The sequence below is a fragment of the Leucoraja erinacea genome, chromosome 15 (genome assembly GCF_028641065.1).
Source record: "Leucoraja erinacea ecotype New England chromosome 15, Leri_hhj_1, whole genome shotgun sequence".
NCBI classification, from domain to species: Eukaryota; Metazoa; Chordata; class Chondrichthyes; order Rajiformes; family Rajidae; genus Leucoraja; species Leucoraja erinaceus.
Genome location: NC_073391.1, coordinates 27980449 through 28249073, shown reverse-complemented (window position 1 = coordinate 28249073; position 268625 = coordinate 27980449). Strand labels below are relative to the sequence as shown.

The window sequence follows — 268625 nt, the reverse complement described above, 5'->3', positions numbered from 1 at the left end:
ACGGTGCGGCAGTCGATGATGGCACTGACCGACGGACGAGGATGGACATGTAGAAGTGAGGATGCCGCTGCCGGGGGAAGGAACGAGGGAGAACCCGGTGTGGGGGGACTGCTGTGAGGGTGGGGGAACAACAATGGACCCTGCATGGGGGGACTGCCATGAGGGAGGGGGAAGAATAATGGACAACCGTGAGGAGGGGGTGGGGGGAGAACAAAGGGGGACCAGGCGCAGGGGAACTTTGTAACTTTGTAAGCGCTCTTTACGGGTGACATATTTAAGCAAAGAATTTCACTGTTGCTTGTCACATGTGACAATAAAGTATTCAATCATTCATTCATTCATCATTCATTCATTCATTCATTCAATCAGTCAATCATTCATTTTACTCGTAAAATAAACCAGCATGAAACTCCAATTTATCATACATTTCACAGCATACTTCGGAACTTGCGGCTCCCTAACATAAAGGTGCCAATTAGTTTTAGGTTTATTATTGTCACATGTACCGAGGTACTGTGAAAAGCTTTGTTTGCTATCCAATCAGATCAGATAATGCTCTAGGTAAAGACAATCAAGTTAAACTCAAGTACAAGAGGTAGAGCAAAAGGAAATGATAGAGTGCAGAATATTGCTTTCTGCATTGTTGCATATTGTAGCACACCTGTTCCAGAGACAAAATCCAATGTCCCCAATGGGGGTAGAGGTGAACAACAGTACCATTCATTGCTTAAGGAAGGACCATTCAGAAGCCTGATAACAGAGGGGAAGAAGCTGTTCCTTAAGTTTGGTGATGTGTGCTTTTAAACTTCTGTAACATTGATTTGTCAGGAGCAGGGAGAAGATAGACCAGGATGGGACAAGTATTTCATTATGCTGGTAGTATGAAATGTGGAGTGAATCAATGGTGGGGAGCCTGGTCTGTGTGATGAACTGAGATACATCTATATCACGACAACTTCTTGAGGTTTTGGGCAAAGCTGTTCCCAAACCAAGCTGTCTGCAATCAGACAGTCTGCTTACTCTGGTGCATCTGTAAATATTTATAAGAGTCATTGGAGACATGTCAAATTTCCTCAATCCCCTTAATATCTAAGTTTCTAATCTATGGAAAACTAAATATGCCTTGCCCAAACATGGAGAAGAAACGATCCAGATAGGTCTGAATGGATTTTAAGGATCTAGATGTCACATAAGGTATACAATGAATTACGAAATATAGTAGATAAAAAGTACTTTTCTGTCAACATTCTGTGCTGTAGTAACATAGAAAAGGTTGATAAATCAGATCACTTTGATACATTTTCTGGACATTGCCACATTGTAAACAGAAATACCTGTAATATGCGCTATGCCCAATATAAGTGCTAGTTGTTTTCTAGGCACTACTGATGAGTATTTAACAGAACACTGTGATGCATCATGTGACATGGAGCACTTAAATTAATTAATCTCTGAAATATTTTATATTTAAATGAGAGCCATGAATTAGTTAGTTTGTTATCTGTTTCTAACTGAGCTACGTTAATATATTATTTGCAAAGGATAGAAATAACACGGGGACTTGTTAAAATGATGAGCATAATGAAAATAAATGAAGTGTTTCAAAATGAAACATGATTGCCACCAAGTTGGTGAGGGCAAAGAAAATCCTTTTCCTGTACAGTCATTCAACTTGCATCTGTTAGCTAGTGATGCAGCGTGCTGGTTTCAAAAATCCCAACAATAGAGCAGTTGGGTGTGATTTTTATGCCTGGATTTTGACACAAATTAGTTCATGATCTGTGGTTAACTTTGAGCAGGAGCTCAATCAAATGTAATCAAAATTATACAGCAATATTTCACAGGATCTCCGAGATGCATTGAGAGTTGATAGCAAAAATAATGTAAGGATTCCACCATGTCCCATACTATTCATCTGCCCCCTCATCAACTACTTCCTGCTCCAATTGTGACAGAATCTGCACAACCCACGTTGGACTTTTTAGCCACAGAACTGGAGTGGAAATCATCCTCAATCTTAAAGGACAGCCAAAGAAAAAAGGCAGATATGACTCAATGGATCAACATAGTACAAATGCCATAATGGGCAACGGAAGACCTATACTAAAAAGTTATTAGTCATATCCGAATGTGCAGAATACAATGGGCATGAAAAATTCTACCTAATAAAAAGTGTTGGCCAATAGTGGAGTTGGGGGACAGAGTAATAAAAGAGTAATACTCCATTGGATTCTATGCCATTAACAATATAGGGTAGGATGTAATCTGTGTTGTCGCTTCCTTCTAATAACTAAAAAGCTAGAGATAAAGAAAAGAAATCACACTTGCTGCTTAGAGCATGCCAAAATAATGTCACTACTATTGCCAGAACCATTCATGTTTGGACAAATTGTTGTGGTTTGTAAAGAATGCCTGAATGATTTTGAATGTTTCTATAAAGTTCGGTACACATAGAGATTACCCAAAGGGTTCAAAATTCTAAACTTGCTTTCAAATATTATCTTTTATATAGTAAACGTAGCAATGCATAGAATAGAAGGAAAACATGCAACAAATAACATTATACAAGTCAGAAGGCAAGCCAAAGGTATGGTTAGAAAATTATTTTTAGAATAGCCTTTTATGATGGGGAGAAAAGTATAAAGACAGTTTACAATAAGAGTTTCTGTATATAGCCAAGTTTACTGAAACCTCTCACCATTTGAGGTAAAGTAGAATGAAAATATGGCCAGAAACGGAATTGTAGAATTTTTTTTTATTTTTTATTTTATTAGAAGTAAGTTCAATCATATGGCACTAAAGTGCCTAATATATATTTTCATAAAACACATTATGTACAACTTCTTTTTTTTTTTGTTAACTGAAAAAAGATTAGAATAAGATAAATAAGTTAGATAGTAAAGGATAGAAAGATGTGAAATATATAGTGTGTGAAGAAAGAAAACGAGTAAATGAAAGTTGAGAAAGAAAAAATAAAATAAAATAAAAAAAAAAAAGAGATAATTTATAATCTTGACCAACCCTCGTCCAGTCCTGGAACAGTTATTTTTTACAATTGTGTTGCACCATATGATTCCAAAAAAACGACGAATGGAGACCAACTCGTTATGAATTGGTCTGATTTATCCATTAGGAGGAATTGAATTTCCTCAAGATGAGCGGTGTCCAACATACTTGCAATCCACATTTTAAGCGTTGGTATTGATGTACCCTTCCAAAATTTAAGTATTATTTTTTTTGCTATTATTAAACCATAGTTAAAGAATAGATTTTGAGATGTGTTCAATTTATTCCCATCTTCCATTACGCCAAATATAATCATTTCAGTATTAGGTTCCATTCTTGACTTGAATAATTTTGTAAATATTTCAAAAATATCATTCCAAAATCTATAAAGTTTTATGCAGGAAACTAAGGAGTGTGTAATAGTTGCATTTTGGGCTATACATTTATCCCAAGTGGCGGATATATTTGGATAAAATTTGTTCAATCTTGTTTTTGAATAATACAATCTATGTACAATTTTAAATTGAATTAAATTATGTCTTACATTAATTGAACATTTGTGAATATATATCAAGTATTTTTCCCATGTAACCTTCATGATTTTTATCATTGGTTCCCGTTCCCACTCTTCTCTAAGTACCTCTGTCGATGGTAGGTCTATATTTAGAATACTATTATATAAATATGATATTAATTTTTGTGTCAGCTTCAATATTCATTGCTTCTTCCAATACTTCAGAGGTTATTTTTTGATATCCTTGTATATATTTTTTCATGAAATCGCAAATCTGAAGATATTTAAAATATTGGTTGTTTTTCAATTTAAATTTTAATTGTAATTGTTGGAATGATAGTAGGTTTCCCATTTCGTACATATCCCCGATCCTTCTAATTCCGAGACTTTCCCATTGGTTATATGTCTTATCAATAAGAGATGGTTTAAATAAAGGGTTATTCGCAATTGGCATTAACAATGATAGATTTCTTAATTTTAAAGATAATTTTATTTGTTTCCAAATTCTTATTGTACGATATATAATTGGGTTCTTCTTATATATTGTGTTATTCAGTTTTTTTGGGGAGAAGAGGATCGTTCCTATATTACAAGGATGGCAATCCTCCTTCTCCATTTTTATCCATTCTGTCTGTTGGGTAGAACTATCCAACCAATAAATCATATTCTTAATATGCACTGCCCAGTAATAATACATAAAATTCGGAAGTGAAAGTCCCCCGACCTCTTTTGGTTTACATTAGTGTTTTTTTGTGATTCTATGTGATCTATAGTTCCAAATATAAGTAGTAATATTAGAGTCTAATTTAAAATATATATATTTTGGTATATATACCGGTATAGACTGAAATAGGTATAGTAATTGTGGTAGGAAGATCATTTTTATTGCATTTATTCTACCTAATAATGATAAGGGAAGTGTTTTCCAAAATTTAATCGGCATATTAAGTTTATTTAATAAAGGTATGAAATTAGCGTTGAATAATGCTTTATATTTTCTAGTAATCTGAATACCCAAATATTTAAATTTTTCTGTTGCGATTTTAAAGGGGAACTTCAATAAGTGTGTAGGTTCTTGAGGTTTTAATGTCATGATTTCACTTTTATTCCAGTTTATTCTATATCCAGAAAAAGACCCAAATTCCTCTATTAAATTTAATAAATTTGGTATGCTCGTTTGTGACTTTGTAATATATAAAAGTATATCGTCTGCATATAATGAGATTTTATTCTTTGAGTCCCTGGTATTATAGCCCTGAATATTCGGATGAATTCTTATACTTTCTGCCAGGGGTTCTATCATAAGGGCAAATAGCAGGGGTGATAATGCACATCCCTGCCTATTACCCCTTGATAGTTGACATTTTTGAGATAACATGTTATTAGTTAAAATTCTTGCCATCGGTTTATCATATAATAATTTTACCCATGTTATAAAATTCTCTCCCATATTAAATTTTTGTAGTACTTTATACAAGTATTGCCACTCTACCTGATCAAATGCTTTCTCTGCATCCAAAGAAATAATTGATATATCTTCTTCCTCTACTTTATGCGAGTACATTATATTAAACAGACGTCTCAGATTATTAAATGAGTGTCTTTTAGGTATAAACCCTGTTTGATCAGGGTTTATCAATTTACTAATATATTTGCTTAATCTTCTTGCTAAAATCTTTGCTGAAATTTTCTGATCTGTATTTAAAAGTGATATAGCTTTGAATGAGCCCGGATCTTCTAAATCTTTATCTTTTTTTGGAATAAGCGTAATAGTTGATTCTGTTAGTGTTTCCGGTAGTTTGTTTTCTTTAAAAGCATGGGAGTATAAATTAAATAAATAAGGGGTCGTTATCATGAAATTTTTTACAAAATTCATTATTAAAACCATCTGGTCCCGGTGTCTTACCATTTTTCAGCGATTTTATTGTTTCACCTATTTCTTTGATTGTAATTTGAGCTCCTAGTTCCTCTTGTTCCAAAAGGTCCAGTATTGGAAGATTACAGTTATCTAGAAAAAAAATTATTTTATTATCTTCTATTTTAATTTTAGATGTATATAAATTTTGGTAAAATTGAGCAAATCTATTATTAATATCTTTAGGTAGTATTAGTAATTCACCTTTCTCTGAATTAATTTTGGTTATAGTATTTTCCTTTTCTTGTTTTTTCAATTGGTGAGCTAAAAGCTTATGTGGTTTGTCACCAAACTCAAAATGTTCCTGGTTTGTAATTTGGAATAGTCTTATTACTCTTGCCGATAAAATTCGATTAAGTTTAAATTTCAGTAATATTATCTTATTGTGTTTATCTGTCGTGGAATCTTTAGCATTATCTAACTCTAACTCCCTGATTTCTTGTTCTAACAACATTTGTTCTGTCTTATTCTTTTTATTTTGAAAACTTTGATATGAAATTATAATTCCTCTCATAAATGCCTTAAAAGTTTCCCATAATAAAGAAGGCAAAGTACCTGGTATATCATTTGTATCGAAAAAAAGTTTCATTTGTTGTTTTAAATATTGATAGCCTTGCACGTCATTTAAAATATGTGTATTAAAACTCCCAAAAAAATATTTACCCGGCATTCCCTCAAATTTTACTGAAAATGTAAACAGAGAGTGATCTGAGATACTACTAATGTGGTATGTTGGGTTGTTTGTATATGGCATTAATTTTATATCCACTAAAAAATAATCAATTCTTGAATAAGTTTTATGTACCGAAGAGTAAAACGAGTATTCCCTTCCAACTGGATTAGCAGATCTCCATACATCTATTATATTAGGTTTTTTTTATATATGTTTTTAGAAGTTCGCTAGTCTTAGATTTTAAATTACTCTTCCTTTGTTTTGCTGATTTATCTAGATATGAATCTAAAACACAGTTAAAGTCCCCCCCCTATTATCACATTTTGGTAATTAAACTCTGATATTATGTCTATAATTTTATTTAAAAATTGGGGGTTGTCAAAATTCGGAGCATAAATATTTATCAAAGTTAGTGGGGTTGCATAAATTTCTCCCGAAACTATAATATACCTTCCCTCTTTATCTGATATAGTATTCTTTAATTTAAAAGGAATACCTTTTCTAATAAGAATAGCCGTACCCCTAGATTTAGAAGTAAATGAGGAGTAGTATGTCTGGCCTATCCAATTCGCCTTTAATCTCATTTGTGTTTGCTGTTTCATGTGTGTTTCCTGCAAAAACATTATGTCGCTTTTCAACGATTTTAGTTGGGCAAACATTTTACCCCTCTTAATTGGTTCGTTGGCACGGAAGCTTAGAAATTTGAGAAGCAGGAAAGTCAATTTATAAACAAGGATTTAGAATTTAATATAAAACCAGACAATTCTAGAAAACACCCAAGAAAAAACTTTCTTTTTCCACATATGCCTCCTGACTGCTGAATTTCTTTCTGTTTTTATTTTATTTTTCATGCATCTGCCATTGTTTTTTATTTTCATGCTGAAATTATTGTACTGGGAGAAAGGGATGCAATGGACATTTACTAAGACAAGGTTGATAGACTGACAGGAGAGAAAACAAGCTAAGTAGAATCTTATCCAATGCTACCACTGCCTCACCGTCCTCTCGAATACTTCAAACCAGTTGCACAAGTAGGGAGAATGGTTGGGGGGTGGAATGTGTATAACTTGTTATTGATGAATTGTATTATAGTCTGCTGAAATTACAGATGTTTCCCAAATATTTCCTATAAAAATGATTCAGTTCCAACACATTAATTCAACTAAAATTCCAACATACCTGATAAAGAGGGAAGATATGTTATAGTCACGGGAGAAATTTACAATACACCATTAACTATGATAAATATTTACGCGCCTAATTTTGATAACCCACAATTTTTTAGGAAAATAATAGATTTAATCGCAGAGCATAATTTTCAAAATATAATAATGGGGGGAGATTTCAACTGTGTTATAGACCCATACTTAGATAAATCAATAAAGCTAGGGAAGCGTCTTGTTAAAACTAAGACCTGTGAATTTTTAAATACTTATATAAAAAATAATAACATAGCTGATGTTTGGAGAATAGCAAATCCAAGTGGTAGGGAATACTCATTTTATCCATCAGTTCACAAAACGTATTCGCGAATTGACTATTTCTTATTGGACACAAAATTGATCCCGTATACGAATAAACCATCATATCATAATAGTATTATTTCTGATCACTCACCATTGACTTTTATACTTAAAATTGAGGGAATGCCGAGTATAAAACCTTTTTGGAGGTTCAATGCACACATATTAAATAACCCGCAGGGTTATGAGTATATAAAAGAACAAACAAAACTTTTTTTCGAAATAAATGACACGCCGGGTATTTCTCTATTATGGGAAACCTTCAAGGCATATATTCGTGGTGTCATAATCTCTTACCAAAGTTTTCAAAATAAGGAAAATAAAAGAGAACAGAAGCGGATAGAACAGAAAATAAAATTACTAGAACTGGACAATGCAACTGACCCAACCATAAATAAACACAATAAGATAACTTTATTGAAATATAAAGTCAATAGAATACTATCGGCTAGAGTAATAAGATTATTCCAAATTACAAAACAAACACACTTCGAATTTGGGGATAAGCCACATAAACTACTTGCGAGGCAACTGAAGCAACGAGAAAAGGAAAAAACTATTACTAAAATTAAATCGGATAAGGGTGAGTTTCTAACATTGCCTAAGGATATTAATAAGAGGTTTGCCCAATTTTATCATAATTTATATACATCTAAAATAAAGACAGATGTAAGTAAAATTACAAATTTTTTAGATAATTGCAAGCTCCCAAAATTGGATAGTTTAGAACAAGAGCAATTAGGAGCATGGATTACTAGTGAAGAAATAAAACAAATAATAAACTCACTGAAAAATGGGAAGACCCCAGGACCAGACGGTTTTAGTAATGAATTTTATAAAAGATTTCAGGAGTCAATCGTACCAAGATTATTCTATTTGTACATGCAGGCTTATACTGAAAATAAACTACCAGAAACCCTAGCAGAAGCAACAATAACGCTTATACCAAAAAAAGATAAAGATTTAGATGAACCGGGTTCTTATAGAGCTATTTCACTTCTAAATACGGATCAGAAAATTTTAGCAAAGATTCTAGCTAGAAGGATAAATAATTATATTAACAATTTAATAAATACGGATCAAATGGGATTTATACCCAAAAGCCAATCATTTAATAATTTGAGAAGGCTTTTTAATATAATGTACTCTCATAATGAGGACAATGAAGATATTTCAGTTGTCACGCTGGATGCAGAGAAGGCATTTGATCAAGTAGAATGGCAGTATTTATACAAGGTACTCCAAAAATTTAATACGGGAGGGAATTTTATTAGATGGATTAAACTACTTTACGATAGACCTACGGCAAGAATATTAACTAACAATACGCTATCTCCAAAATTTTACTTATCAAGGGGTAATAGGCAAGGGTGTGCCTTATCTCCATTGCTATTTGCCCTTATGATAGAACCACTGGCCGAAAGGATTAGAAATCACCCGAATATTCACGGATATAACAGCAAGGACTCAAAGAATAAAATTTCATTATATGCTGATGATATCCTTTTATATATTACTAATACACAAACGAGTATACCCACCTTATTAACACTAATTGAGGAATTCGGCTCTTTTTCAGGATATAGAATAAATTGGAATAAAAGCGAAATTATGTCTTTAAAACCACAGGATTCGAGACACTTACTAAAATTCCCCTTCAAAATTGCAACAAAAAATTCAAGTATCTGGGTATTCAAATTACGAGAAGACACAAATCATTATTTAATGCCAATTTTATACCACTATTAAATAAACTGAATGATACGATTAAATTTTGGAAAACGCTTCCGCTCTCATTGATAGGTAGAATTAACGCTATAAAAATGACTTTCTTACCACAATTAATATATTTGTTTCAAGCGATCCCAATATATATTCCAAAATATTTTTTCAAAAAACTAGATTCCACTATCACTAATTTTATATGGGACTACAGAACACATAGAATTCAACGAAAGCATTTGTGCAAATCTAAAGAAGTTGGGGGTTTATCATTACCAAACTATATGTATTACTACTGGGCAGTGCATATTAAGAACATAATGTACTGGCTGGATAGTTCCACTCAGCAGTTGGAGTGGATAAGAATGGAGAAAGAGGAGTGCTATCCGCACGATATAGGAACGATCCTGCTATCACCGATAAAATTGAATAGTATAATATATAAGAAGAACCCAATTATTCACAATATAATAAGAATTTGGAAACAAATAAAAGTATCCTTGAAATTAAATAATTTATCACTAACCCCACTATTGAACAACCCCGCATTCAAACCTTCTCTCATCGACAACACATATCAACAATGGGATAGACTGGGGATTAGGAAAGTAGGGGATATGTATGAAGTGGGCAAACTGTTATAATTTCAACAATTAAAATTAAAATTTAAATTGAAGGATAATCAATATTTTAAATATATACAGGTATGTGACTTTATGAAGAAATATACACATAGATTTCAAACTATATTTTTAGATCCTTTAGAAGAAGCAATGAATATTAAGGCTGATTCACAAAAAATAATATCATACTTTTATAATAATATATTAAATAGAGAATCACCCTCAACAGAAGCATTAAGGGAAGATTGGGAACATGAGCTAATGATACAGATCTCGAAGGATAGATGGGAAAAGTATTTGATGAATACACATAACTGTTCTATTAATGCAAGACATAATTTAATTCAATTCAAATTATTACATAGACTATATTATTCAAAAACGAGGTTGAATAAATTTTATCCAAACGTCTCTCCCAGATGCGATAAATGTTTGTTTCAAAACGCTAATATAACACATTCATTTGTAGGATGTACAAAGTTGAATACATTTTGGAGTGATATATTTGATATATTTACAAAGCTTTTCAAGTCAAGAATAGAACCCAAAACGGAATGGATTATATTTGGAATAATAGGAGAAGATACCAATTTAAATAAAGATCAAAATGTTTTTTTTAATTATGGTTTAATAATTGGAAAGAAATTGATACAAAAATTTTGGAAAAATACAACCATACCAACTGTTAAAATGTGGATTAGGCATATGATGGACATAGCACGCCTTGAAGAAATGAGACTCCGACTAATAGATAAATATGACCAATTCTTAAGGCGTTGGTCTCCTTTCATCGACTTTTTGGAATCATGTGATGCAGCGGTACCGTAAAGATTGCTGATTTCAGTTCATGGCGCGGATAGATCTACATCTCCGAATACAGATTTGAAAAATTCTCTTTTAAGGGGCCTTCTCTTCTATTTCTACTTTCCACTTTCTCTCTTCCTTTTTTATTTTTTATATACACACTTCACGTTTTTCTACTCTCTACCATCTATTTTTCCATTTTTTCCTCTTTCTATTGTTTTATAAAAAAATTAAAAAATTAAAAAAAAAGATTCAGTTCCTCATTAGGACATTGGTCAGTACACTGACTATTACATCTTTATTACTATTGTAGGAAGGAACTGCAGATGCTGGTTTAAACCGAAGATCGACACAAAAAGCTGGGGTAAATCAGCATCTCTGGAGAGAAGGAATTGGTGACATTTCGGGTCGAGACCCTTTGTCAGACTAGTTAGGGAAAAGGGAAATGAGAGATATAGACGATGATGTAGAGAGATAAAGAACAATGATTGAAAGATATGCAAAAAAGTAACAATGATAAAGGAAACTGGCCATTGTTAGTTGCTTGTTGGGTGGAAACAAGAAGCTGGTGCGACTTGGGTGGGGGAGGGATAGAGAGAGAGTGAATCCTGGGGTTACTTGAAGTTAGAAAAATCAATATTCATACCACTGGGCTGTAAGTTGCCCAAGCGAAATATGAGATTTTGATCCTCTAATTTGCGTTTAGCCTCACTCTGACAATGGAGGAGACCTAGGACAAAAAGGTCAATGTGTGAATGGGAAGGAGAACCGGGAGATCAGGTGGACTGAGCTAAGGCGTTCTTTTGGCCCAGTCTATGTTTGGTCTCGCCATATAAACCATATAATCATATAACAATTACAGCACGGAAACAGTCCATCTAGGCCCTTCTAGTCCGTGCCGAACACTTACTCTCACCTGGTCCCATCTACCTGCACTTAGACCATAACCCTCCATTCCTTTCCCATCCATATACCTATCTAATTTATTTTTAAATGATAAAAACAAACCTGCCTCCACCACTTCCACTGGAAGCTCATTCCACACAGCTATCACTCTCTGAGTAAAGAAGTTCCCCCTCAAGTTGCCCCTAAACCTTTGTCCCTTAATTCTCAAATCATGTCCTCTTATTTGAATCTTCCCTACTCTCAATGGAAAAAGCTTATCCACGTCAACTCTGTCTGTCCCTCTCATAATTTTAAAGACCTCTATCTGCGCTCCAAAGAATAAAGACCTATCTTGTTCAACCTTTCTCTGTAACTTAGGTGCTGAAACCCAGGCACCTAGTAAATCTAGTAAATCTCCTCTGTACTCTCTCTATTTTGTTGACATCCTTCCTATAATTTGGCGACCAAAATTGTACACCATATTCCAGAATTGGCCTCACCAATGCCTTGTACAATTTTAACATTACATCCCAACTTCTATACTCAATGTTCTGATTTATAAAGGCCAGCACACCAAAAGCTTTCTTTACCACCCTATCTACATGAGATTCCACCTTCAGGGAACTATGCACAGTTATTCCTAGATCCCTCTGTTCAACTGCATTTCTCAATTCGCTACCATTTACCATGTACGTCGTATTTTGATTTGTCCTGCCAAGCTGTAGCACCTCACACGTATCAGCATTAAACTGCCATCTTTCAGCCCACTCTTCCAAATGGCCTAAATCTCTCTGTAGACTTTGAAAATGTACTTCATTATCCACAGCACCACCTATCTTAGTATCATCTGCATACTTACTAATCCAATTTACCACATCATTGATGTATATGACAAACAACAGTGGACCCAACATAGATCCCTGAGGCACCCTACTAGTCACCGGCCTCCAACCTGACAAACAATTATCCACCATTACTCTCTGGTATCTCCCATTCAGCCATTGTTGAATCCATCTTGCTACTCCACTGTTAATACCCAACAATTGAACCTTCTTAATCAACCTTCCATGTGGAACCTTGTCAAAGGCCCTACTGAAGTCCAGATAGACAACATCCACCGCTTTACCCTCAACTTTTTCCCTAGTAACCCCTTCAAAAAATTCAAGAAAATTAGTCAAACATGACCTTCCAGGCACAAAGTCGATGTATAAGAGTCCAGATTTTGAACAACGGATACAGTGGATGAGGTTGGAGGAGATGCAAGTGAACTTCTGCCTCACCTGAAAGGACTGTCAGGGTCCCTGGACAGAGTCGAGGGAGGAGGTATAGGGACATGTGATACATCTCCAGCGGTTGCAGGGGACGGTCCATCATCCATCGTAGATGAGGCCCCCACTCGTGTCTCTTCGGTATCCTCTCTCCGACGAGAGTTCTGTCACATCCTATCTCTTGTTTCCCTTTTCCATATCTAGTCTGAAGAAAGGTCTCGACCCAAAACGTTGCTCATTCCCACTCTCCAGAGATGCTGCTTGGCCCATCCAGCTTTTTGTGTCTATCCTCATTTTTATTACTTACTAAGTGTTTCATTCCAAAGGGTTGTGAGCACCAAGGGAACATTAGGAAAATACAATATCACAATATTTTCTATCAAGTATAAACTAGTAAGATCAACTAAAGAAATTGTTTAATTTGGAAGACTGGGAAAAGAACAAGGAACCTCTAGCAAAAATAGACCAGGATTATTTGTTCGAATTAAAACTTGAAGGGCAAGCTTCCACTTAAATCCGTAAAATTTAATCTTGTGGTTAAAATTGCCTAAATGCGCTGCTCAAATCTCATTTTAAATACATTTCTAAATTTCACAAACTATTCCTATTTGCAGGGATGAGTGTATTATGTTTACTCAATCCTCGACATATGCAGATTTGTAGAATATTTAGGAAAACATTTGAAAAAAAATCAATTTGTATTTCCAATAACATATTTTTTGCTGTGTGCTTGATTTTGGGAGATAGGGAGGAGATGGAGGGCGGTAGTCACAAGAAACACAGAAAGACAAGACTGGATAAGAACAGACTGGTGAAGATGGTAAGCACAGATATCATACCATGTACAGTACAGTGACAGCTCATCTTGGACCTGCACATTTACTCAGTTAAATGTGACAGCCCTTTACAGACTGAAAATAAGAGCATTTGAGCAAATGCTCTGCTGCTGCACTTGCCTCACATAGAAACATAGAAAAGAGGTGCAGGAGTAGGCCATTCGGCCCTTCAATATGATCATGGCTGATAATCCAACTCAGTATCCTGTACCTGCCTTCTCTCCATACCCCCTGATCCATTTAGGCACAAGGGCCACATCTAACTCCCTCTTAAATATAGCCAATGAACTGGCCTCAACAACCTTCTGTGGTAGAGAGTTCCACAGATTCACCACTCTCTGTGTGGAAAATGTTTTTCTCATCTCGGTCCTAAAGGATTTCCCCTTTATCCTTAAACTGTGACCCCTTGTCCTGGACTTCCCCAACATCAGGAACAATCTTCCTGCATCTAGCCTGTCCAACCCCTTAAGAATTTTGTAAGTATCTATAAGATCCCCCCTCAATCTTCTAAATTCTAGCGAGTACAAGCTGAGTCTATCCAGTCTTTCTTCATATGAAAGTCCTGACATCCCAGGAATCAGTCTGGTGAACCTTCTCTGTACTCCCTCTATTGGCAAGAATGTCTTTCCTCAGATTTGGCGACCAAAACTGTACACAATACTCCAGGTGTGGTCTCACCAAGACCCTGTGCAACTGCAGTAGAACCTCCCTGCTCCTATACTCAAATCCTTTTGCTATGAATGCCAACATGTTGAGGTGATGGGCCTGGTTTACTGACATTTGGCTCCTCAATTTTAAGCAAGGGCAACATTCTGATTGAACATTTAAATGGGATTACCAGCTGTTTAAAAAATAAGATAATTGCATGTATTTAAGTTATTTCGCTTTAATTTAACATTTTCCATGTGTTGGTATTGTACTTTTAAACCAATTTTAATTTAATATTGAAAAAAATTATCAATTCTATCAATTTTTATTTAACCTCTCAGTATAAGACAGAAGCAAGCTGTTAGAGGCTACAAGTGCATGCATTCTTACTAGTTGAAGATTGATTTGCCTCATGACATGTCTCTCAATTATAAAGTACAGAATAAGTTCAACATTTACATGCAGAAAATTCAAATTTAAGCGGCTGGGCAGGAAGGGCATAAGCCAAGGAAGTGGGCCAGTTCAGCATAATCCAGCCCAATAAGACATCTGTAGCATTGTAATACAGTGCCAATTGAAATAAAATGATAATATTAAGAATTGACACACTGCAATAGACGCAGAAAGGGCTATAGGTCTTGAAGGAATTCCAGCTGTATGGCCTAGTCCTAATGTGTGCTGTAGAACTAATCTCGAGTCAAACAATTTCAGCATGTCAACAGCCCTGAATGCAAAATGATGAGGAAATTTGTCCAGGTGATTTATCACACATTTAAAAAGCTGCTAACATCCAAACTTGCTGATTAGGTCCTATCAACCTACCCTCAGTCAATAATGGTATCAAGGGAACAATCATTCAATAATACATTGCAATGCTCAATTTGGCTTCTGCCAGAACTTCTCAGCTCCAGACTTCATGGTGGTCTTGGTCAAAATCTGGTGAAAATGTTAGCTCTTCATATACGGTCAACTGTGTGTGATGGCACCAGGGATTCCAGAAAAAAACTTTCAAACTGCAGTAACTTTTGTGATATAAAATATTGTAATACTTTATTACTGAAACATTGTCATTATTTAATTTATAATTTACATTTAATGCCTGACAATAAACTGGCAACATCCACTATTGTAGAATCAACCACATGGGCATAATAAATACACAGCAATGTATCTGAAAAAATAGGAGGTAGTCACGGTTGATGAAGGGGAATTAGGCACATCAAACAGACTCTCAGTAAATATTTGAGAAAGAACATTGCAATATATCGCATACGAGGAGGATTTCTCTGGTACAATAGAAATTTGAAACACTGCATTAAGTACTGGCTACAGCGATATAACCAAAAAGTTTGAAAAATAAGAGTAAAATTTGATAATCTGATATCAAATTGTTCAGAAATCTTGATGGTTCAGCATCTGTCTTATTTATTAGTCTGGACGGTGAACTGGGATTGGAGTTCAAGGTGCACATTCCAAATAGTGAATGAAAAGGGTTTCGGCCCAAAATGTTGCTTATGCATCAGTCTGAAGAAGAGTTTCTCCAGCATTTTTGTGTACCTTCGATTTTCCAGCATCTGCAGTTCCTTCTTGAACACTTTGTCTACTCCACTGCGAAATCTCCTCAAGGTATGCCTACTTTGAAGAAGTTCTCCTCCTCTCTCTGGAGACAGTTTCACAACCTCCTCTCTAACGCCAGTCTGAAGAGGGTTTCGGCCCGAAACGTTGCTTATTTCCTTCGCTCCATAGATGCTGCTGCACCCGCTGAGTTTCTCCAGCATTTTTGTGCACATTCCAAATAGTGAGCTGGGTGTGCAAGAGCCAGATTCAGGAACACAGTTCAGAAACTTATAAGCTGACACTCAATGGTTCTATTTCCGTTTCCGTTAAACTCATCTAGTTCACTGGAAAATATATATTACTGTGTTACATGTGAAAAAGTAAAATAAAACTAAATTGTGGCATTAATCCAATATGCTAGAAAACCTGCTAATCCAGTCCTACCAAAATTCTGAGTGCTGGATTATCAGACTCTTAAGGTATAGGTCATCTCGAAAACTTGCTACTTATTACCTGTGTTTTGCTGTGATCTATCCTAGGTCTTCCTATCTTCTGGTTTTTATTAATACCCTGGATGGCAGTTGGGAATATGGTAAAATGACACCAAAATCTGTGTGAAGAACTGCCATGGAAACCAAAATGGTTTTGATGTGCTTGATGATTAGATCATATGACATGTAATGTATATGATGTAATATTATGTCTGTTGCTTGAACAATTATTTTTGGTGAAACAAAAATTGGTATTATGAACAGATAACAGAAGATTCATGATCAATGCAAAGAAACCATGTGTGAAACAAGCAACATGAAGGATTTTATTAACAGAACTATTTAATATAAATCAAAGGGCAGCATTTTTAAAATTGTGCAATTCATAGCTCAGACCTATTTCGAGTGCCTCCATTTAGTTCCTCCATAGCTCAGGAACACCGCAGCCTTGCAGAAGTCATCCCGATACAAGAATTATTCCTAGTTTAAAGAATACCCAGTGAATAGGCTCAAGGGCATTGATCTATTTACTTCAGTAAAAGCCTAGATAGAGTGCATGTGGAGAGAATGTTTCCAGTAATGGGAGAGTCTAGGACCAGAGCGCACAAGCCTCAGAATAAAAGGACGGATGTACCTTTAGAATTTAGTCAGAGGAATAGAATTCATTGCCACAGACAGCAGAAAAAAGGGGGACCCGGCAGGAGGAGCAGCCGAGAACATAGGGGGAGCTGGCGTGGGCGGGCTGCCGAGAACATAGGGGGACCTGGTGGGTGGGGGGGGGGGGGGGGGGGGATGAAGGGATGAGTACTTTTTATATAACTTTTGTTGTGACTCTTTTGTGCACTTGATATGCAAAAACAAAGAATTTCACTGCACCTAGCTAGGTGCAAGTGACAATAAAGTATCATCATCATCAGTGGCCCCATCGCAGAAGCATCCACGTTGTGGGGCTGGAAACTGGAAGTATCCTGAGCTAATTCTGCTACCACCATCATCTACTGTAACAAGTGGTGGCTCCCACAGATTGTCGTCGGAAGCTTGCGTCCTTTTCAGGACGGGCGATTGCAGCGATGTCAACATTTGTAACAAGATGGACTCGAAAGAAGATCATCATCAGTAGAGGCCAAGTCATAGGGTATTTTTAGATTGATAGGTTCTTGATTAGGAAGGTCGTCACTGAGAGAAGGCAGGAGAATGGGGTTGAGTGGAAAAAATAGATCAGCCATGATCAAAGGTGGAGCAGACTTGATGGGCGAATGGCCTAATTCTGCTCCTGTGTCACGTTATGGCCTTCTGGAATGGGGTAAAGTTTCCAGCTGCAATACGTCGGAACATGAAACATCACTGTTAATATCTGACGATGCTGGTGGGAAATGATTAAAACTATTGCATTTTTATAATGGTGATTTTCCAGGAAGCTTTAAAACTCTGAGAATTATTATCTGGAGCTTATTTCAGGATGTACTGATGAGAACACAGAGTATTGAGAGACAGTAATATACATACGCCCTCATCTCCGATCATCCTATATTAGAGTGTGGCTTCAATTGTGAAACAGTTCTCTATACTGTCAAGTTTATCTGGTTGTATGCATTACAGTATGTTTTCCACGCTATAAGTGACAATGAATAAATAGTTCACGGTGTTAAGCAAAACAAAATGATAAGCAATTAAATGAATTTCATTTTGCCAGTGTCTATTGTTAGGTCGTTCTGATGAAACACTGCCTAAAACCATCTCTTCCTCACTGGCACAAACAGAATCTGAACAACATCATTATTTCAGGCAGATATGGCTGCAGCTAAAGGTTAGCTAGACCAGAATTGCTACAGTTGACAACAGTAAAGGGCCTGTACCACTGTACGAGGTAATTCAAGAGCTCTCCTGAGTTAAAACAAAAATCTAACTCGTGGTAAGCACGTAGAATGTACGTAGCGGGTACGTCGGAGCTCAGGACGTCTCTTAGCGGTTCGTAACGCTAACGGCAGGTACTCGGGAAACGCGGTAAGCTCGTGAAGACACGTGAAGATTTTTCAACATGTTGAAAAATGTCCACGAGAGCCCCGAGTACCTTCGAGCGGCTAGTATCGTAATTCTCCGAGTTCGAATCAGGGGAAACTTGGGAGAACTCTTGAATTAGCTCGTACAGTGGGACAGCCCCATAAGACTCTTGATTAGCAAATTTATATTTAGTGAAATACTCAGTTGTCAAATCAGGAAAACTAAACACACTAGCAGAGGAACTAATACTACCTAGTTAGACACCCAAAACTGGAGTAACTCAGCGGGGCAGGCAGCTTCTCTGAAGAGAAGGAATGGGTGGCATTTTGGGTCGAGAATTTATTTTCCTATGGTAGGCATTATAGTTGGAGAGATGCCCCAAAACAAATTCAATTAGTGCCAATATGAAACAATTCGCTGTCATATCAAATTAATAGAACGGCCAATAATGATTTATTTAGTGATCTGCATCATTAGCGGCCAGTATTTTGCTGTTGAGCTGTGCTCATGTTCTAGTGCATTTGGGGAACAGATTAAAAATTAAAATACATGGCACAATTTTGTCTTGGCAGATACTGCCTATCACAGCAACAACTAATCAGGTTTTCAATTTGCTTGGTAGCTGCATAAATCAACACAGAAATTGGTCAGAATGTATTGGCATCTGTACAAATGGAACAATGTAAATGATTGGTAGAGATTGTTGAATAGGGGCTTGCATAATCAATGCATGTAATTAAGCATAGGAATGCAGTTTGTTTTCAAAAGTGTCTTTACAAACCTGGAGGCGGTGCTGATGGTAGAATTTGGTAAAATTTATAAAAGTCTATCTCAGACTTCATACAGAATGATGTGCCAACACCTTGCTAGCTATGTACTGAGGTCTCTGTATGTCATTTTGAAGTTCACTCTGAGGTCAAGCTGTTCTTTGCAGAACAGCTATTCCCTATTTTATGACCTGGCTCCCAAGGCCAGGCCACTTGTTGGATATATGCTCTTGGCTCAATTTTCTAGATCTGGATTCATCCCAAATACAATATTCATCAATAGCCAGCAAAAAGCAGAACTAATGATTGAAAATAAAAGCTGAAATTGTGGAGGATTGCTTAGCTTTAAGGTGATAGGGTCAACGTTTAAAGGAGGAATACGGGGCAAGTTTTTTTTTACACAGAGGATGCTGCTGCCTGGAATGGTCCGTTGTGGTGTTACTGGAGGCTGATCTTCTTCTTCTTGCGTATGGCGTGCACAGCCTAAAGTTGTAGGACAACTTGTTCTATTTGATCTTATTTGACTGCACACCAGGTTGATTGCATTCGTTGAAACATGGTGGACCACGTGAAGGTTGCAATCTCTCACCCCACTGGAGGCTGATGATTGTGGTGTTTAAGAGAATTTTAGACAGACACATGGAAATGCAGGGAATGGAGTGGTATGGATCATGTACAGGCAGATGAGATTTGTTTACCTTGGCATCATGTTCGGCACAGACATTGTGGACTGAATGGCCTATTCCTGTGCTGTACATTTCTGTTCCAAGAGGAAAGCAATACAGAAATCTACTCAAATGTCTGAATTCTTGACATGGAATGAACTACAATTTCAGGAAAGTGTTAAAGGTGATGTCAAGCCACTAGTGAGCACGGAACAAAGGTTTTTTTTATTGTACCACGGTACACATGACAATAAACTAAACTCAGAACATCTCATGGAACTGGCAAGTCAATTAAGTGTGTGTACTTTCTCTCAATGGAAAACATGACCAACTGGGTCAAATGCACATTAACAATTTCTCAGCAGTACTTAGCCAAAGCAAGAAAATATTCTGTAAACCTCAAACAGTGGCAAAGTCAAGATTGAGCTCTCACTTCCTCTGCAGTTCATTTAATAGACATACCACACTATGAAAAATGTTGCCTCTATTAAATCTTTCCCCTCTTACCTTAAACCTTTACGATAAGGTTAAACAGATTCCGCATGTCACTGGACTTTCTAACAAACTTCAACAGATGAACTGTGGAAAGTATCCTGACTGGTTGCATGATAAACTAATACGACAATTTTAATGCACAGAAAGACAAGAGGGTACAGTGAGCGGTGCAATAACTCAGTCCATCCAGGACACAGCCGTCACCACCAATTAATGCATCTATATGAGGTGCTCCCTTAGCAAGGTGCCATCTTTCATCAAGGATCTCCACCATCTGGACCATGTCCACTAGTCAATGTCACCATTGGGCAGGAGTTGCAGAAGTCTGAAGTCGCACACCAACCAGGTTCAGGAACAGTTACTTTCATACAATTGTTCTCTTTACAGATGTTGCCTGACCCATTGAGTTCCTCAAAAACTTTGTTTTGCTCATGCTCATAATATCTGCAGTGTCTTGTGTCTCCAGTTTCCTACAACTCTCAGGTTCTTGAAACAGCCCAGCCCGCATAATCATACCTTGATTACAGAATACCACCGACTGTCTGTGTCTCGTGGACTTGTTTTTTGCTAATTGTGTTTTGCACTAATGTCTTTTTTTGTTAGTCTTTTTTCTTTTATACTGTCTTGCAGAATTGATGTATAATTTATGTATAATTTATGTTTCCATTTGGTTGTCCAGATCCACATGCTTGTGATGCTTCTGCAAGCAAATATTTTCTTTGTACCTATACCTCACCATAATTGTGCAATGACAAAAAATTCAATTTGTCGACCTATGCCCTCTGGTTCTTGATATCCCAACACCTTAAAAAAAGGCTAAGTTTATTCACTCTATCTAAGGCCTTCATGATTTAATACACCTCTATAAGATCATCCTTCGGTCTCCAAGGAATAAAGTCCGAGCCTGCCTAACCTCTCCCTATTACTCAATCCTGTGATTCCTGGCAGCATCCTTGTAAATCTTCTCTGCATTCTTTCCATCATAATAGCATATTTTTTGGCAGTGACATAACAGCAGTGTGACCAAATCTGAACACAGTACTCCATGTATGGCCTCACTAATTTTTGTATAAGTACTACCGGTACATATAATCCCAACTTCTACACACAATTGAAAAAAACCCAAAGTGCTGGAGGAAGTCAGCAGGCCAGTCAGTATCTATGGGGGGAAATGGACAGACAGCATTTCAGAGAATCTGGAGAAGTGTTCCAACCCAAAATATTATCTGTAAATATCACTCCACAGATGCTGCCTGGCCTGTTAAGTTCCTCCAGAACTTTGTTTTTTCCCTCAAGATTCCAATATCTGCAATCTCTCCTGTCTACATGTTTTGATACGCAATGCCCAAACTGACAAACAGGGAACTAGATACTTTCACTCCCAGGTCCCTCTGTTCCATAATACTTCCCAAGGCCCTATGGTCAATGTGAAAGTCGTTCCCTGGTCTGACTTCCAAAAAATGCAACACATTGCACATACCTGAATTAAACTTATTTTGCCATTTTTCAGACTACTAATCCAGTTGATCAGATCCTGTTGTGATATTCTTGATAACCCTTTTCACTGTCTACGATACTACCTATTTTAGTGTCATCTTCATATTTACTCATCTTGCCTTGAGCATTCTTATCCAAATTATTTATGTAAATGACAAACACCAATAACCCCTGTCATGTGCCATGTGTCAAGGGCCTCCACTCCAAGAACCAACCTTCCACTGTCACCTGCTGTTTCTTACCATCAGGCCAATTAAATATCCATTTAGCTAGCTCTCCCTAGATCCCACGTCATCTAACCTTTTAAAGCAGCTTACCATGCCAAAACTTATCAAAGGCCTTGCTGAAGTCCATATAGACTACACCTACTGCTCTGCCCTCATCAACTTTCTTGGTTACTTGTTCAAATAATTAAAATTCATGAATCAAGATTCCTCATGCACAAAGCCATGCTGATGGTCCCTAATCAACCAATCTTTGTACATTATCCCTCAGAATCCCATCCAGTAAAAAGCCCTGTCTCACGGTGCGAGTTGACCCATGAGGTACCCCGAGTGAAAGACTCGTGGTTGTGTACGAGATTCCAAGTGTATGATCAAGAGTTTAACCGCGTTTCCACGGGTTTGACTAAGTTTGCCGTTTACTTGTAATTTCTGCGATGTTCCAAGTTCGTCTCCCGAGTTACTCTTGAGCCAACCTGAATGAAGGTCTGTTTTAATACGCGACAATGTTAAAGAAGACATCTCCATCCTGCGGCTTTGATTTAAAGATAGAATTTAGCGCGGCCGCATCTACTGATGTGACCTACAAAGGGAAAATGCGGACCGTCCAGTGCCAGAGCAGTCATACTTATGATTTGTGTGAAACACACATCACATTGTTAGAAGACCAGCGGGCGGAGGTTTGCTATATTTTAATTGAATTTACTGCCAGGTCTACACACTGCGGGGAGACGGGAGATGAAATCTTTGAATGTGGACGGATGTGCACATCAGATTGTTGGGAGATAGAGTTCAGGGTTCGCCTCCTGAGCTGCTTTGGTGCCCAGGCCATGAGTTGAGGGAGGTTGGGGGGGGGGGGTCAGGTTAAACTCACCCATTTGACAGGCAGAGGATTACGAGGATCCAGCGAAACTTGGACTGCATGGCCACCATCCCGCCGCTGCCTTGCTCCGACATGCCTTTATTACATCTAGGCTGGATTACTGTAACGCGCTCTATTTTGGTGTTGCTCGTTCTTCACTGGCTCGTCTCCAGTTGGTTCAGAATGCTGCTGCTCGCCTTTTAACAGGGACTCGAAAGAGGGAGCACATATCGCCAATTCTGCCTCCCTACACTGCTCCGACAACTTTCGGGTGGATACTGTGGAGAAATCCTGAATGACTGCCCGCCTTACTGGTGACCAACTGCTCCACCCATACGCTCCCCCGGTCCCTCAGCCCTCCAGCTGCTCCTGGAGCCGCTCCCAGCTGGGGGATAGAGCCTTCTCTGTTGTGCTCTCGGCACTCTGGAACACCCTGCGTTGCATGGAGCCCCCTCACGACCGGAGTGTCACTGTCTGACCATGCCTGGGGCTTTGCAGCCTGAGGGAGGTGTTTCTTTATTTTACATGTCTGCCCTATTTCTTTTGATTGTTATTTTTGGTGTGTATTAACTTTTTTGTCAATGATTAGAGAGCACTTTGTTGCAGGGGGTTTGTTTACCTCTCTATAAATGACTGTGATAGGGAGAGGAGAGCCGAGACTGCCCCGCTGGTGACCAACTTCGCCCTGCCCTCACACCGCTCCCAGCCACAGTGCAGTGTGGGAGTCCTCTGACTGCCTGACTGACTGTAGATGCACCCTGCCCGGGTGTGCGGGTGTGGGGGAGTACCTCAGAGAGAGAGAGACACAGGCACACACACACACACACAGTGTGGAGTACCTTGACTGACTGACTGTCTGTGTGCGGGTGTGGGAGAGAGAGAGAGAGAGGCAGACACACACAACACACCGCGGGTACCTCAGTGTGTATCTGTGTGTGTGTGTGTGTGTAGGGGAGAGAGAGACACAGAGACAGTGTGGACCTCTGACTGTGTAGGAAGGAGAGAGGGGGAGAGAGAGAGAGAGAGAGAGAGAGGCACAGAGGCAGTGTGGTGTACTTCGGCGTGACTGGGGGAGAGAGAAAGAGCGCACAGGACCTCGGTCTATCTGTGTGTGTGGGAGGGAAAGAGACTAAGCAGAATACACCGGTCTTATTGGGTGTGGGGGGAGAAAGAGAGAGGTGGGGGGAGAGAAAGAGAGAGGGGGGGGGGGAGAAAGAGATAAATGAGGGGAGACGTATATATACACACACAAAGCAGAGTTTTACTGTGTATGTGGGAGACACAGGTGGACTGAGCACAGTACCTCGGTCTTACTGTGTGTGGGAGAGGGGGAGAAAGAGACGTACACTCACAGAGGCAGAGTCTCTCAGCCTGTGTGAGAGGGAGGGAGGGAGGGAGAGAGACACACACACACAAGGTGGATGTGAAATCTCACCTGCCTGTTTCAGTGACGGACACCCGCCGCCAGTGAATGAAGACACCCCCATCTGTCTCCCCCTCCTCTCCCTCCACTCTCCACCCTCTTTCCTCCCTCCTCGCCCCCCCACCTTTCCCTCCCAACTCCAGTCCCGTCCCGACCCCCTGGGAAACTGAAGGGAGCGACAATCAACTGCCACGGATACAAATAATGTCATACACAAGAAAGGGCAGATGCTGGTTGACAAAAAGTGAACACACAGTGCTGGAGTTACACAAAGACGCAGCAGAAATTTGGAAATGTCATCCCTTCACCCATTCCTTCTCTCCAGAGATGCTGCCTGCCCGCTGAGTTAAAGAGTGCCCACGGTATACTAACGAGTCACTAAAGTAAACGCACGGGCCACTACGTTTTTACAACGTGTTTAAATGTTTCAATTTTTAATTTCAGCAGTACATTTTACTCGTGGAAAACTTTAAACATGTTTGAATTTTTTCAAGAGTTAACAAGTTTCACGGGTGCCACGAGTCGCTAAGTTGCGCCACGAGTTCCGACGTTCCCGCTACGTTAATTGTACGTGATTACCACGAGTTAAATTTGTTTTAAACTCGGGGTACCTCGTGGGTCAGCTCGCACCGTGAGACAGGGGTTTAACTTACCAACCACAAATGTTTAGCTTACTGGTCTATAATTTTCAGTTTTCTCGTTGCAGCCCTTCTGAAAGAAAGGCACAATATCTGTAAACCTCCAGTCCTCTGGCACCTCACTTGCAGCTAATGATGATGCATTAATCTCAGCCAGATATATTCTCTGCCATAGGGTTCTTTCATTTGTTTTAAGACATCTAGCACCTCCTCTACTATCCCAAATCATCCCCATTACCTTTCCCATGTTCCCTTGTTGTCACCCCTTTCTCCCCAGTAAAAACAGAGATACAACACCCATCTCCGGCAGGCTCCACACATTGATGAGTACTTTGATTTCTGAGGGGCCAAATTCTCTGTGGTTACTTTTTCTCCCTTAGTATACTTCTAAAATCTCTTTGGTCAGTCTTCTCTGCCAAAAACTATTTCATACAGTTCTCTGAATTGTCAGACAAAAATTTTCCATCTGTTTAAATTATTTGCAATGAAATATACCCATATGAATGTGGATTTTCATCATTTTCTGGAATTATATCAAAATATCACCAACACCTTTTGGAGAAAACATAATTTACAATTCAAATATTACCCATCTGTCCAACCATTTACTCACTGCTAGTTTAACAAACTATTTCATCCATGACAAATAGTCCCCTTGAGCCAGTTTTTTAATTGCAAATGTATATTTGTACAATGTTGAATATTAGAGATAAAAACATTAAACCTGGTAAACCTGAGCAGGGCTGCTAGATCTGGAAAAGATTGGGAATCTTTGGTCTACTTTAAATCAGAGAAACAACCATCTCCTCTCCCTTATTTCAAAAACAATTTTAATAAACTTTAATCAATTGTCAAAATACATTTTTTTGGGTAATGCCAGTTTCATTCCATTCACATAAGTTACCTGTCTGTGTTTCATTGGGACATATACAAATGTTAGAACTGCTTCCTTATATTGGTGACAGTTGTTTTTCACAGGGAGTTGCAGTCTGGATAACTGGGTATGCTTTGAAGTAAGCAAAAAGCATAGTGTAAAAAGTCGAGTTTATAGACAGTCCAGAGACTGGAACTGTTAAGCATACTTTGTTGTGCAATACATTGAACAGGAAATAACTGATTTCCTGGAGAAGAAAAGACACTCCATATGTTACAGAGAAATGAATATTCTTTTGCAGAGCCATTGTTCGGAATTATGTAAAATAAAAATGCTACCAGTTTAAACCAATAATTAATATATTTGCATAAACACACTCTACACCAAAATAGTTACATTCCCAAATTAAAATTGACAACGCACATTTAGTTTTTTTTACAAAGTAGGCAAAATATTTAACGTCATTGTGTTTTATATTATTATCTCCAAAAAAACTTTTTATTTAATTGGATATGACTTTCTTTTCCTGGAATTCAATGCATGGCTTGAAGTTTTTGATTCGTTTCTGTGTTTTGCAGCTGCAGTGGTACAAATCCCCCCCACCCCCACCAATTCATTGCAGAGTTCATCAAATTTCCCCATTGTGCAGTCCCCACCCAGTCCACATCAGGGTCAACGTTTTTTTGGCATTTGCGTTGCTGACAACACCGAGAAAGTTGTAGCAGTTTTGAAAAGGCTTTGCTGTAACTACTTAAAATATTATTTCAATTACATTCTCAATTTTGATGAGATTTCGAGACAAGAACTAAAAAAAATCGTAGTCTATTGTGTATCCCTCATCTAAAAACAAATAGCGTGGCACACCATTTTATTTAAAAAAAAAACAATTATTTGTTTTACACCGTGAATGCTTATGCATATTTTTTTAGTTCATTTCACGTCTTGTAATACTGCAGTCTTCCAGCTGTTGACCACATGATGAGTGTCGTTACAGAGTAGTAAAATCTCTGCACCAATTGAAGCTGGTCAGTGCTGGAAGGCTTTATCATCTCTCGCACGTATAGTTAAGGCAAAACAGATCACACCGTTTAAAAAAAACCAGACAGGATCCAGACCTGCTCTCTGTTACAGACTCTCAGAAGGGAATAAGGTAGGGGCTAAGCGTTAACTTTGGATGAGCTTTGATCTGGTTCCTTTTCCCGGCATTACTGTAGTTAATGGAAACATTTGGCCAGGGTTTAAAGATTTACGGATGGTGTTGTTGTTAACTAAACTCTGCCTCTCTCGCTCTGGCGATGAACGACACGACCTGCAGGACTTCACTTGCAACGCCAAGACGTAATTCTGCTCGGAGACTTTTGAATTAAGCAAAATTTTAGTTTAAGCTTAAAATCAAGCGATTTTAAGTTTATTTGTTTTTACCCATAGACAGTTACCCCGCCCCTTTTTTAAACCACCGCAAGGATTTCAGAATGAACCATCCTCGGTGGCTGGTTTTAAACAACCTCGTGCAATGTCTCGAGTACTTTCCCATCACTTATTGCAGGGCAGACACGATAATGCGGGATGAAAGTAAATTGCAAAGATGTACGTGCGTGTGGAGGGAGCAGTGCAAAAGACTACTTATACTTTATGTTTTAAAATTGCAATGCTTTTGTGCATTGCGGCACAATGGTGCAGCTGCTGCCTCTCAGCGCCAGAGACCCGGGTTCGATCTTGACCCCGGGTGCTGTCGGTAAGGAGTTGTCACCTTTTCCCTGTGACCGCGTGGGTTTCCTCCCACATCCCAAAGACATGCGGGTTTGTAGGTTAATTATACTGTTTATTTTTTTTTTAAAGCCCTTTATGTGTAGGGAGTGGATAAGAATATCCCATGTAGAACAAGCGTGTTCCCGATGTTGGTTGGGGGAGTCCAGAACCAGGGGCCACAGTTTAAGAATAAGGGGTAGGCCATTTAGAACGGAGATGAGGAAAACTTTGTCACCCAGAGAATTGTGAATCTGTGGAATTCTGCCTCAGAAAGCGGTGGAAGCCAATTCTCTGGATGCTTTCGAGAGTCAGATAGAGCCCTTAAAGATAGCGGAGTCAAGGGATATGGGGAGAAGGCAGGAACAGGGTACTGATTTAGAGGATGATCAGCCATGATTAGTGAATGGCGGTGCAGGCTCGAAGGGCCGAATGGCCTCCTGCACCTATTATCTATTGTGATCAATGGCGTGAACTCGGTGGTCTGAAGGGCACGCTTCCATTGCTGTATCTTTAAACTAAATGGTGCAGTGTGTAGGAAGGAAGTGCAGATGCTGGTTTACACCGAAGATACGACACAAAATGCTGGAATAACTGTTGTGGGTCAGGCAGCATCTCTGGAGAAAAGGGGACGAGACCCTTCTTCAGTAGTCCAGCATGTAGCGCACGACGAAAGACATCGCCGGCTCTTTAAATAGACTAACAAGGACAGCCGCTTACCTAGACTTCACTGACAATATCCCTTTTGATTTATGATGAGGCGGTATTCCGACTGTTTGTGGCCGGTGAGGGAGAAGGGGAGCGGGACGGCCGGGGTCTACTCGCTCCAACCGTCTACGCTGTTCAAACCAAAGATCCTATTGCTTTGCTATAGGATCTTTGGTTCAAACTGAGCTCGAGCGCTAAACCGCCTTGGTGACCGCGGGAGGGCGGAGCGCCGGCCGCCGCACTGAGCAGGCGCGGGCTTGGCGGCGGCTGCTGCGCCTGCGCTTTGTGGCGGTTCCTCCCGCCTCTGCCTCCTCCTCCGCCTACAACAGAAATCCGCCGGAGCCCGATTCGGAGGGAGGGAGAGAAGCAGCCGTTTTATCTGCAGCAAGAAGGGTGTGTAACGCCGGACGAACTATGCGGGGTGAAGGGCCGTGAAGGAGGAATTGCTATCCGAACCCCCCTTCTCCTCCAAACTTTGGATGTTTCGAGAGAGGTCACAGTGTTTATGGTCAGTGCACGCTTTTAAACACGCGCCCTGAAGTGCCATTAAAAAAAATATGTTTCCTCACTCCATCCTATGCTCTGTGTTGAAGTAGCAATTGGATGCATCCCTCTTTCTTTCCTCCCCTCCACAGACCCATCCATGTGATTCGTTAGTGTGCAAAAGGTGGTTGTATTAATAGCCTTTCATTTGTGCAACTTGATGAGGGGATTGAGTGAGCGATGTGACCCCGGCGTGGCTGTTTCGCCCACAGCTGCAGAAATTTGTTTGCATACAAACAGTTTTGTTACAGCAACGAGTTCAAACCAGTTTTAAACCAAGAGGCTGTGATTGTGATAGCGCCGGTGTGTCCCAGTTTTGGATTTCGTGGAGTTTTTGCGTAGGATTGTAGATGCTTTGTTACTGTGGTTTAAAGTGGGCGGATTTTAATACTGTGTATCGAATACGTTAACTCGCTCACACAACCGTCAGGGACTTGAAATAACAATATTTTTTGAAGTGAAAAGGCTCTGAGAAGGAAAAGGCTCTGAGAAGGATCAGCTCAACAAATTAAATGTAATAGGTAGTAACGCTCTCCAATTTGTTTCAAATATACTCGCTCGTTTACTTTCAGATGAGGGTACTGGACTAAATGAGGAGTATAGTTCATGATTTGGGGTAGGATTTTTTTGCCCCTAGAATTAATTGACAAATGGGATAATTTATTCATCTGGAAGAGGTTCGCTAGGTGTCTGAAGAACGGTCTCACCCGAAATGTCGCCTGTCCATTCCCTCCACAGATTTTGCCTGACCCGCTGAGTTCCTCCAACACTTTGTTTTCTTTCTCTCCAGGGATCTTCGGACATGTTTTAATTATCGCAGTCCATTGGCGGATGCCAATTTGTGTGGGGTTTTTTTAAACACTGGCTTTGCAGTATCTGGGCCAGATTACAATGGTCGTGTCCAATCGACAATGATAGTGAAACTGTTTAACCATATGGTTTGTAAATAATTTTAATCACGTTGTAGAATTGGCCAAGAATCAATCTTCCAATGCTGCGATGGATTGAATAAGCTGCATAGCGTCAAATTGGTGCAGTATGTTTGGTAATTTACTGTTTGAATAGTTGGAGCAAATTTAACTATCAGATCTTAATGCAAATTCTACATCCTATTAAATTGTGTGAACAAGTGCATGGCAAACTCTAACTTTAAGTTCTTGGTACTAGTGATTTAAAAAAAAATATATATCTTATGCAATTCAAATTTGCAGTTTGATTAATCCCGGCCTTTCTGAGTGCATATACATCATCTGCCTCTTCTTTCTAATGTTGTACCATTGTTATATCTGCAGACCTATAATTAATGGACTTATTTCAGCTGCCTATAGTCTTACTGCATGGAAATAGGGCCATCGACCCAACTCACCCACGACAAGCAACATGCTTTGTCTACACCAGCCCCCACCTGCACGTGCTTGGGCCATAAACCGATCCTATGCATGTACCTGTCCAAATGTGTTAAATGTTATGACTGCATCTCCCTTAACTATCACTTCTGGCAGCTCATTCCATACCCACCACCCTTTGTGTAAAATAAAAGTGATACCCCTGGGGTTGCTACTAAATCCACACGCGCACACACACCTCCACCTTAAGCCACCATCCTCTAGTTCTTGATTCCCCTACTCTGGTCAAAAGACTGCATTTATCCAATCCATTCATACACCTCTAAGATCACCCCTCATCCTTCTGTGCTCCAAGGAATAAAGTCATAGCTCAGCCCATCTGCCCAACCGATCAAGATCCTGCTGCAAATTTTGACAGCCATCTTCATTATTTGCAGTACCCCACCAGCTTTAGTGTTCTCTGCAAATTAGCTAATCATGTCTTGCATGTTCTCCTCTAAATCACTGATATAGATGACAAACAGCAATAGGCCCAGCACAGAATCATGAGGCACATCACTAGTCACAGACTTCCAGTCTCAAAAATAACCTTCCACCATCACCCCCTGCTTCCCTCCATGAAGCCAATTTTCCATCCATTCAGCTATGTCTCCTTGGATCCATTGCGATCTAACCTTCCAGATCAGCCTCCCACGTAGAACCTTGTCAAATGCCTTCTTGAATGAACATACCACATTTACTCATTTCCAGTCATGTAACTTGAATGTGGCCAGCGAAGATTTAAAAATTGTCTGAACCACGCAATCTCTTCTCTTGGCAGCCTTGATATAATTCCTCAGGCCCTTAAGATGTATCCACTTTGAGCCTGCTAAGATATCTAGTACTGAGAAACAAGGAGCTGCAGATGCTGGTTTACAAAAAAAAAAAAAGCTGGAGTAACTCGGCAGGAGAGGCAGCATCTCTGGAGAATATAGATAACATCAAATACTATTTTCACTCTCCAACTGCAGTCCCTTTTGGAGAGTACAAATGAGAAGCTCGACTTCCGCATGTCCTTTTGTTCCATATATGGATTGGCCCTACTCTTTCCTGGATTATTTTCTTGTACTTAAATATATTATGCTTTCAGGTTTTTCTTGACCTTATCATCCACTAATATTTTGTCACCTTTTTTTAAAACTATTGTTCCTGTCTGCATTTTGCACGGTTTTCAATTCTCTTCCATATGCTTTTTCTATTCCACATTGTGCATCTATTGTCCTTATCCTTGTTTATATTCATTGCAGGCTTGGGAAGTGCTGCTGGAATAGTTTGGGTGTAGTGTATTTCATAGATGGTTTTGGTGGTACAGGTGCACAACCTTTTATCCGAAATTCCAAATAACGGAAAACTCCGAATAGCGGACATTTTTTCGGTCCTTGAAGAAAGGGCCTTGAAGACGTTCACCGTGGGAGGCCCGCAGAGGTGACGGCGGAACCTCCGGTCGGTCGTCAAGGAAAGGGGAACTAAATCCCCATTCATAAAAGAGAAGGTGAGGGTATATTGCGCGGGAGGGTTAATAATTGACAATCTGCTGCTGCCTGCCCACTGAGTTAAAAAGTTCCCACGGTAGACTCACGATACACAGTGTATCGTGAGTCTTGCGTGGGAACTTTTTAATTCAGCGGGCAGGCAGCAGCAGATTGTCGATCCCTTCAGTTTCACCCCACCTACACCCCTCTGCTTCCCGGCCATGTGTGTGACCCCTTCCCGCCCCTCTCCAGCTCCCCGCCCATTGCACGGGCGCGGGGGCTTTGCACTGTCTTCACGTCGGCGATGCCAGCAGGTCAGTGCCAGTCACCGGAGACGTCAGAACCAACGGGACACCGACCCCCAGGCCCTCTGCAAGCACGGAGATCCCAGAGACCCACAGCCAGCAGCAGTCCAGCCCCGTTCCAACTCCGGAGGAAAACTGCAAACTGGCCGGAGACGTCCGGACCACCAGAAGCCGCTCCCCGATGGGCCGCTACGGCGACGTGGCAGTTCGCCCACAGCCCGAGCTGCGCCCCCTCATCGGGACACCGACCCCCAGGCCCACTGCAAGCACGGAGATCCCAGATCAGCAACTCCAGCCCATCCCCGCTCCAACTCCAGAGGAACACGGGGCAGAAGCAGATGGTGTGCAAGGTAAGTCTTGTTCTTGGGGTGGCGCAGCTCGGGCTGTGGGCTAACTGCCACTTGTCACCGTAGCAGCCCATCGGGGAGGGGATTCCTCTGGAGTTGGAGGGGGGTGTTGTGCTGTTTAATCGCCCCCTGCTATCCCAGGGACAGGGAGACATAGCGGCTTTTGAGAATGGTGGGCAATCACTTCCAAAGTTCTGCCCACACAGTCAGTACACCTCTCCTACACTTGTCCCCTGCACTAAGATCATCTCGCAGAGAATGATCCCAGCCTAACCCTCCCTATTCTCTCCTATTCTGCAAGAAAAAACTACATTGAAGACTCAAACTCGCGATCGAGTAACTCCCGGGATCGAGGCGCAAACTCGCGACCTTGCGGATATGAGCCGAGCACTTAGCCGTTAAAATCTACGCTAAAAATCTTCCATTCCTAAAGCCGAAAAATTCCGAATTACGGAAAATGTCTGGTCTCAAGGCTTTCGGATAAAAGGTTGTGCACCTGTACCAAGATTGAATGTTTCAGATGGTGAATGAAGTGCTACTTTTTTCAGTATTTTTCCCTGATTTCAGATAACTTTAATTTGTGATTGGACTGCAACAGTTTTAACCTTGGTATTAATATTAAATTTAAGAGTTTTGTGGATTAGTTTTACTGGCTACAACATGCCTCTTTTTTCCAAAAAGTGATGTAATAGCTTGTATTTTACTAAAAAATAATGTTCTGCCCCTATTCATCTCCAGGATAAGGATTTTGACATGAACTGAGATTGACAAGGATGTGAAAGATGTTATTTGAAAGTTTGGTGCTTTCTTTCCAGCTGAAATAATACTGCGTTTCAGCAGTTTATTCTGTTCTTGTTTGCTAACACACCTGGCAATTTGATATTTTCCCATAAGAATGGCTTTGTAAAAGTGCAGACATTGTGAAAATATGTAGTGGCACTGAGAGAGGATGGGATTATTCTGAAATAAAGGTTAACGGATGTTTGTTTTCAACAGTGGTATATTTAATTTATATTTAGCTTGGTCTTATCTGCATATAGTGTAAGGACTATGTACTGAGTGCCTCAAGCTGCAATTTCTTTTTGCCTTGTGACATGGCAAATTATGTTCTCTAGTGTTTAATCTTTCTTGTCACAACTAGATTTTGCTCCAACAAACTTTATTCGCATGTTGAGCCAATTTCAGAGATAATGGGGAAATTAACCAATCTCTACCACGTTCAAACCCAGATCCACCCCAATCTTGGTAATCGTGTTGCAATATACAGATGACACTTGCAGTTGCGTACAATTGAAGATGGGTCTTCCACTCCATGTTTGAGTTAAAGGTCCTTTACCAACTTGCCCCTGTTGTACAACACCAACCTTTAACAATAAGTGTGCAAGGAAACGCAGATCACTTCCCTTATCTGGTTACGAGGTGGCTCCCAAAAGTAATGTTGATGATAAAAATGACCATTGCCTTCAATATCAGCAGAGCCTTTGATTAAAGCAATGGGTATTTTGAAAAACACAATCTCCAATCTTATCAAAAACCTCTCCTTTACACTTTAGAGATACAGCGTGGAAACGGGACCTTTGGCCCACCAAGTCCATGCCAACCAGCGATCACCCCTTACACCAACACCATCCTACACACTAGTCCCAATTTACAGTTTTTACCAAAGTCAATTAACCTACAAACCTGTATGTCTTTTGAGTGTGGGAGGAAACCAGAGCATTCGGAGAAAACCCTTGCAGTCACAGGGAGAACATACAAATTCCATACAGATAGCACCCATTGTTAGAATCTGGGTCTTTGGTGCTGTAAGGCAACAATTCTACTGCATTGCCCAAAGAGACCTAGATTATCAACAGCAGCTAACTTAAGGCACTGGAAAGATGCCACCAATGTCATCTCTGCACAATCCTTCACATTTAGTGGAACGATACCTGAACCTTTGGTGTGTAGGGAGTAACTGTAGATGCTAGTTTAAAGCAAAGACAGACACAGAAAGCTGGAGTAACATCAGTCAGGCAGCATCTCTGGCGAAAAGGAATGGGTGACATTTCTGGTCAAGACAGTATGAAGAAGGATCTCGACCTGAAACGTCACCTATTCCTTTTCGCCAGAGATGCTGCCTGGCCTGCTGAGTTACTCCAGCTCTCTGGTCTGTCTTCGGCCTGAACTGTTGCTATCTTTTCTAGATCAGTGTTCCCAGTACTGGGGCCCTAAAGACCCAATCTGTTCCATTGGGCAGATTGCGTCATTTGCATTTCCAACATCAAACTTTCAAGTTGGGCACTCTATTGCTGACTGTTGTAGAAGCTATTGGAAGATGAGAGTTAAAGATTTCTCAACCTAGAAGAAATTCAGCATTACCACCCCTGCATTCTTGGGAATTCCTGGGCACGACTGCTCAAGTGGAAATGAAGCATTGTGGATGGGATTGAGATCCTTGATTAAAATCTTGAACACACAGAATATATGGTAGCAACGCACTACCTGTCTAACTACCGCACCTGCCTTCATTGTTAGGAACCTCCTGCCCCATATTTGGAATTGTCTGCAGTTCCAAAATTGGAGTGATCTGTCTGCAGTGATCAGACACCTCAACAAAAATAAAAATTGAAGCAAGTTATCGTGAGGAACTTCTGAAGAAGATGATTAAACGTCATTTAATCTTGCATCTATACCCCAATTCTTGGTTGCATTACATGTAAGTTGGTTACACTAAATTACACTAATGTACCCAACTCCTATACCCAACCACCAAAAAATCTGGAGATGCGACGTTATGTAGGTAGTTTCGATTTGAAAATGTATACAATAAACTTAGTAATCTAGTGTATTTGGGACTTCGGTGGTGGACTGTCAGATTTTCTGGACTATTGGATGGTATTCCAAACAACATTTAACTCTTGCTAAATCAGTTTTTAAAATCATACAGTATTTTAATTTTCCAGTGAACCTTGCAAGTTTCAAGGAACATGAGACGTAGGACCCTGGTGTGCTATAGCGAGTATGGGAGTCAACAGACATGTCTCACTGCTGCGTTATTCAAACGATCATACAGTAGATTATCATAGTTTTGTGTAATTCCATTTTAAATATGAACAAAGGATTTTAAAATGAAAATATAAGGACAGGACTGACTTTAAAGCAAGGAAGTAAATGCCATCTCTAACCTTGTTAGTCGAAGTCCTTGAGTCCATTGGGCTGGAAGGTGAATGTAAGTAATGTTCCTCTTTAGTTATATCAATCTTTAGTTTCCCTTTTCCTATGGAACATATTGTGATTTTTAGATAAGATATTTAAGTACATCCTTTTCCTGTGATGCAACACTATGAAAGAATATTGCTTGCAGAAAAGAGCAAAATATGTTTATTTGGATGAATGACTTGTAGCAAATTTAAATTAGATTTGAACAAAATATGTTTTTGACATCTTGTGGGTGTTTGTGAGATTACAAGATAATGGCGTAGGGAGACTGATGTAAGAATCTATTATCAGTGCTTCCACTAACCACCTGGAGCTTCAATTCCTGAACTGATTACTATGCACAAAGTAGCTAGCTTAAATTTGCTATTTGTTGATTTTTAACATTGCTTCCTGTCATACTGAACGCTTATCAGAAGGAACATGTTTGAATTGTTTTTATTTAATTGCCAAGAATCTGTTCAGTTGATTGAGGACATTTAACTTGCCAAAGCAAATCACATTGTCTCCTTTGAAATGTATTGAACTGAACCGAGTTGGATTTTGAAGTAATTTGATTTAGTTATTCTTAGTCAGCAGGTTGTGCAGCAGAAAAACAGGTATTTTGATCCAACCATGATACCTACATGTAGCCTAATATCGTTTACCAGAAATCCACGTATACACCTTTTCTATCCAAGTACCTGTCCAAATGCCCTTTTAAACATTGCAATTGTATCTACCTCTACCACTTTCTCTGATAAGATGTTCTGTTTTAACCACCTTTCTCTGTCTGCCTCTCCTCAAATCAACTGTAAATTTATCCATTCTTGCCTTTTAAATCTATGTGCTATGGACTCCCCACTCCCACCCACAACAAAGCCCTATCTACCTATCAATGCCCCTCGTAATTTTCCAAATCTCTATTGTCAGCCTCCTATATTCTACTGCGAATAAACAAAGTGAACTCCATTCCAGGCATCCTGGTGAATCTCTTAACTCTTTCTAACACTACCACATCCATCCTGTAATGTAGTGACCAGAACTGTATGCAATACTCCCAAGTCCATCCTGACCAATCTTTTGGATATTTGCAACATTCTTGCATGCATACAGTGTACATCAGCTCTATGGAAGACTAGTTTATAAAGTGAAAAGCAGACATTTTCGAATCTGTGATTCGTGAGTAACTTAAGGATAATTAAAAGCCCTGTCCCACTATATGAGTTCATTCAAGAGCTCTCCCGAGTTTAAAAAAAAAAAATCAAACTCGTGGTAAGCACGTAGAATGAACGTAGTGGCTACGTCGGAGCTCGGGGACGTCTCTTAGCAGCTCGTAACGCTAACGGCAGGTACTCGGGAAACGCGGTAAACTCGGGAAGACTCGTGAAGATTTTTCAACGTTGAAAAATGTCCACGAGATCCCTGAGTACTTATGAGCGGCCATTACCGTAAATCTCTGAGTTCGAATCGGGGCCAAACTCAGGAGAACTCTTGAATGAACTCGTACAGTGGGACAGGGCTTTAAGAAAGATGATCTACATACTCTCCGTAATTTAAAAATCTTCAGGTCCTTTTTATTTCTGCTGTTATCCGTGCAAGTAATAATTAACATCCTCTACACTAATGGAAATGTGGGCTCTCTTTCCACTTTTCTCTCTAAAATGTGTAACCCAGGAGATCGGGCTTTGAATCAACAATCTATTGAAATAACATGGATAAGTGAACAGCAAACCGTATAAAGCAAGGTTATAAACATTGATTTATAAAGGACCCTTTTTATCTGTCAAATTATTTAAATTAAAGTTTAGACTATTCAAGATGATTTTAGCTTTACTTAAAATGTGTTGCCCTTTGTCTAACAACAAATGATCAGCCGAGCAGTAGTGTACTATTAGTGTACTATTGGACTAGAGGTCCCTTGGAGCCTTGCTGTACTCTTTAAACCCATGACTATGTGGCTAAGCACAGCCATCTACCAATTCACCTTTTGTCAAATCACCGGTGATGATGAATCTGCATACATGAGAGGATAGAACACCAGGTTGAGTGGAGTTGCAACAATATTGTCAACAAAACCAGTTACAAATCATTAACATCAGAAAGGGTAAGTTGGGAGACCATGCGACAGTTTTCATTGGCGACACAAGATGGCGGATGTGCAGGAGTGGGCGCCGTCTGTGTATGGCAGCCTGCCCGCAGTCCGTCTCTTCACCTTTTTTTAATTTTAAGCCCTGTTGAAAAATGTTAGTGGAGGTCTTTTATGTGGTGGGTGGGGAAGGGGGAAACTTAATTTCTTAGTCCCCTACCTGGTCGGAGAGGCAGCATCCCTCCGAGCTGCTTCTTCGCCCCGTCCTCGCGGCCTACCATCAAGAATGGAGCAGCATTTCCTGTCGGGGCCGACCGGGACTACAGCTTCGGCGGCGTTGGCGCAGTGCTGCGATACCAACATGGAGCGGGCGATGCCTTACCGGGTCGCTGTGCGGTAAGCTCCGGAGCGCTGTGGCCGTCGACTCCCAACATCGCGGAGCTGTGGCTGCGGGCGTCTGGCCGGCGCTGGATTTGGAGCACCGCGGAGCCTGGGATCGAGTTCGCCGGGGTCGGAGCTCCAACCGGTGCGACCTGAGGACTACGAGTGCCCCGGTCTCCGGGGAGGAGGCAGCCGCTCCAGACTTTCCAAGCCGCTGCGGAATGTTCCGACGCTGGAGTTCCATCTTCACGGTAAGAGGGTCCTGAAAATTATCGGACTGGCTGAAAGGCCACAAATGGGCCCCAACCTCGGGTGTTTCACAGAGGAAGATGACTTAACTTTCTGGTGCCTTTCCCCACAGTGGAAATTTTTGATTCTGCTGTGGGGGGACGTTTGTGTTAAACTCTATAATGTGTTGTGTCCATTTTCTTTCTTTTTTTTAACCTTCTATGGTTTGAATGGAAACTTATTATCTATTTTATGTAAAGCACTTTGGTGTCAATGTGAGTTGACTTAAAACATGCTATATAAATAAAACTTACTAGTAGTAAATGTAGTCATCAGTTTTCAATTTCTAGGCATGAATATCCCAGCATAGAGATATAATCATGGAGGTCTGCTAATGCCTCTACTTTCTTAATTTAAAGAGACTTAGCATGTACCTGAATACTATAACAAATTTCTACAGATATGCTGTAGAAAGTATTCTGATTAGTTGCATCATGTCCATGTATGGTAATTCTAATGCCCTGGGATGCAAGAGGCTACAGAGAGTGGTGGACTCAGCCTGGTTCATCATGGATACAACTATTGACAGCAGCTGCACAAGGGTTGCCTAAAAAAGATGGCATATATCATCAAGGATCCCCACCATACGGGCCATACTACTTGCTAAAACTGTTGGGCAGGAGATCACGGCCTGAAGTCCCAGGCCACCAGGTTCACAAACAGCTACTTGCCTGCACCCATCAGGTTTTTGAATTGACTTACACAACCGTTGGGTTGTGGTAAGTGGTATGTAAGACTGAGTTTGGTAAAGAACTTTACTAGGGTTAGTAACTTTTTTTTACTAAGAATTGACCACTTATTTTCTGTTGACATTGCCTTATGAGATATCTAATTTTTTTGGCTCATTTAAAAAATCCTATTGTTCCCAGAAGTCTGCAAACTCTAGCAAAAAGCTAGCAGGAACTTCAGAGCAAGGCTTAAACAATTGGAGCAGATGCTGGAAATTTGAAATAAGAACACTATTGTGGAAACACTTGGTCAGATAGTATCTGTGGAAAGGAAACAATTTCAGATTGAGGACTCTGCATCAGAACTGTGAGAGGAAGCATCTGATGATGTCACTTTGACCTGGAGTGACAACTCTCAATGCAGATGTTGTCTGGCAAAAATATTTTCTTTTTGAAAGCACATGCTTGATAATGCTGAATGTTTTTGTGCCTGAACATTACCACTGAACGGTCTTCTAATCTAAGAGTGTGGCCTCTTGAACTTTTTTGTTCTCTGCACTTTCTCTGCAGCTGTATAGACAAAATGCTGTAACACGATATTGTGTCGGATAGTATTTTTCTCCTCGCATTACCCCTTGTTCTAGTGTATGAGTTGATTGTACCTGTGTACAGTATGATTGGATAGCAGTTTTTCACTATCTAGGTACATGGGACAATAACATACCATGCTACATGACGTTATAATTTGTGTAAGAGTTTATGATAACAAGAGCATATATCTAAACAAATACATTACAAATATCTTCAGACATTTGAGGTTGCCAAGTGTCTTGTTTGATGTCGGCATAGGAACTAGCACAATAGATTGAGTAGGACTTGTTTCTTAATGTATTGTTGTATGATTAGTTTGCCTTGGATGACTACCAATACATTCGGATATCTTGTTGGGTATCAACAACGACACCGCCTGGATAGGGTCTGCCTTTGAATAAAAATAAAACCTTCTGCAGTCTCTCTTTGATTGCAATCGTGTAAATGTATCGTTATACTGAAGTGGATCGGAGGTCTCTGTGTTGGCTACATCAGGAGATCTGGGGAAAAAGAAAAAGTCTCTTTTTAATGAAAATCAAAATGTTCTAGATAAAGCTATAACTTTGTTTATTTTGCTCTTTTGGTTGCTAGGAATGCTGTTTGACATACAATTGTAGTGACTCTTGGAAAGATGGTGCATTTCCAGAAACCAAACATCTGCAGAGTTTTGAAAAGAGTGTGCGAGCAGCATGGAATATTACTTTGAGAGAGTATGAATACTTATTGATCAAATCATAATTTTGGGAGGTGGGGTCGACCAGTGCTATCTTGTTATCTATATTTGTAAATAGGAATGACAATTTGTTTGGCAAGATATCTCTTAAAATGCCACCTGAGGAGTTTGACTAAACCGAGTTCATAATCATCCAGAAAAATTCTGCTGTGTGCTGGATTGACAGGAAATTGGTTTTGGATGCTGGAGCTAGTTCTTAAAATTCATGTGACATAGCTGAACATGAGCTTACAGTTGACAGTTTATGCTACATCCGACAGGAAAAGTCATAACCACTTTCCTCTAATTGTTCTTCTCTACGTGGGACGTCCACATAAGCTGGAGGACTATAGGCACATGGTTTTGCGCTTTAGCAGTAGCTGACCACACTGGTCCATGTTTAGTTTTAGTTTAGAGATACAGTGTGGGAATGAGGATATGTGTGAGATATTTTGTTTAAGTGGTCATCCACAGATTGAGAGTGCAGACGGGGCAATACATAATACAAAAGAACATGTAGACAGTATAGAATAATCCTAAAGGGATTTAGACCAACCAGTATTCAATTCTGAATACTGATGGGGAAGAGATTTCCCCAGAATGCAGATGGACTCCAGATCTTAACATGGGTGGCTTAATTGTACGGGAAGGATGAAGGGTCAAATGAGCAATGGTTAGTTAGGGTGCATTTTATGTATGAAACTACATACAGTCTTTCAGTGCTTGTCAACTAGGCTAATAAGACTAAATGACATTTCAGAGACTGGTGATGGCTGAGTGAGGAAGGGGGAAAAAAATAATCAGGAATGCTGTTTAGTCTTAGTTTGTAGTTGTATGGGAATAAGATCTGAACTTGTTTTCCTGGTTTTACTGTTGTCTTGGCTTGGAGAATAAGCAATTGCTAAAACTTTAGGGGAGCACCTCCAACCTGTGGTTTTTATCTACTACAGGAATGGAAAAGTGAGGATAAATTTGGAGTGGTACTGACTTTTTTTTTTTTTTTGCATGCATGCATCTGTTGAATGCAGTGGCAAAATTTTGTTCTGCCTATTATCTGGGCAAATCGTTCCATGCATGAATACATTGGGTAGTGCCAAAACTACATAAAAATAAAACCTTTTTAAAATTAAATTCCTTTTAATAACAATTGGCAATCTTCATCTTATTGGGTTGTTCAAAATGATGAACAATGTTGAATGGTTAATTAAGTAAATGGATTTCAATAGGTAGAGATTACCACATAACAATTATTGTTGTGAAATGTGAATGAAAATGATTGTTCATTATTAAAATACACATCAGCCAATTAATTTTTGCTGCAAATTATCTTTAATTTAAAAGGGTGCGTCAGTCTTAATAACAAACCGTCTTTATTTAACAATGTCTTCTGTACGCGATTGTGCAACTATGCTGTGACTATTGTGGGCAGAGGTTATTTCAATATTTTCTCAAAAACAATGAAAATCATTTGAAATGTTATTACTAACCTTTAATTACATTTGAGGATGGGGATTTTCTTCCCTGTGGGCCTTAATTTTGTGATCGTATGCGTCATGGTCATTTGAAAAGACCGAATATTTAAATGCAAATTAAACCATGGGCGGGGGGGGAGGAGAAGAAGAGATAGCTAATTTAATATCAGATGACTTGCGCAGAGAAATGACGGAGAAAAAAATCTAATACAGGTGCACAACCTTTTATCCGAAAGCCTTGGGACCAGACACTTGTCGGATTTCGGACATTTTCGGATTTCCGAATGGAAGATTTTTAGCATAGATTAGGTAGGTAGCGCGGGCGGCTTGAAAAGTCTGGAGCAGCTGCTCCTCCCCGGAGACCGGGAGAATCATTGCATAAATGTTAGTCAGTTAGTTTGGAGGGATTTTATGTGGTGGTGGTGGAGTAGGGGTGAAGGGGGAAACTTTAATTTTTAGTCCCCTACCTGGTCGGCGACTCCCAACCTCGCGGAGCTGGGGGCTCCGTCTGGCCGCGGGCGGCGCCGGTTGGAGCTCCGACCCCGGCAACTCTACCCCTGGCTGCGCGGCTCCAAATCCAGCGACGTTCCACGAATGTTGGGAGTCGGCGGCCACAGCGCTCCGGAGCTTGCCGCACGGCGACCCGGTAAGGCATTGCCCGCTCCCAGCGCTGCAACACTGCCGACTCCCAACATTCGCGGGCCGCGCTGGATTTGGAGAGCCTCGCAGCCAGGGGTAGAGTTGCCGGGGTCAGAGCTACAACCGGCGCCGCCCGCAGCCCCACCGGCCACAGCGCTGCGGAGCTTACTGCACGGCGACCTGGTAAGGCATTGACCGCTCCCCGCATCTCCGACCAGGTAGGGGACTAAGAATTAAAGTTTACCCCTTCACCCCCCCCTTCACATAAAAGCCCTCCAAACTAACTGACTAACATTTAAGCAATGATTTACAGATGTTTAAGCGTCTCCCGGTCTCCGGGGAGGAGGCAGCCGCTACAGTAGTACAGATCTGGGTTGACCGTGGGCCGTTTCGGGTCAAGTTTGGCGCCAAACGCGAGCTTTGGTGCGCAGACGACATCTAGAAAAAATGGCCGGTTTTCGTAGTTTTTCGGTTTCCGGAACTCCGGATAAAAGGTTGTGCACCTGTAATCTAACCTGGTCCCTTCACATTGATACAATACTTGGTCCCTTCACATTGATACAATAGTCAAGATAGCACATCAGTATATTTAGTTTCAGGTTGAGACTGAAGAAGGGTCTCAAGCAGAAATGTCACCCACTCCTTTCCAGAGATGGTGCCTGTCCTGCTCAGTTACTTGAACATTTTGTGGGTAACTTGTACCAGTCACCCTCCTTGGAAGTGCTGCCATATTTTTACTGTTGACCTCATTGGCTATTTTAATATTGTACTTTAATATTTGTTTGCACTACTTATTTGCACCACAAGCTTACACTATTCTGCTATTATACACTATTCTGCTATTTTCCACTTGTCATTGTATTTATTGTATCATTTCCGTATACGCACTGCTACTTTGAGCTTTATGTGAACAAGGAATTTCATTACATCCAATGACAATAAATTAATCTATAATATGACCTGAATTTGTTGAATTCAGCATTGCATCCAGAAGTCTGCAATGTGCCCAAAAGAAAGATTTCATTTGATGAAGTCAGAAGGAAGTAATTTGGCCCGATTTGCCAAATTAGGATCTAAAATCATCTTTAATATTTAAGACCAGATACATGATGGGGGGGGGATGTAAAGATTACATAGAGCTGGATCATACTACAGTCTTACCTGTCATGGATAAAGATATAGCAATATCTTTATCATCCTTCTACCAAATAAAACTTGAGTTTTGTAGCATGTATGTCACAAAATTGCCATTTCAAAGTTAATTGTCAATGACAAGTGTTACTGTGAACAATACTCTGAGGATGTATTTCCTTCAAAACAACAGATGCCAACTGTTTTCATCCTGTTCTTTGCATTCCTTGAAATTGTCTGGCTAGTCACTTGCAACAAGGCAATGAGAACAAGCCAAGAGATGAATCTGTACATCCTGTGTTGTAGCAACAAATCTAAATTGCCAACTAAAGAGCTTGTTGGAATGAATAAATTACTAATCTCTATAAATGAAAATCTTACAAAATTCAGCTGCTCCATATGTACGTATCTAAGGTATTATATATTTGTGAAAATTAAACAGACTAGATTGAAATTAGCTTGATGTGTTCATTGTAATTATCAAATCGATTGGCAACATCTGGCCACTTTTTTTTTAGAGAGAATGATTTTGGGTGAATAATCTGAGCAAATAGGAGGTGAGGAGAGTTGTCCATCCACCATCCATAAATATTCATTTCCTACACCGCTGGTGCACTACAGTTACACATCATCTTGATTTGGAGGAGAACCTACAGGTAGTCAAAATCCTAGAACGTAGATGCATCTTTATTGAAGGAATGCAATGGTTACAGATGGCTCACCACCTTTTTGGGGCAATTGACTTTTGTAATTACTTGCAGCACCTGCATGCTAGCTTTAAGTGATCACTCAGTGTACAAGGACACCTAGATCCCTTTTGAACATCAACATATCCCAATCTGTCAGCATGTTTTTTTTTAAAAAGCACTTGCACTTGGGGCCAAGTAACAATCTACAATCTCAATCTGCCAATCTGAAAACATCCCACTCTTTGCTTTTTGTTCTCAGTTCCTGCCAGGATATTACCTCCAATTGCACCTTCTTCAAGCTTGACTACCCATTGTGACACCTTATTGAGAGCCTTTTTAAAATCCCAATTATACTGCATTCCATGATTTCCTTCATCCATTCAACAAAAGACTCAACTGCAAATGCTGGGAATCTGAAATAAACAAAAAACTAACCCATCAACGAGCCCAAGGTGATGAATCAAACGTATATTTCATAAAACTGTTTTGTTGCGGCTTAGTCCAATTATTTTGGTCATCTGTGAAGATAAATGGACAGATGACATTTTGGATAGGAACCCTTCAGATAAATAAACCTGGCCTCATTTGACCGATGACATTCCTTTAATTTAAACTTGCGTGGTCTCCAAGAAATGGAGCCGCTAGGCAGCTATCCTTCTCCCTCTGCTAATTTCTATCCTAACCGAACTCCCAATTGTAGCACGCTGTTCACCTTTACTAGAGTGTTATAGTGTGGAAACTACTTTATTCTTGGATGAATATTTGCATGTTCCTCAGCTTTATCTCTTGTCTTTTATTAACTTTGGTTATTGTTTATTGTAAGCAGGACGTTTTGTCTCCTATGGACAGATATTCAATTTTTTTGTTGAAAATTAATGGTCATCTGCAATTTGACATGTACTTGACCATTTTGATCAGGTCAGAAGATCTGCAAAGTGAATATGAAACTAAACCTGAAGGGAATATTAAGATTAATGTGGTTCTCGATTTTGGGCTACTGTAAAGTAGGGTTTAGTCTATGAATAATACAAGTGTGAGTTGTATTGTAAGATAAATGGAAATAGCTGACTCGCTGTTTAATTATGAATTTTAGCAGAATAAAGGACGATCTGATATTCCAGTTAAATTCTGAGTAATGAACTAGAACGTCCAATTTAAAAATTTATTAATCTTAAAAAATATATCGCGACCGAAGGCTGACTATTTTCCAGGACCGGGTGATATCCATGCTGAGTTTTTAAGAAAGTAAATGAGAAAATTGCAGATTTAATATTAATGTTTTGAGACTTTATACAACAAAATTTAGTAGTTGCTGTGGAGACTAGATTGGGAACAGCTACCATTGGGTAAGTCCACATCTGATGTGGGAGTAGTTCAATGACTGACCAGTCAGAATTCAGAATCAACTTATTCCTGTGAGGAAGAAAGACCACTATGGTAAGGTTTGAGAACCTTGGCTGATGAGAGGTGTTTTAAATGTAGTCCGTAAGACAAAGGGAGCACATAATGTTTAGAATGCTGAAATTAGACAAGGTCCAGAGGAGTATATTTAAAAAAAGAGATAATTAAAGGCAGGGAATCGAGAGGGCTGTAAGTAGTCATGAAGAGTCCTTGGCGAGTAGGATTGAGATCATCATCAAGGCATTTTATACATTAAAACAAGAGGATATCTTGAGAGGGTAGGACAGCTTGGACAATGGAGGGAAATTAAGCCAGAGGAAATAGGTGAAATGCTATGAATAATTTGCATTGGTAAATATTAGAGGCTAAAGGGTGACATGAAATTTACAAAATGAGAGGCATAGCTAGGGTAGATTCTGTTTTTCAGGTGGAAATGTCGTTTATTAGAGGACATAGCTTTAAAGTGAGAGGGAGATAGTTTTGAAGGAGAATCTAGAACCAATTCATATTAGAACTCTTTCGAACATTATAGTGGAACTCTGGCTACCTTTTTCTCCGGGGGCGCGTGGGGGAAGGGAGGAATTAAAGATCCTTCATCAGTTGAGAAGAATTAGTTTAGCTGTACCTGCTCTAATGGCCCATAGCTAAATATACTTGACATCGCTACTGTTTGACTGCCCTCCACATTACTCATTCTGCTATTTCACCTTGATTGAACCAGTATTTAATTATTTGTATCCTTCCCTCTGGAATTCAATTCCATAATTGCTTGCCTGAAAAGAAACCCAGATATTTAATTTCGATTATACACTTTTTTATTTCCCTGTTGAGTTTCTCTTCATCTTTGTTGTTGTCAAAGTTTTCCTTTGTATTTTCTTGTATAAATGCTTAATTGTTTTGATCTTTGTTACATGGTGATATATTTAGTTTTGTATAAAGTGGGCTGCTGTGTATTCAATATTTAGTTGCATCAGTGATTGTACATTCAGCAATGTGATTTTAAAAAAAAAATCATTTAAAATTATGTATCTGATCAGTGAACCTTGCTCGAAAGAATTACTTAAAATTCGAAACAAGTGCAGAAAACTTCTAATTTCGTTACTGATTTGAAGTATTTTAATTATTGGATCATTCCTGTGCATTTGCCAAAGGGGAAAAACTAATGTTGAATAATGTTGCCAGGAGCTGAAAACAAATCACCTGGCTATCTCAAATCGAGCAGAGCCAGTGGAGAAAATAAGTAGTCATACGCAGTCATTTTGTTGACAACTTTTATAGGCAAGAGGTCACGTCTTGCATTCTGTACACAAACAATAACTTAATGCCTCATCTCACAATGGTGTAAATGTACATTTAATGGCATGTTCTAAAGGAAAATATGACATTCTTATTTTCCATGAAATTGCTCTTTGCTGCCATTCTACTCGTATAGCAAGGAAATGGGCCCTTTGACCGACCAAGTCTGTGCCAACCATCAAGCATCCAATTATGTAATTTGTATTTTAATCCTATGGTTTTTCTCTCCACATTCCCATTCTCTACCACATTCTAGGAAGAAATAGGAATACTTTATTGTCATATGTGACTAGGCACAGTGAAATTCTTTGCTTACATACACAATGTATACAAATACAATGTGCTTCTACCAAGCACCTACATGAGGAACAATTTATAGTGTCCAATTAATCCATCAACCCACATGTCTTTAGAATGCGGAAGGAAACTGGAGCACCCAGAACAAATTATGCAGTCACTGTGAGAACACACACATTGCCCACCGACAATTGCCCTGGAGGTCAAGATTGAACATGGGTCTCTGGAATAACGAGGTAGCAGCTGCAGTAGATGTGTCACTGCGCTGCCCCAAAACCTTTTAGTTTAATGAATCCGCTTGCCAAGCTGAATATGGGCTTGAATAATATCTTTTTTTTCTGGATACCAGTTGATTCTTAATTTCAAATGGCAAATTAAACTAATCATTCCTTCCAGTACCTGATCCATAGCGCTGCATATTCATGCGCCTGTCTGAAAGCCACTTCGATGCCACTTTCATCTACCTCCACTCACATGATCTTGAAGCAGATTAAAGCGGCAGATATGGTAATGGGCCACTAGATGATGGATTCCTTTTATGGGTTTTATCCATAAGAATGAGAAGTTTACTCAAAAGTAAATTCTAGGATTTTTTTTCCTCCCCGTCTCAAATATTTCATGGCAATGAATTACATTTATAGTGTGATGTTACATAGGCAAATAAGTAGCGTGATTAAATTTCTTAAACTTGTCGCTAACCAGCATCTTGAAGCTACTCATTTTCCAGATGATGTGAGCCCACTGTCCTATACTCACAACCTTAAGTGCCCCACAACAACCCCCACCTGCCTAATTTCCTTCCTATTTCTTATCTCTGGCAGTGTCCACTTTGAATGCTCGTGTTCTTACTTTCAGCTATTACCTAATAGCTTTTGGGAGAAGTAGCCTTGACTGCCTTTCCCTACAGTTTACTCTCTATGGAGCTGTTATCAGTGGCTATGACTTTTATTCAGTGTTATTCGTTGAACTTTGCACAACATTTTCCTTCAAATTATTGACAATTGGCATGTTTGTTCTGTCCTTCAGCATCATATTTTTGAAGAATAACAACAATGGTGTGTTTATTTTACAATTGGACTGGCAAATAATACCATTGATTTCTTCACTTGCTTTATGTAATTTGCTTATCCTAACAGTGCAATCTTTCATCTGCATGTTCTTGGATCTTTATTCTGATCGTTAACTGTATCGTGAACTTGTTTACCATGTAATGTAGAAAACATGCTGGGGAGACCCATTTATTGACTATTGGCTGCAATTTTATTGAATGATCTCATTGTAGATGCAGACATAAAATCAAGATGGCTGGCAAGGGTGAGAAATAAAAAGTATTTAATGAAAAGGAAAAATTATGATGATAACTGATAACTCGTGGAATTTGGCTGCTGTTCTGCATTTATTACAAGCAAATTTACATGCTCGCTGTCAAATTATTCACTTGATTTTTAGGTCTAGTTTGAATTTGAAAGTCGCAAATATTGATTTGTAATCACAATTATTTATTAACATGATTGTCAAAATCATTTATTTTAATATAGCTGCCAAATCACTAAAATATAAATATGTATAATACGCTGGAATAGCTTATATGTAGCAATGTTACAAAATTTTTAGATTTTAAAAAATCAAGTCTGCAATTTATCCCATCAGATAAAGCATAAAAATAAGTTTAATTTGACACCTAATTCACTTTCATATCTCAAGTATTTAAAAGGTTATGACCATTTTCATACTCGGAAATTAGCATCTTGTTCCCTATTGACTTTCTATGGACATAACAAAAAAGCTGTGATCGTGGACAGTCAAAACCCCATAACTTTCTTAAAAAATTAAGAGAATTGAATGAAATTTTCAGTTATCATAGATTGAAGCATTCTGAAACAAATATAAAATAATCTTACTTGGATGACCTGAAATTAAAGCGTATAATTAGTTAGTTACCTAATTGTAGCTAATTCCAAACTTCAATTACTAGATCTAAACATCTATCCATTTCTTAATAAATGATTAACATTTTTAAATAGCCTAAGTGTCCAAACAATATTCACAAACAATTCACAATAAAACATGATTTTTAAATCTCATTTACATTAATTTATAGGACGAATGGAAGGAATTTAGTGTTTAATTGCTGTAAATTAAAGTCCATTTAAATCGGCTTTCTAGTGGGATCCTGTGAACGCGCTGGTTTAGAACGTTCATATTGCAGTAGATTTGTGCCCTCAAATGCCCAGAAAAATACTGCAGGATATAATGGGCCCAAAATGAGCTACTCGCAACATTAAACTTTGTCTAAAGGGATCTTAAGAAGCCCTTTTTAACGTAAAAATAAACAGCCCACCTCCCGTTTTCCCCTGTATGAGATCTGGCCCGTTGTTGGCGGTCGGGGGTTTAGAGGTTAATTTTCAACCTACTATAACAATTAAATAAAGCCCTAAAAACTAATAATAGCTCAAGCGAGGGAATCTTCCGGCGATTTTTCGTTAATAATTAACTAGACTGAAAAACCTCGATTTGAACAGCCTAGGGAAAATCGCGTTTTAAACCTGCCCCCCTCTAAACGGCGCCAAAATCGCGCACAAGGGCTGGGACAGATGTTCAGCGACGCTTCAGGTACGTTTTGCAACATACCTATTATATGCTGAGATGCTCACGGTGATGGAGTATTATTCAAAGCAACTGCTATTTGTGGGGCATTTGCTGAAGAGAAACTGTTACCTCAAACTTCTGGCAATGCTGACAACTACCCAACTTTTATTCTACTTATGATGAGATTTCTAGTATGGTTTTGACAAAGGGTTGCAGATAATAAATGTTCTTGGTTTCTTTTTGCTACCTGTTGACTGACGAGGGTTTCCAGTTTGCTTCTAAGTTGTTTCTGCAAATGTTTATGTATGATTTTTAAATACTTCAAGACAGCACAGTCGACAGTTTGTTGTATGTTCTGAATATTAGCATCTTGCTGTAAATTGTATACCAACATAAATCATTAACTTAGTGTTTTGAATGATTTTATAATTTGTTTAATAAGTATAATTGTTATACTAAAACAAATCTCGCCTTATCTAAGAACCATTTTAAAGTTTTTAGTAGATAATAAATAATTTCTACACGACTACTAGAGAGCCTTGTTACAACTTGTCAGTCATTAATTTTATGCAATTTACACTGTTCTGTGTCATACACAAAGATTTTAGAGTTTTCAGCAAGTACAAATACTGCACTTGGAGAAGGGATGATAATTGTTCTTGTAATGGCAGGGATGGTTTAAGTGAGCTGCAATAACGGAGAAGGATTTCAGATAATATCAGTGAGTGAAAGAATTGGGTTGATTGAAAGTAGAAAAATAAATTTATTTTTACAGACTGTTTATTATCTGAAGAAATGCATCGTGGTATTTGCAGTTTTCCTCTTAATGGGGTGGTATTTTTGGCACTTGGTGTATGCATGTTTAACATTTCATGTTGGGTTGTAGGTTTAGTTTTCTATAGTGAATTCAAAGGGGAATTAGTACACAAATGCAGCAACTTCACAAAGCTCCAAGTGCAATTTTCTTCTATTACCAGCTCGGTGACCCTGTTCATATTTGGCTTCACTTTTAAGCTATTTGTAGCAGAGCATTTCTAATAAAGAAAATCCTGTACTTGAGCAATATTATATTGATTGTTCAGGCTCCTCCTCCTCATTGACATCTGGCCCTTTGGCCAAGTTTTTTTTGTAAACAAGCGTCTGCAGTTCCCTGTTTCTGCAGTATTCAAAGCAAAGCTAATGCGTGGGAGCAACAAAAAGGGAGTTGGGATTAGCTACCTTTACCATTCTGTTGTTTTGTGTCCTCAATGCCATGAATTATATTTGAGATGGACATTTTCTGTCGAGCTATTGTATCAGTCTTTGAAATTCCAATTGACCCAACTTCTCTACCTTTTTGAAGGAAGGGGGGTAGTTGGGTGGAAATGCCTCCCTAATTTTTGCTCTTAACTTAGCTGGTTTGATTTTTAAGATCATGACCTCTGTTTTATCTAGTGAAAATAATTGTTTCTCGTATATAAACCATTGAAACCCGCATAATTTAAAAACCTTTGGATCAACCCAGCCCTATTTCACTCCCTCCCTCGTTTGACTTTCAGTTGTAGATCCATCAGTTTCCTCAATGGGAAGAGTAAAGCTGTCGCTTTTAGAGGTCTTGAAACAAACTAATGGATTTAAACAAAGCTGCATGCAAATGGCAGTTAGTGGCTGATCCAGCCACTCTTGTCCTATCACTCTGATAAAGGCAATTGAACAAATTTGCTTTGTAACTGAATCAAAATAGTTCCATATGCTTTGAATCATAAACTCTGCAGATACATGGGAACTATGATTTGTAGAGCATGGATAATGCGCCTTCAATCTATTTACCGATCTTATTGGTTCCCATTCCTGTGTTATTGGTACCCTTATTTAACAATTTATTTCTGCCCTCATCTTTGTGATTTAGTATGGTGTGTTTTTGTTTTCCTCTTTTGTGCAAGCTCTCTTCCTTCGGGCATATCATGAAAGAATGTGATTTCAAAATGAAGAATGTAATTCAAAATTATTACCCACTGTGGCAATCATTCATGAATCACATTCCACAAATCGGCACATACCGTATATTCTAACTCCTAATCTTCTACCATTCAACCAGTTTCTATTGATTACAGGTCATTTGATTTAATCAATCTAGGTTTGTCGTGAACCTTCTTGCAAAAAAGGCTTTTCACTGTACCTCGGTACACGTGACAATAAACTGAACTGGACTAAACTGAAATTCTAAAGTTACACTCTAATGCAAGTTGAGTAAGTAACCAGGCTATATTTGTTACTGAATAGTGACAATAGATTATTAAAAACTTTTTCTGGCTGATATGAAGAACAAATATGTAATTTTAAATTTAACAACCTCATTTCATTCAAGTTTGTTGTGTTGGGGCAAAAAAAAAAACCTTTGTGACGTGATCTAATTCTGGGAGAAACTTTCTACTCTATGTTAATCTTTCTTGTTAAATTTAGCACTAACGTTTTGCCTTAAAGTCCACCTTCAGAGATGAGGTAATAATTATGTACGAAAATACATTTTGCTGTGTTTTCTTTATCCGACGCAAGGAAGGATAGCTATTTCTCAATCACTGTGTAAACAGGATCAGGGTAAAGAAAAAGGCCTGAGGTCTGCATTCATGTTGGATTCCTTTGGATGACAGCAAATGCAATCCAGATGGTTCAGGGAGCCGATAAGATCTCTGTAAAGTCCTGAGAAAGCATTATTGAAAGTGAAAAAATACAATTCCATTCTCACAGTTGTCTTTAAGGATAAGCGTGCAGCATATCTATAATATTTCCAAACTTTAAAAATAAGATTTAATTAAAAATTATTTTTAAACAGTGGTCTACTTGCACATTATCTGTGACAAGCTTCAACAGCAAAACTGCATTTATCGAAGAAGGTATAATTTGACAATTTAAGCTAATTTATGAGCGGAATTATTAGAGGAACGAGGATGCCATTGTGACCTGGATGAGGTGGTAGGTAGGAAGTTGGATAAATTTTGGTAGAGTCCAGATGGCAAAATGTGCACTTAGTGATGGTAATTCAATAGTAAATTACGTGGAGGTGTTTGGTTGAGGGAATGATGGATTGCAGTGCTGGAGGAGATATTATAATTTAAATATATCTAAATAAATGGGGTCCTGATTTACTGCCTCAAGTAAATCAATTGAGCATTGAGTGAATCTTCCTGCAGCCAGCGATAAAGGGATTGGAGTTTGGATGGGAATAGTCTATGAACAATGAAAGCTAAGAATGGAAAACGCAAGCATGATTTGAGTCTGGAGCTGTACAAGGATATGCATGCCAACTATATAACCATATAACCATATAACAATACAGCACGGAAACAGGCCATCTCGGCCCTACAAGTCCATGCCGAACAAATTTTTTTTTTCCCCTTAGTCCACCTGCCTGCACTCATACCATAACCCTCCATTCCCTTCTCATCCATATGCCTATCCAATTTATTTTTAAATGATAACAATGAACCTGCCTCCACCACTTCCACTGGGAGCTCATTCCACACCGCCACCACTCTCTGCGTAAAGAAGTTCCCCCTCATATTACCCCTAAACTTCTGTCCCTTAATTCTGAAGTCATGTCCTCTTGTTTGAATCTTCCCTATTCTCAAAGGGAAAAGCTTGTCCACATCAACTCTGTCCATCCCTCTCATCATTTTAAAGACCTCTATCAGGTCCCCCCTTAACCTTCTGCGCTCCAGAGAATAAAGACCTAACTTATTCAACCTATCTCTGTAACTAGTATAAAGAAGTGTTGGAGGTGGGTGATATAATGTGATTGAAATGGACTGTTATCTGTGATTGATAGAGAAAGAGCTTGTTCATCCTCCATTTTAGCATTATTTCCATAACCAGCTTTGTAATAAGAAAATTGAATGTATTACATTGTTCTCTCATTAATTCTTTGATTGTAAATAGCAGAGGCCTCGAACATGTTAAATGCTTTTTCCAAAACACGGCAACTACTCTATTTGATTTTTTTTTTTTTCTTAAGTTCCGTGTTACTACAACATTAAAAACATTTAGCTCTTTTCCAACTAATGTCTGTTACATTATCTTGTTTTTCTGAGATTTGGGTTACAAATGCAACCTTCCAATCCACAGGGAATGTTATACACGTACAATCCATTCACTTGCAGCTTTTTTTAAACCCCACATTTTGACCGTTAGGCGTATGGATTTCTCATCTTTTCATCCAGTTAGTTCCTTTATTTTGTCATCTGTTAGACATTCCTTTCCCCACTCACAATAGGCCCTTGATTCAATAATTTGATTCAATAAGTTCTTTTGGATCTTCTGCTGTGAGGGCAGACCCAAATTACTTTTGCCTCAATTCCTTTTGCCCAGGATAATTTTTTTCCCCCTCTTGAATCTTCCTCTGAGCACAATTAACTTTTACTAATCTTTTTGTTTTACTTAACTTTCACAATCTTAATCAGTTTTTTGGCTGTCCTTTAAGATTTTTAAACGTATACAAATTGCCCTTTTAATTACGTTGTAAGCGTTTGCTTTTACCTCAAATTGCTTTTAACCCCTCTACCCATGACCCAGTTTTGCAACAGTTTTTATCTCTCGTTTCAATGTGTATTTGTTGCAAGTTATTAAATACCTTTTTCAATTTATTTTCCCAATCTGTTACTGCAAATTTATCCTTTGCATCTCTAATTTGCTTTCAATATTAAATCAATTGTTTTGTACTTGATCATATTACTCAACTGAATACATGATTGATCGGTTTCCAATGGCTCCTTTTTCAGGTTGTTAATTATAATTATCCATCCCTGGTTGGATAATTTGGCTTGACTTCTCCTGACATAGGTGCTGTCGTAGGTTTTCGGCAACCTGTTATGACTATGACAGTTGCCTAAAAAATTGCCAAGCGAGACAGGCCCATTAGGATGATAGAGTTATCATTAACCCATCATCAGGATGAACTTGATCAATTAAATTATTTTATTTTATAATTTCAAATGGGAGTTATAAGTGTTTCCCAATTGGGAACTTGATGAATAGTTGGTAGATTAAATGCTTCTTTAAGAAGAAATATTTACTCTTAAGTCTCATATATCCTTAATACATCTCTTTTTTCTGGCATACTGTGTTTTCCTGCAAATACTGACAGTCCATTGTGAATCCAGCCAGGGTGGGGGCTATAGGGCAGTGATGGAGGGGAGAAGTTTGGCAGGTGATTAATGGAGATCAAATCTGTCAATAGCATTGTGCTCTTCCTTTGGAGAACTGATTCAAGCAAAACAAATGTTTTTGTTTTTAGCTGTTTTTTGTCCCAGAACAGTTCAGGTTTAGCATCTGCCAATTATTGTACGACAACTTTCTTGCTGTGATTTAGTAGTTTCAGCTTGGAAGTAACTTGCTGCTTTAGTAGTTTGAGCACGTTTTTTTATTGTTGGGCAAAGCCCAGAATTGTTGATATGTGTAGGATGGAACTGCAGATGCGGGTTTACATTGTTGGTTATTTATTTCATTCAAATTGATTATCGGAGAAGAGAAAAAGTAACTCTGGGCCACTTAAGCCTGTTTTACTTGATTGTGACCTATTTCCATAACTACACGTGAAAAGTTTTGTCCTTATTGCAGACTCTGAACCTTTGTCCTATATTCCCCAATAATTAAAATTATTCTTGATCCACTGCCAGTTATCCTTCATATTTTGCAAAATATGCCTAATTTGAGCAGCATGCGTTAACCTAATCAGAAAATGTTTTCTATTTAATTTGAAATTCAAAGTAACACATTTTAAATCACTAATTTCACCTGGAATTTGAGGGAATGTTAAAGATTGGCAGACTACTCGTACCATTTAATGTGAACAGTGTGTTCTGGTATAAAATAACAACACCAAAGCCTGGAAGAAACCCTTTCCAAGCTCTAGTTCCATTTTCTTTCATAAAAAATGAATGGTCTTAGAACTAGCACTGCACTTCATGATATTGAGATTGTTTTATTCAAATTGGTTGCAGCTCAAATGTAAAAATATTTTAATGGCTGAACAGATTTTGTATATATTGATTCACACATTATCTCAGAATTTTATTTTGTGAATACACACGAGTAAAATTTAAACGGCAGGGTTGAATTGCATCATATTACTCAATGAGATGATAGACATTATTGTGTACATTTATTTCATTGAAAGCTAAATCCTGCTCCCCTTTTTTGTCTGTAAAATGCTCTATATCCCCTTCTACTTTCCGGCCACCCCATTCCTCATTTCTCTCAATTTTCTTTTTTCTCCTTCCTATTTTCTTTTTCTCAACCTCTTCTCCCTCCCTTTTTCCCACCTTTACCCTCTACCCTTTTAAAACTAAATAAGTTATGCCTTGTGTTAAAGTCAATTTTTAGAGTGTAGATGTGTGATCAAAAGTTGTTCTGGTGTGCTATTTCTGTGAATTATAGCTAAAATGCAAAATAAGAAAATGTAAAACTTAAAGAATGCAGGATGGATTAAATTCCAGCCTGGGTTTTACCCAAATCAAAGATGTTCGTTTTGTATCTAAATTGAGTGTTTGCTACACGTTAAAATAGCAGATGCACTGTAAAAAGCATTGCATTTTGTGGCAAATTAAAAAAAATTATGAAGGGCATTCGTTCTGATAACCCTGGTTCTATTGTGATTAAGTGAAAACAATAATTTGAACAGAGCAAAGTTTAATGTTTTTTCAACCTGCCTCGATTTCAATGCCTGAATCAGTAACTGCCTAAACGAGGCAAATACAAAAATTAAAAAATCCAGTACTTGCTGGAAAGGAAAAATATGTCATATGACAAATAAGTTATAATGTAATAAGAACATCACTGGAGAGAAGGAAAAGGTGAGGTTTCAGGTCGAGATCCTTCTTCAGATTTAGAGTTGGGAGAGGGAAAGTAGAGATATGAAAGGGTACAACGCTAATATTAGGTGTGAAAACGACAGATCAAAGCAGATGATGATCAAGGAAATGTAGAGTGGTTTATTGTTGGCTAAGGGAAAGGCGACAACAAGGTATGCAAACAGTAAAATTAAACAAGAGGACAGTGAAATTGGTCAGAGTTCCTTATGCAGCGATAATGGAATGTTTTAGTCAATTTCACTTAGTCTATTGAATTGGAATACAATAGGAGCACAGTCTAACCCTTTATATTTATTGCCCTGCTCTATATACCTTCTGGCCTGAACAACATTGTGCATTTAATCGTAATGGATAAATGTTCGCAATTTTTCTATTAAACTGTTGGAGTTTATAACGCACATGTTCCCATTTGTTACTGAGTAAAAAGAATAGTTAAAATCATAGTTAAACCTGTCCTCTGGTTGCCAATTCTGAGCATGTTTTTTGACAGTTTAACTTTATGAAAGCATGAACCATTCAATTCCCATAAATGTTGAACTTGCCTTGTAGGTTGGTTCCTCAGTGTTTATGTGCCTATATTTTTCATTCTAATCTGGTTTTTGGATTGGAACTTCCAACAGCAGGGAAGCTGCCAACTTCCACAAGAATTTCTAACATGGATTGGTAGTTAGAAATTAAATGTAGATAACACACAAGCTGAAATTATCAGAAATATGTAACTCAAAAACTAAGTACTGTATCTTGACACAATGATTGCATTTGCGAATGTTGCATTTGCCTGAACTGTCTTAAATTCCATCTTAATGTGGTCAAGTAGTTGTGAAATTAAACTGCTTCACTCCAGGATTGCCAGTAACCACGTTATGGAAATTGAATCTTCCATTGTCAAACACTTCCAGGTTATTCGACAATGATGAGGAAATGTCTCTGAGAATTTGAAAAGGGGTAAAGTTAGTATTTAATATTTGACCTCTTTAAATGCAACTGTCCATAAATGTGTATTTTTCTTTCCATATTTCTTAGTATTTTAATTGTCTGTACGATAAGACATCCTAGCTGTTTTGCGTCCATGAATTGCCAACCTTTGTCCCCCGTTGACAGCCACAGATCCTGTGATTTATTCCAGAAGGCTCCCAGGCTGCTAACCTTCATTTAGACCTTTCCCAGTATATTTTTCAACTAAATTGAAAATGGAGGGCAGTTCTTTTTATCCAGAGCAGTACTTGTTGCTGACAGCATGTAAAATTGTTACTTTTAAAACATCTTGTTTAAAACCAAACTCCTTTTAATACTGAAGAGTTGTCTCTGCCAGAGCATGTACAAATACATATACAATATATTTTGTGTGTTTTGAGCCTCCTTGGGTTCCACACACTTAAGAATTTCTATTGTCGATATGATTCTGCTGTATTGTTGCTTTTTACTTGGCATGGGTTTAAAACTTGAACAAGAAGCTTCATTGCATATGTATTTTGGTTATCTATACAGTATTTGGTTTCTATTGCATGACTAGGCTAACCATTCTGTCATCAATCTTGTCTTTTATCACAACTTCAGTCATATCCTGTGGAACATGTGATCAGTCTGCTGTTTAGCATCAATGCCTTGAAAGATTTCTATAATTGCACTACACTGCACGCAACTTTTTTTTTCATCTAAGACACAGAAATGCAGCTTGCAGAAACTGGACCTTGGCCTAAACTGCATCATGATTTCAGTAAAATCAGTAAAATGGACTTTGCCCCTTTGCCCCCTGCCAAAGTATCGTGCCGCTGCCGATTGGAACGCCTGTTGATGTTTAGTAGAGTGTTTAATTTGTTCATGATGTATGTATTTTTATTTCTATTTATTTTTTACTGCACACTGAATGGACACCGGTTGAGCAATGTTTTTTTGTTTCCTCTGGGTATGTGAGTACTCGGGGAAAATGACAATAAAGATATACTATACTATAAACATCAATTCTGGCTATTTGAAGAAAATCTCAGATAATGGATAGTTGTGCCATGTTAATTTAGTTTGCGTGCTAGAGATTAGGCAAGTGTATCATTGCATTGCCTACCGAAGTTGAGTCTGCTATGTGTCTCAGAAATGCTAAGTTGACATCTGGTCATATCATGTAACCGCATTGTCATGTTTTAACTCTTTAGCATTGAGACTTCATCAATCAATTATGTCAATTAAGGCCAATTTTAACCTCTATTGAACCCTGGCATACCTCACTTTGCACTTGACTGCCACACACCCTCCTCCACTTCTACACAACTTTGAACTAATGCTGGGTGCTCTGATCAATTAATCTAAGAATTGAGGGCAGATTTTTAAACATTTAGTGACGAGTGCAACTGTAGATGTAAATTGTTCTTGGAGTCCAAAATGTAATTAGTTTCTATGTGGAAGGTTGTAAAATGTTTTTAGAAATAACATTGCAGAATATCATACTACGTCCCACAACCTTTTGCATCGTCTTATCTGCTGGTGGTCAGGAAGGGTCTTTCTGCACCAAACATCATCCTGTATCTGCAAATGTTAATTCTGGTTTTGTGTCTTCAAGTTTATTTTCCACAACCCTTGGTCCTGTGCTGAGCATTTAATACTTGAATTCATAAAATTCTACCTTGCATCTTTTAAAATAATCCCTACTGTCCTTCTCTTTGACCAAGTGTTTGGACGCCTCTCTCAGTGTCTCTCATAACTTGGGTCAAATTTTGCATGATAACATGCCAGTGTGATAGTTTGGCATATTACAGTCAATCAAAAGCATCCATAAATGAGTCGTTATTTCTAGATTATTATTGAAAGATAACCCATTTATAATCCTAATTTGGTTCTGTTATTTTACTACAAATGCAAATCAGACAAACGCTGCCGTCTGAAAGACAAGCAAACTGCTGGAGGAACTCATTGGCAACATCTGTGGAGGGAAATGGACAGATGATGTTTGGATCGGGACTCTTCTTCAGATGCTGCCTAATCTTATGTTCCTCAAACACTTGCATTTTTGCTCGAGATTCCAGCATTTGTCTGCCAGAACCTCACTGATGTATTTAAAAGTGTACACCTTCATTTCGTAGTCATAACTATAAACACTAATTGAAATGGGCAATTCAATATGAATGGTTATAGTGTGTATAAAGTCATGGAGCTATAGAGCACTCGACTATGTCAACCATCTGTTAAAGAAAGATACAAAGTGCTGGAGTAACTCAGTGGGTCAGGCAGCATCCCTGGAGAACATGGATAAGTGATGTTTTGGGTTGGGACCCTTCAGACCAATCCTCTGTTGCCTGACATAGCTCAGTTGCTTGCGACTGGTCTCCATCTCTCCATACCTGTTCAGGCATCTGTTGAAGTGTCTTTCAATATCACAGTTATGCCCCCTCTACTAATTTGTCTGACTGATCGTTCCATCTATGCACCATCCTATGAGGAAAAAGTTGAATGTTTATTTGTCGTATGCACTGGATATACCAGAACAATGTAATTCCTACTTGCTGGAGTAACCCAGCAGGCCAGGCAGCATCTCTGGAGAACATGTGTAGGTGTTGTTTCAGGTCCGTATCCTTCAGACCTGATCCAATCTGAAACGTCAACTATGGCAAAGAGTTTCTGCTTAAGTAAATATGGTGGTTGAAAATTTTGTTAATACTGAATCTTCCTGTCTAGCTCTCGGTAAAAAATTCTTCTCTATTGATGTCTACCAATTTCATTACTTAATAACTTCTGTATAATTTACAGCTACCAGCAGATAAGAACAGAAATCAAATTGATTCATATTTTTATAATTGTGCTAAGTGGCGACGTTGGAGTTAAACTTTTGAAGGTGGGATTTAATAAGTTCAAGCAAAAACTAATTCCCTTTTCATGTTTGTACATTGTGGCTCGGTCATTGTGAGATTTGGTAGACTTGCTAACATTCTGCATTACATGAATTAAGATGCATGTCAAATTTTAAGTGCATGAAATTGCCATCACTGAATTCATGCAAGCTTATAAATTTAAAAAGTTCCATTTTCCATTTTGCAGTTTCATTCCTTGAAACCACATTTTTGTTTTGCCTTTTCTTTCAGAGCCTCTGGGGTTTTCTTGGGAGCATTTCCATGATGTGTGGACGGTGCTACAAAACCTCTGAGCTAATAGCTGACTGGTTACAGTCAAACTTAATTCTCTCCCCTCAGTCAAACCTATCCCTGTTATTGGATAGCTATCTCCAGTGAAAGCACTCTATAGCCAACGGCCAATAACAAAAGGTCTGTTACTGTCAACTAAATTGATGTAAATGAGGAATCAAATATCTTCTCCTTTGGAAATGAGCCATCGAGAGAACAGCTGTAACTCTTAATCTATGCTTAAAAATGTAGCACATTTAATGAGTTCCTTTCTGTACATTCTCGACTGATGAAGCACCCATTCCCACTAAATTAGTGTGCTGAACAGAATGGGAATTAATATAGCCTTCCTCAAAGCATTGGACCAGCAAATACATTGGTGACAAGTACTTTGCTTTGTTTGGAGGGGGGGAAAAAACTACATTTTCATGCTGTTGTTTAATTGTGAATAAGGAACCATTGCTAATACTTTGGTTGTAGATGAATTGATCTTCCCATAATTTGGGGATTACTGAACAAAATGAAGTGGTCAGGGCAAAAACTGTAGGTTGGGTATTTCACACTAATGATGTATTTTGACCATTTTCTTCTCACGGTGCATTCTTCACTGATTAACAGTCTGCACTCTGGTAACATAGGAGGAGTCACTTTTATCTCGAGCAGCAATAAATTATGGACTGTTTAAAATGCCGTTTGGAAAAATTCAAGTGAGAGTTGCATACAACCCCCCCCCCCCCCCCCCCTCCTCTCGAGCATCCCTTTATTCCACCTTTCCCCTCCCCAGCAGAATCTGTTATTAATGCCAGTGCATTTCTGCGTTGCATTGTCTTGAATATTCCAGTGATTTCAAATTAGTACCTTTATGATGAGAGAAAAGAGGGGTGGTAAATTAAGGATATATCTTTATAATCTCAGCCTGAAGCCTGGGAATTGTCATTTGCAATCTGGTTGTGAAGACACGGAAGTTGTCAGGTGCAGTTGTGGATGTTGAAAGGTTGCCATCTTGCCAATGTTTGCTGCACTTCACAATAGTTCAAGAGAAACCAACATGATTGCTGGGATTTATTTAACCTTTTTTCAATGGTTCATATTGTTAAAATATCAACTTGTGATCACTTTTAAATAGAAAATCATGCCATGAATTCAGCTGTTGCATATTGTGTTACAAAGTAATAATGGATCCTTTTGGGTCTGTGCAATCTCGTAATACAGAAGTGCTGCCCTGGCTTGATCAAAAGAAGTGAATTGTCAGTTTGTAATTAATCTGATTCCATGTCCGCAACAGTTCTGTTTCTGTTACACTTAAGTTCTTGAGTGAGCCAATCACAATAAGTGAGTTCGGTATTCTGACTGCTTATGCCCAGGTCATAAGTCACTCGAGATAAACATTCTTGGCAGCTGTGCTGCTGAGTGTAGACAGACCTTCGTTTCATCCGTAGTCGGGATCGAACCCGAGTCTCCGGCACGGCAAGCGCTGTTGAATTGCTATTGGACTATCCCCTCCCGAGTGTCCCATCACTGTCTGGTGGGGCGGTCGGAGATGTCCGGGGTGACCTTGGACTGACGGGACACCAGCATGGAGCAGTGGCGGCCTTTATTCTAAGATTGTGGCCCCTGGTTCTGGAGTCACCCAACATTGGTGATATTATATAAATATTATTAATTTGCTCCTTTTACCCCATAACCACCCTATCTATTGACGCATAGCCCCCCAACTTGCAGTCACATCTAGGGGGGGGGGGGGGGCAGGGTAGAGAGTGAGGGCAGATAGAGAAGGGACAGAGAGAGACAGAAACACAGAAAGAGGGAGAAGGAAGGAAGGGTGGGTGGGTGAGGGGGAGAGAGGGGGTGTGATGAGAGGGGGGGGGTGAGGTGGGGAGCAGGAAGGGGGGGTAGGGTAGGGGGTGTGGAGGAGAGAGGGAGGGTGGGGGAGAGGGGGGGAGAGGGTGTGCTGAGAGGGGGGGGTGAGGTGATGGACGGGACGGGGTGTGGGGTGAGGAGGTGACGGAGGGGGGGAGGGTGGAGGGTAGGGGTAGTGGTGGAGGGGGGAGGGGGGTTTAGGAGAGGGACGGTGGAGGAGGGGAGGAAAGGGGGAGGAGAAAAAGAGGGGGAGGGGGAGAGGAGGTGGGGAGCAGGGAGGATGGAGGGAAGGGGGTATGGGGTGAGTGTAGGGTTGGTTAGGGGTGGGACGGTGGGGGAGGGGGAGAGAAAGAGGGGGGGGGAGTGAGGGAGTGTGCTGAGAGGGGGGGATGAGGTGAGGGGGAGGGGGGAGAGAGCCTTTTTATTTCAACCCAAACAACTATTTGCAGGCAGTGCTTTTTTACTTTAACCATATTTTCATTTTCAAACCACATTAAGGGTACTTACTCATAGTTGTGTGGACATTTGTTCAGTTTTATTCACAGCTCGGAGAAACGTGACCCTCTGCCTTCCACCAGCTTGCAGACACTGATTGAGGCACACCACTTCCTGGTTTAATAGTCTCTCCCCCCTGCTACCAGCAGGGGCAGCAGAGAGAATGGGGAATTTTGTAAAATCATTAATATCTCTGTCATATTTCATCTACGGGAAAAATCCTCGGCACACATGCGGAGGGGGGCTCTGAGCGAGGTGGCCAAAAATGACGGCCGTAGGTGGCGGCGTTCTCTCGGAAATTGCAGCACAGATCGCCAAAACCGGTCAAGAACAGAGTTTTAGTAATATACTAGACCAAGTGCAGACCCATTGGGTCTGCTCCCCCAATGGTGTGATCCCCAACCCAATATTCCACCATGCACCCGTCTCCTCCAATGGAACTGAAGCCTTTCTCAAAAGTAAGATTCCAGCACTGCCCTGCCTCCCTCAGCAGTGGATTAAAAAAAAAATCCAATGGCACCTCCCCTGCCTGCTGCAGCAGTGAAAAGTTCAGAGTGTTCCTGTCTTGCAACTTTGTTTCGAAGTGTGTTGGAAGCTGACATATAAATGGAGAAGCCAGTTTATTTTTGAAATACTTGGGGGGGGCGGGGAGAAGGATTTGATTAAAAAACGTGTACTTCAACACGACGAAATGTAATGAGGAGCGGATACTTAGAAAGAAAAGCGAAATCTCTACCGAAATGGAAAAGATCTCGGAGATTGAGCGTCTGGATTGGGCGTGGCAATGAATCAAAGGAAGAAATGCAGCCGGCAGCCGTACATGCAAATGGATCCATTCCGATTGGACATCTGCGAGCATCGGCCATTCCGATTGGACATCTGCGAGTATCGGGCACGAATCAAAAGGCAGAAAGGGATCCGGACGGCAGCCGGACGGATAGCCCCAGAGTTTTATAGATATAATATAGATAGATAGAGAGGATAGAGAGATAGATAGATATAGATAGATAGATAGATAGATAGAAATAGTTTTAAATAAACTGGTTGGAAAGAGCATCATGTGAATGTTTTTTCTTATATACAGACATTGATCTGTTCACCAATCTGCAAAAAGATGTTTTAATATAAAAAGCTTTTTTTGTTGGAACCTCTGATCGTATTTCAAATAGTTGTTCGCTCAAAATTTGTGGTCAACCTTGCAACTGCAATGCTGCCCTCCCCTGAATGCTTCTGAAACCAAGATATCTTGTAGAAAACACTTGGGGGGTATTTCAGATACCATCCAAGTGCTCTCCACAAAATTTCTTGCATTCATTGGAAGGATCTCCAGCAGTGATTTTCAACAATTTATGAAGGGGAAATAGTGCTTGACTAATCTTCTGGAATTTTTTGAGGGTGTAACAAGTAGAATGGATAAGGGAGAGCCAGTGAATATGATGTATCTGGACTTTCAAAAAGCCTTTGGCAAGGTCCCACACAGGAGATGTGTGTGCAAAATTAGATCACATTGTATTTGGGGTAGGGTATTGGCACGGATAGAGAACGGCAGACAGGAAGCAAAGAGTAGGAATTAACAGGTCCTTTTCAGAATAGCAGGTAGTGACTAGTGGGGTGCAGCAAGGCTTGGACCCCAGTTATTTCAATTCAATATATAATTGTCATTGTCTGTGTAATACAGATTTTAGCATCTCCCTTGACACATAGCAAACGAAATTAAAAAAAAAAAAAAAAGTAATTGGCATCTCCAGGTACGTTTTTTAGTGGATGACACAAAAGCTGGGTGCAACGGAGAGACCTGTAGCGCCTCCCGGATGGTAGTGTGAGCTGCAAGGAGCCCCTCCGATGCTGTGAGGACTCAATGCAGGGAGCGTGGACTTGGATAGGTTGGATGAGCGGGCAGAGCAGCATGTGATAATGTGGATAAATGTGAGGTTGTCCACTTTGGTGGCAAGAACAAGAATACTGTGGCGGCTCCTAAGGGTCGTCCCATTATACTGCCGAACCCCTCGGCACAGGAGTGGTGCAGTCCCGTCCGGAGGCGGTCCTTAGCCGGAGGGTATAAAAGGCAGGGTTTGGGTGCCATCTTTCCCTGGTTTCGTCTTCCCCTGAACCGGGAGGAAATAAAGTAAAGTGCTTCTCAAACTTCGGACTACTTGCCTCATTTTGAGACCCACGCACTACAATACATTAGTATCTGAATGCCGTCAGATTAGGAAAAGTGGAGGTGCAATGAATCCTGGTTGTCCTTGTACATCAGTCACAGAAAGTAATCATGCAGGCACAGCAGGCATTGAATAACGCAAATGGCATGTTGGCCTTCAAAGGAAGAGGGTTTGTGTATAGGAGCAAGGAGGTCCTACTGCAGTTGTACAGGGCCCTGGTGAGACGACACCTGGAGTATTGTGTGCAGTTTTGGTCTCCTAATTTGAGGAAGGACATTCTTGCTATTGAGGGGGTACAGTGTAGGTTCATCAAGTTAGTTCCTGGAATGGCAGAACTGACATATGATGAAAGAATGGGTCAACTGGGCATGTATTCACAGGAATTTAGAAGGATGAGAGGGGTTCTAATAGAAACATATAAAATTCTTAAGGGATTGGATAGGCTAGATGCAGGAAAAAAATGTTCCCCATGTTGGTGGAGTCCAGAACCAGGGGTCACAGTTTAAGAATAAGGGCTAGGCCATTTAGGACTGAGATGAGGAAAAACTTTTTCACCCAGTGATTTGTTAATCTGTGGAATTCTCTGCCACAGAAGGCAGTGGAGACCAATTCATTGAATGCTTTCAAGAGAGAGTTAGATTTAGCTCTTAAAGGGCCTGTCCCACTATGGCGACCTTATTTGCGAGTTTAGAGTTTGCGCTCGCCACAAGCTCGCAGCATGGTCGACATGTGGTCGCAGGTGGTCAGAAAATGACTATGAATATGGGAAAGAGGGTTAAGAATACCAGCATTGTTTTTTCATCGCACATAATTTGAACTTTGTATCTATTAGAAATCATATTCTAAAATTTCAACTATTCACAATGAAGCTTGCAGTGACTGAAGGTTAAATTCTGCTTTTATTTTATTACAGTTGATTAGTCTCGTATTTGTTTAAAATCATTTGTAAATCCCAACCATATCTGATTATTAATAAGAATATTTGCAACCTAATCGTTACTTGACTATCCATGGGGGCGATAGACTGTCCCACAACTTTAATATTGAATTTAACAATCTAGATGTTAACACTTTTTTTTTTCTTGAATAGCAGATGTTATTAGTGGCCAATAATGAGAATCACAAGGACTACATTAAGTGTCTTTGGCGCTATTATTTTCAGTTGCTTCCTGATTAACATCCTGATTACTTTTTCATCAGGTGAAAATTTAGAATATTTCCTGAAGGTTCAGTTTCTTCCTATGGTGTGAGCTCCATTTACAACTTGCCCAATGCTGAAGCCTCTCGCATCAGCCCCCAACATAATCTGTTTAAATTGAATAACCTTTTTAACACGTTTAAATTGCACTACACATGTATGACTCTAAATGCCAGGTAATTACCATTTCAAATAGTGTGCAACAATTTCTCCTGGCCTCTGACTCCAATACCCACCCGATATATTTGGGAGGTATTCATGATTGGAAACTTAACTCCATCAGTTATATGAATGGAAAGGCCGAGGCAGAGATTGGTACTCCTGTACTTGGCACCTCTGTCATTAAGCTCGATGCCCAGCTCTCCATCAGTTGAATACCAGGGGTGCAGCATGTGCTATTTACCAATGCAACTTGCCTAATTTACTTAGGGATGTGCTCCCTCTCTTGTGACTTAGAAACATAGAAAATAAGTGCAGGAATAGGCCATTCGGCCCTTCGAGCCTGCACCGCCATTCAATATGATCATAGCTGATCATCCCACTCAGTATCCTGTACCTGCCTTCTCTCCATACCCCCTGATCCCTTTAGCCACAAGGACCACATCTAACTCCCTCTTAAATATAGCCAATGGACTTAAATAATTTAAAAAAACAAACAAAAGCAGCAAACTGGGATACCAACCACTGCCTAATGCTGACGACCCCTGGTGGTGAGCCACGTGCAGTGTGAACCCTCGGCTCTGGTGGGGGGGGGAGTCGCGTGTCTTGGTGACGGGAGGTGCAGGTCACAGGGCTCCCCTGGGGGTTATTTAAGATCAGGAGTGCCCGTGCCTAGAGGAGTAGTGGGGAGCTGTATCGTTAGTTAACATTAAAGATTTACTGGTTGGACGAACTTCGTGTCCCGACTCATTCTTGGCTCGACAACTTCGAGTCGTGCCTCATTGGTGACCCCGTCTCACCGCTGACAGTGGTGGACCATTTTACGCAGTGGCCGGAGGCCATCCCGCTCATGGATACTTCTGCCCCGTCGTGCGCTTGCGCCCTTGTGGCTCATTGGATTGCCCGTTTTGGGGTGCTGCTGGACATCTCATCCGACAAGAGTTCCCAGTTCACGTCGACCTGTGATCCGCAATGGCTGGCCTGTTGGGGGACATGGCTCCACCATTCGACGGCATATCATCCCCAGTTTAATGGGTCGGTGGAGCGGTTCCACCGCTATCCTAAGGACACCTTGAAGGCTCGTCTCACGGGTCCCCAATGGATGGACGAGTTGCCGTTTGTCTTGCTGGGGATTCGGACCGCCACCGAAGGAAGATTTAGCATCGTCATCGGCTGAATTGGTCTACAGCATTCCGCCCATCGTTCCTGGGGAATATATTCCGGCCGCCTTTAGGTACGTCATCTGTGTTGGTCCGTTTGCGAGAGAGGGTCTCCTGTCCCGACGTCTTGTCATGGTGTGGCTCCGTTCCATCTGCCACCGGCTCTCGCGGACAGTCCTTGTCTTTCTACGCCGCGATGCCCACCGGTCGCCCTTGTAGAGCCCATATGTGGGTCCCTTTCAGCTGCGGCACGGGCCCACGATTTTTGTGTTGGACATGGGGGGGCTGGCAAGAGACTGTGTCTGTGGCTCGGTTGAAGACTGCCTGTTTGGACCTTAGTGGGCCAGTACAGGTGGCCCAGCCCTGCAGTCGGCCGCCCCGGGTTCCTCCAAATTCGTCCATACTGGACGGGTCCTCGGTATGTGGGGACGTATGTACGAGGTCTGGCTGCCTCGTTTGGCTTCCCATCCGTTTCGGTGCCTCTGATCTGGGGGGGGGGGGGGGGGGGGGGGGGGGGGGGTCATGTGATGGCCCCTGGTGGTGAACCACGTGCAGTGCAGACCCTCTGCTCTGGAGGGGGGAGTCGCGTGTCTTGGAGACGGGAGGTGCAGGTCATGGGGCTCCCCTGGGGGTTATTTAAGGTCGGGAACGCCCATGCCGAGAGGAGTAGTTGGGAGCTGTATCGTTAGTTAACATTAAAGATTTGCTGGCCGGACAAACTTCATGTCCCGCCTCATGCTGTTCGTTTACTGCTGGATGCAAATAATGAAATCATAATCATACTTTTCCCTTTATTGCAACGACTCTTAACGATTCGAAGAAGAGAGACTGAAACTACAGCCTTATTTATAACTGAGCCATAAATAGAGCCTTCAATGAAAAACATTTTAATGTCACAGCACTTTTTTTTTTAAAGTGATCATTTCTGAGCCGTTTTTGACTAAGTGCATGCCCAACTTTTAGATGGCTCAGTGGATTTACTAAAAGCTGTATTTTCCTGTCAGATATAAATTTCTGTTTCAATTCGTAAAGTCCAGCAAACAATGAAAGAATTGCTATTGATAGCATATGATCATTTTTCACATAAGATTCCAGCAGTAGCAGTGGTAGCATTTTATAATGTTAAACTTCAGTCTTAATCATGTTTACCTTGAACATTGGTTTGAATTATATAATGAGCTCAGTTCAGAAATGTGCTTTCTTATATCAGGAAGAGATCAAAGATAAAGGACCATTGTTCCAAATATTCCCAAGTTAAGAAACTTGTTTGACAATGAATTCTTGGCAAATCTATTTTCAATACAGAGTTTAATTGAAAGTAATTATAATTTCCGGTCATTTTTTTACAAGGGCAGAGGGAATGCTAATGTAATAGCTGCTTGGTGCTTGTTCGGCCTTTTAATTACAAAAAACCTATCTGGCACAATCTCTGTGGGAAAGTAGTTAATTTTTACTTGGCCAGCGCAGCTCATTAACACTGATAGTTTTGTCTTAAGTGCTCCCAAATTTTAGAAACTGTGAACTTGTCCAAACTTATTATGTTAAGATTCTGACATCCTTCGTCAAATTTTCTATACGTGACTGAGATTTCAGTGCTTCAGGTTGGGGAACACTTGGATTGTTGTCTTTGGCACACACTCCTCTATGCACTTGCTGATTGTCAGTCACAGCAGTCCACTGACTGAAGCTGTCACATAGGATGTCATCCGTGTCTGCCGACCAGCATTGAACAACTTTCTGTACCATACCTTCCTGCTTTAGTTTTTGCTTGTAGATCGGGAGTAAAAACATAGCTAGATGGCCAGATTTCCCGAAATGTGACTGAGGAATGTGGCTGTTTTTATGGATCTGAGTGGTCGGTGGGGGCGCTGCGAGACGGCTGCCCTGCCAGCAGCGTTCCGTTATTTCTATTTTGTTGAGTTTTTTTAGTATGTCCAAATGTTTGTTTTAGTGTCTCTTGGTGTGTCTTGTGTGGCGGGTGGTGAGGGGGGGTAAAGGGGGAACCGCTTTCGGTCACTTCCACGGAGGGGCGACTTTTTCCATGTCACCTCCCTCGCGGCCCCACAACCGTGGATTGGAGCAGCCTTTCCCAGAGTCGGGCCCGGAGATTCAGCAGTGGGCGCAGCATGGACTTTTCGTCGCGGAGCGGGCGAGCCCTTGCTGGGGTCGCCAGAAGGGAGTGCTCCAATCGCTGGCCCGCGGATTGTTACATCATGAAGCCGCGGTCTGCGGAGCTTCTAGCCGCGGGCTCGGCGTCCGGAGCCTGGGATGCCTTATTGGGGATCCCCGGAGAAGAGCTCCGATCGCCGTCCCGCAGCCTTTAACATCCTGAAGCCGCGGTTTGCGAAGTTTCTAGCTGCGGGCGCGGCGTGGACTTAACATCTGGAGCCTGGGTTCCCTCGCTGGGGACAGCCAGAGAAGAGCTCCGACTGCCGGCCTGCGGCCTACAACATCTTGAAGCTGCGGTCTCTGGTAGGAAAGCTCCGATTCGGGACTCCGATTCGGAAGCCGCGGAGTGTGTTCGACCGTCCCGATAAGAGGGCCTGTACATCGGGCCATCCGTAGCGGCGACTGTGGAGGTTTGTGTCCCCGACCACGGGTGAACAATGGAGAAGGACTGACTGTACCTTGTGCCTTCCACCAGAGTGAAGAATGCTGTGGTGGATGTTTGTGTTAAATATTATTAGGTATTGTGTGTTTTTTTAAATTATTTTTTTATTGTACCGCTGCTGGCAAATTCATTTCACTGCACTTATGTGTATTTGATGAATAAAACTTGATTGATTGGTTGTTTTGGTCTCTGCCCAAAGTATGCATTGCTTTAATATTTATTCCATTGGTGCACAATTTGCCTTCCACATTGTGCACCTTTGCAATTTGTCATGCATTTTTTGGCTGCATGTCCCAAACCTCCATTTACTGCATGAAATGAAGTTGGAAAGGGTACTGACACAGTTTCCCTCCAATCTGCTTTGGCAGAAAATTAGCACTTCCTTCATCGCCACGAGAACTAAACACTGGAGCTCTGTACTCATTGCAGTGGAGAGTATCCCAATCACATGTCTCGGTGCAATCTAGAAAATCACTTTTATTCGGGATGATTGTAGATGGATAATGAATATTGGGCTTGGAAATTATGCCTACTCTCTGTATTTTTAAATTTCCTTTAAAAGGTTTAAACTTGAGGTGAATGGTCATGAAACTCTTTGGAATGTTTGAGTTTAAAATCATGGTTTTGGATTTTAGCAACAGATGAATGGAGGCAAGTATTTTAGATATGGAAGCATCTAGAATACATGTTCTTGTAATGCATTGGAAGCTCAACGTAGGGGTCATATTATGCTATGATTCTGAACTGGCTGGTTCATCCTTTGATACTAGATAATGATGTAATATTGTTCAAGGCTGTGGAGCAAAATAGTAGTTCCTCTCTTTCCCTTCCCCTATCTCCTTGGAATTGGTAGAAATGTTAGATTGTCCCATAATAGACTAGTTTTAGATTTAGCTTGTCCAATACCAGGGTGCAAAAGGCAAAGTGAAATAAGCAAAAAGAGCTGGCAATGTTGAACTGGTCAGGCCACATCTTGGGTGAAATAAATGGTTAACGATTCAGTTCTATAACATTTTGTCAGAAATGGTGAGGAAACAGAAGAACCTTGTTAAAGTACAGAGAGGCTGGGGTGGGAGCTATCTCTGAGTTTGCCAACTACCCTCCCCTCAATGCAACAGAACAAGCTTCCCAATTCTGACAAATCATCTTTGACCTGAAATGTTAAGGTTTTTCTTCCCACAGATGCATCATGCTGAGTATTTCCAGCATTTTCTGATTTTATTTTAGATGTCAAACCAGTTCTATCCTACACACCAAGCACAATTTACAGAAGCCAATTGACCTACAAGCTTGCATGTCTTTGGAATATGGGAGGAAACCGGAGCACCCTGAGAAAACCCACGCAGTCATGGAGAATGTAAAACTCCGTACAGACAGCACTTGTAGTCAGGATGGAACCCAGATCTCTGGTGCTGTAAAGTACCAACTCCATCGCAGTGCCAGCCTGCCACAGCATCACTATACTGTCCTAAACAATACTGTACTATTTTATTTTGCTTAATGCCTGAGGACTCTGGTGTGCTTTAACAAAAAAAAAACAATTTTGAATTATTCAATTATTGCAAACATCTAATTAAGATTTGCCGCTTTTGTTTAAATTTAGGTTTGCAAATTAGATTTAAATTAACTTTAGTGGAAAAAATATGCTCGCTTCCCCCACAACTCCCTGAACCCCAGAGTATCAAAGATTTAAGTTACTTGATTGTAAATAGAATCATCTTATTACATAATTCTCAGTGTGCTTAATTTGTTTGCTTAATGATTTTCATTGTGGTCAGTTTTGCCATTTTAAAATTTTATTTCTGGGATATAATTTAATGATGGTATGATAGCCGAAATCTAACAATTCATAAGCAGACAAAATCTCTTGCAATGTCGTGACTGCAGTTATCTTGTTATTGACTGTAAGCCCATTCAACATGAATAATAGCAACGCTTTAAACTTGGTCATTAAAACAGTATCGTATTTCTAAACCAAAGTTATAGTGTTCAGGATATCAAAATGTCTGAATATATTTCCAATGCCTATTTAAAGCAGTATTAAAATTGATGTCCTTCAATTTGTTGTATAAGATCTGCATGTAAAGAGATTCTGGATAATTGTGTCACATGACAACCATTGCCATGGTGATAAAAAGGAGTTGCTGTTGACAGAGCAATTCATTGTGCTGCTTCATGTCAAAATTTAGAAGTTGAATATTTCAGGCCAATAAGTATTCTGATGTGTAGATTAATTTAAATATGCTAGAACATAAAACAGTACAGGAATATGAAAGAGTGTAGCATAGGAGCAAAGCATGCTCAAAAAATGAAAGTCAAATTAAGCTAATTGCTTCTGCCTGAACATCGATCCATATCCTACCATTCTCTGCATATTCCAGTGCTTATCGAAAAGCCTCTTAAATGCCACTATCCTATCTGTTTCCACCACCAACCCTGACAGCATGTTCCAAACACCTGACACTCTGTATATTTAAACTCTTTCCTTTGCCCCACCCCCAGCATCCTTCAACATTCCTCATCTTACCCTGAAGCTATGCCATCTAGTATTTGACCTCTAACGCTCCAGAGAAAACAATTTAAGTATATCTCCCTTAAAGCTAATGCCCTCTAATCCAGGCACCATCATGGTTAGCCTCTTCTGCACCCTCTCAAATCTCAATCTGTCCTCTAAAATGACATGGAATCGCACAAAGTACACAAAATAGGTCTAACCAACCTTTTATACAGCCGCAAAATTACCTTTAATATTTATCAATGAAGGTAAGCATACCTTATCAGTCTGAAGAAGGGTACCTAAAACATTTGTCCATTCCCTCCACCAATGTTACCAGGCCCACTGAGTTCTTCCAGCCTTTTGGTTTTTGCTCAAGATTCCAGCTTCTGCAGTTTCTTGCGTCTCCAAGCATACCATTTCTCTTTACCACCATCTACTTGTTACCTTCGATGATCTATGGACTTGGACCCCATGATTACTCTCTGTTACTATTCGTGGTCCTGCTATTAACTATATAATTTAATCTTGCATTTGACCTCTAAAAGTGCAATGCCTTGCACTTCCCTGGATTAAATTCCATCTGCCATTTCTCCATCATTGTCCAAATCTCCACCAGTTTTTGTCATCTGCTAGCTTGCTAACCAATCCATCTACATTTTTATCCAATATCACATACAAGAGGTCCCAGCCCTGATTCCTGCAGACTTGCAGCTAGAATAATACCCTCTTACCCTCTAACTAATATGAGCAAGCCACTTCTGCAGTTTAAACTACCAAGTCATCATTAGTCACATGCACCTTAATCTTCTGGATAAGCTTACTGTGTAGGAGCAAATACACTCTAGTCCCAACTGATTAACTTGGGTTGTTAGTTCTGCACTCTTAATATGGTTTGCAACCTGGTGCAGCAAAGAACGATCTGAGTTGCAGGTGAGTGTTCAACCGTAAGATCCTGCTCAAAACTGCTACTCTCTTAGCGTACTCTCAGATACTGTTTTTTGGACAAGACCTTGATTTGAGATGTTGTTCATCCTTCTAGCACCGTTCAAAGTAATGTACAGAAATTTGCTTGATAATTTTGTCGGTCAGCCAGGACTCGAAGAAAGAGTGATTTAGATTTTGGGATATTGAAGCAATTGAAGCTTATGGTTCATTCAGAAAAGAGGGATGGAAACTTAATGATCCAATTGAGAAAGGGCTGCTCTTTATGTATGTTTGTAAGCGCTTGGTTGTCCAGTCTTCTACTTTCCAAAAAATTACGCCTTTGAAATATTTAATTGGTAATCAATGTGAGAGGCCTTCTTGAGATTGTAAATGGCAAAATTCAAATGGAAGTCTTGTTAAGCGAATTGTAGAAAGTTTCCCCTTTGTAAAATGTTCTTGAATGATCACTACATCTTGGTGATCCTTTTTCACAACATAGTTGAAGGCGGTGATGAGAATTGTGAAGGCTATTCTATTGAAAAAGGAAAGTAGGAAATCACTGGTTTAGAAATGTTGGAATCATTTGCTGAGAAAAGTGTTTATATGTCCAGTTTTTAAATGTTAGCCAAAAAGAGGAACCAAAGAATTAAATGTACCTAAAATTGGGATGAGAGCATATTGCATTTTTAATAAACAACATTTTGTTTTGTATCTTGTTTTTTATTTGCTGCCATGGTCTGGGGTCAGTGAATGTGCTTCCTTGCCCGAATAATACTCCCATTATCATCCTGTCACATGATGTCCCTTCCTGTACTATGTATAGCATTGCAAGCTACTTTTGTCCCAATTGCATTCATGATACTGGGATTCAAGAGAAATAATATTTAGTTTGCATGTATGCTTTCTTCCTGCTGGTGCAGATTTATTTTGATTACAAAAGCTTTTCTTGTCAATCATTCCATTGGAGGCAGCAAGCATATTTTTTAATAAGCTTGTGTTCTGCATAGTTGGAGATAATACTGGGAAAAAACCCAAAATGATAGAAATATTTCAAATGTGAGCTAAATCATGGAGTGTTTCAGAATATTCCACTATTGTCACACTGACAAGATTATTTTCGCACATAGTACTTTTGTTCAGGAGGCTGAGAATTGGCCTAAGAGGATGATAAGATGTTTTTTTTCTTCAATATTATTAAATAGTGAGGGAATTGAGGTTTTTAGTGGTTATACAAGTTTGCAGCCTATTGCTATACCTATAAGGAATATATTACATTACTCCAATATGTGGAAATGATGCAAAATATAAATGAAATAAATACAAAAGGCTAGAAACTTTCAGCAGATCAGGCAGCATCTATGGAATGAGAAACAAAAGTTAAGAATTCAGGTTGAAGATTCTTTGTCAGAACTCAGAAATTATACTTCAATTGCACAGGGTTTCAACTTGATTATTGTGGACATGAACAGCCTCCTAAAATAAGGAACTCATGAAATGCTTCATTGAATTCTGGGCCATAACTTTATGGACAAGTTGTCTTACGAGGAAGCATATCCACTAAAGTTTAGAAAAGTGCAAAAGGATCTTGAAACATACAACAGCATCTTCATAAGGTGGATGTAAAAATAATGTTTCTTGTTAGAGAAATTAAACTGTTCACTATTTAAATTGGTTGCCTATTTAAGATGGTAAGGCAGATCTTTTCTCTGTGGGTTATTGGCCTTTGGAATCTTCTTCATCAAATGTTGGAGGAAGCAGTGCTTTTGAATATATTTAACACCAGCGTGTGATAAATAGCAGCAGCATAGAATCGTACGGCACAGAAACTGACCTTTTGACCCAACCTGCACATTCCAAACTAGATAGTCCCATCTGAGTTTGGCGCATATCCCCCTCTCCTGTCCATGTACATGTGTCCAAATATATTTTAAAATGTTATAAAACAATTAGAATTCAGAAAACTGTCAGAATTCTTCTTTGAAATTGTAAAAAAAATAGTTCAGATTCCCACAGTCTTTTATCTATATTTAAAAATGCTGCAGGGCCATATCTGAACTGTTGAACCATCTGATTCAATTAGATGTTGCGTGCCCAGTCAGAAGATGGGATGCTATTTGTTGAGCTTCATTTTGGCTTTATTGGAACAGTATAAATGCCCAGAACAAGGGAGTCACCGTAACATTGAGGGGGAGCAATTAAAATAACAGGCATAAAGGTCTAGCAGGAGTAGGCCATTCAATGTGATCATGGCTGATCATCCCCAATCAGTACCCCGTTCCTGCCTTCTCCCCATATCCCCTCTCCACTATTTTTAAGAGCCATATCTAGCTCTCTTGAAAGCATCCAGAGAACCTGCCTCCACTGCCCTCTGAGGCAGAGAATTCCACAGACTCGCCACTCTCTGTGAGAAAAGGTCTTTCCTTGTCTCTGTTCTAAATAGCTTACTCCTTACTCTTAAACTGTGGCTCCTGGTTCTGGACTCCCCCAACATCGGGAACGTGTTTCCTGCCTCTAGCATGTCTAAACCCTTAACAATCTTATATGTTTCAATGAGATACCCTCTCATCCTTCTAAACTCCAGCGTGTACAAGCCCAGCTGCTCCATTCTCTCAGCATATGACAGTCCTGCCATCCCGGGAATTAACCTTGTAAACCTACGCTGCACTCCCTCAATAGCAAGAATGTCCTTCCTCGTATTAGGGGACCAAAACTGCACACAACACTCCAGGTGCGGTCTCACTAGGGCTCTGTACAACTGCAGAAGGACCTCTTTGCTCCTATATTTGATTCCTCTTGTTATAAAGGCCAACATGCCATTTGCTTTCTTCACTGCCTGCTGTACCTGCATTATAACTTTCATAGACTGATGTACAAGGACGCCCAGATCCCGTTGTACTTCCCCTTTTCCCAACTTGACGCCATTTAGATAGTAATCTGCCTTCCTGTTTTTGTTACCAAAGTGGATAACCTCACATGTATCCGCATTAAACTTCATCTGCCATGCATCTGCCCACTCCCCCAACCTGTCCAAGTCACCCTTCATTCTCACAGCATCCTCCTCACAGTTCACACTGCCACCCAGCTTGGTGTCATCTGCAAATTTGCTAATGTTACTTTGAATCCCTTCATCCAAATCATTGATGTATAGCTCATTGCTTGTGGAGCTGTGGATGAAGAAATCCATTCTTCATTTTTCTCATTGTGTCATTTCCTTTGCAGCTGTGTTGGATCTGATCCTAATCCATCAATAAAGGGTGGATTCTTTAGTGTTAAGTAACTGTTTACTGGAATACTAAATGTGTTGTTAAATTTAAGTAAATATTCTGCCAATCCAATAACTCGTTCCTGAAACAAAAAACCTTTGCAGATTGTCTTGCTTTGTTTTTGTCATCCATGTTGTCATCCCATAATCTAACTTCTACAAAACATGGACAATTTAATCATATTGAGACGTTAATGGTATTTCAGTGCATTCACTCATTTGAAATACTGAGTATAAAAAAGGCAGTTTTTAGGGACTTCATCGATCAATCAGGGCTCTCGCTTAACTTTTTTTTTCCCCCTGTTGCCAGGGTGACCTAGGCAGCTTTTTAGGTTGCCAAATTAGTTTAGGTGGTCATTTAAGATGGCTTGCATGACGCGTGCGATAATGTGCTCGGACGAAGTGCGCAGTTACCAGTCGGAATTATGCTCGATGAAGCATTCACATATTATTTCTGTTTCAAATAAAGTCACAAACTAAACATATTCACCAATCAAGACATTATATATATACCGCAATGGCATGCAGCAAAATTATAATACAGTATCTCAACTCTTTTTACACATTGCAATTAATGAAATTTCTATTATTTCTTTCCACTTCCAAACAAAAATGTGGTTTGATTATTCAGTGTATGATCAACTGGTGTCAATAAATCCTGGACCATGATAAAATATATGTGTAACCTGGACCATGATAAAATATATGTGCACACTACAGATTGATGCAAGCATGTTTTCTGTGAAGGACAGAAAATTACCATGACATGGCCATAGCATGGGTCGTTATTGCTATTGGTACAAAAACACTATTGCTTCCCACATCATTTATCCACAACAAAATATACATGTTGCAAGGAATTTTCTAAAGGCATTTTATGATTATCTATCTATCCATCTATCCCCTTCCTGCCTTTCGATTCGTTCCCGCCGTGCGATGTCACAATGCCCGATGCTCGCGGACGTCCAATCGGAATGGATCCATTTGCATGTACGGCTTCCGGCCGCGTTTCTTCCTTTGATTCTCCGCAACTCCGAAACCGGACGCAGAATCGCCAACGTCTTTTCCATTTCGGTAGAGATTTCACTTTTCTTTCTAAGTATCCGCTCCTCATTACATTTCGTCGTGTTTAGGTACACTTTTTTAATCAAATCCTTCAACCCCCCCCCCCCCCCCCCCCCCCCTCACCACAATATTTCAAAAATAAACTGGTTTCTCACCCACACAAGCAGCACCAGCCGCAGCCCCCTGTGAACGTTCCATCGTGTGATGTCACAATGCCCGATGCTCACAGATGTCCAATCGGAATGGATTCATTTACATATGCCTTTGCAGGAGCCACAGCCCCGGTGAACGTTCCATCATGTGATGTCACAATGCCAAATGCTCAAATACATTGTTGCCATGGAGAACGCTCAGCGATTATTCAAATTCTTCACTAACTGTCATTCTGACGTGAGAAGAACATTTTTCACACAGAGTGGTGAATCTCTGGAACTCTCTGCCACAGAAGGTAGTTGAGGCCAGTTCATTGGCTATATTTAAGAGGGAGTTAGATGCGGCCCTTGTGGCTAAAGGGATCAGGGGGTATGGAGAGAAGGCAGGTACGGGATACTGAGTTGGATGATCAGCCGTGATCATATTGAATGGCGGTGCAGACTCGAAGGGCCGAATGGCCTACTCCTGCACTTAATTTCTATGTTTCTATGTGTCCCTCTCCTCACCCCTCTCCCTCTGCCACCCATCTCTCTCTCCACCACCCCCTTCCCTCTCTACCCCACCCCCTTCCCCTACCACTCTGTCCCTCTTCCACCAGTCTCGCTACCCCTTCCTCCCCACTCTCCCACTTCTCTCCTCTTACATGGTAAATGGTAGGGGTTACATGGTAAATGGTAGGGAATTGAAGAATATAGGTGAACAGAGGGATCTGGGAATAACTGTGCACAGTTCCCTGAAAGTGGAATCTCATGTAGATAGGGTGGTAAAGAAAGCTTTTGGTGTGCAGGCCTTTATAAATCAGAGCATTGAGTATGGAAGTTCGGATGTAATGTTAAAATTGTACAAGGCATTGGTGAGGCCAATTCTGGAGTATGGTGTACAATTTTGGTCGCCTAATTATAGGAAGGATGTCAACAAAATAGAGAGAGTACAGAGGAGATTTACTACAATGTTGCCTGGGTTTCAGCAACTAAGTTACAGAGAAAGGTTGAACAAGTTAGGGCTTTATTCTTTGGAGCACAGAAGGTTAAGGGGGGACTTGATAGAGGTCTTTAAAATGATGAGAGGGATAGACAGAGTTGACGTGGATAAGCTTTTCCCACTGAGAGTAGGGAAGATTCAAACAAGGGGACATGACATGAGAATTAAGGGACAGAAGTTTAGGTGTAACATGAGGGGGAACTTCTTTATTCAGAGAGTGGTGGCTGTGTGGAATGAGCTTCCAGTGAAGGTGGTGGAGGCAGGTTCGTTTTTATAATTTAAAAATAAATTGGATAGTTATATGGACGGGAAAGGAATGGAAGGTTATGGTCTGAGTGCAGGTATATGGGACTAGGGGAGAATACGTGTTTGGCACGGACTAGAAGGGTCGAGATGGCCTGTTTCCGTGCTGTAATTGTTATATGGTTATATGGTTAAGGTTCACCAGACTGATTCCTGGGATGTCAGGACTTTCATAGAAACATAGAAACATAGAAATTAGGTGCAGGAGTAGGCCATTCGGCCCTTCGAGCCTGCACCGCCATTTAATATGATCATGGCTGATCATCCAACTCAGTATCCCGTACCTGCCTTTTCTCCATACCCTCTGATCCCCTTGGCCATAAGGGCCACATCTAACTCCCTCTTAAATATAGCCAATGAACTGTGTGGCCTCAACTACCCGCTGTGGCAGAGAGTTCCAGAGATTCCCCACTCTCTGTGTGAAAAAAGTTCTCCTCATCTCGGTTTTAAAGGATTTCCCCCTTATCCTTAAGCTGTGACCCCTTGTCCTGGACTTCCCCAACATCGGAAACAATCTTCCTGCATCTAGCCTGTCCAACCCCTTAAGAATTTTGTAAGTTTCTAAAAGAAGACTGGATAGACTCGGCTTGTACTCGCTAGATTTTAGAAGATTGAGGGAGGATCTTATAGAAACTCCTGATTACATTTTGTCGTATTTATGTATACATTTTTAATCAAATCCTTCTCCCCCCCCCCCCCCCCCAATATTTCAAAAAAAAAACTGGCATCTCACCCATAGAATCAGCCCCTGGTGAACGTTCCATCGTGTGATGTCACAATGCCCAATGTTCACATATGTCCAATCGGAATGGAATCATTTACATATGCCTTTGCAGGAGCATCAGCACCCGCTGAACGTTCCATCGTGTGATGTCACAATGTCCAATGGTCAAAGACATTCTTGCCATAGAGGGAGTACAGAGAAAGTTCACCAGACTTATTCCTGGGATGTCAGGACTTTCATATGAAGAAAGACAAGATAGACTCGGCTTGTACTCGCTAGAATTTAGAAGATTGAGGGCAGATCTTATAGAAACGTACAAAATTCTTAAGGGGTTGGACAAGCTAGATGCAGGAAGATTGTTCCAGATGTTGGGGAAGTCCAGAACAAGGGGTCACAGTTTAAAGATAAGGTGGAAATCCTTTAGGACAGAGATGAGAAAAACATGTTTCACACAGAGAGTGGTGAATCTCTGGAATTCTCCGCCACAGAAGGTAGTTGAGGCCAGTTCATTGGCTAGATTTAAGAGGGAGTTAGATGTGGCCCTTGTGGCTAAAAGGATCAGGGGGTATGGAGAGAAGGCAGGTACAGGTTACTGAGTTGGATAATCAGCCATGATCATATTGAATGGTGGTGCAGGCTCAAAGGGCCGAATGGCCTACTACTGCACTTAATTTCTATGTTTCCCTCTCCTCACCCCTCTCCCTCTCCCACCCATCCCACTCTCCCCCACCCCCCTCCCACTCTCCCCTACCCCCTTCCCTCTCTCCACCCACCCCCTTCCTCCTACCCCTCTGTCCCTCTTCCATCACTCCCCCTATCCCTCTCCTCCTCCCTAACCACTCTTCCATGTCTCCCCCTTCCCCCTCCACTCTTCCATGTCTCCCCCTCCCTCCCCCCTCCACTCTTTCCCCTCTCCCCCCCCCCCCCCCTCTCCCACTCCCCCTCCTCACACCCCTCCCTCATCCTCACCTCCCTCCACATCCCCCCCCCCCCCCACATCTCTCTCCCCCCATCCCCCTCTCTCACCCCCTACCCCCGCTCTCCTTTCCCTCCGAAATCTGTCCCGTTTCCTCCTCCTCCTCTCCCCTCCCTCCCCTCTTCTCACCCCCCCCTCCCCCCACCTGTGAGTTTGGGCGGTGGTTAATATGAGTGCTCTCCTCCCCCCCCCCCCCCTCCCCCCGCAAACGCTGTTGGGGAAACAGACCCAACGGGTCTGCACTTGGTCTAGTATATCTATAAAACTCTGGGGCCATCCGACCGACTGCCGTCCGGATCCCTTCCTGCCTTTCGATTCGTGCCCGATACTCGCAGATGTCCAATCGGAATGGCCGATGCTCGCAGATGTCCAATCGGAATGGATCTATTTGCATGTACGGCTGCCGGCTACATTTCTTCCTTTGATTCATTGCCACGCCCAATCCAGACGCTCAATCTCCGAGATCTTTTCCATTTCGGTAGAGATTTCGCTTTTCTTTCTAAGTATCCGCTCCTCATTACATTTCGTCGTGTTGAAGTGTACGTTTTTAATCAAATCCTTCTCCCCCCCCACCCCCAAGTATTTCAAAAATAAACTGGCTTCTCCATTTACATGTCAGCTTCCAACACACTTCGAAACAAAGTTGCAAGACAGGAACATTCTGAACCTTTCACTGCTGCAGCAGGCAGGGGAGGTGCCATTGGATTTTTTTTTAAATCCACTGCTGAGGGAGGCAGGGCAATGCTGGAATCTTACTTTTGGGAACGGCTTCAGTTCCATTGGAGGAGCATGGTGGAATATTGGGTTGGGGGATCACACCATTGGGGGAGCAGACCCAACGGGTCTGCACTTGGTCTAGTCTATATTTAAAACTCTGTGGCTGCCGTCCGGCGTCCGTCCGGCTGCCTTTCTGCCTTTTGATTCGTTCCATCGTGTGATGTCACAATGCCCAATGCTCACAGATGTCCAATCGGAATGGATCATTTTCATATGCCTTTGCACCAGTTTTTAATCAAATCCCCCCTCCCCCCAGCCCCCCCCCCCCCCCCCCCCCCCCCCCCCCCCACGTTCCATCGTTCTGATGTCACAATGCCTTCGAATGCCCATAGACATTCTGAACCATAGAGGGAGTACCAGAGAAGGTTGAACCAGACTAATTCCTTTTGGATGTCAGGACTTGGTCATATGAAGAAAGACTGGATAGACTCGACTTGTACTCGCTAGAATTTACATGATTGAGGGGGGATCTTATGGATTCTTATGTTTCTATGTTTCCCTCTCCTCACCCCTCTCCCGCCCCTCCCTCTCTCCTCCCACCCCCCAGAGAAGGTTCCACTCTCTACCCCCCCCTCCTCTCCCCCGCCCCCTTCTCTCTACCCCTCTGTCCCTCTTCCACCACTCCCCCTACCCCTCCCTCCCCACTCTTCCACTTCTCTCCCCCCCCCCCCTTACCCATCCACTCTCCCCACCTACACTCTTTCCCCTCTCTCCCTCCCTCCCCATCCCCCCCCCTCCCCCACATCTCTCTTCCCATCCCCCTCTCTCACCCCCTACCCCCCTAATTGTAAGATTGCAGTAAAGTGTATTTTCATTGAAATATTGTGAATGTGAAAACGTTTTATTTCCCCGTGATTAATGCATGCTTGATTCTCGCATGGAAGTCCACTAAAGCAGACTGGTAACTAGACAATTGTGATGGTCAAACAACATGGAAATGGCCTCTATGGCTCAAACTGCCCAATTCAACCAGATTTTACATCTGAACGAGTCCCATATGGCCCATATTCCTCTTAACCTTTCCTATCAATGCAGCTGTCTAAATGTCTTATGAACATTGCCATTGTATGTATCTGCCTCAACAGCTTGCTGTGGCATTTCATACCATATGTGCAACTCTCTTTGTGTGATAACCCTGCCCCTCGCGTCTTGCTTTATTCTTCCCCCTCACCTTGAACCTATGCCTTCTCTAGTTCTAGATTTCTGTACTCTTGGCCAAAAACACTGACCATTCACCTTGTTTGGGCCTCTCCTGGTTTTAGTGTGTGGCCTAAAGATTATCCCTTATTCTCCAGTACCCCAAGTAAAATGACTCCAGACCATCCAGCTATCCCTATAACTAAATATTTTCTCTTCTGAATTTGTGTATTTGTTTCATGATCTTGAAATCAAGTGCAATGTTCAGTGTAATTAATGTAAATTGCTTCCACATTATTAGCAATGAAAAAGTATCCTTCAGATATCTATGTGACATGGCTAAGGCTAGGTTAAATTGCCTATTGAATTTTGGCAATCAAGTGAACCTACAGGATTGCACAGATGATTAAAAAAAAAAGCAATTACGATCTAACAAGAAATGTTCTAAACCTCCAAAAATCTTTGCACACTATCTTCTTGACCTGAACTGGTCAAATTGATAAATTTGGGTCCACTATTTGAATATATCCTTTTTCAAGCCAGACAGTTGAAGGGCCAAATTCATTTTGCATATGTCAGAATTAGATTTTCTTGACATTAAAATAGTGCCTTACATTACATAACATTGTAATTGTGCATTTGTTTTTTTGGTAAAATTCAAATGATTAGCTTGTATTGCTTGAACATTAGAGCAAAGGAAAATAGGAGCAGAAAAAAATGAAGACAAACTAGATGCTGGAATCTTGAGTCGAACAGTGTTGGGAAAAGTCAGATAGTCTAAGAAGGAATGAACAGGCGTCATTTTGAGTTGGGGCCCTTCTTCAGACTCTCATCAATTCGTGCTAATGCACTTCCCCCCCAACAGTTCCCCAGTTCTTGTGCTCCAGTCTTTCGTGACACTTTGCCAATATCTTCTGAAAATCCAAATATATTTAAATTACAAGTTACATTTTTGAAGAACTCTAGCAAATTCAACTAATGTGAATTGTGTAACCATGTTGACTTTGTTTGATTACATTAAGCTTTTCTAAATGACCAGCTAATTCTTTCTTGATTTAAAAAATTCCAGCATGCTTGCCAACAACAGATGTTAACCACGTTTTGTCTTCCTCCCTTCTCAGAACAATGGTGTAACTTTTGCAATTTTCTGATCCAGTAGTAACTTCCCAGAACTGACAGCTTTGAATTTTTAACAAATAGCTTCACTATCATTGCAACTACTTCCTTTAAAACCCTAGGTAGACAAATGCTGGAGAAACTGCGGGTGAGGCAGCATCTATGGAGCGAAGGAAATAGCCGATGTTTTGAGTCTAGACCCTTCTTCAGACTGATGTGGGGGTGGGCGTGAGGAAAAGAAGAGGCGGAGACAGTGGGCTGTTGGAGAGCTGGGAAGGGGAGGGGAAAGAAGGAGAAAGCAGGGACTACCTGAAATTGGGAAAAGTCAGTGTTCATACCGCTGGGGTGTAAACTACCCAAGCGAAATATGAGGTGCTGCTCTTCCAATTTACGGTGAGCCTCACTCTGGCCATGGAGGAGGCCCAGGACAGAAAGGTTGGATTCGGCATGGGAGGGGGAGTTGAAGCAAAGATCCTATAGCGAGCAAGACAGTCCACTCAACAAAAAAGACATAGTACTGTCATGGGCAGATTCATGGGTAATTTTCGGCCCCATTTCCATAACGGGCTTCCGTCTCCGCACCAAAGATCCCATAGGATAATAGTGCGGAGACAGAAGCCGGTTACGGAAACATCCTCGTAAAAATAAAAGTTATTTGGTAAAAATCTGGTCGGGTCCGGTTACGGAAATGGATGAAAAAAAGGCCACGTTCTGTTGCGTGCTACACGTCAGCCCATTGCATTTAGCAGGAGTGGTTCATCTTGCTCCGCTATAGGATCTTTGAGTTGAAGTGCTGAGCCACTGGGAGATCAAGTTGGTTATTGCGAACTGAGCGGAGGTGTTGGGCGAAGCGATCGCCAAGCCTACTCTTGGTCTCACCGATGTAGAGCAGCTGACAACCAGAGCAGCGGATGCAATAGATGAGGTTGGAGGAGGTGCAGGTGAACCTCTGCTGAACCTGGAAAGACTGCTTGGGTCCTTGGATGGAGTCAAGGGTGGAGGTAAAGCGACAAGTGTAGCATTTCCTGCAAGGGAAAGTGCCAGGAGAGGGGGTTGGAAAGGACGAATTGACCAGGGAGTTACGGAGGGAGCGGTCTCTGTGGAATGCCGAAAGGGGAGGAGATGGGAAGATGTGGCCAGTGGTGGGATCCCGTTGGAGGTGGCGAAAATGTTGGAGGATTATTTGTTGAATGTGACAGCTGGTAGGGTGGAAGGTGAAGGCAAGGGGGACTCTGCCCTTGTGGTAGGGTGGAAGGTGAGGACAAGAGGGACTCTGCCTTGTTAAAACCCTTATGTGCAGGCCACAGAGACCAGATGACTTTTCTGCTTTTACTACATTTTCCACTGCCTCATAATAATTGATACAAGCTTTACCATGCTATTTAAAACTAACGCATTGGAGATCTGTTGCACACTTGCAATGTCTTCTACTGTGAAGGCTCATGCAAAGTTTTTATTTAACTTGTTTATTTCCTTATTTTGTTATTAATTCCCCATTCTCTCTATGGGGCCCCGCACTTAATTTCACACCCTCTTCACTTTTGCATATCCATAAAAGCACTTGCTATTTGTTTTGATTTCACTTATCAGCTTTCTCCTTTTTTTACCCCTGAGTGGATCTGAAACTTGTTTTAAAATTCCCAGTCCTCTGGTCTACCACTAGTCCTGGCCACTTTGTGTCCTCTAATCTTTAACATTTTAATGTATCTCCTTTGTTTAGCACAGATGGTTCACCTTTCTCCTAGAATTCCTCTTTTATAATTGGATACATTTCTGCTGCGTGTTATGAACTAGTTGTTTATCTCCCACTGCTTACCCACTTGCCCATCCTGAAGCCTTTTTACCAAGTTTACTCCAAACAACACCACTTTCATACCATTTTGTAATTGTCGTTAACTTCAGGACATTAGTTATGAAATTCTGATGCGCATCCTTAAATTTTCTCCTGCATTCTACCATGTTATGATTATATTTTTCTCTAGAAAGGTGCACTATTTTTAGGAGCAGCTGGCTTACCTGATCCACTGGTGTGGCATTTGCATAAGACCATAACAAACTGAAGTCTGAGTAAACCATTTGGCAAGAATGTGGCTGACATTTTAAATCAATGCTACTCTCTTGCACTAAACCCGTTTTCTTAATATCTATTCATCGTTGTCCTATCTTAGCAACTAAGCCTCCACAGCCTTCCTGAGCAGAGTGTTTCAGAGATTCACCACACTCCGAGTTGAATTTCATCTCTAGACGATTTCATATTTCCATCCACTTTCAAGCAATGTGCCCAGAAAACAATTGTTTTTTGCCAATTGCCCTTTCAGACTGCCAAATTGGGGGGTGTGGGAGGGGGGGGGGGGGGGGGGGGGGGGGGGGGGGGGGGGGGGGGGCGGATACTCAATCAGATCACATTACATTTTTTAGCATGCTGTTGTTAATTTGCTGATGATATGTGGGAATAAAAAGTCAATTGTTTAAAGATTTTTGTAGGTTTTTGGATATTCGACTCGAAAATCTCACCACATAAAAAGCCTTCAATAATTTTGAAGGATGGAATTTGATTCGTTTCTTGGATTGAATTTTAAATTGGATCTTAAATTGGATTTCCTGTACACATTTCCAGGCTCAGTCATTGGATCAGTCATTATACTGGATAGAACCTAAGTACTGTCATTTTTTCCCTCTCCAATAGATATTTGGGATTTTTCATCTCCTTGCATTGGCATTCCTTGAAATGGCAATCATGCTTTATTCTCGCACATTTATCATCGAACAAACGTTACACAGCAAGGAAATTTTGTATTTCAGATGAGATGGTAAGTCTTGGTGCCTTTTGCTGTTTCCAGTGAACAGCACTACACTTGAAGGCATTCAAGAAAGTTAATCCAGTTATCTGCCCAATAATGATCCCCTCGTGAACAATTCAAAAGCATTTACTTTGTCATCAGCATGCTGTTGTTTTTCACGAGGTAGCTGAGCATAAATTAGGTATCCCAATTTCCGCAGTATCCAAGTTTAGCTTCAAAGTGCACTGGAACATTTTGGGGTTCTGTAAAATACTATCTAGATATAAGCCATTCTTTCAAGGGAGAAAAATATTTGGATAAGCATACTTTTTTTTACTTCTGTAATAAAACAGAAGATGAACCATACAAAATAATTGCATGCTGTAAGCTCCCAGTATTTTAAAATGTACTTTCAGACTTGTGTGAGCCAAGAAAGTGGTATTTCTTTCAGTTAGTTTGTCTGCACAGAGAGATTAAACATCATGTGTAGTTCCCATCAAGATTTCAAGTGTGCGTAGGCGGACTGAATGGAACCGTGTTTATGCAACTGGATTGTTTTTCGGATCTTTGTTTTTGGATGAGTTTTAGGCAATTGTTCCATTTAAGGATTTGCTGTTAGCAATTAAAGCTAAACTGCTTTAACCATTTTTCTGTATCAAGGAAAATCATAGAAAAGTATGTGATGCTATCTGTTAGAAAACAAAATCACTGATGCTGGTCTGTAAAAAGATTACTAACCCAAAAACAAAACTTCTCTTTCATCAGATGCTGTTTGACTGGCTGAGTTCAAGTCAAGCTGAGTTCATTGTCCTATGCACAAGTATGGTGAAGTATAGATACAATTAAAGTAGCTGTTCCTGAACTGGTGGTGTGGGTCTTGCTTTCTCTATATCCTGCCCAAAGTGGCCTCAAAAAAAGAGGGTATGGTAGGGCAGTGGGGATTCTTGATGATAAATGCTGCTGGCTTGAGGCCATGCCTCCGAGATACTTTCATTCATGAGGAGGACTGCGCCCATGATGGCATGGGCTGAATCCACCACTCCCTGCAACCACTTGCATTGCTGTGTGTTGGAATTGCTATACCAGGCTATGATGCAACCAGTCTGAAGAAGGGTCTCAACCCGAAACGTCGCCCATTCCTTCTCTCCAGAGCTGCTGCTTCACCCGCTGAGTTACTCCAGCATTTTGTGTCCGCCTTGGATTTAAACCAGCATCTGTAGTTCTTTCTTACACAGTCAGGATGCTTTCTTCAGTGTATCTGTAAAAGTTTAAGTATTCGGTGACATGCCAAATCTTTTTAAATTTCCAAGCAAAGTAGAGGCACTGGTGCCGCCTTCATGATGTGCTGGGAACTGCTCACCCAAGATGAAAATGGTCAGGAATAAGAAGCTGCGAACTTTCTCCACCACTGAACCACCAATGATAACTAGCACATGTCATCCGGCTTCCCCCTTTCTGAAGGCAACGATTAGTTCCCTGCTTTTGTTGATGTTGAGCGAGAGGTTGTGACGACACAACTCAACAAAGATGTGCCAGAACACCTGTGATCCGGCCAACAACAGAAGTACATTGAAGTTGTCATGGGTGTGAACAGGGCCGAACAGGTGGCTGTGCATAAAGCCTTCAGGTGCACCTATGTTGATGGTCAGTGAGGAGATGTTGTTCCCGATCTGCACTGATCCACCGATGAGAAAGTCGAGCATCCATTTGCAAAGATATTCGTAGCATTTTCCCAGCATTTGTTTTTCTTGCTATCAGTTGATCTATTGAAATAATGTGATTAAATGGCAATGACCTGTGAAGTAGTAATTGTACAAACAAATCTACATGAACCTCTCTCTTCATGCAATTGATTAGGTTTTGTAATCAAAGAATGAAGAGCACTCATGAGTGTAATATTTCATTACCCTTGATTTAATGAAGTCCATGAACTTGTAGCTTTAATACATTTTGTGACCCATCTCTACAATAAATGCTGATACAATGTCAAGTTACATTTTAATCTAAAGATGCACGTATAACAATTGGTCTAATCTACCATATGATGAGCAATGAACTTGAAGCATTGAACAATAAACCTGGGAAAGTTTCAATTTTGCATCGTTCTGGCACTGCTAAGCTTGGCATTATTGTTTTGTAGTCTTTTTTCTATCTGTGGGTGAATTAATAGGAAAGGTGCATTAAGATATCCTATGCTGGAAAAAAAAATTGCTTCTGGCATGTTAGCATTTGATTTGATTGTTTCCTTAGTCAAATAGCCTGCAGATGCAATTCCGCAGGACAAAAACATTTTATTAAAATGTAATGTGAACTGATGAATTCACGAGCTGATCAAACAGTTAGATGAATGTTCAAAATGCTTTTAGTTTTTTTCATTATAGTGGCTTGAAATGCTCTTAAAATTGACTCTTTGGAAGCAATTTATATTTGGTTAATTTATTTATTTGTTATTTATCTGCACAAGAAAATCAAAACCAACGAAAAACAATAAAACAAAGAAACAATCAAACAAAGAAAAACTCCTTGACCTCAACTTTAGTTTCTCAGTGGCATAGAAGTGATGATTGAAGAAATAATTTAGCCATGCTCTCGCCATCTGTGGCCAAATCAAACAATGGATCAGGGTCTGAGTCGGGGAAGCATCCAAGGAATGTATGCCAACTTGAATTCTATTGTATTATAACCAATGATCAGCATGACTGTATTCATTAACTTCTACTAAGATAGAGATGGATGATATAACTACTCTGTTTACACTTGTTTGAATCTAGACAACAATGATATCTATGTTTTAATTAGTTGTGCTTTACACAAGTGTCGATCTAGAATCCTGAACCGTATATCATTTAAGTGATAAAGATGCCACTTCCTCTCTACCTAAATTAGAATTATCCAGAATAGTTTCTACTGATAGATTTGGAAACGGGCTTTCTGTTCTCCTTCAGCTGGTGTATTTGGTGTCCTGTGTTGAATTTGTGGGTAATTGGCCAGCTCTACTCGTAGGGTGTGGAGCCCAAATTGCTGCAACCTACTTGCAGGTTAGGTCAGGTGAAATATTGGTGCTGCACTACCTTCAGATTGGGTGTGAGTGAGAACAATGTAATTTTACTTGAATGAAAATGGCTTTATAAGTATTTTTATAAGTAGTTGCTTTATTTATAAACAAAATATAACTGTCAAATCTGACACTGAGACAGTCATGTAATTTAATTTCTGATAAATGTCATAGATGAAGTAATGCTTGTTGTAACATTCATTTGAAGGGTAAATAGTGATTCTTGATTATTTTTGTGCCTGAGAATCTGTTGATTTGCGTCTTGAGTTTACAAATTGACTGAATATCGATTGTACTCTTGAGGTAAATAATTTTGAAGTTTAATAGTCCCTCAACTGAAGAAATAGCCCCTCATCTTTGTCTTAGTCCAAAGTCTCTGAAAAGCCTAGAATGTGTTGATCTCCATCATCAATCCTGACACGACATCCAAGAATTTAAAGATTTTCATATTTTTGGCATGATGGAAAACCATTTGGTTCATTGACCTTTATTTTCCCCCCAATATTTCCCTGTAACTTATTCTCTTAACATTCCCATTAACCCACCTCCTAATTTGCCTTGCATTCATCGATATGCAGAGTAATTTGAGCTAATTAACCTTGCAACTAGCATGTTTGATGCAGGCAGAATTCTCAACCTATGTAGTCACAAGAACCGGCAAACTTCACACAGCACCAGAAGTCAAGGTTGAACACAGGAACTTTGAATTAGTGCCACTGAGATTACCTCTATATTGAATAATCGGTCCATCCCATTCAATGTTGTAGCTCAATATTGTAATGGGCAGCATGGGCATAGTCATACTTCTGTTTTGTCCGTGGTGATATAATATGCTTGCCACTAAAACCCAGCTTGTATGATGCAGGTAGAGTTTATACAATTCTTTGTTTAAAATGTTAGATTAGAAATTGTAGTAAATTCTCTCCACCTTTTTAATGTATAATTTCTAGCTTTCTAACCATTGCAATTTTAATACTTTTTATACAATCAATCAGAAAGTTTAAAAACGGAGTGAGTAAAGTCGGGTAAAATCGGGATGGTGTGAGAGGGATGGTCAACACTGAATTGAAGGTATTATTTGAATGCATGTAGCATAAGGAACGAAGTGGATGAGATTGTAGCACAGTTGGAAATTGGCAGATACGATGTTGAAGGCATTACGAAGACATGGCTGCAAGAGGATCGGAGCTGGGAGCTGAATATTCAGGGTTATACGTCCTATCGAAAAGAGACAAAGGTGGGCAGAGGGGGTGGGGTAGCTCTGTTGGTTAGGAATGAAATTCAGTCCTTGGCGAGGGGTGACATAGGGTCAGAAGATGCGGAGTCATGTGGATAGAGCTGAGAAATTATAAGGGCAAAAAGACTTAATGGGAATTATTTACAGGCCCCAAAACAGTAGCCAGGATATAGGGTACAAGTTACATCAAGAGATAAAATTGGCATGTAAAAAAGGAAATGCTACGGTGGTCATTGGAGATTTCAATATGCTGGGAAATGGATATGACTGGGAAAATCAGGTTGGTACTGGACCCCAAGAAGGGGAATTTGTAGAGTGCCTCAGAGTTGGATTCTTAGAGCAGCTTGTAGTGGAGCCGACCAGGGAAAAGGCAATTCTGGATTTGGCGTTATGTGATAAACCGGATTTGATAAGGGGTCTCAAAGTAAAGGAACCATTAGGTGGTAGCGACCACAACATGATGAGTTTTAATCTGCAGTTTGAGAGGGAGAAGGTGAAATCGAATGTGTCGGTATTGCAACTGAGCAAAGGGGTCTACGGAGCCATGAGGGAGGAGCTGGCCAAAGTTGACTGGAAAGGCACCTAGTAAGGGTGATGGTGGAACAGCAATGGCAGGAATTTCTGGGAAAAATCAAGAAGATGCAGGATCTTTTCATTCCAAAGAGGAAGAAAGATTCTAGGGGAGAAAGAGGCGACTGTGGCAGACGAGGTAAGTCAAGGACAGTAGAAAACTAAAAGAGAAGGCGTATAATATAACAAAGATTAATGGGAAGCCAGAGGATTGGGAAGCTTTTAAAGGACAATAGAATGTAATGAAAAAGGCAATATAGGGGAAAAAAGAAGAAATACAAAGGTAAGCTAGCTAATAAAATAAGAGGATAACAAGTGTTTCTTCAGTTATATAAAGAGTAAGAAATAGGCAAGAGTGGAAGTTGGGCCACTGGTAAATGATGCAGGATAAGTGATAATGGGAATAAAGAAATGGCAGAGTAGTTGAATAACTTTTTTGCATCAGTCTTCACAGTGGAAGATACCAGCAACGTGCCTGAAATTCAAGAGAGTCGAGGGATGGAAGTTAGTGGAGTGGCTATGACGATGGAGAAGGTGCTTGGGAAGCTGAAAGGACTGAAGGTGGATAAGTCACCTGGAACCTGGACCGGATGAGCTGCACCCTCGGATGCAGAGGTGCCTTTGGAGATTGTGAAGGCATTGACAGTGATATTTCAAGAATGGTATCAAAGGGCAGATACTAGCATTGGTAGCAGGTTGGCTGGATGGCAGAAGACAAAGAGTGGCAATAAAGGGGGCTTTTTCTGGTTGGCTGCCAGTGACTAGTGGAATTCTGCAGGGTTCAGTGCTGGGGCCGCTACTCTTCATGTTGTATATTAATGATTTGGACGAGGGGATTGTAGGCTTTGTGGCCAAGATTGTGGATGATACGAAAATAGGTGGAAGAGCAGGTAGGATAGAGAAAGCAGAGACTCTGCAGAACGACTTGGACAGGTCGGGAGAGTGAGCAGAGAAGTAGCAGATGGGATATAGTGTAGCAAAGTGTGGAGTCATGCATTTTAGTAGTAGGAATAAAGGCGTTGACTGTTTTCTAAATGGGGAGAGAATCCCGAAATCGGAGGTGCAAAGGGACTTGTGCAGGATTCCCAAAAAGTTAATCTGCAAGTCGAATCTGTCATGAAGAAATCAATGCTAGCATTTATTTCAAGTAGGCATGTATACAAAATGCATGCATGCATGCATGCTGAGGCTCTATAAGCCGCTTGTAAAGCCGCATTTGGAATATTGTGGGCACCATATCTGAGGAAGGGTGTGCTGGCTCTGGAGAGGTCCACAGGAGGTTTACAAGAATGATCCCAGTAATGAGTAGGTTAATGTATGGTGAGCATTTGTCGGCACTCAGCCTGTACTCGCTGGAGTTTAGAAGAATGAGGGGGGATCTCATTGAAGCATACAGAATAGTGAAAGACTTTGATAGAGAGGATGTTTTCACTAGTGGGAGAGTCTAGGACTAGAGGTCATAGCCTCAGAATTAAAGGACGTCCTTTTAGGAAGGAGATGAGGAGAAATTTATTTAGTCGGAGAGTGGTGAATCTGGAATTATTTTTAAGGCAGAGAGGTTTTTGATTAGTACAGGTATCAGAGGTTATGGGGAGAAGGCAGGAGAATGGGGTTAGGAGGGAGAGATAGATCAGCCATGATTGAATGGCGGAGTAGACGACAGGCCGAATGGCTTAATTCTACTCCTATCACCTATGACCTAATTGGTGCCAAAATGTCATTGGTTGGATGCAGATTCAATTATTTCTGTGTTTCCATGCCCTAAGTATCTGCAATTTTAACATAATTTTTGTGAGGGTAAGAATTTGATATTTTAGGAATAATTTGATAGTTTTAACTATGGTGTCACTTGATGCGTCCTTGAAAACGTAATTCTAAAACTAGTGCCTTACCTACACCAAAATACCATCCTGGAAAGTTTCCAATCAGGTTTCGGGGCCCACCACTGCACAGAGTCTGCCTTGTTGAAGATACACAACGACCTGCTTCTCGCCATCGACTCCGGCAACGGTGCAATCCTGTTCCTTCTCGACCTCAGCCGAGCGTTTGATACAGTGGACCACACCATCCTAATTGACCGTCTCCGGTATGGGGTTGGTGTTGATGGCACTGCCCCGAGCTGGTTCGTTTCCTACCTCAAAAATATGAGTTTCTCTCCCAACATAGGCAATTCTTTCTCTTCCCCAGCTAGCCTTTTCTGCAGGGTGCCACAAGGCTCCATCCTAGGTCCCGTTCTCTTCTCTCTGTTTATTTTCCCCCCCCTCGGCCAAGTCATTCAAAGGCACGACCATTCTTTTCACTGTTATGCAGATGACACACAGCTTTATCTCCCCCTGAAACCCAAATTTGAAACTCAAATTTAATCAGCCTCATGCAGTGCCTCGAGGACATAAAATGTTGGATGGCACAGAACTTCCTCCAACTAAACGAGAGCAAGTCTGAGGTCATTTTACACGGTCCCTCCGACTCCATCAAAACGATAACAGGCAGCCTTGGAAGCCTAACCTCCTTAGTCAAACCACACGTCAAAAACCTTGGCGTGATATTTGACTCCGCATTAAAGTTTGACAAGCAAGTCAACTCTGTGGAAAAAGCTAGTTTCTTCCTGCTTTGTACCATAGCTAAAATCAAACCATTCCTCCAATTCGACGACCTTGAAAAAAATCATCCATGCATTCATCTCCTCCCGCCTTGACTACTGCAACTCCCTATACACTGGCATCAGCCAATCATCCCTGTCTCGCCTGTAATTGTTTCAAAACGCCGCAGCGAGACTTCTGACAGGTACCCGTAAAAGGGACCACATTACCCTGATTCTGGCCTCTCTCCACTGGCTCCCAGTACGGTACAGAATCAACTTCAAGCTCCTCTTATTCATATACAAAGCCCTTAACGGGCTTGCCCCCACCCCCCCACCACATATCAAAAGTCTTCTCACCCACCATCCTAACTCCAGTTCCCTCCAGTTGGCCTACTTGGGGTACTGACTATCCTGCGGTCTAGGTTTAAGCTCGGGGGTGACCGCGCTTTTGCGGTTGCAATACCTAGATTGTGGAACTGCATCCCTCTCCTCGTCAGAACTGCCCCCTCCATCGACTCCTTTAAGTCGAGGCTCAAAACCTATTTCTACTCCCTAGCGTTTTTGAGTCCCTCTGAGGGGGCACCGTAAACATTTTATGTATGTATTGTTAGGTCTGTGTACCTTTGTATGTAGCACATTAGTATATGAACTGATGTTCAGTACTTTGGTTACGCGAGTTGTTTTTAAATGTGCTATACAAATAAAATCGATTGATTGATTTATTGACCATTCGAATTCATATAAACAATTACGAAAACTGTTCATATAAACAATTACGAAAATTGCTGTTTGTGTGATTTTATATGTGAAATTGTTCTGTACATCGGAAGATCTATTGTTCTTTCGATGTGGGTCCTGCGTTACTGGGATAAATATGGATGGGGATTTAACTTCCTGTCAGGATATTGGTTTTTTTTAGGATTGCTGAGTCATGAGCCTATCCTGATTAATGTTTGGAGTTTCCATCATTATCATTGTACCAATATTTACTTTGTCTTCAGACATGAGCGGGATACTCACGGGTGGGAAATGCATCACAATAACAGTATGACCTTGGTTGTCTGCTGAAAGGACAGGTCACAAAACGTGCTGCTCATATACACTGTTGCTCTTGTAAAGTCTCCTCTGCACTACTACTTTTGTTCCTGGTAATCCTTGATGCTTGGAGAAACCCCTGTTCAGACAGCGCCATGTAATTCGGTTCTGTAAGCAAGGCCTCAATTTTATGTCTTGCCAGGAGAACAACACTTAACATTTTGCATTCCTTTAGTTCTCTTGTTGATAGTTAGTCTGTGTTGTGTATTGTAAATGGGGTTTTAACCTATAATATCACTGTGAGAATGTCCTTTTAACCCACTGCCTTGAACCATTGTGGTCCTTTCAGTGAAACTATTATCATATTGATATTGATATTGGGCAGCAATTTGGGATGGCACAGCGGTAGAGTTGGTGCTTTACAACGCCAGCCATTCGGGTTCGATCCTGACTACAGGTGCTGTCTGTACAGTTTGTACATTCTCCCTGTGAGCTTGTGGGTTTCTGGATTTCTCCCACACTCCAAAGACGCACGGGTTTGTCAGCTTATTGACTTGGTTAAATTGTGCCCTGCTATATTCACTCCATACTCATGAGTAACTGGACATAGTGCGAACTCCATCATCAAGTTCGCCGACGACACCACTGTTGTGGGACAAATCGCAGATGGTGATGAGTCAGAGTATAGAAGTGAGATTGACCAAAGCACACCAACCTGGCTCTCAACACCAGCAAAACCAAGAACTGATTGTGAACTTTGGAAGGGGTAGGCTAGGGACCCACAATCCTGTTTATAACAAAAGGACGATGGTGGAAAGGGTCAAAAACTTCAAATTCCTGGGCGTGCTTATTTCCGAAGATCTTTCCTGGTCCCAGCACACTGATGCAATTATAAAGAAGGCACATGAGCGCCTCCACTTCCTGAGAAGATTACGGAGAGTCGGTATGCCAAAGAGGACTCTCCAACATCTACAGGTGCACGGTAGAGAGCATACTGACTGGCTGCATCGTGGCCTAGTTCTGCAACTTGAACGTCCAGGAGCGGAAAAAACTGCAGACCACTGCTCAGTCCCACCACTGGCTCTGACCTCCCCACCGTCAAAGGGATCTATCGCAGTCGCTGCCTCAAAGGCTGCCAACATCATCAAAGACCTACATCATCCTGGTCACACACTCATTTCACCGTTGCCATTCGGAAGAAAGTACAGGAGCTTTAAATCTGTAACATCCAGGTGCAAGAACAGCTTCTTCCCCACAGCCATCAGCCTATTAAACACGACATCAAATAAGCTCTGAACAATAACAGCCTATTATTATTATTGCACTATATCTGCTTAAATGAGTTTCAGTGGCGTAAAAATGGTTGAGAACTATATTCTGCACTCTGCATCTTTCCCGTTTGATCTATCTATTGTACTTGAGTCTGCTTGATTGAATTTATGTGTATATCTAAATGTTTAGATAGCATGCGAAACAAAGCTTTTCACTGTACACGTGACAATAATGAACATAAACACATTCTACAGTTGTAGCATCTTACTTGCTCTATTATACATACCTTAATTGTAATTCACCCGATTTACTCATTTAATTTTTATTAAATCTACAGCATTGCCTTTATTGTACTGAAGTTCTCGCTGTATAGACATTCCACATGCTGCCAAAACAATATTGTGCAGAGCCAAAGAGTTGTTATTCCCAAGTGTTACAATCCCCTCGCCAATGGTGTCAGCTGACCTTGGCTAACCAGTTCTACCTGATTTTATCTAACTACCTGGCAAGTAGCCTGTCTACTTATTTCCTATTGCAAATGAAAACAATGCGATTAAACTAAATTAAATAAATTGTTAAGAATGATCTTCTCTTGTTCACCATATTCCGCACAATGTAGTGCACTACGTTGATGGGCACTGCGCACCATTCCTTTACTGTTACTCTGTAAACCTAGACATAGTTTGATATTGTAAGAAAGCAAGTTCCCCGGCTCTTTGATTCTGGTAGTTTCAAAATACAAAGATGTTAGCAGAATATCGGGCTAGTTTCAGAAGGTAAATGATTAAATGAACTCTTATGTTTGAGCTTTTTTACAATTGGATGGAGCTTCTCAACAAAATTTTAAAAATACAGCCTTGCGTACAAATTACGTTGCAATGGCCACACAATGGATGATCAGTAAATCTGCTGTATTGGCGATACTTATTAAGTGAGAAATAAGTGTCAAAGCATTGAAAAATAAATGTCGAAATAAGGATCAATAAGAATGGTCTTGACCTGAAACGTCCCCTATCCGTGTTCTCCTGCACTTTGTCTTTCTTTGAGAATATAAATAATTTTCTCCTTTATGAAATTGTGCTATCCGAGTTTTTTAATATGTTAAACAAACAGGTTCTCAGTTTAACATCTCACTTGTAAAGTATGAGGTACAGCAGTGCAACATTCCTATGTATGCCAGCATTAGCTTGGACCTAATGCTCCCTTCCAAAAGTAATGTTTGAATCCATGTTCCAAGTTGGACAGAAATTTGCTGCTGGGTCCAACATACTAGAATGACTTGTTTTCATATGTTGTATTTAACATACTCAATCTAACGATTATAGTATTTAACAATGAGATATGAAATTAACTATGATAAATCTGGTAATTTGGGTCGAGCAGCAGAACAATGACTGAAAACCTGTAGGTTATTATTATTCCTGAATTAATTTGTTAAATCTCAATAACTACTTGTTATTATACATTGTACAGTGTGAATAATCTCCTAGTGTTGTTAATTCTGTGCCCCGAGGCAAACCGGCCATCTAAGACAGTAACAGATTGCTAATTCAGTTATCAGATCACACCCAAGTCGTAGCAAATCAGTCACAACCTATTGATCTTGTACATCACCACAAAAACGTGGGGTGGCTTCTGCACACACTCATTAAAAAAAAACACTTAACAAACTTGAATTATCCTTTCACGTTTTAGTTTGCTGAAATGAGATTTTCACCCAGGAATTATATCTGCTAATAGATTGCAATATATAAATATAATGTTTCAAATACTGAACAGGAGTGGGAATGGGGGGGGGGGGGCAGGAACAATGGGGGTTATTGTTTGTGTGTGGGGGGGAGGGGGCAATGCGTGGGGGGGAGGACTCCACTCAGCAGCCACCGGTCGCGGAACCACACAGCACCTCCCAGTTCCGCCCATCGGCTTCCCTGGCTCCGCCCAGCGGCTTCCCTGGCTCCGCCCAGCGGCTTCCCTGGCTCCGCCCAGCGGCTTCCCTGGCTCCGCCCAGCGGCTTCCCTGGCTCCGCCCAGCGGCTTCCCTGGCTCCGCCCAGCGGCTTCCCTGGCTCCACACAGCGGCTTCCCCGGCTCATTCAGCACGGCTTGCGGACTCAGCCCCGCCTCCGGGGATTTACTCTCCGCGCCCCGGTAATTGGCAGCGGGTGCCGGAAAGGGCGTTACCTTCATGGTGACTGACGAGAAGACAAACCTTCTGATCTCACAATTTTTTTTAAACCTTCATAACTTTTGTAATATTCAACCGATCGGAACAAAACTTGTGCGCTTGGAGCAGAGAATGGTGCGTATGATGGCGGGAAAATCCTAGCGCAAATTTTTTGCGCAAATTTAAAAAATAAACGCAAACCGGAATGGAACAATATGAGTCTTAGTAATAGTATGGAAGAAGAAGATAGAAGATAGATATAGATAAAAGATAGAAGATGCTATTAACTGATTGGATTGCATGAAAAACAATGCTTCTCACTGTACCTTGGTACATGTGACAATAATAAACCTAAACCGAAACAGAAATGCTTTTGAACAAAATTCTAATTGTGTTGACATATAAGAATATTCCTTTATCCAACATGCTATACCAATGTACAAATTAAGAGCTCCTTTGTCCAGCGCACGATGGAGATAGTGCTGTGTGATGTGCACTATGTAATGTTATGCAATTGGAACATTACTTTGCCATAATATAATGTGGTTAATGTATCCTGATGTACACGTGATTTTACAGCAAGAACCGGACAACACTCAACTGTGCTCAACTGTGTTGGTGGACTGGTCCATACTTGAGGACTTGGGGGGGGGGGGGGTATAGGAAGGATATTGGCAGCTAAGTAGCATGCCATGAAGCCAACACCCTCTCCCTCAATATTGAAGGAGCTAACATTAGATATTGGTTAGCAGGGCGAAGAGCACGCTTGATTTGGTGTCGATGGTACTAAGGTGGAGATGGTTCAGAGCTTCAAATTTCTAAGTATCAATCTCACCAACAATTTGACGTGGTCCAACCACGTTGACTCTATTTCTTCAAAAGACTAGGGACATTTGGCATGTCCTCAAGGGCTCTTAATTTCTAGATGTACTGTAGAAATCATTGGAATGCATCAAGTTTGTTTTGCAAATGCTAGGGATTAATTCTGGGTCTTCAAATCTTTATTGCCAACCCTCACACTTTACACCCTATTGCTATATTCCGCACTCGTTTATTTATTTTCTTTTGCACTACCTGATGTACTCGTACTTATGCCAAGTTTGTACACAAAACAAAATGTTTCACTTTCCCAGTACAGGTGCACAACCTTTTATCCGACGATCCAAATAACGAAAACCTCCGAATAGTGACATTTTTTCGGTCCTTGAAGAAAGGTCCTTGAAAACGTTCACCGAGGGCGACCCACAGAGGTGACAGCGGAACCTCCGGTCGGTCCTCGAAGATAGGGGAACTAAATCCCCATTCATAAAAGAGGTGAGGGTATATTGCGCGGGAGGGTTAATAATTGACAATATGCTGCTACCTGCCCGCTGAGTTAAAAAGTTCCCACGGTAGACACGATACACAGTGTATCGTGAGTCTTGCGTGGGAACTTTTTAACTCGGCGTGCAGGCAGCAGCAAATTGTCGCTCCCTTCAGTTTCACCCCACCTACACCCCTCTGCTTCCCGGCCATGTGTGTGACCCCTTCCCTCCCCTCTCCAGCTCCCCACTCATTGCACCGGCGCGGGGGCTTTGCACTGTCTTCACGTCGGCGATTCTAGCAGCGCAGTGCAGTCACCGGAGACGTCAGGACCAACGGGACACCGACCCCCAGGCCCACCGCAAGCACGGAGATCCCAGAGACCCACAGCCAGCAGCAGCCCAGCCCCGTTCCAACTCCAGAGGAAAACTGCAAACTGGCCGGAGACGTCAGGACCACCAGAAGCCGCTCCCCGATGGGCCACTACGGCGACAAGTGGCAGTTCGCCCACAGCCCGAGCTGCGCCCCCTCATCGGGACACCGACCCCCAGGCCCACTGCAAGCACGGAGATCCCAGACCAGCAACTCCAGCCCAGCCCCGTTCCAACTTCAGAGGAACACGCAGTGTATGGGCAGAAGCTGATAGTGTGGAAGGTACTTCTTGTTCTTGGGGTCGCGCAGCACGGGCTGTGGGCGAACTGCCACTTGTCGCCGTAGCGGCCCATCGGGGAGCGGATTCCTCTGGAGTTGGAGGGGGAGGGGGGTATTGTGCTGTTTGATCGCCCCCTACTATCCCAGGGACAGGGAGACAGGACATTCACCGAGGGCGGCCCGCAGAGGTGACAGCAGAACCTCCGGTCGGTCCTCGAAGAAAGGGGAACTAAATCCCCATTCATAAAAGAGAAGGTGAGAGTATATTGCGCGGGAGGGTTAATAATTGACAATCTGCTGCTACCTGCCCGCTGAGTTAAAAAGTTCCCACGGTAGACACGATACACAGTGTATCGTGAGTCTTGCGTGGGAACTTTTAAACTCAGCGTGCAGGCAGCAGCAGATTGTCGCTCCCTTCAATTTCACCCCACCTACACCCCTCTGCTTCCCGGCCATGTGTGTGACCCCTTCCCTCCCCTCTCCAGCTCCCCGCTCATTGCACCGGCGTGGGGGCTTTGTACTGTCTTCACGACGGCGATGGCTGCAGGTCAGTGCAGTCACCGGAGACGTCAGGACCAATTGGACGTCGACCACCAGGCCCACCGCAAGCACAGAGATCCCAGAGACCCACAGCCAGCAGCAGCCCAGCCCAGCCCCGCTCCAACTTCTTCTGCCGGGATCAAGGCGCAAACTCGCGACCTTGCGGATATGAGCCGAGCACTCTACCACTGAGCCAGCCATTAAAATCTACGCAAAAAAAATTCCATTCCGAAGACCGACAAATTCTGAATTACGAAAGGTGTCTGGTCCCAAGGCTTTCGGATAAAAGGTTGTGCACCTGTACCTGTATCACCAATAAACCAATATCAATGACTTGTATTTTATTCTAGTCTGGTTGTTTTTATCAAAAGACTGCATCTTGCATTTGTGTACCAACGTTTGAATACTTCATGCAGGAAATAGTGTGAGACATGTACGTGATCATTTTTAGATGTAGACTTTTGCTGGCAGAGTAGGAAAATGTAAAGTGAGATTCTTAAATATTTCAAATCTTTAGGGAAATCTCAATCGTTTCTAATCAGATTCTTGTTGCTGGGAGGAAGATGCTGATTTTTGTGTTTATATTTAAAAAAAACTAAGCTAATAGATTAAAAATCAAGGATCTCATTGCCTATGACAAAGTTGAAGAAATACTGCCTGTGTTTGTGCAACTTGAGTGATAGTGACACAGTATGGCTCGATCCCCAGATGATGGATCATTTTTTTTAAAAGGTCCAATACCAAAACTATTATACTCCTTAACTTTTTGATGGTTGATTTCTTTTTTGCCTCCCTTACAAGTTTAAAAATAAATGCTGAAGACATTTTTGAATGGAAAAACATTAAACATTGTTTGTTTTTTCCACACGCTGCCTCAAGAAGCCAGCCAATATAGAGACCCATAGTACCTTAGCCACTCTCTCATCTCGCTGCTCCCATTAGGAAGATGCTTCAGGAGCTCTCAGAACAGTTACCTCCAGGTTCAGTAACAGCTTCCATCAACCTGATCAACCATCAGGTCCTTGAACCTCTCGTCACAGATAGGGTAGGATAGATGGGGTAGACTGTCAGAACCTGGCATAGAACCTTTTTCCAGAGTGGAAATGTCCAACATTACAGTGATGGCAGCCTCTGCCTACAGTCTGTTTTTCTATCTTTCACATTTTTTTAGTTTGTTTAAAAAGTACGTTTTGGAGGATTTTTAAAGTATTTCTATGTGGGGGAGGGGGGGTTGGGTAAGGGGGAAATCGTTTCTCAGTCGCATCTACACCCCCCCCCGCAGCCTACCAACTAGATTGGCGCGGCCTTTCCTGCCGGGGACCGGACCAAAGCTTCAGCAGCGGTACAGCACTAGATTCACTACCTTACCTGGATCGCCGTTTGAAGCTCCGGAGTGTTGGGCCTGCTGTTTCAACATCGCGGAGCTGTGGTTTGCAGAGCTTCTAGCGCGGGCGGCGTTGACTTCAACATTGCGAAGTCCTGGAATTCCTTTGCGGAGAGCCGCCAGCGTGAATCTCCGCCTAGCTCGGCCTGTGGACTTCGGGAGCCGCGGTCTCCGGTAGGAAGTGGCCGATTCGGAAGTCCAAGCCGCTGAGAATGTTCTCCCGTTCCGATGTCGGAGTTCCATCAACCGGCGAGCGGGCCTGAACATCGGGCTGCCATGACTGAACTTGTGGGGATGTCTATGTTAAAGACTATCGTGTTCTGTGCTCTTTTTTTATTCATATGGCTGTATGGTGACCGCACATTTCACTGTACCAATTGGTACATGTGACAAATAAATGTCTCTTGTCTCTTGGAGGGCATAGCTATAAGGCGAGAAGAGGAAAGTTTAATGGAGATTTACACTGAGAGGTGGGGGGGCTGGAATGCACTGCTAAGGATAGTGGTGAAGGCATATTTGATGGTTGCATTTAAGAGGATGTCGGATAAGCACATGTAAGTGCACGGAATAGAGGGATATGGATCACACACAGACAAATATCATGTTCGGCACAAATATTGTGGGCTGAAGGTACCATTCCTTTGCTGCATGTTCTATGTTCAGTATTCTATGTATTATAGCTCTACGTAAACATTGAACCACTATGAACTATGCACTACTATGATTGATCTACTTTGGGTTTTGTACTATCGTGGTCTAATTTACTTAGAATAACTGAATTTATTGTACTTTTTATTATTGTTGCATCTAATGATCCTGTAAAGCTGCAGGAGGTAAGAGTTTCATTGTTCCTGTTCATATTCAGTGCATGTTACAAACATTCTTGACATCAATAATGAAAATATTAGACGGTGTAGTAAATGAAGAAAATTGAGTTTTAACATTGAAAGAGACCATTATTTGCAATGCAGAAGATTTCTAAAGTCCCAAGGTGGAATTAAAAATTTTTAAAGCGAAATTAATCTTTAATATGCCAGAGGGCTAAAGGAAGGCAAATAACATATAGAATATTATTCGTCTTAATAAGCACAAACCAAAAGATGAATTCTGTTTATAACCTTTTTTTTTTTTTAAATGTGCTGAATTTTCTCTACAGTCGCATGATTATAATTAGTATCTGTTTTGTTTTCGCATCCTGTTGGAGAATAATTATTTGGAGCTTGCAGAACATGCTTTTATTTATAGATCGCCACAGCATCACAAAGATAAAGGCTTTAAATAGAATGATTATTTTACTGGAAGGCAACAGGAGCATTTATTTTGCACATCCAGTTATTTATCTAGTTGAAGGGGGAAGATTGGTCAGAACACTGGAGGAGGGATGCAATTACAGTGCCCTCCATAATGCTTGGGACAAAGACCCATTATTTGTTTATTTGCCTCTGTACTCCACAATTTGAGTTTTGTAATAGAAAAAAAATCACATGTGGATAAAGTGCACATTGTCAGGTTTCAATAAAGGCCATTTTTGTACATTTTGGTTTCACCATGTAGCGATTACAGCATTGTTTATACACATCCCCCCCCCCCCCCCCCCCCCCCCCCCCCCCATTTCAGGGCACCATAATGTTTGGGACACAGCAATGTCATGCAAATGAAAGTAGCCATGTTTAGTATTTTGTTGCATATTCTTTGCATGCAATGATTGCTTGAAGTCTGCGATTCATGGACATCACCAGTTGCTGGATGTCTTCTCTGGTGATGCTCTGCCAGGCCTGTATTGCAGCCATCTTTAGCTTATGCTTGTTTTGAGGGCTAGTCCCCTTCGGTTTTCTCTTCACCATATAGAAGGCATGCTCAATTGGGTTCAGAACAGGTGATTGACGGCCACTCGAGAATTCACCATTTTTTAGCTTTGGAAAAACTCCTTTATTGCTTTAGCAGTATGTTTGGGATTATTGTCTTGCAGTAGAATGAACCGCTGGCCAATGAGTTTTGAGGCATTTGTTTGAACTTGAGCAGATAGGATGTGTCTGTACACTTCAGAATTCAATATGCCACTACCATCAGCAGTTGTATCATTAATGAACATAAGTGAGCCAGTACCTTCAGCAGCAATACATGTCCAGGCCATAACACCTCCAACACTGTGTTTCACAGATGAGGTGGTATGCTTTGGATCTTGGGCAGTTCCTTCTCTCCCCTCTCATTTGCACAATGTTGGTCCTCATGTTGATAAACAGCAATAAAAGTTTCCAAGGTGATGGGAAGACTGGAGGTAAAGCTAGGTGCTGAGAGCTCTCTTATACCTGCATTAAGGAGGCAATTAAACACACCTGAGAATACATTGTATAAACATGATGTATAGAAATTGTATAAAATGTATAAACATGGTGTAACCAAAATGTATAAAAATACCCTTTAATAAAATCTGACAATGTGCACTTTAACCAGATGTGATTTTTTTTTTTCTATTACAAATCTCAAATTGTTGAGTACAGAGGCAAATAAATAAATGATGGGCCTTTGTGCCAAACATTATGGAGGACACTGTTTTTTCCTTTGGCAGCAACTTTTTTAATGTGCTTCTGTACAGGCAAACAAATTCTCATTCAAATTGTGACATTGGCAATAATGCATTGTTTCAGCATTGCACTCGGTGTCCTCTTAGTCATGGGTTAGCTTGTAAGCAACATGTTACCCCTGTAGCTGATAAAGCTGCACTGACGGAACAAAGACTGTGCCCTTCCTTTACTGGGAGCTGCCAATTTGCTGTCAGGCTGCAAGAGGCAATATTCTAGATTGTGATTAAGAACATTTCCTGCTTGATTGATAGCAATTTAATGTTGCAAGAAAAATTGGGAACATTTTACACGCATAAAACTCGTCTTTTGAGGATTGACTGAAGTTTCTTTCATGTCTTATTTTGTGTGGCAATACTAGCAGCACCTAACAATTTAGAGATCTGCCTCCAATGAACACTGTCCATTGATTACAGCATATTGGTCAGTTAATGTATCAAACTGTTAAACGTGCATTTGTTGCTGGTGTAGGCAACTGAACTGCTTGGGTTTACTCTGCCATTCATTAAAATTGTGTGACCCTCGGCATTTCATCCTCTTGCTTCATAAGAATCTCTCTACTACTTCAAAAATGTTACAAGATTCTGAAACTGTGTTCCTCGAAAGGCAGTTTTTAGACTCAGTCTAAAGTTGTGTTATCTTGAACGGGCAACACGCTTTAAACAGCTGAGCTTCCTGGGCGTTGTTGAAATTCAAGAGTTCAGGGTGATGCAACAAAGTAGCTTTTAAAATTATTTGAACGTATATCAGTAAAATGATCTATATGCTACCCCACTTAATTGGCAATATTTGTACTTTGTATATAAACACAAAACCTAGCTGCAGATTTCAATAGAATTAAACAAAACCTGGATATTGGAAACGCAGAACAAAATCCACTGACCTGAAGCATTAACATTCATTTTCTGCTTTACAGTAATTGCCTTATCAATTAAGTTATTGCCTTTTTTTTTTCCCCTTCAACATTTTGCTTTTATTTCATCTGCAGTTCTTATAATTTTTAATTATTTTGTACCAGTTTCTTTTTCTGCGCAAATACATCGTAGTCATGTTTTATGGTTGTATTTGTCTATTAATAAAAAAACACGAAACAATAACTTTGCAACATTTTGCTCCACATAAAAGATTCGGTCTTTGTCAAGGACCAATTTCTGTCCTAAAAAATGAATCCTCTTCGAACCACAAACTATTGGATCATTTTTTTTTTTTTTTTTTTTTAAGTTCAGAAGCATTATGCTGCTTCATTTCCAGCTTGCTGATTTTTAGGATCCAGAACTACCATCCAGGAGAATAAAGGTTCATCATGCATTGACAAAATCTTTTTATGTGGTGTATCATTGATAAGAATGCTTTTATCCTGACTAAAGGAACAATTATTCCTTTGGAACAATATGTAAGGAGTGTTCCAGTGATATTGAGATCCTGAGGGACTTTTGAGAGTTATTTTATGAATTCTTGTTGTCATCACACTAAGTTAAAATGCAGATGCTGCAAGCAACGAGGAAGTTAAATGCAATGTTTGCCTTGGTTATAAGGAAGTTAAAATAAAAGTGTGTGGAAATCTTGGCACAATTGTAAAATACTTTGAAACTCCACCTTAAGTATTGATCTCTTTTGTCTCTTAGCTGAGGATGTGTATTAAGTTTTGGAGAAATTAACTTGTCCTTGAGGAAAATTCTTTCAAATTGTGGAATGGGGATAATAATTTTATTAAAAAGAGAAGTGTAATAAAATTAAGGTATGACAGGACAGAAATTGAGAGACTCGCCTGTCTTGAGAGCCCAGAATGGGAAAATGCGTCTTTGTTTAGGATAAACTTTTGAATATTTACAATCAAGATGAGAAATTGCTTTACATGATCTAAATTTTTGAATTTATTTTACTCAAAGATTGTGCATGCCCAAACCTTGAACGTACCTAGATTTTCAGATGTCAATGGCTGCAGGTATACCAAACTAATGCAGAAAAACAAATTTGATTAAACATATTTTATTAAAAGTTGGATCTGGCATGTGGGCCTGCTACAGTTCCTTTTATTTTATTTTTTTTACCATTTATGCATCACCAGCAAACCAGCATTTTGGAAAACAAGGTCACATCCTATGTCTTTTGCCTCTCTGGATACCTCGCCAAAACACAATCAAGTGGTGGATCAAGTTTGTATCCTTGTACCCTATTTGATTATAATGGGCCACTATATTATCATTTTACAGTACTGTAGTTCTTAAGAAAATACATGAATTAAGCTACTTGTGGACTTTAGACTTTATAGATGAGGTGTGGAAACAGGCCTTTTGCCCAGAGCTTGTGCCAACCAATGATCATCCTGTACATTAGCACTATCCTATAGTAGAGACAATTTACAATTTTTCCAAAGCCAATTGGCCTACAAACCTACATGCCTTTGGATTGGGGAGGAAAGTAGAGCACCTGGAGAAACCCCACATGGTCACAGGGAGAATGTACAAACTTCATACAAATAGCACCCATTGTCAGTATTGAAACTGGGTTTCTGGTGCTATATGGCAGCAACTCTACCGCTGCCGTCCTGTCGTTCTACGTGAAAGCTGCTTTTGCCAACATATATTTGCATCCTTGCATTTCAGTTTAAGATGTTGACATCTGGCGTTCTTTAGCATGCCATGCGCAGATGGGCATATTTTGGATTAAATTGGGCTACTTTTTTGGCAGGATTCTTTCCTTACTCTCGTTCAGATAGCTTGATTAAAATGTAGCCCAGGTTATTAAGGTACTTAAGATAGATGTAAAATGTTGGAGTAACACAGCAGGTTAGGCAGCATCTCTGGAGAAAAGGAATAGGTGACATTTTGGGTCGACTCTTCATTAGACTGCTAATGTGCATCAGACTGCTATGGTATTGTTATAGAGCACTAATAGTGACAGTCTGGAGTGAATGTTTATTCTAAAGTCTTGGACTGCTTTTGATTGTGAATTACAGGTCAATAGCATTTAATAAGCCACTTTTTATTTATTGCAGATTCACAGACGGTAGACAGCAGTAATCATGAGTGGTGATTCCAGCCAAGAAGTGATAACATCCCCTCCTCCACCCAGTGCAATTCATAAGGGGGGCTACTTTGATCACATCAATGAAAGTGATCCTGAATATATTCAAGAAAGAAACAGATCACCAGAATTGAGACAGGATTTCAACCTGATGGAACAGAGAAAGCGGGTTTCTCAAATACTGCAGAGCCCTGTGAGTATCATTCAAAGAAATGTTATGGTCTTTTTAAAATCTATTTGTTGATTGTATAATTAATATCTCATCGAACAGCCATTTCCTAAAAATATCTCTATAAAATAGAAGCGAGCTTTCACATTGATGTATTGATTTTTCAATTGGCCTTTTGTTTTGCTTATTTTTATAGTACAGGAAATAACCATGTGGCATAAGATTGTGCCAGATTTGTTCTATAATGAATCTTATTCCTGTCGTCATCATCATGCCTTTCTCCAGCTTTCCTTTACTTGCTCTCGTTCTATTTGTATCACCACACTGCAAGAAAGCAGATTCTACATTGTATTCCATCTGAGATGTTTCTCCTGGATCTCTTATTGGTCTCCAACTTAACTCCATAGTGCAACATTTTGGATTATTTAATTGTCACGGTCTCTATGCCTTTCCCATTTGATGAGAGCCTATCTCAAATACTACAAAGTCCTGTGAGTATAATTCAAAGAAATATGTCAGCGAATTCATATACATGTAGCAAAATAAAAATTTAGAATTGAAGGAACATAACTCGGTCAATAATGTTACAGTAAATTCTTAAACTGAGTGTTTGTAAATTGATTAATTACCGTACATTTGCATTACCCGTACTCCTTTTGAATGGGCTCGCGGGGACCCAGATTCCTGCACTCCCTTTAAACAATTATAATTTTAGTGACATCTTAAGTGAATTAAATGTTTGGTGAACTAATGTAAATAATATCCAATAGAAAATCTGCCAGTCTTGCGCCAACCACGTGCAACCATGTTTTAATGTACCATGAAGACTGCCTGAGATAACCATTTTTATTGTACTCTGAAGGCTTTCTGAGATATCTGATACACCGCTCAAATTAAACGTGTCCAGTAATGTTCTAAAAAGCATCATCATACATTAATAAGCACACAAAAATAAAAGTGCTCTACTGTTGAAGAGTCGATCCATATTACATTGTCTACATAAATATGGATCAGTTTCCAGACTTGCATCGATATCTGCTGATGTGTGACATTGTAGCTGCTGTTTTAAGAGAGAGACCCGTGTTTATGTATGTAGCTGTGTTAAACTGAGTTCTTTTGTCAATCAAAAGTCAACTTGACTCAAACGCTTGTAGAAGTTGAAATCAATTCTTTATTCAGCTGAGACTCGTCTCTGAACCTTCCAACACAGAGCTGAGAGCTCTGGGGCAGGTCCAGAGAATTAGTGACTTTGACACAAACTCATGGCATTTATATAGGTAATAGACATTTCTGATATAGAGGGTATGACAAACTAGCAACCAATCATCTGAGTCCTTCTGGTGATTTACAACAGCAATCACGTGATCCTCCCCCCCCCCCCCCCCCCCCCTTCTCTGGCCTCATTTTACAACCTTTGTTTGCCTGTGGTTTAACTTTGTTTAGATTGATTTTATTTCAACAAAGCAAAACCCCAGTAGGCTCAATTATCAGATCACTCCTGCAAATATAAGATACATATATAATACAACGATCACACAAGTCATACAACAAAACACACTTTCCATACCAAGAAGAAAGATATTTCTATCAATCTAAACGGGGTCTAATGTTTACAATCTTACTTAGACACAATACATTTCATAAATGGTTTTTCTATAATTTTACACAGTTTAAAATAATATTACCTATGTATTAAAAACGTGAATTATATGGATTCGCCGAATTACACAGCTTCTAAGTTAAATTCAAAACCCACACACACCTCCCAACTCCAAGCATACATGGGTCGTAAATCTGTCAACTTAATTGATAAGTGTTTGGTGCCAGGATACAGCTTAATTCTTAACTTACAGTCTCCCCTTTTCCTGCTATCTCTGGGAGATGGATTTTCAATCTCTCTGCAAGGCCTTTTACAAATATTACAGAACACAGGGTGAATTTACAACTTCAGACCATTACCTCAAAAGTACAGCAACTTGATCCCTTATCTCAACCTCATTATAATTTAACATAGCCAAAGCTAACCACAGAGCCTATTATCTGTCAGCCTTGAATTCTGTCTCGAACTCAGCATAAACAGCCATAACTCCTCATCTCTATGCCACATTCAGAGCTCATGAATGTGCCATAAAGAAAGAGCAGACGACCTCTGGCCTCAGAAGAGGCCCTATTCAGTAATCCATTCTTCAACACAAAATCATATCAAATACAATTTAATATACAAATACATTATAATTGCCTCAAAGCAATAAACTAAGCTATGCACGTTCAGATTAGCGTTTCCACGTTTTGATTCATCTGTTCGCTCTATGTGTTTCTTTGTACTTTATTTCTTTAGGAGACATGTGTTTCTGAAAACCTTAAGCTTTTCTCTTGCAAATTACCTAGCTTATATAAAAGTCACCATCCAAGCAGTTCTATTTTATACTATTTCCTCAGCTGCATCTTGTTTCAAATCTGATCACTGCTTATTAGTATCAATACACTTAATGAAGGGTCTCGACCCGTAACGTCACCCATTCCTTCTCTCCAGAGATGCTGCCTGTCCAACTGAGTTACACCATTTTGTGTGTACCTTCGATTTAAACCAGCACCTGCAGATTCTTCCTACACATTTCTTGCTTACTTCATTGGTTTGCAAATCAACTATATATTCTCACACTATGGCTATCTACTTATGAAGAAATACCTAAAAGGGGATGGTAATGAAGTAATATTTTTTTTTAAGTTAAAAAAAAACTAAAGTAGTCTTGCGGAAAATGAGGTGAGAGCAATTGCGTAGCACCATACAGTACTGCATTGTTATAAAAGTGAAGTTGCATTGATGATGAGTGACTGATAGCAATAAAGGATAAAGTTATAGATGTTGGGTTTTGCTTGACATATTTACTGTTCCTTGTCTCCCTCCAAGAAGGTGAATGTTGCTTTATCTTTGGTTGAGGGCAGATAATGTGATGATCACGTCCTTATTGAATGGGACTGGAGTGAGTGAAGGAAATAACTGGTGCTTGTTCCAGTGGCTATTGACCCGGGAGAGGGAGCCACAATTAGGCAGGCAATTGGGAAGAGCCCCAGAATTGTGATTCTTCTTAGCTTTTGCAGTGAATGTTGTCATGGAGTTGTGATGTCATTTTCTTTAGTTCGTTATAAATTTCTGCATTAATGGGTCAAAACATTTTTGCTTCCTTTTCAATTGACACTATGCTTAAAACAGAGATCCTATTATAATAAATCTATCAAACCATTTCATGTTCCCATCTTCGAGTGTCCAGACAAGCATTTCAGCCTTTTCCTCATTTTGTCTGCTTCCTCTGGTTTATTTGTGATCTTACTGAAGGGCATCACCGTAGTGCAATTGGTAGATTTTACTGCCCCAAAAGCCCCGTTCATTCCTGTTTTATGTATCAAATTAATATTTTTATTTTGTGACCACTTGAATTTCCCCTGGGTACTCCAATTTTCTCCCAAGCAGCAAAACATCCAGGTTCGTAGTTGCTAGTTCCTTGTATAGCTGCCAGGAATTGCTCCAATTGTGTATGTAAGTACAGGTAGTAGAATCTGAGAGTAGTGTACGAGAAGGTGGGGATAATACACGGAGTTAGCGTAGGATTAGTGTAAATAGATGCTTTTTAAACGGCATGGACTAAGTGGGCTGAGGATCTAATTCGATGACGCATGACTCTGTGCCAGGCCTTAAAGATCTGAGTTGGATCCAGAATCAATCGAATCAAATTAATCTGTGAGGAGTTATTATTTACCCAATGCTAAGATCTAATTCCCAGAACTTGTCTGACACTACAATAGTAGGGATATTAACAAAACCTATTGTATCTTGTAGAAGGATAAGATATTCATGCATTTGGAAAGACTGGTTAATTAGGGATACTCAGCATGGTTTTGTGAGGGAGATTGTGTGTAATGAATTTGAGTTGATTGAAGAAGTAACAAAGAAGGTTGAGGGCAGGCGTATAGATGTAATCTGTATAGAATTCAGTAAGGCCTTTAAGGTTCTACATGGTAGGCTGCTCTGGGAGGTTAGATCACTGGTGATCCAGAGGAAGCTAGCTAACTGGATACTTGCATATGCACAAGTTACTAGAATGCACAAAGTCTTTTGCCCCAGAGTAGAGGTATCAAGAGTTAGAGGGCATAGATTGAAGATGGATGATAGCATTTAATGGGAACAAATTTCTTGCAGAGACCATGGTGGGTATATGAAACGGGCGGCCAGAGGAGGTAGTTGAGACCGATACAATAACATTTAAATGTAGTTTGGGCATGTCCATGGAAAGGAAAATTTAAGAGGGATGTGAACCAAACACATGTGATGGGACTGGCTTGGATTGGGCATCTTGGTTAGGTAGAAGGGCCTGCTTTTGTGCTGCATGGCTTTGTAAATCCACAGAAATGGGACCATCAAACCTTTCACTCCTTATAGGCCATATCATTGGAAAGGGAAAGCACAATTTGTGCTTGTAAGTGGTTTTTAAACATTTTCCCTGATTTTAAAATCCACTGATAAATGATCCTGGATTCCCATGTACTGCACCCCCCTCCCACCTGTTCTAGGTTTCTACTGGCTACAATATGATTTTTACCTGACTAGTTTGCACCCCACTTGTCGGATGATATTCAGACTGATTTTCCTTTCAAACAAAAGGTGGGGGGGAACAATACATGGGAATCCAGGATCATTTATCAGTGGATTTTAAAGTACCTTTTATTCACTTTAATTGATAAAATTAGCAGAAATAACAAAATAATTAAAACAACTCGGTGCAAAATATCTTGACTGCTAGAGATTTAACAAATTTAGAAAATGCTGTAAAGATTTAGCACTTGTAGCAACATATATTTTATGTTAATAAACTTTCAACGAACCAAACACTTCAAGCCAGCGAGTTTCATCCTTTTCTATTCCACAGGCTCTGCCCGACATGCTGAGTACTTCAAGAAAATAGTTATTGTTAGTAGGAGAATGAAAGACAGTTCATCGTTATCTAAGTTCAGGACTTTGGCATGTAGTTATAATAATGTTTAGAAAAATGAGCCCAAATGTAAACAATTTTGTAACTTTTACTTTTGTTTGGGAATAATCACATCTCTTGACATTGTCAATAAACATTGTTAATAAACATTGTTTTCAAAACTGCAATTCCAAAATAGCAGAGTTCTACTTCAATAACTTTCCACTCGACTACAGTTTTCAAAAAATAATTTGTAGTGATAGGATCTATTTTGGCTTGAACAAAATTAAATTGCTGCAGAAGATTGAATGCCATCTTATTTAATTTTAGAATAATGACCACATTTTTGCTTGAATTTCTGAGTGACTCAAATATTTCAAATTTACCCGTAGGAAGACTACATCCATAGTAACTGGTTTGGGCAAGTTTTGGAGCATTCAATGGTTTAAGTGATTTGTGGAAAGTAGATCATATTCCAGATGAATTTTAACATTCCAATGTTTATGTTATACTTGCTGTTCTCTCAACTTTGCTGTCATGAAGAATCTCATCTAAAAAATAGTTTTTATCTTGGATCTTGTATGGTAGATCTAGAGGTCTGTCGAGGAATATTTTGGAAATCTGTTTTCTCTTATGCCATTGTAATTGCTTGCTTATCTAAGGGTGAGGCACTCCCAGAGCTGTTTCGGACATTGTTTAGTAATTTATGTACAAATTGTTTCCTGTATCACCTCTATGCTGTTAACTGATGTAGTATGAGATAAAGATTTTTTTGATGGGGTTATCAAGAAAAAGGGATTAGGAAGAAAGTGGTTAACAGTTACACTGAAATGATAACAATAGACAATAGGTGCTGGAGTAGTCCATTCGGCCCATCGAGCCAGCACCGCCATTCAATGTGATCATGGCTGATCATTCCCAATCAGTACCCCGTTCCTGCCTTCTCCCCATATCCCCTGACTCCGCTATTTTTAAGAGCCGTATCTAGCTCTCTCTTGAAAGCATCCAGAGAACCTGCCTCCACCGCCCTCTGAGGCAGTGAATTCCACAGACAGATATATTGTGTTGAATCAATTTCATCCCCTTTGCAACACAAAGTTCACTACTCCAAAAATAATTTGATGAAATCACAGATAAGTAAGTGAGTTAAAGGACACACTAATTATGACAAGTCAATAAACTTATTCTTTCTATTGATCACTGATTCTTTTCTGTTATGTCCCAGACATTAAACTTGATCTCAGCCTTTCTCAATGTTATTTGAACTTGCAAAGCAATGCCTGAAATGGTAAAATGGCCCACGGAGCCCGACAAAAACATCAACAATGTCTGACATTGAGCCGCTCCTAAAGGTAGCGCGATAGTGAAACAGAGGTTTAGAGAGGAAATTCCAAAGGTTAAAATCTGAGCAGTTAAAGGATAGTTGCCAATAGTGAAACAATTAAAATCGGGAACTGCAAGCAGCCATAATTGGTCGTGAACTGTACAAGTAATCTGTTGCAAAACAATCAGGGACTTCAAAAGACAGTTCCAGAGCAACCTATAATCCATGAATAATCACATCTGTAAAAGACAATAGGTGCAGGAGTAGGCCATTTGGCCCTTCGAGCCAGCACCGCCATTCAATGTGATCATGGCTGATCATCCCCAATCAGTACCCCCGTTCCTGCCTTCATCCCATATCCCCTGACTCCGCTATTTTTAAGAGCCGTATCTAGCTCTCTCTTGAAAGCATCCAGAGAACCTGCCTCCACCGCCCTCTGAGGCAGAGAATTCCAGACTCACCACACTCTGTGAGAAAAAGTGTTTCCTCGTTTCAGTTCTAAATGGCTTACTCCTTATTCTTAAACTGTGGCCCCTGGTTCTGGACTCCCCCAACATCCTCCCTCAATAACATAAGTACTCGAGATGCATGGAAAGTTTACGATATGCTAGACTGATGAATGTTAAAAATAACTTGTTGAAGAAAATTATCCAAAGGCTTGGATGTGATTAAGTAATATTAAGTGCTTTTTGCATCGTGTCACTTTGGCAAAAACCTAATGAAAAATACACAGCCGATACTTATCCAGATGTGAGCTTTTTTGCAGTGTACAATGAGAGGAAGTTGGAATCTGATAGTTTGAGTGAGGATTATGATGTAAATTCTGCATGCATAGCACAGGGAATACAATATTTAATTGTGGGATGTCTCCTAATCGAATGATGGTGGTTTTGTAGATGAAACACAAGATCAGAGGGAGGCCATTAGCCCTGAGCCAGTTTCGAAATAACATGAGAGCTGATCCATGACGACTCCATAAACTCATATTGCCAAATGTTCCTTTTGTTTAAAACAAAAGTATCAATTTTTAGATTTCAAGTTTATTATTTGCTCAAGCATCAAATACCATTTCTGGAAGTGTTCAAAATTTCTACCACTCTCTGCATGTGAATGTGTTAATGCTACTTCTGAAACACTCCGTTCCAATTGTTAAACCGTGTCCTCAGAATCTGAAGAAAGGTCCTGACCCGGAATGTCACCTATCTATGTTATCCAGAGATGTTACCCGATCTGTTGAAATACCCCAGCACTTTGTGTCCTTTTGTGTAAAAAAGCATCTGCAGTGCCTTGTTTCTACCTAAACAGGACAATGGTTTTTCTTCAATTTCCCTTATGAATCCTCCACAGCATGTTAAAAACAATGAACTGATGCTTAAAAACTTAGATTATCAAAATATTTTTTAATCAAGATTAGCAAATTTCCTACGTTTGCCATGTTTTAAAAAAAAAATTATAATTTGCATTTTTTTCTACCAAAGTTTTCAAACTCTTCCTGTGCCATTTTGGTTTACACAAAAGGCACAACGTGCTGGAGTAGCTCAGCAGGTCAGGCAGCATCACTGAAGAATATGGAAAGGTGGCCCGACCTGAAACATCACCTTTCAATATTTTTCCAGGGATGCTGTCTGTTGCTCGAGCACTGTGTCTCCATTTACTATGTTGTTGCCTTGCCACTTAGCTTGTCTGTATCCTCTTAATTCTACTTTGTTATTTGAAGCCTCGTAACTAAGTGCATTATGTCTGTGGTAAATGGCTCAACAACTGGTTTCCTGTCCTTTTAAGAAATTAGCGTTTACCACAGAAATATCTCTGGGCTGGAGAGAGCAGTAGCCAAACAAAGTGGAGACAGCTACTGCTTTGTTAATCCAACATGGCATTAAAAATCCCAATAAGATCTGGATACTTTGTCAAACATGGAGCAGCATCTGTTGAACCCAGCAACAGTTTGTATTATTAGGGATGGACAAGGTACAGGGTTGAGCAGCTACACCACCTGCTCCATGGGTTCCAACACCAGCTGTCACAGGCAGCCTCTCCATGCTGAGAATTGGGGTGATTCATTGCCATGGGAGTGCCTATGCAGATGGCAGAGACTTGTGGCAGGTTTCTAGCACACAGAGGTCATGGGCTCAAGTCCAAGCACCAAGTGCCTTGAAATATTCATCACATGTAAAAGCATAAATATGAATTAGTGCAACTCAAAAATTGGCAGAAGATAAAATAAATGTTCATTTCCCTCTATCTTGTGTGCTTCTGCTTGCCTTGCCTCCCCTGCTCCCACACTTTCACTTCAAAGTGTGGAGGTGATTAGTTTATAGCATCCTAAGCTAACTCAATTAACTTAGAACAGAAATTTCAAATGAAACATTCTGGCCAAAGGTTTCTCAATTGCTCAAGTGTGTTCTACAGAAATATTTTGCATATTAATGTAATTGAGGTTACAACCGAACAACAAAATGTAGTTTATGCTTAATTTATGCCATGCATTTGGCTGCCATTTCTACATTTCTTCACACTAAAATACATGCAACCTAGTAGTTTTAGTTTAGAGATACTGAGCAGAAACAGACTCATTGGCCCACCGATGTCCGTGCCGACTAGCAATCTCCACACACTATCACACACACGCGCGCACTCACTCACACACTCACACAACAATTTACAATTTTACCGAAGCCTATTAATCTACAAACTTATACGTCTTTGGAGTGCGGGAGGAAAGCGGAGCACCCGGAGACAACCCACGCTGTCACAAGGAGAACGTACAATCTCCATGCAGGCAACATCCATAGTCGGGATAGAATCTGGGTCTCTGGCACTGTAAGGCAGGCGGGGGACAGGGCAAGCAGGGGGAGCGCTGTCGGAGTGAAATGCACACGGTGCAAAGCCAAGGTGATACAGACACACATCGCGATGAACAGGAAGGTTGGCGCTGTGATTAAGACGATGAAAGCACAGTGTACGGTAAGTCCTTTAAAAGAGGGGGGAAAGAAGAAGTTAAAGCCAGAGATACGCAGCTGTGAAGCTCGGCGGACGGACATTAACATTACCGGTCGGTTATCCTTGGTTCTGAAAACTACTGCTTATGCTTTTTTTCCCCAATGAGCCAATGCAATTCACCGGTCAACTCCTGGCAACCCACTACCACTGCATCTACGGCACGAGAATTCTCGCTACTCTCCATGGCGACTTCATTCTGGTCACCGCTAATTTTTCAACAGGTTGAGAAATTTGCGGCGACCATAATGAGGCCGTGCTAGTTCCCAGAATGTGGGAACTCCTCACAACCATGAAGGCAACTACCCGGCATCCACCCGCGAACATGTGGCGACCGCATAGTCTCCTGTAGTCGCCTAAAATGTCGCCTAAGTGGGACAGGCTGATGAGCATTCACTTTTTAAAGATACACTTGTTGCAGGAAAATCTATAAAGGATTTTGAATGGATAAATTGTTGTAAAACCCACGCCTGATGATTTGAACACACAGCTGTACTGTGATTATCATAAACCAAAATATAGCACAACATCGCTTTGTTTAATAGAACTGTCTTGGAACAATGTAGTTATTGAAGTGACATTTATGCCGTCAATTTTACTTTTGAAGATTAATGGTAAACTGTGTGCCTTCAAACATGTCTGGTTTGTAGATTGAGTGCCAGTGGGGAAAGTTTACCCATGAGTTGATTGAAAATAAGACTCGAGCTACATGCCTTTTGTAATCTTTAAGATCAGCTCTCGCCTTAAGCTTAGTCATGTCTGGTTGTAAATTACATATTTTTTAAAAACAACGGAAAGAAGCTGTTCTATGGGCCACACCCTAATGCAGAGCCAGAGACAGCAATTCTTTCCAAGTGCAATATCCTGTCAGAAAGGAGTAATGACTCTTTACAAACATCGACCCCCATACCAATTTTTCTGTCCTCTGCCTCCTTGCTGTATCCACCTATCATTTGTCAGGTTTTATCCCACCCCAACTTTATTTCCAGCTCCCCCACACACACTATGTTCTCCTCTCGCTGCTTCCATCGGGCAGAAAGTACAGAGCACCTGTGGCCTCTCGCCATCAGATTCGGGAACAGCTACTTTGAGAATATGAACTAATTAAATCTTTTAAATGCCTTTGGAAGGTGAAACATTAACCAACTTGTGCAAACAAAATTTATCTCTTCGTTTACTATAAATGGACAGTGATTTATTGATTTATAAAAGTGAAAGAAATAATGGATGGGAACTTTCTGTCGCCAGAGAAGAATTACAATGCAAACCAATGGATCTGATAGTCTACATTGTAGTATTTTACAGGGAGTGGCGGCAAACATAGTGAATGCATTTACTGTAATCTACTAAAGCTCCTTGCAAATGTGTTGCTATTCCTATTCGCAAAAGGAGGAAGATAAACAGGACGTTATAGGCCAGTTAGTCTAAGATCTATCATAGGGAAAATCTTGGGATCCATGACCAAAGAGGTAAAAGCAGGACTTTTAGAAAATCATAAGACAAGAATTAAAAAAGAAAATTGTATGCAGGGGAAATTTTGTTTGATTGCTGTGCTATCAAGTTCTTTTGAGGATATAATAAAAAAGGTTGATAAAGGAGAACTAGTAGAAGTGGTGTATTTTGGATTTCCAGTCGGCAGTCAGTATGCTGTTGCATGAAAGATTACAAATATCAGTTTACATGGGATTGGATGTAATGCATTAACATAGGTGAAAGAATGACTTGCAGCAAAACAGATTAGAGATAAATGGGTCATTTTCAGATTAGTGATTTTGTGGGCGGTCGCTAGGATTAGTAGCTGGGGCCTGGACTATATTGATGACTTGCATGAAGGGAACAAGTGTACATTGCTATATTTGCTGGTGGTACAACAATAGCTAGGCGAGGAGCACACAAAGACTACAAGAGATATAGATAAGTGAGTGGGCAAGACGTTGCAGATGGATTATAACATGGGAAAATATGAGGTCATTTATTTTGGAAGAAACATCAAATTATTATTTAAATAGCACGAGATTACAAACTGCTGCCTGGCAAAGGGTTCTGGAGGCCTTGGTTCATGAAACACAAAGTAAAACTACAGATCAGCAAGTAGTTAGGAAGATGAATAACCTTTATTGCAAATGCTATATAAAGAAGAGAACTTTTGATGCAGCAGTTGGTGAGGCTGCATGTGGAGTATTTAAGAAACAATGTGTTTTTGCATGCGGGGGGGGGAGAAAGATACACAGAAAGTTCACTGGTTTGGTTTCTGGGATGAGGGGGTTGAAATGTAAAAGATTGAGCATTTTGGCCAATACTCATTGGGTGTTTGCAGGAGAAGTGATCTTATTGAAATGCCTACAATTCTGAGGGGATGTTCACAAGTTATAGGAGTAGAATTAGGCCATTTGGCTCATCGAGTCTACTCGGCCATTCAAGCATGGCTGATCTCTGCCTCCTATCCCTTCTCCCCATAACCCTTGACACCCATTCTAATCAAGAATTTGTCTGTCTCTGCTTTAAAAATATCCACTGACTTGGCCTCCACAGCCCTCGGTGGCAATGAGTTCTACAGATTAACTACCCTCTGACTAAAGATGTTCCTCCTCACCTTCTTTCTAAAAGAGCACCCTTAAATTCTGAGGCTATGACCTCAGGCCCTAGACTCTCCCACCAATGAAAACATCCTTTCCACATCCACATCCACATCCTTCATTACTCTGTAAGTTTCAATGAGGTCCCCCCTCAACCTTCTAAACTCCAGCGAGCAGAGGCCCAGTGCTGTCAAACGCTCATCATATTGTATTGTATTTTAATGACCACACAGCCAGGCTGGTGGAATTTGGGTTATCAGCAGCGATACAATAATAAAGAACACACAACCACAATAAAAAAATGTAACACAAACATCCACCACAGCATTCATCACTGTGGTGGAAGGCACAAAAATTTGGCCAGTCCTCCTCCATTCCCCCCCCCCCCCCCCCCCCCCCCCCCCCCCCCCCCCCAGGACCAGAGTCAGTCCAGGATCGGCTCTTCCTCACCGGAGACCGCGGCTTTAAGTTGTTGTAGGCCGCAGGCCGGCGGTCGAGATTTAAAGTCTCCGCCGCAGCCAGAAGCACCGTAGACTGCAGGGCCGGCGGTCGAAGCTCCCCTCCAGGGGTGATGGTAAGTCCATGCCGGCCCCGCGGTAGAAGTTGGCTGCGGGCCGGCAGTGATGGCTTCTTCTTCCCCCGGGTCCCCCACGAGGGATCCCGGGCTGTAGACACCGCACCAGCTGGAGCTCTGCAGACCGCGACTTCAGGCTGCCGGCTGCCCCGGGCCAGCGAAATGGAGCGCTCCCCTCCAGCGAGCCCCAGCGAGGGCTCACCCGCTCCACGCCGAGAGTCCACGCTGCGCCCGCCGCTGAAGCCCCGGGCGCGTCTCCGGGAAAGGCCGCGCCGATCCTTGATGTTAGGCCACGGGGGAGGCAACCTGGAAAAAAGTCGCCTCTCCATGGAGGAGGCGACTGAAGTGGTTTCCCCCTTACCCCCCACACCACCCCCCACACGAAACACAAAGAAACACAAAATACATACTTTAAAACATACTAAAAAATAAGAAAAAGTTGGGGAAAAAAACTGACGCGCTGCTAACATGGCTGCTGCCAGAGCAGCGCCCCCTCTATCTATGCTAACCCGCTCATTCCTGGAATCATTTCTACAAACCTCCCCTGGACCCTCCCCAGAGCCAGCACATCCTTCCACAGATATGGGCCCAAATTTGCTCACAGTACTCCAAATGCGGCCTGACCAGCACCATATAGAACTTCAGCATCTATTTTTGTAGTTCAGTCCTCTTGATATAAATGCTGGCATTGAATTTACCTTCCCTACTACCGATTCAACTTGCAGTTTAACTTTTTGGGAGTCCTGCACCAGCACTCAAGTCCCTTTGCACCTCTGATTTCTGGATTCTCTTTCCATTTAGAAAATAATCAACGCCTTTATTCATATTACCAAAATGCATGACTCCGTACTTTGCTATTCAGAATTTAATCCTCGGATGTTTCCTCTTGTAGGATATTTAGTACATGGCATAGGATCGGATTGGAAGGATAATACATTTCGGATTGAGCTGAGGATTTTTTTTGCCGAGTCGAAAATCTTTGAAATCTGCTATCTCATTGATCTTGGAGGCAGAATTGTTTGAATATAGTCATGGTAGAGATGGATATTTAACTAACGGACAATTTGAGAGAGTGATGGAGGGTGGTGTTTCGATTAACTTTGGTTGTTGAATGGTGAAGCAGTGTAAGGGGGTTGTTCATCTTCTCCAATCCCAGTTTCTATGCGTGCATTTTTCATCAGTGGTTTGAATTTGCAACATTCATCCATGGATGTGAAAAGAGATTTGCAATGTGGTTGGATTAAAGGGATTTCACTTTTAGGTGACTATTTATCACAAGAAATACCACTATTGACCACATCGGTGCTGTCTTGTAGTGCATGTCCTCCACTCCCAGTCTAGGTGCACAGAGTCTCTTGCCCAGAGTAGGGGGAATCGAAGACCAGAGGACATAGTGAGTTCAAGGTGAGGGGGGAAAAGATAGAAATCAGAGGGGTAACTTTTTCACACAAAGGGTGGTGGGTGTATGTAACAAGCTGCCAGAGGAGGTAGTTGAGGCTGAGAAGTAACAGTCTGACTTGTGAAATGCTAATTATTCTATAGTGAGACATTGCATAACTGTCCTTCTGATTTAATGTCCACTTTAATCCAAATCCATTTGATTACAGGCCTTCAGAGATGAGCTTGAGACCCTCATTCAAGAACAGATGAGAAAGGGTAATAACCCTATTGGTCTGCTTGCCCTGCGCCAAATCGCAGATTTTGTAATGGCAAGTTCGGTTGCGGCTTTACCCACAACACAACTTAGTAAGTGACTAAAAAAAACAACTTATTTGCTTCGAGTATCCAGAAATGTTGCCGCAAATTCTGACAAGTTATACATTTCTTTAGGCCTAGGAATAGCCACACCCATCAATGATCTACATGCCATTGAATCTGCTACCTTTGCAAAAGGAGAGAAGTTGATCCGCTGTAAAATTGCAAGCCTTTATAGAATGGTGGACCTCTTTGGATGGGCTCACCTAACCAATACCTACATAACAGTAAGTATGCATTTAAAGATTCCATTTAGATTTACAGTATTTCTGGAACCTAAAATGGTAGAATCTGTTATTGAGACTGTGGGCACTGAGGTAATGATAATGGAAGTGGGGAAAGTACAAGAATTTATTAAAGGGAAATTGTGCAACGAATCTGATAGATTTCTGAAGGAATTAACTTATAGGTATCACACATACATAGGATTGCAGGCCCATATCTGGCATGGATTGACAGCTGTTTAACAGATAGAAAACAGTTGGATTAACCGAGTAATTTTTGAATTGAGGGGCCATGGCTGTTGGGGTATTGGACGGATCCGTGCTGTGTCCTCGGTTGTTCCCAATCAATGTGATTGATTTGGATGAGAGACATGGATGAGTGTACAAAATCATGAGAGGAATAGATCAGATAGGTGCAGAGTCTCTTGCCCAGAGTAGGGGGAATCGAAGACCAGAGGACATAGTGAGTTCAAGGTGAGGGGGGAAAAGATAGAAATCAGAGGGGCAACCTTTTCACACAAAGGGTGGTGGGTGTATGTAACAAGCTGCCAGAGGAGGTAGTTGAGGCTGAGACTATCCCATCGTTTAAGAAACAGTCAGACAGGTGCATGGATAGGACAGGTTTGGAGGGATATGGACCAAGCACAGGCAAGTGGGACTAGTGTAGCTGGGACATTGTTGGCCGGTGTGGGCCAGTTGGGCCGAAGGGCCTGTTTCCACACTGCATCATTCTATTACTCTATTTCTTAATTATGATATAACAGAGAATGCTGATAGAAAGCTGGGTGCCAATGTGGATTGTGAGGAGAATGCAGAGACCCTTCAGAGAGAGGTAGGCAAGCCACATGAACGGCAAGCGCACAGCAGAGGGAATATAATGTGGCTCAATGTGAGGACCCTTCACTTGTGTAGAAAAAGAAACAGTCTGCTTGAATGATGAATAATTGAAAACATTGAAGTTCAGGTGGATCTTGATGTCCTTGTATATGAATTGCCAAGTAAAAACATTTGCAGGTACAGAAGGCAATAAAAAAAGGTGAACCATATGGTCCTTTATTGCAGGAGGGTTTGAGTGCAAGAACAAAGATTAAATGGCATGGTGGTGAGCACTCATCTGGAACATTATACACCTGTCTGCTCACTCTAGAATTTACCTGCAAAAAGTACACACAACAAAAGCTCACCAGATTGATGCTTGGGATAGGGATTGTTGTATGAGGAGAGATAAAACATCACAAGGCCTATATTGTTGAGAATGAGATTAGCTCGTCGAAACTCTTGTGATCCTGTTATAGGATTTATTTGTTACTTTTAACACAGAGGGTCAAGAGTATTTTTCTTTCCAAAAAAAAAACTCATTATTGTTCAAACCTGTGGAAACAAGTGATGGCACTAAAGGGGAATACGTTACTGACGTTTTTGCACTAATTACAGTCTTGGTACAAGGTTAAATTTAACAATTAACTGGATATTTGTGTGATTGGTTTTCTACAGTCGTTGTGGATTTAAACTTAAATTGGTTTTTGCTTCTATTCTCTTCAGGTCAGAGTAAGCAAAGAACAGGAACACTTCCTTATTATTCCCAAGGGTCTTTCATATGCTGAGGCCACAGCTTCAAATCTTGTAAGTTTGTTTGCATTGTTTATTTAACTAACATGTTCAAAGTTACTGCTGCAATAATTTGGCAGGAACAGAAAGTATCTGTAGGATTATTGCTGGAATGAACCATCATGCAAAACAAAACCATCTTACTCATGATTGTTTGGCACTAACCATCATTGAAGCCCAGCATGTTTAGATATCTGCAGAGGTCCTGGCTTCACTGTGGTAATCTCAGTAGTTGAATTGTTTTATGTCAACATTATTATATTAGAGGGATTTGGGCTAAATGCAAACAACTCGAAGCAGCTTTGATAGACCTAGGTTGGCATGGAGGGATCTAGCTAGAGGGCCTTTTCCATGCTATTCAGTTCGGTTAAAATTATTGTCACATGTGCTAACCAGTCAGCAGAATAACAATACATGATTACAATCGATAAGGGAATAACGTTTAGTGCAAGGTAACGGAAACAAGTCCGATCAAGGATAGTCTGAGGGTCACCAAAGAGGTAGATAGTAGTTCAGCACTGCTCTCCGGTTTTGGTAGGATTCAGTTGCGTGATAACAGCTGGGAAGAAACTGTCCATGAATCTGGTGGTGTGCGTTTTCACACTTCTGCACCTTTTGCATGATGGGAAAGGGGAGAAAAGGGAGTGGCCAGGGTTCGACATATCCTTAATTATGCTGCTGGCATTGCCTAGGTAGTGTGATGTATACATGGAGTCAATAGCAGGGAGGTTGGTTTGTTTAACTCTTAACTCTATATTTAAGCATATTTAAATTTCACTTTGAATAGGATGAAAAATCAAACTAGTGAAACCTTGCCAATGGGCAAGTTTGACAAATGTATTATTTACCTTCCATATTAATGACATAGATTAGAGGGCATTATGGCCAAATTGGCTGATAATAAAAGTGGGAAAACTAATGGTGAGAAAGATGTAGTGGGGGCTAGTGGAGTCAAGGGATATGGGGAGAAGGCAGGCACGGGTTTATGACATGGCACGATAAGCCATGATCACAATGAATGGCGGTGCTGGCTCGAAGGGCCGAATGGCCTCCTCCTGCACCTAGTTTCTCTGTAAAGTATGTGAAAGAATATGAATGGGTTAAGTGAGTGAGCAGACATTCACTAATGAGCATACGGTGGAGAAATGTGATTTTATCCAATTTCGAGGTTAGTGTACTATACAATCTTCGACTATCTTTGTAATGAGATAAATTAGAACCCTGTCTGCCCAATGACTGTGCAAAAGATCTCCAAGGAACTATTTGAAAGATGAGAAGTATCCCAGGTAACTAGGCCAAATTTATTCCTTAATTAACAAATTTAATTTATTCCTTAATTAACAACATTAAATGGCCAGGTATTTTTTTCTTTAGCAGGCACTAAGTTTGCTGACAGAAACTGCAGATGCTGGACCAAAACAACAAAGTGCCGGAGGAACTCGGTGGATCAGGCAGCATCTGTTGACGACAGTATATTGAGTTACTCTGCTGCCCTTATTTAGTTTAGTTTTCGAAAAACAGGCCCTTCGGCCCACCGAGGGAAACATTATGTAGTATTACTTCAAGTGTTGACATTGGTGGGAACATACAAATACTTTTGAATTTCTAGTGGCTATATCTTTCATTTCACTGCAGCACAAAAATATTTATCTACCAATGAAAATTTGTCTCTTGATTCTTGTTGCGAGTTTGCACCTCACAATTTTGAATCATGGCACAATCTTTATCTAACGTCAGTCGCTGCCTGCTTGGTTTAGTAGACTGAGTGCTGGTCCAAGGACTTAACGTTAATGTTTTTGCATGTATGACAGAAATGTGGGGAAAATGTCACCATAAATCTGAGTCCAGCAACCTTGTGTTATTTTGAAACTAATCGCCATAATTTCTACAGTCATTATAGTGATTAATATAATTGGTGATGGACAGTTCTCTATTTTAAGTTTCCTCAATTGCTAACCAGTTGAAGCAGGTTTTATAATTGGCCAATTCCATCCCTTGTTTGTTCAGATAGCAGCTCTGTAAAGCAGTCAATATTTTCTGTATGCATAAACAGGAAAGGATGAAAATATAGCTATTTTGGTTAAAATCATGTCTGTAGAAAACTGATTTGTAATCACTTGGAAGATTGACATTTATTTTGTGACTATAGTTAAAAACTGTTGTACTGAATTTTGTTTGAAGCTACCTCTGTAATCTAATTTCCACATATATTTATCTGCTACTGATGACGGAGATAAGAGTTCTTGCAATGCATTTGGCGAATATCACCTGCTGCAGTTATTGTGATTATTTATGACTTTAATGAGCTACCTTTTATTGTACATCAAATGCAAGTGGTATAGCTCTTGGCATATCAGGCAGCTGACATGATTAAGATTTTGTTATCTTTATGCGTCAATGTCCTGAGCATTATCAGTTATAGTAAGCAATGAAACCTGAAATCAAATCATCAACTTGCATTTCTGTAACTCATTTCATAACCTTGCATGCCCTAAAGCACTTTTAAGACCAATGAAATACTTCAGTCACTCTTCATTATTTTGCTATTCTTAACTCCATACAGCTGAAAATACTGTTGGGCATATTCTTTAGTTTATAATGAAAACAAAAAAATGCCAGAATTAAAGGGGAAAGAAATGTAGGTTTGTTTCAGATGTGCACCTTTTGTTTTCTCGACTTGATTCCTTTGGGATTCTCAACAAAATAGTGACTACCCCCATTGCAGATAATTTGGCCTGCTGCTAGATGTTATTTCGGAGGCCCTCTTCTCGAATCACATTTTAATACTTTTTTTTAATATAAGTAAACCATTATTGAGACAGTATTATTAAATCCCTGTTAACTGGAGAAACAAAACTAGAAATGTTCTAAAGCAGGTCTGACATTTTTCTTGTTAAAGATCATTACTTGTAATATTAACTTTAAAATCTCTTCAAAGATGTTCCTTGGTTTGAATATTTACTGATTTAATCCAGTTTACTGTAATTTTGACCCAAAATGGTATTAGTTCATTATTTCACTTTTCTCTTCTGGAGTGATTACAGATTTTTGCATATCAAACTTGTCTATATATATTCTTCCTGAAGATTTATTTTGGCTAATTGTGAAATGTTAAACAAATGCACATTTGCTGAATCTGGATTGGCACTTTAATTACGAGTGAAGGGACTGTTCAAAGCCTGAAACAAAAATATTTTACTGTGAGATTTTCCTAAAGGGTGTAGATGGTTTTACACACTTGGCTTAAGCAGCCAGTTATTTTTCTGGATCTTGATCCTGTATGGCCAGGGGCTTAAATATTAACCTCCGCATGTGTTTTTTTTCCCATATATAAATAGGTGAAGGTTAACATATTGGGCAAAGTGGTGGACCAGGGGAGTACAAATCTCAGAATCAACCAAGCATCATTCAGCCCACATGCAGCTATCTATGCAACACGCCCTGATGTCAGATGTGCAATACATATACATACACCCGCAGCTGCTGCTGTAAGTGTGTAATTTTTCTTCTTAAACATTGCAAAATTTTGTTGAACGCTAGTTCATGAAAGTTAGTTTATTGGTTTTTCACCAACATCTACAGGTCTCAACCATGAAATGTGGCATCCTGCCTATATCCCAAGAAGCCTTGATTGTGGGCACTGTTGCATATTATGACTATCATGGTTCACTTGATGAAGAGAGTGATGGAATTCAGCTGCAGAAGTGTTTAGGTACAGCTTGCAAGGTAAGATTGCAGTATTTCCTACAGCGTTCAATAACTGGAAGTCACAGATCATTCTGGGTTTATGTAAATTTTTATTGCATCTTCTGTTATTCCTGTCTTTACATCTCCACCGTATGGTTGGACAACTTTAATATGGCAATAACGGAAAAGATCCAATATTCATTGCATGAACTCTAAGCTTGCTGATCTCAATTGTGGTGGGAACAGGCACCACATGTGTAGTCGTTATCTTTCAAGCCATGGTGAATTTGCAATTCTTCATGCAGAGTAGTGTGGGGCTTGGCTGAATCTTTTGAACTATAGTTCACTGTGAGATTGTGTTAAATGTTATTTTAGAGTTAAATACAGATTAAGAAATTCTTTAAAACTAAACAGCAAGAATTTAAGAATTCAAAGAATGCTGTCAATATAAAACTTTCCATGTGTTTCGTTTGAGTAAATGTTTCACATGTGCAAAATATAGTACAATTTAAATATGATCACAGGTAATTATTTTATCCACATAGTAAAATATGTGAATGTATACGCTTTATACTTTTCAATACAGAAATACTGAATTTATAAAAACACTGCTATGTTCTGAGATCATTTTGGAGTGTGATATCTGAAAATGGTGTTTTGCTAATCTGATTTATCTCAGAGCCTCCTACCTTCTTGAAATATCCCAGTCACAAATAATTGTATTGCTTTTTTCAGCTGTCGAAACTAAAATAAATTGAAGCACTGCATTTAATTTTGCAATGTTTTATTTATATTGGCTTCAGTTTTTTCCTTAGCAATTTAATATTGGCAAGAGTGATATGTAACTGGAGAACATCTCCATTAATTAATGCAGATGCTAAAACACTGGTCCTGCAGTTTGATAAAAGCTAAAATACCAGTGCTTCGTGCAGCTGAGTAATACAGATAACAAGATAATGTGTTTTTCCCCCCTCTGTCTGAGCAAGTGATATCAGCTGGTTTAGCAGAAAGAGTATTCCTTTTTATGTCCAGTCATTGGATTATAGTAAAATCGTTAAGGTGACCCACTGCTGACTGAATCAGTTAGGTCAGGACATTACTCGTAGAGCCTGAAAATTTGAATTTAATCATGTGCTAGATCTTCTTGACAAAATATATATTGTGTTTGTTTATGTTTGGTTTATTTTGACAGCAGGCATACACTGACAAAATGGACAGGTATCACTACCTAATATGGTGCCTCTAAATTAGTGAGTGCAAAATTATTCCCTGAGGGGAAAAATGGAGAGGCAGTATAATCTAAATAATAATGAAAAATATAAAGCACAAAAAGCCTGAGTATACTTGGCTTTACAAATTGAAGTTTTGAATATAAAACAGACCAAGTAGCATTTAAATCTTCACAAATCATCTATGTTACAATTGGAATATTATGCTATAAAAGTGCCAGGCAATGACCCTCCAAATGAGAAAATGTACCGAACTACCTATCATTTATGACACTGAGTCACTGGCCATCAGCATTCTGGGAGGTGAAGGTTAAAAACCAAATGTGAGTAGCCACAAACTACCATGGCAAGAGCACATCAGAAACTAATTATCTTGTGGTGGGTGATTCAACCACTCAGACCTACAACACCAAGGTCAAGAGCCTGGTGGAACACCCTGGATGAGTAGAGCTGCAGTAAGTTAGAGCTCTCCAAGACAAGATAGCCTGTTTGATTGATGGCCTATTTAACTGTTGAACCCTTCTATTGCTGGTGCACATGACTGAATTGTTTATAGTCTACAAACAGCTGTGCAGTTACTCAACTCGGCTAATCCATCATCACCAACCTTTCAAAAGGCAAACAAAATGTGTACTTGAATACCACGATTGGCTGAGGAGAATTTGAACAGCATTTTTGAAAGACCCAACATGGGCAACAGGTCAGATGGGCATGTCCTCTCCTGTAAGATTATTGGAACATGCTCAACTCTGATTTCCCCTCTCTACTTGCAAATAATCGCTATGTATGCATATTCAAGAGCAACAATACAGTGTAGGCAGCAGAGTAGAGCAGCGGTTGAGTTGCTGCCTTACAGTGCCAGATACCTGGGTTCGATCCTGACTATGGATGCTGTCTGTACGGAGTTTGTACGTTCTCCCTGTCACCGTGTGGGTTTTCTCCTTGCGCTCCGCTTTCCTCCCACACTCCGAAGACATACAGGTTTGTAGGTTAATTGGTTTCAGTAAAATTGTAAATTGTCCCTAGTGTGTGGGATAGCGTTGGTGTACGAATGTTGATCTTGGTTGGCGCGGACCAAAGGGCCTATTTCCGTACTATATCTCTAAAATCTAAAAACAATGTTTACTTTGAAATGGATGATGAAGGCTGGTGTCTTTGTAATAAGTATTCCATTGTTTCAAAACTAAGCAAGTGAAAAGGTTAAAAACCAGTGTAAACAAAATAAGACAAGGTTGTTTCTTTTAAATTTGATCACGGTTTAAATTACAGCTTAAATATTCTGTTGCCATTTTTAATTGCTATCTTAATTTCAGGTATTGGTTCTTAGAAACCATGGTGTGATAGCACTTGGTGAGACCATCGAGGAAGCTTTTCACTACATCTACAACGTTCAATTAGCCTGTGAGATTCAGGTAATGTCAAAAATAAATATAACTGTTAGCTTATGTGAATGATGAATGAATGAATAAGTTTATTGGCCAAGTATTCATATACAAGGAATTTACCTTGGTGCTCTGCCCGCAGGTGACAACATGGCATACAGTGACAGTTAGGAATGACACATAAAACATCAAGCATTAACAATAAAATATTATCGATTAAACATGTGAATTAAATAAAATACCACAGCAAAAGGTGGCTACAGATTTTTGGTTGAGTAGAGCTACTACTCATGGAGAAAAAAAGCTGTTTTTATGTCTGGCTGTGGCAGCTTTGACAGTCCAGAGTCGCCTTCCAGAGATTCAAAGAGTTTATAACCAGGGTGAGAGGGGTCAGAGATGATCTTACCCACTCGTTACCTGGCCCTTGCAGTGTACAGTTCGTCAATGGAGGGAAGGTTGCAGCCAATAACGTTCTCAGCTAATCGGACAATTTGCTGCAGCCTCTGGATGTCATGCTTGGTGCTTGGTGGCTGAGCCAAACCAGACCATGATGGAAAAGGTGAGGACAGACACTACGATGGCTGTATAGAATTGGACCATCATTGCCTGTGGCAGATTGTGTTTCCTCAATTGCCGCAGGAAGTACATTCTCTGTTGTGCCTTTTTGACTGTGGAGTGGTCCCCCATTTAAGATCCTTGGAGATGATAGTTCCAACAAACTTAAAAGACTTCACAGATGTGACTATGGTGTTGTTGATGGTGAGTGGGGTGAGGGGAGGGGGAGCCTCCACTGTCCACTGTCTTAAGAGCATTGAGCTCCAGGTTGTTGCGATGGCACCAGACGCCAGCTGTGTCACTTCCTGTCAGTAGGCAGATTTTCCCCCATCCTGGATCAGTCCAATCAGGGTTGTGTCGTCTGCAAACTTTAGAAGCTTGACAGAGGAGTCAGTGGAGGTGCAGTCATTGGTGTAGAGAGAGTAGAGGAGAGGGGAGAGTACACAGCCTTGCGATGCTCCTACGCTGAGGGTCTGCGGTTCCGAGATGTGCTTTCCCAGCCTCACATGCTGCTTCCTGTCTGTCAGGAAGTTGGTGATCCACCGACAGAGGGGTTCAGGCACAGTCATCTTGGAAAGTTTGGGGTGTAGTAGCTCTGGCACAATGAATGCAGAGCTAAATCAACAAACAAAATCCTCGCATAGGTCCCCTGGCAGTCTAGGTGCTGGAGGATGAAGTGCAGGCCCAGGTTGACTGCGTCATCCACAGATCTATTGGCCCAATATGCAAACTGCAGAGGGTCCAGCAGGGGGGTTTGTGATATTTTTCAGCTTGGCCAGCACAAGAATAGAGACAGTAATAAAATTTGGCTGTTTCAATTAAATGTGTTTTCAGTCTTTAAAAATTACTGCGTAATTAGGAAAGAATGATGCGCAAGAATCATAAACATAGGAGCAAATTAGGCCATTCGGCCCATTGAGTGCTCCACCGTTTGATCATGGCTGAAGTCTTTTTTCCTCAACCTAATTTTCCTGCCTTCTCTCCATGACCTTTGACGTTGTTACTAATTTTGACGTTGTTACTAATACTAGATAGGTACATGGAAGTACAGGGAATAGTGGGATATGGATCATGTGCAGGCAAATGAGATCACTTTAACTAATCATCATGTTCGGCATGAACATTGTGCGTCAAAGATCCCATTCCTGTGCTGTATTGTTCTATGTTCAGATATAACATATATGTTATATGTTATATATAGGGGCAATTGCTAAGGGCCACTGACCTTGAATAAGATTCCAGTAGCACCAAGGAGGGCTTCAAGGAATAGGGAAGGTTAGTGTGTGTATTGGTGGAGTGGGATTATTTTGACGGTTGTGGGTCAGAAGCAAGGTCGAAGTGTAAGGGGCGGATTGATGTAATGCTTATGTGCAAGAGGAAGGGAAAGCTCAATGTATTAATGGTGTATACAGGTTGTTCTGCTTTAACTGGTTGCCGTAAGACAAATTGGATATAACATAAATGATGAATTAGAGAACACTATTTGAATTAAGTGGAATGAATTGGATCTAGCAGGTACTTGAGAACCATTTAAAAGTTACTTTGGAAATTGACGACCAGAAAAAATAGCTGCCCTGCTTCCACATATAGGCTGTGGGCCGAGGAGCTTTATTCTGCAGTTTCGTGACCCAAGTCACCAAACTACATCAAATTTTCACATAATGTGTAAAAATATTTATATAAATCACCCCTGAAACTCGATATGAAGAAGACTTGCACATTTTTATTAAATTAGAAAAAAAACGGAAAAATATCGGGAATTTTTTGTCCAATCAAAGCATGTTTAACATTGAGTTGTCTGCCAGTTGGCCAATCACGCGCTTTGTTTCAGGCTAGCACACAAAATGGCTGAGAAGGCTTCACAGATGCCTGTTTTACTGGAGATTCCGATTTGTTGTTCTGTGGAATAAATGTTGTGGAAACTTGCAGCAGGTTAATTATATTTAGTGGGAAAAGCATTAAAGAGGCTGAAGAAAGTGCTGCGAAGTGGATTATAGTGCAAGAAAGCCTTCAGTCCCTGCTGATGTGCTGGAACACAAAGAAGGCCCCCATTAATCAACTCTAACTGAAAGATAAGACTAAAGTCTGAATTTATGAAAATCTATCTGTATGGACTTTAATTAATTTAATATAATTGAACAAATTCATTCATTCATTCCTCACTCACTCACTCACTCACTCACTCACTCACTCACTCACTCACTCACTCACTCACTCACTCACTCATCCATTCATTCATGAAATTGAGGGCCTAAACTATAACACAGTCAATTAAACATTGTCACTGATGCCAGCCTGTTGTAGAGTAATAGGTCTTTAACAGCTAATCTCGGAGCTGCCTGCGAAAACTTACCGGGAAAAAGTGCTCCGATTGCGGGACCTAGGTACTCGCGGTAAATAGCGATCGATATCCCTCTGTTTTTCTCCCGTTGTCGGGGTCTGAAAACGGCTCTATGTACAGCCTTCCTTCCCCCCCCCCCCTCCGCCCGCCCCCCGCGGAGATGATCCGCGGCTCCGCGATCGCGAAGCGGCCGCTTATTAATTGAGACCGCAGCTTCACTTTACCGCGAGTCCCGCGATCGGAGCACTTTTTCCCGGTAAGTTTTCGCAGGCAGCTCTGAGATTAGCTGTTAAAGACTTATTACTCTACTACAGGCTGGCATTAGTGACAATGTTTAATTGACTGTTTATAGTTTAGGCCCTCAATTTCATGAATGAATGACTAAGTGAGTGAATGAATGAATAAGGAATGAATGAATGAATTTATTCACATTATATTAAATTAATTAAAGTCCATACAGATAGATTTTCATAAATTCAGACTTTAGTCTTACCTTTCAGTTAGAGTTGATTAATGGGGGCCTTCTTTGTGTTCCAGCACATCAGCAGGGACTTTGAAGGCTTTCTTGCACTTAAATCCACTTCACAGCACTTTCTTCAGCCTTTTTAATGCTTTTCCCACTAAATACAATTAACCTGCTGCAAGTTTCCATGACATTTATTCCACAGAACAACAAATCGGAATCTCCAGTAAAACAGGCATCTGTGAAGCCCCCTCGGCCATTTTGTGTGCTAGCCTGAAACCAAGCGCGTGATTGGCCAACTGGCAGACAACTCCATGTTAAACATGCTTTGATTGGACTAAATAATTCCCGACATTTTTCCGGTTTTTCTCTAATTTAATAAAAATGGGCAAGTCTTCTTCATATCGAGTTTCAGGGGTGATTTATATAAATATTTTTACACAATATGTGAAAATTTCATGTAGTTTGGTGACTTGGGTCACGAAATCCTATTTCTAGACATTTTTGATGCTCGGCCCACAGCCTAATAACCTTCCTGCTGTAATCAGACACCATTGTCTCTTATGAACACTGCTGCTACTTTAATCACAAGAGGCCATTGAAAGAGACAAGTAATCGTTTCTATTGACACTTGTTCAGCGATACTCTATTAAACAATGTAACCTACATCTTGAGTATTTTTAGCTTAGAGTAACAAAAAACATATTACTATTGAAAATACCTTTTTTTTTAAATCCCGTAAGAAAATATCTGTTATTGTGAATCTGAAACTTCGTCATTGATACAGGTGTTTTTATAACACATTTTTGTGTAACACTGGGTTTCTTAGCTGTGTTGCGAAGACTTGTTTGCCCTTTGGTGTGGCAATTGTTGTTGCATTTGAAACCATTTCATTAATGTTCCCCTGAGGAATGACCTTGTGTGCAACTGATGCAGAAATTGTTTCAGTAGCACAGGATGATTCTCGCCAAGAAAAATCTGATCGAATGTATGGAATGATATGAAACAGCACAGATGTAATTGTTCCACTTCACTGAGAAATCTATTTTCAGTGGCTTTTTGCTGGGAAAACACTAAAGATGAATTTCTAGGTAATGTGGTCCAGTGTGGTGGTACAAAGTTTCAGCAGTTCCCTCACAGTTAAGGTGAGGGAAGGACCTATTCAAAGAATCTGTCTTGTTGGGTTTGTATAAAGAAACATCTCCTTTCATTTCAGTGAAGAACAATCATAAGGGACTTGGTATTGATTTTTTTTCAAATTGTAATTGTATAATTATTTCTCAGTTATTACATTTCAATATTTTTCATTATTGTTTAAAACTCAAATAGATTTTGATTACGATGCCGGTAATGCTAAGACATGGTCAAGTTGCCTGTCAGCTTTCTTTTGGAAGTTTTTAAGGTTTTTGTCAGATTTTCTGGGTGGGACCTGTTTTGGCACCCATGCATGTGATTGTATTTACGATGTAGACAGCTGTTTCAATGAAAGGGATAAAGCTGGCACTTGTCCATAAGTTGCCAATGGGGGAGCTACTTGAGATAAGTGACCACTTTTTGCAGTTCTACACAAGTGTGGGTGGCCAGTGTGTGATGATGATTTATTTATTTAACCTAACTTTAATAGATTTTTTGGGCTGCAATGGAAAAACACATTGTAATGTTATGTCGAACTAAAGCCATATTCAAAGTCTTATATGTGAAAGCTAGCCTACATTTAGTTACCTTATTTCTGCCAAAGCTGAGAGGAGTCATGTTCAGCAAGGGAAAAATGAGTAGAGATTTTAATGATTACTATTCGGTGATGAATGCCAGCTGTAGGCACACTAATTCCATTTGCTCTTTTGGTGACTTGGTGATATGTAGAATATGTAGTCTTTGAGATTTGATTATCACATTTCACTGCTCAACACCCTATCAATTGCCAAATCCGGCTGCACATGCTATAATCTTGAGCGAAATGCGGTACAGAAGGAATGCAATGCAGTGGGTCAGGCAATATCTGTGGACGGAATGACGGATGATGTTCTGGGTCGTGGACACTTCAGATTGATGTTCATATTGCAGCTTGCCAACATTTGTACCTCTATCCTGTCTTCTGAAACTATAATTTCTCTGATCTCCAAACCTAACATCCACAGTACCTTGTGCAGAAAGGAACTGCAGATGCTGGTTGATACCGGCTATAGGTCTGCACCCATCCGTTTTCTCCAGTGATGCTGCCTGACCCGCTGATTTACTCCGGCACTTTGTGTCTATCTCCAATATTTTTCCTGAGTGCCACTTCTTCACTTTTAAAATCCCACCATTGCTGACACTGCTATACCTCTTGTTAATCATTCTTAACAAACATTACAGGGTTGACTGGGTTTCGAGTAGGCCATGCATGTCCCCCTGCAATCCAAGCATAGACTGATATTGCAGGTGCATCCTTCACTTTTGTATCCTTTATGTCACAAAGATCAAAGCATTATATATTCACACTCTTAAACTTTGAACTACTCTTCCCCGCTTTCCACTTTGGAGACAAATACATTAAATCAAAGTCTTTAATCCCTGGTGTGGGAATGGTATTGATGTGAATGGTGCTGGACTGAATGGTATTGTAAACTGAAAGCCGTTGATGCGAAGTGTGAATGAAATGCAATTATACTGTCTTTCATAATCAAGGAATTCCTTAATTACTAGATTAGACTGTAATTTATGAAACTATATTAGACGAGTCCGAAGAAGGGTCTCGACCCACAATGTCACCTATTCCTTTTCTCCAGAGATGCAGCCTGACCTGTTGAGTTACCCCAGCTTTTTGTGTTGATCTTCTGTAAAGGATTTACTACGTTTAGACATTTGGAGTGGTTTGAAAGCATATTTCCTTTTCTACAAACCATTGATTACATAAATCTTATCCTTAAAGCAACTGTCTATCAAATTCAACACACTCCTTAAAATTAGTAACAATTCTCAGAAACACAACCAATCCTAATAAAGTGCCTTTGAAAATAATTAGTATTTAACCTTTAATGGTACTATTTGGTTATTGTATAATCTTAATTGAATTAATGTTAAATCAGTAGAGAAATTATTACAATAACAAATGACCTGTGGGGCAATGATATGGTGAAAACATTATTTTATAATCCAGAAGCCTTGACTAACAATGTAAAGATCTTGACATGATGAATTTAAATCTATAATTTTAAGTGAAGCATGTCTCGGTACCGTTGACTATCTAAATGAAGCCATTTGATTAACTGATGCCCTGAAGGGAAAGCAATCTGTTATCTTTACCCGTCCTGACTTGCATGCAAATTCAGATCCACAGCAATTAGGATGACTCTTGGCCCGTAATTCCTGGATACAGGGCCGGATTTATATGAAGCTATTTCACTTGTGAGCACCTCCCCCTCCTTCCCCCCCCCCCCCCTCCCCCCCCCCCCCCCCCCCCCCCCCCCCCCAATCCCCCACCCCCACGACTAGTCAAGTCAAGTTTATTTGTTACATATGCATACGAGATGTGCAGTGAAATGAAAGGTGGCAATGCTTGCGGATTGTGCAAAAAAAAAACTACAAAACATAATGGAACAGAATCACATATTCACATATTAAATATTTGTGGGAGGGAAAAAGGAGAAAAAAACAACAATTTTAAAAAGACACCACACAACAGTAAATTGGTACAGTAAAGTTAGTCCCTGGTGAGAAAGGAGTTTACAGTCCTAATGGCCTGTGGGAAGAAACTCCTTCTCATCCTCTCCGTTTTCACAGCATGGCACTGGAGGCGTTTGCCTGACCGTAGCAGCTGGAACAGTCTGTTGCTGGGGTGGAAGGGGTCTCCGATGATCTTGTTGGCTCTAGAGTTGCACCTTCTGATGTATAGTTCCTGCAGGGGGGCGAGTGTAGTTCCCATAGTGCGTTCGACCGAACGCACTACTCTCTGCAGAGCCTTCTTGTCCTGGGCAGAGCAGTTCCCAAACCAAATTGTGATGTTTCCGGACAAGATGCTTTCTACAGCCGCTGAGTAGAAGCATCGCAGAGACACTCTGAATTTCCTCAATTGCCTGAAGTGGTAAAGGTGCTGCCTTGCCTTACTCACCACTGCGGCAGCCTGTGATGCCATGTCAGATGCTCTGAGATGTGGACTCCCAAGTATTTAAAGCAACTGACCCTTTCCACAGTATCCCCATTTATTTTCACTGGTGTGTATGTCCTCGGATGTTGTGCCCTCCTAAAGTCCAGGATCAGCTCCTTCGTTTTTTTGACATTCAAAAGGCGGCTGTTGTCTTGACACCAGAATGCCGGATCAGCCACCTCCTCCCGGTAGGCCTTCTCATCGTTATCGGAGATCAGGCCCACCACCACAGTGTCATCAGCAAACTTGATTATAGAGTTGGAGCTGAACCTAGCCACACAGTCATGTGTGTACAGGGAGTACAGTAGGGGGCTGAGGATGCAACCCTGGGGGGATCCTGTGCTCGGGGTGAGGGACTTCGATGTATTTCCTCCCATCTTGACCACCTGGGGCCTAGCGGTGAGAAAGTCCAGGACCCAGGCACACAGAGGGATGTTGAGCCCCAATTCCAGCAGCTTCTCAGCAAGTCTGGTGGGGACTATCGTGTTGAAGGCTGAACTGAAGTCTATGAACAGCATCCTCACATAGCCCCTCTTCTGGCTGTCAAGGTGAGAGAGAGCGGTGTGCAGAACCTGGGAGACCGCATCTTCCGTGGATCTGTTTGGACGGTATGTGAATTGTAGCGGGTCCACGTTACGAGGGAGGAAGGCGCAGATGTGTTTCTTGACCAACCTCTCAAAGCATTTCATGACTACCGAGGTGAGGGCCACCGGACGGTAGTCATTCAGACAAGCCGGGGAGGCATTTTTTGGTACAGGTACAATGATGGATCTTTTGAAGCAGGCAGGGACCATGGACTTGGCCAGGAAGAGGTTGAATACTGTAGTGAGCACCAGAGCTAGCTGCGTAGCACAAGACTTAAGTACTCGCCCCGAGATGCCATCTGGGCCTACAGCTTTCCTCGTGTTCACCCGTGTCAGGGTCCTTCTCACATCGTGCTCGGACAACGAGAATGTGTGCACATCTCCAGCGATGGACCTCCCTTCAGCTTCGTTAGCCAGCACGCTGGTGGTGTTGTCGTTAGCCGGCAAACCTGGGGTGATGTTGCCCGACTCGAAACGACCGTAGAAGGAGTTCAGGTCATCAGCGAGGGAGGTGCCGGCACTTCCGGTTGAGGGGGGGCTGCTCCAGTAGTTGGTTACAGTCCATAGCCCCTGCCACAGACGTCTGGTGTCCTGCTGCTCCATCTGTGGAGGACCATGACTACCTGACAGTGACATTGTGACACTTTTAGATCCTACTGTATGTTGTCATTAAACAGTTGGTTTTAAAATACATATTGGATTCACCACGGAGCGGGCGATGCCTTACCTGGATCGCCGTTTGAAGCTCTGGAGTGTTGGGCCTGCTGATTCAACATTATGGAGCTGTGGTTTGCGGAGCTCCCAGCCCCGGGCTGCGCTGATTTCAATATCGCGGATCCCTGGGATCCCTTTGCCGAGGGCCGCCAGCGTGACTCTCAGCTCCCAGCTCGGCCTGTAGACTTCGGGAGCCGCGATCTCCAGTAGGAAGTGGCCGATTCGGAAGTCCAAGTCGCTGAGAATGTTCTCCCATTCCGATGTCGAATGGTGACCCCATATTTAATTGTACCAATGGCCATGAGGGGGTGTTCAAGAGGAGGGGGTCCGTTGGAGACGGGAAAAAGGGATCATCAATGGGGGCGAGGACTCCTTCCCATGGAAGAACGGTGTGAGACGGAGGCGACGGAAGAAGAGCTCCAAATCGCGGCGGGCGCGGAACTCATTAAGGTGGGGACGGAGGGGGACAAAGGTGAGGCCTCTGCTGAGGACAGACTGTTCAGTATCTGAGAGGGGGAGGTCGGGGGGGGGGGGGGGAACACACGGCAGGGATGGGGGTTGGGGCCGGAGGAAGGCAGGTAAGTGGACTGAGGCCGAGGTGATGTCTGGTGGGTGGTCAGGGGGTAGGGGGGTATGAGGATTGTAAGGTGGGTGGGGAAGAGCTGGGGTTGCATGGTTTGAGGGTAATGGAGAAGACCCAGTGGAACAGCCACTGAGGTTACCAGCATTAGGTGGACTAGCATTAGAACGCAGTGCAATCAAACTCAGGGGAGTGGGAGTCTGCAGCATGGAAACTTCAGGCCCGGTGCTGAGTCCAGGCTGCAGGTAAGGTGACGGCTTCGGGCTGCTGGAGGGCGGCGGAGTGGCCAGGGTCAGCGGGCAAAGAGTAGGAGGTACTCTCCACAACGAATATAAACCTCATCTGCATTTTAATCCGCCATTAAAATGGGCAACAGGTGCCTGCAGGTTCCCCGACAAGTTGCACACTGATTTTTCTCGGAAACAAATTGGTGATTTCATTTTTGTGGGTCAAATCGCCAGCGGACCACAGTTGTTTGCTGTTGGAGCTGTGCTCGTACAGTCAAATGGGGAAGGTTCTATTATAATTGTTTTGTACCTTACACTTTATTGAAAGATGGGTGGGGCAAGAGGCAAGTGAAACATGCAGCATGAACACCTTTGCCAAACAGATTGTTGCAGTTCAAGGTGGCACCCTTTCATAGACAATGAAACATGGGTAATAAACTCAGGTTTTAACAGCAATGCTATTGTATAAATAAAAACTAATTTTCTATTCTTGTTTTCCATTAACCTTAATTCTGTTAACTTGATCAGACGTGCAGTGATTTTTTTTTTACCGAAAGTGAAGGTGTACATAAAGATTACATTCATTTTGCCTCGGCTGTCTGGTTTTTATTTGGTGGCAACGAATAAGAATTTTTTCAAGAAATATTCCGCTGGGCACATATATTCTTATAGTAGTTGGAAATGATCTGTGCACTTCTAACCAAGTGGTTTTATTTAAAGGTAAGGGCCTTGGCAAGTGCAGGTGGAGTGGATAACTTGCTGCTGCTGGATCTGGAAAAGTTCAAGTATTGCACGCACATGGTGGCTCTTGAAGGAGTCAATATGGGAACCACACAAAAGTGGAGAGTTGGAGAACAGGAATTTGAAGCAATGATGAGAATGTTGGACAATTTGGTATGTACTTATTCAAGATCCTGGTTTTCATATCTTCCCAGGATCTGCTCCACCCCATCTCCATTATCCTCTCTAACCATATACCCCACTGTAACTTTCTATTCATCCCAATGCAAAATTATTTTATTTCATGTCACAGTTTTGAAATCACTAGACTCTAAAGGCATCGTTATCGTTTCCCACTTGCTCAATGTTCTCCATTTTTCTTTGCCTCAAGTATCTAGAGTTGTCATTCTTGGCATGTGGACTGCAGAAATAAACGTGCTGGATGAGTGATATATGCTTATTATATAATAGAAGGATTCATTGCACCAAGTTAAATCATCACCCAAGAAAAAGGTTACTTTTAAATTAAGTCTTTAATGGTTTTCACTTTGTGCAATTAAAACTTTATATTGTGAAAAGTGTTGTCTTTCACTGTGCCAGTATTGTGTTGCACTATTGCATTTAACCCCAATGCCAGGATTTGAGCTTCTTAACTCATCTGGCCCTTATATCAGTGAAAACAAGCCTTCTCGAGTTGACTTTTATAAGACAGCATTATGGAAGATATCACACCATGTTGTTGAATAGCGAATTTGCTGTGTGCTTAACCACATTTACCCCTTTGCCACAGTTAAAATAGTAATTTATTGTATTATCCCATGCGGTAGGTTTTGTGTAAAAACAGGCTGCAATTTTACCAGTAAAAGAGTTTCCTAGATATTAATTTATGCTGTGCCATGTTTTTAATATGCAATTGCAATCCAGTTTATAAAAATAAAACAGGGAAAATAAATACAATGTTTCACTCCTTGCTTTTCCGTACATTGATCCATAATGTAGAGACGATCCCAAGCACATATCTCCATCTGACAATGTGCAACACAAGAACAGAAGAAATAGAAGCAGGAGTATACCATTCAGCTCTTTGAACCTGCTCTAGCATGCAGCAAGATTGTGGCTGGTCATCTACCTCGTCACTTTGACCACCCCCTATCTCTCTCTCTCTCTCTGCCTTTGATATCCAGAAATCTATTGATCTTGGTTTTAAATGAAGTCGCCCTTTATAGTCGTCCAGAGTACAGAATTCTAAAGATTTTTGCCACAGGAGGGGAAAAAATACTATTTGATCCTTAATGGCCTATTCCTAATTTTGACCCTATGACCCCCTAGTTCTGGTTTCCTTAGCCAGAGGAAACATTTCTTCATGCATCTACCTTGTTGGCCTCTTGAGAATTTCAACGAAGACTCCTCTTACTGTAAACTTGAAAGAATAAGGCTGAGGCACCCAGTCTCTTATGGCAGACCCACCATCCGAGAAACCAAAGTTGGTGAATCTTTGCTGCACTCTCTCAAGGGCAGCTCTAACCGTTTTTGGATAAGGGAGGCAAAATGATACACAATATTGGAGGCGTGGTTTCACCAGAGCACCATTCAATGGTAATAAGACATTGTTACTCATTCTCTCGTTTTCTTGCAATAAATGGCAATGTACCAGTTATCTTCCAAACAGCCTGCTTGTTAATTATCAGTAGCTTGTGTATGAGGATTTCCAGGTACCTTTTGAATGTTAACATTTCGCAACAGCAGGTTTTTAAAAAAATGCTCAGCATTTGCTTTTTCTAATGAAGTATAAACTCAAAATGTCCTATTTTATACACCACCCACCATCTAATTGCCCACTCATTCAACTTATCCATAGTCAGCATCTTTATCACTATTTGATCCGTCAGACAAATCGGAGACTTAGAAAAAGACTTAAATCGGGTTTTTAGCCAATGTCAACCCATGCTAATGTTACCCCTCGTTCCAAATGTTGTAACCTTGTTTACCAACTCCTTGCATGGGACCTTTTGAAAAGGCACCATATGCCCTAGCTTCTCATCTCTTCATGAAATCTTCCAAAAATTCCAATAGATCTTCAGGAAAGATCTTCAGAGATGTGCACGCTCAGGAATGTGAAGCTCTTGACTCTTTCAACCATCGACCCGTTGATATAAACGGGACTGTGGGTCCCCATCCTACTCCTTCCAAAGTCCACAATCAGTTCCTTGGCTTTGCTGGTGTTGAGGGCCAGGTTATTGTGCTGGCACCATATGGACAGTTGCTCGATCTCTCTTCTATTCTCTGACTCATCCCCATCAGTGATACGTCCCACAACAGTGATGTCGTCAGCGAACTTGATGACGGAGTTCGCACTATGACCGGCTACGCAGTCATGAGTATAGAGTGAGTACAGCAGGGGGCTGAGCACTCAGCCTTGAGGTGTTCCCGTGCTGATTGTTATCGAGTCTGACACATTTCCACCAATACGAACAATTTGGCTGTTGTGGCATCCTGAAGACATGAAGGCGTTTTTCAGAACTTGGTATTTGGGATTATAAACACTAAATGAACTTTTTTGATCTGGCAGACTTTATCCATCCATTATTACATGAGGAAAATTTTGAGTGGTTTCAAAATATACTAATTGACATTTAATGTACACATGTCAATATTAATTCATGCTTTTGCATATTTTCTGCTTGTTTGGCTGATTTATAACCAATAAAAATTGTCCTTGAGGAAAGAGATTATTATACTCTCTTGCGGTAGACCTGAGACAAAAAAATGGCATAATAGTTATGGCAGCAAATGGGTGTGTTTATGTACAATTTGTATCCTGCTATCTATGCCATAAATATGATTGAGATTTCATTGTCACAAGACTGCTGTAGTTCATTCATTTGCATTTACTTGCAGATCACTACCTGAAGAAAACGGTTAGGTTTTTTATTTTCTCTCTCCGCAGGGCTACAGAACAGGCTACACTTACAGACACCCAATTCTGAGGGAAAAACTAAGGCATAAGAGAGAGGTGGAGATACCTGCGACCGTCACTGCATTTTCCTTCGACGATGATGTACTGCCCCACTCTCCTCTCAAATTCCTGGCACAAAAACAGCAGCGGGAAAAGACAAGATGGCTGAATACACCAAACACCTACATGAAGGTCAATGTTCCTGAGGAATCTCCATCAGGTGATTGCAGTCCTAGGTCAAAAACCACAGTGAGTAATAATTTATAAATATTCTGTCATTGAGACTTGGAATTGCTTGCACCAATATTGGAATGCCGCATTTTTTGTGAACTGGTGAATGTTTTGAAGCCATCAGCAGTAGGCCATGAAATAAAAATGTTATTGATACCTCGATGAACCAAGATCTGAGTCACAGAGTTGTTGTATGGCACAGAAACAGGCTCTTTGGCCCACCATATTTACCCATCTCTGCTCTGTTGAAGCTGCAACAATTGCTTTACCCAACGACCATATCTCTCGAAACCGATCCTAACCATGTACCTGTCTAAATGTATTTTAAATGTTGTGATAGTATCTGCCCCAATTAACACCTCTGGAAGTTAGTTCTATATACCTACCTACCTCCCTATGTGTATTTTTTTTTTTTAAACTTTCCCTTTAGATTCTTACTAAATCGCTCCCCCTCACCTTAAACCCATGTCCTTTGGTTCTTGTTTAAGAGGGAACTGCAGATGCTGGAAAATCGAAGGTAGACAAAAATGTTGGAGAAACTCAGCGGGTGCGGCAGCATCTACGGAGCGAAGGAAATAGACAACGTTTCGGGTCGAGACCCTTCTTCGGACTGATGTGAGGGTGGGGTGGGAGGGCGGGAAGAAGAGAGGAAGAGGCGGAGACAATGGGCTGAGGGAGAGCTGGGAAGGGGATGAGAAAGCTGGGACGATCTGAAATTAGAGAAGTCAATGTTCATACCGCTGGGGTGTAAACTGCTCAAGCGAAATATGAGGTGCTGCTCCTCCAATTTATGGTGGACCTCACTCTGGCCATGGAGGAGGCCCAGGACAGAAAGGTCAGATTCGGAATGGGAGGGGGAGTTGAAGTGCTGAGCCATCGGAAGATCAGGTTGGTTATTTCGAACCAAGCGGAGGTGTTTGGTGAAGCGATCGCCAAGCCTAAGCTTGGTCTCACCGATGAAGAGCAGCTGACACCTAGAGCAGTGGATGCAATAGATGAGGTTGGAGGAGGTGCATGTGAACCTCTGCCGCACCTGGACAGACTGCTTGGGTCCTTGAATGCAGTCAAGGGGGGAGGTAAAGCGACAAGTGTAGCTTTTCCTGCGGTTGCAAGGGGAAATGCGTGTGAGCGTGTGTGTATTTAAGTCGTGGCAGTATTGTTGGCATCTGTCGTGCTAGGCCCACATTTGCTACGAAGCTCTCCGTTAAATATACTCTCAACAATTATTTTGTTAGTCTTGTATAAGGAAATGTTACATTTTAATTACATTTTGGCTTCCCATATTGGTTTACTCATTCATCAGTTTAAGAGATATAGATTTGTTTTAAAGTTTGACAATGTTTATAAATTAGCTATGCAGTTTATCATTTATTTGCACGGAGGATCCTTAAGTGACAGGCGACATTGGACAGTTAAAATGGATTTTTCAGTTGTGGAAGCCAGTTAAAATAATGATGCAGTGAATTTATGCAGATGTGAGTTTCGTACATTGTTTAATTCCGTATAGTTTGTTGAGGGTTCCAATGTCCAGACATGGTAGATAAGGTACTTGCCCTCATGCTTATTGCTTGGCATCTGAGCCCACTAAGTCATGTAACATCATCCATTGTCACCTGCTCATCTAGAAACTCTCCACCAAACATCTTATGCAAGTGCCTTCATCACAAATTCCTTTGATCCCCAAAACTCAGCATGTTGGTTATGGACATTATCTTCTAACTTCACCAGCGATGTTTATATCCAAAAACGAATTTAAAATAGAGATGTTCTGATTATTTTAATTACCTCAATTACCTCAATTACTTTCTACTAGCCTTGAATTTGTATAGCAAAGTGGCAACAAAATAGAAGGTGGTTGCATTTGGCACATATTGTTATTGTGGCGTTATGCTTGATTACTGATACAAACACAATTCTACCAGACATTTCGTTCTTTTGGGAGGAAAAATTGAGGATTAGCTTCTTTGTAGAGTCCTCCATGTTTACACCACCAATGTTCAGAAACATAGTTTTTTTTCTTAGTAATGGCTTTAAATTCCAATTTTAAATAAAATTAAACAATCAGTATTGCAAAAATGGACTATGCATGAAATTAAATTATGAAGACAGAACTGCACTCAAATATTGTGAATAGCTCACATTTTTAATGTTAGACTTTTGACAAAAATACTGAATTTGAGATCATAGGAACAGTTAACAGGAGTATGTATTTTTCCATAACATTATCTGCCAAACTCTAGCATCTAATTCTATTGTTACGTATTTGATACTTGTGCCAATTATTCATCTATATTACTAAAAGTCTGATCTTGACCACTTCCTGTTCTGTATATTGATTTTAGAAAAAACGCTGCAACTTATGGCTGTGATTTTTGGCCATCTTACTCAGAGTCCCCCTCCACTGCGCAGGCCAAGAGGATTTTTACCATCGATGAAAAATAAAAGAGTTATTAGGTTTTAAAAAATGTTGAGATTCTCTCTCCTGAAGGCCACGCTCCTTCCGGGGGGACTATAAAACCTAGAAGTGTTGAGTGCCTCAGTCAGTCCCTGCAAGATGGGGGAGCGAGAGGGTCATGTCTCCCAGTCTGAGCTGTGAATAACACTGAACACATGTATACTAAACTGTGAGTGGTTTTACTGGCCTGCCGGTGCCCTTAATGTGGTTTGAAAATATAGTTTGGAAATGCTAAAGCTGTGTTGGCTTTGGTTTTGAAATGCTTAAAGCTGTGTTGCCTTTGGTTTGGAAATGCTAAAGTTGCCTTGCCTAATTAAAGTTGCCTTGCCTAATTAAAGTTGCCTTGCCTAATTAAAGTTGCCTTGCCTAATTAAAGTTGCCTTGCCTAATTAAAGTTGCCTTGCCTAATTAAAGTTGCCTTGCCTTCTATATAATTAAAAGTCTAATTTTGACCACTTCTTGTTTGCGCTTTATATTGATTTTAGAAAAAACGCTACCACATACAGCTGTGATTTTTGGCCATCTTACTCAGAGTCCCCCTCCCCTCATCAGGTGTCGAGGATTTTTCCCATTGATGAAAAATAAAAGAGTTATTAGTATTTAAATGTTGAGATTCTCTCTCCTGTTAATCATGCCATGAAGACCACGCCCTCTTCTGGTGGGATGGGGGGGGGGGGGCTATAAAACCCAGAAGTATGGGCGTGGCTCAGTCTCTGCAAGATGGAGGAGGGAGAGGTCTCGACTTGCTGTCTTTAGTGGCCTTGCACCCTGCTTGAAATGGTAAGAAACTGCACTTGAATTTGGTGGCCTTGAATTTCAAGGAATAGCCATCAGTCAACTGCCAGCCCACCAGCCGTGAGTGAGCTGCCAGCACAACAGGCTTGAGTGTCTGAAGAAGGGTTTCGGCCCGAAACGTCGCCTATTTTCTTCGCTCCATAGTGCTGCTGCACCTGCTGAGTTTCTCCAGCAATTTTGTGTACCTTCGATCTTCCAGCATCTGCAGTTCCTTCTTGAACACATGAGTGTCTGAGCCGACAGCCGAAGAATCAATTCGGCCCACAATGTCCATAGTAGCCCTCTGGAAACCAATCCCTTCACCCCACAACACCCATACTAGCGCTCCAGAAAGCCCCCCCCCCCCCCCCCCCCACTGGCCACCAATATTGGAATATAGATTATTAATTTACTGTGCAGTAAATTGCAGTGAATGAAATACTGCTGAATGCTTGTTAACTGATTTTTTGAAGGCGTTGTAAAATGCTTTTCATCATAGTTTTATAAGTCCTACCCAAAGCATGTTGGTTGGTGAGGGTTAATACATTCCAAGCTATTAAGTTCTAAATTGTCTTTTGAAATGTGTTGAAGAGCAATCCTGTATATTAAAACCTTTCTCCTCCGATTCCCCTCGGCTTGCCCCTCAAAGCTATTTGTTTTCATGCAGTTTTCCATCTGGAGGGTGGGTCTACACATTACGTAATTCCCCAAAGCTTCTGCAAGCAATGTTTTCCAGTATTTCAATGCCAGATTACATAATTTCAAGGAGAACACTGGACAGAATAAATCTACTAAAAAAATTCATTACTCATAATGGTTCAGCTGAATGTTGCCCAATACAAGACCCAGATGTTTTCTCTTCAAAATGGTAATTATTTCCTGCTGCAAATATCTTGTGACATCTATTGCAGTGTATCAGACCTAAAAAATTAAATCCAATTTCAATTGATTAGTTCTGAATTATAAATATAAAAGTTAACTCTTCACCCCTTTCTCCCCCCCCCCCCCCCCCCCCCCCAGACTTTAATTAAAAACAGACCTGAGTGTTTCCTGCTTATTTTGTTCTTATTTTTGATTTTGAGTATCTGCAGTTGTTTAATTTTCATATCTGTACATTTTGCAGTGTATTTGCAATTGGTTTACAGGATGCAAGAAATACCATAACTTGACAAAAAATGCTGCTGACCTTTTTCCACGTACTTTCCGCTTCTTTGGAAGACCTCATCCACTCACTTAATGCAAATATGTTTGTTTCTAGTATCTTTCTATCCCATCCCTAATCTGTCTCAATTTTCTTTCCTCCTCCTTCTCTCTTCCCCCCCCCCCCCCACCCAAGTCTTTCCCTTTAACACCATGTCCAAACTTGACTATTGATTATTCCTTTCCTCTCCAATTTGACATCCACACTCAGTTACTATCATGCTTTGAATTTATCCTTTTGCATATTTTTGCTCACTTCCACGTTCCCTCGCCATTTAAACTCCCATAGTTGCTATGTATAATTGGTAAGAATTAGTATGAGTTGGTGTTGGTTTGTGATGCTCCCTCTTGTGGTATGAAGTTCGCCATACAATGGTGCCTGAGCTAGTGTGTGAATGTTATGGAAACACTGTAGATTGGCAGCAGCACAGAATCGTGGCAGCATGAATGGCAAGCAAAGAGTGTGATTTTCTTTTTAAACTATATGCACATTTTAAAGGTTTAACCAACCCATAAAAGCTTTTATATGCAGCACAATACACTGTGCTCTGATTTGCACATTAGGTTGGTAGTTTCTCGACCTCCAGTAAGATGTCACTGTTTTTGTACTGTGGAACTTGTGGAATTTCCTGCATACTAGAAACCATAAAATGGTGATTTTCAGTGTGAAAAGATGACAGTAATTTAAGATTTGCTATTAAAAGGATACTTGCACTGGAAAGGTAGCTCAGTCTTTTTTAGCGTGTTTAGTTCTGGTAAGAATCGCATTTTACTGCATTCCCTATATCTAAATGGTAGATCTCTTTGGGTAACCATTTTCATGCAACTATTGGTGGAGCAGGACGCCTCTTGCAGTAACTATAGGATTTGTATTTGACTTTTGTATTTAGCTTTGCATCTGCAGTCAGGAAAATTTACTGTCCTTTTTCCATTTAAATAACTGCAAGCAACATTGTGCTCGTCCTTTCTAATTAGCAAAATTCACCCCAATATTTTTCTTCCAGGAACCATAAAGAGATTATATGTGTTTTTTTGCAGTGGAAGAAAGCTGACAACACTGCAAATAGTGGGACACCAATCAAGATAGAAGATCCTAATCAGTTTGTTCCACTAAATACTGATCCACGAGAGGTCCATGATAAGAGAAACAAGGTTTGTAGATAATTAATGCACGAACCCTGTTTTTGAGTAGTACTTTATTGAAATATTTAAGTTTGATATTCTCACTGGAAAATCACATGTGTTGAGTTGTGATAAATTCCGCCTTGTATTAAGTTGCTAAAACGGAAACAGGATTTTCTGGACATATTTGCAGCATCTTTGGCGAGAGAAGTTGATGTTTTGGGTCAATATCCTTTCATCAAAACATGAATCAATTGAGTCGAACTTTGATTAATTTTTGTTATAGATTGAATATCATTTTATTAAGAGTATCAGTTAAAAAATTTCCCTAATTAGTTACGAATCATTTTCCTGACGAAAGTCTTAATATGAAATATTTGTAAAGTGTGAAAGCATCACGATTTGCAAGGTCCCTTCCACGTTTTAACCCATTTTGAAATACCACTGTTGTTTTGTCATTGGGTCAAAATCCCAGAGCTCCTTATCCGCCAAACTTTCCCAAGAGTATTTAGGACTAAACGTAACAAAAAGAATAGTCTATATCCCATTCGTGGGAAATGAAACTTTCGATTCAGTACCCTTACTGATTTCACCATATCAAATTTAGCTCGCCCAATAACCCAGGTTTTGATTTGCCTCACTATTGACTTGCAGTTAAGATCGTCAAAAGCTGCTGTAACCGGAAATTTGATCTTAAGTAGCTTAGCTACATAATAGGCCAAGACTGAGAATATGGGGGTGTATTAAAGTTAATCCCTTCCCGTGCACAGAATCTTTCTTGGTTTTATTATTTTTAAATTACATATTTTATCAACTAATATTCATATAATATTAGTTGATAAAACTATTTCAACTAATATAGTTTTATTAGTTGATATAATTCCTGTATTTTGGAACTGGGTGATAATTGTGTACTATGAGAGGCTTACATTCTGTGCAGTTCCAATCATTCATGGTAAATTGTTTTTGTTAAACCCTTTGAACGTTTTATGATAACATCACTGTTCTGCTCAGATTCAGATGGTTTTACTTGAAGGTAAAAATAATCACGTGAAACTCTTTGATCAGATCAAAGCTGTTTAATGACATTTACAAAAGAGTCATGTTTCCTGCTGTACACAGCATGCCTGAACCAAGGGCTGACTCATTACTTTTGTTCCAGATTCGTGAACAGAATCGATATGACATGAAGACTGCGGGGCCACAGTCGCAATTACTGGCTGGTATTGTTATTGAGAAGAAAGGCATCCCGGTACAGTTGCATCATATACTTTAATTTGTAGTTTTGTCAGTTGTAATTTTTCATGTTCATAAAGTTACCAATTAAATTCCCTTCTAATTAAAACATCCACATTTGAAATGAGCCATAGCTAAGATCAGCCGAAAAGAGATGACCAGCATCCATTTGCATTAAAATCAGTGTCAGAGTTCCCAGTTAAAGCCAAATGCATTTGTTATTTTAATGCAGATTAGCCAAAACAAAGAGAACTCTTCAACTTTCCAGTGAATTTGTATCTCGTTAATTATCACAAATGAAACACATTAAATCCCTATTGAAAGAAACTCAGTGATATAGAATGTTGTTCGTCACTTAGAATAGAATAGAATAGTTTATTTATTGTCATTGTAACATGGGCCATGTACAACGAAATTTAAAATGTCAGCCAGTCAGTGCAGCATTCAAACATTTCTAAAGCTAACGAAACATCCACGGTAAAATAATAAAGATAAGCAAATAAATAAAAAACACAGACAAAGCACGCATACACACCCAACCCTCCATCCTTCTGTCGATTTCACAGTGTACCACAGTCCCTTAGTCTGTATCGCCCCTGCGTTCCTTGGCGGCCACATTTAGTGCTTTTATAGCAGTGGGGTAAAAACTGTTTTGTAGTCTATTTGTCCTTGTCCTTGTGGATCTGTACCGTCTGCCTGACGGCAACAGTTCAAACAGGGAGTGTCCGGGGTGGGAGATGTCCTTTATTATATTCTGGGTTTTTTTGGTGCAGTGGGAACTGTGTAGGTCCTCCAAGGTAAGGAGAGGGCAGCCGACAATCCTCTGGGCGTTGTCAATGGCCCTCTGGAGCGCTTTCCTCTGAACCACTGTGCAGCTGGTGTACCACACGCATACACAGTATGTTAGTATGCTCTCAATGGAGCACCGATAAAAGGACAGCAGCAGCCTCTGAGTGATGTTGTTCTTCCTGAGCACCCGCAGGAAGTGCAGTCTCTGCTGGACCTTTTTCAGCAGCGCAGTGGTGTTCACGCTCCACGTCAGGTCCTCCTCAATGTGGATTCCCAGGAAGCGGAAATCCGCCACCCTCTCTACACAGTCCCCTCTGATGGTCAGTGGTACCATGTCCGTTCTGTTCTCGAGCAAGCCATTGACATATAGTCTAGAGTTTTGCAGTGTTCCTTCAACACAGTTGACATGGGTGTAGAAATGCTGTAACATCAGTGCTGTTTGTTCTTAGAAATTCTCTCTCCCTCTTTCCTTCCTGCATTCTAGCTTCTTCATGTGAGCAAGCACCAATTTTTTTATGTTGGTAGGCCAAACGGGAAGATCCAATGCTGCTTGTTTCCAGTGATATGTGTCAATGTTGAAGCTCTACAGAGATGTTCTAAGAGTGTTCGAATCAAATTTTATGTCCATCACATGTTTATATACTCTCGATCAGCCCTCCATAACTTAGCTGCTTTGGTAATCATCAGGCACATTCTGCCCAGCTGACCTGTGATTCTTACACATTCAACAATGTGTAAATGCTGCAGAGGTTTGTCAGGAACACAATATGTGCATCTGGAATCTTGACTTACTACATGAAATATTCTGTGCAAACAGGTCATGTGGGAATGATTAAGCTGTCCGACATGTCTGCTGTAAACAAATAATACAAAATGGAGGATAGACACTAAAAGCTGCAGTAACTCAGCAGGACAGGCAGCATCTCATCACAGAGAAGGAATGGGTGATGTCTCGGGTCGAGACCCTTCTTCAGACTGGTTAGGGATAAGGGAAACAAGAGATATAGATGTGATGTGATGTGGAGAGATGAAGAATAATGAATGATAGATATGCAAAAAAGTAACGATGATAAAGGAAACAGGCCATTGTAAGCTGTTTGTGGGGTGGAAATGAGAAGCTAGTGCGACTTGGGTTGGGGAGGGATAGAGAGAGAGAGAGAGAGAGGGAATGCTGGGGCTACCTGAAGTGAGAGAAATCAATATTCATATCACTGGGCTGTAAGCTGCCCAGGCGAAATAAGCGAAACGATCGCCCAGTCTGCTCCCACCGATGTTTAAGAGTCCACATTTTGAACAACAGATACTGTAGATGAGGTTGGAGGAGGTGCAAGTGAACCTCTGCCTAACCTGAAAGGTCTGTCGGTGTCCCTGGACAGAGTCGAGGGAGGAGGTATAGCGACAGGTGTTGCATCTTCTGTGGTTGCTGGGGAAGGTACATGGGGAGGGGGTGGTTTGGGTGGGAAGGGATGAGTTAACTAGGGAGTTGTGGAGGGAACATCTCTGCGGGAGGTAGAAAGGGGTGGAGATGGGAAAATGTGGCTCGTGTTGGGACCCAGTTGGAGGTGGCGGAAATTTTGGAGGATTATGTGTTGTATGCAACGGCTGATTGGGTGGAAGGACTAAGGGGACTCTGTTGCGACTGGGGGAAGGGGAGCAAGGGCGGAGCTGCAGGGTGCCGTGGAGACACAAGTAAGGGCATAATTTATGATGAAAGAGGGGAACGAACCCCAGTTCCCTAAAGAACGAGGACATCTCGGATGTTCTAGTATGGAACCTCGTCTTGGGCGCAGATGCAGCATAGACGGAGGAATTGGGAGTAGGGGATAGAGTCTTTGCAGGAAGCAGGGTGGGAAGAAATGTAGTGGAGATAGTTGTGGGAGTTAGCGGGTTTGTAATAGATGTCGGTTAATAGTCCATTTCTTGTGATGGAGAGTGAGATCAAGAAAGGGGAGGGAGGTGTCTGAGATGGTCTAAGTAAATTTCAGTGCAGGATGAAAATTGGTGGTGAAGTTGATGAAGTCCATGAGTTCTGCATGGGTGCAGGAGGTAGCACCGATGCAGTCATCAATGTAACGGGGATAGAGTTCGGGCATAGGGCCAGTGTACGTTTGGAACAGGTATTGTTCAACTTATCCTACAAAGATGCAGGCATAGCTGGGGCCCATGTTTTGGACTTGGAGGAAATGGGAGGAGTCAAAGGAGAAGCTGTTGAGGGTAAGGACCAACTCCGCGAGGCAGAGTAGAGTGTTAGTAGAGAGAAATTGGATGGCTCCCGAGTCGAGGAAGAAACTGAGGGCTTTAAGGCCTTTCTGGTGGGGGATGGAGGTGTAGAGTGACTGAACGAATTGGAAGTCTTCTTTTCATTTTGGTATCTGCTGTGTTTTAGCTCTGTTTTGCTTCAGATATTCTTGTATGTTGTGGCATTAATTGTAACTGCCTCTGACAAACGTGCTTGAAGTTATTCGTTTTTTACACTACCCCAGTAAATCATATTTTTGCAGATGTATGATTGTTACTGTGGTAATAAAAACTCAAATATTGTAATGGTATTCACAAACAGGTTCTACCAGAAGTGCCACCTAGATGATCCATCTCTGTTTTCATCTCCAAGGCTAGTCTTCAGCTAATGCAAATCATTCCAAATGATGGGTTTAGAGGGATATGGGCCAAACTCGAGCAGGTGGATTAGTGTAGATGGTCATGGGAAAGTTGGATAGAAGGGCCTGTTTCCACGCAATATGACTATGACTATCTATGATAGCTAGAAATTACTAGCTTAGTTTATTGTCATGTTCACTGAAGTACTGTGAAAAACTTTTTTTCTTGCTAAGAGCACTAGATACAGCAAAAGCAATTGGAGCAAAGCACTTTACACTCCAGAGCAAATTTTGCCAACTCCTCCTCGTGAGGCTAACGCAGGGCGCAAGCAATGCCCAGATTTCATGAGGGTTTTTTTCTCCTTCTGTAAGTCAGAAACACCAGTTTGCTAGCAACACCCATAACGTATTGCTCTGCAAATACACTCTGTAATTTCCTTTCATGTTCACCCTAACATGGCACATACGTAAACTAAAGGTGTATGAACTATATTCTGTTTTATTATAAACGTTATTGTTGTTATTATCTTGAAAAATTCTTTAAGCTTTGATGGGAGAATTTGAACATTTTCTTCGTTAGGTCTGTAGGAACAGAGGGCCTGTGCTGACCTCGGCAGCACTCCCCAAATCCCAAAGAGTAAACCAAATAACGTCATTGTTTGCAATACTGATTAGTGTAAACGATTTATTTACTCGGCAATGATTCTGACTGGAATGTGCTCCAACAGGTTTGTTTTTCTTCCAACAATCTGGTATAAAGGGGAAAGCACAATTTGGAAAGTTGCTCAATTAACATCATCGAAAACAAGATTTGAAATTATTAACATATGAGAACCTAGGGGGTTAACCAAAGATAGCTTGCAGAGATTTGTAAAAGACTCCTTATGTTTATTTGAAACTTATTTTTGAACAAAGGTACAAAGCAGATTTAGGTGAACATTTAGAAAACATGTCATGTCTGTCAAGTCAGACATTTCCAAGATATGTACATCTCCAGCACTCTGTCATTCTGTGTAAACCAATTCCTTGTTTCTGCGTATGTAAGTTGTGTTTCATTTCCTTATACAAGTGTGTTGTACAATTAGAGAGAATGCATGGTTGAATTTGGAAAGGAATTGGGAGCAAATGGTGAATTCACAACAGGGATGTATGTACACCAGTAATCGTAATCCACATTATTTAAAGAAAACATAGCATTTATATTGTCAAAAAATGTCAAGTTTAAGCTGAAGTGTCCTGAGAAAATTGGTAATGCTTACACCTACCTTAGTTAAATTTGCATATTGCCTTCTCAAAGAAGGAAATTTGCAGTTAATTATTATCACAATTCACCAAGAACTAAAATTTCTATATGAAGTGCTGTGATTTATTTTGGGAATTATCTGGAGGGATAGAACTGAAAAGTTTAAAACCTTCCACTGTGAAGTTATTCATGTCAAAGTAATTCTGTTGCAGCTTACGCAACTGGAAATTGAAAGGATGAGTGAGCAGATCCCAACTGGCCCACCAAACCCATTCAGTTACCTCAACGAGAATGAATTGGAGGAATACAAAAAGATGATAGAACGAAAACAACAAGGATTGGATGGTAAGGCAATTTTGTCATTATGGAAACTAAATTAAAAGTTTGTCCAGAAAATTATGACTGCACAGTATAAATGATTTAATGTTAATTTTCATAATCTGTGTGGGCAAGAAAATGTTGCTGTGTTAGAAACGGTGACCTCCTGTGGTTGATAAGTCTAACGCCGCATGCAACTATTTTTATTCTTTACTATTTACATTGCTGGTTTATATTTGGATTTCAGCCTCAAGTTCTGCACTGAATCTCAAGATTTACCAAGGAGTGGCTTTGTCAATAATGGCTCCCACTCCCCTTCTGAGTTCTGCTTCTTACAGCATTGATTCCTCTTGTATTCCTGACGTTAGTTTTTGTGTTTAACTGCTGATTCTCTTCTCATTGAACCAAATGAGTTTCCATAAAATGATAGTATGAATTTAAAATGTTGTGATCGTGTCGTAGGATCTTACTTTTCAGGTGTACTTCCTTCATTCTGAATTCTGTCATATCTCCCAGCTGACGAGAGTTGTTTTGTAGATGATTAAGTTTAAAAAGGTAATTTGCAATGATGTTCTCTTTCTATATTTCACATGATACGTATGTCTCATGTTATTGTGACACAAGAAATTGTAGGTACTTGAATCTTGAGCAAAAGAAGTGTTGGTGGAACTCAGCAGGCAGCATCTGTGAATGGACATTTGGCATTCTCAGATGTCTAATGTTACGTTCCTACTTGCTCTCTCCCTCTCCTCACAGTCTCCTCCTCCCCCTCCTCTTTCTCCCCCTCCCTCCCCTTCCTCATTTCTCTCTGCCGCCCACCACCCCCAAGCAGAGAAATTAGCACTTTACGTAAAGAGATATGCACAATTTTCACTCGCATGATAAACGATTACAAGGATGTTGTAATTGAAGTCTGCTGGCTCCCATGGAATAATGACTAACATGAGTTAACCATCACGGGGACTAAATGCTCTTACTAATTTTGTGTGCAATTCTTAACATCGTAATGAACTGTGCTTCACAATTGAAGAAACACAGAATAGTAGGTCAGTAATTAGCTGCTGGACAATTTTTTTAGATATGTTTCATAGTTGATTCAGCTTCACTCATTTTACATGAAATTAATCCTGTTGTTTTTTAGTTATAAAGCTAACAAATAATTTGTTTGTACTAAAAAGCATGACATCTTTGTAAAGCATGTAGAATTTTAACATTAAAAAGGGAAAATATACTAACTCTTCCCCTACAGATACTGAACATGAACTAACATCAGATGATGGTTCTGCGTTATCACCAACTCAATCCCCACACGCCTTGCCAGCAGAATTGGAAGGTGGGACATTTCAACTATTTTTCTTTTGGCATTTGCTTTCCCAGATATTGGTATGCCTGCACACATTTCTAGTCCCACCTCTACAACATACATCAGTTAGAAATCTTTGAAGAAATTACATATTTTGTGACTGTTGAAAATACCTTGGAGATCATTTATTTGATATAGAGATCCATGGGATGGGTAAGGTGGTTTAACATGCACCATGTGGTTGTGCCACTGATGCAGTGACTTTTATTGATGTGGCTCTTCGCCGTAGCTATATGACCATAGCCAAAACATCTGAAGGCTTATCAGAAGACCACTGCCAAATAAAATGACTCAACTTGCCAAAGAAAATAAGTTGCTTGGTTAAATGACCAAACACTGGCCAAAAAGATGGTATTTAAGATGTCTTGGAGGAAATTGCCAATCCTAATGGGGGAAAAAGAACTCCAGAGCTTGGGTCCTTGAGAGTTGAAGGCAGGCTGCAAATGGAACAATTATTATCAGGAGACCAAAATAGAGGTTATAGGAGAGGGGGCAATTACAGCAATAGGAAATGGGTGAGGCCATAGGGAGTTAAAAACAAGATGGGAATTTTAAAGTCAAAATGTTGTTAATCCATGAGATTTAGCTCAAGCAAGAGTGCAAGGTAGACACTTAGGATGATCAAGTTGCAGATAAAATGATGGAGCAGGCCAGTGATGCATTGAAATCAAATCAGAGCTAGGAAAGCCATGGCTAAGAATTTCCGTTCCACTGATCTGAGGATTGGTAGAGTTAAGATGAATGTAGAGGACGGGAAATTAGCAGTTTTATTGATATGGAGATGTAATTTGACTTGATCTTGAGTTCAGATAAAATAACAAAGCGACAAGCAGACTGGTTCTGGTTCAGATATTTGTGGGTAAAGGAGAGTTGGCTGAGAAACCGATTTAGGAAGAAATAGAAGCTGGATTAGGCCACAGTACCCTTCAAGCCCGCACTGCCATTCACTGACTATAATGGCCAAACAGAACTTGGTATGTCTGCTTTTTTGCCTTCTCCCCATAATACGTTCCTGCATGTACGTTCCTATATATACCACGTCTTTCTCTTTTGGCCTTCAATATAATGAATGACTTGACTTCCAGACCTCTTGGAAAATGTCAAAGATTCTTGAGGATCTTTGTTCCATAGATCTAGATTCCTTCACGAAGAATAAATCATCTCAACATTTAACACCTCATGCTCTTCAGAATTTTCTGTTTCAGTAAGATTCTGTTTCTTAAGATGATCAAGAATGACGTAGAAATGTATCATTCTTCTGAAATACAATCAGTAGAGACTTCATATGTCACCCCTTTCTCCCAAAATCGGTTGGATAAACTTTATTGAATTGTTTCCAATACAAGTATATCCTTCAAACAATGAGGCCAAAACTATGAAGTATGCCCGGAACAGTTGTAATAAGGTCATCCCACAGTTGTTGAAGAGTTACTGGCAATTTTAAACGAAAATCGAGATTGTATCTGTGGAGACAGAAATGGTTAACATTTCAGGTCAGATCTGATCTGTTTTTATTTTTTACGTAAGCATAAAATATAAAATACCATTTGTGCGGGGGGGTGTGAGGCAAACATTTCAGTTGCCTTCCTAATACTTGTACCTGGACACAACTTTTGTGTTTCATGTACATTGCAACCAAAGTATCAAAGGTATTTTATTGGTCACATTCACATACACCTAGGTGTAGTGAAGTGAAATGCTTCTTGCCATTTTGCAGCACATAAAGAAGGAATACAGACATAACATTAATAAGAGTTTTAAACATAAAGAACATCCCCCCACAATGGCTCCCACCATGAGGGAAGGCACAAAGTCCAGTCCCCAACCCCAGTTCACCCATAGTCGGGCCTATTGAGGCCTCCACAGTTGCCTCTACGGAGGCCCGATGTTCCAGGCCGTTCTCGCCGGGTGATGTTGCTCCGGCATCGGGAGAGTCCTCTCAGCGGCTTGGGAACCCGGGAACGGCCGCTTCCATACTGGAGGCCGCTGCGGTTGGAGCTCCACAACTGGTGATCTCATCTAAAGACCCCAGGCTCCCGGTGTAAAGTTCAGCGCCACCGCCCGCAGCTGGTCGCTCCGCAGCTCCGCGATGTTTTCCCCAGCGATCTTCAGCTCACCGGAGCACCAGCGCGGCGACCCAGGCAAGGCATCGCCCGCTCCGCGATAGCTTTCAGGTGAGAGATAAAATCTTTAAAGGGGACCCCTGAGGGCAAGCTTTTCATACAAAGGATGATGGATATATAGAACGAGCTGCCAGAGGAAGTGGTAGAGGCAGGTAAAGTTACAACATTGAAAATACGTTTTGGACAAATTCATGCATAAGAGAGGTTTAGACAGATCTGGACCATGTATATGGCTCAGATCCATGGGACTAACTTCAGGAAGTCATCTTGGATAAGTTAGTCCAAGTGTAAAACTGCCTGTATCTGCCAAAGATTTGCCTGCCCACTTTATCTATGTCTCTTTGCCAGATAGGGAGGCTGAATGGTCACGGTTTAGAATATAAATGAGAATAAATAGTAGGTCTTACAAAAACCATGAGCTATTGGGGGACATGCAAGGAGAGGAGTATTCTGATTTATCTACGGTCATGCAGTTTAATTATAGCAAAAACATTCTGTTTGCTGCCCAGCCTGCTCCTCAGATGACAACCACATGTTAACATTTATTTTTTATGAACACAGAATTTTTATTTTAAATTAAACAGCGAACAGCATTCTAATACAACTTTAATTGTATTTATGTTTTAGTTGTAAAGTGTACTTAACAGTTTTTCATTAATGATGATTGTGCATTAGATAACACTCCACCAGCGGTGGTAGTGAATGGAGGGAAGGAAGACGGACAAGCTTTTGCAGAAGACGTGACAAACCGCATCAGCCAGTTGACAACTGGCACTGTGGAGAGCGTGGAGATCACCATCAAGTCAACTGAAAAGGTGGATCTGAATGCTAGTGATGCCCTTTCACCTGAGGGATCTCCTTCGAAATCTCCATCAAAAAAGAAAAAGAAATTCCGCACGCCATCATTCCTGAAAAAGAACAAAAAGAGAGAGAAGGTGGAAGCATAATGATGAGTTTGCAGGGATGTTCTGCAATTAAAATGCTGGTCAAATTAATGTCAGTTTTAACATGTTGACATGTTCAACAAAATGTGCTAAACATCTTTTGACTGTGCACTGACCAAGAATGAATGGAAAAAGGCACAAAGGGGGTTTAAATCTAGCATTTAAATATTATTGCAAGTTTCTTTAGCAACTAACCTTTTGCCAAAATGAAATCACATTCTAGTTAATTCTAGACCTGGAACTGTTATACAATGGAATTGATTTTAATCTTTAAATGAAACTCATCTCAGTAAGTCCGCTAAAGTGTGGAAATTTTATACATTTAGACAGATAATTTAATCCATGACAGAAAACTTTCTAAATTTTTTAATACGATTAAATAAATGTTACAAGCATGCTATATAAGGGTTTAATGAAAAATAAATGACTAAGACTGCCTGACTCGAGTATACCATGGAAAGTCTAGGCATGTTGTGGTTCTGATATTAATGGGCTAGATTATACAAAACTGGACTCGTGTCAATAGTATCTTTTGTTCTCTTTTAAAAAAACAAACTATACTGCACTTTTGGTATACTTAATTTACTAGTAACTAAAACATGCGTGAATCCATGAGGTAACCAAATGAAGGAGAAATAATGCTACCAGAAAGGGAAAGGCAGGGTGTGCAGCCGGCGTAATTATGGGAAAAGGATTGAGTTGTGATAAATGGAAAGTGGTAAATAGGCAATTGACGTTTTGTTTTTGAAAGTGTGGTTCAACTTGTAGCATAAAAGAATAAAAAAGGCATGAAGATAATGTTTTAAATGCATGATCTAGAAAAATTAAGCTAGAACACAATGACCTGGTGCTAGCCTGCTCCTTGAATCATGTCGCTTTTAATTGACCCATTTGTTCCTCTCATTCCTCCCTTAAATCACAAGATGCCAAGTAACATTGCAAACATTGTTTGCCAGGGTCCACATCTTGACCGTATCCATGTGGCTCTTGATTGGCTATCAGTTATTGGCCATGAAGTTGACTATACTGACTTGCCCATCGATGAGCCAACAGGGTTTGGTCTCGTGACGTGTTCGTGGACACTTTATCTCTCCTGGAAGAAGATTAGTTTCCCCAGTGTAAGATTGGTTTTTAATGTGAATGACAAAGTTCATTCTTGTTACAGATGTGAATTTATTCTGCAATGTTAGACCACACTGAGATTTAAGTAATATTTTCCCAAGAAACCCATCTTTTTTATATAAATGAATTCTACTGTGGTAGCATGCTATTAACTGTCAAGAGAAACATCATATAGAATTGATCTTTCACATATTATGTAAAAATTATTTTTCACGTTGTGTGTTCTCTTGTGCAGTACTTGTAATACATTTGCTACAAAGTGTTTTCTTGTGTAAAATATGCAGTGGGAAACGATAAGATCACGTTCAAATACTGAGAAATCGATCAATGATGTGCACATTTAAAAAGTGACCTGATTTGTGATTATAATTAAACTTGCTATATATTGATGACTTCCATGGATTCGTATCCTTTTGAACAAAATGCCAACATTGGAATAAGTAATTTGTATTTTTCATTTGAACTTTTGCTTCAGAATGACAATATGGTATTTTTATAAGCATAAGAGATTTAAACGCTGATCTCCATATTGTTTCTCCATTTATAACAACCTTACCTGTTCTCTGACGAAGATGGGTTTACCAGATGAATAGACTTCTGTTACTAATTCTTCTAAAACTAAATATTTTCACGGTAGTTCTGTCAGGAGAAGGATCTAATAATTGCGTGAGCTGAATTTAGAAACTCGAGAGAGAGAGAGCCACTAAATGAGTTTGAGAGAAAATAAAGAAAACCACTACATTGGGGTCTGTGATTGGAATCCCAATTAGCAATGTGAATGAGAGTCTGAATACCGAATGTTGATGAATGAAATTGGGGTTGTTAGATGGTTCGAGGCTGTAGGAATGGATCTCTGAAAGGGAACAACACCATCTCAACACTAAGTACTGGAAAGAAAAGTAAAATTAACTTTTTTTTAAATGACAACTTTTTTTAGTTAACTCTAAGATAGTTATCTGGACATGTGCTACTGGTAACTTTTTTGGAGAGGGGAGGGGGGGGGAGGGGAAATTGGGGGGATTATTTTCAAATTAAAACTATCTGTCTACATTATTCCTACAGCTTTTGTGCATTATAATGGACTTTGCTTAATGGCATTGCTTAAAATGGACTTAACTGACCTTGTTGCACCTTGTTAATGGCACTACATATAAGTGCAGCAACCCTGTGGAATATATAAAGCTTTAACAAAATTGCTTTTTAGATGTGTTGCTAATCCATGTAAAGTCCACTAATAAGCAGTATTTTACAATGTGGAGACATCTCATTTTAGTAATCTATAATTTGTACCTTATATTAGACTTATTTTCCAATAACCTTACTCTTTGATTGAAATTATTTGATATTATGTGCTTATTAAATTATATTCTGATAAAATCCCATAGCTTTCTTATTTTTGAAATTCTGTAACCCATCTAAACTATTGGAGCATTTTAAAATCTGGAATCTGCTTATGGAAGAATGTAAAAGAAATGGCACTCTGTATAGCAGCTTACTTGCTCTATGAAAAATTAAATACCAATATAAACACCAAATTTGTGTTGCCTCTGCATGAAAGAATTCCAAGCAATAGAATAGGAAAGACAACATTTTTTTTGAGGATTGTATATAGATGTCTGATTGTTAAAATGAAGATTTAAGATGTACTCGAGTTACAAGAAAACGTGAATGTATTTAATCAGGTTTTTTTTACCCACAGGATGCAAAGCTAAGCTGTCGTGTGTCTTTGCTGATACAGTACAAGCATAAAGGCCATCTACACAAGAGTAGTATCATAGTGTGCATGCTCAAATCATTTCCAAAATGCTGTTATTTTTAATCAACTTCTGGGAAATGAGACAAAAGATAGACACAAAAAGCTGGAGTAACTCAGCGGGATGGGCAGCTTCTCTGGAGTGAAGGAATGGGTGACGTTTCAGGTTGGGAGCTTTGTTAGTAAATCCATGTGTTGCCTGGCTCTAACTGCACTTGACCTGAACAGTTTGCTCGGTAATTAAAAATCAATCGACGTTGCCATGGGTCTAAGTTTGCATTTTGGCCAGATCTTGTAGAGTGAATGTGTTTCTTCCCCTTAAGCACACGAGTAAACAGGAGGGGTTTTGTAACAATCTGGTGGTTTCACGGTCACCACTCCTTATCCGTGTTGCAAAATTGACTGAGGCAGTTCCAGGCTGTAACAGGTGAAATTGAAAGTATTAAATAATACAGAAAGAAACAAAAATAATGCATGTTCTTTGTAGGAAAAGTAAATTTGAATTATATCTGTTAAGATAAATCTGCAATTGAAATTTGGCATTTGCAAATCCTTAATTCTCCACACTTGGCTGGTTGTCAAGCCTACATAAAACCTATTTCTTCCATTAAAATGTTGGTCACCCCTGTTTTACTGATCTGCCAATGTTTCCTGGTCAAATGGTATTTGACCACCCTGGAAGCTGTGGCAGAAGGGAGAGATTTTGTGTTGGTCGTCTTATCTACCAAGGTGCCTTCTTTGAGCATCCTCAGTGCAACACAAGCCAGTAAATTTGGAGTAGGAAAAGTAAATTAGAATAATCTAGATGTAGAAAGTGAAATCAAGACCCAGTGGATCCAAAGAAAATGCAGTGAGTTGTGGATGTAGTCCGGTCAATCACACACAAGCCTTTCCCCACCCCAAACAGATTATTGGGGTGGCCCAGCAGCAGAGTTGCTGCCTTACAGTGCCAGAGACCTGGGTTCAATCCTGACTGCGGGTGCTGTCTATGCAGCGTTTGCACATTCTCCATGTGACCGGGTGGGTTTTCTTCAGGTGCTCTGGTTTCCTCCTATACTCCAAAGACATACAGCTTTAAGTCGATTGACTTTGGTAAAAAATTATAAGTTATCCCTAGTGTGTAGGAATGTGTTGGTGTACAAGGTGATCACTGGCCGACATGGATTCGGTGGGCCAAAGGGCCTGTTTCCTTGCTGTATGTCTAAAGTTTAAAAGTCTAAATCGACCCTTGTCTATACTTCATGCTGCTTAAAGCAGCCAACATCAAGGGCCATATACACCCTGGTCATTCCCCTCCCATCGGCCAGAAGCATAAAGGTGCATAAAAAATAGATTTAGTAACAGCCTCTTTCCCACTGTTTTCAGACTACTGAATGGCCACTCATCAGCTACGGTGTAGTGTTGATCTCCCAACCCACCTCATTCTGGCTGTTGCACTTTTTTTTTAGCTCTACTTTTAGTGTTGTAGCTGTAAAGGGGCTGTCCCACTTGGGCGACCTAATCTGTGAGTTTAGAAGAGTGTCTTCGACCTTCAAACTCGCAGCATGGTCGACACGTGGTCCTAGAAACTCTTATGAGGTCGCTGGAACTCTCCTTCATGCTTGAGGGCAGTTCACGAATACTCTTGGCCTCAGCTGGGTCGCAGAAAATGTTTCAGCATGTTGAAAAATTTTCCGCGATTAAAATTTGGTCGGCATGGTTCTTTTTGACTCGTAGTGCTGTGGAGTGGGGTCACTATTTAGTTACAGGCAGTTGAGGGCAGCCTTAGGCAATCTCCTTCGCTGACCGCGCATTTTGATTGGCTCATTGGAGTTTTCAAGGACCAAGGAAAACTACCAGTAGGTAAAATGCCCGCTAAACTTTATTATACTTCTTAAAAATGTCACTCCCCCTTCTCTCTCCTTCTCCCCCCGCGCTCTCTCTAAAGGACTTACCGTTACTGTGCAGCCATTTTACCCTCCTCTTCATCGCGGGTGTGAATTTCAGACAGCGCTCCCCCGCTTTCCCTGACCCCTGCCTTTATGATGTGTGTGTGTGCGGTCGGTTGATCCAGCTCGTGGTTTCAACATCCAGCTCGAGGCTTTCCAGGCAAGTGCCCTTGAGCTTGAAGGTCGAAGGCACTCTTCTTAACTCGCGGATTAGGTTGCCCAAGTGGGACAGCCCTTTAACTCTGTGGCACTATATTCTGCACTCTGGGTATTTTCCTCTTTGCAATACCTGCTGTACATGGCTTAATCGTTTATGGCTTAATTGTACTCGTGTGTATAATGTCATTTGATAGCACCAAAGTTTTCCGGGATACCCCAGTATACCGGTACACCAAACCAAGATGAAAAAAATCGCTGCATTTATGAGAATGAAACCACATCTGGTATGAATTCAGTGATGTCATTGAACCATTTATTGCTGATTCTTCATTTTGGCCATATTTCTAATATTGGGGATACAGGATGCTATTCAGTCATTTGAATGCATGACAGAACTCCAAGAGCAAAGCTAGCTCGCCCCACTTCTCTTCCCTTTTCCTCTACCCTTGGATCATTTTTCTCTTCAAATGTGAATCCAATTTCTTCTTGAAAACACCAAGTAAATTTGCCTCCACCACCCTGTCAGGTAATACATTCCAGATGCTAAGCACTCATTGCAGGTAGAAGTTGTTACGTTGTGTTACCAGCAATTTTATGTGTTGCTTAACGTCTCTGTCCTTGGATACAGAGGGTGGCGGGTGCCTGGAATGCGCTGCCAGGGGTGGTGGTGGAGGCAGAGATACAGTAATGGCATTTAAGAGGGTTTTAAATGGGCACATGGATTTGCAAGTGTATGGATTCTTTGCAGGTAGGGATGATTAGTAGCCTGGCATCATGTTTAGCACAGACACTGGGTTAAAGGATGTGCAGTTTCCCACAACATTCAGCCCTCATTTAATTTTTTTTTCTAAAGACTTCACATCCTTCCTAATATTGGGTGCCCAGAATTGGGCACAATACTCCATTTACAGCCAAATCTCTTTTATAACATTTCAGAATCTTATGAACTCGTGGGCAATCAGATTAAATTCACATCATTGAAGTCCTCGCTGATAGACTTGGAAAATAAACTGCATCATGTGGAGTGTAAAGTTCCTCACAGCAGCTATTGCTAATGAATTTGCATGCTTTAGAATTTTCTGTCAGATTTCTTTATTAATGTGTTGGCAGTATTTGTTGCACGTTTTAGCCAAGGATCTATATGTGGGACATGTTAACTCATTCATTTTAAGCCTATGTGGTTATATTAAGGGATAAGCCATTTAGAACTGAGACGAGGAAACACTTTTTCTCACAGTGGTGAGTCTGTGGAATTCTCTGCCTCAGAGGGCGGTGGACGCCGGTTCTCTGGATAGAGAGAGCTAGATAGGACTCTTAAAGATAACCGAGTCGGGGGATATGGGGAGAAGGCAGGAACGGGGTACTGATTGAGGATGATCAGCCATGATCACATTGAATGGCGGTGCTGGCTCGAAGGGCCGAATGGCCTCCTGCACCTGTTGTCTATTATGTTAATGGTTCTATGGGATATACTGTGATTAAACCTTTGTCCCCATGGTGTAAAGGGAGGAAGGGGGGGGGTTTAAAGGAGATATGCAGGGCAAATGTTTTACACAGATGGTGGTGGGTGCCTGGAAAGTGCTGCCAACGGGTGGTGGCAAGTACAATGATGGAGTGTAGGCGGCTTTTTGGTAGGCACATGGATATGGAGAAATATGGATCATGTGCAGACAGATGAGATTAGTTTTTATCTTGGCATCATGTTTGACACAGACTTGGTGAGCTGAAGGGCTGTTCCTTTGCTGTACTGTTCTATGTGCTTATCTCAAGAAACACCGGCCTGGTCCAAAATAGCAAACATGTCAATGTTGAAAGAGATTAGAAGATCCATTCAGCAAACTTTCCACTGGAGGCAACAAACAAACTGGCTTTGCCCTGTTAAAAAAAAAAAAAATTGGGCTGGTAGACCACCTGCCGCCTCCTTGATCTTGAGCTTGCTGATTCTCTTGCCTCCCTAAGCCCCATAAACCTTTCCTTTATATAGTGCATGAATCTCTTTCTGCTTGAAATATATATATAAATAATAAGGGTATGGGTTTTGGTGACTGATATGTTGACTGTGTATAGTCAGAGCACAATGACCAGGTTGCTTTATGACACAATCTCAGTATATGCCCCCCCCCCCATCTCCAAATGCACGATCCATTGGGTTTTTTGTTATGTATCTTGCGATTTACAATGCTTAGGACTCTAAAAGATCCTTTTAAAAAAAAATCCGTGTGGACTTTGCTCAATGCCTTTATTTTACATGTATCTTAATACCACTTCCTTATTACAAGATTATTCCATTCCCTATTACTGATGCCAGGCTAACTAGTTCCTTCTCCCACTGTAAATGGGGGATTGGGGGAGGCATAGCAATTTAATTGAACATCCAGTGATAAAAGCAAAGGCTTTCCACTATGCTCAATGCAAGAATCGTTGTGATGTAAATAATATTTATTGTCATACAACACATTTACAGGCCCTTTGGCCAACAGTGGTCATGCAAACCATTGAGTACTATTTATAGGTTGGAGATTAAAGTGGTCCTCTACACAGGTTCTGAGAGTTTCTGCCTCCACCACTCCCTCAGATAGTGTGTGTGTGTGTGTGTGTTCCAGATTCCAACCAACCTCTGGCTGAAAATATTCTTCAAATATATGCCAAAATCTTTTACCCCTTATTCTAAATCTAATCCTTCTAGAGTTGGACACTCTGCTAAAGTTAAAGGTTCCTTATGTACTCTGACTACAGGGGCAAGTGGTAGGATCAGGGGAAGTCAATGGGAGTGTGACACAATATAGCCAATAGGTGCAGGAGTAGGCCATTCGGCCCTTTGAGCCAGTACCGCCATTTAATGTGATCATGGCTGATCATCCCCAAGCAGTACCCCTTTCCTGCCTTCTCCCCATATCCCCTGATAGCTTTAAGAGCCCTATCTAGCTCTCTTGAAAACCAGCCTGCAAAGGTACAAAGGACATTTATTATCACATACACCAATTGGTGTAGTGAAATTTGACTTGCCATTGCAGCACACAAATAAAGATAAGACACAACATCAAAGAATTTAACAGTAAACATAAAAACATCCCCCCCTTAATGGTTCCCACTGTGGGGGAAGGCATCAAAAGTCAAGTCCCGTCCCCTGTTCACCCATAGTCGGGCCTATTGAGGCCTCCGCAGTCACCGCTACGGCAGCCCGATGCTTCAGGCCCTCTCGCCAGATGATGAAGTTCTGGCGTCGGGTGAACACTCAGCGGCTTGGAGTGTCTGGAGCAGCCGCTTCCTCCCCGGAGACCACCGCTCCCTAAGTCCACGGGCTGCGCTGGTCAGAGCTCCGACACTGGCGACCTCGGCGTGAGATCCCAGGCTCCGCGGTGTTTAAAGCTCAGTGCCTCCCGTGGTTGGAAACTCCACAGACCGCAGCTCCACAATGTTGGAGTCAGCAGTCCCAGCACTGCGGAGCCCAACGCACGGCGACCCGGGTAAGGCATCGCCCACTCCACGATAGCGCCTCAGCGCTGCGCCACCGCTGAAGTCCTGTCCAGGCAGGAAACGCCGCTCCAGACTGTTGGTAAGCTGCGAGGAAGGGGCGAAAACACGGCTCGGAGAAAAGCCACATCTCTGGCCAGGTAGGGACTGAGAAAAATAATTTCCCCCTTTCCCTCCCTCCCCCACCCACCCACCACATAAAAAGACTAAAAGCCCTCCAAAACAAACACTTTTAACTCACTAAAAAAATTTTTTAAAGGGTGAAAAGACACAGCTGCTGGCAGGGCGGCCATACTCGGTGGCGCCCCCTAGCATCCTATTATACCCATTATTGGCACCACCCTCTGAAGACAGAGAATTCCATAGACTAACAACTGTGTGAAAAAGTGTTTCCTCATCTCCGTTCCAAATGGCTTACCCCTTATTCTTAAACTGTGGCCCCTGGTTCTGGACTCCCCCAACATTGGGAACATGTTTCCTGCTTCTAGCATATTCAAACCCTTAATAATCTTATGATTCAATAAGATCCCCTCTCATCCTTCTAAATTCCACAGTATACAAGCACAGCCGCTCCATTCTCTCAGCATATGACAGTCCCGCCATCCCCGGAATTAACCTTGTAAACCTACGCTGCACTCCCTCAATAGGAAGAATGTCCTTCCTCAAATTAGGGGACCAAAACTGAACACAATACTGCAGGTGTGGTCTCACTCGGGCCCTATACAACTGCAAAAGGACCTCTTTGTTCCTATACTCAACTCCTCTTGTTATAAAGGCCAACATGCCATTCGCTTTCTTCACTGCCTGTTGTAGCTGCATGCTTACTTTCATTGACTGAGGTAATGTGGAGCGTTATTTTTGTTATGTTTGGAAGTGAACCCACTCATAATATTGTGTACCTCTATCAGGTCTGATAGTATTGTATTGTATTCAAATTTATTGTCATTGTCTCAATTTGAGACAACGAAATGAATTTTCCTTACAGGCAGTATCATTAAAAAAATCACAAAGAAATTATAAAAATAAATAATAAATAAATAATAAAACATATTAAAAATAAAATTGAAATTGAATTAAAATTTTTTAAAAAAGCACAAATACAGAAGTCCACGACACAACATAACATAAATGGTACCCAGGTGAGGACGGCACCATAGTCCAGCCAGCCTCCCCTCCGTGTTCATCCGTGGACGGGGCCTTCCAAGCACCCGCAGTCGCCGCCCCGGGTGGCCCGATGTTCAGGCCCTCACGCCGGGCTGGTGGAACGCCGACGCCAAACCCCGACGGTGAGCAGCCTCCTCAGCGGCCCGGACCTCCTGATCAGCCGCCTCCCGCTGCCGGAGTCTGCAGCTCCTGAGTCCGCAGGCCGAGCCCAGAGTGTCCCGCTTGATTAGTCACGCCGCCCGCGTTGGGAGTCTGCAAACCGCAGCTCCTGTTTGTCCAGCAGGCCCGAGCCCAACGGCGACCCCCGAAGGCATCACCAGCCCCGCGATGTTCCCGCACTGTCCCCCCGCTGATGGAGCTCAGCATCCCCAGCCCGCCCAATCCATGTAGTTAGGAGGGCGCGTTGGGAGGACTCTGCCGTAGTCCTTAAAAAAGCAAATCCTGTGGGGCCTTCCAAGCACCCGCAGCGCGCCCCGGGTGGCCCGATGTTCAGGCCCTCCGCCCCGGGCTGGTGGAACGCCGACGCCAAACCCCCGACGGTGAGCAGCTCCTCAGCGGCCGGACCTCCTGATCAGCCGCCTCCCGCTGCCGGAGTCTGCAGCTCCTGAGTCCGCAGGCCGAGCCGGGCAGAGTCGCAGGACCCCGCGTTGATTAGTCAGCGCCGCCCGCGTTGGGAGCTCTGCAAACCGCAGCTCCGTAATGTTGGTGCAGCAGGTCCAGCACTCCGGGCTCCAAACGGCGACCCCCGGTAAGGCATCACCAGCCCCGCGATGTTCCAGCACTGTCCCGCCGCTGCTGGAGCTCCGGTCGATCCCGGCAGGAAAGGCCGCGCCAATCCAGGTAGGTAGGCCGCTGTGGGGGGGGGGGGGGGAGGACGCGACCCGAATAATAGTCGCGTCCTCCCCAGGAAGCGGCTGAAGTACGGTATCCCCCGCACCGTGCCCTCTTCCCCCACATAAAAAACACCAAAAAACACAAAAAAACACACTTTTACATAACTAAATAAACAAAAAAACAAAAAGATACCGGGCTGTAGGTGGAGGCTGCTGGCACCAGCGCCACCGGAAGTACAATGATATGATAAACCCAGCCTATCCAGTCTCTATTCATAAATGAAACATTCCATGTTCTGGTGAATTTCCACTGCAATGTCTCCAATGCAAACATGCCCTTCAGTAGTGCGGTGATCAGAGTGGCACACTGTGTTCCATTTGTGGCCTAACGTTTTATGAAGTTGTACCATTATCCCACTGCACTTATTTTCTCTGCCGTGGCTAATGGAGGCGAGTATCCATGTACTTTATTCACCACCTTATCTGTGCTGCCATCTTCAGGGATTGTTGAACTTATTCACCAAGGTGCCTCTCATAGGACTCCATTATGAATGTCCTACCAACATGCATCATCTCACAATTGGATGAAATTGCATTTGCCCATTTTACCAATTCTCAATGTAGCCAAAGGCTACTCTATTCACTATTAATAACATCGCCAGTACCATGTGCCAACTGTGTGCTTCCTCATCACAATAGATTTTTAATAAATGTATAAACAGTTAGAGAACCAGCACTGAACCCTGCGGGATGCCACTGCTCCCAGACATCCAATCCAAAAATAACAATCCACATCACCTCTGCCACCTATTATCAATCAATTTTGTAATCCCATTTGTCAACTTATTCTGGATCATATGGGATTTAACCTTTTGGATCAATCTGCAATGTGGAATCTAGTTTGAATGCCTTACTAGAATCCCACTATACTGCTCCCATCAATATCATGCTCATATCAATAATTTCTCTGGAAGGTTGAGGGGAGACATGATAAAAGTAAATAAAATTATGAAGCATAGATAGGGTAGACGGAATCTTTTGCTGTGGGTGGAAATATCCAACACTAGAGGGCAAAGTTATATGGTGTGAAGAATAAAGTGTTTTACAGTGTTGTGGGAGCCTTAATGCATTACCAGGGCTGGTGGATGTGGAAGATACTATAGAGGTGTTTAGGAGGATTTTAGGTAGTTACATGGATCATGTACAGACAGATGAGATCAGATTAACTTGACATCATGTTTGGCACAAACATCCTGGGCTAAGGGCCAATTCCTGTGCTGTGAGGTTCTATGTTCTAATATGTTTATCTCAAAAAAATATATTAAACGGTTTGGGATTTTTCCTTAATTTAGAACAGTGATATTTAAATTCCCCGCTTTGTCCTTCTAATTAATTTATATCCTCCTATTGAGTAGATCCTTATGCAGAAACAAATAAACTGCAGGTGCTGGTTAATATCTGAACCTTCAAGCCAATGTGTAACTGCGAAGACCTACATTCACTCTTGCAAATCTTTACACAGTCTGGCCATATCATTCAGCAGGCCAGGTACACCAATGCTCCATCGAGCGAGACAAGGACTATGGGGGACTGTGGACCATCCCAGCACTGCAGGTGCTCTGCTGAATTCCCAAGCGCACCATACATCAAATCGGAAGCTTAGTGAATTTTTGCAAACAACTGTGTTGGAGTCGAATAACCTGTTTGGATTACACGAGTTATGGGGGGGGAATGAGGAAAGATGGCTAGATCAGAATGCCAAAGATTGCAAACTTTAAAGAATACTAGAACCAACTGGTCACCGAATGCAATATTACACCACCCGTTGGGGGGGGTGCCTTGCGGCATCATACACACACTAATCACCCCACCCTCCACTACACACACTAACCACCCCCCTTGATATTATATTAATATTCATTGGCTCCTTTTACCCCATCCCCGCCCTATTTCGAGGGGCAGGGAGAGTGGGACAGAGAAAAGAGGGGGGGGGTGGGGGGGAGAGAGAGGGGGAGGTGCGGAGGGGTGGGGGGGGAGGGGGGGGGGGGGGGGGGGGTTATGATGCAATACCCATGAGGCAGTAGCCAAGATGGATCCTGAATAAAAATGGCTGATCCCAAGGCTTGAGTGTAAAGCCTCTGTTAATTAGTTGTGAAGCTGTAATGGAGCAGTTTACAGTAAGGAAACAATATTAAAACATGGTGTCAGAAGTGCGATATGTTTCAGGATTCGTCGAGAGTTTTGATTGGGTGCACGGCGATGGCGGACGATGTTTGCGAGTACTACCGAGAGACGATCGTGGGGCCTACAATGTTTCCATCGATAGAGGGGCTGATTTGTCAGGAAAATGGAGCAGCTAAAGCCCCCTAGGCAAATGAATTTTGAGGGCAAAGGACCTGCCAATGGAGTGGAGACAATGGAGGGAGGAGTTTGAACTCTGTTGATTTGAGCATGGAAGGGAAGGATGACAAGACAATGAGGAAACTGCTCATGTACCTAGTTGGACCGCAAGGGAGAGAGCTCCACCAAACGCTGGAGACACGGACACCGGAGGGTAACGTACAGGAAGTTACACTAGAGCAGGCTCTCGATACTTTCGGACAGCATTGTCAACCCGTGAAGAACGAGACCATCGACAGGTCAAGATTCTTTACAAGGTGCCAAGAAAGAGGGGAGACTTTTGATTTGTTTTTAATAGAACTGAAGCTCTTGGCAGCTCATTGCGGTTTCAGAGAGTTGAATGATTCACTGATATGGGATAGAATAATATGCGGCATAAGAGATGACATGCTGCGAGAGAGACTTCTCAGAGAAACCTCACTTGACTTAGAAAAGTGTGTGAAGGCATGCCAGGCTTCGGAGCTTGCCAAGGCCAGAGTTGATGTCCGTTAAGTGACCAATGACAAGATGTCTGTGCATGAGGGAGGGAGGGGGGGGGGGGGGGGGGGAAAAGAGGGGAAAAGGGGAGATGGACGGGGAGAGAGGAGGGGAGAGGATAGCAGCGGGGGGAATGGGGAGGAGCGGGTAACAGCGGGGAGTAGCGGTTAGCAGTCGGAGGGAGGGTGGTGACTTCACTCGCTGCGCGTGGAACAACAGGCCGCGAGGCGAAAATTCTTGAAAAACAAGCCGAGAAGCTCTTGAGTGCTTGTGAGCACTCGTGTCCTCGGATGACCTCGGAAGACTTCGGGATCTGCTGTACAGAGCCCACTTGCTCGTTCTTTCTGCGTCTTTTGAAGAACCGGAGGGGATGGGGGGGGAAGGGTGGTGACGTCACTCTTGGAAAAGTACCCAGCAGGCTGCGCGTTGAAAACTGCACAGCGGGCCACAAGGAGCAGAGCCATTGTGACGTCATCAGCTCGTTAACTTCAGCTCGTTAACTTCAAATAAGATCTCAGATTGGTGAACAATTTTAGTAAAAACTCGGGAAATAATGAATCAAATTTTCAGATGAGGCGATTTTTGAGATCATGAGGTAAATCTCTACCGGAATATGTAAAAAGGTCACCGTTAGCGCGTCGGGTTTTCGAGGAGATGTGAATCACAGAAAAACACACAAATACACACACAAATACATACATCCACATCCAAGATCAGAGTTTTATATTATAATAGGTAAATAGACCAAGTGGTACCCTTTGGGCCCCGTCCCCAACGCGGTGGGGTGGGGGGCCCCGGTGTCAAGGAAAATTATGGAATTTCCCCAAAAAATACACAAAGTACTGGAGTAACTCAGCGGATCCAGCCGCATCTCTGGAGAACATGAAGAGGCGATGTTTTTGGTCAGGACCCTTCATCCGACTGATTGTGTTGTGGGGGTGTCAGGGGGGTGGAAGAAAGAAAGCTGGAAAAGAGGAAGGGCAGGACAAAGCATGGCAGATAATAGTTTGATACATGTAAGTGTGTTTGTAGGCAGATGGTGGATTATCTTTCTTCTGGTCCCAGATTTCTCCAGTAGGGGGAGCCTCCTCTCAGCACCATCCCATCCAGCCCCATTTCAGTATATTGTGTTTTTCAGTCAATTACTTTCAATAGTACTGTATTGACAAGTGTACCTAAGTACAGTGAAATTTCTTTTTGCATACAATTTGTTAAAAATCTTACTATATAAGCACAATCATATTAAATGGACCTTTGGAGAGTAGATTATTTTTCTAATCTCCAGAGGATACAGACTGTCTCCGTCTTTCCACTCACCGTAGGAATCATTGTATTGAAGATACAAAGTACTGGAGTACCTCAGCAGCGCAGGCAGCACCTCTGGAGAAAATGGATAGGTGATGTTTTGGGTTGGGACCCTTCAACCCCTTTAAGACAAGTAAGACAAGTCTTAATTAACAAGTTTTAATTAAGACAAGTCTTCCCTACCATTAACAGAACAGTACAGCACAGGAACAGTCCTTTCAGTCCTCAATGTCCATGCCAAACTTTGTCTCCTTGCGTATGGCGTGCACAGCCTAAAGTTGTAGGACAACTTGTTCTATTTGATCTTATTTGATTGTGCACGCCAGGTTGATTGCATTTGTGGAAACAGGGCGGACCACGTGTAGGTTGCAATCTCCCACCCCATGCCTAAAATGATGCCAAGTTAAACTAATCTCTGCCTGCATGTGATCCTTATCCCTCCATTCCCTGCAAATCCATATGCCGATCTAAAAGTCTCTAGGAAGAAATTGTACTCCTTTCAATTAAAAACAACATTCCATTTACCTCCCTCATTACCTTTAGTTTATTTTAGAGATATAGCACAGAAACAGGCCCTTCAGCGCACCTAGTCCACACCAGCCAGCGATCCCCATACACTAGCACTATGTTACACACTAGGGACAATTTACAATTTTACTAAAGCCAATAACCTACAAACCTTATGTCTTTGGAGTGTGGGAGGAAACCGGAGCACCGGGAGAAAATCTATGTAGTCATGGTGAGCGCGTACAAACTCCCGTACAGAGAGCACCCCTAGTCAGAACCATAACCTGGGTCTCTGGCGCTGTAAGGCAGCAACTTTACCACTGTGCCACCCCAACATGTTTTACTCCTTGCTATCTTTGTTGATGAGGTTTCTCACAGGAAGGCATCTGACAGACAGTCCCACAATTGAACACATGACACTTCTGATTTAGTTCCCATATATTGCTACACGACTCCAGTGCCACCAGGACATGATAAAACAGAAGCATTCATTATTTTTCCACTTTTCTGCAAAGATGAATCTGTTTTGAACTATAGGTGGCAGCATTAAGCTGCAGTAGTAAATGACAATTTTAGTATTTGGCTTAGCAAGAAAAGGGAGAAAGGTAAAATTAATTAAAATAAAAGATGCTTTCCTGCAAGAATTAGCATAATCAGCAGCACATTTATCTCTGAATCATAGATTGCAAGTTAAATGCCTGTTGCTCTAATGTGTAGAACCTCGACTGAGACGCCAGTGCAATATTGAGGAAGTGCTGCTCAACTTATTTTTTTGATGTGACGTTACATTGCGGCCTTGCGCCATATAAAAAGGCCCTGGGCCTCCCAGTTTCTTGTCAATATTTGACCCCTTTTAAAATATCACTAAATAAAGAAGAGTTTTTCCCCTTCCACTATCAAAACCTACTGGCTTTTTGCAGATTAGTCAGGATTGACCACACAAGCTGGTGCATGTGAAACGCTTCAATGTCTTGAGCATCTGAAACATTTATTTTCTACATCCAAGGTTTCATAATAAACACAGCCTATAGCTCTTGCTCAACTGTGCTCTCATTTTGCTCCAATTTACCCAAAATTGCTGTTTCTGTGGCAAGTGATCCAAGAAGTTTTAAGTGCAAATTGCATTCAGTGCAGCAGTTTTTTGGTTTTTTTTGCACCATTTTGTAAAACTGAAGCAGGCTTTGTCCGCAAATCTCTGTGCCAATTTCAATTTTTTAAAGTGCACTTCGACTTGCATAAGTCTACAACTCTCTCTCAACCTGCCTTGGTGTTTTCTCTGATTAGCAGAAGACCAATAACAGAAGCAGTAGCAAAGCAACAGAACACAATAGCAGAAGACTGCAATAAATGTTGATGCTGTGAAACTTTCTTAAAAAAAACATAAGCAAATCACAAGAAAGTTCTCAATTGTGTTTTGTTCCTCAGACTGACGAGTCCAGGTTATAACTTCCGCATGAATAACAATTACCTGTCACATCCCTGGCTACCCTTTCCTTTCATTATGTCCAGTCCTCATGAGGAGATCTGACCAGACCCGCTCTCCTCACCGACCATGAGGCCTCCACACTGTGCAATTTTTAATAGTCAGTGATACAACCTGGAAACAGGCCCTTCGGCCCAACTTGCCCACACTGTCCAACATGTCCCAGCTACACTAGTCCTACCTGCCTTTAATTCATATACATCCAAACCTGTCCTATGTATGTAGTTTAATGAAGTTAATGCATGCAGTTAATCTGAGTTTAATTTCCACCACCTCTGATTTAATTACTGTTTTCCTGCATCTCGATGTATATTAATTATTCAATCCATAACGACAAATACAGTGCCCTCCATAATGTTTGGGACCAAGACCCACCATTTATTTATTTGCCTCTTTACTCCACAATTTGAGATTTGTAATAGAAAAAAATTACATGTGGTTAAAGTGCACAGTGTCAGATTTTAATAAAGGCCATTTTTATACATTTTGGTTTCACCATGCAGAAATTACAGCAGTGTTTATACATACTCCCCCCATTTCAGGGCACCATAATGTTTGGGACACAGCAATGTAAATGAAAGTAGTCATGTTTAGTATTTTGTTGCATATCCTTTGCATGCAATGACTGCTTGAAGTCTGCGATTCATGGACATCACCAGTTGCTGGGTGGCTTCTCTGGTGATGCGCTGCCAGGCATGTATTGCAGCCATCACGGCTTTGGTGAATTGCAGCACCGTTTTGGGGCTCAGGTACTGGGTGCCGGCATCCTCAAGAAGGGGGTTCTCCTCTGGCCCAGCTGGAGTTGTTGTCGGAAGGGCCCCCCTTGTTCCACCCTCTTCGGAGCGCACCACCCACTCCGTCTCCTGTAGCTGGGGTACGGTGGCTGATTCAATGCTCCCGGTCTCCTGGAACTGGGGGACAACAGGCGCATCCTTTCCCTTTCCGATCTCCTCCTCACCCGATTTCTTCCTCTGCCTCCATTGTCGCGATGTCGCCTCATCCTCCAACCAGGAGAGGTTGCTGGCGTCGGTGTGGGAGAGGAGTCTTTTCTTGGACTTTGCGGTTCCCTCCGGCCTTGGCTCTTAGGGCAGAGCCCTCTGGTGTTTCTTACTTTTCACCACCTGCCATGCCTCCACCTGTTCCCCCTCTTCCATCAACTCTCCCTCTCCAGGGGGCTGGGGGTTGGGGGCTGGAGGTGGTCAGGCTGTCCTCATTCCCGTTCTCTCTTTCTGCTTGGATTTTGGCAGTGGTGGGAGGCATCTCGCCCACCCTGGGGTGTTAGTAACAGCCCCTCTTATTGTCTGTACGTAGGTGCTGACTCTTATAGGACAGCCCTGTAGAGGTGGCCTGCTTCCCCGCACAGGTTGCAGTTCTTGCTGACTTGGCAGTCCCTTGTCTCGTGGCCCTCCATCATGCAGTTCTTGCAGACAACTGCACTGCATTTGGCCGCCACGAGCCCAGGTTTATTGCATTTCCTGCACACCCTGGGTGGTCCCATGTAGGTCATGTAACCTCGGTTCCTTCCGAGGGAGGGTGGATGATGGCTCCCTTCCCGTCCACCCTCAGCTTCACCTTGACTTCTCGCTTGCTCGTTCAGATCCCAAACAAATCCTTCACATCCGCACAGTTCCCTGCTCCCTCGACATGACGAGCAAGGAAGGTGAGGCCATCCACGGCAGGCACATGTGGGTTACACATGTGCACCGTCATCATCTGTTCCCTCTAGGTGGGGAGGGTGAAGAGCGGCTGTACCTTCGGTAGCGACAGCGGAGTCTCGCCCCCATTCTCCCGCAAGTCGTGCATCAGCTTCTGCCATCAGGTTGGATACCTGAAAGTGACATCAAAGTATCCTTTACCTGGGAAGTCCCGGAGACAGTAAATGTCCTTGGCCTTAAATTTGCAGGCCTTCAGCAAGACCTTCCTGACGAACAGGTCCCGTGAGAAGGGAGTCTCCTCGCTGAGGTCCTTCATGCTCACTCGCAGGGTATTGCGGATACCCTGTCCTCCCGCTCCATTTGCTGCAGACATTCTGACTGGATGAGGTGTTAGGTTGGTTACCCAACCAGCATCGATCCACCTCTAAGCCAGCAACTGCCAGACGTCTGGTCACCAAGTTCAATCCGTCCTAGATCCGCCATCCTCCTCCTCGACTGATAAGAACAGATGCTACACTTGGTCATGCAAGCAACACCCATGTCCCGTGAATGAGTTAAAAATATAATGGGCTCCTATCCAACCTTTGTCACCTTTACTTCAGTGTATGTTTTAGATTGAGATACTCTCACTTAATCTGATTGGGTGGGAAGACCTGAGTGTATTATACTGAGCCCTAGCAACAGCAAGAGTGCATGTAAGTGATAGGATGCAGGCCTCAATATGAATTGGGTCAGTGTTACAGCGAGCAGCTAGTCACCAGTGGTTGCTAGACTGCTGGAATCAGCAAATGCAGAAACCATGGAGACTGCAGATACTGTGTTTACCAAGGCTTCTGAGTCATGAAACCATCCGCCAGCGCTCCAAACAACTTTATCTGCCGTTGCAGATAACCAAACTGAGAAGTGTCAGGCTGGACTGTGGGTCTTTGGCATTGGCTGTTTGCAAACGTCCTGCACAAAAATAAACTCGGGATAAGCAAAATGTTTCAAGAAAGCTTATCTTTCAGCAGAGTTTTGTCTGCTGAGTTGGAAAAAATTTAATCCAATTGACTCAACATTACATTTGGTGTAGACACAGGAAGCTGCAAATGCTGGAATCTTGAGCAAAAAAACACAAAATGCTGGAGTAACTCAGCAGGTCTGGCAGCAGCATATAAGGTACAAAGTGCTGGAGTAACTCAGGTGGCCAGACAGCAACAAAAGAAGGGTCTCGACCCGAAACGTCACCTATTCCATTTCTCCAGAGATGCTCCCGCTGAGTTACTCCAGCTTTTTGTGTCTATCATACATCATTAGCCATAAATACCAAATATTCGAACCCAGGTCTCTGGCGCTGTAAATGAGCAACTCTACCACTCTGCTGTCCCATCTGACTGAACATTTAATACATTAGTACATTTAGGACCCATGTTTCAGAAAACCCCCTATAAAATGCTGGAGTAACTCAGCAGGTCAGACAGCTGCATAAGGCACAAAATGCTGGAGTAAGTCAGCAGGTCAGGCAGCAACAAAGCACAAAGTGCCACAGGCTACAACCACCAATGAATATGCACCCTCCACTCGTCACTTCCTCTTGCTTCAAAAAACCACTTATCTCCAGTTCCTGACGAATGTTTGAAAGGTTGTCCCTGTTTGTCGCTCTCCACAGATGCTGCCTTGGCCTGCAAAGAATTTTCCAACGTACGTTGCTTCTGGTCCGTTTACACAGCAATTACCTCTCCTGTGAAGTCCCAAAATGTTTCTCGCCCGATTAAATTTTTGTTTTGAATTGCCGTCACTGTTGGCAGACGGGCCAGTCAACCTTTTACACATCAAAGTATCTAGAAATAACATATTAAATAAATGCTCCTGCCGGCGTTAGGAAAAAAAGTTTTCCAAGAGATTTCTTCTTGCTTTCTATAAATAGCTCTGGAGGATATATTTTTTAAATCTAAACAGACAGAATAGTCGTCAAATCTCAAAGACATCAACGCTGGCAATTTCTCTTACTCTTGGTCTAATGTAGCCAACATTATCTTTGGAATGATCTCTAGATCTAGTAATTCAATGGTCAATGGTTCAATGATGCTTTTTTGTAACGTGCAACTGCACAGTGAAATTATTTTTACATACTTACACATGCGGCTGCCGCCATGTTTTTTTGCGCCATTTCCACAGTCCAAAGTTCAGTCCGCACGCTCGCTCGCTTGTCTACTGGAGCAGTTCCCGATCCAGATAAGCCCCAGGCTCCTTCAGGGCCTCCCTCCGTCGCCATTGACTAGATGGACCCACGAACCTACATCGCTCTCCCCTCCTCGCCCAGCCTACTTTGTGTCCCGGGTATTGTCCAGTTTCCTCCCACATAGAGTGCCTGGATAGAGTAAAAGTGGAGAGAATATTACCACTAGTGGGCTAGTCTCAAACCAGAGGCCACAGCCTCAGAATAAAAGGACATATCTTTAGAAAAGAGGAATTTCTTACGTCAGAGGGTGGTAAATCTGTGATATTCATTGCCACAGATGCAGGGCCGGATTTAGATAAAGAGAGGCCCTAGGCTATTCCACTTGTGAGGCCCCTCCCAATCCCTCAACGACGAGAGGAAGATGGAAGAGTCCACCAGATTGACACCGATGCGCAGCCGAGCGTAGCCAATGAGATAAGGGCTGGATAGCTGTGCTTTTTATTTATTGCCAGTGCTAGTGTCGAGTTAACGGCTTAAAACACTATTATTCTGAAATGGAGGGCAGGAAAAATTACTGAAGTGTTGATTAGAGACTACAGTGCATTGTGACAGCATGTGTAAGAAAGGCCTATGACAGTGTCAAAAATATTATACATCAGGCCCGTACGAAGCTTTTCAAAAAGGGGTGTGTCATGGCGTGATTACAAAAAATATATGTGAAATAAGTGCATGCAGCGCATATCACAAGCGCGAAAGTTCCTCGTGGCAGGAGTCCAGGGCCTGCTTAAGGGGTATTCTGAGCCTTATTTTGGAGCATTTTTGCGCCAAATTTACGACCAATATTTCACTAAAGATAATCCCCCTCCCTCTCCCCTCATCACTCCCCTCCCCCCTCCACCTCTCCCTCTCCCTCCATCTCTCTCCCTCTCTCCCCACTCTCTCTCTCTCTCTCCCCCCCTCCCTCTCTCTCTCTCTCTCTCTCTCTCTCCCCCCCTCTCTCTCCCCCCTCTCTCTCTCCCTCCCTCCCCCCCCTCTCCCTCCCACGCAGCGAGGCTCCGACTCCGTGCTGCTGACGCCGCAGCCCCACCCCCACCCCCCCCCCCCCCCCCCAGGCCGGAGATGAACAGATTCTTGATTAGTAAGGGTGTCGGGAGTTATGGGGAGAAGGCAGAAGAACAGGGTTGAGAGGAAAAGATAAAGCAGCCATGATTGAATGGTGGAGCAGTCTTGATGGTCCGAATGGCCTAATTCTGCTCGTAGAACTTATGAACTTCCTAAAGACCGGACAACATCCACTACACCTCTCTGCAGATTAACAAAAAAAGGTCACAATAGGACACAAAACACTGGAGTAACTCAGCAGGTCAAGCAGCATCTCTGGAGAACATGGGCAGGTGACATTTCGGTTTGAGACCCTTCCTCAGACTTCAGACAATGCAAAGAAAAAGTGCTGAGAGGCTACTCCTGTCTGCCTCTTACCAAACAAAACCCAGGCAAAATCATCTTTTGCATTTTGCAGATTCTTCCTCATCACGAAAGGTTGAAGGACATTTTAGTCCCTGCCGGGTGCTCTTTCCACTGATCTGCACTCAAGAAGCATTCAAGTCAAGATCTGCTCAACCTTCCACCTGACATCTTCTGCCAAAGCAGTAAAATTGCAGCAATGCGCAAACTCCCCATGCACAACATCACTTCAGGCTTTCATATCTCTGCCTCCCGAGGCCTTGAGACAGAACTAAAGTCGGTTTGTTCCTCTCCATTCTGTTTCTGTGTCTGTATTAATTTGCTCCAACTCACTGATCTGGGAAGTTTACAAAGTTGTACCAACACAATACAAGTCAACAACGTTAACTTGAGTCGTTCTCCTTTGGTTCAATGTAAACCATTGCTTATCACCTAATGTAACCTTTCAGTCATGTTAAACACTACACCAAATTATGACTGCACCTTGTGAGATAAAGCTGCAGGTGATAGCAATTGTAAGAAGCAAGGAAATGGGGACTGATTAAAATCTATCTCTTTAGAGATACGGTATGGCAAAACAAACCCTTCGGCCCACTGAATCCACGCCAACCAATGATCACCCATACAGTAATTCTATTCTACACATTAGGGAATTTTTTTATTCAGAAACCAATTAACCCACAAACCACGCCTTTCGAATATGGAAGGAAACTGAAGCACCCAGAGAAAACCCATGCAGTCGCAGGAAGAATGGACAAATTCCGTACAGCGAGCACCCATGTCCCATACATTATAGTTATATACCATACATCATGTACCATACATCATAGTCTGGCTCGAACACAGGTCTCTGGTACTGTAAGCGCAGGAACTCTACCATTGCACCACTCTGCTGCCTCATCTGGCTGAACATTAGTACATTTTGGAGACATTGACTGTAGAAAAAAAACATAAAATGGTGGAGTAACTCAGCAGGTCAGGCAGTATATGTGGAGGATATGGATAGGCAACTTTATGGGTCCGGAAAAATAGGACACAAAGTGCTGGAGTCACTCACCGGGTCAGGCAGCGTCAATGGAGAACATTGATAGGTGACACTTCAGCTCAAGATCTGAAAGGACACGTATCCATGTTCTCCAGTGATGCTGTCTGACCTGTTGAGTTACACCAGCACGTTGTATTTTTATTGGTACATTTTCCAATGGCAAATAATTAACCAAAATCTCATGTCATCGTATCAATGTCGCTGACTTAAACTGGATGCTTACTGAACTTTGCTAAGGCCCCAATCTGGCTCTCAACTAGGCGAGACACAAGGTGCTGGAGTAACTCAGCAGGCCAGGTAGCATCTCTGGAGAAAAGGAATAGGTGATGTTTCAGGTCGAGACCCTCCTTCAGATTGAGAGTCAGGGGAAAGGGAGCAGTGAGAGAGGCTGTTGGAGAATTCCCGTCAGAGAGAGGAGAACTTTGTCAAAGTAGACATACCTTGAGGAGATTTTGCAGTAGAGCAGCCAAGATGTGCAGGAAGGAACTGCAGATGCTGGTTTATACCAAAGATGGACACAAACTGCTGGAGTAAGTCAGCGGATCAGGCAGTATCCTTGGAGAAAACGGAATAGGCAACTCGGCTTATGGAAATATACAGGACTCCTCATTAACGGCTGATCTACTTATGTTCAGCTGCCAGTTATCCCATTAGGTTTCATGCTGTTCGTTTATTTTCACAGCTGTAGTACAAGCTGGTTAACAGTCAAGAAGCAGAAAAGAAAGGGCGTAACGTTGTCTGCAAATTCTGCATAACATCACACAGTGTTCTACAACCATCTTGCACTCAGATGCTGCTAAACATGGATCCCTCAGTTGAAGCGTCGGAAAGTAATGGCATTATGTAACAGCAAGGGCTAACTAACTATGATCTTAAAGCAGTAATTCCAGCTCTTGAAACTTGCCAATGTTCAAAGGAAATCTTGTGGTGATCAGGCCTGTGCATTGTGCTCTGGTGCACCTGCCTACTCCCTACACAAGAACAGTGTGATTCCGCCTGCAAAAATAACATTGCAAGTGTGGGAAATCTGTCAAAGCTGCAGTGTTTGGGTTTTAAATTTAACAGCCAACGTTCAACATCACACACTACAGTGGAGTACATTTAATCACACCTCTCTGCCCTAAGCTCTGGAATTTCCTCTCTAAACAAGTCATTTCCTTCTCTGAGACTCTCCTTAAAGCCTGCCTCTTTGAACACTGTTTTAATCATCTGCCCTAACAGCTTTCAGGCTCTGTGTTAGCAACGTTGTGTGTCCATGCACCTGTAATGTGCCCTAGAATGAATTGCTATATTGGTAGGTTTGTATAAATGAGATTTCTCACTCAATATCAGAGATATCCTCAGACTTTAGACTTTAGTGGGTCAGAGCAGAAACAGGCCATTCTGCGCACCAAGTCTGTGCCAACCAGTGTTCCCCACAGACTCACACTATCCTGCACACTGGGGACAATTTCCAATTTTACCAAAGTCAATTAACCTACAAACCTGTGTAAATTTGGGGTGTTTTGAGGAAATTGGAGCACCCGGAATAAAACCACGCGGTCATGTGGAGAACGTACAAATCTGTGCAGACAGCACCCGTAGTCAGGAACGATCCCAGGTCTCTGGTGCTATATAGCAGCAACTCTACCGCTGTGCCATTATGCCGCTTATTAATGCTTCTTATTATCATCTGTTAAATACATATATCTTCTTAGCCACCCCACACAGGACAGGCAGGCAGCTCAGGAGGATCAGAAGCTCCACAAGGGACATGTATTTTTTAGCTAATGCACAGGAGATGAGGAGCGAGAATGGCTGATCACTAACAAGAGCTGTGTACAGTGCAGGTGATGTCAACCGTACTTGTCAGTGTACTGATGTGGTCATCACATTGCAAGGAGGGTACGACAGCACTGAGAGATGGAGAAATGTACAAGGACATAAGGTTGGAGAATTATAATCGCAGGAAGACCCCTACCAATCTGTGGGATGGGATGTTGGTGGGAAATGTAGTTGGAGGATCTATTTCCCATTCAAAAAAAGTCAATAACCAAGTGTCATGGATTGAAGTTGATTAATGTAAAGTTGAGTGGGACCCGGGGCAAGGACTAGGCTGCAGGCTCGGCCTCTCCTTCCCACTCCCCCAGCACCAGGCCGCTCGGCCCTTCCCCCCCCCAACAGCCCCCGCCTCAACTACCAATTCATCGCCAACGTGGTGGAGAAAACCCCGCGGGGTTTCCATCGAGATCAGGTGAGGAGGGGGAACGTGGTGGTATTGAGGGAAGGACGGGGGGGAGGGAGAGGAGGGGTTTAGGGAGGGAGAGGGAGGGGAAAGTAGGATAGGTCGGGAGGTGAGAAGGGAGAGGGGGGGGGGAGGGAGGAGGGGGGAGGGGGTGGTAGGGAGTGGGATAAGGAGGGAGAGGGGGGCGGTAGGGAGGATAGAGGGAGAGGGTTTAGGGAGGGGAGAGGAGGGAGGAGGGAGGGAGGAGTGACTGACGGTAGGGGAGAGGTGAGGGAGGGAGGGGGGAGGGGAGGAGGAGAGGGAAAAGAAGAGAGAGGGTGAAGAGGAGGGGGTGGGAGTGCTGGGGATGAGGGGGAATGAAGGAGGATAGGGGTTGGAAGAGGAATGGCAAGGTAAAAGAGGAGTGGAGGGGGAAGAGAGAGGAAGGGAGGGGGTGAGCGGAGGAAGCAGAGGAGGGTTGGTGGAGGGTGGGGAGAGGGAGGATAATGGAGGAGGGGAATAGGGTACTGAAGAGGGAGAGTGAGATTTGTTCACATTGATCTTATATTTTACAAGTTATTGCCATTTTAAACTTTAAAAACATTGCAGTTGCGTTCCCACTTGCCGGCGCGCCTGCGCAGTTGGGGGAGGGTTGCCGGGAATCTCTGGCGTCATAATGGGAACCCGTCAGGCCGAACATGCGCTGCTTGGTGAAATATTGTGTTGGGGGAACGGGACCCAATGGGTCTGCACTTGGTCTAGTAATCTATAGATCTGTGTGATTGGAAAACAATTATCACTGTTTCAAGATCAGGTTAGAACATTGCTTTAGAAGGGTGACACAGTGACACAGCGGTAGAGTTGCTGCCTTACAGCCCCAGAGACCTGGGTTCGATCCTGACCACGGGTGCTGTCTGCACAGAGTTTGTACGTTCTCCCTGTGACCACGTGTGTTTTCCCCGGGTGCACCGGATTCCTCCCACATTCCAAAAACATACAGGTTTGTAGGTTAATTGGCTTCTGTAAAACTGTTGCTAGTACAGGTATACGGGTGATCGCTGGTCAGTGTGGACTTGGTGGGCTGAAGGGCTTGTTTCCTCGCTGTATCTCTAAACTAAACAATCTACAGATTGTGAAGTGGGAAGTAGAGTGACCTAAAGGCCATGGTTATGGTCCGCTTGGGTATGAATGGATTAATTGGCCTCCTGCACTGTATTGTTCTGTGATTCTATTGTAATTTCTTCTGATATGAGTGACATTGGCAAGGCCATGATTTGTTGTCCTGAAGTTACACCTTTTCCTGCTTTACCTTTTCTCGATTGATGTAAATGCCGAATATCAGAATGGAAGACTAGACTTCTCAAATATTGAATGTTAGCAAAGTATTAGCAAAGTATTTTTATAATTGTAATTAATTTTGAACATGATGCCATTTCTCTTTAATGGCATTAGTTTGAACAAAAATGTCCTCTGCATTATAGTATAGAATTCACTGATAAGTTCTAAATGTAACTAGAATAGCAAATATATTTCTCAGTCAAACTGGTGAAATGTAATTGAGCATGCCCAGTTTTGGAGAGTATCCAGTGGATTTCATCCAATACAAACTGAACAAAAAGTTATTTATAACTTGGCTTGTCTGTAGTAAAATATCCCAAGGCATTTTCAGACAAACATTTGACAGAATCATTAAAAAAGAGGAAGAAACGTTTATTTCCTGCTGTTTTTGTTTTGTTTTGTTTTGTAGATGTACAGAGTAGGGGAATTGAGAACCTGGGGACATACGTTTAAGGTGAAGGGGGAAAGATTTAATTGGAACCTGAGGGGTAATGTTTTTACACAAAGGGTGATGGATGTATGGAATGAGCTGCGGGTTGAGGCAGGTACTATTGCAACGTTTGAGAAACATTTAAACAGGTGCAAGGATAGGGAAGGTTTAGAGGGATATGGGCCAAACGCAGGCAGGCGGACTAGTGTAGATGGGACATGTTTGTTGGTGTGTGGGCAAGTTGGGCTGACAGGCCTGTATCCATGCTGTGTATCTCTATGACCATGGAGATAGTTGACTTGATACGTACGTAGATGAAGGGATAAGTTAGCAATTCTAATGAGGCTTCCAGTGACTGAAGTAATCGGCTTCTAATTGGTCTTGGGCGGACAATTTAATTGCAGGGACTATCTGGGCAGTGACCTGAAAAAGACAGTGTATTTAGCAGCGAAATGCAACCGGGCCTGAGACTAGCAGTGTCTGGTGCCAAGAAAAATCCAGCTGTATGTTAATGTTAGAGAAGTCAATGGAAATGTACACATAGTTCCTTTAAAAAATCCACCCACTTTACCACTCTTCCTAATCACATCTCACAAATACTCATTTTTAGTAACCAAACAGAGAGGTGAAAAATTCAACTTCATAGCACCAGGACCATCGCGGAAGAGATTAATTTGAAATAACGGTAGATAAATCAAAGGTAGACACAAAATGCTGGAGTAACTCAGCGGGTGAGGCAGCATCTCTTGAGAGAAGGAATGGGTGACGTTTCGGGTCGAGACCCTTCTTCAGACTGATGTCAGGGGAGGGGGCGGGACAAAGATAGAATGTAAGCGGAGACAGTTATAGTGGGAGAACTGGGAAGGGGAAGGGGATGGAGAGAGAAAGCAAGGGCTATGTGAAGTTAGACAAGTCAATGTTCACACTGCTGAACTATGTTGTACTATGTTTATATATTCTGTTGTGCTGCAGCAAGAAAGAATTTCATTGTTCTATCTGGGACATATGACAATAAAACATTCTTGACTCTTGATGTGTAAACTACCCAAGCAAAATACTAGGTGCTGTTCCTCCAATTTGCACTGGGCCTCACTCTGACAATGGAGGAGGCCCAGGAAAGAAAGGTCAGATTGGGAATGGGAAGGGGAGTGAAGTGCTGAGCCACCGGGAGATCAGGTAGGTCAAGACGGACTGAGCGGAGGTGTTCAGTGAAACGAACGCCGAGCCTGTGCTTGGTCTCGCCAATGTAGAGAAGTTGACATAGATGAAGTTCGATGAGGTGCAAGTGAAACTCTGCCTCACCTGCAAAGACTGTTTGGGTCCTTGGATAGAGTAGAATGGGAGGTAAAGGGACAGGTGTTGCATCTCCTGCGGTAGCAGGGGAAAGTACCTTGGGAGGGGGTGGTTTGGGTGGGAACAAGTTGAACAGGGAGTTTCGGAGGGAACGGTCTCTGCGGAAAGCAGAAAGGGGTGGAGATGGGAAGATGTGGCCAGTAGTGGGATCCTATTTCAGGTGGTGAAAATGTTGGAGGATTATATGCTGTATGCGACGGCTGATGGGGTGGAAGGTGAGGACAAGGGGGACTCTGTCCTTGTTACAAATGGGGGGAGTGGGAATAAGAGCGGAGATGCGGAATATCGAGGAGATCCTAGTGAGAGCCTCATCTATAATGGAAGAGGGGATCCCCATTCCCTGAAGAATGAGGACATCTCGGATGACCTGGTATGGAACACTTCATCATGGGCGCAGATGCGGCGTAGGTGGAGGAATTGGGAGTAGGGGATAATCTTTACAGGAAGCAGGATGGTAAGAAGTGTAGTCAAGTTAGCTATGGGAGTCAGTAGTTTTGTAGTAGATGTCGGTCAATAGTCTGTTTCCTGTGATGCAGTGAAGTTGATGAAGTCAGTGAGTTCTGCATGAAAGCAGGAGGTAGCACCAATGCAGTCGTCAGTGTAGCAGAGGTAGAGTTCGGTGATAGGGCCAGTGTATGCCTGAAACAGGGATTGTTTGGCGTACCCTGCAGAGAGGCAGGCATAGCTAGGGCCGATGCGAGTGCCCATAGCTACGCCTTGGATTTGGAGGAAGTGGGAGGAGTCCTAAGAGAAATTGTTGAGTGTAATGGAGGCATTTAGGATCTGAAGTCACAAAGTGGCCAGATTAATCAAGGTAGCAGATTCCTTCTCCTAATGTACTACAGTGTACCAAAACAGATATTTACCACAAACCAGTTGTTTTATACTTCCTTTAATTCGGGGGATATTAACTCATTAGTTCATTCAATTCCAACTTGTAGACTAGAAACGGCAGATGTGTATTCCCTCCTCAGATGCTGCTTGACCCGCTGCTGAGTTTCTCAGCATTTTGTGTTTGGCTCCTGTAATTTACACCGGTTTAAAATGGAAATCTGTGGGTTTGCTGGCGATGAAGAAGGGGAAGGAAATGCGGTATAGTTAGTGAAGAGTTGTAACTCCTACAACATGCCTCAAATGTGTTTACACCGGCAGTGAACAGTTTGCATTAAACTCTAATCCTTATTTATGTTTTGCTGTCGTGACGGCCTTAAATCCGCTTTAACTCATTGAAATAAAGTGCACTCTAACTTTGGAGGAAACATGTTTTAATAACTACTATTCCGCTTTAATTAAAGATGTTTCTTTTTAAAGATTAAAGCTTCTGCGGGTGAGGTAAAGCTTCAGAGTGAGTTCAGTGTGGGGTTAAACAAGGGCGCTTAAACAGCACGGAGTGGCGCGCCCGGCTCTCGGGAATAAAGCGAAGCGCGCCTGTAGGGTCGGATCCTGAATGCTGAATGCTATTCATTGGCGGCATCAGACGGAGACTGGCTGAAACTCACATGGGAGAGACGATTAGAGGACGCGGAAGGCCCCGGAAATAATCGGCCTGTCACTTTACCTTTACGGTCAGCGGCAAATCGCCTGTGTCTTAGAACTTGCAACAGAGTCGCGCTTCTTTCTCGCCCGGGGAGTCGATGCATCAGATCGATACTTTTCTGCAGAATGTTCAAGTTATTCTGGAAGCGGCCAGTCATATAGAAAGGACCGAGCAAGCAACGGATAGTAAGTGCGGGGCCAATTCCTGACTGTCTGCAAATGTACATAGAAATAAACAACTTGTATTAGTCACTGTAGATACACAAAGGAAAGATAAAACCCACTGTTTTGGCTCCGGCTGCAACTGGAAAGTTTCCTTACGATTAATGTCAAGGATATTTAACTTTCATCCTATGAACAGGTGCCCCCACAAGCCTGTAGATTAAAGGTATCTTAGAGAGTGTTTGGGGAATATTGCATTGAATTGTGTCTGGAATTTATATATATTTTTGATTAGTACGGGTGTCAGAGGTTATGGGAAGACTGATTACTGATTGGGTTACTGATTGCGGATGATCAGCCACGATCACAATGAATGGCGGTGCTGCCTGGAAGGGCCAAATGGCCTCCTCCTGCGCCTATATTCCATGCTTCTAAGACAGGAGAATGGTGTTAGGAGGGGGAGATAGACCAGCCATGAATTAATGGTGGAATAAACTTGATGGGCCGAATGGCCTAATCATTTGTGATGATTAAAAAAACTAGAGGATTAAAAAGTGCAGTTTTAACTGACGCTGATATGCAGATGCTATTTTACTGACCTATATATAAAATGACATTATTTGAAAATATGTATTTAAAATGTATGTTTATGGGCGTCAGTAAATCAACCGAGGCAGAGAATCAGATGTTATATGCAGTTATCATATTTAAACCTTGCCAAGAGATTATTGGGAATCATCTCTCCCTTATTCTTAAATTGGCTGCGGTGTTTAATTAGTGTAATAATCCTTTTTACAGAAGAAGTAAAAATGGGACTAAATCGGTTTGAATCCAGCAAGTCATCGAACGTCTTTCTTTAATCTCCGGGATGTGCAGAGACGCTGAGATAAATGTTCTTAGCAATTAAACCTTCTGTCCTGTATTACCCCCGGACGATTTCTAGTACAATTAACCAACGAATAAAAAGACACTGTATAAAAAGCAGTTTCGCAAACCGAGGCGCTTAATAACATTACGAGGAATCCTTTGATGCTTGCCTTTTAAGGTTCATTGCGATGAGACGTTTGTAATGACAGGTGCATTTGTTTCGATGCACCAAACACGAATACAATCGCCACGTGTTTTGAGAAGCACTGGCCAGTGATAGAGAGACAGCCTGCACCAGATACCCACAGCTCTCTGCACATGCGTGTCGACAATCACTCTTATCTCCATTCTGCCCAGGAGTTCCCTACTTAAAACAAAGCAAACATTTTTGTTACAGGACTCTTTAGTAAAATGTCACAATGACAACAAGCCGAAACAATAATGCGCTGTGCTTTTGGCACCACTTAGAGATGGTACTGGGAGAGACATCTTTGTCCAAAAATGCCTGCTGGTTACCGATGAAAACAAGATTTAATTTAAACGTCTCGGAACAGTTACCGCCAGGGAGAGAACCAGCGCTTGATTCTCTCACTACAGTAAGTTTCCGATGGAGGAAAATAGCATATTAAAGCGAAGCTTGCCATATGTAGAAGGGGGGAAGAGTTGAACCTTCAGAGTTAAAGATTCAGTATTGGATACAAATATTCAGCTTCACCTTACCAAGGACCCATTATTTTCCATTGTCAGTTTTAAAATGACTACCGTGCACGTTCATAAATTCTAGGAGCAGAATAAGGCCCATCAGCCTTTCAAGTCTACTCACCATTCAATCATGGCTGACCTATCTTTGCCCGTCAATCCCATTCTCCTGCCTCCTCCCCATAACCCCAGACATCCGTACTAATCAAGAATCTGTCAATCTCTGCCTTAAAAATATCCATTGACTTGGCCGTCTGTGGCAATGAATTCCACGTATTCACTATATTCTGATGAAATCATTACTTCCTCATCTCCTTTCTAATGGTACGTCCTTTTATTCGGAGGCTGTGGGCTCTGATCCTAGACTCTCCCACCTTACACAATGATAAATTATTCAATTATTAGCCAGTTAAGACAATACTTTTATGTAATCAAAAGGATTGCTGTAATCTTAATCTACAAATGTCAATTTTAATAAAATTTGGTATTAATTTTGACAGAATTAAATAAATGAAGCAATATGGCAGCACATTTTTTTCAAAAAATGAATTTGTTGTTGTTTCTATCCCCACCTTTCACCCACTACCACCTTACTCCACAAACAACAATGTCATGCCACTTCAGAGGGACAGTTAAAGGCCTGGTAATTAGAAATACTACAGTTTCGGGATATTTAGGAGAAAGCAGCTGGCAGGATAGAAGTGGTTTTGTGATGTTTTTGCTTTTTAACAACTGGAATGAGAGTTAACCAAACTGAATAAGGGTCGTGATCTGAAACGTCATCTAACCATTTTCTCCAGAGATGCTGCCTGACATGCTGAGTTACTCCAGCACTTTGTGTCTGTCTATCTTTGGTCAAACTCAACACTGGCATGCTCCAAAACAAACTTATGTTGCATGACCCACTGAGCTACTCCAGGACTCAGTGTCTTCTTCTGAACATCCCTTAATTCTCATGTTTTATTGATCCAAGCTATGGAGAGCCACTGTAAAAACTAAGCGGTACAGCAGGGCAAACAATTTCATTTTAGATCTCTATCAGTCTATTTACCACATTCTCCTGAATCATTGAGCTGTCTAACACTGTGCCCTTAGTACTTCCTGAGGATGTATTTACACCATAAGCTTAGCACTGGTGTGAGCTGGGTTTTTATTTTTACATACATTAGACCTACACTGTTTAAATTTAGAATTAATACTATGACTCGCGATGAAAGCATAATGAAGTTTATCCATAATGTTGGTGAAGCAAAAGTACAATGCACTTTGTGGATTAAATGTTGGAAATCTGAAGTGATGGCAAAACTTGCGGGAAGCACTCAGCAGGTACAGCTGGCAAAACTGCTGCCTCACAGCTCATGGCCCAGGTTCAATCGAGACCTCTGGTTCTGCCTATGTGGAGTTTGCATGTTCTCCTTGTCACCACATAGTTTCTTCCAGTGCCCAGGTTTTGTCCCACATCTCAAAGACATGTAGGTTGGGAGGTTAATTGACCAGTAAATTGCCTGCTGTGTTGAGATGAAGGGGTTGAGGAAGGGGGTTAGTTGATTGGATACATTGAGATTGGTATAATTGGAATCATGACAGATTCATTAGGTAAAAAATCCTGTTTCCGAGCAGTGTGATTCTGTCAGTGTGGTGTGATTCTCTAGTCAGGCAGCAACTGTTATTAATTCTTGAAGACTTTGGATTTCTCAGCTATATACAATACATTTGTTTTTAAAAGCATCTGTGACAGCAATTGATAAATGGGAGTGAAAATCAGCTAAATGCTTTTAAATATCACCCAAATATTTGATGGGCCAAAAGGATCTAATCTGAACTATATTGGGAAGATCTCATGGTGAGTGGTCCTGGAAACTATGAACTGAGGCTTGCACGCAGGTGTGACTGGCTGTGCTACGGGTGAGGTGGTAAGGGCCTGTCCCACTTGGTCGTCATTTGCGCGCCATTTACGTGATCTCGTCATCGCGTTGAGATGCATGGGAAGCGTGTGGGCTGCGCGGGACGGTCGAATGGAGAAGCATGGAGGAGTATGGAGTTGCGCGCAGTAGCGTGCGGATTTTGTAGGGCACAAAATCTTCACGCGCATTCGGCGTGACGTATCGCATACGCACGCGGGCGCATTGTGATCGCACGCAGGCGTCCTGACCTCGTACATGTAGCGCGTGGTGATGCATGATTATGTCACCGTGCGTAACCATGCGCCATAGCGCGCCGCCTATACGCAGTCGGCCACAATGAGAAAATAATTACGCCGTAAGCATCAATGCTTTCAGAGTAATGGCTTCAGAGTAACACCTTAATAAATATTTTTGAAACATCCTTAGTTAAGGATGTTTCAAAAGTTAACATTCAGGTAAGGATTGCAGATTTTATATCCTAAAAGAACACTAGCAACCAAATTGTTTTTTTTTTAAATAACTATCAACAATTTTACTAACACTTTAAAAAAAATATTTTCAAACTAATTCTTAAGCTGGGTTCAAACCCTCAAACTGCTGTAATGGAATACAATTTTGTGTTTGTTGGGAGTAATTCAGAAAGCAAACAATAATTTTATCAATGTTTCACTTAACAAATGATGTCAATACGCTGACTAATTCTACTTGCAGAGGAGATAAAATATTTGAAGGCGCATGATGACGGGCGATGACGCGCGCGACCATCGTCAGTCACTACCGTACCGGCCTGTCGCGTAAATGACGGCGAAGTGGGACAGGCCCTGTATTAACCACTGATTTTGTCTTCTATTTTACTTCTTTGATTCTCTGTCCTCTTCAATTGAGGCTCAAAAGACCTATCAGCTTCTAGCTCCATATAGAAATATTTGTAAATTTGTTTGGGGGCAGCTCAGTAGCGCAGCAGAAGAGTTGCTGCCTTACAGTGCCAGAGACCTGGGTTTGATACTGACTACGGGTGCTGTCTGTACAGAGTTTGCATGTTCTCCCTGTGACCATGTGGGGTTCCTATGGGTGCTCCAGTTTCCTTCCACATTCCAAAGATGTGCAGGTTTGTAGGTTAATTGGCTTCTGTAAATTGTCTCTAGATAGTGGTAGTGTAGTAGTGTAGGGGGTGGTAATGTACGGGGTGGTCGTTGGTCGGCGCGGACTCAATGGGCCAAAGGGCCTGTTTCCACATTGTATCACTAAAGTAAATGTTCATCTTTGGCCCTATTGCTGGAAAGGCCAGCATTTATTGCTCATTCCTAATTGTCCATGAAAGGTAGTTGTGAACCACCTTCTTGAATGGCCACAATCCTTCTGCTGAACATCTTCCCACAGTGCTGTTAGCCTGGAAGTTCCAGCATTTAGACCCATTGACCATTTTTAGCCAGAGACCATGATGTCTCACCTCAACCTTGGAAGTTCTTTGGTGATGATAAACTGATTGGGTGGCATTTAGCTGGATTGATTTAACTTGCTTTTCTCACAGCAGTCACTCAATACCTCAACCAAGAGACCATTACTCACTTAATGACGCCGGCAAGCTATTTAACTGAGAAATATACTGCAAACACGACTGTATGTTATGTGGGGATATTCAGAAAGCATCCCCCCATTTACTGCTTACAAATCTTACAGAGGCTGATGCACTTGAGGCCCAAACTAAATTGTAAATTTAATGGCTCTGGAAAATCTCTGGCCTAAACTACTTATCTTATAGAATTTTTCGAGGATGTAACTAGTAGAGTGGATAAGGGAGAACCAGTGGATGTGTTATATCTGGACTTTCAGAAGGCTTTCGACAAGGTCCCACATAAGAGATTAGCATACAAACTTAAAGCACATGGTATTGGGGGTTCAGTATTGATGTGGATAGAGAACTGGCTGGCAGACAGGAAGCAAAGAGTAGGAGTAAACGGGTCCTTTTCAGAATGGCAGGCAGTGACTAGTGGGGTACCCCAAGGCTCAGTGCTGGGACCCCAGCTATTTACAATATATATTAATGATCTGGATGAGGGAATTGAATGCAACATCTCCAAGTTTGCGGATGACACGAAGCTGGGGGGCAGTGTTAGCTGTGAGGATGATGCTAGGAGGCTGCAAGGTGACTTGGATAGGTTGGGTGAGTGGGCAAAGGCATGGCAGATGCAGTATAATGTGGATAAATGTGAGGTTATCCACTTTGGTGGCAAAAACAGGAAAGTAGACTATTATCTGAATGGTGGCCGATTAGGAAAAGGGGAGATGCAACGAGACCTCGGTGTCATGGTACACCAGTCATTGAAAGTAGGAATGCAGGTGCAGCAGGCAGTGAGGAAAGCAAATGGTATGTTAGCATTCATAGCAAAAGGATTTGAGTATAGGAGCATGGAGGTTCTACTGCAGTTGTACAGGGTCTTTGTGAGACCACACCTGGAGTATTGTGTACAGTTTTGGTCTCCTAATCTGAGGAAAGACATTCTTGCCATAGAGGGAGTACAGAGAAGGTTCACCAGACTGATTCCTGGGATGGCAGGACCTTCATATGAGGAAAGACTGGATAGACTCGGCTTGTACATGTTGGAATTCAGAAGACTGAGGGGAGATCTTATAGAAACTTACAAACTTCTTAAGGGGTTGGACAGGCTAGATGCAGGAAGGTTGTTCCAGATGTTGGGGAAGTCCAGAACCAGGGGTCACAGTTTAAGGATAAGAGGGAAGACTTTTAGGACCGAGATGAGGAAATCATTTTTTACACAGAGAGTGGTGAATCTGTGGAATTCTCTGCCACAGAAGGTAGTTGAGGCCAGTTCATTGGCTATATTTAAGAGGGAGTTAGATGTGGCCCTTGTGGCTAAAGGGATCAGGGGGTATGGAGAGAAGGCAGAGATGGGATACTGAGTTGGATGATCAGCCATGATCATATCAAATGGCGGTGCAAGCTCGAAGGGCCGAATGGCCTACTCCTACACCTATTTTTTATGTTTCTATCCAGAGATGTGAGTTCAAAATCCTCCCAGGGAATTTAAAATGAATTGACTGAATGTATCATAAATAAGAAGCCAGTGTCGTTAATATTGCCGATCGAAACTAGTTAGAGTGACAAAGAAATTAGAGAATTATATTAAAACATAATTCCCATTAAAGGAAGTATGTAAGGATTAGTTAGCAATGTGGCTGATGCATAGGATACGTAAAGCTGTCAACAAATGCTGTCAACAACTGGTTCTACTGGTTCTACGGTCTAATGTTCCATTATTATCATTATCTCGTTCTGCCTAAAATAACTTCATATAGCATGTAAAATGACTCACTGTTATATCAAATCGATACCACGAAAACCTGACAGATGACTTTAAATGGGCTTAATTAAAGGGCAACCTGTTTAAACTGGTTGGGCTCATCTAATAGCAATGATGATAAGCAACACCTTGGCATAATCATACCTCACAAAGTCTTACCTTACAGTAAAAGTCCAATTGGCCATACTGCCTGCACTTTCTCACTAACACAATCACACATGTTTGGAAGGGAGTGAAGATAGACACACAGTGCTGGAATAACCCAGCAGGACAGGCAACATCTCTGGAGAAAAAGGATAGGTTGGAAGGGAGTGAACTTGAGAGTCCTCAGCATTGATCACCAACTCCATTAAGGTTCATACATATGGCCAAAAACACTTCCTGGTGACCTCCACTCTTGTGGTGACTAGTTCACATTCCCCCACGTTAAATGCTAGATATGAGAGTGGTATTTAAGATGTTTTTGGATAGGCACTTAGATACGCAGGGAAGAGGCCTATGGAATCGTGTGCAGACAGAGGAAACCAGTTGGACATCATGTTTGGCACAGATATTGTGGGCTGAAGGGCCTGTTCCTGTGATGTACTATTCTATGTTGCACACCATTTGAAAGAAACACAGTATGTACTCTAATGTGGGGCCGTCCTTTAGGTCAGAGCAACAACATTTGTGGTCTGACTTATGGGCCTCTTTGACCTTGTCCTTACTAATCTACAATATATGTTGTAAATGCATATGTCCATAACAATATAGATTTTATGTTTGCACTGATGATTTATGCTTTCATGTTATATGCTACAGCCACAATAATATGTGAGGCAGAGGTAGAATTGATGGAGCAAGACAATACTGGGAATCATGAAGCACGGCGATACAGCACTCTGATAACAGCCTAGAATAGAAAGGTTTAGGTGTATTATTGTTGCGTGTACCAAGCTACGTGAGAAGCTTTGTATTGCATGTTATTTACCAATCAGATAATACTAAACATAGCTATAATCGTCAAACTCAAGTACAATGGGTGGAGCATTGGGGAATATACAGAGTGCAGAATATAATTCTCAGCATTGTAGCTCAACAGTTCTATAGACAAGGTTCATGTCTGCAATGGGGTAGAGGTGAATCGGACAGTACCCTACCCAGGGCCGGATTCACGTATAAGCTTCACAAGCTTAAGCTTAGGGCCTTGAGATCTAGGGGGGCCTCGGCAGGGTCGGATTTACCTACAGGCCTCATAGGTTGAAGCCTAGGGCCTCAAAATCTAGGGGGCCTCCGGCCAAGGTGTTTATTTCCCAGAGTAAAAAAAAAATCCAGAGAAAAATAAAATTGGCACGCTATCAGCATTTCCACTTTGACGGAAATTACCCAAAATTTTGGTTCCGGTCGCTGGAAGTTTTTGGGGAAAAAAATTGCGACCATCCGCGCCTGCGCAGTGGGGGAAGTCGGTGGCGCAGTAGCGACGCAAAATCACGCTGTCTCTCCGCGCGTGGGCAGTGGGCCCGGGCGGGTTCAGATCTCCATTTGCACTCCACAAAATCACCTCGATGCCTCGTGTCTATTCCAGGTAAGTAGTTGAATATTGCGTTGCAGGTGCCAGTTTCTCCGGGCCGGGGGGGGGGGGGGGGGGGGGGGTGGCTGCGGTGTCTGCGGTGCGGAGTCGGAGCCTCACTGGGATGGGAGGGAGAGAGAGGGGGGGATGTGAGAGGGGGAAAGGGGGGGTTGAGAGGGAGGGGGAGAGAGAGGAGGGGAGGAGAGAGAGAGATGGGGAGAGAGAGGGAGAGGGAGGTGAGAGAGGGAGGGGAGGGGGAAAGGGGATTATCTTTAGTGAGATTGCTAAATTAAGGTAGGTTTTAGAGTAATTATATTTTCTCCTCCATATGAATAATATCAAACAATTGGAACTGCTTTCTTTTCCTTGATAACATGCCTGAAAAATATGAATTCTATAGTTTGCGACTTTCATTTTGCATCATATTTTTAATGTGCACACACTAACACAGTCGAACAGTAACAGGCAATCAAATCAACACACAAAACATTTTCTAAAAAAAGGTTTTATTTACTGCAAAAACTTACAGTATTTTATTTGCAGTGTTTGCATGCTCCTTTATAACATTTTACATATAACATTTTACAGTACAATTTGATTATTAAAACAAGGACAGCTTCAATTCTTGATTTAAAAAAATGTATACAGCAATGACCCCATTCCAACCACTCATTACTCTTGACTCAACCAAAAATAATTCTGAAATATTGGTCATAAATTTGGAGCAAAAATGCTCCAAAATAATGTTCAGATTGCACCAGAGAGCATTTAAAACCTCAGACCTTCGGCCGCGAGGGACTTTCAGCTTCACGCTTGTGATATGCACTGCATGCACTTATTTCACATAAAATTTTTGCAATCCTGCCATGCCACCCCCCTTTTTGAAAAGCTTTATACGGGCCTGGTGTATAATATTTGTGACACTGTCAAAGGCCTTTCTTATATATGCTGTCACAACGCACTGTAGTCGCTAAACAACACTTCAGTAATTTTCCTCCATTTCAGGATAATAATGTTTTAAACTGATAACTCGACACTAGCACTGGCAATAAATAAAAAGCGCAGCTTTCCAGGCCTTATCTCATTGGCCACACTCGGCTGCACATCAGTGTCAATCTGGTGGACTCTTCCATCTTCCTCTCGTCGTGGGGGTGGGGGATTGGGAGGGGCCTCACAAGTGGAATAGCCTAGGGCCTCTCTTCATCTAAATCCAGCCCTGATCCTACCTTATGGAAGAACCATTCAGAAGCCTGATAACAGAGGGGAAGAAGCTGTTCCTGAGTGGCGGTGCGTGCTTTCAAGATTCTGTACCTTTTGCCCAATGGGAGCAGGGAGAAGAAGAAATGACCAGGATGGAACAAGTCTTTGATTTTGTTGGCTGCTCTTCTGAGACCGTGTGAAGTATGGATGGCATCAATGGTTGGGAGTCTGATCTGTGTGATGGACATTGCTACATTTACAATTTACATTTACATTTACAATAATTCCCATCTTGTGAAGTATTTTCAATCTGAATTGTATAATTTGCTTTGACTGTACCCTGAAGTTGTTATTGTCACAGAAGAGAATTTTCAGACGGTTCGTCTTTAGAGCTACAGTGGGCAAACCATCGGCCCTCCGAGACCACGCTGAACAGCGATCAGTCCGTACACTAACACAAGGACAATTTACCATTTTTTTTACCGGAGCCAATTAACCTACAAACCTGTGCGTCTTTTAAGTGTGGGAGTAAACCGGAGCACCCAGAGAAAACCCATGCAGTAAAAGGGAGATTATACAAACTCCGTGCAGACAGCACTTGCACTCAGGATCAAACCCGGGTCTTTGGCGCTGTAAGGCAGCAACTCTACCACTGCACCGCCGTGCCACCCCTGTATTCTATTGTATTCACTTTGCATGAAGTCAAGAAATGGCTGAGTTAGATATTAAAGGGATCAAGGAATATTGGGTCAGTGCCGGAAAGTAGTGCCAAGGTGGAAAATCAGCCACTATCTCTTGAACTTCTACATGTGTACAGTAGAGAGCATATTGACTGGTTGCATCATGGCCTGGTTTGGAAACTGGAATGCCCAGGAGCGAAAAAGTCTGCTAAAAGTTGAGAAACACTGCCCAGTCCATCACTGGTTCTGACCTCCCCACCATCAAAGGGATTTACTGTAGTTGCTGCCTCAAAAAGGAAGCCAGCATCATCAGAGACCCACACCATCCTGGCATTACACTCATTTCACTCCTGCCATCGGGAAGAAGGTATAGGAGCCTGAAAACTGTACTGTCCAGGTTCAGGAACAGCTTCTTCCCTGCAGCCATCAGGCTATTAAGCACAACAACCTCAAATAAGCTCTGACCTACAATAGAGTGATATTGTTATTTTTGCACTATATACACATATATAATGTTTGTGTGTGTGTGTGTATTTGTGAGTATGTGTGTATATATACGTAATGGACTTTTTTCTCTTTATTATATTGTTTACAGTGTACTATGCTTGCGTATTCTGTTGTGCTGCAGCAACATAATTTCATTGTTCTATCTGGGACATCTATCTATCTATCTATCTATCTATCATTATATAAAAGTCTGTGGCTGCCGCCTGCCGTCCGTCCGTCCGGCTGCCTTTCTTCCTTTTGATTCGCTGCTCCTTCCTATCAGCTTCCAACACACTTCAAAACAAAGTTGCAAGACAGGAACACTCTGAACTTTTCACCTCAATGGGATATCACAGTAATTGCTTCAACAGGAGGGGGAGGGCCAATTAGTAGTATAACATAACAGTTGTTCAATTTCTTCAGAGTTCTTGTGCTCATCCTTGATTTTTTTCCCTCTGTTCACATTTGGATGCATCACAGCATGGTTTGGAAACAGCTCCATTCAAGACAGCAAGAAGTTTCAGAGAATTGTGGACACAGCCCAAACCATCACACAAACCAACCTCCCTTCCATCGACTCCATTTACGCTACCTCAGCAAAGCCACCAACATAATCAAGGACAAGTCGTACCCTGGCCACTCCCTCTTCTCCCCACTCCTATCGGGCAAAGGGTATAAAAGCGTGAAAACGCATACCTCCAGATTCAGGGAGTGAATCTCCCTGAACCTGGAGATTCTCCCCAGCTGTTATCAGGCAACTGAACCATCTTACAAACAACTAGAAAGCCGTCCTGAACTACTATCTATCTCATTGGAGATCCTCAGACTCTTTGATTGGATTTTACTGGCTTTATCTTGCACTAAACGTTATTCCTGTTACCATGTATCTGTACACTGTGGATAGCTCGATTGAAATTGTGTTACTTCCAGTACATTGTGTCTTTCTTTGGTATAAACAGGTATTCATTATTACCAACATCATAACACTGGGGATGTTATCTGGGAATCTAGCACATGGACTGCAGTGGTTTAAGCAGCCAACTCGCCACCACCTTCAAAAGGAAATAGGATGGGTAGTTAAAGTTAGGCTTGCCAGCAATCCCCATAACCTATGAATGAATTTTTAAATCTGCACCTACAAAAAATGTTAGCAGTAGCTACTGTGCCTTTTTTTTTTTTTTTAACCCCTCCTCCTGCACAGAAACAGTGAGATCACTCGTGGTATCCTGACTTGCATCCTGACATGTTATAATTATGTTAAAATGAAACCACGTATTAGGAAGTTTTTATATAACAATACAGGTTTATCCTCATTATTAAACATATACTCCCTCCCAATCAGTGACCCGGACAAGCGAACTACTTTCAAACATCTTGCATTGTTGTTTAAGAACATTTGAAAGGGTGTTCTTTAAATCGGCATTAAGATTCCAAATCACCCCATAACGTGGCAAACTGCTCGAGTGAAGTCACAAATACGACAATCACTTATGGTGCCTCAGCTCCTGCGCCTAGGCAGTCGGCATGTTAGAAATATGCGGAAATAAAGTCCAACATGTCTAGTTTTCTATACATCCTGCATAATTACCACCATCTGCAACGGGATCCCATCACCACCAGACACATCTTCCCTCTGCATCCCCTTTTGGCTTTCAGAAAGACTTGTTTCCTTCCGTGCTACAATGGTACACTCATTGTTCTCCACCTATGACTGCCCTCCTCACAGCAATTTCCCAGCCAACTGCAGGAGGTGCAATATTTAAGTGCTTTACCTCTGCCCTTCCCACCATCGAGTCCTTTCAGGTGAAGCAATGATTCGCTTGTACCTTCCAATTTATTGCATGGCATTTAGTGCTCGTGATTTAATTTCCACTCTAATGGAGAAACCAAATATAGATTGGATGCTCACTATTCAACTTACAAGGGAAACATTGGCGTACCAGGCATCTGTCACTTTAATTCCTTGTCCTTTTCTCATTCTGACCTCTCGGTCCTTCATCCTTTACATTGTTCCAATATTGCCCCACATAAGCTTGAGGAACAACCTCCAATGGGGTACTGTCTGTATGGAGTTTGCACATTCTTCCTACCACTGCAAGGGTTTCCAACATCTCAAAAACATGTGGATGTGATGGTCAAACCGGCCAAACACTGTTGGTGGCATGGTGGTGCAGCGGTAGAGTTTGTACATTCTCCCTGTGACTGCGTGGGTTTCCTCCCACATTCCAAAGACAAGCAGGTTTGTAGGTTAATTGGCTTCTGTAAAATTGTCTATAGTGTGTAGCATGGAACTAGTATATGGGTGATCATTGGTCAGCGTGGACTCGGTTGGCCGAAGGGCATGTTTCCACACTGTATCTCTTAACTGAACTAAACTAATAGCCTCTGTAAATTGATCCTAGTGTGTAGAGAGTGGATGTGAAAGTGGGACAACATAGAACTAGTTTGAATGGTCGATGTGGACTTGGTGGGTCAAAGGGCCTGTTTGGATGCTGTTTCTCTGAATAAGTAAATGGAAATAAAAGCAGCTAATCTTCTGACCAGACATGTTACAACCCTTGTGGCTTACACTAGGTATATATTTCACAGATAATGCTGCTGCTTTATGTCAACTTGCTTCCGTCTCATTTTTATTTCAGCTGCTAGTTTTTAAAGTAATTGTTAGCTAGACAATTTTGGTCTGCACCCTGTCCTCTGTTCACCCCCCTCCCTTCCCTCTGCAAATAAAAGAGAAACACTTCACTCTTCCTGTTCTTGACGTAAAATGTTGACTCTGAAGCATCTGTTGCTGCTTCTCCTGCTGAGCATCTCTGATTTCATTTTGGATTTACAGGATCTGTTTTTTCTTTTGCTCCAATGTCCAGATTTCCAGTCTATTTTTAGTACTTTTTGTCCTCTCCCCCCCCCCCCCCCCCCCCCCCCCCCCCCCCCCCCCCCCCACCCATTGTACCCTGAATATACTTTGGAGCTACAACAAACTATGATATCTTTATGAATAACAATTGACAATTACATTAATATATAAACATATATTCATCGTGGTTAAGTATGTACACTACAAATATATCAGAGGGAATTCCAACAAAATTAAGAAACTAAGTATACATTGTATTTAATTAATTTACTGCCTGAATGAGGACATGTAACAAGTTGCCTGAACAAAATATGTATCCATTTTGATCTAAAGAGGATGCTGCATTTCCTATTTGCAACAACGGTCACAAGAGAAGAGTGGCTTTAAATCTTTTGGGACCTCCCAAAGTTAAGACAGGTGTCATTAAATGCAAGTTTCCTAATTGCCAGCCATCAAAAAGTTCCATGGGTCTTATATCAAGAATAATCATAATAAAATGACAAAGTTGCAATTTCCTTTATTGGACAGGTTACAAACACTTTTAAATGGAACAAAATGATGCTTTAGAACTGAAAGCGTCACATTTTCTTTCTGCACAGTAAAAGTTTCATTCTGTGTAGGAACTAACTGCTGATGCTAGTTTATACCGAAAATACACACAAAGTGCTGGAATAATACAGCAGGTCAGGCAGCATCTCTGGAGAAAAGTTGGCTAAGCTAATAAAGTACTTGAGTTCTGCGTGGCTGCAGAATTTCATTCTGTGTTTCTTTGCACAACCTCACTGTTGATTTTTTGTTTAGTATTGGTGTAGATTAATAAATATCCATTTGAGGAATTTTTGCTCACAACTAGCCTGTAGACATCAAACACTCTTTCGAAAGTAGACTCAACATTCAAATGTTTCTTAATGTCTCTCGTTTTTTCAAAGCTACACGATATCTGCTCTAAACGGGTTGGCTTGTCTCTTGACTATTGTAAGATTCTAAAAGCCTCAACCAACTAGTGGCTGCAAAGATCTTTCAAGATCACTGTCTGAACTCCTTTGTAGATATCTATCACATCACTCATACAGCACATATTATGCACGCAAACACAATATAGCACAGCAGTGTGATGCTTGGCTCGTTTTTTGTGTTGTTTGATATAGGAATTTTGGCAGACATCCAGGAAATGTCACAAGATCTTTAACAAATACCTATATGGCTAGAAAGATACAAGGAATCGAGTATAATATATTAACTGATATTAGTGCACATATTTTGTAATTGTGGCAACAATGCTCCTACTTGAACATAAAGAAAGAGGCAGAATAGTCCATTCAGCCCCTTGAACCTGCTCTATCAAGATCGTGCTGATCTTCCCCCTATATTTTTTTTGCCATATTTCCATATCTTCTAATTCCTTGTGTAGGGAGAAACTGCAGATGCTGGTTTACACCGAAGATAGACACAAAAAGCTGGAGTAACCCACTGTAAGGCAGCATCTCTGGAGAAAGGGAATAGGTGGCGTTTTGGGTCGAGACCCTTCAGGCTGGGAGTCCTTTCATTCATTTGTTTCTTTGTAACCTTTTCATATATCTCGTTTTCCTCTCCCCTGACTCTCAGCCTGAAGAAGGGGTTTAGCCCAAAACGTCACCCATTACTTTTCTCCAGAGATGCTGTCTGACACGCTGAGTTACTCCAGGCTTTGTATCTCTCTTAATTCCTTTACTAAAATAAATCTATCACTCAGTTCTGGAAGCAATTCATAACTGATCCTTTGCAGTGTAGAAATTATTAAAGAATCGTCACGAATTTCCCTCCTGGGATAAATAAAGTTCTATCGTATCGTATGTACCGAGGGAAGCCATTTATAACTTCAATATTAAATGACCTACCCCTTGCTTTCAGAGGATGATCCCTAGTTCGAGAATCCCCAATCAGGGGAATTATCCTCCCTATATAAGATTGCAGTAAGATATTTACTGTTACACTTTACGTAAAAAAATCACCAGTCTGAAGAAGGGTCCCGACCCGAAACGTCGCCTATCCATTTTCTCTAGAGATGTTGCCTGACCCGCTGAGTATCTCCAGCATTTCGTGTTTAACTTTATGTAAAATATATAGCTATACTGGGGCATTGTTGTTCTTTGATTTAATTGAGCTAACACAAACTTAAACGTGGCAATAAATGGATTTTGAATTTTCAACTGGATGAAGTGGCACCCATAACTTTCAGAGCCCCCACCCTGCAGAAAATAGTGTTGGTGAGAAATGTCTCAATTCAAACAAGCTTGGTTTTGCAAGAATGAAAATAAACCGACAAATGATTCCCAACGATGTTTGTTTGCGGGTCTTAAAAAAAAGCGAGCCATCCAACTTATTCCAACAACGTTATCGATAAATAAATAAACGCATTATCTTTAATTTACTACTCACACGAGAGAGGGGGGGAGAGATTACGTTGGCGTGCAAATAATAGGAGCCACGGTGCAAGGGCACTTTTGCAAAGTTGCATTGCTCGCTGGCTGCACGCCCCGTGTGCGCGCGTGCACACCCCGGGCTGGGAGCCCCGCCCCTTCCCTCCCTCCCTCCCTCCCTCCCTCTCTCTGCGGGCGGAGAAGCCCAGAGCACCAACAACCACGGGAATTGTAGTCTTCGACAGAATGACAGAATTGTAGTCTTCGCCCGCGTCTGCGGCAGCGGGGAGGGCGAGGATGTAAACTACATTTCCCGGCGTGCTCCGCGGAGGGAGGTGAAGTTGGGGGAGGGATTGAGAGAGGGCGCCCCAGAGCGGCGGTGAACGCAGGCGCAATGGAGCCGCTCAGTCGGAGCCGTCCTCGATATTTCCTGAGGTAAACAAACTTGGACTGACAGAGAGTGAGAGGAGGGAGGAGGGTCGGCTGCTTGCGGAGCGCTCGCTTCCCCCCCTCTTTTTTATTAACAAGAAAAACCTTTCATTTTTTATTCAGATCTTTTTTTTTGTAAAAATAAATTCCACCCATTTTTATATCAAAAAAAATTTATTTTTGTACCTTGTAAATACACGACCAAATTTTAAAAATAAACGAAATAATGAACGCAGTGCAATTAATCAACATCCAGAGACTGATAGAAGCGGCCGAGTTTTTAGAGAGAAGAGACCGAGGTAAAGAAAAGAAGAAACGGCACAGCTTTTCTTGGAATAAACACATCGGATAAATTATTATTTGGTATTTTTTTAAAGAGAATTCAAATCGCCAGGAGTTCCAACTGCCATCAACCGCAGCAGAAGAAGCAGCAAACACCCTGACATCAATCGCCCTGCTTCTCGTTATATGTAAAAAAAAAAGGGCAAACAATTGGCGATTGTCAGCGATAAATACTTTATAATGTATAATATATATGTGCGAAGGCGAACGTGAACTTGTTTTTGTTTTCCTCTCAGAAGCAGAGCACGGATATGCATCGTCGTTACCCTGCGATGTGGAGGCGACCAGGAGGAAAATGAAAACCAAAAAGAATTCGAGCAATAGGTAAAAATAAAATAAAATCCGAGTCCTTTTCAATCACTTGCACGTAAACGTGATGCATTTCAGTGCAAGCACATTAAAGTGGGGGCAAATTTTAAACCGGACCGAGTGCTGTTTATGTGTAGTTACTGTACCCGCCATTTTATATATATTTTGTAATTCATTTTTTTTAAACAATACCCAGCTCAGCCAAACCTGCAGCAACTTTTCCAAATAAAAATTCGAGGCTTTTTCTTCAGCCACGATTTTTTTGCTTGTGTTTAGGTGAATAGTGTATAGTGTTGGAGGGAAAAGAAAATGCAAAGCTAATTATATTTTAATGGGGGATGGGGAAAAGGGAGCTTCGAGCGCCATCTGTGATCAGCTGATTGTCAGATTTACAGTTTTAAAAACACACTGATGTGAAATTGAAAGGGGGGGGGGCGGTACGGAAATATGGATCTTTCTCACGGAGAATGTTCATCTTTGTCATTTTTACACGGACGGTTGGTTCATCAGATTTTCTCATCCGCCTTCTCTCCGTGAACCTGCATTTCACTACAATAAGTTTCAGTTGCAATGAACATCTAAAGTACATTCAATAATTAAAATTTCGAAGTGTCCAGAATTATTTCATTTGTTTTGTTTATTGCACATCACTTTGCACGGAAAAATTATGCAATTCACTACAACTTTGTTTCATTCTGTCGAGGTCTAGATATAAAGTGACTATTCAGATTGCTCACCTATAATAGGTATTTATTTCATTAGCTTTCTATGTCAGCTGTTTCTTTTTTTGATGGTGCAATGTAAAATTATGAAGGACAATTTATGACCATTTGCTCATTGTAGTGTGGTATATAAGAGAAAAGCGTTGACTACATATTAGAATTGAAAGATAAAATTGCAACTAAATATAAGCTGTGCTTTTTTAAATTGGTGGTTTTACTTTTCAAATTGCAGTTTAATGCAAACTCGGTACATGTCATGACATGTAAGGCTAAAACTGTTTGTGGTGTCTAAGTCCCTCCTACTTTCAGCATAACAGCATGAGCAGTCCTCCTGATCCACCAAAATTTGCTGAATCTAAATGAAAAAAAATGCATAAAGGGTCTCCATAGTCAAGTGGCATTCAGATTGGAATTCGATTTAACTTCCATTCCACCCTTTGATTCTTCTCTCAAGGAAAGTGTTATTTCTTGCAATGGTGGAACCTAGTTGAGAAAGGTGGTACTTCATACAGATGATAAGGACAGTTTTTCATTTAAAGAAACAGAATAGAAGTCAGAAGCAGGAACTATTTTATTATACTATTTTGTTCCCCTCCCGGATTCTCCATATCTGCTCAGATACACTCAGTACTGAATTTGCACCTGTATGCTTTCATATGTAGTATGCCATGTAGTGCACTTATGCTTAGGATAAATCTCAGTGATCATTTTTAGGTGCCTGTGTAAAAACGAGCCCATCGGCCCAACTTGTTCCGAAATTGGGGGAGTCCAGAACCAGGGGTCACAGTTTAAGAATAAGGAGTAGGCCATTTAGGACTGGGATGAGGAACCATTTTTTCACCCAGAGCTGTGAATCTGTGAAATTCTCTGCCACAGAAGGCAGTGGAGGCTAATTCACTGGGTGTTTTCAAGAGATAGTTAGATTTAGCTCTTGGGGCTAAAGGAATCAATGGATATGGGGAAAAAGCAGGAAAGGGGGTACTGATTTAGCCATGATCACATTGATGACTTGAAGGGCAGAATGGCCTACTCCTGCACTTATTTTTTGGTATGTTTTCAATTTTTTTCTATATTTAACATCTGTGTCGACCAATATGCCTCATCTAAGCTCATCTGTGTTTGGCCTTTCCCTATTAATCTTTCCTATCCATGTGCCTGTCCAAATGTCTTTTAAATGTTGTTTTTGTACTTGTCTCAACTACTAGCTCTGGCAATTTGTTCCAAATACCCTAAACATAAAACTCCAAATGCGGCCTCACCAACGTATTGCACAACTGTAACATGACGTGTCAACTTCCATATTCAATACCTTGACTGATGAGGGTAAATGGACCAAAAACCTTCTTGACCACCTTATCTACCTGTGACACTACTTTCAGGGAAATATGTACCTAGATTCCTTTGGTCTACAACATTCACCAGGACCCTTTGATTCATTGTGAAAATCCTTTCCTGTTTTGACTTGTCTGCTATCAGCCCTTCCATACCTATGTCCATCAATCGTGTGTAAATTCTTGCCGCAATCCTTCCCCAGACTGCTTTCTCTTAACTATCTCTCCTCCATCAGTCTGAAGATGGATCTCAACGCAAAATGTGAAATGTCCCATTCTCTCCACAGATGCTGCCTGGTCCTTCAGCTGGGTTTTTTTTGTTTGCTCAAGGTTCAAGCATCTGCAGTTTCTTGTGTCTCCATTTAATGTTCTATTATTTGAGGAAGGGATAGGCAACATGTTCTATATTATGTCTTTTTAAGCTATTGTTGTCAAATTCTGCCATCTATTCTAATCCTGGGTCACCAACCTCTGAGCAATGCTTTCGATTCCATCTTAATCCACTCTCTGCTCTAGCACCAATTTCTTTGTCTTTGTTACTCTTGACTGTATTACTTAAATGCACTCTTGATTGCAATTCACCTCAGTAAACATGCTGATTCAAAAATCTGGTTCCTGTTTCTCATCCATGTTCTCACTGATCTGCGTTGTGTATTGTAATAGGAAATGCTGGAAGGACTCAGCTGGTTAGGCCGAATGTGTAATAAGTGTAACAGAGTTAACATTTTGGGTTCAAGACCACATTTCAGAACTGGGAAGAAGAGAAAAGTTAATTTCAAACCATAGGAAAGTTAAGGAAAAGATAGATAGGACATCAACACTTTCTCAAGTAACTGCAAGAGATGCAGCAAATGTTCTTTCAACTTTTCCCTTCTCAGGGACCCAAACAATCCTTCTAGTTGAAGCAGTGAATTTACTTGCACTTTTTACAATCTAGTGTATTGCGTTCAGTATTCACAATGCGATCTCCTGTATATTGGAGATACCAAATCAGGCGACTGCTTTGCAGAGCACTTGTATTCTGTACTCAGAAGCAACCCTAAGCTTTCTGTTGCCTAAACAGCTTTCTCTATCTATATCAGAACGGGCCATGTCATCCATCTGTGATATTGGCTCAGTGTTTTTGCTGAGCAGGTCCTGCAGACCTGTGTTTTGCCACCCGCACATTTATTTTGTTAATGGTCTCATTCTAACTGGCTTAATTTCATAGCTTGTAATGATTAAACCACCATGTTTTCCATCCCCAACTGCCCCATTAACTTTTTTTCCAAAGGAGTTATTTTACAGTATATCCAAGGACAGCCTTGAGTTTGCCCAATCAGAGATATTCCCTTTGCATCCCACTCCCACCCTCCCTGCAACTTAAAAAAATATTTATTTCCCCTTTTTCTCAGTTCTGATCCATGACAGCATCAGAGGCTGGGGCAGAATGGTAACGCTGTGGTAGAGTTGCTGCCTTAAAGTGCTAGAGACCCATGTTTGATCCTGACTACTGGTGCTGTCTGTACACAGTTTGTACGTTCTCCCCGTGATTGCACGGGTTTTCTCCAGGTGCTCCGGTTTCCTCCCACGTTCCAAAGAAGTAGTTTTGTAGGTTAATTGGCTTCGGTAAAAATTGTAAATTGTCCCTAGTGTGTAGGATAGAACTAGTGTATGGGGCGTTCACTGGTCGGCTGGGACTCGGTGGGCCGAAGGGTCTGTTTTCGTGCTGTACCTCTAAACTAAACTAAAGACACAAAACCTTAACTCAATTTTCAGATGCTGGTTGACTTGCTTAATGGTTCCAGTATCTTCTGTTTTATTTCAGATTTCCTGCATCCAGAGTTTTTTTTAACTTGCATTGTACATTAGTTGCTCTGATGCCTCCCTTACAAAGATTCTCATAATTATAATCACACTTTTTTACAGCCTCACCGCTTTTTATTCGGTAACTTATTTCAACTCATAGCTTCAGAATAAGCTTCCGTTTCAAACTATTTGCTGCTGTAGCTTTGACATCTAGACCGTGACTTCTAGAATTATCTTTAAAGATGTTTGCCTGTCCACTTTCTTCTGTTAAGACTGTCCTGAAACAGAGTGTAGAGTGTTCACTGAGGGTGATCTCCGTGAACGGGATGTGGAGCGGAAGATGTGACTGGTGGAGGGATTGCAATGATTCTGGGGAAATGTTGGAGAATTATGTTTTAAATGTAGCGGCTCATGGGGCAAAAGATAACCAGGGGAACCCTCTTCCTGTTCCATCCGTGCAGAAGGGCGAGCAAGAGCAGAATTACAGGATAAAGAGGAGACATGGGTGAAGGCTCCATCCACAATTGCCAAAGGAAAACCATGTTTCCTGAAGAAAAAGGACATCTCAGATCAAGAAAGGGGAGAGAGGTGTCAAATGAATTTGTGGCCAGGGTAAAATTGAATTGTCCTGCTATGGGATCGATGTAGCAGAGAAAGAGTTGGGGAGTAGTGCCAGAGTATGTTTGGAACAAAGAGCATTCAACATAGCCAAACAACCACTCTGGTATATTTGGGGCTCTTGCGAGTGTCCATGGCTACACCTTTGATTTCAAGAAAGTAAGACAAATAATAAAAGGGTTATAATAATTTCCACCAGGAGGAGGACAGTGTTAACTGAGGGGACCTTGGCCTTAGTGCTAGGAGAAACAGACACCCTGAAGTCTTCCTGATGGAGTGCAGAGGGACTGGGTCCATGGTAAAGATGAGGTGGTGGGGCCAAGGAATTATAAATTGTTAAGGTGGTGGAAAGCTTGTGAAGTGTCCCAGATATATGTGGGAAGGAACTGGACAATGAGGGACTAGTCGATTTTGAGGTATGTTGAGATGAATTCAATGGGCCAAGAGCAGGCAGAACCAATGGGCCAACCAGGGCAGTTATTTATGTGAATACATGACTAGGCTTCTGGTCATCCCTTTTCTTACATATTTTATTTTAATTGTGTCTTAGATGATTTTCTAAGTAGAAGACGATGTGTAAATGCAGAGTGTTTTCTTATTGCTCGCCGTACTGAGATGAGGAGAAAAATCTTTGGAGGGTGGTGAATCTTTGGCAGTGAAGTCTCAGTCATTGAGTTCTTTTGAAACAGCTAGATGGATTTCTGGATATCAAGGTAGTCAGGGGATTTGGAGATAATGCAGGAAAATAACATTGAGATAAAGATCTGCCATGATCTTGATGAATGGTGAAGCATGCCTTATGTTGTTAAATGGCTTAGATTTACTCAGATTGTTTATGTTCTTATGTTAAATGAAATGCAGTTAATGGGGTTACCCATCTGGTCAGTTAATGACCAGAATATTTTGGGGATAGATTTACCAAATTTGAGACCAGCTACCAAAATGCCTATGACTAGTTTGGTAAAGCTGAAACTTGTGTATGATCTCTCCTTTTGGACTGCTGCTAAATTGTGTGAGGCTTTATTTAGTGGCCTAGCTAAATACTGAAATAAGGTAGCGTTAATTGAAGCCTTGACTAGTGTTTTTTGTTTAAGCAGCCTAACAAGTGGTTAAAGAAACCACGGGTGCTACTGAAAAATTAATGATTTGAAAAGAGCTCCTCCTGGTTCAGCAATAGCCTGCAGTTCTGATGCAAGTCAGTCGCTTCTCCTACATTAACCTGTGGAGCTGCACAAAGTGAGCCAAGTATGGGTTCAAGTTTGAAACTCCTAGTTTGTCTGAATTATAATAATGTTGCTTAATAATGAAGTTAGGTAGCCAACCCTGTACTGAAGTGCTGCTGGACCACACTGCCACGTCGTGTTTTATGTTAGATTTAACAAATTTGCAATGTTTTTAAATCTCAGGCTTGTAAAGAATTTCAGTGGACTACCTTAATGGCTGTGCATGTGCACTAGTGTGAATCTGAGCTGTTCACACCAAGACATTTTTATGTTCCCCGTTTACTCTGTGACTGTAGTTGACATAGTATTGAGATGAGAACAGTTGAAATTAGTTCTGCAGGCTAGGCCAAGTAAGATGTCATCCAAGTTACTTAATTCTGAGAGCTAGCCTTAAATTGTGTTACAGTACTTACAAATTGAATGTCAAATTAGCGGGCTGGGCTCTGATAACTCCTGCAAAGAATATTCCCGGCATCCAAATGCAGCTCTAAGTCCACATTCCCGACGACCTCATACCCAAACTTTGCAGATAAAGCATAGTTATTGGCTAGGTTCAGACTGCTGCCCTTGAAATTGTCATCACAATGTGATCACAAAGTGAAGTCTAGCATTTAAAGTCATAATATACATGATCTTCACCGCACATCATCTCCAAAATAATCCAGAAAACAACACCAGCCATCATGAGCTTATTTGACTTCTCAAAAGCCTTTGACTGCATCAACCACGAGGTACTGTAGAACATCCCTACCAAATTTGATTGGCTCAATATTTGTCCCCATCTTACATTTGCTACATATTGCCTTGTAAGCTCAAATCTTAATCACGACATAACCAATCACAATGCAGACAGGTGGCAAGCAAGATTGTATCTCTGCCCCACACTTTGCTCAGTCATTCTCGCTGTACTGTTGCACCTCGTCTAAAACAAGTTGCCCACTGAAGAGGAGCTAATTTGAAAGACAAATTGAAAGCTTTTCCATCTATATTATCTCCATTCCAGAAGAAAATGTCACCCTTACCTCAGTCATCAAGTTGCATTAAGTGGACAAAATTTGTTCAGCGACTGAGCTCCAAGTGATGCTTGGTTTGTTCATTCAAAATATACTGAGCCTTGCACTTAACATCTGCAGGGTAAAGGACCTCTGCTGGTTTGCTCCACTGCATAACTCAGCTTCTCAATAATAAATGTCCATGATGAATATGGAAAAGGAGGAGCATATCCCATATCTTGGAAGCCACCTCCCAATGAAGACAAAAGAATATCCTGAAGGTGTTGCTCAATTTCCGTGTGACAACGCAGCTTTTGGTAAAAAGAACACTTGAAGATCAAGAACTCTAACCCAACATAAAGATCATGGCCCTCCTGGCAGCAATGAGTAATCACTGCCTTTTTGTTTGCTCCAAAGACTTGGACGTCCTACAGAAGACATCTCAACGAACTATCCACTGGCATAATAAATGATCGAGTCGTAATGCCCAACCCTCCCACACATATCACCATCCGCAGCATCAAGATCCTAATTGTATTCAGTTGGTTATGATGCACTGACCATGTAGGAAGGACCTGCAGATGCTGGTTTACACCGAAGATAGACACAAAATGCTGGAATAACTCAGCGGGACAGGCAGTATCTCTGGAAAGAAGGAGTGGGTGACGGGAGAAGTGTCTCGACCCGAAACTTCACCCATTCCTTCACTCCAGAGATGCTTCCTGCCTTGCCAAGTTACTCCAGCATTTTGTGTCTATTTTCTGCCAATGAAAGGGATTATCCCAACATGACTGAAGACGTTTTTTGGTTAGAGAAATTGGCGAGACCAAATGTAGACTCGGTGACCGTTTTGCTGAACACCTATGCTCTGTCCGTCTTGGCCTAATGGATCTCCCGGTTGCCAACCATTTCATCTCCCCTTCCCATTCCCATACTGACCTTTCTGTTCTGGGCCTCCTCTGTTGCCAGAGTGAAGCCACATGCAAATTGGAGGAACAGCAGTTCATATTTCACGGGCAGCTTACAACCCAGCAGTATGAACATTGAATTCTCTAATTTTAAGTAACAATCTTACATTCTTCTCCCCCTCCCCCTCTCCCTCCTTTTCCCCTTCCTCCAACTTAGTCCTGGTTCTGGTCTTTTCTTGCTTCCAGCTTTTCACCTTCCCCACCTCCTACTTTCAGTCTGAAGAGGATCCTGACCCAAAACGTCACCCATCTTTTTTTCTCCAGAGATGTTACCTGCCCTGCTGAGTTAAGGGGCTGTCCCACTTGGGCGTCCTAATTGGCGAGTTTAGAAGAGTTTGAAAAAATGACAGGTTGAAGACTTCCTTCCACTATGTAGAAGACCTCCTTCGACTATGTTGAAGACTAGCTTCGACTAGCTACGACCAACTTCGGGAAAATTGGACACCGAATAGTGGAGAGTGAAGACAACCTCCTTTGATCTCATTCGACTATGATGAAGACTATCTACGACTACCCTCGACTATCTTCGACTACTCTCGATTACCTACGACTAACATGCCGACCTACTACAACTAAACCTACGAATAAAAAAGTATCGATTTTTTTCATGGTGACCTTTTTTTACTTGCGGGCATTTTTTAACATATTGGAAAAAAAACGCCGCGACCTAGCTGAGGCCTCGAGTACGCGGAGACCACTCTCGAGCATGAAGGAGAGTTACAAAGACCTCCTGCGACCTCGTATCGACCATGCTGCGAGTATGAGTCAAGGGCAAACTCGCCAGAACTCGCGGATTAGGTCGCCCAAGTGGGACAGGCCCTTTACTCAGCCAGATCCACAGAGTTACTCAAGCACTTTTTTTGTAAACCAGCATCCATTGTTCCACGAGAATGCATTTTTAATGGTCTGTTTTCGTAAGCTGATTTTCTATTTTTAAAGTTCGTCATGAATTTATCTCCATTAAAGAGAGCTATTATTTAATTGAAAATATTTTCAAATGTATTTGTATACTGTTCAGGGTCTGTTGCTGCAGCTTGAGATATTTCTATTCACTCAGCATTTAATAACCATCTTTAATTGCCAAAGTAAAAGTAACAGTAAGCTACCTTCTTGAACCATCAAAGTCCTTTGGTGAAGGTGCTTCGACACCATGGAGTTCAAGGATTTTGACCCAGCAATGATGAAGGAATAGTGAACTGTTAACAAGTTTAGGAGATGCTGTTGAAAAAGCCTTGGTGAATTGGAATGGAACAGTGTTCAATCACAGGTTCTGACCTCCTCAACCAAGAAAGAAAATTATTGAAGAAGAGTTGAACATAACTGAGCCAGGACAGTACCCGAGGATTCAATGGCCACAGTCTCTTCCCCTGGGTAGGGGAGTGTAAAACTGGGGGGAATAGATTTACAGTGACAGTGGATAGATTTAAAAGGGACCCGAGGATCAACTTTCTTACACACAGGATGGGTATTGGAAACAAACTGTAGAAGTGGGTACAATTACAACGTTTAAAATATATTTAGACAAGTACATCGATAGTAAAGATCTAGAGGGCAATGGGCCAAAAGCAGGCAAATGGGACTTGCTCAGACAGGCATCTTGGTCAGGTGGACAAGTTGGGCCAAAGGAAATGTTTCCATGTTCTTTGACTATAATCTGCAAGGATGTTCAATTATTAAGGTGATCTTGAGGATCTTCCTTTGTACTAGTTATGACTAGTCGGAGGTTTTCTATTAACTTCAGTTTTACCAGAATTCCTTAAGGTCACGTTCAATCATAAACTGTCTTGACGTTGCGGCTCGTCACACCCATCTGAAATTCATCCCTTCTTTCCATGGGATACAACCTCATGTAATGGAACTTTTTTTTGTTTTAGGAAGCCTTTGTTAATCATGTGAACATGCACATTCATATACAAAATATCCTCTTATTAGCCATTTGCTTTCTAGCCAGAAATTTGTATTTTTCTCCAATGATTTACAGCAGGGGTTTGACATTGATTTTATTTGGAAATTTTGTGATTTACTAGACCAAGGGGGACCCGTTGGGTCCCATCCCCTCAACGTGCGGTTGCGGGGGAGGGGGGAAGAGCCTGCGGCGTCACACAGACACTAACCTCCCCTCACACACATGGGGGGGAGGGGGGAAAGGGGGGAGTGGGTGGAGGGAGAGGGAAAGGGGGGAGGTGGGGGGTAGGGGGAGAGAGAGCGGGGGGGAAGGGGGGAGAAAGAGTGGGGGAGAAAAAAGGATGGTGGAGATAGGGGGAGGGGGGGAGAGAGAGTTGAATGGGAGAGGGGGGGAAGGGGAGGGCAGAGAGAGGGAAGGGCGTGGAGGAGGGGGAAGGGTAGCGGAAGGAGGAGAGGGGGGGAGAGAAGAAGAGGGAGAGAGGAGTGTGGGAGAGGAGGGGGGGGGGGAGGAGGGGGGGGGGAGGATAGAGGAGAGGGGAGTTGAGGGGGAGAGAGAAGATGGGGGGGAGAGGTAGAGGGTAGGGAGGAGAGGGGGGGGGGGGTGAGAGGATCCGGGCTAGGGAGGGTGCTGCGCGAAAAGCGCGTTAGAGCCCAGGGAGAGAGAGAGAGAGCTACGCTGTAGTCCAGGGCGCCAACTCTAGTACACAAAGCCTCTCGTTTCAGCTCTCAGAAAAGCCGAGGCACAGCACAAAGAAGTCAGGCCCATTATCTTCTAGTTACAACCAATGCTCTCGGAAAGCTCTCAGAAAAGCCGAGGCACGAGCGCAATGCGTGTCACACTTTGCGACATCACTCGGGTGCTCCTCAGCATCTCTCGGGTTGGCCGTCAGAGTGCGAGTTATGCGGGGGAGGGGGGGGGCACTAACTCACAGCTCGTGGAAAACTGGCCAGCAGGCTACACCTTGAAAAATCTGCACAGCTTGCTGCGAGGAGCAGAGGCATTGTGACGTCATCAGCCCGTTAGCTTCAGCTTCAGTTAGCTTTAGCTTCAGATTGATGAAGAATTTGAAGAAATAATGAACCAAATTTTCGGATGATGCGATTTTCGACACCATGAGGGCAATCTCTACAGTAATATGTAAAAATATCACCATTGGCGCGTCGGGTTTCGAGAAGATGTGATTCACAAGGAAGCAAATTTAATAATGATCACAGTTTTATAAGTATATAGATGTATTTATCAAAAGAAAAGAAACAACCTAATGTATTTGCTTTAGCCTCACTTGAGACTGTGATGGGGGCAATTATATGGTAGGAAGCCATGCAGGAAATGCAAATATTGGGAACTTGAGCAAAACACAAAGTGCTGACCCGATCAGCCTCTTGAGTGGTCACAGTAGCATCTGTGGAGGGAAATTTGATTGACAGGTGATGTTTCAAGGAGTCGAATTAAAGAAAGTTCCCCCCGCGCCCCCCCCCCCTGTCCTTGCTTCTCCTGATTTTTCTCTCATTTTCCTTTCCTCCTGTTCTCCTCCGTTTTCCCCACCCTTTTCCTTTCTGTTTTCTTTTTTGGATTTGCTCCTTTTTCCCTACTATTTGCCCCTTAACCTTTTGTACATTCCCTTCTTTCATTCCGCCTTTCTCACGACCAAAATGTTGTCTTGCGAGTCCCTCCACGGTGCGCTGATCCGATTAAAGTACACAGCTATTCCCGAGCTGCATATGGGTCATGATATTAGTGGAGCTTTTAGTTAAGCAGCATTGTCACCAACCAAATTCAATCTTGTGTTGGAGCAGGTGACAACTAATTTAAAGCATTCTCTAATTGACCTCAGCACCTGATTTAAGAATGGTTGTTAAAAAACTCATATCAGAATGATGCCTGCCCTTCTTTCTCCCTTTTCCCCTTCCCCCCCCCCCAACTGCGTTTTCCACTGGGTCCGGAAATTTTTATTTACAAATAAAACTATTAAAGTGAAGGACCAGAATCCAGTTCAGCAAGTGACACTTACGGTAAAGTTATTATAGCACCCTATTGATAGGTAATTGTTTGATATAAGACTTTAAAATGCATAAACATCAACTTTTCACCAGAGAGAAGAATAGTGGTTACTCAGCAGAAATGAAAAGTTTAATTAAGTGTCAAAGTGGACAATTACTAAGTCCACGAGAGCTTGGGTTTGTAAAATGCGTTTCAAAGGTAATGCTGATTCATGTCTGTTTTTGCAGATTGTTACACACAATGAATTAGAAAAGAACCGGTAAGTCACTGACAAATAGGATATCACACAGTTATGCCATTTGATAATGAGCATGAAAATTTTAAATTTCAATTATAAAACTGAACCAATAGTGAGCTGAGATTTGATTCCCCTTATGTGATAATTAAAGGAATTTTGTGAGTAGCACATATGGTGTTCAGGGTAGGGTCAAAACTTTAAGACTCTCCCACCCCTCTACACCCAACCCCCACACTTGTTTCCAAAATTGCAAGTAGTAGTCTGACTTGAAGCAGAAATTCTGTAACGCACCAGAGTACTCATTGCTTTTTTTCTTGACATGCTGAGACTAGATTTGGGTCACTGATGGTTTGTTTTTTGCTTTTATTTACTCTTATCTTTTTTCGGTTGCTCAGCCCGCCGCTACCACGTGGTAGTTACTGCTGTGTGACTTGCTAGCACATCCCTTTTCTCTTTTAAGAGTTGGAAATAAACCTAGATCCTCCCCTCGTAACCCGATAAATCATGTATCATCTGGGTTAAAGAAACACAGTAAAGTTTCAGTTCCAACTGGGAAAGAGAAATAAAATAATTTGCCCGATCTTTTTTATTTTTTGTCTGATGATGGTGGGAAGGGCGGCTGAGTACGCTCAGACACGACACAAACGGCAATATCTGTGATAGGATGAGACTAAACGCAGTTTTCCGTAAATATAAACAGTTATGGTTAACGCAAGTTAGAATGGAATGACTCTAAGGCTACTTTTTTTATTTATGTCGCAAGGTGTTTGATATCGGTAAGCTTTGGGATCTCCTTTTCCTTCTCCCCTTTCTCCCCCTTTCTTTCTGTTCCGCCCCCTTCCTTTCTTTCTTTCCTTCCTTCCTTTTTTCGCCCTCCTTTCTTTCCCGCCTCCTTTTTGTTTTCTTCTTTTTTTTTTCCCCCCCCCCTTCCTCTCTTTTCCTTCCCCCCTTCGCAGTGTTCCCCCTTTTTTCCCCCCCCTTTTTTTCTCAAAAAACACAAAACTGTTGCATTTCTTTGCCCTGGTGTTTTTTTTTATTCACATTTTCTTATATATAATTTTTTTCTCTTTTTTGTTTTTTTCCTTTTTTTTTTTTTTTTTTTTTTTTTTTTTCCCCTCCCCCTTTCCCCCCCCCCCGTTCCTCCGCTGTGGATAGAATTCAACCCGGCTTGCACTCTCCCCCCTTTCCTTTCTTCCTTTTCTTGTTTTTTTCCCCCCCTCCCCCCCCCCCCCCTCCCCCTCCCCCCTTCCCTTTTCCCTTCCCCCTTTTTTTTCTCCTTTCCCCCAACATTCTCCTTCACCCCATAACCCTTGACACCTTACTACATCAAGAATTTGCAATCTCCACCTTTAAAATTATCCATTGACTTTGTGTCCGTCGTGGAAATTAATTCAACAGATCAACCACTGAGGATGGTGAATACGGAAAGTACAATAAGACTAAAAAAAATTCTTCTCATCCCCTTTATAAAGTGTATCAGTTCTTTTATCTGAGGCTATTGCACTGGCCTGGGGACCTCCACAAGTAGGAAACATGCATTTTCACGTGTTTCCAGGATTTCACGATTCGGTAAGTTTCAATGACGGTGTCCTCTCACCTTTAACGCCCAGCGAGAGTACAGGCCTTCAGTGACCCCTGCAAAAGCTCATCGTTAATAATAAAACCTTAATAATTCTGGGACCTCTAGTTAAACCTTCTTGGACCCGGTCAATGTAACCAATCCTTCCTCAGAATCATACACCGGCTTACAACACCTGCTCGACAAGTTTAATCCTACTACGAATGATTGGTTTGACAGTGGACCTTACAAAAGGCCTTTTTCCCAGCTATTACTCCCTGTTGGTTGTGTGTAATCGCTGTGAAATATAATATGCTTGTAGCATGGCATCATTTCCTTATACCCAATTCAACGTTGTGGCAATCCTGCACCAGCACACCCAAAGCCTATTGCATCTCCAATTGTTTACTGACATTCTTTCCCCATTTCGAAAAACACTCTACACCTGTTATTATACATATCCAAATGCTTTGGGATCCACTACTTGCTGCATGATATATTGTCACTATCTCAGAACCACTATCCTAATCCCAGCGTAACCGTCATCCTATCTTCGTATCATGCCAAAAGCTGGCAACAAAGTTCCTTTTTCAGTTCCCCCCCATCCACTCATTTTACTATACAACGGAGAATGTAGCGGCCCCCGCACCCAGTACACCACCCCTAGAAGTAACAAAAAACCTTTATTGCACTCTCTGCCTTCTGCATGCAGCCAACCTCGCTAGGTATCTTTCCCTAATGCACTATCAAATGGGCTTCATCTCTTGAGGCTTTTTTATTGACTAGAATAAGCATGTGTAGGCTAGTTCGCATGTAGCTGAAGGCTCTGAAAAGGCTGCCTATTGAGGCCTATAGCCACATCCACTGATTGATTTCATGTTGAGCGACTTCGATGTTACAACCCCTAAGGTTTTTTTTCTACTACATATTGACATTTGTAATTCGTTGGGGATGACACCACTATGGTGATATTTAAGGTGGTTTTTGCCCAGGGATACTTACTCAGACATCTCTACATTCCGTGGGTTGTGTACCCTTGTAAATCACTCGCCGGTGCTTTCGCGGCTTTATAACACAGACGCCGCTCAGGCGGGCAGCGCACGGCGACCCGAGGAGTATTGAGACCTGGGTGTGTGTCGTTAGTTTTGTGTGTTTAGCCATTCCCGTGCCCCGATGGTACGTGGCCGTGTGAGTTCCAGCATACAAGCACTAGTCTTTTACGTCTTCAGACCTACCAGGCGATGCGAAGGCTGCCATTCCCCAGATTTACTTTGTTTTGTCACTTCCCTCTTCCTCTCGAAACCGGGCTTGACTGTGGCTCGGTTGAGCTCGGACCTCTCTGTACATTTGGTGGTACAGTACTTGGTTGCAGTTCGCACTGGGGTGCGTGACCACCATGTGGGGCGTTCTGTGAACTGTGACTTGCCGCTCGTGCTGTGACATTCTGCCCCTGGGCTAGCACCACACTCACCTCCGATCTGTGGTGTATATACCTCGTGTTAGACATAAGTAGATGAGTCAAGTGGTGGGCACCTCACCCGAAGTGATACTCTCAAGGTCACTTTTTCCTGCCCTGGTGGATCTTGAGACTCTTCTCTGTGTATCTTTTCCCAAGCCACAGATGCCAGCTTGGAATCCGCTCCCTAGCTTATGCTGCGCTGTGCCGTGACTTTTACCGTCTTCGGCTGATGTGTCTGCTGCTCTTGTTTGTTATCTGCCTGGTGCCCCCTAGCGGCGGTTATCCCTCGTATTGCGTTTCAGATACCGGCCGATGCGAAATTCGTGGCAAAATATAGAAGGGTGAAGTGATCCGAAAAACGCTGATTACGCGATTGTGTATTCCGCTGGCAACTTGTCTCATTTGAGGAGACTAGCCCAAGTCGATTCAATCATTTGCTCGGTCACCCACGACCAAGTTATCCAGGCCTGTCTCCTAACTAGTCTTTCCCGGAACTCGGTTTTCCCAACCTCTGACTCTTGTCATCACTGTAGTTACTTCCTCAAAGAATTTAAATAGGTTTGTCAGGCAAAAGTCTCACGTGTCACCAAAGCCCAGGTTGACCTCTGCTATTGTGAATAGAAGACAACATCGATTCGGTTAATCGCTGCCCGGCACCTGCGTGTGCTTCATATAGTACATAGAAAGCTTGTATTGTTCAGAGAGATCTTATAGAACCTGTAGCCAGCACTGAATTAAGGGCTGTCTTTGCCTCGCTACCTTCTGAACAAGATTCTTTCTTATTTAATATATTTGTGTATATGTTGCTAACAACCATATGGATGTAAACCCTGACCGCTATGTGAAGTCATTGGAAGATCACAATTAATGTACATGAAAATGGTCAGAACTCCTGTGGGTGCCGTCCAGAACTGGTGATTATCACTTCAGACATTTCATGCCTCCAGCCCGTGCTGGAATTTAGTGATAGGTCACACCCCACATCGCTAACTTCCACCCCTTTGATCTCACGTGAATTATTCTGGACCGCTTGATGGTCGTTTCCACTGTGAATGGACTGATTGACAACAAAACTAGATTTTGCCATTCTTTAGTCAGCCGATATCATTCTGATGGTTACCCGGGAGATGCGAATCGGTTGCATAGTGTGGCCTCCTGGTCACGCTTTTGCAATTTTCTTTTTGAGGCCTGGAGAGGGAAAAGAGCTCCTGATAAAGCCTGTAGTAAACATCTGCCCCCCCAGGCTATATTCAGCTGGCCTCTTGCCTTCCGTCACGATGCGTGTGTTGATTTTTACTCGCTCGTCGGTGCCTCAAAAAAGGTGTGCAGCTATCATTAAAATTGAACCACACCACTGGCCACGACAGAATCTCCCTGCTCCTCGTTCATTGAGGCCTAGAAGGTTACAGGAAGCCGTGAAGACTGGCAACAACAGGTTCAGGAGAAAAAAAACCCAAAACACACCCCACAGGCTACTTCCCTGCCTTAACGGCCATCAGGCTATTTTAACTGTGTGCTCGGACTTAAACTTCGGAGTATTAATACCACTATTATTGTATTTGCCTTCATCAGTTTATAGAGTCCATGGGTGCTACTGATATTTTAATATATGGTTATCGGACAACTTATATGGTGTGTAGTAATGTGCCTACTATGTTCGGTGTTGGCCCCCCCCCGCACGCAAAAGCAAGTAATTTTTCCCATTCGTCTATACAGGGAATGTTTATTTTTTGTACCATACCACTCACTGAACTTTGCTGAACTTCTTCAGCATCATTTCCAGTGGTCGCACGTCCCCCCGTGCCTCTTTCTTGACTCTTGATATAACCATATGGAAGAACCTTTTGGTATCCTTTTTTATATATTGGGCGTATTGCGTTGTAGTTCCCCGGCTCACATTAAGCGATTTTCCACTTACTTTTGTCTGGGTGCCCTCCGCGCGTATTGCACACGTATACCCTTGTCTGATTGTTTTTTAACGCTTCCCAACTAATCTATTAATACCTTTCTCTTTTAGTTTATGCTGACTTTGACTTCCGGTCCTTGCGGTGTTGTTCAGCTACGCAATCGAATCCTTCCCCCGTTAGGAAGCCTTCAGTGCTGCATTGGGAATGAAAAGTCCTTATCTATCGAATTGGTCTATTGTATGCTTCTTTTGCTGTTCAACATACATTTGATTCTGTATTGTAATTCATTTAGTTAGCCCCTTATTTAGGAATGCCCATCTTTGCTTTTGACGGTGAAGTCAAGGTCAAGTAGGTTTAGCATTTGTGTTGGTTCACTCACTACCTGCTATTGACAGCTATTGACAGCTTTGTCCTTAAGGACTTGGTTTACTGTGGTGGTTGCAGTCTTGACTTATCACACCACAATCGCTTCTTGTGCACTTGCTACTTTTCATGATGTTTCTTTATGAGTTGTTGCCAACTACATGGAGGCAACCCACAGATTCATTAGCTAAGGCGATTGGTACTGGTGGGAAATGAGCAGCTTCGTGTCCATGTCCTCATTGTACCCGAAACTATGAGACCTCATGTGTCTGAGTTGATGTGAGGACCATCCAGGCGCCACATCTGTTGCAATGGCCCGGGGTACCAGTGCCCACACCTTTGCTTGCATCCATCCGGACAGTGGGGCAAAATGTACCAGGGAATCTGGCGATGTACCAGATGTGGTTCTGTGTGTACACATTATGCCAAGTGGTTTGCTTGACTACTTTGTGATACAGTACTCCAGTTTAGGCAGCAGATCCCAGATGTCTGTGAGGAGGACTTTGCAAAGCCAGTTAGTCTGGGACGTGACCTGTTGCCCTGTCGAAATTAGACACCAGGATCAATGGTTGGGGGGTTTGCCACTTTTAGTCTTTTATGCATCAAAAGAAGGCAATAATGATAAAATTTTTTCGTAAGTTGATTCTTGGTCCGCGAGACGGACGTTTCAGTAGAGTTTGTTCAAAAGTAACAATAAATTGATATTTGGCTGTGAACCCTAAGCAGAGGCTAGCACTTCACTCAGGTAAAGTGGTAATCAAGGGCTCACAAACAAGGCCAGACTCATAATTATTAGGTTCGCTAGTCCAGTACCCCTACCATAACTGGTAAAAAAGTTAAGGTTCCACAGCCCAGTTAGTTTTAGTTGTGAACTCAAGCACCAGATCTCGGATTGTAGGCCAGCCTCCGTGTGTGAAAAAAAAAAAATGTTGCTTTCCCACTTTCATCCCCCATGTGGTTACCCACTGGGATTGGGTGTATCGGCAAAAAACTAACGCTGGAACATGTGACTTCCCCAAGACATGCTCACAACCCACCCAAAGGAAAAGGACCCTAATTGCGTTGGAAATATGTACGCCCACTTGGTGCATGATATTGAACCAATCATCAATAGTTTTCATGCTAACAAAAAAGCCGGCCAGAGGGTACTAGATCATTGGCAGTCCAGTGAAGATAATGAAGCTTGGCCAGGGAGAGCATTATGAACCTGGTAGAGAGAATCATTGGCGTCAGTAGTTAGAAGGATAGACTAGGAGATTTGGTGGCTGCAAATGGGACTTCAGTATTATGTTTCGCCTCCCTGGTGTTAGGGCTTTTAATCACTGTAATTAATTAGTTAAGTAAACATGTCAGTTGTTTATAAAAATGTTCTCCAACAAAGACCATTGAAATTATTAATTGACTTATGATTAATGTGTCATAAAGTGGATATCAACTAGACGGTTTGTGGTGATTAGAGTTGGTACCCTGAGTTTACAGGCCTTGTAAAGAATTAAGCTCCATCTATATGTTAGTTGGAGTGTGTGGGGACTATGTTATGGCCCTCTTGGGGGTAGCCCCATATGCAGATATTTCAGACGTCTGATTAATTTGCCTCTGATGGCTGATTTTGGTTTGGGAGGAACAGAAGTTGTTAAGTGGACTCAGCTATTTTATTTAGTGGTCATAATCCGTTTATCGGCAAATACGAGGTGATTTTTAAATAGCGACAATGGACGAGAAACTTTATGCCCCGAGGTGCTCCCAAAACATGCTGTTCACTCTAATATTTTAACATATCAACACACATTTAAATCTCCTAGAAACTTTTAACACTCCATAGGAGAATTTAGGATCCAAGCCAATATTTTGGAGCTATGGACTCCAGGAAGCGTAGATACGAAAGCGTCTACCTCCTACCAAGAATTGGTATATCACAACGAGTTGTTCAGGGATCGCTCTTGTTCAAGCTATAGGTCCTGGAATCATGTCTATGTACCGGACAAACGCTTCAGATCAGACATTAATCAACTGAGTCTTTCCGTAGGGAAACCCCTCGTTGCACAAGAGAACATACAAAACTCCTTAAATTGGGTCGGCCACCGTAGTCAGAAATCGAACCCGGATTCTTGGCACTGATAGGCAGCAACTCTACCGATGCAGTCTGCGCCATGATGCCACCCCCATTATAAAATTTTATGTAGCAATCGCAGTGTGAAATATTAAAAAGCTGACAAATCCAATCACCAAGGGGAATGTGTGTCATGCCACCATTCTCTGCCATTATCATGTATTTGGAAGCTATCTTTCACTAATATACTTTACATATCAGATATGAACATGAAATTTCACCATCGGTATTCAGGGGGCCTAACCAACCAACGAAGGAAAAGAGAAGCTAGAAGCTAGGGCAGTGAATCTTACCGTTGCTACATATATTTGGAGTGGTGGGACTGATCTGACCAAGTGGGCGCGGGGGGTGACCAACCTCAAAGCATTGGAAGGTCCTCACCCCAGAGCGTCTCCACAAAAAAATATCTCAAATCTATTGGCGGGTAGAACAATCTAACTAATTGCTCCTCTTCCTGGACCAATATTTCCAGCAATTAGGCTAATTCTCATCAGCTGGCAATAGACAGTAGGACATACACATTGTTTAACTTGGCCTATTGCCAGAACCGCCATCACTAGGAGCTTCAACCAACAACATTTATCGCAACGACCCAGGAAGACAATCAAAGGATGTTCTCAAAGCCTCTTGGGAAAAATATATAACATTCCCACCAAATCCCTAGTCCATGACCATTCAATATGCAGATGGATAGCACTGAAGACCTCGTGACTTAGAGGAGAGGAATGCGGAAGCCCAGCAAACGGAAGTACCAAGGAGGGTGTCATTACCTCCCCATGGGCTGTCCACCTGTGCACTGTTCCACCTATTCCCGCAGAGAGACTTTAGATCCCACGAGTAGTTCATCAGCAACCTCAAAAACCACTAGTTGGGGTGGAGCAAAGTGAAGAATGATTACAACTCTACCCTAACCAAAAGCTGCATGATTACAATGTCGGATACATTCATAAATTTGAAACATTTCTATTTGACTATTTTTAAATTGCCTTGAGGGGTCCACAGCAATAATTTTATTTCCTAGCCCATCTGATATTCTAGATCCTACTAGGTGGGTGATGAGTATCAGAGATGCTTCGAGACCAAGCTAATGGTTAATAGTTCAGAGTTGGAACTCCAGATGCTTCTGGCTCTGGTAGAGAACACTAAACGTACTTCAGGGAACTGTCAAAATCATTTACTGACCCTCAGCCAATAACTCAAACCTACAGATTTTTTTTTAGCAAGCGTCGGATTAAAATAAATAAACTATTTTTTCATTCAATAGTTATCTTTCTTGGGTCCGGAAACAGAGTCCAGGGTGCTGGAACAAACTTACATTGTTTTGTAGATATATACAAAAAATAATGAAGGTAAGACGCACAAATGCTGGAGTAATCAGTGGGCCAGGCTAGAATCTCGTTTGAGGAGACGCACCGGAAGATGGGGTGCCGTTACTTGGGTTAACGACCCTTCTTGGAGACGGTACGACTAGTTGGAACGGCATTAAGGATTTTAGACCAGACAGCCCGTTGGCCCCATAAGATGACTACTCTGATGTCGTATTTTGACTACAGTACATAATTGTAAAACTTCCGAACAACTACGGGCATGTGTGTTTAATGAATAACTTAGTCACTCCTATGTCCATTCTTCGGAATTAAGCAGATGTATGTTTAGCCACTGTCAGCTGGAGCTTTTTCCCCTATGATGTTGTCGCCAAGATCAATATAGTAACACGGCCACATTCAATTATAACCTGAAGACAATCGTTGTTGGGGGTAGCCAAAGAGATTATTGAAAGCCGTGCGTAGTTTTTGTTATGAACTTGTCAATATGATGGATTAAATGCGGAATTGACGAGGAGACCATAGGTGAATGAGCTAGGTGTTTCGAGAGATTGAGCCTTCTACAATGTCTTATTGCGCCGCATGTCCCAATGTGTGTCAAATTGTTCTTGTTTCTTTTGGTGTCAATACTGGAGTTAGTCCCAAGAATGAGATCAATTTTGGAGAAGCAAGCATCAATGTTCGGCAGTTGGTGTCTCTATCTGTTTCAGAGCTAGCGCTTATAAATCTACTAGTCAAGACTTAAGTCCGAAATCTGGTGTCATCAGTGTGGGTGTGGACCCTAGACAAGGGCCGTCCCTACTGGGCGTACATTTGCCTTGTCGTACATGGCCACGGTTATCTTGATCGGGAACAGCGCGAACAGTCACGCCCGCAAGTCCGCGCACTTGAAACTTCGATTGTTGCTAAGACAAGCTCCTAGACACCAGCGTGTCTCGGGCGTTCAAGGCCGGAGGACCGCGGCCTGGCTCCTTGGTGGGCCTGGGCGCCAGTGTGCGATTTATTCGTACATCTCGCACACGCATTTCCCCGTGGCGGAAGGATTTTCCGAGTGAAATTTTCAAATATTACGCAAGCACGTTAACCGGTGGTCACTGCATAATTAAATTAGCATCATAGGCAGGTTCGTGGCATATCCAGCGTAATCAGGCTATCGTAGCGTGCTGGTAAAGGATTTTGGAGTAACTTGTACAACCATCCCCTGGGGCGGCCGTACGGCGTCGTTTTTTTGCTTATACGCCTGTTACCACCTCCACCCTTGTTCTTGTCCCGCGACGTGCGCCATTACATCTTTTAATGATGTCGATTCCACTGAGCTCACGTGTGTGATTCTATTTTGTTGCTTCATCCGCCCACCGCACCTAGTTTATTACGGTACCCTTGAACAGTTCGATAAAGCTATGATAATGATTGTTACTGCATTTCAGTCGCGCCTGGCAACACAGATTTAGGAGATAAAAGAAGTGTGGATTTAAATATTTGTAATGGTATTTGATTTTTAATTGTTTACGGTCTCCTAATCGTGCACCCATTTATAATTGGTTGTCGGAGTTTTTCATCTCTATGATGAGCCGGAGTAGACTTCTCTAAGGTTAACTTTCCCTAATCCTTCACCACCAACCAGTTTGGGGGGGTGCGTACCGTAGTATCTTGTTCGGGGTAGGTGGCTTGCCTGTTGGCATTACATCCTACACATCCTAATCTTTTTTGACTCAGCGCTTCCTGGTTTCACAGAATCGTTCAAAAGTGGAGATTTTTTGGTTTTTAGGTCAGAACATGGGTTTGAAATACATGCCGTGGCCATCGTCATGCATAATTGTGGCGTTATCATTAGGTCTGGGTCGCAGGGTCATCGTTGTAGCCTTTCTAGAGGAACATAAAAACAGGCACATTACGCAACTTTGCAATGACCTGCCACAGCCCAGTGTCTATTTATATCTAATTTATAATTGGTATCCCCTACCTTATTAATAACGGTCGCATTAAAACTACAATGTTCTCAAAGTTTTAGTTTACCAATTTTGTATTTTTCCTCAAGAATGCTGAAAAATTCCATTGATTTAAATTCTCTTGTTCCCCCAACCCCAATGATATATGGTTGTTTAATAAAATCTGTAGTTCACAGCAGAATTGTACCTCGATGGAATAAAGTATTAGGGTTAACAAGCTAATTCATTCAATTCAAAGTTACCATTTATTGGCCTTGAATTCTTCAGCTTTCACTTTTTGTTTAATTCATGTGATTTTTTTTTCAGTTAGTATTGTTTGTCATTGGATCAGTCAGCATCTGTGGAGGGAAGGGACAGATGACATTTTGGGCTTGGTCCGTTCAAACTGCGTGGAGTAGGGAGAAGCAAGCTGGGAAAAAAGAGGGCGACTGCACTCACTTCTGCCCCTGACTCTCTTGAGTTTTCTGGCATGTTGCTGGTGTCTGCCACTGTGAAGACTGATGGAAAAACATTCCGTTTGTCTGCCACTTCTTTGTCAAGGAGCCAGAAAGGCGTCAGATAAGAAAAGATGGTGGGATCTATTGGAGGGTGGAGGGACATACTAGGGAAATATGGGACTTGGTGATGAGAGATGAGTGCATGGAAGAGGGGAAAGAGTAACTGGGGCAGTGGTAGATGGTGGGAGAAGTGACGGGATGGAAAGGGAGGGGGCAGGATCTATTAGTTGAATTTGGAGAATTCAATGTTCATACAGTGCCCTCCATAATGTTTGCGACAAAGACCAAACATTTATTTATTTGCCTCTGTACTCCATAATTTGAGATTTGTAATAAAAACAAATCACATGTGGTTAAAGTGCACATTGTCAGATTTTATTAAAGAGTTTTTTTATACATTTTGGTTTCACCAGGTAGAAATCACAGCAGTGTTTATACATAGTCCCCCCCATTTCAGGGCACCATAATGCTTGGGATACAGCAATGTCATGTAAATGCTAGTAGTCATGTTTAGTATTTTGTTGCATATCCTTTGCATGCAATGACTGCTTGAAGTCTGCAGTTCATGGACATCACCAGTGACACATGGCTTCACATGCGTTTGTAATTGCTCAGGTGTGTTCAAATTGGCTCCTTAATGCAGGTACAAGAGAGCTCTCAGTACCTTGTCTTTCTCCAGTTTTTCTATCACCATTGGAAACGTTTATTGCTGTTTATCAACATGAGGACCAAAATTGTACCAATGAAAGTCAAAGCCATTATGAGACTAGGAAACAAGAATAAAACTGTTAGAGACATCAACCAACCATTAGGCTTATCAACATCAACTGTTTGGAACATCATTAAGAAGAAATAGAGCACTGGTGAGCTTACTAATTGCCAAGGGACTGGCAACCCAAGGAAGACCTCCACAGCTGATGACAGAAGAATTATCTCTATTATAAAGAAAACCCCCCAAAAACCTGTCTGACGGATCAGAAACACTTCAGGTGCGGATTTGTCAATGACCACTGTCCACAGAAGACTTCATGAACAGAAATATAGAGGCTACACTGCAAGATGCAAACCACTGGTTAACTGCATAAATAGGATGGCAGGATTACAGTTTGCCAAGAAGTACTTAAAAGAGCAACCACAGTTCTGGAAAAAGGTCTTGTGGATAGATGAGACGAAGATCAACTTATATTAGAGTGATGGAAAGAGCAAAGTGTGAAGGAGAGAAGGAACTGCCCAAGATCCAAAGCATACCACCTCATCTGTGAAACACAATGGTGGGGGTGTTATGACCTGGGCATGTATAACTGCTGAAGGTACTTGCTCACTTATCTTCATTGTACAACTGCTAATGGTAGTAGCATAATGAATTCTGAAGTGTATATGACCAATCCTATCTGTTCCCAAAATCTGACAATGTGCACTTTAACCACATGTGATTTTTTTCTATGACAAATCTCAAATTGTGGAGTACAGAGGCAAATAAATAAATGATGGGTCTTTGTCCCAAAAATTATGGATGGCACTGTACATTCATAGATGCTATCCAAGTGGAAAATAAGGTGCTGTTCTGTGAGTGTGGCATTGGAGGAGGCCAAGGACAAAAAGATTGGTATGGGAAGGGACATTAAAATTATTAGCAACCAAGAGCTCCAGCAGGCCTTGGCAGACAGAGCATATGTCTGCGCCAAAACAATCGCTTTTATTTGAGGACGTTGGAAGACACATTTCAGTGATGTAAATAGCATGTGTGGAAAGAGAAATAGTTAAAAATGTTAACAGAAAACCGCTTGATCTCCGAGTGCTTTTGGCACTTTCTGTTTTTATTTCAGATAGAGGCATCTCCAGATTTTTACTTTTACGTTTGGACTGGTTTGGTAAAGTTTAGCCTGTGGGATTGTTGCACCTCAAAGCAGATATGAACTCTCTTCGTAAATCTTTGGTGGATAAGATCTTGGCGATGGGGTCTTGTATGCCTTCTCATGTGTTCTCTATGACTTCCTGTGATCCTCTGATGCATATAATCTATATCCATGCCATCCATAAGAGTTGGGTGTGGATAATTTTTCTTTGAGCATCCTTTCGAAGAATGCAGTTTGAATGTTGGTCCTTTAAAAATAACATGTTTTTTAGGTTAGTGAAAATTAATTTGTTGTAAACAAATGTCATTTTTAACTCCACAGAGAAAAGGTTTGAGAGATTAGGTGTTAGACTATTTAGGGATGTTCTACGATACAGCACTGCTTCTATTATCAATTAAAATCATTCCAGAAAGTCAGGGGACAAATTTCACACTGACCACGAAGAGTCTGGCACAATTTTGCTCTACTCCAGGCAATATCGTTTAACTGCAATATTTTATTTCCAAACGTGATTAATATTTTTCCTTAGATTTCAAATTCAGCGTATAGTAATTCAGGACCTACAAAATAATGGATGGTATTGTCCAGGCAAATAGTACAGCAACAAAGCCAGAAATAAACATCAACTTCTTTTGCTCTGATCTTCATGAGATGGAAATGAACAGAAAAGTTAATACTGTTAGTTTGGTTAGATTGTTAACCACTTAATGCTAATGAGTATTCCATGAATTGTTTAAATTATTGACTGAATGTTCACTTGTTAAAATTATCCTTTAGTTGTTGATTATATATTTATTGACTTACTGTTGGTTTGAGCACATTATATTTTTGATTACAGTCGAGCACACCTTCGTCTCTGTTTGGAACAATTGAAGGAACTTATACCACTGGGATCAGAGTGTACCAGGCACACTACTCTTGGTTTACTCAACAAAGCCAAAGCACATATTAAGGTAAAGCAAAATAATACAACTACATGCCTCTTGGTCAGATATTAAATTATTTATCTCGGGCTCATCAGCAACGTTACAAGAATGGAGCTTGCCCCACCATAAATTGAGATCATAGCTGTTTCAACCTTGGTTTCCATACCATTCTCCCAGTCATCATTTGTACCCTTACAGATTAAATGTTATGCTTGTATATTCTCTCCTTCTTGATAATATCAGGTCATTTTACCTCTATTTTACCTCAATCTTCTATTTCCAGCTAAGTTTTTCTCCATTCTGATTGCAGCAGCACTAGCACCCAAGCTGCAACAATCTCACCCCTCACCACCACCTGCACAACAATATTGGTTTTGTTCCTGTTGAGGTGCAACCCATTTGGCTTGTGGAAGTTGCACCTCCCCCAAAATGATCCCCATTGCCCAGTAACTTAAAGCTCTGTCACCTACACCATCTTTCCAGCTACACATCCAACTGCTTCAATCATACTATTTCAATTTTGTCTATCAGACGGCACTTTTGAGATCCTTTTTGTTTAACCTTGTTGGCTGCCTAAACTCTGCCATTCATCTGCAATCATAATTTTAACTTGAGACAAAGGTGTTTTAAGATGTAACTATACTAGCTATTTAAATTAACCTGAAATTTATGTCAGCAGACATGACAAATTTGAGGAAAAAAATTATTTCCATACCCAATTTCTAACACTTTTGAATGGAGAGCTGTTTGTAAACAGCACTCTCCTAATAATTGTCATGGAATAAATTGTAGTTGATTGTACGAGCTAAATTCACGTACAAATGCTAAGTTTACAACCTGCCTAAGGTCTTCTCAGTGAATTTTACTGGCATTTTGTTTAACTCAGAAAATAATTCCTTTGATTGGCTTGCTCTGTAGATGCTCATTCATTTTTTGTATTACACATTGGCAGAAACTTGAAGAGCTGGATAGGAAGTCACTGTACCAGATTGAGCACCTGGAAAGAGAGCATCGCTTTTTAAAGAGGAGACTGGAACAGCTACAGGGTCTGCCAGAGAATGAACGAATGCGAATGGATAGTGTAGGATCCAATGTCTTCTCTGATCGTTCAGACTCGGAACGAGGTAAAGTTCTATAAACAAATTCTATTGGCCACACCACCTACTATTGATTAGTTATCCAAGTAATATTAGGCATGGGGTTTATGATTCCTTATGATAAATATTTTAATTAAAATTGATTTTAATTTGACTTTAAAATGTTTTTGGTATGCCATCATCTAGCAATATCACATGCTGTGTTCTGGTTTATATTTTATGGTTTGCATTATGCTTGAAATGTTAGTTAAAAACTGCTTTTTACATCTTGGTTTCTTACCTGAGAATTTGTCACTGATTGGTGTTCAACCAGCTTAACGTTTCAAGGATTCCGACCCGAAACATTGCCCGATTCTTTTTCTCCAGAAATGCTGCCTGACCCGCTGCGTTACTCCAACATTTTGTGTCTATCTTCGGTTTCAACCAGCATCTACTATTCCTTCCTAAACTTAATGCTATAATTGTTGCCCATGTACAATAGAACTGAATCCTGACAGCCATTCATGTCGGAAAAGAAGCACAATGATTCGCGATCCTTGTCACCACAAAAGTGGTTAGATCTTTGTGAGCATCTTTATTCATGCTTTCTTTGCCACTGCTTGCAAAGTCCAAGCCACTAACCTTGAGAGGTTTTGTAAGGTTAGCATATCTTTTCGTAACATCACCTGAAATATAAATATAGGTTTGCTGCTCTCAAGATATTTTTGTCCCTCTAGTTTATTGTAGGAAATGGTTAAATAAGACTTGATGATTAATTTTGTGAAGCTGCTCTTTACTGCTGTTATTGAACTTTTAAAAAATATTTTGGAATGTTTTATTTAATCAAAATTCTTATCACTAGCAGAGCTATTTAGGTTACTCTGTATGAAAAATGTTTCAAACAATAAACAAAAAAACTATTAAATTATTTCTTTAGGTAACTTAGATATCAGAACATTCATTATTTTTCTAACTGGCACTGTTAACTGACACATCTCTAATTGCCTTGTTTTTGTTTATTTCCAGAAGAAATTGAAGTGGATGTTGAGAGCACAGAATTCTCCCATGGAGATGTGGACAATATTAGCACTTCCAGCATCAGCGACCTTGATGATCATAGCAGCCTCCAAAGTGTTGGTAGTGATGAAGGTTACTCAAGCTGCAGTATAAAGCTCTCCTCATCCATTTAGAAGACCCTGAAACTACCTGCAAATAGCCTGAGGGATCACAATTTGACAAGCTACTTCAGCTTTAGACTTTTGTGAGGAAATTAAATAGGTTAAGAACACATGTTTGTACTGCAATACTCATGCACGAGGCATTCACCTAGTACTGAGATAAATTACATTGTTTTGAAGAAAGAAATAGTGCATAGGATTGTGGGTACAAAGCGATACCACTATTCAGATGGTTTCTTTGTGTATTCGCAGATAACCCATTAGTGTCAATTCAGTTGGAAAATATAAGCCTTTTTTAAAAAAATGCACTTTTTAAGGTGAAGGGCATCTTGATGTGTAGCCCAGAGTTTCAATGTAATTTGAACAATGTCAGAAAGTTTGTGGCTTTCTGATAGATTGTTTCTACCCTGCACTTGGAGGTCTTCATTTCCTTTATAAAACCCGCAAGGACTTTACCTCTGCGGAAACCTCGCCAATCAGATTGTTGTAAAGTCCACTTACTGTAAAAAAAAAAAAAAAAACTACCCTAGATACTGAAGAAATCTTTACAAAATTGGTAATTTATGGCTGATTTTATTTAGTGTGGCAAACAAAAAAACAATGTATCTTGCTCCCTTTGATTCTCCAAGTTTTATGAAGTTAAATCTTAGGGACATTTCTTTTTATTTTTTGTTTGTGCTGATGTTGTGCCTTCTAAGCGTGCATTGTGTTGTCATGAAGTTACTGTCTATTATCTATTTGTCCCTGCACGTATTCAGAGCAATTTAAAAATAGTTCAATCTTAATCTTGTTTCCTTCACTTCCCTTCAACCTCAGTTCCATATTAGAATGGCCTGATTCCTGTAAAATTAACCTGACCGCAACAGCCCCTTCAGCAATTTTGAAGCCCCATACCAATAAAGTTAATAAATTAGCTTTGCAAGAATAGAAACCTATATGCATTAGTATGTTTTAGCTTTTGGTATATGTGCACACTGCAGTACAGTTAATGGTATTTTTTATAGAGAAGAGAAAGATTTTATTGTTGCTATGGTCAAATCCAACGTTGGTGTTAACTACAAAAGCATTAGCAGTAGATTCAGGACTACGGCATGCATATATAGAAATGTGTGGTAAATCTAAAATTTGAAAACCACTAGGGACGATTAGACAGAGGGCTTGTCTGTGTTTCAATTTAACTTTTGCCTGCAGCTGAGCTTTATTTTTATTCAGTAATATTTCAACTTTAGTTTTAACAATGATCCATTTCCATTTGAAACATCCTAGCTGTTATATTTTCTACAAGTTTTCATTTGATCTTGAGATGTCCTTCCCCAGAAAGTCCATCACTGCTCTCTTGCCTGCTGGATAAAGTGCATATCAGGAAATTGCAGTTAAATTGCACAATGTTGTAATAATTAAAATTTGACAAAATGTCATAGGAATACACCTGTGATTTGCCAAATATGTGTTGTTGATGAGTGAGGGTTAGAGCTTGAAATACCCATTTCTAAAAGCAACCAGTAAACAGTAAATCAACCAGGAATCCTTCACCTCTCAAAAGTAGATTTTTGCCTTTCAGTTGATCAAAAAGCATTTCCATATAATCAAACAGCCCACCCCTTCAAATTTACACTGCAACTGTGCAGTTTTTCAGGTCAAGAACTAGATTTAGGCCATTGCATTAGGTGCAGCTCAAATAATTGGAAAAAGTAGCTTGAACATTTCTTTTGATACAAGAACTGCAGATACTGTTTTATAAAAAAAACACTCGGTGCTGGAGATAACTAAACAGTCAGGCAGCATTTATGGAGTACATGGATGGGGATGAACGGAGATGTTGTTACTCCAGCTTTGTCTTTTATTGAAAAATTGTTTGTCATGAGCTATAAGTCGTGATTTCCAAGTTCAAATTTAAATAACAAGCTAATTAGATTTTTCCTGTTTCAGATAAATTTTAGAATCTTAAAAGTAGTACCTCAAGTAATTCTGGTCACTATGATTTGTTTGCATTTTTTTTTAAAGGTTACAGTTTTAACTGGATTTGTAAGAATATTTACAAAAACAAAGGTGAAATGCATCAAATAGTACAAAAGGCATGTATAGATTTTGTGTGCTTTCCATTGCATTCTAAATTAATCAAGAAAAGCCCTGAGAAATTTCACATATCATGAAAATGTAAATTACCTATTTCATACAACTTAAAACATTGAAAACAGGAAGAATATGATTCTGGTGCTATTCAGTGATAACTATTTGGGACACAATAATTGCAACATTTTAAATTGCTACATGGCAATGTATATTTACTATACTTACCAGCCTCGTTTGGTTTAGTTACCAAGTTCATATGGACAATGCACAAATTTGGCAGCTTTGCAATATATTTCAGTCTGTTCACTATTTTTCCTGCTTTACCTCTAAGAAGTGAGCAGAACACGAATGTAAAACAAGAGGCAGCTTTACTCCAGGACACTCAGCTACAAAATCCTGTGACTGATTGAATGTGCTGATTGACCAATTCTAGAGAAACACAAAATGTTCACCAGCAACTTCCAAACGTTTACACCATGAGATATAATCCTATAGGTATTGCCTGATTCTGATGACATTTATGACCAAATCCTTTTAAAATTATATGCATCTTTCACTTAACATGGTCATCTTGAGGTAAATGTAGAACTATCATTTTATATTCCAAGTTGTGTGGTATCTTAATCTTATTAGGAGGTAATCTGGCCAGGACGGGCAGATTCACTTTGTATTACTAGAATTCTGGTTTAACAACTTTGAATGTTGAACATTCGGTAATGCTGCAGTAGACCTTTAGCGTTTTGTCAAAAACCACTTCAGTACAGCAAGGTATATTTTAACAATATGTATATATGAGTGTCTCAGTAGATCACTGAACTAGATTGAGTTACTGCACAACACTCAAACAACTGTTGCAATGAAATCATGGGTAACAGGAATTTTATGTAACTATACAGAAGACTGACAGGAATACAGGGCAATATGGGATTCGCTCAAAAATGAACAGAATTGTTCAAAAAGACCAATGTCCCTAGTTATAGTCATAAAATCTTAATGAGAGGCACAATAGTACCAAAAAAGCCTTGTTTTTCAACAAGCCTAAAATAAATACTATTTCTGGGCGGTATTTAGTATTAACGCTGTTACAGTTTGACTATAATGTGTAAAGATGTGTGATGCCTGTCCCCTTCCTTAATGCAGTAATAACCAGGAAAAATATGGCAACATTGATATTTTGTATGTTTTTAACTCCTACAATGGATTGATTGGTTAATTTTTTTAAAACAAGCTGAAAGGAAAATTGCCAATTGGTTAATAGTACCGACTGCAGTTCAATATTTGAATTTGATAATACAATCTTCATACTTATTACCAATAATTCTTTAAAATCAATTTTAATTTGGATGGTTAATTTGGAACAACTTTTCCATATCTTAATATGTTACAAGATGATGTATTTTGGATATAAAAATGGTGTTGTAGATTTTGCAACAACCTTGGCCTAATATAGACCCATGCAAGTAATGCATCCAACTAATGATCATTTCAAAAACTAATGACGAATTCAAAATACATAATCCAGTTCAACTCCTTGGAAATAAGTCAGTTCTTGCCAAGTACTAATGCAATTTTGTGCATTTAAGCATTCAATTTGTTATACTCTTGATGCTACAGGTCCGTTGGTTGCTCTGTTAATTAATATTATATTAATGGTGTATTTTCAGGGCAGATATGCATGACCTTCCCATTTCTGTGTCATGTAAAAGTACCAGTGTTGACATTTCTCTCCACCCTTTCAGGACGACACTGGTAAACGTATCAATTTATGCCAGCTGTCAAACTATACTTACTGGAGATATCAGTATCCAGTGGCATTCACATATGATGCTTCAGTGCAATTTATTTGGCATTTTCTTGCCCCTATTTATCCTTTAGAAAATAAATGTTATTTATTTTTGCAGAGAATTATTGAAACAAAAAGCTTCACGTTTTTGTAAAAAATCACCCATTTCTTCTTTGATGTTAGAAAGCCCTGCAATGAGAATTTGTCTCAAATTTAACTTGGAATTAAACCAAACTGGAAAAAAAAACCCATTGAGATCGATACTAGTCTTATTCAGTGTTCAAGGGTCCAAGATTAATTTTAAATGTATCTCTAAACTAAATTAGATACAGAGGCCCTTTCTGGATCCCAAGGAAAGAATACATTCTCCCATCCAGTGGTGTATCATCTGACAATGTTATATAGAGTATCATCAATGCCCAATTACCTGCAATATTAGTTATCTTCACTTCCATCGAGAAATCTAGTTAATTGTAATCATAGGAAGCTGGTAGCACATGATCGCTTGACAATGCCGTCTTTCTAACACGTTACATTTGCAATGTCCAGAGGGTGCAAGTGACAATTATCAATGCAAAATTCAACTACCTTGTTCAATCAATATAAACAATTTTGCATTCTCAATTTCAAGGAAAAACATCAGAAGATATTTAAAAAGACATTGTCAAAATCATTTTAAATTGGTAACCAAAGATAGACATACGGATTAAAAACCATGTGAACGATTAAAGTTAAACAATTCTAATCGTCAAATTGATCCGTTTATCATGAATCTAACCTGACCAGTTTAAATGTTGAATTTTCACTTAGCTAGCCTGCTTACAGATGAAATTGAGTCAATTTTACCAACCTAGTTTTCATTGGTCATTAGTTATCTGTAAGCACGTACATTAAGTAAAATAGGACATAAGGTATTAAGTAGAAGCTGGGGAGATATAAAACACCCAAGTACAGCAAATTATTTTTAAAATCCACATGGCTTCAAACTCACTGCAGAATTCTGTTAACTGACATTTCAGTCTTTATCTAAAAGGTGACCAGATGAACTGCTGCCTCCTCTGATCAAAATGCACTTACTGTTGTCGTTGTTACTCAAATGAGAAAAACACTTATGCTCTTTAGTTTCCCTCAAAAGATCATTGTCATTGTGACACCATTATTGCACCGGTTTCAACAGTTTAGCTTCAAAAGTGTATAAACTGGTTGAATCAAATAAAGAACAATCTGACAATAATATTTTTATGTAGTCTACTGCTCCAGGTGATATCTTGTGCTTTTCCTACTCACAAACCACATGAACATATTACTGTTACTACAAAAACAGCATTTCATAAATGTCCTTCCACCACATCTTTAGATCAATCAATGTGTAACATGGGGATTTGACTCAATTTTGTTAAACTTTTATAATAATTGTGACACTGCCAAATGGATAGTATCTTGGAACATGCAAGAGATGCTGATCTAACTCGTGCTTTGTGGTTTCCACATCTACAATGCAGGATTTTTCATCTTAAAGCAGTTGTAGCATACATTTTTGCACAAAGATTAATTTAATGATCTTGTATAAATTGTTTTTATTTCAGAAAGATGACAAAGTATTAAAAATATACCTCAGGCCACGAGTCTTCAATCCCATTAAACTACATAAATATGACAATATTAACCTGCCAATTTGCTATTACTTATGAAATACTCTCCCATCAAATTAGGTTAATAAAATACTATGTCCTTTATCTTAACAAGAAAGTGTTAGGAAATACCTGTTTTTGTAGAATACACCCCAAATCAACAGCACCTGCAACACATTCTCTTCTACAGTTAGATTAGCAGGATATGGTTTGACTGCTTTGTTTCTCCCTCTTGTTAACAAATGGCCATGGTTGAATAGAAAATGCAGCTATATGTCCTTAAATTAGAAACTAATTCAAGGCCCTCCCAAGTTGGTTCGTGATCAGAGGAAGGGGGTTGCTCAGTTCTAGATCTTAGCATACGTTAGTAGCTATATTCATGGATTGCAACAGGATTTGTTTCAAGTCACTTGAAATTAGCAGTATTTAAAAACTGCAATATTCATGGTGATAGAAACCAAAATGGCACTGTTGTTATAGTGTAGGTGCTATTCATAATCAATGTATATTAGTTAATTATTGATTCATTTATAGCCTAAATTACACGCTGCAAAGCGTACAAAACAAGGCTTGTAGCAAGTCTCAGATAGAAGGCAGCAGCAAGAAAAAAATGGGATATTGTTTTAAGGCAGGCTGTTTGTTTACAGAGTGAATACACATGTAAAGAGTTCATGCTGGTTGAAACAAATAGCACACGTGTTCCCTAAGCTTACTCCAGTTTTAAAAATTGCTTAATTTTTGTTTGTAGAGAAACCTATTATGTACCTCTTGTATAAAGCATAAAATAAAACTTCATTTTGTGAAATAATGTATCATTAGTTGTGCCAATTAGTTGTCTCAAATATGACTGAGAATATTTTCTGGTATCTCTAAATTTTCCCCAACATGGAGCTAGTCAATTGTTCTTAACAATTTGGTAGGTTAATCGCTCAAGTAAATTCTCTCTGATGTAGGCAAGTGGTAAAATCAGGGATGCAAGTAGGAAAAATGGAAAGAAGATAATGGAAAATTAATGAGGGGAAATGGGATTACTCTATTATATGACTGACTTAATGGGTTGCGTTGCCTCCCATGTCATAAAACGTGGAGATTTACAAAATGTAGCCATGTTTGGTGGAAACAAAGAGTATGTAAATTTGATTGATGTCTGATACAAACTTCTCAGGCAACCCGAAAGCTTATAAGACATTGTTCCAGCAGCAACAAATTATCACTTACATGTCCTCCCGGGGTTACGAACACCCAACTTGTGGACACTGATGTACGAATGGGTGGTTGGGAGACCAACAGGTTGAATTTGCTGGTGGCTGCAGCCATCATAATAATAACACACATTTATTGTCATTGTAAATACATACAACAAAATTTCAGGCGCACTGCCCGAGCGAAGCTCCAATGTAACAGATAAATAATACCGACAATGGAAACAACAAAGACGGCAAGAAAGACGTAGTCAAGTGAGAATGTACAAAATTTCACAGTAGAGTGTAGTGGCATTACAAAATATTGGCTATGGGGGCTGGGTGTTCAGTTCAGAGTGGTGATGACCTTGGGATAGAAATTGTTTGTTAATCTTGTGGTGTGTGATTTGATGGACCTGTAATGCTTTCCTGAGGGCAGAAGGGCAAACAAGTGATGTGCGGGATGAGATGAGTCCTTTAGTATGCGTGATGCCTTCCGTAGGCAACAAGAGCTATAGATCTCTTCCAGGGCAGGCAGGTGATCTTCTGGGCTGTATTGATGACTCTCTGCAGAGCCTTCTTGTCAACCGCAGAACTGTTGCCATACCATACCAGGGTGCTATGTGTCGGGATACAATGGAGCAACGATAGAATGACACCAGCAGCTGTTATGGCAAGTTGACTTTCGCGAGTGATCTTAGGAAGTAAAACCGTTGTTTTGCCTTCTTTACTAGGGTGTTCGTGTTAGTTGACCACCTGAAATCTGCTGAGATGTGGGTGCCCAGGAACCTGAAACTGGAGACTCTGCCCACTCTTTTTCCGTTTATGTGCAATGGGGGATGGTCACCCTGCTTCTTCCTGAAGTCAATGATGAGCTCTTTTGTTTTCTTGGAAAAACTCAGCGGGTGAGGGAGCATTTATGGAGCGAAGGAAATGGGCAAAGTTTCGGGTCGAGACCACTTCTCCAGCATTTTTGTCTACCTTCGATTTTCCAGCATCTGCAGTTCCTTCTCAAAAATCTTTTGTTTTCTTTGTATTAAGTGCTAAGTTGTTCTGTGAGCATCAGCCTATTAACCTCCACCTCCTCTCTGTAAGCTGACTCATCGCCCTTAGTGATCACTGTCGTGTCGTCTGCAAATTTTATGATGGTATTTGTGCTGTGGGTCGGTATTCAGTCATATAGAGGTAGTAGAGGAGGGGGCTCAGCACACAGCCTTGTGGACCTCCTGTGCTGAGTGTCAGAGTGGTGGGGTCCCATCCTGACTGACTGCGGTCAGTCCATAAGGAAGTCCTTAATTCATAGGCAGATGTTGTGCTCGAAGACCAGTCTATTGGGGACGATTGTGTTGAATGCAGAGCTGTAATCCACAAATAACAGTCGTGGATTATGCTCCCCATTGTTCTAGGTGTAGCAGTACAGTATGGAAGGCAGTGGCAATGGCATCGCCTGTTGATCTGTTTGCTCTACGCATATTTGTGTGGATCCAGGGTTGATGGGAGAGCATCCTTGATGTGCTTAAGGACCAATCTCTCCAGGCACTTCATAATTATTGGTGTTAGTGCGACCGGCCTGTGGTCGTCGAGGCAGGTTATGACTGTCTGCTTCGGAACTGGCACTATTTACGATGTGTTTAGGCAAGTGGGGACCATGCATTGTGCCAGGGATTGATTGAAGATTTTTGTCAAAACGCTATTTAACTCAACAGCACAGTCTCCGAGAACCCGTCCTGGGACTCCGACCGGACGGGCTGCCTTCCGCATGGTAACATTTTCCATCTAATGTGAATGGGGCATTTCTGCAGGCCTTCACTCCCCACCAAGCATGGCACAATCAGAGGCCGGATCAAACTGAGCAGACTCACTCAATAAATCAGTGAGGCCAAATGGTGACCAATCTTCCTATCATTGCTCACTATGTCATCACAGCCGTTGCTGCAATCCACTCCCATACACTTGTTTTCTAACTTATGAACAGTCCAGGTTTCAAACAATTCTCAGAAAGGATTCCCTATATGGATAATTAAGTAAAATGGCAACTATAAAATGGAACAACTGCAACTGTCTAGATAGCAATTGCCAATTTCAGAATCAAAGAGAAACATTTTGCAAAACAGATGTTTACTTGTACTGAATAAATGTTATAAATTACTTGAATTCTTCCACAAAGTTGCATTACTTGAAAATAGAACCATAATTTACCAAAACAGATCAAAGTCAACAACACCCTCGTTCTGTATTCATGGCAAATAGATAATTTGAAGTGCATTTTTAATCTTTGGCTGTGATAAAGAAACCCCCTACAATTAATGCAATTTTTGAGCAGCAATTACACGCGCCAGCAAAATATAAATGAAAAAGCAGGCACCAGTTTTTGGTGCTCATCAATCATCAAGAATAAAAGCCGAGACAAAAATATTTTCCTGGGCGTAAAATCCAAACTGAGTGAATTAACATAGTCCTCAGCAGTAATAGGGAGAGGTTAAATGAAATAGATACCAGGGTGGGAGATTGCAACCTTCACGTGGTCCACCCTGTTTCAATGAATGCAATCAACCTGGCGTGCACAAACAAGATCAAACAGAACAAGTTGTCACAACTTTAGGCTGTGCACGCCAAACGCAAGTAGAAGAAATAGATACCATTTATTTCAAGTGGACTAGAATACAAAAACAGGGATATTATGCTGAGGTTTAATAGGCATTGGTGAGATTGCATTTGATGGGAGTATTGTGAGCAGTTTTGGGCCACATAACTGAGGATGTGCTGACATCGGAGAGGGGCCAGAGGAGGTTTACGAGAATAATCGCAGGAATGATTTGATTTAACTTATAATGAGTGTTTGAAGGAACTGGGCCTGTACTCACTGGAGTTTAGAAGGATGAGGGGATACCTCATTGAAACTTACCTGGCCTGGATAGAGCGGATGCTTCCACTAGTGGGAGAGTATAGGACCAGAGGCCGTAGCCTCAGAATAAAAGGATGCACCTTTAGAAAGGAGATAAGGTATTTCTTTAGCCAGAGGGTAGTGAATCTGTGGAATTCATTGCCACAGAAGTCCATGGAGGCCAAGTCAATGGATAGGTGGTCATTAACAGATTCTTGATTAGTACAGGTGTCAAGGGTTATGGAGAGAAGGCAGGAAGAATATATCAGCCATGATTGAATGACGGAGTAGGCTTGATGGACCGAAGGGCCTAATTCTGCTCCTATAACTTGTGAATTTATAAACCTAGTATTAGAATCCCACCATCAGTCTTCAAAATGCCAAACCACCTGATTTCTTTCCACTCAAATGATAGAGATTGGCCTTTATGTTTATCAAATGTCAGAAATCTGCAATATTATTATAAGTGTTATAATTCTGAAAAAAGGCCTCTGCTATCATAGCATCTACAATGAATAGGTAAATAATCTCATCCTTGGTATAATATCAGAGCAGCAAATGCCTGGCTGCATGAAATTAACACCAAGAACATTTTCCTGCACGTCTGCAAATTTTACAGAGTTAGTCAGCCGTTCATATACATTATCATTAATGTAGGCAAGCGATAAATTCTGTAGTAAACAGTGAGAATTTTCAGTTAATTTATCATCGGGAGTACAAGGTTGGATTGAACCTTCCTCAATTTGTACCTATAATATGACTTTTATGAAGACGCTGATCAGGTTAAAAGTTGGCATAGAACAAGATAGAACACAGGTTATACTCAACATCTGTTCCCCTAAAATTTTTAATTAGAAAATACAAAAGACAAGTTTTAGATTATTTTTTATTTGTTAAAATCGCCCAATTATACTTACAAAAAAAAGCTGAATTGTAAAAATTACTCTTCCTCAAATAGGAAGATTGAGTTATCAAATCCTCCACCTGCCTCAGTAATAGATGGTAACATACACATTAACTGTCTCATACACTTGGCATCACACAGCTATGACTTGTGCCAATACACCAAATGAAGTTACCCAAAAAAACTATTAAAAGTGCACTAATGTAATACATTGACAAAAAAACAATGTTATCTTGCAAATACTTTACACTGGTGCTAGCTACTGAGGCATAAGATGCCTCACATTATATTTGGACGTGTCTTGGTACTGGGTCATTGGTCTGTCTGCTATGCCACACGTGCCAACTCCAACTTTTCCAGTTACGCTTTCCGGTGAAGCAAAAATGCTTTTCTTTACCTTTATAACAATAAAGACTGAATTAATACATGTTGGTTGCAAGTAGTTTTAAAAACATACTGCAATTACAATGGCAATAATTATATTTTCTATCATTTCCATTTTCTTTTTGTCACTGGTCTAGTAAAATGTGATATCAGGCTAAAATAGCACAAATATAAAGACATGTACATCCAGTTATATTCTCGCAGCAAAACGTGAAGAATCTAAACTGAACATTAAATAAGTACTTAACTTAGTTATTTTGGAAGTTTAGTAGAATTGGCATCACACAGCTATAACTTGTGCCAATACACCAAATGAAGTTACCATTAAAAACTATTACTATGATATGATTGTGTTTATAATTTGTTTGGTTGTTTGTCTTTTGCACAAAAGTCCGCGAGCATTGCCACTTTCATTTCACTGCACATCTCGTATGTGTATGTGACAAATAAACTTGACTTGACTTGAATTGAAGTAGTCAGAGGAACCAAGCCAACCTTGCAATTACTATCAACGCACTTACACAAGTCAACAAGGCATTTAGTTTCAAAACAATAACCAAAAAGATGTGCTATAATCCAGTTTCGGTAATGCTATTGAAATGCATCACAACTGAGTAGCAAATTATCCCATCAGAAACCGCTTGAAGAAACCCAGTGCAGAATTTGGCAGAGTCACAGCCAAGTAGGCTCACCATTTCATGGTAAAGCATTCACAGAGAGCAATAAGAAAACATTTACGCTTGACCTACATTTCAAAGCACAATGGGGAAACTAATACAATAGTTTACAACTGACTCTTACTGTTAAAAACAGACTACTTGGTAAATTTGGATGCACATTCACTACCAGCACTAAAGGATAGTGCAGAGTGCTGACATAAACTGGAAAATGTATTAATTTTGGCCATCCAAATCCTGATTATAGCCAAAAAAGAAATCGGGAGACAAAAATCAGATGCTAGAATATTGAGCAAAACAACGCGCAGGAGAAACTCAGATCCCCACATTTGTGGAGGGAATGGACAGATGACAAGGTGGAAGCTGGATAAAGTCTGGCAATAGATAGGTGGATACAAGTGAGGGAATTCGATTGACAGGTAGACAGAGCAAGTGACAGCGGTTAGAGGTGAAAAGGAGACAAAGGATGTCTGACGAGGTCATATACAGGAATATTTGAGGCTCATTAAACACACTCCTTCCTTCGATAAAAAAAAACATAATTTTTTTCTCACATCTAATTTGGCAGCCAAAATACAATGAAGCTCTAATAATCCACTTTTTTACTGTTGGGAATTCACAATGATCTGGCATCTAACTCATGTGGTTCTATTCCATATTAGAATCTGCTAGTCCAGGACACCAAGGATGTCAGATTATCAAAGTGGCAATGCATTGTGAAAGATGGAGACAAGTAAGGGGATTCAAATCTAATGTAAATATTCGTTGGGATGAAATGTGACAGAAGTACAACTTAATTTCATTGCCACATAAATTTTACAGGATTAACACCATCTTTTGTAAATCAAAGGCATAATCAAAGGTCTGAGCCAATCTAAATTTAAGAAACAGATGAGATGCAACAAGTTTAGTGCCGCTAAGCTAATGAAAAGTAATATTTAAAGATACTCCATCTAAATGGTTCCGAAGGAACCTTAAGGTCCTTCACTGATGCTAGAAAGAATACAAGGATGTTATATTATGGATAATATTGCAATTGGGTATAATGGGTATAAGGAAAATAAAATGTCAGTAACCTATTCTCATTAGTATATTTATGGTTTCGGGGGTGGGAGGAAGAGAGAAAAGGAGCAAGATGGAAATGAAAAGTATAAAAAGGGAATGAAGAGAATAATTTTATATGTACCTGTCCCTTTTTGTTCTTGGAATAAGCTCTGTTGTTAAACTGCTGCCATTTTACTTTTTGTTCCTCTCGCTCCTGTTCGAGCTCCTTCATTCTCTGGGCCTTTTTCAAAGCTTTCTTTTTCTTGTACTCCCTCTGCTGGGCAACCATTTCTTTCCTGCAAACAGTCCAAATCAAAAACCACTGAACAATTGGTATTATATCTCCAGCGCATTTAAAACAAGACTCAAGTTTCAGTTTTCAATCAAAAGTAATGCATTTATCCGCTTGCCAGGACTCACTTTGATTTGGGTTTGTCGCCACCCATGTCCTCACTATCGTTTCCTTCTTCAACAGGTTTCAGGTTGGTCAAGGGAAGCACATCAGCATTTCCGTATCCAGTAAAGGTGATGGCAGCTGTACCATTCTCCTGGTCAATCTCTTCAATTTCCGCTTCATACAATCTGCAAGGAAGTTAGGGCTGTAAGCATGTGAGTAGAGGTTTGATAATCAGACCCTACAAAGCTTTAATCAATTTCTGCATTAACTAATGTTTTTTTTACTGTTTTACAAATCAAATGCAATTTATTAACAATCAAGAAGTGCATACTTTAAATTTGCTATCTGTAGACATTTCTGAACATTTGAGGCAAAGTAACTAAATCTATTTAGTATGTATTGCTCAAATAATTAAACATCAAATGGCTTTACTAATACAATTATGTTTCTATGAAGCTCATGGGAAAACAGCAGTAATATTACTGTGCATCTTTTGAATATTCATAAATGGTATTAGATAATGTGTAGCAAATGTCTGACAGAACACACTAAAATAACGATATGGATCCTCAACGGTTCATAAATGAAACTTTGAAAAGTTTCTGAAGCGAGTTTGGAATGTTACAGGTGGTTATGCTATAACATAGTGGTTAGATTTCTAAGAAATGTGTTGTAGAAAATAGTCAATAAGTGGGGTTTAGGGGCTAGAAAGGTTTGGTCCCCCATTAACAAATTATTCCACAACCCGACAAGATTTGGAAAAAATAATTTTATGTTTATGTAATAGTAACATCGTTTAATAGACCATTACTGCACCAGTGTCAATAGGAGCAATTGCCGGTCAATTTCAAAGGCTGCCTGTCCTACCTTGACTATGTTCTTAAGAAACAATCATGGCTGTTTACTGCAGGGAGGTTACATAATAACCTGGACCAATTTTTTTTTGCTAAACAGCTTCCTGCTCGTTAATTTTCAAACAAACTAAATTCTCTTGTTCCCAATTGAAATCGTGTTATAACCAATTTGGCCCGTGTAATACCAATTGTGTTCCACAATTGAATAATTGTTATATCCCATTCATAATATACTGTGTACTACAACACAGTACATAGTATAGCAGAATAACACATATAAAGTAATAAAGTAACTTCCTTTTTAAAAGTCATCAAATAACTCTAAGTGCACTAAATCTTCACAAGTTGTAAATAGCAGGGTCAAGCAATGACTCCAGATTTTAACTGGTGATCAGTTTTGCTGTAGTAGACATCTCTGAGATCTGCCAATCCTGCAATGGCCTTTAAGTCATCAATCCATGCACAGCAATCTGAAGTCAGCAAACATCAACTGTCACATAATGGAGACACCTGCCAATAATCATCATCAAATACACAGAAATAAAGTGTTATTTATACAAGGCAAAATATTCGAAGGAACACCAACAAAATGTAACCAATTCACAAAAGGAGACATTAGAACAAATCAAAAAGGTTTGATCAGAAATGCCTTAATGGGAAGGGGACAGAGAAATCTCAAGGTATATCGAGGGGATCTGAGCCGATGCAGCTGCAGGACCAAGTGACGCTCTGAGGATGAAATAAGCCACCTTAGGGGGTCAGAGACAGATCCTCACCTTGATATTAAATTGGACACCATGGTTGAATCGGTGTAGTTCAGTTTTATTCTGCTGCCCAGAAATGTCTACAGCAATGACTTCTGCTTCCTGAGATCATAATCTACTTGCAAATACATTTATTGGTTTTAGATTCTCCAAAGCAAACAAAATACCAAAAAAAATCAGTAACGGCACAATGCATAAATAACAGATTGGCCCGATAAGCACATGTGAGAAGCTTGTGGTACAATCAGAATTAGAATAAATCTTAATTGCATTAGTATGCAAAAATATTACCGACCTAAGTGACAAATTCCAGAATAAATCTCAAAGAATCTCTTACCATTTTTTACTGTTCTATTGATGTACTGTTAGAGATTTTTACACTTACTGTCCATCCTCATTCCAAGTGGCCATACATTTGTCACCAGTCTTCCATTTATGATTGGACACAGAATTTGCTGAGCTGTCTGCATTGGTTGTGGCAACAGAAGGCTGATTTGATAGCAAGTCCTTGGTAAGTTCTATAACTTCCTGTAAGACATTCAAGCAAATATAAGACTTAGTACTGCCCTTTGGTAAAGTATAATACCATCTTACATGTTTGGTACAATTTCAACACCAAACTAGTTTAGTCAATGCTTTATTAAAATTAGGAAAATATAAAGATGTGGTTATGTTATCGACCGAATGCGCTGCCTCCAAATGATTGAAACTCTATGCTTCATTCACTCTTCCTTGTTTCCAAAGATTAAAGTCAAGAATTTTGATCTGTACGCCAATAACACTGACTCCTGCCTTTATGACTGCTCACTGGAATGGCGGGGCAAAGGAAAGCAACGTTTGAGCACAAAGGTCTGTTTCCAAATCAATACATAGTATGTATTAGCACTGTTTTACTTAGCTCTCAAAATTGCACTCCACTTTCAGCTTCATACTGCTCTGGTTGCAATTCCATCCCCTCTTCCCACTCAACACAATCGAATAGGAACCTGTTACAGCCTGCTCACCGTGCCTCAAATATTAGGATTCATAATATCTATAATATTCCACTAGTTCTCATCATTCCTTCTCCCCCCCCACCCCACCTTCACTGCTACTGAAAACCTTGTTTTCTCCTTTTCCCCACACTCAGACCTGAAGCATTAATGCTGTTCCATGTGAATGTTTCCAGTATTGTTTTTAATTTCAGATTTTCAGCATAGAAACATAGGTGCAGGAGTAGGCCATTCGGCCCTTCGAGCCTGCACCACCATTCCATATGATCATGGCTGATCATCCAACTCAGTATCCTGTACCTGCCTTCTCTCCATACCCCCTGATCCCTTTAGCCACAAGGGCCACATCTAACTCCCTCTTAAATATAGCCAATGAACTGGTCTCAACTACCTTCTGTGGCAGAGAATTCCAGAGATTCACCACTCTGAAGTTCTCTGGAGCATGTGCTGGAGTTTTGCCTTTCATTTTCATTGACAATATCTGAATGGGCAGTCCCAATTCACGCGGAAATGTTTTTCAGCTCCCTTAACCTGGATGCAGAATTAGATGTAGCAATGCCGGTTGGGAACCAGCTCTTAAAGCAATGGCAGTCAAACTCATGTAGTGATCATAAACTGCACATTTCTCATCCTTGAGTAATCACTGCCAATTCTTCAATGTATTGTCTTCTGTAATTTTTAACTCAATTATAATCCTCTCTTGGATCAATTTCAAGTGTGCGCACCTCAAACTGCTTCCACTACACTAATGCCCCATCATTACTACTGTCCTCACTGACCTGCTCCTAATCTAGCTATACCTATTGTAATGATGTAATTTGAATAGGTACTAAAGCCCCAAAGGTGGAGATCAACTGACATTGGATGAAAGCCAAATAAAACTCCTGCCTCTAGATTTATAGCAAAACCGACTGATAGTACGGTACCACCTTGAACGTTAAAATACAATGTTCCTCAATGTGCCATACCATGTGACATGCCTATTTAACTGCACTCAGACAGCTGCCATTGTGAAAATTGAGTATTAACAAGATTTCAATCAAAGATGGTATCAATCTGCCTGTTGCTTTGGCTTCTTCTGTGCAAAGGATATTTGACAATTCATTATAGCCTCAAAGCCCCTTTTTGGTCAGCCACAATGAATAACAACATTTCCAGAAGAGGTACACCTAATTTGTACCCAAGAGATAAACCATAAAACTAAATACTGCTTGGAGAATGGGACAACAATGAGCATGCTCTTAAGATCACAATCTTTTATCAAATCAATAGCATACAAAAGAGCCAACTCAGATCCGGGCATTAAAATTCTCAACCAATTGTGCACTTGTGTAATAAATTCCTTATGTCATATGCCAGATGAATGGTAGCAGATGGTTATCACCAAACTGGATGAAAATATGTGCCTTGGGTGCCCTTTAAAAAGCCATAAGGTGAATCAAATTTTGAAGTGTGATCAAATGTAGGAGAGGAATGCCAAATGCAGCGGGACATGCAGTAAAACTGAATGACTGTGTCATACAGGAGTGTTAAAGCCAACAAAGCAAAAGAGAGGCTTGGATTTGATGGTTAAATAATACATCATGGGGCGAGTGGTGTGGATTAGCACCGGGAAGTTCACAAATTGGGAGTAATGATGTCCTAAAGTGTATCCCCATCAAATCTGTTACAGTTATGCCACTGTTCCACTTAGGAAACCTGAACGGAAACCTCTTGAGCCCCACCCAAGGTTTCTGTGCGGTTTCAGGAGGATTTTGTCAGTCTCCCTACCTGCAACCTCCAGGAACCGCACGGAAACCTTGGGTGGGGCACAAAGTCTCCAGATGTTTCCGTTCAGGTTTCCTAGGTGGGACAGGGGCATTAGAAACCCTCAACCACACCTGTTAGTTTAGTTCCATCCTTTTGTTGGTGTCAAATATATGTTGCTCCCTTTAACATCCATAGTTAAACATCCTATGTGCTACAATGCTGAGAACTGTTATCTGATCTGTTTGGATAGCATGCAAAACAAACCTTTTCACTATACCTATGACACATGACAATAATAAACCCAAACCAAATACCAGTACAAAGGCTTAAATTCAACTTTCACTGGGTCAAGCATACCTAAAGCATTTAGGAGTTTATCGTTCGCTCAATTTATTTTAATCTCTGCGTCTAAAATTCTCATGACTAAGTAGCCTTTTGCGTGCATCGTGATCCATTACTACCCATGTTGTCTGCCTTTTTTTAATCCACTTGTTTTCAACGATGCTATCAATTGTAAGTTGACATGTTTTGTACACATTTGAAAATAAATAGTTTCAAAATTATAATAATGGGATATGGCAGCATCTGAAAGGACCCCGATTTACAAAGATTTTGCATAGAATCGAGAATGACTAGATAAATTGAGCGACTTTCTATAGAATACAGGACGTAAAGGGAAAATTTAATTCAGGTGTAACAAATAATGAAAGACTTACAGGAGTGGGCAATTCCTTTTTTTGATTGAGAAATCAATAGTAAGAACAAAGATATAAGTTGAAGGAATGGCAGTAAACCAGGGATTTCCCCACACAAAAGGTTGGCATAATCAGAAAGTGGCCATCACGTTGAAAATATCAAAGGACAATTTGATATGCTGTAATTTAGAATATCTAACAGCCAGTAGGATCAACCTTTTTCTGGCCAGCATGGATGTGATGAACTTTTGAGTTGAATATAAAATCAAGGACATTCCATTCGAAATGACGAGATAAAAATTGTTTTGGTAGCCTTAAAGATTGGTGGATTATACTTGTTAAGACTGTAACAAGGCGCCTGGGTCAACTTTGCATTTTAGAGTGTGTTTTCCATTTAGACCCCGCCCTTTATTCATGGCAATTTCCATAATGTCCCAAGTTAAAGGTAGAAAACATTTTAAAGTGTTATTTAAAGAGGAAGTGAATTCACATCTGAAACACAAAGCAAAAAGAAAATCCTGTTCCTCTTCCACAAGCTCCTAGCAGCCAGCCATTTCTGGGTTCAAGCTTACCAGGGAACCAGGTGGTATTGAGCATGAATACTGCTGATATCCAATTGTCAATCTCTTCAGTCCTGTATTCTCATCACTGCCGGAGCCACTTGCTGGCTATTCTCATGGATGGTATTAGCTCCCCGGTGAGTTGGAGACCTGGAATAGCAAGTTTCCAAAGCGAAATGGAGGTGGCGTTGTGAAGGAACACACAGGACACTTAAAAGAAAATGTCTTTAGGGTGGGAAATTGCATATTTGTCTTTAAAGTCACCTTAAGACCAGAACACTAACAGGACACAGAGCAAAGCTTTACAGTATCCAAGCACAACAAAGGGAAGATTGGAATGGTTCACTGGTTATTTCCCAAGATCCGCTATCATCCATTAAACAGACAAAAAGGTTTGGTATTGACACAACTCAGTAACTCTGCGGGACAGGCAGCATCTCTGGAGAAAAGGAATGGGTGACGTTTCAGGTTGAGAACCTTCTTACACAAAAAGCTAGGGATGTTTTCTACCAGGAGAGAGAGCTATTCTAACCATCCACCTCTTCTGGAAGTCAGAGATCAGGGAAAATGGGTCCTTATCCCCAATACTGTATTTTTATCAAAACATCACGACAATGAACTAACCTTGAAAGCCTTTTTAAATTACTGGATGCGGTTCAGTAGTTTTACAAAACTGGGAGACATTTCAAACTCATTTCTATCATCAAGCGATTAGCCCATGGAAACATCTAGATCACAAATCCATTATAACAAAGTGGCAAGTAGACTAAATGTGTAGGAAGGAACTGCAGATGCGGGTTTAAACCAAAGTCAGACACAAACAGCTGGAGTAATTCAGCAGGACAGGCAGCATCTCTGGAGAGAAGGAATGGGTGACATTTCGGGTCCAGACCCTTCTTCAGACTTCCACCGCCACCCATTCCTTCTCTCCAGAGATGCTGCCTGTCCCGATGAGTTACTGCAGCTTTTAGTGCACATCTTTGGCAAGTAGGCTACACAGACTCTCAGGCCTGCTTTGCCATTCTTTGGCATCAACTCCACTTTTCTGCACTCAATGTCCTTAGACGTTAAATCTACTCTGGGTATCTGATTGTCAAAGGGGGCTGCATCATGCATTTTACATTATGGCAGGGAAAAAAAAGTATATTAATACGCCAAGAAGTCATGGTTTCTGAGGTTGCACAAAAAGAGCAAAAATACCTGCATACATCAACTAAAAAGAAAAAAAAATCCGGAAACTATCAATGGGTCAGATAGCACGTGTAGAGAACAGACAAAGCTAAAGCGTACATCTGCAAAATAAATAAAGCTGTTCTCTCCACAGGTCTTTCTAAAGTTGAACGTTGGTTTAGATACAACCTTGTTTGTTACCACATCACAACCCTTTTTCCCCCCCACATCAGATACTCACAATGCATTACAAACTTTTTCAATGCCTTTGTTTGTAGCCTCTAATGCTAAGAATTGCACAAATGAAAAGCAATACTTTTGAGTAAAACTGTAACTTCAGCTTCTAGAAATTTTTGAGTGACTTGCCTAAATATGTGGTGTTGGAAATCTGTTCACGAGTAAAGTAGCGAAGAATCTTTACTGACCTCACTAATCAACTTTTGCTGGCTCTTAGTGAAAGCTTTGCTATAAAATATCTGCATTTTCCAGACACTATCACACTGATTTTACAAATGACAACTACCTGCTCATACCAGCTACCTCTTGGAGAAAAAATATATAGGGCAAATAATTGTTTTACTCATAACTGATCCTCATAAAGTACAAGTACATTAGGTAACTAATAAGATATATCCAATCACATGCAGATGCAACTTTATTGTGGTATGCCCAAGAGCTAAACAATTCATTTAGATTTGGAGCAGACAAGAAATTAGGAAAACGCTGCCTTTTTTTGGTGGGAAATAAAATCCCTTCAACTATTTTAACCAATTAATAAATCTATTTAAATCCATGTGCAACTGTTGACAAGGATTAATACTTACTCAGAACAAGAGGAGGAGTCCATTTCCACCTGAAATCAAACATGGCGTGTACCAACTGTGAAAAAAAGATGTAAAATATAGAAGTACTACAGTCTGATTTCCCCTGCACGTGTCATCATGGTAGCTTGGATTGACGGATTGCAAAGGCCTGATCTCGATTATAAATTAGCATCTCTTAACCAAAAAGCAGAGAGGCAAGCAGGGGTGAGGAGTGTGCATGGAAAGGGAGAGGAATTGGTAAATCCTTAAGAAATATTTGATGAAATATTGAGCCAAACAATACAAAGTTTAGAAACTTCTATTTTTATGCAGCGAATGGTTTGACGTATTGACAATCTAATTTAACACTGCCTAGACTTGTATAATATACATCTGCAGCTGACGTGTACTGGGGAGGAAGTTTTATTCCTGCACAGCTTAAAAGATTCTGAATTGTTGGACAATGCAACTGTTAAAGAAATCCCTAGACTACCTTTGTAGACATTCTGCACAATCCAGCCATACAACAAGGCTCATAAGATACAGAGTAATACAGCTTGAATGACTCCTTTTAAGACAAGATATTTTTACATTTCACCAATAGTGAAATTGTGGAATGTTGTATCCATTTCCTCCAACATAAAAATGGAGTGGTTCCCAACAATTCGCTTCCAGCATCAAATGTAAATTAGTATCAATTGATTTATGAGATGCCATCTGTTTTCCTGTCATTTAATCTCTGTTGTGAATTTTCATATATAATCTACTTCCTGCAATATTGGGCATACTTGTGCAGTAGATACATTATTGGTTTAGTAATCCTGAGACTTGGAATAAATCCAATCCCATCAAGTCTGAGGAAGGGTCTCAACCCAAAACATCACCTATTCCTTTGTTTCATAGATGCTGCCTCACCCGCTTCTCCAGCATTTTTGTCTACCTCCAATCCCATCAAGGCTGTTTGAGAACATTAATTAATGTATTTAAATTAAATTTCAAAATAAACAAAAAAGTGAAGTTGCGAGATTGCTGTTCAAAAAAACAAATTTTCATGAACATCTGTGTATCTGCTACTCTGCCTAGATACAAGTCCAATCTCATAGTAACACAATCGACTTTCAAGCACTCTGAGATGAACTTGATTTCAAACTGTTTAAAAAGAGAACCACCACCACCCTTTCAAACAAAACAAACTACAGCAATATATTGATAAATGTTGTTAAAGTCAAATAATTCAGGTAATAAGTTAAAAAAGAAGAAATATATCAGGTATTTCTTAGGTATTTTTAAAGTTATGAAGAAATTGAGTTACCACTGCCAGCAAAATAAAAGGAATTAAAAAAATTGGACAATTTCATCATCCGTCCCGAGCTCCACTTCTTAATAATGTCCAAGAAATATTTTTCCGCTTGCTAACTTTAACGCAACTGCAATACCATAGTCGAAAAAACTGCAGAAATGAATGAATCTCAGACCACAGTTAAGCTTGATGTGATATTGATCCTTACAAAAAAAAAAGAGTAGATTTCATGCAAAAAAGCGACCACATCAAAACAGACTAAATATTTTTCTGGTACCTCAGGTTTCAAACTTTGTCAAATCTGTCAAACTTTAACAGATAATTTCTTCTAAATTGTCTCTGTGTATCTGCACTTTATTATGCTGTAATGTTTCGACTTTACATCAAGCATACTTGCACTAGCGTTATGATTATTAGTTAATTGAATTTAAATGTTTATATATCACCTATCTGTATGGTGTTTATAGGCTAGTTAAGCTGTTATAAGCAAGAATTACATTGGCTATTGATGTGACGTATGATAATTAAACACTTGTCTCTTTTGAAGATCCAATCTAGAATATAGACACAAAAAGCTGGATGAACTCAGCGGGACAGGCAGCATCTCTGGAGAGATGGAATGGGTGACGTTTCAGGTGTACTTCTACACTGAACTACATGTTGAAATGGTGATTTGCATTTATGAACCAACTCCACGCTTACACGTGTTATTCCCCTTATGCTAAAAGTTGACCAACAATCTCTTAAAATGTCAATGAATCTGCCATTCTGATAATCAATTTAACTGCAGTGTCAGTTTTCCAAAACCATCAGTATAATCTGCAGAAAAAACATTAAAAATTGCCTGAAAAACAGATTACCAATAAAAATCTACCTGGCACATGCACGAAGTACACAATAACCGTGTTTGCTTTTATAATTTATAACTGGCATAAATCAAACCAAAAATTGTAATCCTTGAACTAATATTTTTAACCCCTCAAAAGAGCTATCACATGTCAAAGAATTTGTGTTTTAAACATTTGTCAAAGTGTACTTTCCTGTTTTGAAGCAGTTCAATTTTCTGCTGAAAGCAATAAATATGATAACTTTAGTGAAGTGGACTCATGAATTTTAGTTATTGCTCCAACTATCTCTCAACTATTAACATTTTCTTAATTTCAGGTGGTTACCTGTTTAAAAGCAGTAAAATATTGAACTGACAAAAAATATTCATATTTTATTCAAATTGAATAGAACAATGATTAAAATCAATGTCAGCAACTGCTACATACTTTGCCTATTATATCCAACACTGGATGAACAACAAAAACAATTTTCCTCACAGACCAAAAACACCCATTATTTGTGACATGAAGGTCCTATAATCAGCATTCTTCCTGAATTGAGTAATCTGATTTATTTTTATCTGTTTGCTCTTGATTTTCAGTGGGACTTTAGAAACATTTTGCTCCTAGTCCCATAAAAACATCCCGGCCCAATAGATAATATACAGCAACTTGTTTTATTAATAGCAATTGTTATGCTTTAGCCATCATATTGGTTTGACCCCTTTACAGTACCTCCTTTAAAGTGAAACATGATCTTTCATGAACTGAGACAACTAGGAAAATCTTATCTTTGAATTGAAAATATGTATTAAAATTAAATAGAACACCAACCTGCAGATCTTTTTGTAATTTAAGCAAGTCTTCATTGTCTGCATCAGTTGACAAAGCAGCTTCTACTTGTTGAAGTTGAGCCTTGTAACTGGCCAGTTGTTTTGCCAGTTCATCTGACATCTAGAAAACACAAATTAATGAAGGAGAAATATCAACCCATCTAGCCACAAATTAAGAATTACTCATTCTTGAAGCTCAATTTAAGATACCACCTGAAGATTACTATAATCCATAAATAAATAGCAATTATTACAGCAAATACTCCAAATTAGTACACAATAGTAAAATATACAGCGCGAGATACAGCATAAAACAACAAATCAATCCCACCTTAACTGATTATTCTGATCTTTGTGCATGTATACATAAACTTATAAACATGCCAGTGCAAAGAACAAAGGGAATTCAGTGGGTCACACAGCATCTGTGGAGAGAATGGGTCATATGACGGATTGGGAATGGACGCTTCAGATTGGCACCCATCTTCAGACTGATGGAGTAGTCTTGAAAGAGTTGGGGGTGGGACAAAACCTGGCAAGTGAGGTGTGTGTGTGTGTGTGTATAACACACACACACACACTCACTTGCCAGGTTTTGTCCCACCCCAACTCTTTCAAGACTACTCCATATAGATATATATATCTATATATCTATATATCTATATATATATACAATACAATACAATACAATACAAATTTATTATCATTTGAGCCCCAGTGAGACTCAAACGAAATGTTGTTTCCACAGCCATACAAACAAAGACACTGTCTTACAGACATACACATAATTAAATTCACACAAACATCCATCACAGTGAAGCCACTGTGATGGAAGGCAAGTCTTTTCTCTCCCCTGTTCTCCATGCCTCTCCCGATGTCCAAGCCCCAGGCGGGCGATGATGAGTCCCACGGCCATTTTAGGCCGCGCGGGGCGATTTACGGCCCCGCTCCCGGTCTGAAAGTCCAAGGTTGGAACCCCCACGGGCGATGGTGAGTCCCACGGCCATGAAGCCGTGCCGGGTGATGTACGGCCCCGCTCCGGGTCGTTCCAACCCCGTGACACCGGCTGGAGAAGTCGCGTTGCGGAAGCTCCGGGAAGCGGTCTCTCTCTCTCCTCCCAGACCCGCGAGCTCCCGATGTCACAGTCCACCGGACCTGCGGCTGCGTTGCTGGAGCCTCCGAGCCCCAGGAGTCGAATCGCAGCAGCGAGTCACCGCCGCTCCCCACGCTCCGAGGCCGGCCACCCCCGACGATGGTGAGTCCGCAGCTCCGCAGCTCCGCAGTCTCCCGAGCCCCCGGGTCGTTCAGGCTGGAGGCCGCTCCACGGTGCTAGGCCCCAACGACAGCCGAGACCCGACAGGGAAAAAGTCGGGTCTCCCAGACAGGGAAGAGATTATATATATACACACAGATATATATATATATATACACAGATATATATATATATACACAGATATATATATATATACACAGATATATATATATATACACACAGATATATATATATATATACACAGATATATATATATATACACAGATATATATATATACACACAGATATATATATATACACACACAGATATATATATATACACACAGATATATATATATATACACACAGATATATATATATATACACACAGATATATATATATATACACACAGATATATATATATACACACAGATATATATATATACACACAGATATATATATATACACACAGATATATATATATATACACACAGATATATACATATATATACACACAGATATATATATATATACACACAGATATATATATATACACACAGATATATATATATACACACAGATATATATATACACACACACATATATATATATACATACACATACATACATATACATATATACACACACACATATATACACACACACATATATACACACACACATATATACACACACACATATATACACACATACATATATACACACATATATATATATACACACATATATATATACACATACATATATATACACACATACATATATATACACACATACATATATATACACACACACATATATATATACACACATACATATATATATACACACACACATATATATATACACACATACACATATATATATACACACACACACACATATATATACACACACATATATATACACACATACATATATATACATACATATATATATATATATACACATATACATACATATATACATATATATATACATACATATATACATACACATATACATACACATACATATATACATATACATATACATACATACATATATATATATACACACACACACCTGGGACACATGACAATAAACTCTCTTGACTTGACTCTTAAAAAAGTTCCTTGTGTCAACTCAGTGCATCTTTATGATTAAGTGATGCATGTTTTCTTCGGAGGTTGGTGGGGACGATCTGAGCCTTCACATGCAACTTAAGCGTCCGGATCCCTCCCTTTGCCCGTCTCGTTTATTCCCCCACCACACATTCACTGGACCCTGGTTTAGTTTAGAGATACAGCGCAGAAACAGGCCACCAAGTCCGCGCCGACCAGCGATCCGCACACATGAACACAACCCTGCACACACTAAGGGCAATTGTTTTACATTTTAGACCAAGCCAATGTACGGCTTTGGAGTGTGGGAGGAAACCGAAGATCTCGGAGAAAACCCACATGGAGACCGCACAAACTCCGTAGACAGCACCCATGATCGGGATTGAACCCGGTGTCTCTGGCGCTGAAAGGCAGCAACTCTCCCGCTGCGCCATCGTGCCGCCGATCCGCCGGGTCTGTCGCAGTCTCTCCCGCAGGAGGCAGTGGCCGGGTCGAGGCGGCGAGCGAGTCCAGGCCCGAGGCCCAGTTGGCGGGCGGGCTCCGACGCCTGGGCCTCGCTGCGCCACCACGCCGCCCGGCCGAATATCCCACCCATCACGCCGGCCGACCGCCACCCGCCGGGCTACTCACTTTTCCAGGGCGAGCCGTTCACACCCGCAGTCCGGTGTGGTGAGGGGCGATGGCCGGCTGCTCCGCTCCGTCTCCCCGCTTCCCCGTCGCTGCCGCCCGGCCAAGTCCCGGCCCACAACCCCCGGCGTGACGTCAATGACGCCAATGTCCTCCCGACGCGGTGACGTCAATAACGTCTCACACACACCCCGCCCAACGCGGTGACGTCATACAGCCGTTCATTCGAGCTGACGTCATACAGGCGTTCACTCGCGGTAACGTCCCGCCCCCCCGACCAGACCTGTCAATCATCTAGAGATAGACAAAATGCTAGAGTAACTCAGCGGGACAGGCAGCATCTCTGGAGAGAAGGAATGGGTGACGGAGTCGGAGGAGAGGGAAACTGGACGTATGGAAGAAGGGTACAAAATGCATGTAAGGTGTGTAGAGGACAGATCAAAGCAGACTGTGTTCAAGGAAATGTAGAATGATAGTGTAGCGGCGCCTTCTTCTTCTATAGGGTGATTTCACCAAATGTCAAATGAGCGTAGATCCCCCCCCCCCTCACGTGACCGAAAATTTTAACTGGAGGACATATCTCAGTTCGGTACATGTTAGTGAATGGGGAAACACGCACTTTCCCACCCGTTAAAAACATGGAAAACGGCCGATTTTTTAGCTGAAATTTTCTGTGCTAGTCGGGGTGACCGTGAAGCACAGCGACCTAAATTTTCAGGCAAAAAAAAAGATAGAAAGTAAGGTAATTACAAGAGGGAACTGAAGGTAGAAAACAGCGGAAGTGAACAGCAGATATTTGCCGCGGAAATTTAAAGATCCAAAATATCGGGAATTATCGCGTTTGCTCGCTGAATTTCATCAAAAGTAAGTTAATAATTCCTTACTTTTGATGAAATTCAGCGAGCAAACGCGATAATTCCCGATATTTTGGATCTTTAAATCTCCGCGGCAAATGTTTGCTGTTCACTTCCGCGGTTTTCTACCTTCAGTTCCCACTTGTAATTACCTTACTTTCTATCTTTTCTTTTGCCTGAAAATTTAGGTCGCTGTGCTTCACGGTCACCCCGACTAGCACAGAAAATTTCAGCTAAAAAATCGGCCGTTTTCCATGTTTTTAACGGGTGGGAAAGTGCGTGTTTCCCCATTCACTAACATGTACCGAACTGAGATATGTCCTCCAGTTAAAATTTTCGGTCACGTGAGGGGGGGGATCTACGCTCATTTGACATTTGGTGAAATCACCCTATGTAGTGTTTTTTTGGCGGTTGGCAAACAACTTTTTTGGTGCATTACAGCCACCAACTGGCATGGAGTGTGGATCAAACAACACCATTACATATACTAATATCCTTCTGAACAAATTAATTACCCTAAGAAAAAGCAACAGGATTTGATAGCACTTATATGAACTCCCTTGCAAAGTAGCGGCGCCTGCTAGCGCACGCAGATATCGAACCCGGCGTTCGGAAGCCGCGGTCACGTGACTCGGGAGGGGCTGTTGTTTTTGCGCGGTTTTTCCTTTGCGCGCGTTAGTTCAGCGCTGACCACCGATGTGGGCAGACATGTCTGATGAACCTGTATGCTGCAACTTGAGCTTTCGAATAAAGTTTTGTTGAAAACTCCAGTAGTCGTTTCTCAAACCGCTAAATTGGTGACCCCGACCTGTCTAGCCATCGTTAGACAAGAAGAATTACGCAGGAAGAGAGTGTTCCTGCAGAATCGGCCAGCACGAGGCAGGGCGCACCGGCCTTCAAACTGCTAGCCTTTTGGTCTGATCAACCTCAGGTGTGGTTTGCCCATGTGGAGGCACAATTTCATTTACATCGCATCGACCACGATGACACTATGTATTTTCATGTGGCAGGAGCATTACCACAGGACCGTGCCTCGAGGCTGTTGCCCTTTATCAGAGACCCTCCGTCCAGCGGCAAGTACGAAGGGTTGAAAGCCCTGTTATTTCATGCCTACGGCCTTTCCCGTAGAGACAGGGCAGCAAGACTGCTACATATGGACTGCATCGGCGACCGAAGGCCATCGACGATCATGGCAAAGATGTTGACCCTGATGGATGGGCACCACCCCTGCTTGCTTTTCGAACAGGCGTTCTTAGAGCAGATGCCGATAAAGTGCAGCTGATGTTAGCGGGAGCCGATTTCAGCGCGCAAACCATCAACGCCCCTGCAGCTACTCGTCGAGGTAGCTGAGATCCAGCAACCTTTCGCAGCCTTGCTCGCCAACTTTCCAGGGTTGCTCACGCCCCGGTTCGACGGGGCCGTGCCCCGTCATGGCGTGGTCCACCACATTCCCACCGAGGGTCCGCCGGTACACGCCCGCTCGCGCCGTTTCCCGCCCGAAAAACTGCGCATCACACGAGACGAGTCCCAACTTATGGAGGACATGGGGATTGTCCCGCGGTCGGATAGACCTTGGGCTTCCCCATTACACAGGGAGCCCATAGCGTCCGGGGGCTGGAGACCTTGCGGTGATTACAGGCGTTTGAACGCAGTAACTACACACGACAGGTATCCAGTTCCGAATATCCAGGATTTCTCCGCCTATCTGGAAGGTGCGACCATCTTCTCGAAGGTCGAACTTATCCGCGGGTATAATCATATCCAGGTCCACCCCGACTACGTCCCTAAACCGGCCACCATTACCCCTTTCGGCCTTTTCAAGTGGCTCAGAATGCCTTTTGGTTTGAAGAACGCAGCCCTGGCATTCCAGAGGCTAATGGACCAGGTCAGCCAGGGTTTGCTGTTTATTTTCATCTACCTAGATGACATCCTGGTAGCCAGCCGCTCGCAGGCAGAGCATACCAAGCACCTCTGCCTACTTTTCGAACGGCTGCACAAACATGGGTTGGTGCTCAACCCCAAGAAGTGCCAGTTCGGTCTGCGCTCCATCTCGTTTTTAGGGCATAGCATCACCTCTCAGGGAGCGCAACCATTGCCCGAGAAGGTTGACGCTATCCGTCAATTCCCCAAGCCATTATCGGTCAAGGCTCTGCAGGAGTTTATCGGGATGGTTAACTTCTATCATCGATTTGTCCCGTCTGCAGCTGCCATCATGCGGCCATTGTTCCAATGCCTGGTCGGTAAGCTCAAGGACCTGGTCTGGTCCAAAGAGGTGTTCGAGGGGGCTAAGACCGCATTGGCCAACGCCACTATGCTGGTACACCCTAGGGCTTCAGCTCAAATGGCCCTCACCGTGGACACCTCCGACGTCTCGATAGGCACCGTCATTGAGCAGCAGACAGGTAATCGCTGGGTGCCGCTGGCATTTTTCAGCAGGCAACTGTGAGCCCCGAAGTTAAATACAGCGCTTTCGACAGGGATCTCCTGGCGCTTTACCTAGCAATCCGTTATTTTTGTTATTTCCTGGAGGGCGCGATTTCGTCCGTTTCCCGGAGGGGCGCGCTTTCGTACTGTCCATTTACTCGCACGTTTCTGTACCGCGGATTCTGGGGGGAGGCCATGTAGCGGTGCCTGCTAGCGCACGCAGATATCAATCCCGGCCTCGGGAGGGGCTGTTGTTTTTGCGCGGTTTTTCCTTTGCGAGAGTTAGTTCAGCGCTGAGCACTGATGTGGGCAGACGTGTCAGATGAACCTGTATGCTACAACTTGAGCTTTCGAATAAAGTTTTGTTGAAAACTCCAGTAGTTGTTTCTCAGACCGCTAAAATAGAATGATTTATTGTTGGCTGAGGGGAAGCTGACAAGGGGGCATGCAAAAAATAAAATTAATCAGAAGGACAGTTAAACTAACGGGAGAACTAGGGTAGGGGAGGGACAGAGAGAGAGGAAAAGGAATGGTTACTTGAAGTTAGAGAAATCAATATTCATACCGAAAATAGACACAAAATTCTGGAGTAACTCAGCAAGACAGGTAGCATCTCAGGAGAGATGGAATGGGTGACGTTTTGGGTCGAGACCCTTCTTCATACATAGAAACATAGAAACTAAGTGCAGGAGTAGTTCATTCGGCCCTTCGAGCCAGCACCACCATTGAATTACATACAACAAAATTTCAGGCGCACTGCCTGAGTGGAGCTCCAACGTATCAGATAAATAATAACGACAATGAAAACGGCAAGAAAAACGTCGTCAGAATGTGCAATATTTCACAGTATAGTGTAATGGCAGTACAAAATATTGGCTATGGGGGGTGCAGAGTTGAGAGTGGTGATGGTCTTGCGGTAGAAACTGCTTGTTAATCTTGTGGTGTGTGATTTGATGGACCTGTAATGATTTCCTGAGGGCAGAAGGGCAAACAAGTGATGTGTCGGATGCGATGAGTCCTTTAGGATGCGTGATGCCTTCTGCAGACAACGAGAGCTATAGATCTCTTCCAGGGCAGGCAGATGTGTGTTGTTGATCTTCTGGGCTGTATTGATGGCTCTCTGCAGGGCCTTCTTGTCAGCCGTAAGTTGCCATACCACACAGGGATGCCATGTGTCAGGACACTCTCTATGGAGCAACGGTAGAATGACACTAGCAGTTGTTGTGGCAAGTTGACTTTCCTGAGTGATCTTAGGAAGTAAAGCTGTTGTTGTGCCTTCTTTACCTAGGAGTGCGTGTTAGTTGGCCACCTGAGATCTGCTGAGATGTGGGTGCCCAGGAACCTGATACTGGAGACTCTGTCCACTCTTTCTCCGATTACGTGCAGTGGAGGATAGTCACCCTGCTTCTTCCTGGTCAATGATGAGCTCTTTTGTTTTCTTGCTATTGAGTGCTAAGTTGTTCTCTGAGCACCAGCCTATTAACCTCTGTTCTTCCTTGCTGTAAGGTGACTCATTGCCCTCAGTGATCAGCCCCGCCAATGTCGTGTCTTCTGCAAATTTAATGATGGTGCTCGTGCTGTGGGTCGGTATGCAGTCATAGGTATAGAGGGCGTACAGGAGGGGCTCAGCACACAGCCTTGTGGAGCTCCTGTGTTGAGTGCTGAGTGACTAGTGGGGTGCCGCAAGACTCGGTGCTGTGACTACAGCTATTTACAATATACATTAATGATTTTGATGAAGGAATTAAAAGTAACATTAGCAAATTTGCAGATGACACAAAGCTGGGTGGCAGTGTGAACTGTGAAGAGGATGCTATGAGGATGCAGGGCGACTTGGACAGGTTGGGTGAATGGCAGATGCAGTATAATGTGGATAAATGTGAGGATAGTGGCAAGAACAGGAAGGCAGATTATTATCTGAATGGTGTCAGGTTAGAAAAAGGGGAAGTACAACGGGACCTGGGTGTTCTTGTACATCAGTCACTGAAAGTAAGCATGCAAGGCCACCAAATTCAAGTGCAGTTTCATACCACTTCAAGCAAGGTGCAAGGCCATCAAATTCGAGTGCAGTTTCGTACCACTTCAAGCAGGGTGCAAGGCCAATTAATTCAAGTGCAGTTTCCTACCACTTCAAGCAGGGTGCAAGGCCACCAAATTCAAGTGCTGTTTCATACCATTTCAAGCAGGGTGTAAGCCACCAAATTCACATGCAGTTTCATACCATTTCATGCAAGGTGCAAGGCCACCACATTCAAATGCAGTTTCATACCATTTCATGCAGGGTGCAAGGCCACCACATTCAAATGCAGTTTCAAACGGGGTGAAACCACCATAAAACCACCACAAAATACCACATAAACACCACACTCACAGTTCAATACAATACAATACAATACAATACAATACAATACAATACCTTTATTTGTCATTTGAACCTCACATGAGGTTCAAACGAAATGTAGTTTCTGCAGCCATACAATAAAAGAACCAAAACACACACCAACACTATTCACATAAACATCCATCACAGTGGCTCTCCTCCTCACTGTGACGGAAGGCAAAGTTCTTGTCTCTCCCCTGCATTCCATTTCCCTCCCGAAGTCGAGGTCAAAGCCCTCGGTGGGCGCTAGTCAGTAGCCATTCAGTGTGTTTGGTTGATTCACTGCTCAGACAGTCGAAACCTCTCCCTCCCCCATCTTTCAGAGACTGAGCCACACCCACACATTGATTTCATAATCCCTCCCCCCTCCCACCAGAAGGGGTGTGGCCTTCATGGCGTCATTGACAGGAGAGAGGTTCTCAACATTTTTTAAACACGAATAACACTTTTATTTTTCATTGATGGGAAGAAACCTCTGCACCTGATGAGCGGAGGGGTTCTGAGTAAGATGGCCAAAAATCACAGCCGTAAGTGGCAGTGTTTTATCTTAAATCAATATACAGTGCAAGCAGGAAGTTGTCAAGTTTAGACTGTTAATCATTTGCCATTTCAAAGCAACCACTACCACCAACCATTTGCTGTGCTTTATTTCAAAGCAACCATCACCACCAACCATAGGCTGTGCTTTATTTCAAAACAACCACCACCACCACCAACCAATTGCTGTGCTTTATTTCAAAACAACCACCACCAGCAACCATTTGCTGTGCTTTATTTCAAAGCACCCACCACCAC

The 268625-nt window shown here is 41.4% G+C and overlaps 3 protein-coding genes and 1 long non-coding RNA gene across 6 annotated transcripts; 2 read left to right on the top strand and 2 right to left on the bottom strand.

Annotated features, from left to right (window-relative positions):
* Window positions 1-28712: 28712 nt before the first annotated feature.
* On the top strand, window positions 28713-162190 carry LOC129704086 (gamma-adducin-like). Its single transcript, XM_055646970.1, has 15 exons — window positions 28713-28870; window positions 108498-108719; window positions 122741-122879; window positions 122964-123115; window positions 124655-124735; window positions 128059-128208; window positions 128303-128446; window positions 130950-131048; window positions 141329-141502; window positions 144276-144533; window positions 149983-150096; window positions 151229-151318; window positions 156144-156276; window positions 157499-157582; window positions 160411-162190. The coding sequence occupies exons 2-15, from the start codon at window positions 108525-108527 to the stop codon at window positions 160680-160682; spliced, it is 2085 nt and encodes a 694-aa protein (XP_055502945.1). The 5' UTR covers window positions 28713-28870; window positions 108498-108524; the 3' UTR covers window positions 160683-162190.
* On the bottom strand, window positions 158957-185121 carry LOC129704091 (uncharacterized). The gene is made up of 3 exons (XR_008724682.1): window positions 184050-185121; window positions 160381-160643; window positions 158957-159075 (listed from the first exon to the last, which is right to left on the bottom strand). It is a non-coding gene; the product is annotated as an uncharacterized LOC129704091 (long non-coding RNA).
* Window positions 185122-190481: 5360 nt separating this feature from the next.
* On the top strand, window positions 190482-237090 carry mxi1 (max interactor 1, dimerization protein). 3 transcript variants are annotated; one of them, XM_055646973.1, is made up of 5 exons: window positions 190482-190655; window positions 207600-207687; window positions 233322-233436; window positions 234362-234533; window positions 235515-237090. In XM_055646973.1, the coding sequence occupies exons 1-5, from the start codon at window positions 190568-190570 to the stop codon at window positions 235673-235675; spliced, it is 624 nt and encodes a 207-aa protein (XP_055502948.1). In that variant the 5' UTR covers window positions 190482-190567; the 3' UTR covers window positions 235676-237090. The 3 variants fall into 3 exon arrangements, with proteins under 3 accessions (XP_055502948.1, XP_055502947.1, XP_055502949.1); XM_055646972.1 differs by having other exon boundaries at window positions 190491-190655; window positions 235512-237090; XM_055646974.1 differs by lacking the exon at window positions 190482-190655 and adding an exon at window positions 207036-207320 and having other exon boundaries at window positions 235512-237090.
* Window positions 237091-246087: 8997 nt separating this feature from the next.
* On the bottom strand, window positions 246088-262331 carry smndc1 (survival motor neuron domain containing 1). Its single transcript, XM_055646971.1, has 6 exons — window positions 262176-262331; window positions 259170-259289; window positions 250625-250767; window positions 248645-248806; window positions 248367-248520; window positions 246088-246516 (listed from the first exon to the last, which is right to left on the bottom strand). Exons 2-6 carry the CDS (start codon window positions 259287-259289, stop codon window positions 246379-246381), a joined length of 717 nt encoding a protein of 238 aa, XP_055502946.1. The 5' UTR covers window positions 262176-262331; the 3' UTR covers window positions 246088-246378.
* Window positions 262332-268625: the final 6294 nt, after the last annotated feature.

Excerpts from the sequence above, each read along its gene's own strand:
- mxi1 (XM_055646972.1), top strand. The coding sequence starts at position 190,568 with ATGCATCAGATCGATACTTTTCTGCAGAATGTTCAAGTTATTCTGGAA. Across the intron at positions 190,656-207,599 it reads GACCGAGCAAGCAACGGATA|AAGCAGAGCACGGATATGCA; the intron begins GTAAGTGCGGGG and ends TTTTCCTCTCAG. Across the intron at positions 207,688-233,321 it reads AAAAAGAATTCGAGCAATAG|TCGAGCACACCTTCGTCTCT; the intron begins GTAAAAATAAAA and ends TTTTGATTACAG.
- smndc1 (XM_055646971.1), bottom strand. The coding sequence starts at position 259,289 with ATGTCAGATGAACTGGCAAAACAACTGGCCAGTTACAAGGCTCAACTT. Across the intron at positions 250,768-259,169 it reads AATTACAAAAAGATCTGCAG|GAAGTTATAGAACTTACCAA; the intron begins GTTGGTGTTCTA and ends AATGTCTTACAG. Across the intron at positions 246,517-248,366 it reads CCAAGAACAAAAAGGGACAG|GTAAAGAAAAGCATTTTTGC; the intron begins GTACATATAAAA and ends ATTGTTATAAAG.
- LOC129704086 (XM_055646970.1), top strand. The coding sequence starts at position 108,525 with ATGAGTGGTGATTCCAGCCAAGAAGTGATAACATCCCCTCCTCCACCC. Across the intron at positions 144,534-149,982 it reads GTCCTAGGTCAAAAACCACA|TGGAAGAAAGCTGACAACAC; the intron begins GTGAGTAATAAT and ends GTTTTTTTGCAG. Across the intron at positions 151,319-156,143 it reads TTGAGAAGAAAGGCATCCCG|CTTACGCAACTGGAAATTGA; the intron begins GTACAGTTGCAT and ends ATTCTGTTGCAG.